At 39.5% G+C, this 288,358-nt stretch overlaps 1 protein-coding gene across 1 annotated transcript; it reads left to right on the top strand.

The window, feature by feature from the left end:
• Positions 1-89,243: 89,243 nt before the first annotated feature.
• Positions 89,244-274,579, top strand: LOC149259034 (clavaminate synthase-like protein At3g21360). The gene is made up of 3 exons (XM_089417226.1): positions 89,244-89,776; positions 233,429-233,682; positions 273,964-274,579. The coding sequence occupies exons 1-3, from the start codon at positions 89,387-89,389 to the stop codon at positions 274,325-274,327; spliced, it is 1,008 nt and encodes a 335-aa protein (XP_089273352.1). The 5' UTR covers positions 89,244-89,386; the 3' UTR covers positions 274,328-274,579.
• Positions 274,580-288,358: the final 13,779 nt, after the last annotated feature.

Here is a 288,358-nt window from a genome sequence, read left to right as displayed (position 1 = left end):
CTAGTGGTAGTGGATATTGTTGTGGGTGCAAAGGTTTCTTCATAATCAATGCCTTTCCTTTGAGAGAAACCCCTTGCAACGAATCTTGCTTTGTACTTGTCTATACTTCCATCAACAACATGTTTGATCTTATAGATACATTTAGATGTGATAACCAACTTGTCACTAGGTCTAGGAACGATTTCCCAAACCCCATTCTTCATTATGGATTGATATTCTTCCTACATTGCTTTCCTCCGAACCTCTTGATGCACAACTTCCTTGAATGTAGATGGTTCGGCTTCAATCAACTTTGTCATATATGCAGGATAACTAAAATATCTCTTCGGTCTCTTTCTTTCCCTGAAGGTTCCTTTCGCAACTTCATGTCCTTCAACATCTTCTAATGTAGCTTTCAACCAATTTGGCCTTTTCCTTGTGGTTGGGATGACCACCAATTGAATAGGCTCACTTGGTCCTTCTTCTTCGAGATTTGTAGTAGAGTTTTCATGATGAACTTCTTTGTCATCAGAATCAATAGGAATATTTTTTGATTTCTTGTATGCTTGATTTTCATCAAATATGAAATCCCTACTTACTTCAATATATCTTCCTTCCTTGATGTAGATTCTATATGCTTTTGAGGAGAGACTATATCCAACGAATACTCCCTTGATACTTGTAGAATCCAACTTCTCTCGCTTGTCTTTCGGAACATGGATGTATGTTGGACTTCCAAAGATTCAGAGATGATCCACACTCGGCTTCTTTCCTGTAAATACTTCTTCGGGTGTTGTATTATGAAGACTCTTATGGGGACTTCTATTTTGAATGTATACACCTATCATTGTTGCTTCTCCCCATAATAAATTGGTAGGTCTTGATCAAGGAGCATAGTTCGAATGTCTTCTTCAATTGACCTATTCTTCCTTTCAGCCAATCCATTTTGTTAGGGATAATAGGGAACAATGAGCTCCCTCTTAAAACCTGCTTCCTTACAATATGCAATCAATTCCTTAGAGGTGTAGTCCTCACCATTATCAGACCTCATAGTTTTTATCTTTCTTTCAGTTAGGGTTTCCACTTCAGCCCTAAACTCCTTGAACTTATCAAATACTTCATCTTTTGTTTTGAGGAGGTAGAGCCATGTCTTTCTAGAATGGTCATCAATGAATGTCACATAGTAGAGATGTTCTCCAAGTGATTTGTCAGACATGGGCCCACACACATCAGAATGGATGAGATCTAATATCTCTTTAGACCTAGTTTCACTATTATGAAATGGCTTTCTTGTATATTTTCCCAAAGAGCATCCCTTGCACACAACTTCATGATCTAACTTCATGTTAGGAATACCATGAACCAATTGACTAAGAGTAGGGATGACCTTATAATGTAGATGACCATACCTCCTATACCACAACTCAATGGGACTTATTTCCACATGAACCAAAGCTTGAGGAGGTGGGGTAATGACTCTATAAAGACTTCCTTCATGAACTCCAATTGTTAAAATATGCAACTGCGGTCCAATTCCACTTTGGACAACTCATTTGAAGGAGATGAAGATTGCATTGAATTCCAACTTTCGAGAGGACCAAAATAGACCTAAAGATCACCCAATTTGTTCAAGCGGAAGTTGAGTTATGAATTATTTTACTCATGTATATTGGATTAGGTCGGCCCTATGCACATGTACCAATGGACAGGTCCAGTGGACCCTCATGGAAGCCTATAAATAGAAGAGATCTCAAGCGCATTTGGACACATTGATCAAGCTCTTTTCTCCTCTTCTATTTTGTCTTGGCTCGCACAGGTTTGACAGAGGAAGCTCGCATAAGGGTTCGAAGCTACAGGATGAAGCTCACACTGAGTTAGGGTTTTCTGATTCCTGGACGCTGGCACATAACTGAGCAATTTAGTCCCTAGACGCTGGCACACAATGGTCATGACGGCGTCCAAGGACCCTTAGATGCTGGCACATAGTCTTCATGAGAGTGACCGGGAGTCTAGTTCAGTTTCGTCCCTGGTCACTCACACCTAATGGTATGGGAGCGACCGAGTTGTGATAGTCACTATCATGCAGTTCATAAAGAGTGACCAAGTTTGTCATAGTCGCTCGCACAACTCCTCATCCCTATATCCAGGACTCCAAGATGAGATTTCAGTATTCTAAAGATTTCGGTCAGTGACAACAGTGTTCGGCAGCAATGTACAGGCAGCGACAGTACATTACAATTATTTGAATGAGAGTTTTGATGTTTAGATGCATTTCATGGATATTCTAGTTGTTGTGAAGATATGGATCATTGTAATCTCTTTTGCTGAATCATTTGATGACAATATATTAGAAGAAGATTTGCGAGGGTTTTCCCCATAGTGGGTTTTGCCCTGGTCTCCGACCAATCCTGGTGTCTCTATGTGTGCATGCTTTTCTTCTCTTCTTCCTTTCTGTTCTGCTACATTGATGATGATGTTATTGTTCTCTCTACATAATTGTATATGCTAATCAATAATGATGTAAATCTGAATAATGTTATGATGCTATGGGGTGAACTTAATGTATTAATGCAGAGATGCAATTATCAAAGCAAAGAACAATGTAGCCCTATGAAAAATAAACATGGTATCATAGGTGGGCTAGAGAAAAGCCATGGAAATCACCCTCATGGAGACACTTTGATGGAAGTAAGAAGAGGGTGGTAGAGACCTAAAAGAATCCTAGGGTATGAAGGAAACCCTAGGTAGTTAGTGCATAAGGATTTGATGGTTAGGGTTTGACAGAAACACTAGTTTATGGCAAAGACTTGATATTTGATGTATGAAACTCTAGCATGGTCTATGTGAAGATGCTCAAGCACTAGGGATAGATTTGATGAAGCCCTAGATGGCTGAGTTGATTGAAGGCAACATTCCTATGTGGGCTATGGATAGTGATGATTCTTGAAGGCTAGTTCAAGAGGGAGAGGATCACCTCTCATTGAAGATAAGTACTCCTTGACTTATGATGTTTCTTTGTGTCTTTACTCTTGTTTAGACTTATGGATCTGATTATTATGATTATTGCTTTGATCATTGCTTATACTTCCTGCATGTATATTTGAGTATATGGATGTATCTAACATCCTTGATGAGATGTGATAAGTAGATCCCTCTTGAGGATCATTTGAGATGCAGGAGAGAGAAGCTAGATCTGGAAAGAGGTAAAGAGGCACTTGATGAAAAGGTGACAAGCACTACAAGTTGTCTATGAGAAGGTGCACAGGTATTTGAACACTACAAGGTATGGAAGGTATATTGTTTCAATGCTATGTTTTAGCTATAACATTGGATGACTAGGCAAGCCTTATGGTATGTTGAGAATGTCTCCTTCACAAATGACTCATGCTTGCATATGAAATGGTGCACCTAGTATTGAATATTTTGATCATGTTGATCTTCTTGATTCTATGAGGCTACTTATTGATGATCTTGGATATAGTGGCATAACTTGAGGTTTGGCTAACATTTATTGTTCTTGGAGATCCTAATTCTTTGAAGAAGGCTAGTACCTTGACTCGAGTAAATTATACGCTTGACACTTGACATGCATAAGGCATGATGGATCTCTTATAAAAGGTTACTTCATTGATACTGATAATGCTTGGTTTTTGGTAAAAGTTTTATTGAATGACCTGACTTGGTCCTATGGTAACCTTGATGATAGAACTATGAGATTGATACTCTAGATCTCTTATTAACCATGGTCATGTCTTTGATAGTAATTATGGCATATGGTAAAACTGAATGCCCTAACCTGATGGATTGACTTGATATAAGTGATATTGTGTTCATAATCTTTGAAGTATGTTGTCATACCTGTCTGTTGTTCTTATCATGTGAATCTAACCTTTGATGAAAGATTGATGTCATGATGTAGTAGCTGACATGAGCATGTTATGACCATGGTGGATATATGTTTGATTCTATGACCTAACAAATCTGTTGTTGCATGACTTTAATAAAGACAAGGTGATGACATGAAAGACGACAAATAAAGTACATTCCCAGTCAAAGGGAGAATCTCTTCTCAAGATTCTTACTCCTATTATTGTTTGCATTATGTACTGTTGGTATATGATTTATGTGCATTTGACATTATTGATCTACAGCAAGGTCTCAGATATGAAGCCTATACAAAAATTAGGGTTTATTCTCCGGTCGCAGGCATAGAATTGGGAATACTCGTCCCTGGACGCATGCATGCTAAGGCCCAGGTAGTTTCTAGGCAGATAAATTCGATCCCATGCTAACCTGAAGGGAGCATTCAGAGGTTTGACTATTGTTGACCATAATCTGAAGATTTATGAAGTTGTCTGAACTCTGAATCAAGATGTTCACCTGGAGGATGTCAGTTCCACAGATAAGTAGCAGATATCCGAAAGGTCTGAGAGTAGGTTTGCAGGTGACCATGACATACATATAGATATGTCATAATGTTTGAAGGTTGTGCTACAAGAGTTTGACATATTTTGGCTGATTGATATATATGAGCTGTATGATGTCTAATGATGACCTAGATCTCTGACTCAATGATTGAGATATGTCTTGGACTATAGATCTTACTATGATAGAAAATTTGGATATTGACATGATGTCTAGTGTTTTGATTTGACGACTGATGATTTGCCTTGATGACAATGATATATGAGCATAGTGACTTCCTATGACTTGTATTATGGGATGACTTTATTGATATTGCATGGTTGATGACAACCTGTTGGCATGATAATAGATGATGTCATGACTTGATGAAAACTCTACTTGTCATCTACAAAGAATTGACTTTGAGATATTGATGATTTTTTTCTAAACTTTGATGAGCTGATTTGATTGCACAATAAGGATTTATGAAAGGCTGGTGGTTTGGTAAAGTGTTATGGTTGCAGTGGGACTTGCACGAAGCAAGCTCGCCCGATCCAAATATGTCCGCATTGAGAGTTATCTGATGAAGCCAGGATGATGTGTTCATCCAAGCCTTTACCTCAGAAGTGTTCCAAGGTATGACTTTGATTTTGATTTTGGTTTTTATATACTGACGATCTACTATTGTCAGGTAAAGAGCCTCCGATGATATAAGTGAGAGGGAAATGGATTCTAAAGCTCGTAATAATGTATCATGGCATGATAAATTGATTTCTGAAGTTGGAAAAATATAATCTATATTTTGAAACTATTAAAGAAGCAGTGGAAAGGGGAAATGAAAACCCTTGGACACTCCAATTTGAAGTTAAATATGTTGTTGAACTTGACATGGCATCTGACAATTGATTGAAGCATTGATGTTCCAACTATATATATATATATATATATATATATAGTTGGGACTGCGATACTCTCATATATTGAGACAGTGCAGTTGTGTGAGACAAGCTTAGGCTTGTGGTTGGCACCTCCTTGAGAGGGAGGATGATTATGGTATCCTTTTGTGATTTATATGATTATTTATGCTCTAACATGATTTGATTTGATGTCATATATAAACAGGAGACAACTGCTACTTATAGATGATGATTACTTGATACAAGTATGATGATATGAGTATGATGAGAGCAACGCTGATCGAGGACACTGAGCCATACTCTTCCCCCCTATTTGAGATCCTAAGGTATGGAATTGAGATAGAGGGCTCCTGGGGTTGAGGGAACTCTATACAATAGGGCATTACCCCTATTTGTTACCCATAAGGTTGGAGTAGTAGCTCACCCTATCTTGGTCATTGCTGAGTATACCCCAGTTGGCATCATACCCACAAGATGGGCTTGTTGGGATTATCCCTCTCTGTTTGGCCAAAGGTTGAGGAGGCTTAGGGACATGAGATCCTTACCTTTGGTAATTCGGGTATCTCGCCAAAGATAGGATTATGATGTAGGTGTTCTACCACTTGACTATTCAGGGTCACTGATGGGAAGATTAGTAGGCAATAGGATGGGTTGAGTAGTAGCTCCCCTATATCACCTATTGCTCAATATGGGGCCGTAGTAGTAGCTCCCACATGAGATTATGGATTGAGTAGAAGCTCCCCGATATGGTTCTAGGTTGACATGTGCTCCCTGATGATATGCTCTGCGATGATGATGTGGGTCGTAGATTTGACTCCCTGCCGATATTTTTGGGTAGTAGCCCAATGGTGTTTCTGGGTAGTAGCCTGATGACATTTCTAGGTAGTAGCCTGATGACACATTTCTGGGTGGTAGCCCATTGACATATTTCCAGGTAGTAGCCCATTGACACATATTTTCGGGTAGTAGCTCGTTGACACAGATATTCCAAGTAGTAGCCTGTCGACTGATATTCCGGGTAGTACCCCACTGACAGATATTCCGGGTAGTAGCCCGTTGATAGAGATTCCGGGTTGTAGCCCGATGAATAGAGGGTGGTAGATTAAGCTCCCCTCCAGTAGCAAATTCTTCTTCTTCTAGATTTGAGAATATTCAGCATATGAGCAAGAACAATCGAGAGATAAGCAGGAATTAGCAAGAGATGTACATTGATGATCCGAGATGATGAGATACTTGAGATGGGACATATGTCATGTTGATCGATGGTCAGATATTGGCAGGTGGAATTCTCCCTAGTTGAGAGGGAGTGTTAAAATATGAAACTGCGGTCAAATTCCACTTTGGACTACTCATTTGAAGGAGATGATGATTGCATTGAATTCCACTTTTCGAGAGGACCAAAATCGACCTAAAGATCACCCAATTTGGTCAAGCAGAAGTTGAGTTATGAATTATTTTATTCACTCATGTATATTGGATTAGGTCGGCCCTATGCACATGTACCAATGGACATGTCAAGTGGATCCTCACGGAAGCCTATAAATAGAAGAGATCTCAAGCTCATTTGGACACATTGATCAAGCTCTTTTCTCCTCTTCCATTTTTTCTTGGCTCGTACACATTTGACGGAGGAAGCTCGCACAAGGGTCTGAAGCTATAAGATGAAGCTCGCACTGAGTTAGGGATTTCCGATTCCTAGACGTTGGCATATAACTGAGCAATTTAGTCCCTAGACACTAGCACATAGAGCTCATGATGGCATCCAGGGAACCTTGGACGTTGGCATAGAGTCTTCATGAGAGCGACCGGGAGTCTGGGTTAGTTTGGTCCCCGGTCGCCCACACAGAATGGTATGGGAGCGACCGAGCTGCCATAGTTTATCATGCTATTCACAGAAAGTGACCAGGCATATCATAATCGCTCGCACAACTCCTCCTCCCTGTGTCCAGGACTCCAAGATGAGATTTTAGTATTCTGAAGATTTCACTCAGTGATAGTAGTGTTTGGCAATAGGCTACAGCCAGTGAGAATACATTACAGTTGTCTTAATCAGAGTTTTGATGTTTAAATGCATTTCATGATATTCTAGTTGTTGTGAAGTTATGGATCATTGTACTCTCTTTTGTTGAATCATTTAATGACAATCTATTAGAAGAATATTTGCGAGGGTTTTCCCCATAGTGGGTTTTTCCCTGGTCTCCGACCAATCCTGGTGTCTCTATGTGTGCATGTTTTTCTTCTCTCCTTCCTTTATGTTCCACTGCATTGATGATGATGTTATTGTTCTTTCTACATAATTGCATATGCTGATGAATAATGATGTAAATCTGAATAATGTTATGATGCTATGGGGTGAACTTAATGTATTAACGAAGAGATGAAATTATCAAAGCAAAGAATAATGTAACACTATGAAAAATTAACACCAATAACCCTAGATTTATCAATGCTAGTCTTTTCCCCAAACCAATACTTTTCCATCAAAAAAAGCAATTCTTTCCCCTTTATCTTCTAAACAAGAAAAAGAAACAAAATTCTTTTTCAAATCTAGAACATATAGAATGTTGTTGAGGTGCAGCTTCGATCCATTATCCAGCTTCAACGATGTTGATCCTAGGCCTCTAACAGCATAGCTTTTGTTGTCACCCAATTCCACTACATGAGAAGATGGTTCCTTTGATAGTGTATGAAGTTGTTTACTTTCTCCTATCATGTGTCTCAATGCTCCACTATCAATGATCCATGCATTGTCATCATTAAGAGATCCTGTAAGAGCAGCCAAGAATCCTTGACTTTTGACCTTGTTGAATAAGTAGTAGATGACCTTCTTGATCCAACTTCTAGCAGTGTTGATACCCATTCTTATGTAGTTCATCAAAGAGGGAGAATCCATGCCAACAAAGTGATCTTCGACTCTTCCTGACCTTAGCTTTGATACCATGTTGGAAAATCAAAGCAGTTATATTAGGGTTTGATTCTCCTTTCTTGATAATTACTTGTGAGTGTGTTGGCTTCTTTTACTTCTTTATTATCTTATCTTTCACCAGGAAATTACCATATTATGTGTGTATGAAGATCACAAAACAAGAAACACAAGATATAGGCACTATGCCAGAGAAAAACCCCCCTCAAGGGGAAAAACCAATCAAGAAAATTCTTCCTTTTGATAGTATTCTTTGAGACTCTTCACCCTAGACAAAGACCAAACCTTCCCTCCACACCAAGTCAGCCTCCCAGATCTTCGACCCTCCTTTCCAACGACTTCGACTAGGCAGCAGCTTCCAGCATCAGACAACTTTCGGCATCAATGAAACTTGGGAGACTTCGATCCCCCAAACTAGGGCATGAAACAGAGAGAGAGGCACCAAAAGATTGATTTTCTTCTTCTCCTTAGACTTCCCCAAACTCTCACTTCCTTCAGCTTCCTTAGACCCACTTCGTCCTACTTTGTACCTCTCCAACTACTCTTGAGATATCGAACTTGCTTGAGATGAGATGCTCTAGATGACTTCGACTTGCTTGTATTTATAGGCTCCATGTGAAGTCGAATTAGTGTCCTTAGGCCGACTTGGTGTGGAGGATACATAGATTATATTTGACTCAATAGTAAGCCTTTTTACATGATTGAAAAGCCCAAGAAGGGTCTCTTTGAATATACAATGACTCTATAAACTCAATATTAATCCTAGGAGTCCACAATGGAGACTTTGACTAATATAATGATGACCCAAGCATGAAACCCATGCTTTAATAAGTCATTGTTACAATAATAAAAGTTCTTTTCTTTATTCTTTTAACAAATACATTTCATGATGACTCAAATACATTAAATGAAGATTGAACCTAGTTACAATTTCCAAAAACTTGCTCCAATGAAGCTTAATGGCTATCCAAGAAATACCTAAGTAAGGATCAAGATCTAGGGATTTTGATGTTACAATAAGGTTAGGTATACCTAGAGTCAAGATCCCCAAAATGATATACGACCTCTCAATAAGCTCTTTGAAACAAGCAATTGTTTCCAAGAGATGTGTTGCTAAAATCAAGAGACCTAGGTTGGGTCCACACGAGACCTAGGGTTTTAGGATTTATCATGAAAAGGAGACTTCCAAGGAGAACGCTAGGTCAAGTTAAGACAAGGAAAGGGTTAAGAGTGATCAAGCTTTAATGGGAGGTAACCCTCAAGAAAGTCTTTCACTATTACGTCCAAGATTAGCTTTCGATTTCCAAGCTAGGGCTTGGTTTTCCTCACAAATTAAACGTTGAAATCTCGTGAAACCTTGAAGATCTCTAGGAGGGACACCAACGCAAGCAGAATTGCAAAATTATCCCTCCAAGGAAATTCACATGGAGCCCTAGCAAGGCCATCTAGGTGAGAGATCAAAATTTTTAGGAGGAAGAAAAGATAACGAAAAGAAGGGTGACCACCAAAATTTCTTAAACTATTGCCTTCCCCTTGGGCTTGGGAGTCTTAATGATTCGAAATTTGGACTAATTCGTTTCTCAAGGAGGTTGAAAAATGATGCCCTAGCAGCTATCTCTCAACAATTACCCATCCAAGATCAATGGACTTTCATGGAAGAAAATAAACTTCAATCCACTAGGAACATTCTTCTACTTGCTATCAAAGAGTAATATGCACAAATTTACAATGTAACAATCTTTAACAATGATATTCAATAATTAGAGCATAAAAGAAAGAACTAGTTGCATAATTTCCACACATTAGACATTATTCATGATTTTTTTTCAACAAGAGTTACTTACAAGATAACAAGAGATATATCCAATCCAAGATCAAGACAATGGTTCCAAGAAGAAAATCAAACTAGCCTCCAAAGGTATCGAAATGCATGAAAGAACCTCCAATAGTCGTCCAAGAAGAAATGTGAATTACTCAAGAAGAGCTAATCCAAGAATGTGATGATGATCCAATACAAAATGAGGCCTCTCTTATTTATATGAGGTGTTGATTTGTGGTAGCATCGGATGTGCTCTAGCCATGAAAATTGGTGGAGAGGCTAAAGCACATGAGATCTCCAAGACCCGGAAATGGTTTGCGCAGATTCTGCCCGATTTAGGAGATATTAAAATAATTAATAATTTTAATGGAGTTTCTAAGCCTAAACTTAGGAAAAATAAAATATTAATGGGTATTAGTATAAAACTGGGTTAGAAGGTTCCAAAAGTCATGGTTCAAGCCAAATCTAATCTTAGTCGTTTATTAGAGATTTAATCTCGGTCGTTGAAGGACCAACAGGGAAAGTATAAGAAGAGGCTTGAGGGTCAGTTGGAGGACACACCAGAGTGATCAGTCATTCATTTTGCTAGAGCGGGGTTGCTAAGCAAAAGTGAATCAATGATCAGCAGCGAGGGGCAGTGAATATTGGACAGAGAGGCAGAGACTATACTGAGAGATCAGCGCAGAAGCAGAGAGAGCGTGAGAGCAGCCAGTTCAGGGCACGCAGAGCCCCACAGAGACAACGCAAAGGCCAAAGGGGTTGCGTCATCCACACAGAGGCTGTTGGAGTGATACAGAGGGTCCCAGAGGCTGCATAGTTCCTGAGAGGGCTGACGCAGAGGGTGTTGGGGTTGACGCAGGAGGCTGATGCAGAGGCCAGAAAGGCCAGCGCTGAGCTTCAGAGTCACCGGAGAGGGTTTCATGGGACAGGTTTTTCTGAATACCTATTTCCGAATATAGAGGTATTGTTGTCGTGTTTTTTTTCTCTGTCGGGTGAGTTGGTTAGGCACCCAGTTGTACTCAAGGAAATACTGCATAATAATAAACCCTCAAAATAGCTGCACTGGTTTTCCTGCATTGGATTTTTCCGGGGACATTTGTCCAAAAATAACGGTGTCACTTGTGTGTTTGTTTTCTTTCAGCTGATGATCTATAGATGTTGTGACTGTATTGTGTTTATTTCGGTATTTAAATGTTTTAAATAACTTGTTCAGAATTTACAAGTAGAAGAAATAAACCAATAGAATATATATTAATTTTCTAACGGATAGACTTAGAAAATTCTACATGAGGTTCCTCAAGTTCGATTTAGTCTAATCTATCCCCTAACAATATTTTAATGTACAAAATAACATATCTTTGGTGACAAGCCCACCAAATAGCTCATGAAGTGAAAGACAAGCCATGCAAAGCTAGCCAAAATGATAAAATAATGGTAAGAGGGCCGTTGAAAGGCATGAATGGGTCCTCAAAGTGCCATGATGAAGAAGAGAGCTCCATGAATAATGATCAAGGGTGTGGCCCCTTGGTTTCCAAGAAAAACATCATGTGGTGCTTCCAAGTGGCTATGGGGCACCAACAATGGTCTCATGGGTCTCCAAGCGACTCACAATTGAGTCGATGCTCCATCAATAAGGGCTAGAAGATGACACATTCCTTCCCATGTCTCCCTGGGCAAGATAGAACCTCTTCTGGACCTTGGATCAACCACCTTAACCTGTAGTTGGCTGGGCAATATGGTCCAAGTGCATCATCATCTTTGTAAGACTGGGGCATGAGAAAGCAAGTAGTGGTGTTGAAGAAGCATGTGGTGTGGGAATCAATGCTTTGCAAGGATGAAGGCCCATGACTCTCAACGCTCACCCTACAAATGCCATTGTGGACCTCTGGAGGGTTTGGTTCCCATATAGGGTGGCCAAGTTCAAGATGAAGACCCACCTGCAAACCCATATAAGATCCAATTCATCTCCTCACCTTCCAATACAACAATTCAATAGTTCAGTTGAGTAAATAATCTTGCTAATCAAGGGAAAAAATGGACACTTCATATTGGCATGCCCTTCCAAATCGGCTTTGGACATGCACTAATGTTACCTTCCTTGACAAGAGAGGTTAATGAAGGACCCTATTAGGTGGTTTCAATTTCTAAGGGAGTGACAAGTCCATTGGTACATCCATCAGATGGCAAGTGTAATGGGAAATAATGTTGGAACGAAGTGGGGGTAATAGGGGAGGCTCCAAGCCACATGCCATGGTACAAGGGTAGCTATGATGAAGGAGGCCCACACCTTGGTGTATGAATGTAGGAGGGAGCAATCATGGTACATGAGTTACCACGACCTTTGTTTTTCACTCTTCTTCATATGCCTTTTGCCTTTTATTGATTTTCTTCATTTTATTGCAAGGGGCTCAAGGGGATGAGAGCATGATGCGTAAAATATAGTAGTGTATACCCCCTTAAGGTGGGAGATAATGAGAAAAGGAAGGAGATAGTTGGGGCTACTACATCTTCAAGTGAGTTGGATGACTTCTCTAGAAGGTTGTTAGAGGACTTTGCCTTGGTCCCTCATTTCTCTGAGGGTACCATTGACGAGCATGCATGGTACGTGGATAGCGAAGCATTGAAGCATATGACAGGTTCGTGTGAAGTTTTTGAGACTCTATTTGAGTGGAACTCGAAGTTGCACATGGAGGTTGGCGACAAGAGTCAGAAAGTTGTCAAAGGGTAAGGTGTTGTGCCATTTAGGATGGAGTCAAGTGGGCTGCTACAAGTTCAAGGTGTACTGTGGGCACCAAAGCTCAGATACAACATGTTGTTTGTCTCAGTGATCGAGGTGATGGGGTTTGATAGGATATTCCGAGGATGGAAAGCAATGCTCGATTCCAAAGGCTCTAACTTTTCTGGAGCTATCATTGGAGTTAGGGAGCATGGTCTATATCGGCTGAAATGAAAGCCTATAGATCAAGGGAAGAGGCAAGTTCCTGAGACTCAGAAGGACACCAACTCAAGCAAGAGTTTGCAGGTTCAGAGGGAGAATCCACAACCTAAGAAGAGAACATGGTTAGTGGGGTGTAAGGAGACTTCGATAGCTGGCAAAAAGGAACCGTTGAATGGGCTGAAGGCCTATCATGAGAGGAAGAAGTGGGAAGCTTCTAGTGGTAGGGACATTACCAAGGATAGTGTGTGGTCTATCCTACAGGGTATGCTACAGTGGTGGACGTCAGAAATTGGGCTAGTGTTGTTGACGAGTTACTTTTGAGTAGTGGAAGTATCTCCCTCGCTAAGAGGGAGTGTGGAAATGTGTAGCTTGGGAGGTACTCCCACAACCCCTAAGGTACTAGGCTTGTGAAGAGTTGACCCACAAAAATGTAGTTTTGTAGGCAATGTACCCAAGTGGTGGGATTTGTACCCAAAGTTGTGGGTGAAATACCCAAGAGAAAACTGGTTGTTTGTTCTATTAGATGCATGAGGGGGACCCTTGAAGGGCTAAGGGGCACCTAGGGCTAGAATGGAGTGGGCGAAACAAATGAAAGAAATTTTATTTCTAAAGTTAATGTTGTTTGAGCATGTTTGGCTTAGGTTAACATGGGCTAAAGTGGTGACCCTTGGTAGCTAATTGACTCCAACAAGAACACCATAAGTAGAATTAATGTTGAGTTCATTTGGCATCACATCACAAGTGCAATCATCTCAAGAGAAGACAAGCCAAAGAAGACCTCAGACCTCAAGGAGCCAAGCTAAAGTGAAGAAAGGACAAGTTTCTCTTTTTTTCTTATGTTCCGGTACAGGTCAAGCAAAGGAAGGTTGGTCAAGTAGTAGTGGCATGGTTGGAGGCATATGATTGTGTATTATCTCTGTGGATAGACCGAAGTATAATCTATAACATTAAGGTAGTTCGAGACCCCTAGTTCTGTGCACAATGAGGTTGTGAGGATGGTAGAAAGTGCTAAAGTGTACAACGAATCTTCTCAAAGTAATGTGCAGGGTTTAAGGGTTGTTTTTGTGAGGTTTACATAGAGTTTGAGGTCTTAAGTGGCCACAGGATTAGGGCCATCCTGAGGTATGTTGATAAATCTAGGGCATCAATAGTTAGGTGATTTCTCTTCAATTAGTAACTGCTTATGAGTGCTTTTTACAACTTTAGATTAGGATCTTTTTAGCTTAAGTTATTAGTGTTCTTCTTCATCAAACAACTACCAATGCATGAACATAAATAAACAAGAGACACAGAATGTAGGCTATGAGCCAGGGCCAAAACCTCTCACTCTTTGAGAGGAAAACCCTCATAAATTCTTCTTATAGAGACTCTGATTGACGAATACCAAGACCAAGACCCTTGACCTATTTTCCACTCCAAGACCAAGACACAAGTTCTCTTGACAATCAACCTTCTTCTTGACTCCTCTTCCACTTCTACCTTCTTCACTTTGAGATTTTCTTCATGTAATAGTACCAAGATATTGTCACACACTTGTGACCTTCTTCCTGTGTTAGCACTGAATTCTTTTTGTTGTCGTAGCACCAAATTCTCTTTGTTGTAAGATATAGATTACATCGAGGTCCTTACTGTGATATAGCATCAAGACAATGAGGGGATGTCACTATGGTATCACCAAAACCTTTCCTCTCTTCTCTGCTCCAAACCGCATTGTGACCTCTACAAATACATCAAACTTGATCCTTCTTAGACCGCCAAACTGTAGTATATATATATCCATGTCCGAGCTGCTGTAGCACCGAGACCTTTTCTCAGGAATCCGAACTTCTGTTTCACCCAAAAAGGTCCTTGTTGTCCCTTGAGTTCATTTTGCAACTTGGCATTTGAATTTGTTTTCTTTTCTTGTCACTGTAATCTCTTATATGAATCACAGAGATATCTGAACCTATCTCCACACTAGGCCACCCGAATTCATAGATATCTGAACTTATCTCTGCAACTGTCCACTCGAAAAACTCAGAGAGATGTCTGAAATTTCGTCTCTGTGGAATAGGTCGAGGTGCCTATTTATAGCAGTTTGTCCGTCATAAATAGGCCGACGTGTGCATCTGAATAGGTGTGTCTCCATTTAGGTGACCCGACATGAATCCTTCTCTTTGTCTTGAGGCTGACTTGAAGAGGAGTAACAAGTGCTTGTCTTGGAGGGCTATTTTACAATCCTATAGACTTGTATACATTTGTAATATACCCAAGAATGGCTCTTCATACATGACATTGACTCTTTTGACTTTTATGATAAATCCTAAAGGCTCTCAATGGGAGCCATCTAAAAATAAAATCTTTCTTATGAAACCCATGAAGCAAGCATACAATCATTTTATTTTTCCTTCTTTACATCAATTACATAAAAATAAAAATTACACATGTCATTATGAAGACCGAACCTAGTTACACTTTTCAACAAGGTAGTCGCGGGAGCCTTAATAGGGCCAAAAAAGCCTTAGTGAATAGTTGCACAAGGTTGAGACTGTCGGCGTTGGACTAGAGATCCTTGAAAGGTATGTAGGTTGTGTTTTCTAGTGGATGATTGCAAGGTTTGATTAGATGAGAGTTTGTTCAACAAAAGGGTTTGGACAGTGGTTTTATGTGTTGAAAATTGTAACTAGGTTCGGTCTTCATTATGATATAATTGTAATCATGACATTGTATATTATTTATAAAGAAAGAAAAAGAATGAAAAAAAATTATATTTTATTTTGGAGTATGGGTTTCATACTCAAGTTTGAGTCAAAAGCATGTTCTTCGTGCTTTTAGGTCTTCTAGGTCTTTCTAGGATAAAGAATAATATTGGTCATGTGTCATAGTCCCATTTGGACTCATTGTAATGAAGAAAAATATTTATTTTGTCAAGAAAAAACCATGGATAAGCCCAAGACCAAGTTGGCCCAAGGAGCAAATCAAGTCGGCCTAAAAGGAGGGAATTTGACCCTTAAGAAAGGCTATATAAAGGAGAGGAACTCGACTCATTTGGTCACTCACTCAAGCAAAAGTTTGATTAGTGATAGAAAAGAAGAGAGAGAGTAGCTAGAGGATGAATAAATGGAGAAGAAGTCGAAGTTTTCCAAGATTCTCTTTTCTTGTCTTGCCAGGGTTTGTCAAGCTACCAGTTGCAGAAAGCCGAAATTCTAAAGCAATTGTAGGAAGCTGAAATTCAGGGCCGAAATTTTTGTTGTAAGGGTCGAAGTTGCAATAGTAGAGTTGTAGTATCGAAGTTTTGGAAGCTGCATCATAAGAGATCTTGTTGGGCGGTGACGTGGGACTTGGAGAGTTTGTTGGCTTTGGTCTTTGGGTCTTGGAAGTCTCTTTGTAAGAAGAGAAACATTTATTTCTGGGTTTTTCCCTGGCTTGGAGCCTATATCTTGTGTACTATGTCTCTTGTGATCTTTATTGATTTGGTAATTGCTTGATGAACATAACTAAAGAAGTAATTAAAGACCATCTAACATCACAAGTAATTATCAAGCTAAGGAAAATCATTTATAATCTACAAGTCTCCATATTTTTGAACATGGTATCAGAGCTAAGGTTCAAGGAGACGAAGATCAGAGTTTAGTTGGCATTATGACAAGGGTTATGAAGAAAGGTTTCAAGTTTCTTGGAAATTTCGCTACATCCATCAAGAATTGCAAGGATGAGAATGTATGGGTTATTGACAATGGTACCTCTAGACATATACAGGAGAATGCAGTCAACTGCAAACCTTGTCAAAAGGAAATTCATCTCACTCAATCGAACTTGGAGACAACAAGAGCTATCTAGTGAAAGGCATTGGATATACATTATTGAAGCTCGAAATAGGTGGAAGCATTCACCTCAACAACATTTTATATGTTTCAGGTTTGAAGAAAAACTTACTTTCTATTTCTTGTCTAGAGGATAAAGGTGATATAATTGGTTTTTCGATGGAAAGATTTTGGTTTTGGGTAAGGGCTCAAGTATTGATGATGCTAGGGTAATTGGGATTCGCGAGGGGACATTGTATAGACTCTATACACCTCTATCCAAGGCTCTAGTTCACTTGGATGTGAGTCCTTCTGAATTATGGCATAGAAGGTATGGACACCTTCATTATAAGATTTTTCCATCTCTAAGTTAAATGGTTAATGGAATCTGTGAATTGAAGGAAGAACATGAAGGGACCTGTAAGGGATGTGCTCTAGGAAAGAACGTAAAGAAACCATTTGCAAGTAGTGACACCAGATCTAAGGAAATTTTATATCTCATACACTCAGATGTATGTGGACCTATGGCAGTCAAGTCCCTTGTTGGTCATCAATATTATATAACCTTCATTGATGATTATGTTGCTTTTTGTAGCTTGGGAGGTACTCCAAACCTTGTGGATCGAGGGTTTAGAGGAATGAGCTCCACAAGTGGCCTTGTGGGCTTGGAACCCAAGCTTGGGGTTTTGCACCCGTCAGGATTTGGGCCAAAACCATGAGGAGTTTGAGCATGAGAGAATTTGAGGTGATAGAGGATGGTGTGGAGAATCCAATGTTTCGAAAATCACTCAAATTGGAGCTCTAGAACTTGATATATTAATTTTTGAATGTCATTTTCATGATTTGTGCAAGTTGGTTTGGGTTAAAGAAGACTTGTTAACAGTTGGCATGAATGTGTTGAAGCCACATGTGTAGGGTATAAATTAAACACATGTGTGAGTCCTTTTTCTCTTCTAAAGTGCAGCATTCATTGTGAAAATTACACCTGTGGAAGCCGCAGCTCAAGAAGAGGAGGTTGAGGAGCATAAGGGTCAGTTTGGAGACCTTTTTGCATGGGTCGAGGAGTAGCAGAGGAGTCTGAGCTATTCTGGGCAGCTTTGGTGCTAGTTTGAGGGTGGTATATCCCTGTTTGGGTGAGCCGTAGGCCCTGTGGTCACATTAGAGCCACCGCAGGCCTATTCTGGGCAAGTTAGGAGGGTTGTAAGGCCTATTCCAAGGTGTTGGAGCAGAGGAACAAGCAATGTAGGCCGAGGGCTCAAAAAGGAGGGGAAACCGCAATAAATAAGGGACTGTTGTATGGTTTTGTGAGGGTTGTTAGGGTCTATTATGATGCCCTAACCAGAACGCTATACAACAACAGTTGCACCAACCCAAAGGTACAAGTAGTTTGACATTTTCTATGTTGAATTGTTGCTAGATGGAAGGTTGTCCTAGTGCTTGGACAGTGTAGCCTGTGGAAGTCAAGGAGGAGGGGCAATCTTGATGGTTAGATGCCCTAACCAAGTGACAAATTCTATAGTGAGGATCAGTTTGGATGAGAGTTAGATTGCAGCTTGTGGGAGCCATGTGTTGGGGTTGTCTTGGGTGTTAAGAAACCCCAAATAGGAGCAGATCTTGCAGTGGAGTAATAGGTGTCCTATTAGACGACTGTTGGTGAAGTCTGTTAGCAGTCATGTGGAGGGGTTTCCTAGGTGTTGGATGCCCTAACTAGGAGCAGATGCTACAACAAGGATTGGTCACTTTTGGTCTGTTGGAGGGCAGCGTAAGAGTAGACCAAGTGTGGACGTGGATTGGGCATTTATGGTCTGCTGGATGACAGCGTGATAGTACCCAAGTTGGAGCCCATTGTGCAACACTTTGATGGACAAAAGTAGTTGCTAGAGTGGCAATTGTTGAGCTCAAGGGTTGACGAGCCAGAGGATCAATTTGTGGAGCCCAAGACTTGTGTGTGGAGGATTTCTACAACAGATGATGGGTAGTACTCCTAGCTCGTGTTCATTGTGGGAGATGGACATCTTGCAGTGATAGGTGACAACCCTCTGTGCCCTAAGTTGGTCTTCATCGGAGCAGCGCAGGAAGACCATAGTGGGCTTAAGTCCTTGAGTAGCTAAGGAGCAGCAGTGGGCAGATTGAGAGTTTTTCATAGGTGGAGATTTGAACAACTCAATAAGAGTCTCGATGTGTTATTCCCTTGATGGACTAAGGCACAATTAGTGAGTAGATTGAGAGCCGAGGTTTAGTGGTCAAATGGACTCGGAGCATTAATAAAGGCAGGAGTTGTAGATCGAGAGCCAAAGGACCAGGCAAGTACAGTGTATGACCGAGAGGAGCTGAGAGAGCATGCGACAACCAGATGGTTAGAGTATCTTGTTAAGGGTAGATTGGTTGTCGAACGACTGACACCAAGCCCCAATTTTGTATCTTGTACTAGTGGATGTATGGGGGCCATTATCCCTAGTACGGGAGCCCTAGACTGTTGTATTATACATTGTTTAATATAATGAAGTTGGGTTGAAATGTGTAAAAAGTTGTCTATATTTTGTGCATGTGTGACTTATTGTTGTTTATATTTCGTTGTGCAAAGTAGCATCGTTGAGATTCTTGGTTTGGTAGCGTTAGAGATTTTAAGATTCTATCCTAGACCCAGGATCATGGAAATTCAACAGATTACTCAAGGAAGACTTGGTTATACCTTCTCAAGAATAAGGACAATGTATTCGAAAAGTTTCAAGAGTTCAAGAATGGAGTGGAAAACATAACCGAGAGAAAGATCAAGACTCTGAGGTCAGACAATGGTGGAGAATACACCTCCAAGGAATTAATAGCTTTTTGCAGAGAATCAAGGATTAATAGGGAGCTTATAATTCCTTATAATCATGAACAAAATGGCGTGGCAGAAAAGAAAAATTGAACTATTGAGGAACGTGTTGGGGCTATGCTACATGATCAAGATCTCACTCAATTCCTATGGGGAGAGGCATGTATGACAACTATTTACTTGCAGAATCGAAGTCCTCATAGGATTCTCAACAATATGACTCTGGAAGAAGCATTTACAGGAAAGAAGGCAAGTGTGGATCATCTTCAGATATTTGGGTATCCTGTGTATTTTCATATACCCAAGGACAAGAGAAAGAAGTTGGATACTATCAATCTAAAAGGCATCTTTGTTGGGTATAATGCTTCTTCAAAGGCATATATAATCTATATTAAGGAGGATCGTTGAATTGAAGTAAGCAACGATGTCATCTTTGATGAGTGCATAGCTTAAAAGAAATCAAAGGATGTTCCAGTTGATTTTGATGAAGAAGAGATACCTATCTTTGAGGATATCTCGAGGGGCAATGATTGTTAAGATCAACCATCCACTCAAGAGAATGTTGAAGGTACTTGTGAACCTATACAACAAGTAATTATCCTACAAAATCGGAAGAGGCCTGTTTGGTTGAAATCTACTCTTCAAGAAGCAGAAGGACATACAACATCGGGAACCTCCAGGGAATGTAAAGGAATGAAAAGGTATTCAGGGTATGCTGCATAAATGACAAGGCTTATTCAAGAAAAACCTTCCTCCTATGAAGATGCAGCTAAACATCAAGAGTGGAGGAATGTTATGCAGGAAGAATACCAGTCAATCATGAAAAATGATGTCTATGACATTGTCCCCTTGGCCAGGTGACAAATCTATCGTCACTTCAAAGTGGATTTACAAGATAAAGCATGTTGTATATGGGAGCATCGACAAATACAAAGCAAGGTTTGTAGCAAGAGGCTTCTCACAGAAAGAAGGAATTGATTACGAGGAAACCTTTGCTCCCACAACTAGGTATACAACAATAAGATCACTTGTTTCATTGGCTGCTACTATGGGATGGAACATCCATCAAATGGATGTCAAGACAACTTTCTTGAATGGGACCATTGATGAGGAGGTTTACATTGAGCAACCTCAAGGATTTGAAATAAATCAGAGGGAGACTCATGTCTGCAGATTGAAGAAGGTTCTATATGGCTTAAAGCAAACACCTAGAGCTTGGTATGCAAGAATGGATGCATACCTATTGAGACTTGGTTTTACCAAGAGTACTGCAAATCCTAACCTATATATTAGGGTGGTCTAGGGTGAACTAGTTATCATACTCTTGTATGTGGATGATCTACTAGTCACAGGTGTAAAGCATCGGATTCAGGAATGCAAGTAGTTCGTAGTCGAGTTCGATATGAAGGATCTTGGGATTATGCATTATTACTTGGGACTAGAAGTATGGCAGAATCCAGGTGTTGACAGTGCTAGATACCATTACACCATTTGGAGAAGGAGCACCATCCGGACTATTGGCCCAACCATCGTGACTGTAATGTTTTCCTTGGTTTCAATGGATAACATAAGAGGTTATCCACATAAACTTTGAAGAATCAAGTTGGCATTGTGATGCACCGATTGTAATGTGTAAAAGGAGACTTTCACGAAGGGAGAAAAGAGTGTCCTCTGAAGGAAAGTAATAGCACTATCCTGGAGATGACACACGAAAGCGAGGAAAGATTCGTTGATTAACATACAAATTAGTTAACAAGATAACAATGATTCATGAAAAACAAATACAACACATTCAACAAGATAAGCACCAAAGCCACTGAAATAGTTCAATTTATTTAGTACATAAGAACGCCAACATATATAGCAAACATCCAAATATTAGTCTTAAAACATTCGCGATACATGCATGAAAGTGTGTTGGTTCAATGAGCTTCAATTAATGAGTGAAAGATCCGAATACACAGTGACAATGGTATGCCACTATTTCCAACAGTGGAACATTAAGTCACTTCTTGCTTCTCCAAAGGATAGTTTTCTCTCCTATCCCAAGTTGAAGAAGCCAAAGCAATCTCTCCAAACCCTAAGCCTCCAAAATTCCTTTGTGTTTAAGAAAGTGTAACTAGGTTCAACCTTCATGACATTGTAATTATGATTTATAAGAAAATGAATTTATTATTCCTTGTTGCATGGGTTTTATGAGCAAGAGCTTTATTTATTTAGTGGCTCCCATTGAGATCCTTAGGATGTCAAAGAGTCAATGTCATATGTACAAAGTCTAAACAGCCCTCCAAGACAAGCACAAGAAGAAATTTGCAAGCTAAACGATGAAGAAGAGCAGCTATGTCAGCTTAAAAATATATATTAATATCAAGTTGGCTCAAATAATATAAACATCCTTTCGTTGTGACATGTCAACTTATTTATGGAGGCATAACAACTATAAATAGGCATGTAGGGTCACCACAGAAAGGAAGAAACTCGGACAAGCTCTGCAACTTCGGATAATGAGCAGTAACCTCGGATATCTCTAAAACTATGGGTAATTGCAGTGAAACAAAACTCGTACTTGTCTGAGATTTTTAGAGGTCTGTTACAGGATGGCACAGTAGGCACATATCTCGGACAAGTGGAACAATATTTTCGAATGGGTACAAGAAGGCTCATTCTCAGATGTCACTGCAATTTCTTGGACAATTACAGTGAAACAAATCACAGTCTCCTCCTCCTCGATGGTAGCAATCTCAGCACACATATAATCATGATCTCGGTACAAAGAAAGCAATCTCTATCTCAGTAATGAAGGAAGCAATCATGATCTCACTCTCTACATATCTCAGTATATAGACCTCTATGTCATGGTGAAGGTCTCAATGGAGAAATAGCATTAATCTCAGTAAAAGTGCAACAATATTCTCGGTGAAGGTGCAACAAGGTGTCAAGATCTCAGTAATGCAATAATGATGACTTTGGTGGAGCAACAGTAATGAAGATGATCTCAAAAGTGACAAAGAAGAGGATTGGTGTCTTGGTCTTGGAGTGTCCGAGTAGATCAAGGATCATTGTCTTGGTATTTGTCAATTGGAAGCTCTATAAGAAGAATTTTGTGTGGGTTTTCCTCTCCAAGAGGGAGAGGTTTTGGCCCTAGCAAAAAACTAACATTGTGTGTTCTTGTCTCTTTGTTTTGGTTGCTATTTGAAGAACTAACAAAGACACTCTCTAATAATAATAAATGAATATTGGAATAAGAAGAATAATTGAAAAACACCTCACAAATAGTTATCATACCTAGAAGAATCTCATTAACTATAACTGCCCTAGATTCTTCAACATGGTATCGGAGCTAAGGTGTTGAAGTCAAAGGAAGGGCAGCAAAAGAGAAATACAAGGATCAGTCTTCAAGAAGGGCATCAAAGCAAGGTTAAAAGGCTTTGTCAAGATTGAAGGATTAGTCTACTAATAACATGTCTACAACAACAATCAAGAATCAGTCTACAACAACAAAGGCTTGTGTCTATATAATCAAGGAGACAGCTTTCAACGGTCTATACTACCCGCAGTCTCGGTGCTATGCTATTGAGATCTCGGTGCCACAATAGGATTAAGTAATCTCAGTCAAAGAATGAAGTTTCGATCACAAGTACTCAGAACTTAGGTTCATGGCAGCAATTTCGATGCCTCTCACAGTCTTAGTCTATGTCATACCACGATGATCTCAATATAGAATGAAGGTATTCGTTGATGGGTCCCAATACTATAAAATGATCATCATGGCAAGCAACATCAAGATTCTATGGTTCTACACAATGTTGCATACTACAAGGTTCCATAATCCACTTATGTGATAGCAAGACAATGTCGTCTCAAGTTCATCTTCACTTGCCAAGTAAGTATCTTTCATTCTATAATCAAGTTTAGTTAAATGACTTCATGATTGCAAGGAAATCTATAAATTGGATGGGTCATCAAGATTCCTTGCATGAAGAAGGAGGATAGACATAGTCCTCTAAGTAAGTTGAAGTCATCAAAAGGTCTCCTCTGAATTCATGGAAAGGGATACTTATGAAAGATCCCCTCATATAGCAATATTGGAGACATCAAATAAAAACTCACTCTCAGAAGGTGCAATGAAGAAGGTCACATGGAATTTGATCCTCATAAAAGTAAAAGGGTATCAGGGGATGTAGGATATCTTCATAAGATCCCATCTACAAGATCTAGGAAGGAAGATAATCATCATCATTCTAACTGATAGGCAAGGTAACACATATCCATGGGCTAATAAAGTTACCTCACTCTACAACTTATGGTCTCTATGCTAAATAGAGAAAGACAAGTTGATGGCAAAACTATTGAAGGTTAAACGAACTCAACCATTTGCAGAAAGGAAAGGCAAGGTTGGTCCTCAAGCAAGACAGAATAAGTATAGCTAAGATTCAATGCTGTGGAAGGATTTTGGAAGCTCATATCACCAGATAGATGGAGGAAGCTGAAGAAAAGGGCCAAGAAAGAGGGAGTAACAAATCTCACCTATGAGTAAGATGGCATCCCTCACAAAAGGGTCATATCATAAGCTTTTGTTATAAGATATGAAAATAATGATAAGGTGCATCTTAGCATCATGGAAGCACTAGAAACAAGAGCTTGTGACATCACCATGGGAATCATGAAGGACAAAATCCATGATAGAAAAGGCATGAAGAATATAGCTCTTGGGAACCTTAGTGGACATTGAAGGAAAGGAAGGAGTCATCTAGGACAAGGCTCATCATACATCAAGTCAAAAAGTAAACATCTGCCAGTTGGGGATATACAAGATCCTCAAAATTCTCTGATGGAATCCTCATTGTGTTGAAGGAAATGTAACTAGGTTCAGTCTTCATAAATGTACTTTTGATATTTGTATTTAATCAAGAAAAGAAATATTATTTTTATAATATATGTCAATGAGTTTCTTGCTCATTGAAATAGGTCTAGCACTATTTAAAGTGCTATATGTGAGTCAAATAGTCAAAAGAATAAGTTGAAGACCTTAAGGGCATGTTATACCTTGTATGTATATGTATTATGGTCAAGAGAATACCTCCAAGCAAAGTCACAAGCATCCTCCAAGCTACGACATCCCTGAAAGAAGAAATCTGAAGCATAAGAGCAGTCCTCAAGTTGGCCTACAATCAGTTGACAAGTCGGCCTACATACAGTTGACAAGTCGGCCTAAATGGAGGGACAGACCTCTATATATAGAGGCTTTCCACTCCTCTATAACATATTCATTCAAGCTCTGAAATTAGCGAAGAGACAAGCGAAGAAAAGGAAGAGAAAGGGAAGTCTATAGGGTCTTCAAGGGCAATGAGGAAGAAGTATATAGAACCGAAGTTAAGGGGATCATTTCTGGGGTTGCTATAGCCACACATGCGAAGTTAAGGAAGGCTTCCTATGGTTTTGATAGCAGTCACTAACAGATCACCATATCTCATTGTTTAGGGCTCAATCCAAGCCTACAAGACCACTCTCTCAAGCGAAGGATCAAGGAGGAAAAGCGAAGGTTCATTCTAAGGCTCATTACAGTCACACGTGCGAGGGAAAAGGAAGATGCCTCTGCTGTCATAACAGCCCTCCCATTACAGTCATCTAGGTTAGTTGATTGGTGAAGAGAAGAAAGGAACAATCATAGGAAAATGGTCTCATCAAAGGTCTCTTCTCTAGAGCAAGTGCAACAAGGTTTACTAACAAGTTGAAAGAAAAACGAAGTGTCGGGGAACAAAGCGCTGGAAGAAGGAAGTGTTGGGGATCAAAGTGCAAAAAGGAAAAAGGGCTTGACTTATGCTTGGAGGATCTCTTTGTCAGGGGTCTAAGGTTTGGTATTGATCAATAGAAGCTTCAATAAGGGAAATTCACGAAAGGATTTTCCTCTCAAGAGAAGAGAGGTTTGGCCCTAGCAGAGAGCCAATATCTTGTGTTCTTGTTTTTTATGTTTTGGTAGCAGTTTGATGAAGTACACACATATGCACTAATAATAAGAAGAAGAAGAACAAGCTAACAAAGAAAAGTAAAAATACTCCACAAACTGTTATCAAGTATCGAAGAATCACTCTACACTACTTTGCCCTAGATTCTTCAACACATCAGAGGGTTCACTAATCCAGAGAAGAAGCAAGTGTTTCAACAAGAACTCCAACTTATGGAATCCATGAGATGATGATGTGATCACATGAAGCAGATCAAAGGATTCAAGATCTTTTCAATCAAGGAAGTTGTTGGAAGAAGCCTCGATGACCTGAAGGTAAAATAAGGTATGTATGCTTATGTTTAATATCATAATATCATGTCATATGGTTGCAGGTAACATGGATCATTACTTCTATCTTGAGAAACATGATCAAGAGAAAAAGATCTCCTCCTCTAAAAGGATGCAGGAAGGCACAAATCACACTAGATGAAATCAACACAATATGTCCTCATATGAAGTATGAGATGGTTGACTACAATTAAGAAACTCTGATTAAAAGCTTCTGGGAATGGAATGTGTGAGGAAGGAAGAGATCATGAGATATGCAACAATGATGAAGGCAATCAACATCCAAAAAGACCAAGAAGATTTGACTAGGAAATCCCTCGGAAAGATATGAAGACTCTGATGGAAAAAGACATAGACCCTTGAAAATAGATATCTTTGGGAGATGTGTCAACATGTATGCAGGATGTTGATACCTACAGAAAGATTTCATGATGAAGAGCCATCTAGTAAGGTACGATTTGATTTAATGATATGTTTTTATTTCTTGAATAATATCTGGATAAATTCATGCAGGGCTACTTACAAGTACCACTACCATTCATGTGATGGATGGAAGAAGCATGATAAGTAGTCATATGACAAAGGTTCCAGATATGAAGAAGGCCACTTTCCATCAAGAAAGGAATGACATGATGAAATAAGAAGGAAAGTGATCGATGGTTGTTGCCCTACAAGGAAGAAGCTCAACTAAATTTCATGACATCAAGGAGAGAAGTTGATCAAGCAGCTGAAGGACCCACGAAGAAGAAGTTGCTGAAGTATAGAAGAATCACCTAGGTCCCTGATCAAGAGGGAGCTTGGATTGGATCACCAAAGATTAAAAGGGATTGACAGTCGTGTTTTTATATTTCATGTGTCGTGCACTAGACCAGGACTAACAGTCGTAAGTCTAGGTGAAGGCCATGAAGAGAAATGTGGACACATGATATCCTCCCTAATTGAGAGGGAGAGATAGACACAACATTCTTGTCTTCACTTTGGAAGAAAGAATGGAGGATTGGGTAATCATCTGGCATCCTATGCTCTTTGAGGATGTGTAGGGCATCCAAGACAAGAGTAGGCAAGAGGACCGATATTCTTTAAGGGCTAGGAACCCAAGATAAGATTCAAGAATAGTCCTAGAAGGTCATACTCAGTGAACACTAGGGTGGGTATGTACCTTGAGAGATAATGATGAAGGTGTGTATAATCATTGGTCTCGCCAACATTGTGCTCTGATCTGATGAGAGATAGAGTTGTCAGTCAAGGCCTTGTAGAAACAATGTTTGTTACTATGATGCTATACAGATGGGTTACCAACCTGATTCTTCTTATGAGAAATTATTCAGATTGAGAATGACCAAGTACCATCATGAATACCTCCCTAGTTAAGAGGGAGTGTTGAAGAAAGTGTAACTAGGTTCGGTCTTCATGACATTGTAATTATGATTTATAAGAAAATGAATTTATTATTCCTTGTTGCATGGGTTTCATGAGCAAGAGGTTTATTTATTTAGTGGCTCCCATTGAGAGCCTTAAGATGTCAAAGAGTCAATGTCATATGTACAAAGTCTAAATAGCTCTCCAAGACAAGCACAATCCTCCAAGACAAGAACAAGAAGAAGTCTACAATCTAAATGATGAAGAAGAGCAGTTATGTCAGCCTAAAAATATATATTAATGTCAATTCGGCTCAAATAATAGACACATCCTTTCATTGTGACATGTTAGCTTATTTATGGAGACATAACAACTATAAATAGGCGTGTAGGGTCACCACAGAAAGGAAGAATCTCGGAGAAGCTCTACAACTTCGGATAAGGAGCAGTAACCTTGGATATCTTTGAAACTACAAGTAATTGCAGTCAAACAGAACTCGGACTTGTCTGAGATTTTCATAGGTTTGTTACAGGATATTGGATGGCACAATAGGCACAAATCTCAGACAAGTGGAAAAATATTTTTGGATGGGTACAGGAAGGCTCATTCTTAGATGCCACTGCAATTTTGTGCACAATTACAGTGAGACAATTCACAGTCTCATCCTCGATGGTAGCAATCTCAACACACCTATAATCATGATCTCGGTACAAAGAAAGCAGTCACTATCTCAGTAATGAAGGAAGCAGTCATGATCTCACTCTCTACATATCTCAGGTGATAGACCTCGATGTCATGTTGAAGGACTCAATGGAGGAATAACGAATAATCTCAACAAAAGTGTAACAATATTCTCGGTGAAGGTGCAACAAGGTGTCAAGATCTCAGTAATGCAATAATGATGACTTTGGTGGAGCAACAGTAATGAAGATGATCTCAGAAGTGACAAAGAAGAGGATTGGTGTCTTGGTCTTGGAGTGGCCAAGTAGGTTAAGGGTCATGGTCTTGGTATTCGTCAATTGGAATCTCTATAAGAAGAATTTTGTGTAGTGAAGAATTTTTGTGTAGTTTTGGCCCTGGCAGAAAGCCAACATCGTGTGTTCTTGTCTCTTCGTTTTGGTAGCTATTTGATGAATTAACGAAGACACTCTCTAATAATAATAAGTGAAGATTGGAATAAGAAGAATAATTGAAAAACACCTCACAAATAGTTATCATGCCTAGAAGAATCTCATTAACTAACTACCCTAGATTCTTCAACATTTTGCTTGAGTTATGAGGTTGTTTTTATAACAAGAGGAATGACCTTTCATCTTCTCTTAACTCCTGAATTACCCTCATGACTCTTGGACTTCTAATGTGTCCTTTGGACTTCTAAACAATTCTTGAACTTCTAAATGACTTTTGGACTTCTCTAAATGGCCTTTGGACTTCTCCTAAAGACTTTTTTTTGTCCATATATGACTATGTGACTCTTCATGTTCCACATATGACTCTTGGACTTCCACATATTACATTTTGTCCTTTTCTCGAGAATACATCATTACATTCCACATGATGATGTGGCAAGGCACATGGACACATATTGACTATTATGGTGACACTTGTACAAGTTACAACTTGACAATGATGACATGGACTTCACAATGAGGTGGCAATGCCAAAATGTCTTCCTTGTTGCTTCATCTTGCATTCTTGATGGTAGATCTGATCTATGCTTCATCTTCATGAAAGATCTACTTTTTTGCTTATCTTCACCCTCCAAAGGGCCTTGGATCAATATTGGAATCCTCTAAGTCATCATGCAATGTCTTCTTTTTGTCTTGGTCCACAATCTGCATCATGTCTCCATGATAGCTCTCTTTGGTGCTTCTTCTCCACAGGGGTTTCTTTATGCTTTCTCTTTGCTATCTGCTTTAAGCATCAACTTGTTATGCTAAGAAGGTACTCATACCAATGAAAATCATTCATGACAAGGAAAAATTAGTCTTAAAATCATCTATTCTATCACTACCAAGCTTATGGAATGATCAGCTCATGATAAGCCTGTGGAAGGGTTGAAAGTGTTGAAGAAAGTGTCACTAGGTTTGGTCTTCATAACAACTTGTAATTGTGATTTTATGTAAAGAAGAAACAAATGTATTTATTGTATTCCTTGCATCGTGGGTTTAATGAGCAAGAAGTGTTTTTCATAGGTCAAAGACTTCTTCTTCATGTCTTTAGGGATTTGTCATCTTGTCATAAATGTATAATTCAGAGTCATGTATATGAAGTGTTGTTACACTTGTAAGAGTCCTCCAGAATAGACAAGCACAATCATCCTAACGACATCAATATATATATATATATATATATATATATATATATATATATATATATATATATATATATATATATATATGACATGTCAGCTCAACATAAAAAGACACATTGGTTCATAAAGACATGTCGGCTCAAAAGTATGACCCAACAACTATATATAGGAGCCTGTACCCTCGCATTTCTACAGTGGACAGATTCAACATCTCTTTGAAATTTCAGATGGGTACAGGAGAGAAAAAATGTGGATTAGCTACAACAAACTTCTTGACATATTTCCTGAGGCTCTCGGTGGTCAAGACAGCAAGAAGTTAGATCACAGTGCAGACTAGTTTGGGGTAATATTACATTGATATCCTCCTCACTATCTCAGAGCATATATTCACTGAAATTTCGGATGGGAAGTGGTATAGTTTGGATAAGGTATCGGTAAGATGATACTCAGTGACACTCAGTGCTATATCTTGGTGATAGTAGGAGTTGTAGTGATATGATGACCAAAAATACTAGGTGCTACATGATGCCGCTAGATGTTACATAGTGCAACTCGATGAAGGTATGATGAACAACTCTATGAGGCCAAAGTTCAGGGATATATCACAACGTTTGAATGTTGCAGTGATCATGTTTTGGTGCCATGAAGAAATCGAAGAATCAAGGAAGAAGGATGACTGTGTCTTGGTCTAGGAATGGAAATATAGGTCAAGGGTCTTGGTTCTGGTCTTCGTCAATTGGAATCTCTATAAGAAGAATTTGTGCGGGTTTTCCTCTCAAAGAGTGAGAGGTTTTGGCCCTGGTAGAAAGCCAACATCTTGTGTTCTTGTCTCTTTTGTTTTGGTGACTATTTGTTGAACTAAAAGACACACTCTAATAATAACAAGAGAAGATTGTGATAATAAGGAAAAGTTAAAATACCTCACAAATAGTTATCATGGCAAGAAGAATCTCATTAACTTAATTTGCCCTAGATTCTTCAACAGAAAGGAGGCAACTTGATTGTAGGGCGTAGTCAAGCTCAGCAATGTCTTAGGAAGGCTTCTCTATTCATTGTTACTACGCCATGCACTATGAAGAGGACACAAAATCCTCTATGACACCTCTATGACACAAAAGCATCAATACATCTATGACACAAAATCCAAGGATTTCCACTTCCCAAGTATTCAATTTCATCAGAAATATAACACTAAAGAATCTTAGTTTTGTGTCGGGTGAGCTAACAAAATATGCAATGTTCATATTTCAAGGAATGTGTTACCTACTAATTTGTACCTAGAAGGGAACTAGACCCCATTGCCCAGTGGACCCTCAAACTACAATAAGATTACATGAGAGATGAATACACTAGCACAATGGAGGTGATATCTCAAACTCAAGAGGTTCCCACTCATTTGAAACTCCACACACACTAAACTCACAAACATATTTCTAATAGTCACTTGAAAGTAAAATAGCATTAGGACATCCGTCTAGCCTTATGGTGTATCGAAATTATGTTTCTCATAACGTGTTCTTCTTTCATATAAGGTTTTAGTATTGCCACTTGACTCCTCATGCAAAATTATCACATTTTTTAATTCCAAAATATGATAATTGACCTATCCATGTATCAAAATTTTATCGAGACTCTAATGAATTTATTTCTTATTTCTTTTAAAAAAACTAATTTCCATCATCCCAAACATGTTTCCTATCTCTTCAAATGTCCTTTTATACTAAATCATACTCTCTCACTTTTTTGCTTAAATAGTTGATCAAGTAGGAAAAAATAAGTATTATATATATAGATATATATTTCTCATTTTCAATCTTACTTAGATATGATTCATCCACGGGGAGATTTTCTTATGAATTTTATTTTTATAAAATTTTAAATTAATTCTCTTTAATGTCATGCACCCATTCTTTTTGGCTTAGTATCACTCAACACTTTAATTTCCTTCGAAAATTTTAGAGTGGTTGAGATATTTAATGGAATTATTTTATTTCTCCAATTTCTTAAGTATGAGAGCAATTAAGTGATGTATTTAATTGATCTCCTAAAGTTTATTTTAATATAAATTCTTAATTTCCATTTTATTTTTGCTCTTTAATATGTAGTATTTTGATCCATGAACTTGAATTTTGACTAGTTTTCTAATTCTTATACTAAAAGTGCCAATTTGGTTGTGTTTTTCAAGAAACTCTTTACGAAGTTTCAAGCATGCCACAACATATTCCTTTACGTATCCAGGACTAATGAAGGGGAACATAGGAACAAAGTTGGAGGTCCCATAGTGAACTCCAAGGTCAACTTGTGTTGTGAGACTAATGGTGTTGAGTATCAAGGTTTCCACTTTAATGTGCACTCGTCAGTAAAACCATATGAGCGACCGAACTCATGGTTCAACCATCACAACATCATGTAACTTCAAGGTGAAGGTGTCTCACCCTCCATCCCAAGCCATAACATGAGTGCTAGTGGATGGAATCGAGGACATTGTCCCACCCCTCCCATAAATATCCAATCTACTCCATACAACCCCATCACCTACGTGTGAGTTATCTGATAAAGTATATCAAAAGAAAATTAAATAATGATAATTCACATTTGTAACTATGATATTTCAAAATTTAATGTTTAAATTTAGTTAATAACAAGCATAGATCTATCTTAACCTTAAATCTATCAAGTTGTAAGAGGGATCAAATTTGTTGAGGTACAAACATATTTTTAAGTGCAAAAATTGAAAAAAAATTACACTTCGTGAGCTTTGATCCCTATCGAAACTTGATATATTTAAGATTAAAATAAATATATACTAATTTTTCATAGTATTATTTATATTATATATATTTTTATATCTTTATATAGAAATTTAATTAATATATAATTACATACATATGAATATATATGACATTTTTCTTTAACATATATATATTCTTAATTTTAAATTTTTTAAATATTATTCATATAAAAACACACCAATATAGAAAACCTTAAAAAAATATTATTATTTTTTACTTTTTATATGATTATTAATTAAATTTAAATTCGAAAATTTAAAATATTTAATATATTATTCATATAAAATCGAGTTGTCTTTAGTGCAACTTTTTAGAAGTTTTTCCCGTGGGTTTTTCTCGTCTAATTTCTCTAAAATCGGCAGGAATTTATTGAAATCACAAGCTTGATGGGTAACCCCTACGCAATTGAAGTGCCTAGGGGTTTTTCAAGGTGTTGAATCCATGTATACAGTCAAAAACCCAGTTTAAATAACACAAACCAAGATTTCACCTCAAATTTTTCCACGGATTCCGACACCGAAAAGGAAAAGTCCAAAAAGTCACACTCAAACCAACTCCTATAAAAACACACACTTTAAAAAAATATTATTATTATTGACTTTTTATATCACTATTACTTAAATTTTAAATTTTAAAATATATAATTATATATAGGAATTATCATTATTAAATTTTCTTTAAATATGATATACATATAAATAAATTTTTTTTATTAAATAAAATAAGTGAATTTATTATTAATATTTGTTAAAAGTAAGGATTATCTTTATTATTAGTCTTTATTAAAGCTATAATGATTTTTTAAATTTATTAATGAAAATAAAATAAGTGAATTTATTATTAATATTTGTTAAAGGTAAGGATTATTTTTATTATTAGTATTTATTAAAGCTAAGGACTAATGTTAGTTATGTTTTGATTACAAATATTTATTTATTTGTAAATGTAAAATATTGAGTTTATTGGACCAAGAGGCTCAGTATACACAACCCGTTATGAGGGGATGTGTAAGTTTATCCGTCCGTAACATAAAAATTTAAAATTATATTCTAAATAGAAAAATAACGTGGACTATAATAATAATAGAAATGAATAAAAAGTAAAAAAAATGTATGACTAAGATGTTTAAGAGATTTAAATAAACTATTTGAATATTTATGTTATCATTAAAAAAAAATATGTATATATCATGAAAAAAATAAGTTTTTATAATTAAAATGTTTACTTGGTCCTACATATATACTTTATTTAGCATTCAAAAATATAATTTAAACAATGAAAAATTACACATTTTATTTTACACTCTGAATAGTTTTGCACATAAAGAAATTTGATCCCTCTCGCTCATATTAGATCCTTAATATATATATATACACACACACACACACACACACACACATATATATATATATAATCATTGTATTGTGAAATTGAATTGTTATTGTAAAACTCAAATAAAAATAGGAAAATGTAACCCGGATGCGGGTGACACACTACGATATTAATGAACACATTGAAGATTGGCGGCGAGGGGACGAGCCACTTGGCTGATGGCGCCCCTCCCCATACCACGCTGAGATGCCCTCATGACACCCTGTAGGCTACATTTAATGTAGGTCTGAAGCGGAAAAAAGCCATTAATTGTCTGGATATGGAGGTACCTCAGTTCATTGTTTCTCTGTCTCCCCTACTCCACTGCAACTGCCCGCCTCAAGCCTATGAACCCAGCTCTCGCACTGTAATTGGGCGTCGTTGCTGGTTAGTTTGTTGCGTTGATTTTGGAAATGGGTTTCACCATTCCCATTCTGGTTTCTGCTATCTAACCTCTGCTCAGACTGACCCTGCTCCCCCTCACTATCCCTCTGTTAGAGCTCCCTCTGTCATCGTTCCTCTGTTACTGCTCCCTTTGAGCACTTAGACAGAGATACCAGCATGGTGAGACATCGAATGAGAAGTCGAAGGGGCGGAACTCGAGGAGGTAGTTCTCGACCTCAGACTGAGTCGCACCCTGAGCCCGCTGCCTCCTCTCCTTCCCCTGAATTGTATCATCCCCAAATATATGGGGCGGGTAGATATCCTAGTATGAGAAGTGGGTGGGGTCATGCTCGGTCTTTAGGTGCAATTCATGGTGATTTTGCAGTTCACTCTGCGAATTTTCCTTTGCCCCTTCATCCCACTGCCCACTCTTCCCAATTCAGGTTCTGTAGCACCCTGAACAAGCCTGTTATTACAACTACTATTTCCATCTTCTTCATTGAAGACAATGAACAGATTGCCTCTCAGGTGGACAATTCCGACTTGCGGCAAGAGGATGCCCCCAGGCGCAGCAATTGCAGAGACACAGGGAAGAACGTGATGGACGAAGGCTTCTTCAATCAACATGCCAAGAACCCTGGTGGCAATCAGCATGGTGAAGGGGGTAGTGTAGTTCCCACTCTAGTCTCCTGACCCTAATACGACATTGCCTTAAACACTCTATTCTTCGAGGACCTCAGATTGAGGATCTAGACCCATGACACTATTATTAGCGATTGAGATATTCATGGTTGTGATGTTATGAATGTTTTCCATTGATATGATGGTAGCATGAATGGTTATGTATCTTATCTATCAGTATTCTGATGATTGCAATATTAAATAGTTAAGTTGGTCTCTATTTGAAATTATGACAAGGGTAGTAAAGAATATGTATGCGCTTTACTAAAAGCATATGAGGATAAATTTTATGGATAGGTATATTTCTACGATGTTACGATGTTGATAGCTTAATGAATATGTATGTCTCCATTGATGACTATTGATGATAGCCATGAGGGATGTGTCCCCTATGTTACCTACTTCCTTTAGTTCAGACTTACAATGGACAATGATGTGAATGACCAAGAACTGTTAATGATGCTATTATGATAATTGACTAACATTGAGAAACCGTGTTACTGATGATTATTGAGTATGGCAGGGAACCATCAGAGGCACTCGCATATGACGAGTTGATGACACCTGGTTTGACGAAAATTCATATTATTTTATCTTTGAAAGTCTAAGTCGATCTTAGAATCTGCCATATATGTTTAACTATATTCTGATGATATATTCATGGTTGCAGGCACATATTCGTTGCTTTACCGAATGACTCACATATGGGTGATGGGGTTGTACAAGTGGATGGAACTACATGGGAGGGGTGGGACAGAGTCCCTGATCCCACCCACTAGCACTCCCGCCGTGACTTGGGCTGGAAGGGTTGAAACACCTTCGCCTTGAAGATCACGATGCCATGAGGGCAGGTTCCAAAGTTGGTTCGCTCATGAGGACTTTACCAGGGGGCGCGCATCAAGGCGGATTCCTTGATCCCCGACACCATTAGTCTCACTATAGCAGGCAACATAAGAGATGACAATGGTCTATGACGTTGCGCTATACTTTCCCCTCGTAATCACTGGATGCTTGAAGGGCAAGTGGTGTGGCACCCCTGGAACTTCACGGGAATTTCTTGAAGGGCACGACCAACTTGGCACCCTTGGCATCACAAATAAACTATTAGGTGTGGCACCTTTGGAACTTCTAGGAAGTTATTGAAGGGCACAACCAAACTGGCACCCTTGGCATCACAAATAAGCTATTAGGTGTGGCACCCTTGGAACTTCTAGGGAAGTTCTTGAAGGGCACAACCAAACTTGGCATCCTTGGAATCATTAAAAATAAATAACAATAAATAAATATAAGCAAGTAATGAAAACTAGTTAAATTTACATCAAGGGTAGATGATGATTAGAAACCAATGTAATTAAATCAAAAATAAAACTTGGAATAAGGAGGATCATAGGAAGAATTAAAATAAAGTACCTTAAAAACTCTACCCGTCCCATTTTGGAAAATACTAGGAAGATTATGTGGTTTAATTAGGAAAAAGGGGAAAGACAAACATAATAGTAAGGATAAAGATTAATCATAAACTAATTTAAACCTAATTAAAAAAAAGGGGAAGGTGAATTAAAATGAGAATAATAAATTAAATTTAGAGAAATGTAGAGGAGCTCCATGTGTCAACAACCAACATAAGAGTATCCATCTAGGAGATAACCTGAGTTAAATTAGTGAGTAGATTGGGAATAATATCTTGACTCATTAATTGACTTCAAGTAATGAACACAAATTAAGGAATAAAAGGGGGGAATAAAGAGACAACTAGGAGAAGAAATAGGAATCTTGTTGAGGTGAGGAAAATATTAGTTTTAAATAAAAATTTAAGTAAATAATTTTGGGAGACCTTGATAAGAGAATGACACATGGGTGGGTGAATAATCAAGTTATTGAATTATAACAAAATAATTAATTATGCATGACATGACAAGTGTCACCTATGAGGACTCCTATAAAAGAAGGGGCAAGCCATGGGAAAAGGGACTTTTGAGAACCCTATCGTTGGATGGAAGAGATGTTGTGAGAGCAGTGATTACGAAGCTATAGTGAGTTTGGTGAGGTAGAGGATTTAGAGAGGGGACTCTTGAGCCAAGGTGTGCTCTCCTCTACCAGCTAGTGCTTGTCTCCATTGTACAACCCCATTGCAGCTCGGGGGTCCACGGGGAAGAAGAGTACCCAAGGAGTAGGCTGGGAGGTTAACCGGTGAGTCTTCGCATTCGGATCAAGTGCGTCATCATTCACTCGCAGAGGGGACCAGCTACAAGGGAATACCAGCAACAGCAGAGCAAGCGGAGTCTCGCCTTCTGGTGAACGGTACATATGTATTTCATTACTATTGATCTTAGTTAAATGTATGAAAATGTTAGGGTACGTTTCCTGAAATGAGTGGCAGGAATGTGTGTGCTAAATAAATTTGAATTTCAATGTGTTTCCTTTCTGGTTGTATTTGCTGTCAAATAAAAAAGAAAAAAAAATGTACATAGTCTGAATATGGTCCTTACACTTGGTATCAGAGCTATGTTGAAACCTCGAGACCTATGGGCCCATGCATGCGTGACTAGTTTTGATAGATAGCTACTACATTCTAAAATTTTGTATGAGGATTACCATCAAACTCTTAGGTTTCAGAATATCTCTACAACTTGATCTTTAGGAGTTTAAATTTATAAGATCTTATAAAATCATTTTCTACAGTGGTTTGGGGTTATGACAATTTTGTTCGGTGTTAATTTTTTTTCTCTGAATCGCAAGCCCTTTTCAACAAATTTTTAGGACGAAACTCTGAAAAGCCCTCCTCTTTTCTAAAGGAAATTTACGAAATTTCCAGGGTTCAGTTGCTTTCTTACAAACCTTTGTAAACTTTTTACAATATATTTTTACAGATCTGGAGTACTGTAAGGAAGCCGTAAGCATTTTGGGTATAATTTCATTGAGCCGAAAGCATAAAGATTACCATTTTTTTTGCCTAGTTATTTTATTTTGAGGGAATTAGCAAAATCAAAATTTTGTAAAAGTTGCCTCAAAGTCTTTGAGTTGCATTCTTCTTAGACGCAGGCATATTCCCTCTACTGGTGCGAAAACCTTGGACATTCCCTGCAGTAAAAATGAAATGAAATGAGCTTCGATTAAAAAAAAAAAAAAATTGTTTCCCTCGCAATCCCCACTCCCTGATCTTCTCCTAAGTATCTTCCCATATGTATTGAGCTGCCTGACAAAGCTGGAGAAATTGTTGTGCTTAAAATACTTGGGTAACAAGTCTCGTGCGAATTCTGGGGGATTCCACACAGTGAAACTATTATTCCCAGGGCTCCATGAAACTATCGAGTCCGTGGAGCTGTCGTCCACCATGTCATACGTCTTGGTGATAAAGGAAGGCGCCGCATTGCACCCCAGAGAAATAAAAAAAAAAAACCCAAAGTGAAAAAAAAAAAAAATATACCAAATCAATACATGGACTAAACCGGCCACAGGACCTCCAATTTACATCATTCGGAAGCTGTTCCACAGGCCGAAACAGATCTGGAGACGCTAGAGAGAAAACAAGGGGACAAAAGGCAGGGGGAATCGATCTCGTGACCGGGAGGATCCCTTCGTTTCCTTTTCCATTTTACTGTGGGGCGGCGGCTCAGTCGTGTTTTAAGTGATCTTCTCCTAGCGCTTAAGATTCGCACCTGCTTGTCAAGAAATAGAAATATATCGCACTATGTTTCGTGGTAATAGAAAACGTCGTCTTTGAAATTGTGGCTCGTATTCTGGGACGAGTATGTTCTATTGGTGAAGCTGCACTATCAGAAGCAGGGCTTGATTCTGCTGATACTGCATTTGAAGCCGATGTCTCCTTCCCGTTCTCTTTTCCAAGAGCTTCACAGGCAACTTTATCCCTGGCTATTCTAGCCATTTCCAGCATCTTCTTGAAAGTCCAAGTTTTGCTTTTGCTGCTCTGCCTCAAAATCTCTCCAACAACTATTCCTATCCGCCCATTAACTGCTTCAGCAAAAGCCTTACCAAGGAGGAACGCATCCAGTACATTCGCTCTGCTCCGCTCCAGCGTATGTGAAATTTTGAGGAATTTAGACCCCATGCTCTAATTCCGCCGTCTTCACTGGAGTCTGCAACTAAGTGATATAACCGCCGAGTACGCGATAACTACTGTGTGGTGGTGATCCGCGAATGTGCGCCAATCCGCCTCTGCCCACACACGTATGGTCAACCTCCCATTGGGGGAATAGAAATATTAAAGGACCACTCCACTTAATTTTAATTTATTTCGATTTTATGTCACCCTGCGCACACTTACCCAAGGCCTATTACTGCCCCAACAGAGTTAAAATATATGTTTGTAAATTATTGTAAGAAGGTTTGACAATCAATAAATCGATAAATGTTAGAATAGATGTTTTCTTTGCACGTTGGGGATGTTTTACAACCATAATTCTTGATTCTGCGAACACTTGCTTAATGAATTCCCACAGAATTTTCATTCGTCTGGTTGATCAAATATAATAGCAATCTCCCAAATTATAGCACCGCACAAAGCTGGTGCAGGTGGTGTTTAATATTTAAGTGAATGAGTTGTGTTTCCAGTTACTTTTAACTTGGGCCAATTTTTTTTTTATATATGGCTTTACAAAAACCAAAAGAGATTCGATTCGAGAGGGTAAATTAATGCTTTGATCTTCTATATTCTAGATTAAATATTTACGACTTCCCTGTTTTCAACGATTTACTTTTGATCCTAATAAACTTTTTGTTTTTTTTTTAACTCTTATAAACTTAATACTTCCCACATTTCAGTTATCTTTGATTCATAAGACTTTTAAATTTTTATTTCTGAATTATACTTCTCATCTTGAAGGTCTTTGTAATTGTGATTACAGGACACCATGACAAGTTATCAATTATTCTCAGCGGTAAAGTCATTCCCATTTCACAAATCTTATACACTAAAACGTAATTTAACTCATCACAGTTAAAATTAAGAAATAAGAAGGTACCTACGGTGGCTTTGGTCAATGATGGAAGTCGCAGTCGAAAAGCTTCGTCTGAAATTACCACCACAATTACAAATTGTGGTCGACATATAAACAAATGGAAATGAAAATTGAATAAACAGTAGATTTAATATGACTGTAAATTGATTGTTATAATTCCCTGGCCCTTCACTTAGATTATGTTTTTACATTCCATGATTTCATAATTGTCATTTAAATTCATTGAACTGAAGTGATGAAGTGACCTTTGTGTTAATTTAAATTAATTTATTAACTTACTCTATTTTTAATTTTAAAACTAGAACAAATTTTGATGGAAAGGTTCTTCCTTACCTGGATGTCAAAATTCCTGGGCGAAGAGTGAAGCGATTAACTCTGGAAAGGTTCTTCTTTTAAATTTTTATTTTGGGTTCTCATTTAATTATATGATAGAATTTTTCTCAAATGTCAGTTTCAGTTTGTCTTCTGTCCCATTCCAAGAGCATAGCGAGAAATTTTTTTTGTTTTGTTGCAGTCTATGATGTAACACGTTGAGAGACATTTACAAATCTATCAGACCTGTGGTTAAAAGAATTGGACATCTATTCTACATATCAAGATTGTATCAAGATGGTTGTTGGGAATAAAGTAGACAAGGTAATCTTTCTAATCTCCTTTTAGAAAAAAAAAAAAAAAAAATTCAAAAAAAATTCAATCAAATCAATGCATATGGAATATTAGTCATGATTATTACCAATGTTGGAATAGAGCTAGAGGTGTCTAGTGAATAAATATTTTTCTTGTTTCTAAATGAATATAGTTATTGAATATATGTATTTTATATATATCTGTGTATATACGGTCCCTTTTTGACTTGGAATTTAGGGAAGTATTCTTTAGACTTGAAACACAGACAAAAAGAAGAAACACTGATTATTATAGTATTAACATGGGTGCATGCTTATTATATAGTGTGGCGGATGGCCTCCACACTTGAGGATAAGCTATATGGCTAGCCAAACCAATGGTTTATGAGTATCCTTTTCTTGGTTTAAATGGTTTGGTTCATATTACAAATGGAGTATTGATGTCTTTTGAGATAGAATAAGGGGCAAGTCATCCTTGTCTCATTCCCATCTTCCTTTTTTTGGCGAAATTTTGCCAATAGAGCACTGAAATCAAAATTTCTTCGTTAAAATACAATATAAGGAAGAAATAAAATAACCTTAGATTGAATAAAAGATACAATATAAAGAAGAAATAAAATAACATTTGGTTGGTTGAGACCAAACCTGGTTTGCAAATGGCTAGATAATGTTGCAGGCACATTACAAGGTTTTGAACAATGCGTGAAAAAAAAAAAAAAACAGAAGACCTTGCTATGTAACTACCCGTGGTCACGCGCTTCACACCTTTTCACAGTTACCGTTACTTCTCTTTTGAATTAAATTTACCGCACACTGAAACCTTTTGAATTTTGACTTGTACTCTACGTAATATATTTGAAACCTTTTGAATTTTGACTTGTACTCTATGTAATATATTTTCACGTACACCCTAATCTGTTGATGTCATTGCTCAGAAATGAAGGCGATGTAATGGTTTAGTAATTTAATCCTGAAACCTATAATACAAATTTGGTTGATTGTTATTAAAAAAAAATTATAGTTGAATTTGGTTGACATGTGAGTTATTGCTATTTAAAAAAAAACACACATAATCTTCGAATACAATTTTGGTGCAGATTTTGTGTTTTTTTCGGAATTTTGGAATAAATTTTAGTTGAAATTGTGAGTTGTTATTAAAAACGAAACATGGTGAAAGAAACGAAGAAGACCGGATGAGGAGAGGTGGAGATATCAATATATCTCTAGATATTTTGCAATTGCGTTCATGTAAGTGTATTCAAGTACTCATGCAACCATATATTGAACTTTAGGTCTAGATAATGTTAAAAACAAATAGGAAAAGAGATTTTAGCGTGTCCATGTAATTACTTTTGAAGTGCTTGTATTTCAATATGTATTGCAGAATCCCTAATGTCGTCAACGAAATTTTTATTTAGCCCAAATTGTATTTAAAGGAAGCTTCCATGAAGGTTGTTAAATGTTTATTTAAAGTTTATATGAAAGTTGTTGAAAATGATGGCTTGGAAGTATTTGCCAAAGTTATAGAAATTTAAGAATATATTTTGTTAGTTTAAATGCTTATTTAATCAAAGTTACATGAACATTGTTGAACGAGAGTTGGAAGTTTATGAGCAAAAATTATGGAAGCTTATGAGCAAAAGTTATGTTTATGAAATATTTTCTTGGTATGTACTAACTTTATTGAATGAGGATAAATAAAGTGATACATGGTTATGGTTCTGGGTTCCAAATGTGGGATAAATACACCATGAACAAAAGGAAATACTGCAGATTTGGTTGTTCAAGGGATCTTCGTTTAACAATAGAAGCTCCTGATGACACAACCCTGCATTTATGCCAGGTAAACTTACTGATCTGACTGAATTCTTTGACCACCCATTCTATCTGAAGTTCTGTTAAGTAGGTTACATTCCTAATATTCAATTTCTGATTAGAAATATCTTATATATATTGGGTAAGGAATGCAGCGTTATTCTAGTTTGCTCTCTTCTTCTGACATGCTGTTTCAAAATTTAAACTTCTATTGAGATGCACATTGGTCTAGATATCTCTTTTATCTTTGAGGATTCAATTATGGATGAATTCTGATTTTTTAAAAATGATTGGTGCAAGCCTTGTATTACATATCATTAGATTCAGTAGGATTAAATGAAGATAGGCCCCAGATAGCCTCACTCGCTCACCCTAGCGAAAGGAAGTAGGGTAGCTGGGTTTGAAGGGATGAAGGTTTGGACTACTCATTCATTGCCAGTGATGATTACATTCTATGTAGTTAACATCTTTTTATCTCTAGATAGTGTGTACCATTAGGTATCCGCTAGAAAGGAGTGGTATGCATTTATTTTTAAGTGTAAATGGTAGTCGTACAACATTGAACTTTCAGAACATGGATCATGAAGGTAAATCAAGTCTCTAAGAAGGTGTAGTAGGCATTGTTAGGTCCCCCTAGCAAGCACTGGCATATGTTATTTTCAAAGTACTGATTGTAGTTCCTAACAAATTGAAGATTTAGAACATGGTAAACAAAGGTGGATTACGTCATAGGTGAAATATCAAACAATAATTAACACAATTATTATTGACCATTACAAATATTGAAGTCCAAGCTTAAGGTGGGTAGCTCCTCCTAGGAAAAAGGCATAGGCATCCCCTATGAATTTGAGTTAATACAAAATTATTGCTATCTTAATTACATGATTGGATGAATAAAACTAGAGAGATTTCTCCTAAATTAGTCAAATCTGTCATTTGAAAGAAGGTGGGTGTTATTAATTGTTGCTTTAAATAGTTGTGATTTTGGATTATGATGATTTTGTTGGAAAAGTTTATGTATGACGCTTCCTTTATCTATTAATTTTAATAATATCTATAATGTATGTTTTGTACATTTATACAACAAGTGGGTTGCAATGTTCCCCAGATATAGTCCTTTAGTTATAACGGAATTCGTGTTATAGATACCTTGGGAAAATTTTAACCTACCCACCAAAAGGTTGGCAAGAGTTTCAGAAAGGGTTCCTAAGATTATGTGCCGCCGTTTCTCCTTTATGTTCTACGGACTTCGGGACGAAGTCCATTGTTAAGAGGGGGTGTATGTAGTGCCCACTCTAGTCTCCTGACCCTAATACGACATTATCTTAAACACTCTATTCTTCGAGGACCTCAGATTGAGGATCTGGACCCATGACACTATTATTAGCGATTGAGATATTCATGGTTGTGATGTTATGAATGCTTTCCATTGATATGATGGTAGCATGAATGGTTATGTATCTTATCTATCAGTATTCTGATGATTGCAATATTAAATAGTTAAGTTGGTCTCTATTTGAAATTATGACAAGGGTAGCAAAGAATATGTATGCGCTTTACTAAAAGCATATGAGGATAAATTTTATGGATAGGTATATTTCTACGATGTTACGATGTTGATAGCTTAATGAATATGTATGTCTCCATTGATGACTATTGATGATAGCCATGAGGGATATGTCCCCTATGTTACCTACTTCCTTTAGTTCAGACTTACAATGGACAATGATGTGAATGACCAGGAACTGTTAATGATGCTATTATGATAATTGACTAACATTGAGAAACCGTGTTACTGATGATTATTGAGTATGGCAGGGAACCATCAAAGGCACTCGCATATGACGAGTTGATGACACCTGGTTTGACGAAAATTCATATTATTTTATCTTTGAAAGTCTAAGTCGATCTTAGAATCTGCCATATATGTTTAACTATATTCTGATGATATATTCATGGTTGCAGGCACATATTAGTTGCTTGACCGAATGACTCACATATGGGTGATGGGGTTGTACAAGTGGATGGAACTACATGGGAGGGGTGGGACAGAGTCCCTGATCCCACCCACTAGCACTCCCACCGTGACTTGGGCTGGAAGGGTTGAAACACCTTCGCCTTGAAGATCACGATGCCATGAGGGCAGGTTCCAAAGTTGGTTCGCTCATGAGGACTTTACCGGGGGGCGCGCATCAAGGCGGATTCCTTGATCCCCGACACCATTAGTCTCACTATAGCAGGCAACATAAGAGATGACAATGGTCTATGACGTTGCGCTATACGTTCCCCTCGTAATCACTGGATGCTTGAAGGGCAAGTGGTGTGGTACCCTTGGAACTTCAGGGGAATTTCTTGAAGGGCACGACCAACTTGGCACCCTTGGCATCACAAATAAACTATTAGGTGTGGCACCCTTGGAACTTCTAGGAAGTTCTTGAAGGGCACAGCTAAACTGGCACCCTTGGCATCACAAATAAGCGATTAGGTGTGGCACCCTTGGAACTTATAGGGAAGTTCTTGAAGGGCACAACCAAACTTGGCATCCTTGGAATCATTAAAAATAAATAATAATAAATAAATATAAGCAAGGAATGAAAACTAGTTAAATTTACATCAAGGGTAGATGATGATTAGAAACCAATGTAATTAAATCAAAAATAAAACTTGGAATAAGGAGGATCATAGGAAGAATTAAAATAAAGTACCTTAAAAACTCTACCCGTCCCATTTTGGAAAATACTAGGAAGATTATGTGGTTTAATTAGGAAAAAGGGGAAAGACAAACATAATAGTAAGGATAAAGATTAATCCTAAACTAATTTAAACCTAATTAAAAAAAAGGGGAAGGTGAATTAAAATGAGAATAATAAATTAAATTTAGAGAAATGTAGAGGAGCTCCATGTGTCAACAACCAACATAAGAATATCCATCTAGGAGATAACCTGAGTTAAATTAGTGAGTAGATTGGGGATAAAATCTTGACTCATTAATTGACTTCAAGTAATGAACACAAATTAAGGAATAAAAGGGGGGAATAAAGAGACAACTAGGAGAAGAAATAGGAATCTTGTTGAGGTGAGGAAAATATTAGTTTTAAATAAAAATTTAAGTAAATAATTTTGGGAGACCTTGATGAGAGAATGACACATGGGTGGGTGAATAATCAAGTTATTGAATTATAACAAAATAATTAATTATGCATGACATGACAAGTGTCACCTATGAGGACTCCTATAAAAGAAGGGGCAAGCCATGGGAAAAGGGACTTTTGGGAACCCTATCGTTGGATGGATGAGATGTTGTGAGAGTAGTGATTACGAAGCTATAGTGAGTTTGGTGAGGTAGAGGATTTAGAGAGGGGACTCTTGAGCCAAGGTGTGCTCTCCTCTACCAGCTAGTGCTTGTCTCCATTGTACAACCCCATTGCAGCTCGGGGGTCCACGGGGAAGAAGAGTACCCAAGGAGTAGGCTGGGAGGTTAACTGGTGAGTCTTCGCATTCAGATCAAGTGCGTCATCATTCACTCGCAGAGGGGACCAACTACAAGGGAATACCAGCAACAATAGAGCAAGCGGAGTCTCGCCTTCTGGTGAACGGTACATATGTATTTCATTACTATTGATCTTAGTTAAAGGTATGAAAATGTTAGGGTATGTTTCCTGAAATGAGTGGCAGGAATGTGTGTGCTAAATAAATTTGAATTTCAATGCATTTCCTTTCTGGTTGTATTTGTTATCAAATAAAAAATAAAAAAAAATGTACATAGTCTGAATATGGTCCTTACAGGTAGCTCTGCAGACACGAGGCCCTCAGGTGGAACTGGTCACGATGGGTCAGCTTTGCAAGCGGCATCTGGCAGGCTTAGCAATGACCATCCGATGGATGCGCCACATGGCGGTGGTGGGGAGCCTCACAGCAGCGTGTCGAGGGACGAGGCGGATGATTGGGCATGCCCAGTTGTTGAGGAACCCATCCCGGATGATTTCAATTAGGTCAATGTGGATTCCAGGTGTTTGGATGTGGCAGATAGGGGTATGGACGTGGCTTCCAGGTGTAAGGACGTGGCCTCCAAGTGTTTTCTGTCTGGTCTTTTTGTTTTTGTTAGCTTTTATTGGAATTTGCTCTCCTATCTGGACATTATGTCAAGGCAATACCTCACTGTTTCTTTTGTGGATTCTGGTCTTAAGAACTGATATCATTTTTGGTTTTTGCTTTCTGTGGATTGGTTTCCCCAATGTTGGGGCAATCCAGATTTTGCTGAAACACTATGTTAAATTTGGTTGAGGCTGGGTCCTCTCTGTAATTTTTGTATATATTAATAGATTATCTTAACTTAGAAAAAAACAAAAAATTAGAAAACGTAAGGGAAAAGGTACTTAAAAAAAATCAAAGTTATAAAGCAATATTTTGAAATAGAAAATACTAAAAAAACATTTGGCTAATGGAAAAACCAAAAAGCTATTTTAATTTCCTTTTTCTAATTGAAATTCTTCATGTTATGAAGATTTTTAAACATAATATAAATATAATAATATTATATATATTTATCATTAACATAATATATGTATATGAACGTTGGATATAGGAAAACGAGAGCTGTTGCGCGCGCTGCCTAGGGTTACCTGCTGCGCAGTCGATTGGCTTCATCCATCGCTCATCGCCCATGGCCCCTCCAGAGGCTCCACCAGAAGGGGTCGATATCAAACAGGCGTTCTCCAACTTAGTGAAATCATTGCCCCCTCAGCGCCCTCGTCCTGCTGTCACAAAATTTGTCAAGAAATTAGACAGCCTTCAAGAAGTTCTCTTGCCTCCTGCCCTACCTCGCATGGCTGCTCTTTCGTTGGCAGAAAAAGGACTTATCGGTCAGTTCACGGGCCTCTGGCCCTCTTCGAAAACCGTCCAGAGATGGGTTGAGAGAAACTGGTATGATAAAATACAAGGGAATATATCCATCATATTCTGCAGGAAAGGATACTTCACATTTCACTTTGAATCCAAAGAAGACAAGGATTTAATTTTCAGAAACGGGCCCTATTTCATGGATTCCAGGGGCCTGTATCTCAACAAATGGACCCCTGATTTTGATCCTGATCTTGATGTCCCCTGTGCTGTTCCGGTCTGGGTCCAGCTCCCTCATCTTCCCCTTCACTGCTGGGGGGATGATTCGGTTCGAGCCATTGGGAATGCAGTTGGTAAATATGTTGATCGAAGTGAGCCAAAAGACAACATGCAAGCTTGTGCCCGGATTTGTGTTGAAGTGGATCTCGGCAAAGGCCTCCCTTAAGCCATCAAGCTCAAAGTGGACGATTGGAGCCATATTCAGCAGCTGGATTACGAGCAGATCCCGTTCAAGTGCAAGGTATGTCACGAATACGACCACTTTGCAAATCAATGCTCTAAGCTTATTAATGTAGAAAACGGTCCTCAAGAGGAACAATGGGAAGTGGTAAAAAAAAAGGAAATCGGCCTCCCTGGTTAAAGTTACCTCTGAAGTTGAACCATCAGCCTCTGCAGAAGGTCATCCTTCCCCCTCTTCTCCTGCACCCTCCAAATCTCCCCCCCGCTCTCCTCCTTTGCCCCCTTCTTCTAACCCCTTCTCTATCCTTTCTCTCCCTGAAAGCCTCCCCCTAGACCCTCGCTCTAATGAAAGCCTCCCCCAAAGCTCTTCCAAATCCACCTCGCCCCTGATCATCTCCTCTCATCGTCCTTTGGATCCTCCCTTAAACAGAATCTCCATGAGCTCTTCCAAATACCATGGAGGATCTAGTGATACCTACAAGAAGCCTGGACCAGGTAAGAAATCTGCCAAGCAGCATCAGGATGAGAACACGCGGAAATATATAGCTATGGGAACTCTGACACCCATAGAATCTTTCATCCTGGGTCAGCATGACAAAGATACAGATAACAAGGAACAAGGGGGGCGAGCACCACCCCGGACATCACATTTACAATGATAAAAATCCTGTCTTGGAACAGCAAGGGATTTGGGCACCCCTCCAAAATAGTAGCCCTTAGAGATCTCATACATCAGGAGAAACCCAGAATTATTTTGCTGCAAGAAACAAAGCAAGGTCAACGGGAAATGAATACCATTATATAATAGCAGAATCAGTATAAAGGAAGCATCAGTGAAGCAAGAGGAGCTTCAGGAGGAATAGCGACTATCTGGAATCAGAACATATGGAATTGTAATTTGGAAACCATCAACCAACATTGGATCAAAATAGTCTTGGAAAACAAAGAAGATAGGCAAACTGTAATTATCTACAATATTTATGTGCCCAACCACTACAGAGATAAGGATTGTTGTTGGCGTGATCTAAAGTCCAGCATCGATGAAGAAGGGAGTTCCAACATTATTTTTGGAGGCGATTTCAACCTTATCCTCCATGCCAATGAAAAGAGAGGCGGCAGTTTCACTTCTGACCCCTATAGAATCCATCTGGAAAACATCATGCAAGAATCTAAACTTGTGGACATTGTACCCAAAAATCGGCGATACACATGGAGCAATCGCCGGATTGGCGCAGGTAATATTATGGAGAGATTAGATAGAGTTTTAATCAATGTATCGCTTATTTCCATGCTTTCTGTTGGATACGCCAGCATTTTGACATGCCCTGCCTCAGACCATTTCCCCATCACGTTCATGCTGGAAAACCATAGCAATCTCGGGCCTATTCCCTTTAGGTATAGCTCCCTTTGGAATGACATTCCAGCAGTAGCTGAAATTGTCCTCAGCACCTGGAGTCAGCATGTCGAAGGGTCCCCTGGATTCATTTGGGAGTCCAAATTAAAAAAAACCAAACAAGCAATTAAAGAATGGGCCAAAACGAGCTACAAAGAGCCTGAAGAGGAAAAAAAGGAGCTTAAAAATAACCTCAACAGCACGCAAAGAGCGATAGAGGAGTTTGGCCTCTCCCAAGAAAGAAAACAACAGGAAAGTGACCTTTATTCACAATTGTGCCGAGTTAAAAGAGCAGAGGAATTAAAATGGAGGCTAAAATCGAGGCAATTGTGGCTGCAGGGAGGAGACAGGAACTCAGCTTTTTTTCATAAACAAACAACAGCCAGAAAGATAAGGAACAACGTAAGCTCCATTATAGATGCTGAAGGTAACAGGCAAGTAAACTAGGACGCCATCCGGAGGACAGCAACAGAGCACTTTCGAGACCTCCTAACAGAAACTAAAGAACAGGAGGATTATACTGAGCTATTACAACATCTGCCTGCAGGGATAAGCAAACAAATAAATGACAGTTTAACCAAAGAGATTGATGAGGAAGAAGTCAGCAGAACGGTATGGGCTCTTCAGCCTGACAAAGCCCCAGGTCCTGATGGTTTTCCCATATGTTTCTATCAAACATTCTGGGGAATCATAAAAAAAGATCTGATAAAAATGTTAAAATGGATCCAGCGAAAGTGCAAAATAGGGGGGTACACCAACGCCACTCATCTGGCCCTCATACCCAAAGAAAACCGGCCCTCTTCATTTGCCAGATTCTGTCCTATATCCCTTTGTAATTCTTCCTACAAAATCCTGTCCAAAGTCATCGCCTCTCGCCTCAAACCCTTTCTTCCATCCCTCATTTCTGAAAATCAAGGGGGGTTCTTAGCAAATCGACATATAACTGACTCCATCCTCCTAGTACAAGAAGCCATTCACTCGAGCCAGTCCAGGAATGAAAAAGGATTTGTTCTCAAACTTGATTTGGCCAACGCTTTTGATAGAGTGAGGCACTCATTTCTCTTAGTCGTTTTGAAGAAGATGGGTTTTGATGCAGGCTTTCTTAACCTCATTAAAGCCTGCATTACCGGGCCATGGATCACCCCTCTTGTAAATGGCAGACCAGGTGATGCTTTCCAATCCTCCCGTGGTCTAAGACAAGGTTGCCCTCTCTCACCTTATCTTTTTATTCTAATGGCCGAATCATTTAGCAAAGCGTTGGATTTCCATCGGAGGGTCGGTCTCATAACAGGATTAAAATTTGGGAATGGAGTCAAGAATATAAATCACTCGCAATTTGCAGATGACACCTTGTTAATTGGAGGGGCTTCTATCACAATAGCCAGGCGTTTCAAAGTCCTTCTGGATAAATTCATGGATTACTCTGGTGGTCTGGTCAATCAGCAAAAAAGTTGTATTTACGGTTGGAATACAACATCGCAGGTCCTCCATAATATTGCTGCAACATTTGGGGTCTCATGCCACTATGACTGGACTCATTTTTCATATTTGGGCATTCCTGTAAGCGCAGGGCCCTTGAGGGCAGAAGTCTGGGACACTATAATTGATAAGATGAAAAGGAAAGTCCAGCAGTGGGGTTCAATATGGCTTAACCCAGCTGGTCGTCTCATCCTTCTGAAATCCGGTATATCCTCTTTGCCTTTATACCAATTTACTCTCCTTCAAGCCCCTGCTTCCTTTCATCACAAAATGGAAGGCATCCTCCGCCATTTCTTGTGGCAAGGAGGGAAACAAGACAAAAAGAAGTTTAATTTGATCAGCTGGAAGCAAGTAATTCAGCCCCAAGATCGAGGTGGCCTTGGCATCAGATCCCCCAGATATCTTAACTTAGCTTTCGGAGGCAAAATTGTTTGGAGATTCATAACTGGTCTTCCTGCATGGTGGAAAAGGGTTTTGGAAATTAAATAGTTGAATTTTCCAAGACATCCCCAACAGAGACTCCACCAAAATCTGGCGCTTATGAAAAAAAGCAATTCCTATAATTGCACAAAACACCTCCAAAATTCCTAAGGGAGGAGCAAGCATCAATATTGGAGCGGACAAAATCATGGGACATCAACCTATTAACACGCAAGCTGGAGTTGATCCCATCCTCTCCTTTTTTGAAAGAACTGGTATCCATCATTTGGATTAGATCTCACAGTGGGATCCTTCATCCCTACTATGGTCTGGATGGTCCTTCCCTGTCATACCCAATGATCTCAAAGTCAGCTTGTCAACTCTCCAATACCACTTGCATAGTATAGCCCCTGTCAAAAAGAATACCTTAGATGGATTCAGTTGGGACCCTTCTGGATCTGTATACACCATTAAGGCTGCCCATCAATTCCTCTGCAGCAGCAATCATCCCATGCCAATCTGGAATCATTGGAAGGTCGTTTAGAAGTCTGAGGCCCTCCCAAAAATCAAATTTTTTATATGGACTCTCCTCAAAGGGAAAACTCTTACTGCCGAAAACCTACAAAAGCGTGGAATCATCGGCCCCTCTCATTGTCCCAACTGCTTGGCTGCTGAGGAATCCATCCATCACCTCTTTATAGACTGCCCCTTCACTTCTGAATGTTGGGGAAACTTGTCTCAGAACAATCAGACTCCGTGGACCAGCCAGGATACCATAGGAGAAATTCTGCACAAGTGGAAAAAGAATTACCCCTGGCAGCGAAGGAAGAATAGCATAGCGAAGAGGGTTTGGGATATTCTCCCTTACACCATGTTATGGAATATTTGGTTGGCCCGCAATCGAAAAGTTTTTAAGGACAAGGGTTCGAATATTAGAAATCTATGCAGCAAAGCAAAGGGTCTCGCCCTTGAAACCATATCAGCTAAGAACCAGAGGAATATAGACATCATCGAGCTCAATGTGGAAGAACGAAGCTTTATTGGTCACTTGCTGGACAAAAACAACAGTAGACAGATAGGTAGCACTGCCCGCAACAGGCAAAATATTGTCCCTCATAATTGGAAAATTAGACTCAAAGAAAATGAGTTTGCTGCTTGGATCCAAAATTGCAACAAGTACTGTCTTTTTTTCGACGGAGCTTCAAAGTCGAACCCTGGGGCTGCAGGGGTTGGAGGAGTGATACTTAATGCTAATGGGGAGATTGTTTTATCATATGAATGGGGTCTCGGACACATTTCCAACAACAGGGCAGAAGCCCTGGCCCTATACCAGGGACTTATTCATCTTAGGAAGCTTGGTACAGATGCAGCCTTCATCTTCGGAGATTCAACAGTGGTTATTAGTTCAATGGTTCAAAAGAGAGACCCCATAAATGTGTTTCTTCAGCAGATCTTAAGCCGCTGTCACATTCTAGCTCACCCTATGGAAGATCTGCGCTTTCATCATGTTCTGCGCAGCTTAAACAAAAATACTGACAAATAGGCCAACAAGGCATGTTCCATACCTCAGGGATGTCTAGTTTGCAATGAAGTGGAGACTTATCACCATCTGCCATGACTGTGAAAAGATTTTCCCTCATTCAGCATCGCAATAAGCCTGTAAATTCTGGCATGACGGAAGGATCGATGAATCATAAACCTCTCACTGTGACCATGACATACAGAGGGATCTGGCCAAATGAAAATCCATCTGCATGAGACATCAGTCAGGCGTTCACTCTCTTTCTCCCTTCAGGCCTTCCCTCACCAGCATCCCCATTTCAGCCACTTCTCTTCCTTAATCCTACCTCTTCCCCTTTCTGTTCAATTGAACGGCCGGTTCCTGCGGATCTGTCTAAGTCTTTTGTTTCAGAATCCCCTTCCTCTAGAATTTTTGGACGCCCCTCCTTCAAGGATCCTCCCTCCGGAAAGCATATTTCACCTTCAGCGCTCAAAGATCAGAGCCCCCAAGACAGTGCTCCAGTATCGAGCCTCAGGCCTCTCTTCTTATCAGGATTTTTCCTCACCTATTTCTTTGACGCGGGTCAGACAGGTACTCCAAACAGGCATATCAGACTTCTCTCCATTTTTTGGCGCGGATCAGCCAGCTGTTTCAATCAGGCACATCAGGCTTCTTTCCATTTATTATAGTTAGGCATATTAACCATCTCATTACTGATAGATAATGTTCTGCAAATGTTGTTTTTTAGCATTCCAATTTGTCAGGATATATTCCAGTTTAGTTTTCATTTCAAAGCCTAAGTGGCGGGAACCTGGAGGATCATGTTGTTGTAAATCCTTCTCTCCTAGCACCACCCAGCGAATAATTATGTACTACGGGGGAGCAGTTTCCATCTCCCTCTTTTTTCGAAATGCAATATAGCAACCGATGATGTTAATATATATATATATATATATATGTTTGCACAATATTAACAAGGGTTACATGGTAGCTAATACTTAGGGCTCAACTTAAATATAACTTAATTAAACAACAAAAAATAATAAAGACAAAAGTTTCATCACAAAAATAAAACAACTAATAAAATATTGTATTGTTGAATGCCATCACCAAAAGTTAAGAAATATGATTAACTAATATTGTTTATATTAACATATATACACTTTAATATATATGTTTTTTTTAGATATATTTATGTGTTTTATTTTATATATATAATTATATCATTTTTTATCATTAACTTTATTAAAATAAGTTTTTAATATAACATTAATTCATTTTAAATTAGAAAAAAAAAAAACAAAACAAAAAACACAAAAAAAATAGTAACTAATAAAACTGGAAGTTGCTAAAGCTCATAATAAGACATCAACTAATCACTTTACAAATAAATAAATCTATATAATAATAATAAATAATAAAAATCAAATTTCTAATGTTAAAATATGGATAAGCATTTATGCACCTCACTTATGCATATTTTTTATAATTTTTTTATTTAAAATAAATAAATAAATAAATCTTATTAGTGGCTGCGAGAAAACGTCATCCCCGATTTTTTACCCCAGGATGGGGTGAGGGGATGACCTCGGGCATCATGCTCCGTATGTAATATTCTCCCCATACAAGGTTGAGGAAGGCCTGAGAAACGGTCTGGATTCTATCCAACTCTCATGTCACGTACACTCATATTATGTCCAACTCACCGAAGCAATGTACCACTGTTATATAAAGGCCATGTCATTGAAGTGCCATTGTTAAAGGAAGGCCATAGGCATTGAAGTGTTGTTGTTAAAGGAAGGCCACATGCATTGAAGTGCCAAAATGATGGTCTGACCAGATCGTTGGAGTCGACCACAGTGCACATAGATATTCATGGTGTTTAGTTGGAAAATTCCATTAATTTCTATCAATTTTACTTGAATTTGAGCCTTCTAGTGTATGAATTCTTTATTCATGGCTTCAAAAATGCTTTTTTCGAGCTATCTAGGGTTTGATTTGGCCAATTTCAGAGAGAATTTACATTTAGGCATTTCACCAACTATTTGGAGTTTGATTTGGCCAACTTTCATCTCTTTATCAACTTTATTATGTCCTTAGGCGGACATATAGCATCGACTTTGGTATTAATTAATTTTCTATATGTTTCTTGTTTTGGCAGTTTTAATCATGCCTCAGTCCAAACATTCATCCATATAGAATTCATCGTCTTAGTTCGAGCATTCATCCATCGATGTAATAGTCAAGAAGTTATTCAATCTCCAATTCAATTTTCTAACCAAGAGAGATGCCTAGGCTAGGACTTTCGAAGGGTTCTTACAGAAGTGCAACAACCCAAGAACAGACTACCCAGGTAGTCACCAAGTCGATGCTTTAACAAATTAAGCATCTCAACATTTAAGTCTTTTTTAAGGTTAGACACATAATAAATTTCTTCATTTCAATTGACTCTCCTCTGGTTCAGATGCGTTGGAAATGTAACTAGTGTCGGGCTTCATAATCTAAAACAAATGTACTATTCATATATTTATTATATTCATTATTATTATTTTATTTTTAGTCAAACCATGTTCTTCATGCTTATAGGGTCAATTGAGTCAAAAGAAAATTTATTATGAGTCAAAGAGTCAAAATGTCATCCACAAGACCAAATCGGCCATCCATGGACAAGTCATCCCTAAGGGCAGCTATTTGACCCTCCTAGACATGTATAAATAATACAAGTTCGACCTCATTCATCACCAATTCACTCACATCGATTTATGTGAAAGAAGAAGAAGAAAATCAACAAAAGTTAAAGGAGAGAGAGTGAGAGTCAAAGGAGAGAGAAATATGATTTTTTTGCCCTAATTCTATCCACATGTGTAAGATTTTATGTGGTAACTTTTTGAAGTTGCCATAGGGTCGAAATTCGGCTATCACTGCCGAACCAAAAATTTTAAAGTTTTGACCAGATTTTAGAGAAGTTTGATCAGGGTTGACTTTGTTGACTTTAACTTGGTTAAAGGTGACTTGGAAGAGGGTTGACTTGTGGTCTTTGCGGCAGTTTTCGTCTTGGTCTTGGTCTTGAGTCTTGGATATCTCACTTTGTTCTATAAGAAGAGGATTTCTTGGGTTTTTTCCCTTGTGGAGTTTTGCCCTAGCTTGGAGCCTAATTTCTTGTGTCCTTTGTCTCTTTGTGATTTTCACGTTTTGTGTATTTTGGTAATTACTTGATAAAGAGAATATAAATTTAATAAAGGCCAACAAACATTTACAAGTAATTATCAAGTTAAGAGAAATTAATTCTAATCTACAATTATCTTGATTTCTCAACAAAATGAGACGTGTTATTTTTTTCGTCGTTTATTGTGGGTACCATGGTTTTGTAATAAGGAAAAGTACCTCTCTGGAATCGATCCAGGAGAAACAATAGATTTCCATAAAATATATAATTTCATTAAAATAAAGGAAATCTATATATAAAAATATTAAATCCTGATCAAAGATATTTTGGTTTTACGTGGCGTTGTAGAGACATTGACGGAACCTCCAAAGACAAGATAGAGCAAAGCGAGGGAGGGAGCGAAGATAAGTGAGTTTCAGGAGGAACTGGTGCAACTGGCAGCTCAGTTGCACAAAGATTATACTTTGAAGAGTTATCCATAGGAGATAGGGGAGAAGATGAATGTGAGGGAGGCAAAAAAATACATGGGGGGTTATGTGAAGCATTTCGTTGAGGCAAGTCAATTGGCTAAAAGTCTCGGAGTTGATGACAATGGGATTGTAAAAATGAGATATTCTCTGACCACCAAAGCGACCAGTGGACCAACCTCCAAGGCCACACCACCCCCCCACTAACTAAATTTTTCAATATATGTGTAACATATCTTGATTCAGTGGCATGTATGATAGGAAAATGCAGCTAGCTAATCCATTGGTGTAAGAAAATTTATGTGGAGATAATTGTTTTTTTGGTAGTGCTTAGCTAGAATGATTACAATTATGGTTTGTTATCTGGGTGTTAGTGCACCCAAATTGAATCTCATTGTCTTGTTTATTATGTATTTATTAGTTCTTACGTAATCATAACGATCATGAGCATCTTCTTAGATCTCAAAAGGTTTGCAAATATTTGATGCTTATGACTTAGGTATGAAATCTATCATGTCCTTTCAAGGCTTTGAATTCACAACATGACAGGCATCTGGGTCCTTTCAAGAGAACATTTATGTTTTTTGCAAATGAGTAATATCTTCTACTTTTTTACTTTAGGTTGATTGAACAACTTGAATATGAAGAATTATAAGGTTTTTGCAAGACATATGCAGTGTGAAGGGTTGGACAAATTAGGCTTTTGATGTGTTAATGTGGTTTTTGATAAGATGATTGAGAAACCAACGAGACCACAGTTCAAATCTCATTAAGTATACGGCCTGCTATGATCTTGGCTCAAGAAGTAGACTCCCCTAATCTGTGAGTCTCAACTCTTTATAAATCATAAGATACGGTATATCTGGATTGTAGGATGGTGGCTATACTCTTGGTGTTATAAGGTAGCCACGAGTCCAAGAAATTACCGATTCAACAAGGTTAATAAATAAATAAAATGATTGAGAATTCCCATTTTGAGATGGGGTTTTAATGTTGTTAGTACTTGTAGTAGGTGGCGGAATTTAGGTGGACAATATACTATGATGGCCAAATATTTGTGCGTAATATAATGAGGCTTCAAATTTGCCTGGAAAATAATGGAAATTCCGGCAGGATTTTGAAAAAATGCAACAGAAAATTTTAGAAATCTAGGTTACAACTATCAAGTTTCAAGATTTTGGGTGCCCCAGGGGTATTTTATGGTACTGTATCCATTTCCACCATCAAAAACAGAATTCATGCACTGCTACTATCAATTCTTTTGAGGAAAAATTGACGATATTTTGTGGTCCAGTCAAATTTGTCGCCTTGGTAGACATCACCGTAGATTTGTTGAGAAATTTGTGTGATACCAGTTGATTTGTTTCAGTGGGCCGTACTTTCTTAAACAGGCATTTTCAGACTTGGAGTCCTAGATGGACCGTGTTCACAAGATGAGAAGCAGGTGCAATACACACATCCATTACAGTTATGGCATTGTAAGTAATCACATGTCCGACAAGGTTTCGTTTTGAATCTCAAATATTTCAATGGAAAATATCCAACAAACCATGTGTGCTCGGAACTCAAATATTGTTATAAAAACCAATATATCACAACATCCTAAAGTATTAATCCCAAATAGTGAATAATTTCTCCAATGGTAATGTTCAAGTCACCTCATCCCTAATACTTTGGCAAAACACTCAATAAACTTATCAGGAAAACCCTCACTAAATCTCATCTCTACATCCATCCGCAATACTTCAGCAAAACACTCAATAAATTTATTAGCAAAACCCTCACTAAATCTCATCTTTACATCCATCCGCAATACTTCAACAAAACACTCAATAAATTCATGAAAAAAACCCTCACTAAATCCATCGTAATCTTTGGAAATAAAATGTTGATATTACTTTTCAAACCTACATCATTCAATCCATCCCAATACTTTTCAGAATAAAACTTTGATGGATTTTCTGCTTTCGCAATAAAATGATGATATTAGTTTTTAAACATACTGTTGTCACTTTTTCTAGCACCTGTAGCACAAGTGCTTCAGGAGATATAGAAAACTTCCTAGAGATAGCCTCTTGGTTGATTATAGACCAGTGCCTAGGACATCTTAAATGGAGGAGTGCATTTGAGATTATCTGAGGGATTAGTTGCACTCCAATTGTCACGATATTTAAAAAAAGGAGAATAAAAGGGGGCTTAGTTCAATAGCCCTTCATGAAGGTAGATTCAATCCAATACAAGGATCCAAATGTTGAGGGGGTAAATTGGGCCAACCTCAAAGATAAATGCATGGTTCTGGTGCCCGACACACAACAACATGAAATTTAATATTGATGTTGTAGTAAAGTGAAGAGGAGGAAAGAAAGGAGGGAATTCGATGCATAGGGATGCCAACAAAATCCTATGCAATAATGTTCAGGCATAAATATGTAAGAGGGAGGAGATGAAAGAGTGGAAGGAGTGGAGCGCTAGTCAGGGTTTCAGGCCATGTACTCATGGGCACATTTGTCACCAAAAGCTTGAACAAATATGTGCACATTACAGGTACCTAAGTAAATATGTAGCTAACACGGGTACTGTTGCTACTTGGTAACAAATATACAATCATGAACAAGGGAGAAACCGACAACTTCATCACACTATTTTAGAGAAAGAAAAACATATATGGAATGAGATTACAAAGGGGAAAACATATTGTGCATCGCCATGATTGGAATCACCAAAGAGTTTCATTAATATTCAAAATCAATCTCATTCACCAGTCCATTTACATTAAGCAATCTACAACTCAAGTCCCTCATGAACAAGCAGTTAGAACCAAAATGGAACCAAAGAATTTGGACCACTGCGGGTGCAGAATTCTGGAACCTCTATTAAGTGTTTCTTCCCCCCATTTATACAGAGCAGGGGTGATTTGAATCCACATTTACAAAATATCTTAGCCAAGGGCCAATTGTCTAATTGACTAGCTGCCTTGGCCTGTGATATCTCTACTGCCCAAAATGATTTCTAAGGATTTGATTCCTTTCTTGAAAATAAACAGAAATTACAGAATAATAGAAAAATGGAAAACAGAAAGATGATGGAGGAAGTATCCCTCTTCTGTTTCTGAGATTGCCCCTGATCAGGCCATGTCTTTGCCTTAGTGTGCTTCTCCTGCTGCTCGGTCGGTTCCTGTCGCTTTCATCTTAACTGCCTAACTTCACCACTCTCTGGAGCTAATAACGATCGACTGTGGTTACCTATTACAGAGTAGAAGCAAATTTTGTCCGTGTATTCCTTTACATTTATGACCGAGTGGAGCTCCACGGTGAGGCATTAAGGCTTCCTAAGTCCCCATACTGATTTACCACTGCACCATGCCCTCAATCAATGCCTTAGCTTCCGACCCATATGCCTTCAAAGCTCTGTACCACACTATTGGGGCATCATTGTATCAGGACTTTTACGTTAAGAGGCATTATAGAATAGTGAGTCCCAATCTCCTTTGGCCCACTTTGGTTTAGTCCCTTTATGCCTTTCTTCTCATATGACCGGGTGCTTGGCCAAATATCGGAGCTCCTCGATCGGCATATCGCAATCGGGGTTTTTATATTGAACCACGGCATGTTTACGATCTCTGATTTGCAATAGCCCTTTAGTGCTCGGCCCTTGGTTCCTCAGCTCTTTATGTGACCGCGGGCCAGCCCCTTATCAGAGCCTCTTTATCGGCGGATTCCAATCAGAGATTTTAATGTTATCGGCATTCGGCAGTTTTATGACATTGTATTTGGTTGCACCCTTTGATACTTGTGATCGTCGATATGAAAGTTCACCTGTCCTGCGTAGCTCTTAGTTCTTTTCTCTTCCCGTGTCCATTGGCTAGCCCCCTTATCGGAGCCCTTTTCTTGACGGATCGCAATCGAGGCTTTAATCTTGATGTAATAACATGCCTCAACCTGCAAACATTGATTTGCAATATCCTATGTGACGTCATCCTCTGCCACGTGTCACCCTGTTTTGGCCCCTTATGACCCCTCAACACGTTGAATCTGCATGCCAAGTGGTTGTTATATTTCTATGTCAGCACCACCATGTCTTTACCAGATCCAATAATACTCAGGCACGTGGCCCCCTAGAGGAGAGAGAAAAGGTTCGCATGCCCTTGGTTTTTTGCTGCAAACCTTTGTTAAATTGTTTTTTGGCCCTCCCAACGTTTTAACACCATCGGCGTATTCCTCCCGCAACTTCTTAACAGTGGTCCGTTGGACCCATCGATCATCGATATGTCTAGACCCGCCGATCGCCGATATGCCTGGACCCGTTGATCGCTAGTTTTACCCCAAACCTTCGATTGTCTCGTCTCTGCCTAGACCCGTCGATCGCTATTTTGCAATATCAGCTATCGTTGATCATTTGTTTTACCTGCCCTCCCCCGTTGTTGCTTTAAGAAAACTCCGATTGCGATTTGTGATACCGGACCTCCGATCTTCAATATCGGCGATTGTTGATCCCTGGAACCTCCGATATACCATGATGCCTGATTCTCTGATATGCTATTTTTCCTCCTTTCAAAGGTGATAAAACCCCCATCTTTAACAAGCCATATCTTCTGATTCTGAGATCCATTTGAGGAGTTCCATACATCATTGGAAATATTATTCTGAGCCCTATCCAATGAAGAGGGTGTGATTTAGCTTTGAGAGCTTATGTGGCTTGGAATATGACTGCAAACTTTTTTTCCTTTTTGTGCTTTGGGTAACTTGAAAACACTTTTTGTAGTGAGTGACCACACCTACATCATTCAATCTATCCCAATACTTTTGTGGATAAAACTTGAATGGATTTTCCACCTGTCAGTAAGTCTATCTCAATGATCTGGCAAAACCTTCGTTTTATCATGTGAATTCTAATGTAGCTTCCGGCTGTCATTTGATTATTGACATTTTGCTTATTTTAAGATGGGGCTTTTATTATGTTTTGCCAATGTGAATAAAACCATATCACATTAACAAATATTATGACGAATTGAGTTTTTCAACCTATATATTTTAAAGTTGCATAGACTCGTTAACACATTACAAATGAAAATTATTAAAGATTAATAACAACGCGAAGTAAAAATGGTTAACATGATTTCCTAAAAGATTAATAACAATGCAAAGTAAAAATGATTAACGTGATTTCTCAATGCGTGTTTTTGAGCCAAGAGACTCATTTTATAGCCCAGTATGATGTGTAAGTCTATTATGATGTGTAAGTCTGTTTATGAGTGATCAAAGTTGAAATTTTTCTCATGTAGGCGATTTTTTTTTTTAATCTGAAGAAAAAAAATAAAAATTAAATAACTATCCAAAACTTTTAAATAATGTTTGCTCATAAAAAAATTTGCAATTGAAAAAATTGGATCCCTCTCAGCTCATGTTAGATCCATATTTAAGATGGATCTATGATAGTATTATTCTAGTGATAAAAACGTTCAACCAACATGTAGAATCAGATGATGATTATAGTAACAGGATTACTTGTTAGATTGTTTACTAGTTATTCAAAAGAATTGAGATTTGAACCGGGGAGTTGTATTCTCTAACGTTAATTCCAATCCATTGGTAAGTCTACAACATGTTGCTTTGCTTTCAGATCGCCTCTATCAGCATACCTCTTGTTCTGATTGTTTTGTGAGTGTTCGATTCACTTCATGGAGTGATCAATCGATCACGATGGTCAACGTTCAAAACAACCCATATCGGACAGTATGCCCCTATTCCTATCGGAGTTTAACGGAGGGGGTTCTGCGTTAGAGTTGTATTCCGAAAACTACCAATGCACGAGACTGATGGCTGAGATCAAATGACCCCATCATTTTTTGAAATCAGGAGGGGTTCACGCAAAATCATTGTGTTGAGTGGCAAATTTGCCCCGATTGTAAAAAGTGGTTAGAATTTGGTTATTTTTTTCTTTAAAAAACTGACACTGTGAATGTTTGAATGTTGTTCTTGATGGTGGAAATGGATTCAGCGCCATCAAAAACACTTGGGGCACCTGAAATCTTGAAACTTGACAGCTGTAATCCGGATTTACCAAAATTTCTGCCAGATTTTATCAAAATATTTCGAGAATTTCCATTATTTCCTGAGCAAATTTGAAGCCTTTTTAAACTACGCGGTGGTTTTTAGGTCATCCTAAAAAACCATGTTCTAGATTTTTGAAATATGCCTTCATCACACATTTTGGCCCAATGTTGATCATGCACTTCAAGAAGAAAATGGTTGGGAGGTCTCGTACGGTTTTAAAAAATACCTAATTTAATGAGGCCACACTTTTGCCGGGAAAATAATAGAAATTTTAGTAGGATTTTGAAAAAATATGGCAGAAATTTTTGGAAATATTGGTTATAGTTGTAAGGTTTGAGGATTTTGGATGTCCCACGGGTTTTTGATTGTGTTGAATCCACCATTCAAACACTCAAAGGATTAGATTTCTTGAAAAAAAAAATAACCACTTTTTGAAAAAAAATTCTAATTTATATAGAACTAATTTGTTTAGAATCTAGAAAACTACTCCTTAAAAAGTAACTTGAGAGGACTCAATATAATTCACACAAATATAATATTAAAAAAAATTATATTTTTTAATAGTATTTTTTATTTTAGCAAAAAATTTAAAATTTTATTTGTTTTCAATCAAACTAATATATACTTAACAGGGTTAATTTTAAATAATTCATATCTCAGAATTTAGGGTTTTGTTCTTTGGCATTGAATGTAAACTAGCTTCAAAATCTAGTTTACTTAGGCTTGATGTAAACTAGCGTCAAAAAATTTCATATTTACAGGGAGCATAATTTCCAAGTAGATCAGTTCTTTGCATCGTGGCTTAGTTGCCCAGCGTGAACTGGTCCACCTTGAATGCTTGGCTCAAGATTTCATTGTTGGCTCTAGCTCCTTTCCCTTTGCTTGAGGTTATTTTTTCATTTCCTTGGGAGGTGTTTTAGGACCTTTTCTTTCTGCACATCTGTTATTTTGGGTTGTGTTTCTGGACCTTTTCTTTCTGCACATCTGTTATTTTGGGTTGTACTCGCTGCTCTTTGCTTGAGTTTTTTTTTCCATTTCCCTCGGAGGTGTTTATGGACCTTTTCTTTCTGCACATCTATTATTTGCGGCTTTACTGACTGCTCCCTTGCTTATCGTAGTCGGGCGCTCTGTTTTTTCTGTTGCAAATGTCTAACTTGCAATCATTGACGATCCCTGCTATTTGTAGATATTATGGTTTATAATCACTTTGTATTCATAACAGCTTACTTAGCCAACCTACATGGTAGTGGTTCAAGTGAAATTGTTGGTTCAACATCAACTGCAAACGGGTGTCTCTCTTCAAACAGTTATGACACATAAATGATCTTTATTTTTTAAATTTATTATATACCAGCATAGATTTATCTTAATTAAGGATCTAACATGAGCCGAGAGGGATCCAATTTCTTAAAGTGCAATTTTTTTTATGAGCCGACATTATTTAAATGTTTTGTATAGTTATTTAAAAAATTTATTTTTAGATTTTAAATTTTTTTATTTTAGCCAATATAAGCAAAATTTCAACTTTGATAACGACAAACAAACTTACACATCATATTGAGCCTCTATGTTCAATAAAATATTTTCAATATTATATATATATTTATTTTAATTCAAATCATATAATTAATTATTTCTCTTTTTAATTTTTTTTCACATCAAAGCAATGATCTAGTCAAAATTAACGATAATGAAAACTAGCCTAAATGAGACAATGGCAAATTAAAGCTTCTAGACTCACCTAGTAACTCTACTCTCGGAGTGAAGCTTTCTTGCTTTAAATCAAATGAGAAGGGAAAAGTCATCATTGATAATACAAAACTCGATAACCCGAATCCCGCTTGATTAACGATATTACATATTTCTTCCACATAATAGAGCTGGTTCATAGAGATAATAATGGTCATAGTTACCCCCGGATGCGGGTGACACGCCAGCAGATAGCGAGGAGACACATGCCAGGCATGTGATGCCTCAGGTATAAGGACATTCTCCCCCGTCAGTTCGCCGCCATGGAATATAGGTCGAGGCTCATCGTAGGTCGGCATTCATTGTCGCATTCAAGTTGTAGGTCCGTCAGCAGAGAGCAGTTATGGCATTCACGGTTCGAGAATGGGTTGTAGGGTTTAAGAAAGGTGAGGAGGGGGTTCAGCACAAGCAGTTTCATGCTTGGTGTTCGGTATTCTCTGTTCAGGTGTTGGTATGGTCTCTGGCCCTCCCGGAGGCATTATCTCCCGCTCCATTGTATTCTGTATGTAATTCTGGGACTGAAAGACCTCTGTGTGTTTTTCGCCTCTGTTTCATTTCTCGCCTCCCGCTTGCCTCTCTGCCATTGCCGCCTCCCCACCCCGTTTCGCTCTTCAGCCTCAGTGCGCCGGCAGCAATGGCTCGTCCCCGTGAGCGTATGCTCAGCCGACGAGGAACTACACGAGGAGGCTCCTCTCGGACGCCTGCTGAAGGTTCCCAGTCCTATTGTTGTCGTTGTCGCTGCCATAGCTTTCCTGCCGCTCATCCTATCCAATCCAGACAATTCATGGACTCTTACAGCCCGGACCAGGACTCAGTCCCTGCACCTGCATTCGGCTCAGCCATTTTTGCCTTCAATAGCTCGATGGACAGACCCCGCATCAATGCCCATGTCTCAGTACTTTTTCTGGAGGAGGCACAATCCGTCAATGATGAGCACTGCCACCAAGGGATGCAACAGGGCGAAAGGCCAGAATTGGCCCAGGCCTCGCCTAGGAAGGAAGTGGAGGTGGTCCAAGCCTCGCCTGGGAAGGAAGCGGTTCAGGCCCCCAGCCGTATTCAGCCTCAGGAGGCATCTATGTCCAAACAGGCCGACACCTACCTTGACCCCTTCCCTTCTGCGGGGGAAATTAGTCAATTTGGGTGGTATCCGATCGTCGAAGAGGAACCGGAGGAGTAGCTGGTCTCCTGAGCGGATTCACCAGCCTCAGCGACTCTCAGGTTTTAACTCGGCTTTCGGTTCATATTTTCAGTTTTTAATGTTTGTTAGTTTCAAGTTTTTTGAAGCCCCTGCGTGGGATATTGTAGTTGATATTTTGCTGCCCCTGCGTGGGCTTTCAAGTTTGATATGGATGAAGTTTTTTGAAGTACAAAGAGCCCTGGCATGGAAGGTCTCAACTAGTTATGGCACCTCTGCGAAGGTAGCCCATTCTGATCTCAAACATACCAAAGTACCAAATTCAGGCCTCTGAGGATGCATCTCTTGAATGTACTGTTTCTTTTGTTCTGTATATAATAGATTAGTATTTTAGCGAGAAAAAAAAAAATGGTCATAGTTAGAAAACATTACAGCTTAGCGAATAATAGAGCTAGATATCTAATTGTCAAATAAACCTACAAAGCTAATAAATTAGAGAAGAGAGGAGAGGTCAAATAAACTTACAAAAGATAAACTATAGCATAGAGATTGATAGTTAATAGAAAAAAGAAACTAATCAAAGAAACCTACATCTAACCAAACTATAGAGAAAGAAACTTACATGTAACCAAATTATAGAGATTGATAATTGATGAGGACTATATGGCGAATAACATGGAGGTAAGACTGAAAGTACAGAGCGCATAGTGAGTGGGTGAGGAGAGAGCGCAACATAGTAATGTGAAAGCGCATAGTGCATAGCATAGTTAGCGTTCCCTGCCACTTAATTTAATTATTGAATTTTGAAAGATATGAACCAAGTATTTATGACATATATTTAGATGGTTGAGCTCCAATTTAAAATGTTTTTCCCTGGTTGATTGTGAGTAAAAATAATGAACACTTTTTTCTTTGTTTCTTTTTTTATTCATATTATTTAATACTTATGGAAATCATTCTTCATCATTAATAGAAATTTATATATGCTTAGCATGTTCTCCCATGTGCAACTTTATTATTTATTTGCAAATATAATTGGAAATTTGTATTTGATGATTTTTTGTTAAAAAGAAGCACATGGAACCAATGGAATCTTTGTTATAAGATTAATTACATGACAATTAATAATGTTTAATATAATATTAATAACCATTCCATTCAAATCAATGTTAAATTCAAATTTGGTGTTTTATTTGATAATGATACTTTGAATGTTTATATTTATATATACATATATAGAGAGAACATGTTCACTCATTATAATAATACACAATTGGAGATTTGTATCTCCCAATGTGCAACTTTACAAAGATAAGATATTACAACATTTCTTCTATACAAGATTAACGCAACTAAAAATAGTTAAAAATGTAAAACAATTTTACAATAAATGCATGATTTTAATATGAAAAATAATAATATTTTTTAAAATATTACAGGCCTCTGGCCAGCAGCAAAAATTCGTCAAAAAACTGGACAGCATACCCAAGGTAGCTTTGCCTGAGGAGGAAATCTGCAGATCCGCGCTAAATCTTGCAGAAAAAGGTCTGATCGGTCAGTTCACCGGTTTGTGGCCATCCCCAAGAGCAGTCGAAGAATGGGTCAAAAGGAATTGGCTACCTTTGGTAAACGAAGGAATCAAGATCTATTTTGTAGGCAAAGGGTTTTTTGTCTTCTTGTTTGACAGTACAGAGGACAGAGGCCTGATTTTCAGAAACGGGCCTTATTTCATGGGGCCTCAAGGTCTCTACTTGAACAAATGGTCCACTGATTTTGATCCAGCGCAAGACGTACCCAAGGCGGTTCCTGTTTGGGTGCGCCTCCCGCATCTGCCTCTGCATTGCTGGAATCAAAGCTCCCTCCAATCCATTGGAAATGCACTAGGAAAATACATAGACCAGGCCCCAAGGAAGGATCAGTACTCTTGTGCACGGATTTGCGTGGAGGTCGACTTGGAAACAGGATTACCCGAAGCGATTCAGTTATCGGTGGCAAACTGGACACACATACAAGAGCTAGATTATGAACAGTTGCCATTCAAGTGCCGATTCTGTCATGAGTACGGGCACTTTGCAAGATACTGCAAAAAAAGAAATGAGGAGACATCAAAGAAAGAAAAAGAAGAACAATGGAAACAGGCAAAGAAGACAACATTCAGCAGGCAGAATAACAAAAACAAGGCAAAAGGGACAGAGAACAAAACAGATAATGGAAGCACGAGTAACCAAAACGCTGGTAGTAGTGAAAAAAAAGGCAATGAGGGGGACAAAAACCCCTTTGAAATCCTCACGCCTCCTTCAGATCCACTGGAAGCAGGAGAAGAAGAACCTCCACAGCAGGAGAATATTGAAACTACAGAACCAGGTAATAACCCAATCCCCAACTCATGCAATATCTCTTCCCCTACATACGCAGATATAATAAAAAAAAAAGAAGAAAACTGTAGAGAATATGGGATCATCAGATGATGAAACATTTGAAAGGTCAACAAAAAGGGCTGGGAGAAGATCAAACAAGGAAGCTAGAGAAGAGGAGTCAGAAAGACAAAAAACCCTAGGCAGTCAAGCTACTATCGAAATGACACTAGGGAGGAATATCAGGCCTAGAGCCTCCAAAGGAGGAGGGCCTAACCCTATAAGTGGTAAATGATGTAGTTGATCTCTTGGAACTGTAGGGGTCTGGGTAATCCCAACAAGGCAGAGGCTATCAAAGACTTATTGAAGATGGAGACCGCAGACATCCTAATGCTCCAAGAGACCAAAATAGAAGGGGAAACTCTTCTAAACACCAGTGCTATAAAATGGAAATTTGACTCAGGAAAGGCTGTTAGTGCAAGAGGCACAGCTGGAGGAATAGGTACTTTTTGGACAAAAGACTTCTCTCTAGAACGATCCTTAGCAACCCAACACTGGATCTTCACAGAGCTGCGTCACACCGTAAGCAATCTTTCCCTCGCTCTGTTTAACTTGTATGTCCCTGTTCAGTATGAAGAAAAGAGAGAGTGTTGGAGGACACTTCTGGATTATATAGCGCAAATCAGCCCCTCAAATTTAGTCATAGGTGGTGATCTGAATATAACTCTAGATCCCAAAGAAAAGAAGGGAGGGATTCACTCTAGAGATCCTTTCATCAATACAGTGGGCAATCTGATTCTGCAATGGGATTTGGTAGACTTCAAACCAGTGAAAGGCAAATACACCTGGACAAACAATAGAACCGGAGAAAATCATATTTCTGCCAGATTGGACAGGTTTCTCATTAGCAACTCTCTAATGATGGACAAAAGAATAGTATTCACCAAGATTCTCCCAAAGCTCACATCAGATCACAAGCCTATCCTCTTATGCCTAAAAGAAGAAGAAGATTTAGGTCCCCTTCCATTTCGCTTCAACCCCCTTTGGGCAGGGAAAGAAGGGTTTATAGAAACAGTTCAAGCAGCATGGAGGATTGATGTTTTCGGTTCCCCAAGCTATGTGTGGGAACAAAAAATGAAAAACACAAAAAAAGTGCTCAAAAGCTGGATAAAGAAATCCATGCAATCTCCCAATAGACAGAGGAAGGAGGCAGTTCTTCAATTGGAAGAAATACAACTTGAAATGGAGGAGAAAGATCTCTCTTCTACAGATTTAGCTAATGAAAAATCTGCACAAAGGAATGTATACTGCTCCTTCAGAAATGAAGAGGAATATTGGCGTCTATAGTCTCGAAGCCTGTGGCTCAAATCTGGGGACAGAAATACCTCATATTTTCATAGATAGTGCAGGGCCCGTCTTTCGCGAAATCATATATCAGAAATTACCAGCACCACTGGTCAGGTCCATAAAGGATTTACTCAAATCAAAGAAGCAGCTGTAAACCACTTTCAGAATCTTCTGAGTGCAGAAAGTAATGGGAACGAGGAGGAGGAAGTGGAGTTTCTCTCAGCCATTCCAAATCTAGTCAGTGAAGAAGATAATGACTCTCTGATGAGTCCTGTAACGGAAGAAGAGATAACTAATATAGTCTGGGCTATGGAGCCAGACAAAGCCCCAGGTCCCGACGGTTTCACAGCACATTTTTATAGAATTTGTTGGGAGATTATCAAAACTGACCTCTTCAGAATGATAAGAGGAACCTTGAGAAAGGCAAAAGTGGGCGGAGGAATAAAATCGACATTTCTTGCCTTAATTCCAAAGGAAACAAACCCAGGATCCTTTGACAGATACAGGCCGATTTCACTTTGTAATACATCATACAAGATCGTAGCTAAACTGCTGGCAAACAGAATTAAGCCTCTTCTTCAAAAACTCATCTCTCCAGCCCAAGGAGGATTTGTGAAAGGCAGGCAAATTTTGGACAATGTCATTCAAATCCAAGAGGCTCTCCATTCCAGCCACTCTCGGAAAGAGCAAGGTATGATTATTAAACTAGATATGAGTAATGCTTTTGATCGTGTTAACCGTTCTTTTCTGCTTAGGGTGCTTGCAGCCTTTGGGTTTAGGCAGGAATTCATAAACCTTATTAAAGCTTGCATTGAAAACATCTGGATAGCTCCAATGGTAAATGGGAGACCAACAGAGTTTTTTCTAGCCACCAGGGGACTGAGGCAAGGTTGCCCCTTGTCTCCCTTTCTCTATATTCTGATGGCGGACACTTTAAGCAGAAAATTGACACGGGAGCAACAAAGTGGCATCATTCCTGGGATAAGAATCGTTCAAGGAGCAGTTCCAGTAAACCATGCGCTATTTGCCGATGATTCACTCTTGCTCGGGGGCGCTTCCATGAGAATTACTAAATCCTTCAAGACAATTCTCCAAAAGTACTGTAATGTCACTGGAGCTCTTATCAGTGAGAGGAAGAGTGCAGTATATGGATGGAATACAGATGAACAAACTATTGAAAGGATAGCCAGTGAATTGGGATTCAAAGGCTATGCAGAGTGGGATAAAATAAATTACCTTGGTCTACCGTTGACGATGGGATCCAACCAAAATTATTTGTGGGAGGAGGTAATAGCCAAGTTTAAAAAAAAGATAGCAGCGTGGGGCAGAATCTGGCTTTCCACAGGCGGCAAGCTCACTCTCATCCGTTCGGTGCTCTCAGCATTACCCACTTTCCAAGCCTCCTTGTTAATGGCTCCAAGGCAAATCGCAGATCAGATCTCTTGTTTAATGAGGAATTTTTTGTGGAGCGGAGGGAAGGGGAACAGCAATCGATTTCACTTAGTTAATTGGGAAATGGTGAAGCGTCCCATTGCTGAAGGTGGACTCCAAATCAGAGACCCCCATCATGCAAATCTTGCCTTGGGTTGCAAACTTTTGTGGCATCTTATTTCCGAACCCACGCATCCAATCAGCTAGCTCTTAAATTTAAAATATCTCAGAAATCTGTCGATCATTTCCTATAACCCAGCGCCTTCTCCTGGAGGAACACAGGCTTGGAGGCTTTGTTGCAAAGGGTTAGACTTCTTCAGGACACATTTGTATAAAATTCCAGGGAACGGCAAAAAATCATTGCTGTGGAGAGACCGAATCATGGGGCACCCTCCTCTTTCGGTCATGAACGAAATCGCAGATTTAAGAGTTTGGTTAAGATCAAAAGGAATTAGGAAAATCGAGGACATTGCAGAGTGGGATAACAAAGGCAATTGGCAGTGTTGGACTCTGCCCAACATACCAGCACGCCTAAATAATCAGCTAAACTACTTCATGGAAGCAATCACAGACTTCACTCCAGTACACAAAGACGAGGAAGATTCATGGGGTTGGGGACGAACAGGGGTCTACACAGCCAAGCAAGGGTACTTACAGATGCAAGGCAAAAAGGACTCTTTGCACCCGGAAACAGTGTGGAGGCAGATCTGGGAAAACTTCAGCATCCCGAAGATCAATTTCTTCTTCTGGACCTTGTTTCATAACAAAATACTGACTGGAGAAAATCTTTGTAAAAGGAATATTGCAGGTCCACATCGATGCGTGTTCTGCAAAAAAGCCTTGGAGACCTCACCTCACATGTTCATTGAATGTGAGTATGCTCAGATGGCCTGGGCCAGCTTCTTGGCGGGACTGAATGTTAGCCCACCAGTGCAGTGTTCAATAACAGACATGTTTTTGTCTTGGAAAGCTCGGTATCCCTACAGCATCGCAGAAAAGACTCTTTGGCATAAGGTGTGGATTGCAGCTCCAAAATATGTGTGCTGGAAGTTGTGGCTCTCCCGGAATGAAATTGTTTTTAAACAAAAAGAAATGTCTGCAGGAAATGTCGCAGAAAAGGCCAAGAAACTACTTATAGAAACTCTGAGACAAACCAATGTCAGAGACAGCTCCCTAAGAGATGAAGAAAGAGCATGGCTGGGTGATTACATTCCTTCATCGAGCCCTTCTTTAATCACCCGCCCAAAACTCAAGGAAAACTGGCAGATCCGAGACACTTTGGAAAACTTCCAGAAGTGGTGGAAATCTCAAGGAAAATGCACTATTTTCTTTGATGGAGCTTCAAAAGGTAATCCAGGCAGGTCAGGAGCTGGGGGGGTCATCTACTTCCCGAATGGAAGAAAAGAGGATTACAGCTGGGGTCTTGGAATTAAAACCAACAATCAGGCAGAAGTCCTCAGTCTTTTAAAAGCTTGCCAACTGGTCAGTAAAGGAAACCCAAAGGAAATCCTAGTGTTTGGAGACTCAGAATTGCTGATAAAATCTCTATTAAATAAGAAAGGGCTCAAGGATCCAATATTGAACAAACAGATATCAAGAGTGAATAGACTATTGAAGGACTTCTCTTCAGTTCAAATCTATCACATTCTCAGAGAATTAAACACAGAAGCAGACAGCCTGGCAAATATTGGATGTAATCTAGAAAAGAACATGATCAACATTGATGCAGGAGAACCATACATGGCAGCCATTCCTTGAAAGGACAAGTTGATCTTGTAAATGCAGAAATCTGTTCTTTTAGAAACAGGAAAATGTAAAACTTGATATGGCTTTGGCCATCCTTTAATAAAATATCCGTTGCGGTTAAAAAAAAATATATATATATTATATTTTAAATTAAATTCTAATTATAATACATATTTAAAACAAATTCAAATACAATATGAAAAATATTCACCATTACAACATACTATTCCCCCCCAAAAAAATTAATATAATAAATTAAAATTCTTATACAATATCCTATTCCTAAAAAAACTAATACAATAGATTAAAATTCTATAAATATATAAGACAAATTCAAATACATTAAAACAACTATATCTTATCACAATATATTGTTTCAGTAAAATATAATGTATATTTAAAATTTATAAATTATTAATTAAATTATTAAAAAAAACGTAATATTTTATTTAAAGAAAACAATATATGATAATAATTAGATAAATAATAATAATAATTTGGTAAATAAATAATGATAATAATTTAATGTGAAAGTTCTATAACATAACACTAATACTTGGGTAAATAAATAAAAATAACAATTTAATGTGAAATACCATCTTCTTTGTACCCATCCATGATATGACCAAGTAATAGATACCTTATGAGTAAGAGAGGAAGCTACCAAAGACATTAATATTTTAATGCCACTTGAAGAAAATCCACTAGACAAAAATTGCACACGACATAGGTACAAAAGTGATTTAAAAAAGATTCTCCAGACGTGCAACATCAAGGCAAAGAATTTGGAAACAACCAAAACCATTGGAAACAACACCAACCTCATGAACAATAGGTGATTGAGAATCCATTAAAAGATTATAGACAATGTGAAGATAACGTACTATGGATCATTGAAAAATAATTAACAATAGTTTATTTTATTAGAATAATGCAACATTCATGGTAATTTGCACCACAAGGTTGATAAATATAAAATAATATAATTTTAATATTTAAAATAAAATATTCTTGATCCTTCCATGTGTACATACATAATTAAACCTATCACTGTCTAATTCCATGCATACTCGTTGAAAGAATTGTATCGATAATAAAAGTTGTTAATTCCATGCTTGCTCGTTGAAAGAATTGTATCTATAATGACTACGCCTTTCAAAAGGAACTAAAGAAATATACATGATAGGCCTTTCACTCTCCAAAGTCCTTTTGTTTTATTATCCTTTATCTTTGCCTTCATATTGGTAAATTGAGATATTTTGTTAATTGTAATGCTTCATTGAGATATTGGAGAATCTAATCCTACTCAATGACAATAATAGCCTTATTAGTCTCTCACATAGTATACAAATCTATTTCCATTGACATTTTCAATAGCTATAGTTGTTTTTTAAAAATATATTATTTTCTATACCTTATTAAATTGTTTTGCAAAATTAAATGATTATAAGAATATTGTAGTTAAAGAAAACATTTTTTTTTATTTAAAAAAAAATTATAAATTTTTTAAGTTTAGTCTCTAAAACTTAACTATGTCATTGAAATTAAATTATTATTAATCCGCCAATTAAATTACTTGATTTTGTGCTTATTATTATATTAGACTATAATTAATTTGTATTTATTATTATCTTAAAATTTAAAAAATTAATTTAATTATTATTAACAATATTAAATGTGTTTATATATTAAAAATATAATTTAATACTTAAAAATATATATTTTTATTAAATATAAAACAAAAATGTAAACATAAAACAACAATCAAACTACATTGAAATAATAAACAAAATAATATATATATAAAATTGACATTTGAAAATGTCACGTAGAGATTAGACTATTTGACATATTCATCCAAAATGTAGTAAAATACTAAAATTCTTTCGCACATGATTACTTTTGATTCAAAATACATTAAGATTCCAAAAAAAATATCACACAAATATAGTATGAAAGTATTAATCTAAAATGTAACGCTTGAAAATTACTTTCTAGATATTTTCAAAAAATTATCTTTAAGAGTCAAGTCTTGTCTTAGTGTGACTATTATTAACTAAATGAAAATTACTTTCGATATTTTCATAATTTCTTTCATAATATTTATAAATATTTTATAAAATACTAATTGTTATTTAAATTTATCTATTGTCCACAAAGCCTAATTTATTAGTAATTACAAAGAAAATGTATAGTCAATTCATGTTCCTCTGGATTGCATCTCTAGTCACAACATGTATGACACCAAACAAATACATTTGTCAGTTACTGAAGCTCTATTCAACTCAGCGGCCTTTCAACTCCACCTCTTCTACCTCCAAAATGATGTGATTGACGAGTAGGACAATCACAATTCACTGTTTGAATATGAAATTGACTAGTACGATTCACTGTGAATTGTTGCAAATTACATAAAAAAGTACATAAATTTAATGATGGTAAAATAAGAGCCTAGGCTAATTACCCAATCAAAATTGAGAAAAAATAAATTTTATTTTTTTAAATAAATTAAAATTTTCTCAACATTAAACATTAGAAAACCCATTTTAATTTTTAACCAATTTAAATTTAATTTAAAATTCAACACATTCAGAATGTGTTATTACCCTATTGCGGCAAGGAATAATAATGGCTATTAAACTAAAGCATAGAGATTGAAGATAGCTAATAGTCAAATAAACTAGTCCAATAAACCAACAACTAAACTAGAGCTTAGAAGAGCTAGATAGCTTAGGACTATATGGCCATTGAGAGTGTTAATAAATATATTTTTTTGTGGTATGCAAGAGACAAGCGATAATGTCATCTATTTATCGGTATTGTTGATGGTCATAATGTATTCCATAACGATTCTATATTAAATGACACCAATGATAATGGTAAGGTAACGTGACAATGCCCTAGCTGGGGAAATGTAATTTTCGTCCTACTTCCAATGTGGTTGAGCGTGCATACAATTCCTTTCTTCTTTTTTGATAATCTAATTATGCCCAATGCTAACTAAATTGTGGAGGTGGAGAAGAGCTCCACATTGCTCACCTCTGCATGCTCGAACTTCGCAATACTCGAATGCCAAAGCCTCCATGCTTACTACTCATCACGTATGCCTACAACCTACCATGGCTAACTCGTTGATATCTGTCAACAATAAAGCACATAGATTCCTAGTTGTAAATTTCGGGAACATATTATAAGCTTTGATTGATAATTGCTCTTTTCATATTTAGCGGAATTTTATATCCGGAAGCATTAATCCACCACTAATTAATTAGAGGAAGTTGTGTGTGCGGAGAGTTATATTGATATTGTGCGGAAGCAGGCACATATATGGATCAATTAATCGATTTAATATGTTGTGAGTTTAATGGATTGTTGCATTTATGTATTCTTAATTGGCTTTGTTTGATTAATGATTATTTAATAGCCGAGATATATTTCACTACGGAGTCTTTCTAACCTTTTGTATATGGATTTCTAATATACCATCAGTGTACAGAGCCTTTAATCAATTAAGCATGTGTAGTTAGAGGAGTGGTATGTAGGAGGGTGGAATCAGACTTTGAAGGTGGCGTTGGATGCATTATGCTTTCATTGTGCAAAATATGAATCATACTCCACACAATGTCATCATCCGCACAACATTGTGCGAATATGAACCCTCCTCCACTTGGTACTCGATAAATGTGAGACTTATAGCCCACGGCCCCACACATTTCAACAACACATTAAATTCATTCTTCAATAGCATACAATGATGTTTTAAAAAATGATGTCTTATAGCAACTAATAACTTTTGTGCATTATAAACAGGAGAAACTTAGCCTATTGTGTGAATCTTAGCTCATTATGCGAAGCTCCGCACAATGAGCTAAAACTTCGCATAATGAGTTAAGTTCTGCATATTATTTTATTAATATTTCTCAAATTTAGCTTTTCGCCTCTAGATTGGTGCCTAAGATTGAAGTACAAAAAATAACATACAACAATATATCTATAATGAATACACGTTCACATTGCTCAAAAGTATTTTGATCTCGAAACAATAGGATTAATCTATAATCATAATTATTCGTCCACATACAATAGACTTCATTCAAAGGGAGCGCATGCAGAGGAAACATGTGTGGAGACGAAAATGCAGAATTTTGATTTCATTAATTAGCAACAGCGGTAGAGGTAGATATTATGTTGCATTACAACTATTAGTCTTATTTACAAAACCAATGAGGACATAAAGATAATGGGTGAAGAAAATGGGTGTAATGGTTTTAACGAGATTTAACGAATCCATATGTTTCAATCTTGAGACCTATGGGTTATTGGCCTAGAACTTATTTACTTCCACTGCACAACAATGACGGTAAGCCATTAAAACCCATTTTCTTCCATACAAACATTGCCCAAAACCACCAAGCCCAATCACTTTTCATAATAATAAGTACTTGAACCAAGCACCAAATACACAGGCCTAATTCATATATCAAAACCACTGGGTTCAAGATTTAATTCAGCTTTAAGTTAGAAGTCAAACACGAGATTTTAAATCATACACATAGAATATATGTGACCCCACTAATATTCAGCCCCAACGTTTAAAACCACTTTAAAACCCAAGTTTCATATGACCATGCCTTGTGACCAATGGAAGTAATATTGAACATGGGCAATTTAGAATCCAAGCGCAAATGGCCTACTTTCTAATCTTCCGAGAAGAAACCTCTGAGATGTAGATTTTTCTCTATCAATGGTTGCATCAATATTCTCGTCTACTATCATCCTTGGTTCTCGGATCTCAACCTTTTCCTTTGTGCACACCTCTTGAAACTTCCGAGAGACAGACTTCAAGACAAAGATATTCCCGCTAACCAATGGTTCTCAAAGTATTTTCTCAACAATTTAAGTCTATCTTTGGTGTTTGATCTTCCCACTGGATTTGACCTACAAGAGGGGAAAATTAGCGACACTTGCCACCATTATTTATGTTTCTTGCCTCTATCAATTGCCACAAATCTCAATGATTTACAAAAGGGTAGAGAAATCTCTGAGAGGTTTATTTGGAGAATTTTGTTCTAAGACATCAATTCTCTTGACAAAACTATGGTTCTTTTCCTCGGCCACTGTCAGGTAACAAACTCCTGTCGAAGGAAAAAAAGTCTCGACCTTCATCACTTTGTTTAGAACTTGGTTACAGGCTTTGTACACAGGATTATAACTCAACCATTGATCTTTCATATGATCAATGGTCACGATCTTGTTCACACAGAATACACACCATCAACCCTTGAATGAACCATACAAATCATATACACGTAGAAATGATCACAGAGATATTTCATTTCATAAATTAAACCCCCACTCAATCATTTGGTGAGAATGTATCACAAAATATTATTACATGGTGCCTCGGTGGGCCTGATCATCATTCAGTGGTTGCCCTCAATACATCAGAGGTTTAAAATTTATCACTACACAATACAATATCGATCGGATCACTGAAAGGATCCAATCAAATCTCTAAAATCACTCATGATCCCTAGAAATTGGGATATCACAACAACAAAAAATTAATGAATTTGAGGAAATATTGTCCTCAAGGCATGTCTTTAATTTGATAACCGTGCCTTCTCAAAGGTTGAAAAATCAATTTTGAGTTGGAGGGGTTCGATGCTCCTGCATCAAGGCACAAGTGAGGAGACAGATCAAAAGAGAGTAAAGGCAACATCGAAGAAATATTTGTTATAAATTTGCCTCCATAATCATTGATAAATTGCAATACTAGGATCTTGGATGATTGAGTATCAACCCAAGTACATGGTGTTAAGTGCTTGTATTCATGCATTTTCAGAGTACAAGAGAAAAATAATTCAAGTTTCATTACTTTTCTTGCCAAAAGGATTTGAGATTGTCAACATGGAACATGACGTTGATGCCATGACTAAATTTGTATGGACATTTCAAGACATACTGACTCTAAAGAGTAATTTCCCTTATGGAATGGGAGTAGGGAAGAAATTTGTGGTTGTCTACTGGAATATGGAAGCCTCCTCCATCCTTTGAAAGACCTGGAATTTATGGAAGATCTTGGAATCCTTCCTCTGTGCAACTAAATGTGAACTAAATGCATGGTGATGAAATAGATTCTTGAGTTTCAGAAACTACTAGTAAAGCTTTTAAACATGGTGGGAATGTGCTTAGAAGCGAGACAAGTCTATTGGTTGATTCCTACACTGTTGAGCTTAAAGTAAGCACTGAGTGAGTTGAGTGCAATGTTGATGGTGTGTCTTTATCAAAATATCAAGATGGTATTTTGTTGCATAGTGTATGGCATATGTGACTGACTACCTCCTTCAACAAGGAGGGGAGGTAGGTGTGCTCTTTGTTGTAACTGGGTGGAGAATTTGAAGTTGTGCAACCACATATAATCATAACCTATCAATGGTTAAGGGGGGACACATATAGGCATTCCTGGGTATATGCCGTCTCTCCCATTCAGCTAGTGTCAGATGGTGATAAGTCTAGTGTAGATTATAGAGGGCTAGAAAAGTTTTCTAATCTAATACACCTATGCTTGTCACACAATTTAAAAGTCGGTTGAAGAGTTTGAAACCCTATGGATTCCTAGAAGAAGATCACCATAGAAAAGTATTCTAAAAATTTGAAACTTTTTTATTTTTTCATTGGAGGCTGAAGCAATGCCAATGTTGAAATATTTGTCAACAAAAAAGGGAACTAGGCTGAAAGATATGCACCAATCATTATATAATTTGATTAGACTTTAAAATATCGAAAAAGTGATTGACAGAATATGACAAGAGTGTCTCCACATTGTAGAATTGAAGAGTTGGTTTCAGAGTGGTAATTGGTCGAAGAGGGGAAGAGAGGAAAAGTTCAAGAATTTCGTGAACATATCATAAGCTTTGATTAATACATGATGTTTATATATAATGGAAGTTTATATCCAGAAGCATTAATCCACCACTACTTAATTAGAGGATGTTACGTGTGTGGATCGATTAATTGATTTAATTATTGTGAGTTTAATGGATCATTGTGTTTCTTTATTCTTGATTGGCTTTGTTTAATCAATGGTTATTTAATAGACGAGAGTTATTTCGTTGCAGAGTCTTTTTAACCTTTTGTATATGGATTGCTAATATACATTAGTGTACACAACCTTTACAAACTTTGAAGGTGACGTTGGGTGCTTTATGCTTTCATTGTACCAAAGATGGTTCATACTTCACACAATTCCATCCTCTGCATAACATTGCGTCGAGTATGACGTGTCCTCTGCATTCGATTTTTGACGTGTGCTATATTACCCATACACGTAATTACCTAGACCCAACCATATGCAATGTAATTGTGAATGTGAAATTCGCGGGGACCACATCTATTACCCCAGTGCATCCGACGGTCACGACAAAACATGCTCAATTTACGGTGGATCACATTATTCCAAGAGAAAATTCCATGCTAATGTGATATTTGAAAATGAGGTTGATCAAGTCTTTGGTAGTTATGAAAAGGTTGAACCAACCCAAGAGGTTATCACCCCATGTTTGTACTCAATGAAGTCATGCCATGATTCAATGTCTTCTTTGATGTTTTTGAACTGATGCGCAATCTTATTTACAATGACACTTGTGTTTGAGAAGTTGTTGAGACAATTTTGTATAATGTCATATATAATACTACTTGAAAAACTAACCCATATGATAAGAGAGGCGTTCATTCTATTCCTTAAATTGAGTAGTATTATGGGAGAGATGTTACTATTGAATAGTTTTCTTGATATAGGCTTTCCACGACAAATATGATGTGTTACTTCCTGGTTTCAGTGAACAAAGGTTTTTTGCACAAAGGTGTATCAATTGAGAGATGTTTATTACGTATCGCTTGCTAGTATATGATGTTTCTTGTCACTTTCTTATGTTTCTTTCCGATATATGCCACCAGAGGGTACAAATAATGTTGTATTCAAGGGTGTGTTATTACCTAGTAATTTCTTGCATTCCTAACTCATCTGCAGTCTCGCATTTAGTCAGCCCGCTATAGATAATTGTTGTTACTTACCCAAGAGGGAAGAGAGTAAGGAACCAATGGCCCCATAAAAGAAACATACAACAACACTTACTCAGGGAACCTCAGACCCCTCTAAAATCGACAAGAGGTACCAGGATAATAAATAGGATAGAAGCTACTTTGAGTGTTACACCTATGAGGTTAATTAATAATGTTAATACAACTTGCCTCCTAGTTGGGCAATAATACTGCTTGCCTGAATCTTGGTTAATGAGAGCAAAAGCTTAACGATATCACATATTTCTTCCATACAATAGAGCTTGTTCATAGTTATCATAATGGTCATAACTAGAAAACATTATGGCTTAGCGGATAAGAGATATAGATATCTAATTGTCAAATAAACCTACAAAGCTAATAAACTAGAGAAGAGAGGAGAGGTCAAATAAACCTACAAAAGATAAACAATAACATATAGATTGATAGCTAATAGAAAAAAGAAACTAATGAAAGAAACCTACAACTAAACAAACTATAGAGATTAATAGTTGATGACGACTATATGGCGCATAACACAAAGATAGGACTGAAAGTGCATAGTGCAAAGATAGGACTGAAAGTGTAGAGTGCATAGTGAGTGGGTAAGAAGAGAGAGTGTAGCAAAGGACTGTGAAAGCACATATCGTAGAGGAAGGGAAGGAGAAATACACATTGTGCATAGGGTAGGAAGGAGAAAGGCGCATAGTGCATAGTGCTAAATAAAACAATAAATATTAAACGAAAACATAGAGACTAGAGATATCTAATAATCAAATAAACTAGTCCAATAAACCAACATCTAAACTAGAGTGTAGAAGATCTAGATAGCTTAGGGCTATATAGCCATTGAGAGCGTTAATAATTATATTTTTTGTGTTATGTAAGAGATAAGTAGTAATGTCATCTATTTATCGATATTGCTGATAGTCAATAATGTATTCCATAACCATTCTATATTAAATGACACCAATGATAACGCTAAGGTAACGTGACAATGCCCTAGCTGGGGTAATGTAATTTTCGTGATGCTTCCAACGTGGTCAAGCATGCATACAATTCATTTCTTCATTTTTGATAGTCTAACTATGCCCAATAACTAACTAAATTGTGGAGGTGGAGAAGAGCTCCACATTGCTCTCCTCCATATTCTTGAACACAAAAGCCTCCATGCTCACTGCTCATTGCATATGTCTACAACATACCATGGTTAACTCGTTGATATCTATCAATAATAAAGAACATAGCTTCATGGTTCTAAATTTTGCGAACATATTATAAGCTTTGATTGATAAATGCTATTTTCATATTTAGCGGAAGTTTACATCCGGAAGCATTAATCCACCACTAATTAATTAGAGGATATTGCATGTGCGGAGAGTTATATCGATATCGTGTGGAAGAAGGCACATATATGCATAAATTAATTGATTTAATATATTGTGAGTTTAATGGACTGTTGCGTTTTTGTATTCTTGACTAGCATTGTTTGATTAATGATTATTTAATAAGCGAGAGTTATTTCGCTGCAGATTCTTTCTAACCTTTTATATATGGATTTCTAATATATCATTAGTGTACATAGCCTTTAATCGATTAAGCGTGTGCAGTTAGAGTAGTGTTTCGTAGGAGGGACGAATCAGACTTTGAAGGTGACATTGGGTGTTTTATGCTTTCATTGTGCAGAAGATGGTTCATACTCCACACAATGTCATCCTCCACACAACATCGTGCAGAGTATGAACCATCCTCCACACAATACTCGATAAATGTGAGACATATATCCCACGACCCCACACATTTCAAAAACGCATTAAATTCATTCTTTAATAATGCACAATGATGTTAATGATGTCTTATAGAACAACTAATAACTTTTGTGCATTCTAAACAAGAGAAACTTAGCCTATTGTGTGGAAAATAGCTCATTGTGCGGATCTCCGCACAATGAGCTAAAACTCCGCATAATGAGCTAAGTTTCACATAGTATTTTATTAATAATATTCAAATTTAGCTTCTCACTCCTGGATTGCTGCCTAAGATTGAAGTAAAATAGAATAAAATAACAGACAACAATATATCTATAATGAATATACGTTCATATTGCAAACCTCTCATACCCATTGGTCAAAATTATTTCAATCTCGCAACAGTAGGATTAATCTATAATCCTAATCGTTCGTCCACATACAATAGGCTTCATTCAAAGGGAGCATGTGCAGAGGAATCATGTGTGGATAAGGAAATGCGGAATTTTGATTTCATTAATTAGCAATAGCGATAGAGGTAGGGACTACTTGTTTACAAAACCAATGAGGACATAAAGGTAATGGGTAAAGAAAATAGGTGTAATGGGTGTAATGAGATTTAACAAATCCTTTATTTTATGTTTCGATCTTGAGACTTGTGGGTTATGGCCCGTAACTTATTTACTTCAACTGCACAACAATGGTAGTAAGCCATTAAACCCCATTTTCTTCCATGCAGACATTGCCCAAAACCATAGAGTCCAAACACTTTTCATAATAATAGGTACCTGAACCAAGCACCAAATGGACATGCCTAATTCATATCTCAAAACCACCGGGTTCAAGCTTTAATCCACCTTTAAGTTAGAAGGCAGACATGAGATTTTAAACGATACACATAGATATGTGCGACCCCACTAATATTCAGCCTTAGCATTTAAAACCACTTTAAAACCAAAGTCTCAGACGACCATGCCTTGTGACTGATGGAAGTAATCTTGAACCTAGATAATTTAGAACCCAAGCGCAAATGGTCTCTTTTCTAATCTTCCAAGAAGAAACCTTCGAGATGAATATTTTTCTCTATCAACTGTTGCATGAAGATTCTCATCTACTATCATCCTTAGATCTCAGATCTCAACCTTTTCCTTTGTGCACACCTCTTGAAACTTCTGAGAGACGGACTTCGAGATGAAGATATTCTCGCTAACTAATGGTTCTCAAATTCTATTCTCGACAATTTAAGTTTATCTTGGGTGTTTGATCTTCCCACTGGCGTTGGCCTCCAAGAGGGGAAAATTGCCAACACTTGCCACTGTTATTTTTGTTTCTTGCCTCAGTTAGTTGCCACAAATCTTGGTGATTTACAAAAGGGTCTGTCAGAGAAAACTCTGAGAGGTTTCTTTGGAGACTTCTGTTCTGAGACATCAATTCTCTTGACAAAACTCTGGTTCTGTTCCTTCATTGCCATTAGGTAACAAACTCCTGCTGAAGGAAAAAAAGTCTCGACCTCCGTCACTTTGTTCAGAACTTTGTTACAAGTTTTGTACATAGGGTTATAACTCAGCCATTGATCTTTCGTATGATCGATGGTCACAATCTTGTTCACACAAAATACACACAATTAATCCTTGAATGAACGATACAAATCATATACACACATAAATGATCACAAAGAAATTTCATTTTATAAATTAAACCCCCACTTAATAATTTCGTGAGAATGTATTATTACCAGCATAGATCCATCTTAAGTACGGATCTAACATGAGCAGAGAGGGATCAAATTTCTTTACATGCAAACTTCTTTAGAGTGCAAAATACAATGTGTTATTTTTCATTCTTTAAATTCTATTTTTGAATGCTAAATAGAGTATATATAGGACATAAATTAGTTAACATAGATCTTCAAATAGTTTATGAAATCTGTGGTTGAAATATTTTTGTAAAATATAAGATTTAAACATCTTATTCATACATTTTTTACTGCTATTTTTTTTTAGTATATCACACAATGTTTTTCTATTTAAAACATAATTTTTATTTTTTATTTTTATTTTAAAGTGGGATGGACGAAATCTGTGGTTGAAATATTTTTTAAAAATATAAGATTTAAACATCTTACTCATACATTTTTTTACGACCTTTTATTTTTTATTTATTATTATAACCGACAATAATTTTCTATTTAAAACATCTTTTTTATTTTTATTTTAAAGGGGGATGGACGGGCATACATACTTACACATCCCCTCATACTGGGCTATAGAATAAACCTCTCGGCTCAATTACATGGTGCCTCGGTGAGCCTAATCATCGTTCAATGGTCGCGCTCAACACATCACATGTTTACAATTTATAGCTACACAATACAATATGGATCAGATCACTGTAAGTGTAATGTTCTTAACTATATAAAGCAAAAACAATTCTCTACACAATTTTTTTTTAACAAACAATACATGCTCATAAAAACTCCAGAAGTAGAACCAACTAAGCCATTTTATTAATCAATGGAGCAAGTAGAATAGTGTGGATGAATGCACCTAGGCTTGCCTCAATGGAAAACGTGATAACATCCAGGTGATGAGAGAATGATATCGAGTACTAGAAAATGTCTGCTCCTCTAATGCTCTACGCTGCCCAAAAAACTACACTGTTAGCTGGAAAGGAACTACAAGAAACTCCACTTCCGCTACTTGGAAAATGCTACAAATTTGGCCCCAAGCTCCTTGACCAAAACCCACAAAAACAAAAAAATGGTTTGGCATGATTTTGACCTCCCAAAATTGACCCCCAAAGGTACTATGCAATTCCCAATAATTCTACATTGTCTGCGACAAATATATGGCTGAAAACCCCACCTTCGATGCTTAGAAAATGCTGAAACTTTATATCTGGGATCCTTGTCGAAAACCCATAGGAACCCAGAAATGGTTTGGCATGGTTTTGACCTTCCAAAATTGACCCCTAAGAGGCCCTACGCCCTCCAAGACCGCTAAAGCACACGAATTGCAAGTATGCCAACAAAATCCTCCTCCAATACTCTGGAAAAATAGAAATCACCTCCACTAGTGTTTATCTTGCCTCTCTCAACAAGGATTAACCTCAATAGCTAAGCTTCCACCTCTCACGTGTGCACAATATTCTTCCTATGCGCTGCCCAAGAAGTGCGAAAACCCCACTGAATAGAAGCCCTCTCTCCTAGCTCAAAAAACTCACCCAAATGGAAATCACCCAATCCCCCTTTTGAGAATTTATCACGACCAAAGCTCCTCCGACAGATACCAAAATCACCACTCAACCTCTCCTCACTGCGTTCTCCAGGAATACGCACCACTTGGAGACACTGGAATACGACTGCTAGAAATCACATTGAAAACCTCCTTTGCAAGAGTGAATATGAACATTTATAGGGTGGCACTCGAAGTCCCCCGAAGAAAGGGTTAAGCTCTTCGCTTGAAGAACTATTGCTAAACAACAAGTGACTCGGCTAAGCAGCTCAAGCAACCAAAGAGAAATTCAATATGCCAAAGATGATTGAAATGAGGAGAGTTGCCTTCCTTATATAGATTTCGTGAAGCACTTTTCCCTCCAATTTTACCTCCATCATGGGCCCTCACTTAACCACCTCCATGCAAACCGAACTAGGGAATGCATATTTAGTGTGGGTGGCCCCCATGTGTAATTTAACCACACCAAAATAACTTCTCCTAAGTCTCATCTCCTAATAAAAATCGAATGGGCCCCACTATCTCAAAAAATGGCCCCCAAAGTGCAATAATTAGTCTTGTTCCAAATTAATTTAGGAAGGGACATGACAAAAAGGATCTGATCAAATCTCTAAAATCACTCACGATCCCTAGAAATTGGGATATCACAACAAACAATTTCAGTGAATTCGAGGAAATCTTGTCCTTAGGGCACATCTTTAATTTGATAGTCACGCCTTCTCAAAGGTTGAAAATTCAATTTTTACTTGGAGGGGTTCCATGCTCCTGCATCAAGGCACATGTGAGGAGGCAGATCAAAAGAGAGTAAAGGCAACATCGATTAAGCTTTTGTTATAAATTTTCCTCCATAATCATTGATAAATTGCAGTATTAAGATCTTGGATGATTGAGTATCAGTCCAAGTACATGCTGTTAAGTGTCTGTATTCATGCATTTTTAGAGTACAAGAGAAAAATAATTTCATTACTCTGCTTGCCAAAAGAATCTGAGATTGTCAACATGGAACATGACATTGATGCCGTGACTAAATATACATGGACATTGAAAGACATCTTGACTCTAAAGAGTAATTGCCCTTATGGAATGGGAGTAGGGAAGAAATATGTGGTTGTCTGCTAGAATATGGAAGCCTCCTCCATCCTTTGAAATACCTAGAATTCATAGAAGATCTTGGAATCCTTCCTCTATGCAACTAAATGTGAACTAAATGCATGGTGACGAAATAGATTCTTGAGTTTCAGAAACTACTACTAAAGATTTTAAATATGATGGGAATGTTTTTAGAAGCGATACAAGTCTATTGACTTCCTACACTATTGAGCTTAATGTAGGCAGTGAATGAGTTGAATGCAATGTTGACAATGTGTCTTTATCATAATATCAAGCTGGCATTCTGTTGCACAATGTATGGCATATGTGACTGACCACCTCCTCCAAAGAGGAGGGGAGGTAGGTGTGGTCTTTGGTGTACATTGGATAATTTGAAGTTGTGCAACCACATAGAATCAATGGTTGTGGAGGGCAACATATAGGAAGTCCCGGGTATATGTCGTCTCTCACATTTTGCTGGTGTAAGATGGCGATACGCCCAGTGCAAATTATAGAGGGCTAGAAAAAATTTCTAATATGAGACACCTATGCTTGTCACACAATGGAAAATTCAGTTGAAGAGTTTGAAAACCCTATGGATTCCCAGAAGAAAATCATCATAGAAAAGTGTTCTAAAAATTTGAAACATTTTTATTGTTTTCATTGGAGGATGGAGCAATGCCAATGTTGAAGTATTAGTCAATAAAAATGTGAACTAGGCTGAAACATATGCACCAAGCATTATATAATTTGATTATACTTTAACATATCAAAGAAGTGATTAGCCAAATATGACAAGAGTGTCTCCAAATTGCAGAATTGAAGAGTTGGTTTCAGAGTGGTAATTGGTCGAAGAGGAGAAGAGAGTGTGAGAGGAAAAGTTCAAAAGTTAGCAAGGACTTCAATGTAAACATGGCAGGAGGCTAAACAAATTTTATCTTTTGCTTAGTTTGGCTCAACATTACAAGTACCTGTGAGATTTGACTTTTAGGTAACATGAATTTTATTTTACAAATTATTTGTTTAAGAGATTTTCTTTCTATCTCAGATAGATGTTTAATTTTATTGTACATATTTTGTTCTGTGTAATTATTGAAATACAGTCTCACTGACGTTATTTTGGGTTGTTTTCTATGTCATTAACTCTTGTCACCATCCCTCCTCCTGAGTGGCAATCATTGCTTCATATATTTTAAACTTTTATAAACATTTTGTTAGTTGTTAAAAATTTCAACCCCAAGGGGCATGGTTTAAACTCATGAACATTTAAGTCAGGCTTAGCCTATTCAATGTATTTGTTTTTACCTCAACACACATTTTGCATCATTTTGTAATATGTATGGGCCTTTTAGAGTCAATAACATTGGGATGTAAGACCAAATATTGAGTAATTAGAGGCAAGGCTGAAAATAAGAAGAGATTGGAAGGTCTACCTTGAAATTTTTGGCGAAAGAGTTCCCAACCTACCATGAAAGTTAGTGATCAAGCAAACACATGTAACAGTAGACAAAGAATGATTTGTTAAGGACTATTAAATATGTTAAATGTAATGGCTACATATATGTATGTCTCTATATATTATATGGATTGAATGGCTTAACAAACATGAAGTGAAAGTGGTCAGTAACACTGGGATGTAAGACCAAATATTGAGTAATTAGAGGCAAGGCTGAAAATAAGAAGAGAATGGAAGGTCTACCTTGAAATTTTTGGTTGAAAGAGTTCTCAACCTACCAGTAGACAAATAATGATCTGTTAAGGACAATTAATGACTACATGTATGTATGTCTCTATATATTATATGGATTGAATGGTTTAACAAACATGAAGTGAAAGTGGTCATTAGATCCAAAGAATAAATTGTAAGCTAAACTAAGATGTAGGGCCTCTGAACTAAGAATCAGTCAAAGGGAATTAAATTCTTGGAAATCATTTTTCTAAATACCATAAAAAATACTATGCACATATCCTTAGTTTCATTAAAACTGTGTTTATAGTTCACATGAACAATTAATCTAGACTTAACAATAATTATGAAAAAAGGCCTTCTTGTCAACTTGGTTTTCCAAAAATACAAAACTAATACTTAATTTTTATTTTCTATTTATTCATGATACAAACCCCAAGTATGCATGCAACTCTTGTTTTAGTTATCTTTTAACCAAAAAAAATCTTTTACTTGTGTACTTAGTCATCTTAAGTTTAACTATCAATTATATATATTTTTAACTTCCATGTGCAAAAGCTAAGCTGCCATAAACCACTTGTTTCTACTTTTTATTTCTATTTTTATTAAAGTGACATTATGTTATATTATTGTTATTTTTTGATTTAACTCAAGCACTTGTATTCATATGAAAACTTACAAAAATGATGAAACATATTATGTAACTATATGTTATTTGAGAACATTTTTGTTTGTATTTTTATTTTTTAAGTTGGGTACTTTGTATTATGTCAAATGAGAACTACATAGACCAAAACTCCTCTGTCCAAAGGGAAATTAGACTAGTACCATAAGTTCAGAGTCTTGAGGTTGCTAAGACCTCCTCTAACTAGAGTATCTTGTAAATAGAAACTTATAAAATAGGTTAGTTGTGCTAGACATTGATATACATTGCCACGAAAAGACAAAAAAAACATTGATATACGTTGACATGAAAAGACAAAGACAAAGAAAACTATTAGTGCTACAAGCAAAAAGTTATTGAGTCATAACAACTATTGAGTAGAATCTCTAGGCATTTGCATTGGTTGACCACTACCCTCATTTATGAAGAAGGAGATGTTTCGCTGATCTCCTGGCTAGAATGGTCAGTTTGTGGTGTATATTGTCAATTTTTTCCTCCAGCTCTACCAATTTGATAAAATTCTCTTGCTCAATTCCCTGTGCTTTTTTATGCTACCTATAATATTCAAATAATGATTAACCTTATGCCAACTTTGTACTATAATAAATAAAGTGATGAGAACACATGTAATATACAAAATTAAGTAAGAACCACAACCCACAACCCCTTTTTGCATGAACTCACATCATATCAAAACAAAAACATTTATCTTAAACAAAAACATCTATCTTAAATGCCTTTATTAGAAAATGTTATTAACAATTTTAATAAAATTAAAATTAAAAATAATTTATATCTAAAATAATACGTTTATATATTTTCTATTTTATCTACATATATTCACAATCAAAACAAATGTATATTTACTTTCAACAATATAATAATAACAACAAAGTATTAAGATTCCAAGATTTTCTTTTCAAAATTATTGATTTTAATTTTATTAACAGCCACAAGCGTATAAATATGCAAAAGCTCCAACATACATTGTATATGGACGTGTTTTGAGCATAGGTGTGGATGCACACGTATTCATGAGTTAGAATAATCCTTAGTATATGCCTAGTGCAAAAGTGATAATGAAATTCTAAGAATCCCATTCCTATTTACTACAATCACAACCCTGCAGGCTACTTCGATAATCCAGATTGAAATATTTGTCACATGCAATGGGAGACCAGATTACAGAGGATTTCAAGGAAACACACATACCACAACAGCATTGGGTGGAAGGGATTCCATTCCCAAGGGTGCTTGTGGCTGGCCCTGCTTTCTCTCAGACCTCCTCCACACAACCACCAGCTCAAGCAGTTGGGGAGGCCATAAGACGCCACAAAGAATGGGTGGAGTACCTTCTACACTCCAGCGGGGCGGTCTTATTGAGGGGCTTCCCAATACACACAGCACATGATTTCAATGAGGTTGTAGTCGCATTTGGGTACGAGGAATTGCCTTATGTGGGAGGTGCTGCGCCCAGAACAAACGTGTTGGGCAGAGTTTTTACTACAAATGACTCTCCTCCGGATCAACCAATTCCCTTCCATCATGAAATGGCTCAGGTGGATATCTGCTTTACATTTCAGGTTTCTGGTATTCATTTGATAAATTTGGAAAATAATGTAACGATGATTCAAAATGCATCATCTCGTTAAGGGCCAAGTTCGATAAACCAGATAAAACTCTAATTAAAACAGTGCATGATTGATTAAGATGACGATCATCTCTATAATTATACAAAACAAAAAGATTATCATAACAGAAAGAACTATAACACCACCTAGAAGGACAGCATTTACGTGGAACAATATTCCAACAGAGGGACCTAGAAGGATATCATTTACGTGGAACAATATCCCAACATAGGTATATGCCACTGTTGTAAGATAATCTGCAACAATTACACAATTAACAACATATGCCACTGCTGTAAAGATAATCTGCAACAATTACGCAATTAACAACAGCATGTCAAAGATACCCATACCGAATTGGCTCTGCAACCATTACAAAAATAACAACAGGATATCAAAGATACCCATACTGACCAGGATGAGGGAGAATACTATTTTTATTTTATGACTAGAGAAATTGACAACAGGGCCAATTTTGTACTCATGACATGGGGTGGATTCCAACCGCCACCACTCTAATGTTATGCTCTTGACCTGCGAGAAATTCTAGAATACCAAATATGCGAAGAAATACAACCCAGAACACAGAATAAAATGAGGAAAACAGCAAGTATTTTATTATTCAGAGATGAAAACAATGTTCACTTGCCTCTTTGAGGGGGCAACCTTCAGCAGAGCAGAGCTCGATTACAAAATAAGACTCTATATTTCTCAATGGGAGTCTCTAGCCTCTATATAGGATTCATACATACAATACCATGGGTCATTACCATGGTTCTTTCAATACCATATATCTAATACAATGGCCTGTTTGCAACTAACTCTAGTTTCTTTCTTAAATGCGGGTCAACCACTTACAATTACTAATACGAGCTTTATTGACTCTTTAACTAACTATGACTATGACTCGACCCTATTGGTTTTATTACATAAGTAAAGGGGTTAGGGTTGGACCCTAACATGCCCTTTTCCATCAAAAGCAGCCTTGTCCTCAAGGCTAAAGCTGCAGAAACTGCTGAAGAATAGTGGTTGGTTTCGAGGTCACATCTTCTGGAGAGGTGTCTTTCCACTTGACAAGGACTTCCTTGATCGTGCGGCTGCGCAGATGTCTTTCATGGATATCGAGGACTATTCAGGTTGGAGCTAGAGTGAAACTTCTTCATCCAATTCGGGTAGACTGGTTTGAATTCTGAATTGTTTCCCATCACTTTCTTGAGGCATGATACATGGAAGACTAGATGGATTTTTGAAGTTGGTGGCAAGGCCAGCTTGTAGGCTACTGCTCCAATGCATTGAATTATTTGATAAGGTCTGTAGAATTTGGGAGCTAATTTTTGGCAGCCCTTTTCTTTGAGCGATGTTTGCTTGTATGGTTGCAGCCGTAGGAATACCTGATCCCCTTCTTGAAATGTGGGCTTTAAATGATGCTGGTTTGCCTGTTGCTTCATTCGATTCTGAGCTTGATGGAGATTCTTTTTGAGACAAGCTATCATGGCGGCACGGTTTTGTAGGAGTTGATCAACTGCTTGCACCTTAGAGCATCCAAGGATATAAGAAATAAGTGAAGGTGGGAGTTGGTCATACACTGCTTCATATGGAGTTATCTTGGTGGCTTCATGATAGTTAGTATTATACCACCATTCAGCTAAAGGTAGCCATTGTACCCATTGATGCTGCTTTTCTGAAGTGAAGCACATTAGGTATGTCTCCAAACATTTGTTGACTGCTTCAGTTTTACCATCAGTTTGGGGATGATAGGCAGTACTTAGTTGGAGTTGGGTGCCTTGTAGCTTGAAAAGTTGCCAAAATTTGCTGGTGAAAGTCGGGTCATGATCAGACACAATGGAAGTTGGCATGCCATGTAGTTTGAAGATCTGGTCCATGAAAGCTTGAGCCACCAAAGTGGAGGTAAATGGGTGAGGTAGAGCGCAAAAATGAGCATATTTAGAAAGTCTGTCCACAACCACCATGATGATTGATTTGTTGCCCGACTTTGGTAGACCAGTAATGAAATCCATAGAAACATTCGTCCAGACGGAGGCAGGGATTGGCAATGGTTGTAAGATTCCTGGTGACTTGACTGTTTCTCCTTTGTGGCGTTGACACACATCACATTTAGCTACAAAGGTAAGAATTTCATTCTTCATGCCTGTCCAAAAGAAAGAATGACGAGTGCGAGCATAAGTCTTCTAAAAGCCTGCATGCTCGGCAGTGGGAGATGAGTGCAATTCTGCCAAAATGTGAGTTTTGAGGGTGGATGTCGGCGATATCACTACTCGATCCTTGTAGCGAAGAATCTCATCCTTCCAAGAGTAGCCAACTAAGGAATTAGGATCTGCTCTCAAGTTATTAATGAGTTGGGAGAGAGAGGGGTGTGAAAACCATTCCTTGCGGGCTTCTTCAATCCAATATGGTATGGGAAGAGAGATTGATAGCAGGGTGCTTTCATCCCCAAATTGGCGCGATAAAGCGTTCACTACTACATTGTCACGCCCTTTCTTGTAAATTATCTCATAATCATATCCCAACATTTTGGCCAGCCATTTGTTTTGCTGTGGCGATGATAGACGTTGCTCCAAAAAATATTTGAGGGTTTGATGGTCTGTGCGAATTTGGAAACGCCATCCCAATAAGTATGGTTGCCAGGTATCTACTGCATGTAAGATGGCCATCATCTCTTTCTCATAGGTAGATTGTCCTAGATGTTTCCCACTCAGTTGTTGGTTGGTGAAAGCCAAGGGTCGACCTTCCTGCATGAAGACAACACCAATACCTGTACCTGAAGCATCACATTCAATCACAAAAGATTTGGTGAAGTTGGGTAGTGCCAATACTGGAGTGGAACACATGGCATGTTTGAGAGCCACAAACGCCTATTGTGCTGCATCAGTCCAGAGGAATGAATTTTTCTTGAGAAGGTTAGTGAGGGGTCTAGCAATGCGACCATAATTGCGGACAAATTTGCGATAGTAGCCAGTGAGACCCAAGGATCCCCTCAGACTGTTCAAGGTTTTTGGTTGGGGCTAATCTTGCACTGCCTGTACCTTTTTGGGATCAACCCTAACACCTTCACGACCCACAATGTGTCCCAAATACTCAACTTCTTCCACGCCAAAAGAGCACTTGGACAATTTGACAAATAATTTGTGATTCTGGAGCAGTTGCAAGATCAGATCTACATGTTTTTCCCAGGTTAGGCTGTAGATGAGAATGTCATCAAAGAACACGAGGACAAATTTTCGGAGATATGGTTTCAGCAGTTGATTCATGAGCCTTTGAGAAGTGGATGGAGCATTACAGAGACCAAATGGCATGACCAAGAATTCATAATGGCCTTCATGAGTGCGGGAAGCAGTCTTGGGAATGTCTACATCCTTCATGCGGATTTGGTGATAGCCAGAGTGAAGATCTAGCTTGGTAAAGAATTGAGCACCATGTATTTCATCAAGCAGATCATCAACAACCGGGATAGGGAATTTGTCTTTGACAGTTAGCTTGTTGAGGGCCGAAAGTCCAGACACATGCGCTATTCCCCATCTTTCTTGAGCACCATGACCACTGGTGATGAATAAGGGCTGATGCTAGGACGAATAACACCTGCTTCAAGGAGTTCCTTGATGATTTTTTCAGTTTCATTCTTTTGGGTGAAAGGATATCGATATGGGCGCACATTAGGTGGTTGGGCCCCTGGGACCAAAGTGATGCTATGATCATGTTACCCTCTAGAGGGTGGAAGCTCTTTAGGTTTGTTAAATACTGGCTGGTGGCGGTTTAAGACCTGTTGCATCTCAGGATGAATATGAAGAGTAGTGGGTTCTATGGCCTGGATGGCATTAAACTGGGCGATAACTCCATGATGGCCCTTTTTCAACAACTTTTCCATTCGATGCGAGCTGATGATAGAAGGAGCACCTGCCTGGAGTCCACGGAGGGTATGCATGTGGTCATTCTGCTTAAAGCTCATATATAACTCCTGGAAATCCATTGTGATTGGGCCTAGTGTGCGAAGCCATTCAGCACCCAAGACAATGTCACAACCCCCCATGTTAATCGCAAACATGTGGGTCTTTAGGTGGTAGTCTCCCATCTGAAGTTTAATATTTTCACAGCGGCCTTCACATTTCATTTTCTCCCCATTAACAATCAGGACCTGGAAATTAGAGACTACCCGTACAAAACAATGAATGGCTTTGGCAACTCGCTGATGGATAAAGTTATGAGTGTTGTCACTATCAATCAATACTACTACAGGGCGACGTTTAATAAAGCCTTTGATTTTGAGAGTTTGGGGCGCAGAAATGCTCGCCAAAGCATGTAGCGAGATAACTGGTTCGTCTGGCGTAGCTATGAGCTCATTGTCCTGCTGGGTTTCCTCAACTTCATCCTTTGGTCCCCCAAGGGGTGGGGTTTCCTCAGATGAGCTGTGATCAGTAATTTGAAAGAATTTTGGTTCCTTGCATTTATGGCCCGGGGAGTATTTGTCATCACAGTAGTAGCACAATCCTTGTTTTCTTCTTTCAGCCATTTCTGTTGGAGACACCTTTTGAACCTTAAGTGTTTGGGTAGGGCCCTGAACCTGGGTGGGGCGTCCCTTGGCTATGAAATTTGGACGAGGAGACCGGGCAGCTAAAGCACGTTCCTCTTCGATAGCCTTTGTGCAAGCGTTTATCCATGTAGGTGGGTGGTGCATCTGGACATGGGCTTGGATGGCTTCTTTGAGACCACTTATAAAACATTCCAAGTAGAATTCATCTCCTAGACCTTCTGTGCGGATGGCCAATGTCTCAAAGGCTGCAATGTAGTCTTTTACTGTGCCTGTCTGTCGGAGCTTAGTAAGACAACCTAAAAAATTTGATTTTTTGTCAAAGCAGTCACAAAGATATTTTGAGAAGACCAGCCAAGTTATGTTCCCTGGATAGCATTTCTGATGCCAATGACACCATTGCCATCTCTCCTGGTCCAAGTAAAGGGCTCCTACACATAGTTTAGTTTGATCATCTCGGATATCATTTAGAATGAAATATTGTTCCATTTGTGCTACCCATACTACCAGATTAGAGCCATCAAATTTATACATGTCTATCTTGGGTGCTCGAGGGTGGGAATGTTGGTGATTTCCATGGAAGTGAATATGATGGCTAGATTCTCCTTCAAAGTCTTCATTAATACCATGTACCTCCTGATGCAACCCCGATGTGCTCATATTGAATTGTGCCATGAATTTATGCAACTGCTCCTGGAAAGACTCCATCTTTTGTTCAAGGCACTCGATCTTCTCGTTGGCCATGACTTGAGCTCTGGTTTCTACCATACACAGATCTTGGTCACTTTGAAAAAATTGGGATTGCCTGAAAATTGAAGTTGACAAGTGAATGGTACCACTGTGATTAGCTCGTCATCCTGAATCTTATGGGCTAAGTCTCTTGTAAGCATCTCGGGAAGGCCTCAGATTTTTTTTTTTTTTAATCAAATGGAGTTTTACTCCCACCTGATCAATTTTGCAGTGGCCAAATTCCAGAAAACTTGATCCTGTCCAATGTCCTGCGAAAATCAGGCCCAGACTATAGGAGCCACAAGCCTCATTGCGCAGATGGTCAGATCTGCCTGTGAAACCCCAATGGCTGAATGTGAGTTGGACTGCGGCGGCGACAGAACCCCAACTACTAGATCTGAATGGTATTGTGGCGGTAGAACCTCAATTGGTGGATCTGATTGTTGCGGCGGTGACAGAACCCCAACTGCTAGATCTGAATCGTACTGCGGCGGTAGAACCCCAACTGGTGGATCTGATCTGGCAAATAAGATAATGGGTGATCTTCAGAGAGTCGAGGGAACTATGGTCTCAAAGGAGTGTTAAGTGCTATAGATCGCAATATACATAAGGGTCCAACAATAGTAATCAGCCCAATCTTTCAGGGCACTAACTAAGGAGGATCAACGGTACCCTTAGCCATGCTACCCAACTACCCTATCATACGCGCGAGTAATCTCCCTAAGTGCTATTCTCAATGTACTGTAGCAGCAAGACGGTTGACGACTTATCTAAGGCGAGGTTTTAGGTGAGCCTAGGGGGCTTTCAATATACCTAGAGGGTACGTGGAAGGCAGTCTGTGCGCAGTTCTGTCTAATGCACTACTACTCTAAGGGGTACCCACAGGGGTTACAAGGGAGTCCAACAAGCGTGACCACCTCTTGTATTTCTTGCGTGCATGCCTCCCCAAATCCGCAGGTTTATGCGCTCAACGACAGATCCCGTGGTTTAAAGATGCCGGAACACGTCTCTAGCCTAAAAAAAATTAATACCAAAAATGGAGGTACCACCGGCCTTGGAAAGTGCTCTGATACCACTTGTTATGCTCTTGACCTGCGAGAAATTCCAGAATACCAAATATGCGAAGAAATACAACCCATAACACAAAATAAAATGAGGAAAACAGCAAGTATTTTATTATTCAGAGATGAAAGCAATGTTCACTTGCCTCTTCGAGGGGGCAACCTCCAGCAGATCAAAGCTCGATTACAAAATAAGACTCGATATTTCTCAATGGGGAGTCTCTAGCCTCTATATAAGATTCATACATACAATACCATGGGCCATTACCATGGTTCTTTCAATAACATATATCTAATACAATGGCCCATTTGTAACTAACATTGGTTACTTTCTTAAATGCTGGTCAACCACTTACAATTATTAATACGAGCTTTATTGACTCTTTAACTAACTATGACTATGGCTTGACCGTATTGGGTTTATTACATAAATAAAGGGGTTAAGGTTGGATCCTAACATCTAACCTCTAGATGCCTACGTATAGAGAATACTATTTTTATTTTATGATTAGGGAAATTAGCAACTGGGACAATTTTGTACTGGCATGACATGGAGTTGATTCCAACCGCTACCACTATAACCTCTAGGTGCCTCCGTATGCCCCTTCTGCAGACATGAATAATCTGGGGCTTTGAACCTCAAATCTCTTGGTACATAACACTTCGTCTTGGTACATATCACTTCATTATCATGACGATCATCAATTGAGCTGCCCTAATTACACAATTAACAACAACATGTCAAAGATACCCATACCAAATTGGCTTTGCAACAATAACACAAATAACAACAACCTGTCAAAGATACCTATATCGAATTGACCAGGATGAGGGAGAATACTATTTTTATTTTATGACTAGATCAACAACTCAGCCAGTTTTGTACTCGCGTGACATGGGGTCAATTCCAACCGGTACCACTATAACCTCTAGGTGCTTACATACAGAGAATACTGTTTTTATTTTATGACTAGAGAAACCAACAATTGGGCTAGTTTTGTACTGACATGACATGAAGTCAATTCCAACCGCTACCACTATAACCTCTAGGTGCCTACGTATGCCCCTTCTGTAGACACAGATAATTGGGGGATTTGAACCCCAAATCTCTTGATACATAACACTTCATTATCACGACAATCATCCATTGAGCTGCCCCTAGAGGTTTGATGAGGGAGAATACTATTGCATCAACCTATCGAATTGAATTCCAAACCCAGCTTTGGGATTGCTGAAGTTTTTGGAATAAGTAATACCTTATAAATCATACCTGTCTCACAATTATCATGCATGTGGGACTTAAATGCAAAGATAGACATCCTTCAAACTGTCACAGATTTAGAGTGAGAAAAGAAAACACACACAGACCAAGGAGATAGACCAGGTAGTTCAACTGAATCTGTTCCATGTCTCTCTCATCAACTCAAACCATTGTTACATGCTTTTACATGAATACTATGAATAATTATGGATAGCTACAAAGGCAATTCCTGTCAGAGTACCAGTGGAGTGCAATTCCAGCATAGAAACAATCACAGAGATATAACAACTAGAGGAAGAGGTAAATTTGCATTAATGGGAAGGTTCAAAATTCTCACAGGGGTTTATTTGAATAATTTTTTTGAAATATATTTTCCAGGAAATCCCTGGGCACTTTCTCTCATTCTATGGATTCTTATTTTATGGATGGTGCTTAAAATAAATTGGATTTTAGAGAAACTCAAAGTTTTGTCATACATCTCATTTGCAAACATGTCACCAGTAAAAATACAACTAGACTGAGGAGGATAACCATCATTCCTTCTAACCAATCGACAAAGGTGCATTAAATGATAAACACACAATGATTTCTTCAAATCCTCTTTGATTCACTTATTAGCACACACATTTACAGAGGTGTGACTGATACCAATACTCTAACAATCACGAAAGGATCTTTGTACAAAAGGTAACTAACAATGCACCAAGAACTTTTTTCTGAATTGTTCTATTTTGATGGAATTGCCTCCATCAGAGCAAATGCAATTGGAGCATACTGCTTCAGTATATCTAATGTAATGAAATTTAATTTAATAGGACAAGTTATATAAATAGCTTCAATATTTAATTATGACAGGAAATGGTTTGATATATGTTATTAAAAGAAAGTAATTAGGTTGGGTTATGCCACTGCCTAGTAGGCAAATAATATGATTGATGCCTATGTATTCAATGGCTACACGAATAATAAAATACTTGTTTCATATCTTTCTTTCTTATTGCTTATGTGTCGCATAGTCAATTTTATTTTTTAACATTAGTTTGTAGATATTTTGTATTAAGTGAAAGGCTGCAGCAAGCACTCGCAGCGAGATTCATCAGATTCTTCTTACCAGAGTCTCATAGACCAAAAAGGAGCATAGTTTCAGCCATTGGCTGTCCAGTACAAGCAATTTCAAATACAAAAATAAAAAAAATACCTGAGAGAATAGCTTTTACAGTAGGTACCTAAAAGCCTTAGTGTTTTGAAATACATATAAACTTAACCATAGTCATGATTACTAAAGGCACCTTCAGCTGCTTCTTTGTCAGACTCTTGCGCGTGCACATTCAAATCTAGGAGCTGGTGTATCAAAATATTCATGTTCTTACCAGCACTCGAATTCTCACAGAGAGTGTCTGAATAGGACCAGCTTGCTTCTCCCAAGACAGATTTACTATAATGCCCTGAGGTCCGATATGCCTCCTCTGCTGAACCAATACGTCCGTGATAATTTCCAGTTGAGCTGATATGCTGGATTCGTGCCCATGAATTTGCCTGGACACTATCTAAATAGAGGTACTGTTGCATTCTATTTGATCTCCATGCCTCCGAAGTTTCTGTTGAATGTCCTCCCCTGATGGATGATAACACAAAAGAGAGCCAGGCTGCCAACAGGAGTGCATTCAAACTGAGTGAAGCTAGGATAAACACCAAAATTGAAGCAGAAACCCTCTTCATCTGTCAATGTGAGAGGCAGCTGAAGCAACAGCAGGCCCCTGCAACTAGATTCAACTCTACCAGAGATAACTGGGGTGATTGCCCAGAAATATGGAAGAAACCAGTTCTCTCTTGGCCAAACCAACCATCTGAAACTGGGAAAGAAATTTTCCAAAGGATGACCCGAACCCTCAGCGGTGTAAATTTGTTAAAATTGGCAACTAGGGCCAAACTCCATGTGGGTCATCTTATTTATGGCAGCCGATATTTTTCTTGGATTCCTCTATCCGAGAGGTGTAGGATTGATCTAAAGATCATCTGATTCCGACATGTATTTATGGAGATATGAATTTATTTGTATTATTGACAATTTGCCAAGGTCGGCCAGCAACCAAATTACCCCCAGCTCAACCTCAACGTGGCATTATAAATAGAGGAGGCCTCAGGTCATTTGTTACATACACTTCTTTCATGATCTCTCTCCACTTGTTTGGGTTTGGTGGCAAGAGAGGTCAAGAGGGAGAAGCCCTAGCCGCAGGTAAAGAGGAGACTAAGGGAGAAGCCCTAGCCGCAGTCCTAAAGGAAGGAGATCTAGCCATGCCCTAGCCGCAGTCATAAAGAAGCCATAGCCGCAGTCTTGAAGGTGCCCTAGTGCCCTAACTGCAAGCCTAATCCGCAGCAAAAGGAGGCCTAATCCGCTGTTCAAAGAGGCTCCTATCCGCAGCTAGCCGCAGTCAAAGGGAGGCTTCTATGCGCAGTCAAAGGAGGCTCCAATCTGCTGTCAAGAAGAAGGCTCCAACTCGCTGTCAAGAGGAGCACTAACCCACAGTGAAGGAAAGCCCAAGCCATGGTCAAGGAAGGCCTAAAGACGCAGACAGAAAGGCCCTAGCCGCAGTCAAAGGGAGACCCTAGCCGCTGCAAGAAGGAGCCATAAGGAAGCAAGAGAGAAGCCCTAGAAGCAGCGTGTTTTGCTGTAGGTACACAGTGTGAAAGAGAGGCTGTTTTGAGTGCTGTTCTTAGAGGGAGAAAAACCGAAATTTGAAGCCTAGGGTCACAGCAAGAAGAGGTGCGTCGCGTGGGTGAAATGGGGCTGTTATAAAGCTATTCCAGGAAGACTGAAGGGCTGAGAGAAGGCTGTGTATCTTGCTAGAAGGCAGAGGATAGAGGGAGCTGTTTGAGGGCTCATAGAGGATGGAACAGTCCTCCAGAAAGGCTACCTCAGGCCTGTTCTAAGGGCTGTATGATGCTGCTGTAATGAGAGGTGGGCAGAGCCATTGTTAAGGGCTAGAAGTACTGCATTGAGGATTAGTCAGCTAGCAAGGAGCAGTGCATTGAGGATTAGTCAGCTAGCAAGGAGCAGTGTGGTGGTCTAATCACCTTGGAGAACCATAGCTCTAGAAATCAGTTAAAGAATGAGGACTGATAAGTATGCCCTCACCAGTATTCAGAACTGCAGTCCTTGGTGCCAGAATGGCAACTTCATTGTGACTCTTTGATGGTGAAGATTTTTGATGTCAGTTCTCCTATTTTGACAAGTCAAGTATTGACTTCAAATCATTGTACTCTATCTCTTTCTCTTTGCTGAACTATTGAAGACTAAAGAAGATTTGATAAAGGGTTTCCCCACATTGGGGTTTGTCTGTGGCTGGTGCCACATCTTGTGTCCTCTTGTCTTGGATTCTCTTCTACTGTTATGTTTATGTTCTATCTGCATTTTACTATCATGCTGATGTGATTGCTAATCCGGATATTGATATTGGGCTCATAAGAAAAATTGAAGTAAATTGCTCAAAAGCATAGAACATATCAAAATTTAACATGGTATCAGAGCCTGAGGTGAAGACAAAACCCAAGCAAGAGTGAACGAGCAATCATCGAAGATAGTTGGAAAGGACAAAAGGCTCAATGGGTTCCTCATCCCACTTCCCAGCTGAAGACAAGCTTCATGAAAAATCTGACTATCACGGATGGAAGATGTCTCTTGATCTGACATTAGAAGAATAAGAAGTGTTGGATTACGTGAAGGGTAAAATCCCTGAGCCTTCATCAAATGCACCAGCTGCTACAAAGAACAAGTACACCAAGGGTGAAGTCAAAGGAAGAAGATTATCAGAGATTCTATTGACAAGCGTCTGGTGGCCTACATCTCCAATCTAAACATCTCCAAGGAGATCTATGACAGATTGATAAGCATGTTCAAGGTTAGTGATGCAAATCAAATTTTGTTCCTAAAAAATAAGTTGAAGGATATTAAGAAGGGCAATGACGAGGATATTCAATCCTACTTCTTAAGGATCACTAAGATCAAGAATGATCTTCTATCGATTGGAGAAGTCATTCCTGATAGTGAACTTACTATCACTACCCTCGGAGGGCTCCCACCCGAGTGGTATATATTTAGAACCACTATTCTCAATAATGATCGAATTCCAGGATTTGAAGAATTGATGTCAAGATGCATTCAGGAAGAAATAAGAATGATGGAGCAAGAAATGCCTTCTAATAGAGGCAACCCCACTGCTTTCTCCACTCATGCCAAAAGGAGAAATAAGGCAGGGTCTAAATGTCATTTCAATGGAAAGCTTGGATTTAAGGGAGGAAGGAAAGGCAGATGCTTTGCTTGCAATAAGTTTGGCCACTATGCAAGGGAGTGTCCAAATAGAAGGGACACATCACATGATGATGATCACAATCATTCGAGGGGCTACTTTAGTAACAAAGATCGAAGGAATGATAGGTACAACAAAGGAAAAAGGAATGCAAGACATCAAGGAAATGGTCGACCCTCCAAGAAAGCAAGGAACCCTAGGTATGAAGAATCAAATGTTGTTTTTGATAAGCAAAATGAGTATTATCTTATATAGACCCTCTCCACTACTTGTCCTCCGGACACTTTGGGAAATTGGCTTATTGATACTGGTGCTTCAAGGCACTTCACCGGATACAAGGAAGTTCTCTCTAATTTGATAGAGAAGGAAACAAACTTGGAGATTATTCTTGGAGACGATGCCACCTATCCTGTAAAGGGTGTAGGGAATGTTAACTTTTCATTTGAATGAGGGTAACATGATTCACTTACAAGAAGTTCGATATGTACTTGATCTCAAGAAGAACCTGGTGTCCATTTCAACAATGGAAGACAAAAGTTACAAGGTGGCATTCATCGATGGAAAGGTATGTGTTTGGAAAAGGAATTTTAAAGATGCCTTTACTCTTGGGTTTAGGGTTGGCACTTTGTATCAAGTTGTAGGAAGCCCATTGGGGACCATGTCTTGTGATACATTTCTTCAATTTGAACTAAGGCACCAGAGGTTTGCCCATCTTCATTGTAAGGCCCTACCCGATGTGAGACAGATGGTGACAGGGATGCCTGAGTTCAAAGAAGAGCATGAAGGTATATGTCTGGGATGTACCAAAGGAAAACTTACAAGTAATAGCAAGACCATAGATGTGGAACATCCCAAGGGGCTTGAAGTTCATGATCAGGAATCTCATATAAGCAGGATGAAGAAAGCTCTCTATGGTTTGAAGAAAGCACCCCAGACTTGGTATGAGAGGATCGATAGCTATCTGATGAAGTTGGGGTTTACTAGGAGTGAAGCCGATCCGAACCTTTACTTAAAGTTGAAGATGATAGATCTCTCATACTGGTGCTTTATATGGATGACCTCTTTCTAACAGGTGCAAACCCTCTCATTCACAAACGTAAGAGGGAGTTGGATTCCAAATTTGGAATGGTGCACTGCAAGCTTGTGACTACCCCGATGGAGCTTAACTTTAAGAATTTACGCGGTAGTGCTGCCGGACCTGAATTGGGAAATGTCTTTGAGTTTCGTCAACTCATAGTAGCATTGATGTTCTTGGTGAATGCCCATCCAGATATATGTTTTGCAGTGATCACGTTGAGCCAATATATGGTTAAACCTCATCATATTCATTGGATTGGTGCCAAGAATCTTCTGAGATATCTTCAGGGCACGATCACTCATGGACTGAGATACACTGCCAGAAATGTGAGGTTGCATGGTTATTTTGATGCTGATTGGACAGGCAGTGTGGTGGATCGCAAGAGCACTTCTGATTGTTGTTTCTCTTTGGGTTCTGCTTCTATATCCTAGATGAGCAGGAAGCAAAAGTCAGTTGCTTTGAGCACCACTGAGGCCGAATTCATAGCTGCGAGTATGGCCTCTTGTGAAGCTGTCTGGTTGAGGAAGCTCTTCAGTGAGCTGTATCAACACGTGTTGGATACCACCTAGGTCCTCTATGACAACTAGAGTGGGATTTGATTACCAGAGAATCTCGTGTTTCATAATTGCTCCAAGTTCATAGACATCAGGTACCACTTTATCTGGGATATGGTACATCAAGGAGCAATAAGGCTCCTTCACATTGGGTCTGATGAGCAGGTCGCTGATATTCTAATGAAGCCCCTGGGAAAGGTCAAATTCTTGACTTTCCGAAAACGATTAGGAGTTGTGGAGAGACCCTCTCTTGAGGGTCCTGTATAATATGGATATTGAGCTCTGGGAGCTCCGAGGGGCATGGGGTACTTCTTGGAGCGATGATCAACCATAGGGTGAGTGGTTCAACCTTCCCCTAGTGGTCTGCTATGTAGGCAGGATGAGTGGTTCATCCTTCTCCTGCTGAGACACAATCATAGGGTGAGTGGTTTAGCCTTCCCCTAGTGATTTGTTGAGTACAAGGTGAGTGGTTCAACCTTCCCCTAGTGATTTGTTGAGTACAGGGTGAGTGGTTCAGCCTTTCCCTGAGATACCCCTGGCGACATGTAGGCATGATGAGTGGTTCATCCTTCTCCTATTGAGACATCCTACCCATGCAGTCTGTGACTCATGGGAAGTACCTCTCATCTTGCCACTGAGTAGGGAAATGAGGATAGAGACCATAGTACTACTGATGGACGCATCATGTACTACCGTACTCCCTATGCTAGGATGATATTGATTTGGGATCAATGGAACTAACTTTGGATCAGTAAAAGTGGTATGAGACACTCTCTATTTGGAACTGATTTTAGATCAGTAAGAGTGGTATGAGACACTCTCTATTTGGAACTGATTTCGGATCAGTAAGAGTGGTATGAGACACTCTCTATTTGGAACTGATTTCGGATCAGTAAGAGTGGTATGAGACACTCTTTTCATGGGAATGACTTCGGGTCAGTAGAGAATGGTATGATACATTCTCGATCACTTCTTCTTCTTCATAGTTCTGTAGAGGAGAGCAGTGCAGGGTACTGCACTGATGGCAGAGATAATACAAATTGGCAGATGGGTTAGCAAATGGAGTTCTCCCTAGTTGAGAGGGAGCGTTAAAATTGGAAACTAGGGCCAAACTCCATGTGGGTCATCTTATTTATGGCAACTGATATTTTTCTTGGATTCCTCTCTCCGAGAGGTGTAGGATTGATCTAAAGATCATCTGATTCTGACATGTATTTATGGAGATATGAATTTATTTGTATTATTGACAATTTATCAAGGTCGGCCAGCAACCAAATTACCCCCAGCTCAACCTCAACGTGGCATTATAAATAGAGGATGCCTCAGGTCATTTGTTACATACACTTCTCTCATGATCTGTCTCCACTCGTTTGGGTTTGGTGGTAAGAGAGGTCAAGAGGGAGAAGCCCTAGCCATAGTCCTCATGAAGAAGCCCTAGCCACAGGTAAAGAGGAGACTAAGGGAGAATCCCTAGCTGCAGTCCTAAAGGAAGGAGATCTATCCATTCCCTAGCCGCAGTCATAAAGAAGCCATAGCTGCAGTCTTGAAGGTGCCCTAGTGCCCTAACCGCAGGCCTAATTCGCAGCAAAAGGAGGCCTAATCAGCAGTGAAGAACAAGCCCTGATCCACTGTTCAACGAGGCTCCTATCCACAGCTAACCGCAGTCAAAGGGAGGCTTCTATGCGCAGTGAAAGGAGGCTCCAATCCGCTGTCAAGAAGAAGGCTACAACTCGCAGTCAAGAGGAGCACTAACCTGTAGTAAAGGAAAGCCCAAGCCGCAGTCAAGGAAGGCCTAAAGATGCAGACAGAAAGGCCCTAGCCGCTGCCAAAGGTAGACCCTAGCCGCTGCAAGGAGGAGCCATAAGACAGCAAGAGAGAAGCCCTAGAAGCAGCGTGTTTTGCTGAAGGTACAACGTGTGAAAGAGAGGTTGTTTTGAGTGTTGTTCTTAGAGGGAGAAAAACCAAAATTTGAAGCCTAGGGTCACAACAAGAAGAGGTGTGCAGCGTGGGTGAAATGGCGCTATTATAAAGCTATTCCAGGAAGATTGAAGGGCTGAGAGAAGGCTATGTATCTTGCTAGAAGGCAAAGGATAGAGGGAGTCGTTCGAGGGCTCATAGAAGATGGAACAGTCCTCCAGAAAGGCTGCCTCAGGACTGTTCTAAGGGCTGTATGATGCCGTTGTAATGAGAGGTGGGCAGAGCCATTGTTAAGGGCTAGAAGTACCGCGTTGAGGATTAGTCAACTAGCAAGGAGCAGCGTGGTGGTCTAATCACCTTGGAGAACCATAGTTCTAGAAATCAGTTAAAGAATGAGGACTGATAAGTATGCCCTCACCAGTGTTCAGAACTGCAGCCCTTGGTGCCAGAATGGCAACTTCATTGTGACTCTTTCATGGAAATTATTACAACAATAAATGAACTTGTACAATTCAAAAATTTCTTGGAAATCATGCCTAGAATTTAGTCCAGCCTCTTTCTATTATTTTATGGCCTCAGGATTCATGCCACCTCAAAAATCGTCCTAATAGCTTCCTCAATCTGCATGCAGTAGATCTAAACCTCCACACTGCCCTGTATGGCCTGTACAACCTCTGCAATTTCGCCCAGTAGCTTTTGGATGTATGTAGCAGTACAACCTCCTTGAGTTTGCTACCTTGGGATGCATGCAGTGCTGAAAATATCTTCTTCTCAGCGATTTCTCTTCTCTGCAAATCAATTTCCTTCCTCTTCAACTCAAAAATGATTACTTATTTAAGTGTTGTGTGTCTTTACCTCTCCTTATATCTCATTTTTATAACTTTACAATGACCAAAACCCTATCTCCAAAGTGATTAATGGTCAAGATCTAATGTTGATCACTCGAGATCAATGGTCACGACTTAATTTCTTTTTGACACAACTTAAATCACTTTTTAGTTATTATAAAATAAAATAAAAGTTGCTTTATCTTTATAAAAATAAAGTTATTATCTAGAGAGTGTCTTTCAAACACTTCTACATGCTAGACACAATGCCAATGTAGAAGTACCAGTCTGAGCTACCACATTTAAGTTTTTAACACTCCCTCTTAGCGAGGAAGGTGTTTTGCACCACTCTTAACTTATCTCTGAAGAATATGAATTTTCCCTTATTAAAGCTTTCGTGAGGATGTGCACAACCTGCTCATCTGTGGAAATATGTTGAAGCTTTATAGTTCCTTTCTGAGCATAGTCTCAGAGTCTCAGATGAAGTGGTACCTGATCTTATTGTGTTTTGACCGGTCATGGAATACTGGATTTTTTAAGAGTTAATGCAACTTTGATTATCACAGTTTATATTTGTCGGTTCCATCTCCTGACCAAATAGCTTGATGAGCAATTTTCGAAGCCATATAGCTTCGCATGTAGCCAAACTGGCTACCATATACTCTGCCTCTACAGAGCTAAATGCAATTGACTTCTGTTTCCTGCTGAACCATGAGTCAACCTTGATCCCAAGTTGAAACATCACCCTGAAGTGCTCTTCTTGTCTTTGCGTTGCCTGCCAGTCTAAATTTGTGTAGCCCATTGATTTAACTCCATCTCCCTTGACATAATTTAAATTGTACTCCACAGTACCTCGTAGGTATTTGAGCACGTGTTTTGTTGCCACACAATGCACTCTCCTTGGGTCAACCATGCACTGGTTAAAAGTGTTGACAACAAAATAGATATCTGGCCTAGTGTTGACTAGATACATTAAGGAACCAATTAGCTGTTAATACAATGTGGGATCAACCAATTCGGATCCTGAAGCATCAAGCTTCTTCCAGTTGGTTTCCATCAATGTAGACATCGCCCTACAATCCTATGTCTTGAATCTCTTCAATATTTCCATTGCATACTTCCCCTGTCCTAGGAAAGATCTCACCTATATGTTGCCACACATCTAATCCTAGAAACTAATTCATCAACACAATGTCCTTCATTTCAAACCCTAAAGCAAGATCCTTCTTACGCTCGCTGATGAGCTTTTATTATCCTATAAGAAACAGTTCATCCATATACAACACAAGAATGAAAGGATCGTTTCCAACTAGAATGAAATACATGTTGGAGTTTGCCTCAGTCTTGATGAAGCCCATCTCCTGCAAGTATCTGTCGATCTACGAGTACCAAGCTTGGGGTGTTTGCTTGAGTCCATACAATGCCCTTTTGAACCTACATGCATGAGAATGTACTTCAAAACCTTTTGGCTGCTCAATATATACTTCCTCCTCAATAATGCCATTAAGGAAAGCTGTCTTGATGTCCATCTAGTGTATCTTCCACCCCATCTATGAGGAAAGAGATATCACAATCCTTATTGAAGTATATCAAGCTACTGGGGAAAATATTCTTCATAATCCACTGCCTCTTTTTGGGAGAACCCGCTCACCACAAACCTAACCTTGAATTTCTCCACATTGCCATCTGCAACATGTTTGATCTTGTAGATCCGTTTTGAGCTTACTATCGACTATCCTTTTGGTTTTGGAACCACATCCCAAACATCATTCTTCATGATGGAAGAGTACTCTTCCACCATGGAATCCGACCACACCTATTGGTTCACTGCCTCCTTGAAGCTAGAAGGCTTAGAATCAATGAGATTGCTCATGAATGCCACAGTGTTGGAAAACTTTTGTGGTGGCCTACTCTCCTTGAAGGTCCTCCTAGGAGCATCCACATGCTCTTGAGCATCTTTCAAGGTTTGTTCAATCCATCTTGGCCTCTTCTTACTTGAAGTGGAAGGAGCATCCTGTATAGGAGAAGTTTCTTGCTCCTCGTCATGCTCTGAAGTCTGAGTACCTGTAACCTGTGAAACTTGTCTTTGCTCAACTTTCATAGCTTCTTGCTCCTAATCCCATATTGCTACAAGAACTATGTCATGAGACTTCCTAAAGGTTCTCTTTCCCTCAAAACTTCACATCTCGCCTTACTATTGTATTTCTCAGTGCAGGGATGTAAACACGATAGGCCTTTGAAGTTTCACTATAGTCGTCGAACATTCCCTTCTCTACAATGGGCTCTATTGCCGCAAAATCTAGCAAGCCTTGGAGGGGATACCCTACAAGGCTAACACTAGATCTAGAGACAACAATGGGGTGATGGCCCATTGTCACTACAACTAAAACCCCTTGCTTCTTCACAGATGTTCACCGACGAGAGGAGTCCCAGTGTGTGAATAGGTCACCTAATAGGTTTTCTAGGTATATGGTATAGGATGACCAAGAGGCTTCCAAGGGAAAGGCTCAACTTAAGTACATGTTGTCACAAGAGTTAGGGCAATTCGCTTTCCTTAGAGAGGCCAAATTTGTGAACGCAAGATCAAGGGGTTGGTTAATAGGTTGAGAGTTGGGATGACCCAAGGTCAAGGTGAGGAGAAAGGGTTTCCAACAATGATTTTCAACAAAACAAAGGCACATGAAACCCTCAAATAAGCCCCTAAGTTGAAGCAACACCAAACTAGGGTTTACCCTACAATAAACAACTAGGGAAAGCAATTTATGGATGAAATTGAATTGAATGCCTATCAAAAGAAGTGATTGTGTGGCAACCACTATCCTCTTGGCACTTAGACTCTCCAAAACCAAAAATTCACCTTTGCCTAGGAATTCGCACTAAGCCCTAGTTTGATAGCTTGGCCTTAAAGGGGTCGAGATAGGTTTAGAGAAGGAGAAATAAATTTTGTGGATAAGAAATGAGTTTGATCACCAACAGGGAGGGCCAACGCCTTGTTCCTTGGGAGAATGGAGTTTATGATTTGATTGGATGACCAAAAGGTTGCCAAGGAGGAAGAATTATTGATGCCCTAGCACCAAAAACCCTAACAATTACCTATGCAATGGATCAAGGAGCTTTATGGGAGAGCTAATTAAAGTTCACCACTAGGATATTCATTCACATGTTATTCATGAGTAATGCATGCAATAATGACATCTAGATACCACTCAATAGATTTTCAACAAGTTAGGGAACAATAACAAACCATGGATTCAATATATTACATATATTAGACATAAAGAAAATAATCATTCAACAATAAGCTCACTTACAAGATAACATGCCATAAAATTCCATCCATTGATCCAAGAAAGTAGCTCCAAAGACAAACAATTTGCTCCAAATATCAAAATGCATTCATAGATCCCATTTACTCCACAAGACAAGAAGGCCAAATTACACAAGAGGCCAAAATTCCAAGTGTCTTTGATGATTTCCAAATGAATGATCTCTCCTCTATTTATATGAGGAGTACTGAAGTTCATTTTAGCCTTGTTACCCACCAAAAGTGGGTACCCCTAGGAGAATTTTTCTCCTAATCATCTTCTTCCAGTTGACAGCCAATAGCCCTCGACAACCAACTTGTAACCGATGTGATGTGCCATATTATCTCTACAACCTGCATCAACCATGTGTTTCCTTTCCCATATGTCAAAAGCACATGTTAGAAGGTGGGCAATTCGATCCAAAAGGTATGCTATTCATTGTGCATTCAGGTGCTTATGCTTGTTTTTCATTTGGGCATTTGGCATGGATTATTGGGTGATTTGGAAGAAGGAAGGGTTTTGACTGTGGTTTTGTTCCCTCACCTTAAATACAGGGGCTAATCTTCAATCCTAGTCCAATGGGACCTCCCCTATTGGCCCATGGCTTTAGGAAGGGCACTACTTGGGAAACCCCGATTTCGATAGCGTGGTCTTGTTTTCCCCATTCCATATTTCTCACTTCCCTCCACACATTAAGAGCCCTACTCCATCTCCCTTCTTTGGGTCCACATGACCATGGGTCCACTGGGTCATAGCACACCCCCTCCCCTTGTCCACATGTCTGGGTTGGTCCTGGAAACTTTACCTTGGGAGGTTGAAGCAACGAAAAGAAAAAGTAAAAAGCATATCATGGCCACAAGCAAGAAACAAAAGAAAGAAATTCTAAAATACAAAAGATGGTTGGGACATTAACGTTAGCACGTGTGCAAAAGCCAAGCATGAGCTCTACCCCATATCATTATGGCCATCACTCGGTTCGTGGGGCGAATGTTGCCCTACCACATCATGGAAAGGAACCTTTGCATGTCCCAACCCCTAGTGGGCGATGAATTGCCCCACCACTAAGGGGGTAATCACTGCTACACACCATTCAAAGCATGCTCTCATTTCCTAGAGCTTTGGGCAGTAATACAAAGAAAAATCAAGAAAAAATAAAAGGCGATAAGAGGGGTGGAAAAGTGAAGGCCGGGATAACTCATGCATCCACAATTGCTCCCTCCTCACAATTTTATGCCCATAATGTGAAATTCCTCATCATTGCTACCCCTTTGACCATGGCATTTTGCCTTGAGACCCCTTTTCCCCTCCGTTCCATCATTATTCACATGACACCTATTGATTGAAGGATGTACTAGGGACTTGTCTTTCCCCTTAGGGGCTAGGAACACCTAATAGGGTCGTCCATTAGGCACTCCTGCCTACTCCATATACTCCATGTCCCTTATTTGGGTCCACATGACCATGCGTCCATTGGGTTATAGCACACCCCCTCCCCTTGTCCACATACATTCGTCGGGCTTGGAAACTTTGCCCTTGGAGGTTGAAGCAGTTAAAAGTAAAAGTAAAAAGTATATCATGGCCACAAGCAAGAAACAAAGAAAGAAAATTATAAAATGCAAAAGATGGTCGGAACATTAACATTAGCACATGGGCAAAAGCCAAGCATGAGCTCTACCCCTTATCATTGTGGCCATCACTTGGTTCTTGGGGCCAATGTTGCCCTACCACATCATGGAAAGGAACCATTTGCATGTCCCAACCCCTGGTGGACAATGAATTGCCCCACTACTAAGTGGGTAATCATTGCTACACATCATTCAAAACATTCTCTCATTTCCTAGAGCTTTGGGAAGTAATGCAAAGAAAAATAAAAAAGCAAAAAGCAATAAGAGGGGTGGAAAAACAAAAGTTGGGGTAACTCATGCATCCATGATTGCTTCCTCCTCACATCTGTACGCCTAGAATGTGGCATTTTTCATCAGTGCTACCCCTTTAACCATGGCATTTGGCCCCGAGACCCATTTTCCCTCCGTTCCATCATTATTCACATGACACTATTGATTAAAGGATGTACCAGAGACTTGTCTTTCCCCTTAGGGGTTGGGAACACCTAATAGGGTTGTCCATTAGGCATTCCTAACTAGGGAGGTAACACTATTACATGATTAAAGCCCCAAATTTGGAAGGGAAGCCTTGTACAAAGTATCATTTTGCCCTTGATTAACAATCTTGGTCCACTAAGATGCACTTAAGATTATTGTACCTAATGGTGAAGATGTAGCATTGGATATTGTGTGTGATTGGCAATTGGTTTTCATCATGGGTTAGGCAACTTAACTGTGGCCCAAGCCCACTAGAGGAGCATATGACACCCTATAGGTGAAGCATTGAGAGCCATGCGACTCTTGTCACTTGCAGAGCATCATTCATATCCATGGGCACCCTTAACACCTCACAAGGCTTGCACTTTGCCCCACATTATTTGTGAGATGATGCACTTGGACCAATTTGCCCAAGTTGACTTAGCAGTGATCACATGGTTTGGCAGCTGATTTAAGGCCCATATGAGGTTTGTCTCACCCCTTGAGACATGGGAGGGCTTAGCAACATCCTTAGAGGCCTCAACATTGGAGCAAAATTAAGCTATTCTATCACCAAGAGACCCATGAGACCTATTTTGTGCCCCAAACACAAAACTGGGGTCCACAGGATGATTCACATAGAGATTTAGGGGTCAACCCCTACATGATGATTTATGGATCCCTCTACACTCACTTTGGTGATGAAGGAGCCCAACGCAAGCCCTAGAAGGGCCTATGCACGCATCATGTCAACATTTCGACCTTTTTTGTGGGTTAATTGTCATGTAATACATTGGCTATGAGGCTGGCTTGTAATTTCACCTAGTATTTGTCCATTATTTTATGACTTGAGGGGCTTTAGGCTAAAATTAGAGATCATTGAACATGTATAAATTGGAGAGAGATCATTTCTAATCTCTCATCATCATCACTTGGAGAATTCAGACCTCATAAGAGAATCTACACTTGTTTCCTTCTTGGCAATTGGAGTATTCTTGGATGCATTTCGATGTTTGGAAGCTACTTTGGATTGTCTTTGGAGCTATTTTTTTGGTGAATGGATGGATATACTACATGTTATCTTGTAAGTGCCTATTGTTTATGAATCTTTATCTTGAAATTGTCTAATGTATGGAGTTGTTGCTTCTAGATTATGCTTATTTGTGCCCTAAATGTTGAAAATTGATTTTGGAAAAGCTATCTAGTTGAGAATTGCATATGTTACTCATTGTATAACATGTGATGAATGTTCCTAGTGGAGGAATCCTTATAACTCTATCAAATTCCATTTTCCTTAGAAGTGAGTAAATGCTAGAAGTTGGTACCTAGGCATCAATTTTTACCCTCCTTGGAAACGATTTAGCTTATCTAAAGCCTCCTTGACTCTGTATGCCCAAAGGACAAGGCACTAATCCAAGTCCTTGGTGATCATTCCTACTTTTGATCCTTAACTTTTCCTCTTAAAATTTTGGCCCTCTTAAGGATAGGACATCTAACTAGGGCTTAGAGAGAAATTCCTTGGGAGAGGTTTTGCCAGAACTTGAGAGCCTAAACATCAAGTGGAGGGTCTTGGTTACCTGACCTATATATTTGGTGGGCATCCACTTAAGTTGCCTCCACAAAATCTCTTGCCCTAGGTGTTGCCCTAAGTGGGGAATGCTAGTTTTTCTTCCACAACTAGGGGGCTTTCTTGAAGGTTGTATGAGCTTAGTAGTTGTGATGTGTATCAGAAGAAGCTTTTTCTCTCAATTTCCTTGACCTCAGGAACTCCTATACCTAAGCAAAGTCAACAAACCTTAGGTTTTGTGCATTTTCTTCCTAGGTCTCTCATTAAAATTGTATTGCTTCTTAGTTAAGCCTTATACTGGAAATTTGAGTCTTTCTTAAGAGATTCTAGCATATCACCTTATACCCTAACCTTAGAATACCTTTCATAAGGTGATCCATTCTTACTGGGACTCCTCCCATCGGTGAAACTCTGTAAAGAGCATGGGTTTTTGGTTGAGGTGACGTTGGGCCTCTACCCCATTGTTAGCACTTAGTCTAGCTTTTTGTCTTGTAGGGTTTCCCCCTCGAAGGCTTGCTAGATTTTGTGGTAAGAAGGCCTATTTTAAATTGTAAAGATCTTTACTTAGCCTCCCTACAAAATGAATCAAGTGGCTTAAAAGTTGGGGATCCACAAACTCTCGGTAATCAAATTATGGTGGCATTGGCTGAATAAGAAGGGGGAACTTTGGAGAACGAAATATGCAAGGGATGTAGAAGAACAAGACCTCATTCAAATGGATGGACTTGGTTAGGTTCTTTGATATCGAAGGATGCATGGGCAAATAGAAACATAGTCCAAGATCACTGTTTTTTGGAAATTTGGGAAGGGACTTTTACCCACCAAAATGGGTAACTCTACAGGAGAAAACTTTTCTCCTATCTTGGACAACCAACTAGCCAACAACCCTACACATTGCTCATTGATGATAATTTGCCACATTCCTCTATCATCTGCACCGATCATTCACCTCTCACCATTTGGCATTCCTCTTGAATAATGGTGGGCTACCACTTGACAGGTACCTTAACCATTTTACAATCAAGTGCTTTCACTTGATGCTGTAGGCATTCTAACATCGATAAAAGGGCGATCTAGATGATTGACCGTTCTTGACTGTAAACTTGTTCTCTAAGGCCTTAGGGTTGTAGGAGGGGCACTACACATTTCCCATCATTTCCTTGATACCACATCCATCCTTCATGTTAACTCTCATTGGTTCATTGAGATTTGGCACTCACACATCCACATCCTTGAGTAGAAAACTTTTACCTTGATGTTGATGCAACTACAAGAATGAAAAAGCATAAGATGGCCACAACAAAAGAAAAAGAAAGGTTAAAAGGGAAAAGATTAAGATGGCCACAACAAAAGAAAAAGAAAGGTTAAAAGGGAAAAGATGGCCAGGACATGATTAGCATGTGGGCAAAATCCAAGCATGAACTCTACCCCTCTCATTAGCCATCACTCGGTTCAACTCGACCCCCCTCATTAGCCATCACCCGGTTCCTAAGCACTTGATGCTCCATCTCATCATAAGCAACCCTTGTATGTCTCGACCCTAATGAGGGAGAAACTGACTCATCTTAAGGGGTGAAACAAATGTTATATCATAAAGAACAAGCTTTGATCCTTTAGCTGTGCTCCATATAAAAAGCATTATCAAAAAGAAGTAAAAGCGCACTAGAGGGGTGGAAAAAGAATTCCAAGGAAAGGGGTAACTCATGCCTCCACGATTGTTCCCTCCATTACATCTATACACTCAAGATGTGAACATCCATTAGCTAATCCCCTAACCATGGCACTTAGCCATGAAGTCATTCCCCTTTGTTGCCACCTATTTTCACTAACATTTATGGATTGAAGGGTTGACCTTGGAAATGCCAACTCCCCTTAGGGTTTGGAAGCATCTAAAAGGGTTGATTACCTAGCGACCCCAACAAAGGTAGGGAACACTTTTCCAGGACTTGGTCTAGTTAGATATTTGAAGGTGATCCCAGTTTGAAGTATTATTATGCTCGTAACAGTTAAGTATGTCCACTTAGATGCATCTATGGTTATTGTCCCTAATCAATGGTTTATTTCACTTGAGTTTGAGATGTTTCTGCCAGGTGGTTTTGCACAGAGCAGTTGGGGCATTGCGGGCACATTATTCCATACCTACTCCACATGATGCCAAGGCCACACTACACTTCTAGAGAGCATGATGCCCTTGCAGATGCAACGTTGCCCTTCTATAACAAAACATTGGGCACTTTGATGATATTGGTAATTGATGGATACCCCAAAGCACCGTTTGATGCCAGAACGCTGAGCTTATCTTGTTTAACTTTGAGGATTCTTGATAATGTACCAGTGAACCCAGCATGCCCCTAGGTTGGCCTTGACAATATTTGATAGGAATGCTTTGATCCAGAGCCTAGATGAGGATTATTATCTCCCAGGATGATTGAATAGGGATTGTTGTACCTAATGGAGCCCAATTGTTGGATAGAGAGTACATCACATTGTCTAGATGATACCCATGGTGATGACACAGGGCACCCAAACATGGTTTTTGGACACATGGAGATTCTTTGAGTCGTGATTTGACCCTTCCTCAAATTTAGGTTTATCATGATACTTAGAGATTTATCCAACTCTTCCATTGCACTTTTGGAGCATTTTGAGCCCTAAAAGGACATGACACATGCTTATTGAGGGTTACATCTCACACATGTGGGCAATTATTGGCATATTTTATTTGTTGAACTGTTGGGTTGGCTTGTAACCCATTTTACTGTGTTTACTCAAAATTAAACTTGTTTTAGGCGTTTTTAGTTTAATTAATGGAAGTGATAGACCTCCTATAAAAGGAGGATTATTCCATTCACTTTTCATCATCACTCTTATGGATTTCAACCATTTTTAAAAGAGGTTGACTTAGCCTCTTGTACTTCGCTACTTGTGGAGATGTGATTGGAGTTTTGCTATTGGAGAATAGTTTGTGTAGTGGAGACATCTTTTGGGAGGAAAATTTGTGAGTATTTTACTACTTTATGGTTTTATGTGTAATGGAATATTGTTAGGGTTTTATATTTGTTCCTTGTCTAAATGCAAATTTTTATTGGAAATCCTATTAAATTATTGCATGTTTAATCCATTTTCCTTGAAATCCCTAGAAGACCTCCTAGACAACATTCTTTTAGTTAATTTCTCCCCTCATAAAAAAAATAGCTAGGGTTTGGAAGTGAAAACTATGGTTTTTCCCCCTTACTACATGCATGAATTTGATATCTCTATGGTTTAAACTTTAAACCCCTAAGACTCCATCACCCAAGTAGGGAAAGGCACTAGGATTGCATTGATGACCAAAATTCATTAAAATTCTTACCTTTTCCCCCCTTCTTACTTTCTTGGCCCTTTAAGGCAAGTCACTGGGGCTAGGACAAGGGCTGAATTCAACCGGGGCTCAAGCCATAGCAATGTCCAGGCTGATTTGGCTTGTTTTCACTCTGATCGACCTTGAACTCTCAAAATCTATCATATTTCATGGCGAAAAGTGCCTCATTAAGACTAACGTCTTAAACCTTAGGCAATTTAATGCCTTAATAAACATAGCTCTACACAAGGCTTCAACTTAGGACTTGTGGAAGGTTTACCATCCCTTATTGTTGATCATACCTTTAAGTAAACCTTTTCTTTGTGTTTTCATGCCTATATGTGCCTTTGTCAAGCTATATCTTGAAACCCTAGGTATTGAGCACTCTTTTCTAGGCTTGGCTTGTGGTACACTATTCCTTTCATTAGAGAACTTTGCCCTAATTTATAGAAGAAGTACCTTGCTTGGCCATTAACATACATCACCTTGAGCCAATTGACTTAGAACACCCTTTAGGTGATAAATTGGGAAGCCTCTCGTGTGGTGAAATTCTAATAAGAGTAAGAGGTGGAGCACTAAGGTGACAATGGTAACCACCTCATTCTTGTATCTTAGTCTAGCTCCTGCTAGGTTTTGAGGCAACAGGGAATTATTAGCCCTTCTAGGATGAATCCTATCAATAGCTAGCAAAATTTAATTAAAATACGGAAACAAGAAACTGAACAAGAAAGAAATACAACACATCTACACAATTATTTTTGGACAAATGTGTTGATTTGGGGTAGCATCGGATGTGCTCCAGGCCAATGTTTTAAAACTCCGACTCGGCCGAGGGTCGACTCCGACTCCGACTCCGACTCATTATCGACTCGGCCGGCTTGATTTCAATGACTCGGTCGTTGTAAAAAATACATTAAATATTTATTTTTTATAAAAACACATAATTTTAAAGATTTTCATTCATGTTTCCAAACACATAGCATTAGAATATAGATAGAAGACAACATATGATCAAAGTAGGCTCATGAATATATCCATTATATTAAAATGGCACCCACTGCACTGTCCAATACATACACGATGATAATATAGAGATCAAAACAAAAACACATAACCAAGGAGGCTAGAAATGGCCTCTATAACAAAAGTCTGTGACTAGTACTACTGGCGACTACTAGAGTTGCCAACATCATCTGTATCAGTGTTACTTGGGAGCGGGAGTGGGAGCGACATTTTTGGAAGCTCCCGGTTTGGGAGCGAATCCCGGAGGAGTTCGACAACCAATGTCACTAACATCAAGGTACATAGAGGGATTGGTGCTCTTGATTAAATACGAGTTCCATACCCTAATACATGACAAAATTCAATGGAAACATTGCAATCCCATAATCCTGAAATCTTGAAAAACTGACAAGTCTGCTGGATTTTGAATGAAATCTAAAATTCTACTTTCTCCATATGAAATCCAATGAGGCCAAAACCACTCTCAAACATCATGAGTCATTTCATGGTAATGTTAAAAATTTAAGTAAAAGGATGAAAATGAAGATCAAGGAGAATGTCACTTTTACTTTAAGAATTTAACATTACCATGAATAGCATAGCCTTAGTAGGGCAATATGATCAAATACTAGGGTTTGGGAGAGGGGAATGGACCCCAAAGACCAGCAAACTAATTCATAAACCCCTTTGGAGTCCCCCACACTTAGAAAAATAAAAATAAAAATAAAAAAAGGCATGTTTTTATGGTTCACTGGCCACTGTCAGCTACTCGGCCGAGTAGTTACGGATCCGGCCAAGTCGGCCGAGTTATGACTGACTCGAATGAGTCATGCTATGACTCGGCTGGGTCAGTCATAACTCGGCCGACTGAACTGAATTTTCTGTCGGGTTGAATTTTTTTTTTTTTTTTTGGCTCAGACCAACTCGGTTGAGTCGGTTCCGAGCCGGTCGGATCTTAAAACAATGCTCCAGGCCTCAAATTTTGCAGGGAGACTTGGGCACATGCATTCCAAAGAACCTAGAAAGCATTTTGGGAAATTCCACCTGGAAGTGATTTTATTAAAATAATTAATATTTCTAATGGGGTTCCTAAGTCTAAACTTAGGGAAATTAAAATATTAATGGGTATTAATCTAATCAGGGGTGAAACTTCTAGAAGAAGACACAGATCAAGCCAAAACGATCTGAGCCTTTGATTATGATTTAATCTAGGCCGTTGGTTGTCCAACAGGAAGATATAAGAAGGGGCTTGAGGGTCATTTGGAAAATACATCGAGAGATCAAGGAAATTGATTTTCTGAAGTGAGAAGTTCTCAAGAGGAAAAACCGATTGAGGGGATCTCTTGCAGCAGAGGGGTAGGGATAGTTGGGTTGGAGGATCTTCTTTGGAGCCCTGAATACAGAGTAGAGGGGCAGAGATACACCAGTGGAGGCAGCGCAGACCCAGGGAGGATTGGTGCTGGGCCAAGAGGGCCCATGTAGTGCTTGACGTAGAGCCAGAAGGACCAACGCAGAGGAAGAGTTGTCCTCTTGCAAAAATCCAAAACTTGCTGGGGAGCAGTCGGATCAGCTGGGAAGGTTGACGTCAGAGCTGCAGAAGGGAAGCAGACCCAACGCAGAGCCTTAGATAGCTCCACGCAGGCCCACCCAATTGCTGCGAAAAGGCAATGTTGTTGTAGCTGGGGATAGTCAGTTTAGCTGCTGGATCAGTGAGGATTTCCTGGGTGAAGTGAGATAATCTCACTAAGTTTTCTGCCAGTGTTTTTTTCTCTGTAACTGGATTGCCGGAAGGACATCCAGAGATGGTATTCAGAACTACTGCTTAATAATAAAGCCTCAGAGCTGCTGCACTGGTTTTCTCGCTTTGGGTTTTTCCGGTGTAATATTGTCCAAAAATAACTGTCCTATGTGTTTCTATTTTCCTTGCGCAGTTTCTATGTTTCAGAATCATATTTAATTGGTGTAGGTTGCTTCAGTAACTTGCAATGTTATTTACAATCTAGGAGAAGTAGATTCAACTAGTTGCAGTAGGATTCCTCAGATTGTTAGATCGAGGAATTTTCACATGGTATCAGAGCATTATTGATGTAAAACAGGAAGAGCAGATCTAGCACTGAAGCAAGGGCCAACTTGCTATAGCAAGCAACAGTTTGAATCCCCTGAGGGATTGCGCAGTTCTAGCCAGGAGGGCTATATTTTTGTGGGTGTCTCTCTCTGAGTGAGTCGACAGAGAGGAAAGACTGTCAGATAGAGAATCTGCCGAGGTAGAGGGAGCTACGCAAAGCTACGTAGAGCTAGAGGGACACAATTTCTGCAAGCTGAGTGTTGGACAGAAAAGCTGTAAGAAGGAAGAAGCATATCACATAGTGAGGGAATACTTCCTTAGTGATTTCTTGCTGAGGAAATCAACATTTCTCATTTGTTGAGCAACAGAGGAGGAATAGCTTACCAACTCCATCAGGGAGTGCGTAAGTTAGCCTAGGAGCTACGTAGTACGGAGAAAAAGGGAGCTGTTCGAAATTTTTTGGAGGATATGGCAACCAGTGGATTGAGGGATCAAGACAAGTTGGACGAGGCTTCCAACTATGCCATCTGGAAGTCTAGATTGACTTTCTTTCTAGATGAGCATGCCCTCAAGATGTATGTTGATAATGTGGTAGGTGTTTCGACAGATGTGGATCAACTGAAGAAGTACAGAGCTGAGATGGCTAAGGTGAAGAGGATGATCCTGGATGGAGTCAAGGATCATGTGGTGTGCCATGTTGCAAGTAAAGGAATCGCTAAGGAGATGTGGGATGCCTTGGCCACATTGTATCAAGGATCTTCCGAGTAACGAAAGATGTACTTAGAGCAAAAGCTGAGGTCTGCTCAAACGTAGAAGGGAGAACGTGTGGATTCGTTCCTCACAAAACTGAAGGAGACCCGTGATAAGCTGTCAGCTGCAGGACATACACCTCAGGATTCAAAGTTAGTGAGACTAGCTCTAAATTCTGTCTCGGATGAGTGGCAAATCTTTGTCCAAAGTATCTTGGGCAGAGCAACATTGCCAAATTGGGACGAGATGTGGGCAGTTGTGAAACAAGAAGAGATGAGGAGAGACCTGCTCAAGGTCAAACTTGATGGAACCAGCAACAACAGTGGATCGAAGCCCAAATTAGAGGAGGAGGATAACGCAACCCTTGCATTGAAGGGACACTAGGGGCAATAGAGATGAAAGAAGGACGTCTCCAAGGTGAAGTGCTTCAGATGTGGTGAGATGGGCCACTATGCATCCTAGTGTCCTTTGAAGAAAAAGGACAAGGATGAGAAGCATGATCCTAAGGTTGTAGCCGCAAAAATCGAATAGGAGGAAGAGTTCGCCATGACAGCCAAGATACCTCGAGGGGGGAGGTGGGCTGATATAGAACTATAGTTCAATAGAGCTACAGATGGGCAAGATCCTTGAGGAGCCCAGTTCTTGGATCATCACCTTGCTACGAAAGCCCATGATCAATAGTTGCGGGATGGAGGAGTTTTCAATTGGTGCCATGGAGTGTTGATTTGACAGACGCTGTAGTTAGTAGCGCCAGAATGTGAGCAGCAAAGAGCACCGAGGCAGTAGTGTGAGGAGGCATAGTGTAGAGCTTCAACAATGCAGTAGGCTTTAGAAGGCAGCGTGGGACTAGCAGGAGTCAGGATTTCAGCATCGAGGTGTATCCACTTGGATACTTGTCTAGTTTTGGGTGTTTTCAGTTGCTTCTCTCAGCAAGTGAGTTGCAGTACGGATGCAATGTTAGCAGTGGCAGTGCTAGCATCATAGCAGATGCAACATTTGAGAGGGAGTTGCAATACAGATGTAACATTGGCAGTGGCTGTGTCAAAGGCAGCAGTTTAGTAGCAGCAGCAATGCAGTAGTTGGTGGGCAACATTTCAGGAATCAGCAGCGCAGAGGACGATGCTTCAGAGTCAGAGCAGTGTGCAGTAGCAGTGTATTGCTAAAGCATATTCCTCACTAAGAGTGAGTGTTGATTTGGGGTAGCATCGAATGTGCTCTAGGCCTCAAATTTTGTAGGGAGACTTGGGCATATGCATTCCAAAGAACCTAGAAAGCGTTTTGGAAAATTTCACCCAGAAGTGATTTTATTAAAATAATTAATATTTCTAATGGGGTTCCTAAGTCTAAACTTAGGAAAATTAAAATATTAATGGGTATTAATCTAATTAGGTATGAAACTTCTAGAAAAAGACATGGATCAAGCCAAAATGATCTGAGCCTTTGATTATGATTTAGTATAGGTTGTTGGTTGTCCAACAGGAAGATATAAGAAGGGGCTTGAGGGTCATTTGGAAAACACACCGAGAGATCAAAGAAATCGATTTTCTGAAGTGAGAAGTTCTCAGGAGGAAAAATCGATTGAGGAGATCTCTTGCAGCGAAGGGGCAGGGATAGTTGGGTTAGAGGATCTTCTCTGGAACTTCAAATACAGAGCAGAGGGGCAGAGATACACCATTGGAGGCAGTGCAGACACAAGGAGGACTGACGCTGGGCCAGGAGGGCCCACATAGTGCTTGACGCAAAGCCAGAAGGGCCAGCGCAGAGGAAGATCTATCCTCCTGCAGAAATCCGAAACTTGCTGGGGAGCAGCCGGATCAGCCAGGAAGGTTGACGTTAGAGCTCTAGAAAGCAAGCAGACCCAACGCAGAGCCTCAGGGAGCTCCACGCACGCCCACGTAGTTACTGCGAAGGGGCAGTGCAATTGTAGTCGGGGGTAGTCAGTTTAGCTGTTGGATCAGTCAGGATTTGCCGGGTGAAGAGAGATAATCTCACTAAGTTTTCTGCCAATTTCTTTTTCTCTGTAACTGGATTGCCGGAAGGGCATCCAGAGATTGTGTTCAGAACTACTGCTTAATAATAAACCCTCAGAGCTGCTGCACCGGTTTTTCCGCATTGGGTTTTTTCAAGGATTATTGTCTAAAAATAATTGTCTGATGTGTTTCTATTTTCCTTGCTCAGTTTCTATGTTTCAGAATCATATTGAATTGGTGTAGGCTGCTTCAGTAATTTACTTCAATGTTTCATGAAGAAATCTGAAAAAAGATTGTAATGTTATTTACAATCTAGGAGAAGTAGATTCCACTGGTTGCAGTAGGATTCCTGAGATTGTTAGATCTAGGAATTTTCACATGGTATCAGAGCGTTGTTGATGTGAAACAGGAAGAGCAAATCTAGCACTGAAGCAAGGGCTAACTTGCTGCAACAAGCAGCAGTTCGAATCCCCCAAGGGATTGTGTTGCTCTAGCCAGGAGGGCTATATTTTCGTGGGTGTCTCTCTTTGAGTGAGTCGACAAAGAGGAAAGACTGCCGCATCGAGAATTTTCCGAGGCAGAGGGAGCTACGGAAGGCTACGCAGAGCTAGAGGGACACAATTTCTGCAAGCTGAGTGCTGGGCAGAAAAGCCGTCAGAAGGAAGAAGCAGATCGCATAGTGAGGGAATACTTCCTCAGTGATTTCTTGCTGAGGAAATCAATATTTCTCATTTGCTGTGCAACAGAGGAGCAGTTGCTTACCAACTCTTTTAGGGAGTGCGCAAGTCAGCCTAGGAGCTACGCAGTAGGGAGAAAGAGGGAGTTGTTCGACAATTTTCGAAGGATATGGCAACTAGTGGATTGAGGGATTAGGACAGGTTGGACAGGGCTTCCAACTATGCCATCTGGAATGCTAGAGGGACTTTCCTTCTAAATGAGCATGCCCTCAAGATGTATGTTGATAATGTGGTAGTTGTCTCGGCGGATGCAAATCCGCTGAAGAAGTACAGAGCTGAGATGGCTAAGGCGAAGAGGATGATCCTGGATGGAGTCAAGGGTCACGTGGTGTGCCACGTTGCAAGCAAAGGAACCGTTAAGGATATGTGGGATGCCTTGGCCACATTGTATCAGGGATCTTCCGAGCAACGAAAGATGTACTTAGAGCAGAAGCTGAGATTTGCTAAGATGCAGAAGGGAGAACGTGTGGATCCGTTCCTCACGAAATCGAAGGAGACCCATGACGAGCTGTCAGCTGCGGGACATACACCTTAGGATTCAGAGTTAGTGAGACTAGCTCTAAATTCTATCTCGGATGAGTGGCAAATCTTTGTCCAGAGTATCCTAGGCAGAGCAACATTGCCAAATTGGGACGAGATGTGGGCAACTTTGAAACAAGAAGGGATGAGAAGAGACCTGCTCAAGGTCAAACTTGATGGAAGCAACAGCAACAGTGGGTTGAAGCCCAAAGAAGAGGAGGAGGATAACGCAACCCTTGCATTGAAGGGACAATAGGGGCAACAGAGACGAAAGAAGGACGTCTCCAAGGTGAAGTGCTTTAGATGTGGCGAGATGGGCCACTATGCATCCCAGTGTCCTTTAAAGAAAAAGGACAAGGATGAGAAGCATGATCCTAAGGTTGTAGCAAAAGTCGAACAGGAGGCAGAGTTCGCCATGACAACCAAGGTACCTCGAGGAGGGGCTGATATAGAACTATAGTTCAATAGAGCTACAGATGGGCAAGATCCTTGAGGAACCCATTTCTTGGATCATCGCCTTGCTACAGAAGCCCATGATTAGTAGTTGCGGGATGGAGGAGTTTTCAGCTAGTTCCATGGAGTGTTGATTCGACAAATGCAGTAGTTAGTAGTGCCAGAACATGAGTAGCGCAGAGCAGAGAGGCAGCAGTGCGAGGAGGCATAGTGCAGAGCTTCAGCAACGCAGTAGGCTTTAGAAGGCAGCGTGGGACTCGCAGGAGTTAGTATTTTAGCATCGAGGTGTATCCACTGGATACTTGTCCAGTTTTGGGTGTTTTCAGTTGCTTCTCTTAGCAACTGAGTTGCAGTACGGATGCAATGTTAGCAGTGGCAGTGCTAGCATCATAGCAGATGCAACATTTGAGAGGGAGTTGCAGTACAGATGTAGCATTGGCAGTTTCTGTGTCAAAGGTAGCAGTTCAGTAGCAACAGCAACGCAATAGTTCGTGGACAACATTTCAGAAATCAGCAGCGCAGAGGACAATGCTTCAGAGTCAGAGCAGTGTGCAGTAGCAATGTATTGCTAGAGCACATTCCTCGCTAAGAGGGAGTGTTGATTTGGGGTAACATTGGATGTGCTCTAGGCCTCAAATTTTGCAGGGAGACTTGGGCATATGCATTCCAAAGAACCTAGAAAGCGTTTTGGAAAATTTCACCCAGAAGTGATTTTATTAAAATAATTAATATTTCTAATGGGGTTCCTAAGTCTAAACTTAGGAAAATTAAAATATTAATGGGTATTAATCTAATCAGGTGTGAAACTTCTAGAAAAAGACACGGATCAAGCCAAAACGATTTGAGCCTTTGATTATGATTTAATATAGGATGTTGGTTGTCCAACAGGAAGATATAAGAAGGGGCTTGAGGGTCACTTGGAAAACACACCGAGAGATCAAAGAAATCGATTTTCTGAAGTGAGAAGTTCTTAGGAGGAAAAATTGATTGATGAGATATCTTGCAGCAAAGGGGCAGGGGATAGTTGGGTTGGAGGATCTTCTGCGAAACTTCGAATGCAGAGTAGAGAGGCAAAGATACACCAGTGGAGGCAGTGCAGACAGAGGGAGGACTGACGCTGGGCCAGGAGGGCCCACACAGTGCTTGACGCAGAGCTAGAAGGGCCAGCGCAAAAGAAGATCTGTCCTCCTACAGAATTCCGAAACTTGTTGGGGAGCAGCCGGATCAGCCGGGAAGGTTGACGTTAGAGCTCCAAAAGGCAAGCAGACCCAACGCAGAGCTGATGCAAAGCCTCGGAGAGCTCCACGCAGGCCCACGTAGTTATTGCGAAGGGGCAGTGCAGTTGTAGCCGGGGGTAGTAAGTTTAGTTGTCGGATCAGTCAGGATGTGCTGGGTGAAGTGAGATAATCTCACTAAGTTTTCTGCCAGTGTCTTTTTCTCTGTAACTGGATTGCTGGAAGGGCATCCAGAGATTGTATTCAAAACTATTGCTTAATAATAAATCCTCAGAGTTGCTGCACTAGTTTTCCCGCATTGGGATTTTCTGGGGACTATTATCCAAAAATAACTGTCTGATGTGTTTCTATTTTCCTTGCTCAGTTTCTATGTTTCACAATCATATTGAATCGGCATAGGCTGCTTCAGTAATTTACTTCAATGTTTCATGAAGAAATTTGAAATAAGCTTGTAATGTTATTTACAATCTAGGAGAAGTAGATTCCACTGGTTGCAGTAGGATTCTTGAGATTGTTAGATCTAGGAATTTTCACATGGTATCAGAGCATTGTTGATGTAAAATAGGAAGAGCAGATTTAGCACTGAAGCAAGGGCTAACTTGCTGCAACAAGCAATAGTTCGAATCCCCTGAGGGATTGCGCTGTTCTAGCCAGGAGGGCTATATTTTCGTGGGTGTCTCTCTTTGAGTGAGTCGACAAAGAGGAAAGATTGCCGCATCGAAAATTTGCCGAGGCAGAGGGAGCTACGCAAGGCTACGTAGAGCTAGAGAGACACAGTTTCTGCAAGCTGAGTGCTGGGCAGAAAAGCCGTTAGAAGGAAGAAGCAGATCACATAGTGAGGGAATACTTCCTCAATGATTTCTTGCTGAGGAAATCAATATTTCTCATTTTCTGAGCAACAGAGGAGCAGTAGCTTACCAACTCCATTAGGGAGTGTGTAAGTTAGCTAAGTAGCTACGCAGTAGGGAGAAAAAGAGAGCTATTTGACAATTTTCGGAGGATATGGCAACTAGTGGGTTGAGGGATTAGGACAGGTTGGACAGGGCTTCCAACTATGCCATTTGGAAGGCTAGAATGACTTTCCTTCTAAATGAGCATGCCCTCAAGACGTATGTTGATAATGTGGTAGCTGTCCCGGCGGATGCAAATCCGTTGAAGAAGTACATAGTTGAGATGGCTAAGGCGAAGAGGATGATCTTGGATGGAGTCAAGGATCACGTGGTGTGCCACGTTGCAAGCAAAGGAACCACTAAGGAGATGTGGGATGCCTTGGCCACGTTGTATCAGGGATATTCCGAGCAACGAAAAATGTACTTAGAGCAGAAGTTGAGATTTGCTAAGATGCAGAAGGGAGAACGTGTGGATCCGTTCCTCACGAAATCGAAGGAGACCCGTGACGAGCTGTCAGCTGCGAGACATACACCTCAGGATTCAGAGTTAGTGAGACTAGTTATAAATTCCGTCTTGGATGAGTGGCAAATCTTTGTCCATAGTATCCTGGGTAGAGCAACACTGCCAAATTGGGACGAGACGTGGGCAACTCTGAAACAAGAAGGGATGAGGAGAGACCTACGCAAGGTCAAACTTGACGGAAGTAGCAGCAACAGTGGGTCGAAGCCCAAAGTAGAGGAGGAGGATAACGCAACCCTTGCATTGAAGGGACAATAGGGGCAACAAAGACGAAAGGACGTCTCCAAGCTGAAATGCTTAAGATGTGGCGAGATGGGCCACTATGCATCCCAGTGTCCTTTGAAGAAAAATGACAAGGATGAGAAGCATGATCCTAAGGTTGTAGCTGCAAAAATCGAACAGGAGGATGAGTTTTCCATGACAGCCAACATACCTCAAGGAGGGAGGTGAGCTGATATAGAACTATAGTTCAATAGAGCTACAGATGGGCAGGATCCTTGAGGATCCCAACTCTTGGATCATCACCTTGCTACGGGAGCCCATGATCAATAGTAGCGGGATGGAGGAGTTTTCAGTTGGTGCCATGGAGTGTTGATTCAACAGACGCAGTAGTTAGTAGTGCTAGAATGTGAGCAGCGCATAGCAGAGATGTAGCAGTGCGAGGAGGCACAATGCAGAGCTTCAACAACGTAGTAGGATTTAGAAGGTAGTGTGGGACTGGCAGGAGTCAACATTTTAGCATCGAGGTGTATCCATTGGATACTTGTCTAGTTTTGGGTGTTTTTAGTTGCTTCTCTCAGCGACTGAGTTACAGTACAAATGCAATGTTAGCAATGGCAGTTCCAGCAGCGTAGCAGATGCAACATTTGAGAGGGAGTTGTAATACAAATGTAGCATTGGCAGTGGCTGTGTCAAAGGAAGCAGTTCAGTAGCAGCAACAACGCAGTAGTTGGTGGGCAACATTTCAGGAATCAACAGTGCAGAGGACAATGCTTCAGAGTCAGATCAATGTACAGTAACAGTGCATTGTTAGAGCACATTCCTTGCTAAGAGGGAGTGTTGATTTGGGGTAGCATCAGATGTGCTCTAGGCCTCAAATTTTGCAGGGAGACTTGGGAACATGCATTCCAAAGAACCCAGAGAGCGCTTTGGGAAATTCCACCCAGAAGTGATTTTATTAAAATAATTAATATTTTAATGGGGTTCCTAAGCCTAAACTTAGGAAAATCAAAATATTAATGGGTATTAATCTAATCAGGGGTGAAACTTCTAGAAAAAGACACATAGCAAACAAAAACGATCCGAGCTTTTGATTATTATTTAATCTAGGCCATTGGGTGTCCAACATGAAGATATAAGAAGGGGCTTGTTGGTCATTTGGAAAACACACCGAAAGAACAAGGAAATCAATTTTTTGAAGTGAGAAGTTCTCAGGAGTAAAAATCGATTGAGGAGATCTCTTGCAGTAGAGGGGCAGGGATAGTTGGGTTGGAGGATCTTCCTCTTGCAGAAATCCGAAACTTGTTGGGGAGTAGCTGGATCAGCCAGGAAGGTTGACGTCAGAGCTCCAAAAGGCAAGCAGACCCGGTGCAGAGCTGACGCAGAGCCTCATGGAGCTCCACGCAGGCCCATGTAGTTACTACGAAGGGATAGCACAGTTGTAACCGAGGATAGTCAGTTCAGCGACCGAATCAGTCAAGATTTGTCGGGTGAAGTGAGATAACCTCACTAAGTTTTCTGCCAATGTATTTTTCTCTGTAACTGGATTGTCGGAAGGACATCCGAAGATTGTATTCAGAACTACTTCTTAATAATAAACCCTTAGAGCTGCTGCACCGATTTTCCCGCATTGGGTTTTTCCAGGGACTATTGTCCAAAAATAACTGTCCTATGTGTTTCTATTTTCCTTGCTCATTTTCTATGTTTCAGAATCACACTTAATTGGTATAGGTTGCTTCAGTAATTTACTTGAATGTTTCATGAAGAAATCTGAAATAAGCTTGTAATGTTATTTACAATCTAGGAGAAGTAGATTCAGCTGGTTGCAGTAGGATTCTTGAGATTGTTAGATCTAGGAATTTTCACAAAATGTCCCTGGAAAAACCCATTGTGGGAAAACTGGTGCAGCAGCTGAGGGTTATATTATTATGCAGTAGTAATTTTTGAATACAATCTCTGGATGCCCTGCTAGCTATCCAATACAGAGAATATCACTGATAGAGAGATGTGAGATTACCTCACACCATCACTGGAAATTTTGGCTGATCCAGTTACTGAATGACTAGCCCCTGGCTGTCTCTGTGCTCTCTTTGCAGTTACTACATCAACTCAGTGTCACATTATCTAAGGTTTGCATCAATCCTCTCGGATGATCGATTTGCCTCTGAGATTTTGACTTCTGCTCTCCCGGTCTCACACCCCAGCTTCCAACCATAGAAATCGATCCCTCCAGCAAATTTCAAATCTTCTCAAGCCTCTGCGTCAGCCTACACTGCCTTTGCGTGGTTCTGTGTCAACCTCTTTGGCTCTATGCTGCCTTTGCTGGATTTCTCTCTCTCTTCTCTGCTGAGTATTCTCTGACCGAGAAAGATTTCCCTTCGGATACTATCCATGCGCCTCACTGCAAAAGATCACTATCGAAAATCTCTCTGGTAGCTACTTTGGTTCAAAAAATCGAACTTCTGATCTACCCTCTGTGTGTTCTCCAAGTGCTCCTCATGCCTCTTCTTATATATTTCTGTTGGACAACCAACGACCCAGATTAACTTCTAATCAATGGCTTAGATCATTTTGGCTTGATCCTTGTGTTCTTCTTGAAGTCTCGTCCACAGTTAGATTAATACCCTTTAATTATTTTAATTTCCTAAGTTTAGACTTAGGGTCCTATTAAAAATAATTATTTTAATAAAATTGTCTCCAAGTGGAATTTCCCAAAACGATTTCTGGGTATTGGAGAATGCATGTTTCTAAGCCTCCCTGCAAATTTTGAGACTTAGAGCACATCCGAGGCTACCAGAAATCAACACTCCCTCTTTGTGAGGAATGTGCTCTAGCAATGCACCCTATTGAAGCATCACTCTGTTTTGTAACATCTCCTGCGCTGCTGATATCTGACATATTGTCCACCAACTACTGCACAATCGCTGCATCTATATTGTTGCTGACCCTGCCACTGTCAACATTGCATCCGTACTGCAACTCCCTCTAAATTTTGCATCCATGCTGTTGCTGGTACTGCCACTGGCAACTGCATTTGCACTGCAACCTTCTCCAACTGCTGTTATTGTTGCTACTGCATCAGCAACGTAAAAGCATCCTAAATTACTGAATAGTGCTCATTATGATGCATCTCTTTGCTGAAGTTCTGACTGCTGCTAGTCTCTGCACTGACCCTCTGAAGCCTCTGCAACGCTGCTGACTCTACTCTGTGCCACTGTGTTGCTACCAACTCTAGCTCTGTGCTGCTCAGTCTTTGGCGCTCCTAGCCACTGCAACTGTCACTCCGACACTCCTCTGCACCAACTGACACTGGTCCATCTTGCTACTTCTGATTTGGGCTCCCGTAGCAAGGTATTGACTTGAGAGGTGGGCTCCTCAAGGATCCTGCCTATTTGCAGTCCTTTCGAACTACAACTCTAAATCACCCCACCTCCCTCCTGGAGATCCCTGGGCTGTCATGGCAAACTCCTCCTCCTCGATCTTCGCGGCTGCAACCTTTAGATCATGCTTCTCATCTTTGTCCTTCTTCCTGAGAGGACATTGTGTTGCGTAGTGACCGAATTCACCACACTTGAAGCATTTGATCTTTGAAACATCTTTCTTCTTCTTCTGTTGCTCTTGCTGCCCCTTGGATGCGAGGGCTGCATTTTCTTCCTCCTCCTTGGGCTTCGACCCACTGTTGCTGCTTCCGTCAAGTTTACACTTGACCAAGTCTCTCCTCAGCTCCTCTTGCTTAAGAGCTGCCCACATTTCATCCCAGTTTGGCAAAGTCGCCCTGCCCAGGATGCTCTGGACAAAGACTTGCCACTCCTCAGATACTGAATTTAGGGCCAGTCTTACCATCTCGGAACCTTGAGGTGTTGACCCCACAGCTGCCAGCTCATCTTAGGTCTCCTAAAGTTTAGAGAGGAACGGATCAATGTGTTCCCCCTTCTGCATTTGCATAGATCTCATCTTCTGCTTCAAGTACATCTTCCACTGCTCGGAAGATCCTTGATACAACGTCGACAATGCATCCCACATCTGAATACAATCTCTGGAATCTGGATGCCCTGCTGCCTATCCAATACAGAGAATATCATTGACAGAGAGATAAGTGAGATTACCTCACACTATCACTGGAAATCCTGGCTGATCTAGCTACTGAATGACTAGCCCCCAGGCTGCCTCTGCGCTGTCTCCGCGCAGTTACTGCATCAACCCAATGTCACACTGTCTAGGGTTCGCGTCAATCCTCCAGCTGATCAATTTGCCTCTGAGATTCTGACTTCTGCTCTCCTGGTCTCACACCCCAACTTCCGTCTCACACCCCAACTTCCATCTATAGAAATCGATCCCTACAACAAATTTTAGATCTCCTCAAGGCTCTGTGTTGCCTCTACATCAACCTACGCTGCTTTTGCGTGCCTCTGTGTCAACCTACGCCGCTTCTGCTGAATTTCTCTCTCTTCTCTGCTGAGTATTCTCCGATCGGGAAAGATTTCCCTTCAGATACTATCCTTGCCCCTCATTGCAAAAGATCACAATCGAAAATCTCTCCGGCAGCTGCTCTGCTTCAGAAAATCGAACTTCTGATCTCCCCTCTGTGTTCTCCAAGTGCCCCTTAAGCCTCTTCTTCTATCTTTTTGTTGGACAACCAACGACCCAGATCAACTTCTAATTAATGGCTTAGATCATTTTGGCTTGATCCTTGTCTTCTTCTAGAAGTCTCACCCATAGTTAGATTAATACCCTTTAATTATTTTAATCTAAGTTTAGACTAGGGTCCCATTAAAAGTAATTAATTAATTTAATAAAATTGTCTCCATGTGGAATTTCCCAAAACGATTTCTGGGTATTGGAGAACGCATGTGTCTAAGCCTCCTTGCAAATCTTGAGACTTAGAGCACATCCGATGCTACCAAAAATCAACAATATTCACATTAAGAGGGCAATTTTACCCATTGGGTTAAAGGCAAAAAGCCATGATGGAATGACAAAATTTGAGATAGGGCAAAGGTTAGAATGTTCAATGTTTTATAGAAGAGTTTAGGAAGAAAGCATTAGCATTGAATATTCCTTTAGACTCGCCGGGACTTTGATGAAATACATTGGCACTTTAACCAATTATCTTCGTCATTCATTGTTGTTGTTAGATGCCATTAATCTAGATGAAGCTAGTGTGAAAGAAATTCATCTTGAAAGCATGGGAAAGCATGGACAAGAAGATCATCCAAAGAAGCCTTCATCCAAACCTCGGAACAAGAAGTTCAAAGGAAAATGAAAGGGCAAGAAGGCAGTGACAGTAAAGAAAGAAGAAGGGAAGCCCTCTTGCACTCATTGCAAGAAAGAAGGGCACGATGTGGAGCACTGTTGGAAGCTACATCTAGAATTAAAGCCTAAGACGTTTGGTGGAAAGGTGAAGCAGAAGATGGTTCCTACAACACAACAAGAACTTGGTTCCGATTCCGGTGATGGGAGGCAGATCATAGGCATTGTGGTACAAGGTAAAAGTTCCTTTCATGCTAGTTCATGTTCTAAAGTAAAGCTCATGATGATGAAAGAAAAATAAGTGAATTGTTTCATATAAGAGTTGTATCTAAGCATGCAAAAATAGATACATTGTTTAATCTTGGTTCTTAAGTTAATTTGATCTCAGAATCAATTGTTAAGAAGTTGGGTTTGGAAACAAGACCTCATTCGATACCCTATCCTCTTGGTTGGGTGTGTGACAATGCAAAACTCAATGTCACCAAGCAGTGTATGGTTAGGTTTCCCATTGCTTCAAAGTTGATAGATGAGGACGATTTAGATGTTGTCCCACTTGACATTTGTGGCATAGTCTTCGGAAGCTCATACTTGTATGACACGTAGGTAGTCTTCTTCAAACATGAGAATAAGTACCATCTCACCAAAAATGGAGTGGAATATATCGTTAGAGCTCACCGCATGAAAGTCAATTCAACCCTTGTCAATGCCGGATAGATGAAGAGACTCATCAACTCCAACAAGAAGTGTATGCTCATGGTTGTGAGGACAAAAGATGTTGAGGCATTTGATGCTTTCAAAGGTTGTAATCCTTCTCACAAGAAATAAATGTTTGATATTGTCTCTAACTATGATGAGATTTTTTAGGAACTAGGTGGATTGCCCCCTAAGAGGGAAATTCAACATGAGATCCATCTTCAAAAAGATGCCCCTCTGCCAAATGTGGGCATGTACAAGATGTCAGCTGTGGAAATGGAAGAAATCAAGAAGCAGGTGCAAGACTTGTTGGACCAAGGAGTCATCAGACCTAGCTCATCCCCATGTGGTTCACCAATTGTGTTGGTGCCAAAGAAAGATGACACATGGAGAATGTGCGGGGATTATTGGGCTCTTAACCAGATCACGGTGAAAAACTGATATCCTCTCCCTCGCATAGATGATTTGCTTGATCAATTGAAGAATGTTGTTTATTTCACTAAGTTGGGTTTGCGCAGTGGTTACCATCAGATCCAAATTACAGAAAATGATGTATGGAAAAATGCTTCAAAACCAAGCAAGAACTGTTTGACTGGCTAGTAATGCCATTTGGGCTTTGGAATGCCCCAAATATGTTCACGAGGTTAATGAATGATGTATTCCGACCATTCTTAGATGAGTTTGTGCTTGTATATTTAGATGACACATGTCAAACAATTACTGGATACTTTGCAAAGAGAGAAATTGCATGTAAAGTTTTCCAAATGTGAATTTGGCAAAATTTCTTTGGTGTATTTGGGTCATATTGTTGGAGGGGGTCAACTGGAGATTGATCCTTCTATGTTAGTTTTTGTAGCATCAGATATGTTCTAGCCACGAAATTTGGTGGAGAGGCAAGAATACATGAGATCTCCAAAACCCAGAAATCATTTATGGAAATTCTGCCTAGAACTATCTCAATTAGATTATTAACTGTTTTTTAAGTATTTCCTAAATCTAAACATAGGGAATATGGTTAATTAATCAACATTAATTGAGATAAGGTGAGAATCATCTAGAAACTCACATGGATCGATCCATAGATGATCTTAGCCATTGATTAAGTTCTAACCTTGGCCATTGGTGCTCCAATAGTGGATTATAGGAGGAGGTCGATGTGGTGATGGAGAATACACCAGAGCCCATACTTAGTTGCCCAGGCAGTTCGATTTTCTCAGTAGCAGTAGTAGTAGCTCAATAGAGAAGATAGAGCTAGAGTGTGAGTAGTAGGTTGAAGAGGAGGGCAACAATATTCCGGGAGGAAGAGTTCCAGTCTCTGGAAGAGGCAAAGGAAGGAAGGTTGAAATTCTCAAGGGCCAGCGTAAGCTTTGCGCAGAGGGTGACACAGGAGACTCAACGCAGAGGCTGGGGAGGTAATTTCGGAGACATAAAATAACTGTGGGGTGAGAGAAAATTCTTCACTAGATTTTGTCATTATTTTCCTGAGATTATATCGCCAGTTGGGCATCTAAATAATTGTACTCAGAATTGCCGTTGAAAAATAATAATAAAACCCTCATCTGCTGCATCAGTTTTCCCAAGCTAGGTTTTTCCTGGGACAATTGTCCAAAAAATAACTTGTCAAAATTCTTGTGTGCGCTAGAATTTCTCAGTTTTCAATGTTTTATTTTCTGCAGTATTTTTATGGTGAAAATTGCAGATGTGATTTTATTTGTTGTTTGTCGTAGCAAATAAACTGTATAATTAAATTTTTATTTAGAAGAATAATTTCCAGTAGCTGCAATAGATAAAATCTCACATGGTATCGGAGCATAGTTGATCAGCCAAAGAGCTCAAAAGCGAAAAGAAGGAATTTCGCTGCTCAATGTGTGTAGCAGGTCGAAATTTCCAAGGAGTAGCATAGTCTTTTTGCTAGGAGGCCGAATAGCTTGAGGAAGACCTATTTTTCTGAGAAAGGGGCAAAAAAATTCGATTCTTCTAGAGCAAGTGATTCCAGAGGCAAAGGGAGCATCTCAAATTTTCGTGTTGAGCAGATCTCTAGCTGGATGCAGAGGGTTTTTGGACCAGTTTGCTAGAGTAAAGCCAACGTTAGGGTGGAAAAGAGGAATAACACTATAAATTCTTCAACATAGCCATGGACAAAAGTAACATTTAGGAGACTTCAGATTTATCTTCCAGATTGGAGGAAGAATTTGCTGCTTAGTAGGATCAACTTTACAGGGAGTATGGTATATAGACAGTGGAGCATCAGCTCACATGACAGAGGTTAGAGAATATTTCTCTAGCTACAAAGAGGAGCAGATGGACTCCTAGATTACTATGGGAAACATAATGTAATGTACTCCAATAGGGAGACACACCATAGATTTTTAGAGGGAGTCAGGAGCAAGCACCAACACTACAGATGTATTGCATGTGCCAGGATTGTGTATGAACCTAATTTCAGTATCCGAGTTACGGGATAAGGGGTATGATATCCACTTCGTAGGGAAGAAAGTGTATGTCAAACACTCGAGCTGGAAAAAGGTAAGACAGATTGGAGTTCGAAGTAACAAATTGTACCGATTACAGATCGATTCTCCAATGGCACTAATAGGCAGTGACTGTAGCAGTGGGAAGGATCTAAATGAGTTATGGCATAGGAGAATGGGACATCTACACCATGGAGCACTCGGGATGCTCAGAGAAATGGTAACAGGGGTTCCAGAACTTGGCACTTAACACGATGATGTGTCCAGAGGATGCGTAATTGGGAAGTATGCTAAGGCAACATTTCCAAGAAGTGACAACAAAGCTGATGGCGTGTTAGGACTCATACATTCAGATATTTGCGGCCAGATGTCCACTAGAGCTCTCAGTGGTGCCGAATATTTCATCACCTTTATTGATGATCATTCCAGGAAACCCTGGATCTACTTCTTGAAGGCCAAAGATGATGTCTTCGATTGTTTCAGAGAGTTTAAAGCTCTCGTGGAGAGTGCGACAGCGAAGAAGATCAAGGTGCTTCGCTAAGATAATGGTGGAGAATATATTAATAAGGACTTCATAGATTTCTATTGGAAGGAAGGCATCAAGAGAGAATAGACAACTCCATATAATCCACAGCAGAATGGTGTAGCGGAGCAGAAAAATAGAACCATTGTTGGAGCTGCAAAGGCTATGTTATTTGACCAGGATCTACCCAAATTTCTATGGGCAAAAGCATGTAACACGACAGTATATATTCAGAACAAGATTCCTCATAGAGCATTGGGGAAGAAAACGCCAGAAGGAGTCTTCACAGGGAAGAAGCCAGAAGTTAGCCACTTCAGAATTTTTGGAAGCGTTGCTTATTGCCACATGCTAGATGATAAATGTACCAAACTGGATCAAACTACAGAGAAGGGGTTCTTCATTGGGTACAACTAAACCTCAAAGGCATATAGAATCTACATTCCTAGCAATAGGAAGATTATAGTATGGCGAGACGTGAAGTTCATGGAGGACCGAGCTTTCGAGGGATCTCGTGTGATGCCTGCAGGTGATCAAAATCAGTCAGCAAAAGCTCCTTTGGTCCAACAACAAGGGAAACCAGTGGGACAAGCAAGATGACAGTCACAAGGATCGAGTACTGTGACCAGTACCAATATTTCCTCAGGTGCAAGAAATTCGGGGAGTTCTCAGCAGATGGAGCAATAGAGGCATGATGAGGAGCTGGTTGAACCTCCCACGACTAGTGGTCGAGCCAGCAGAGAGGTTCGTCAGACATTAAGAGATGCAAAGGAGTTTATTGGAACTCCTAGGACAAACAAAAGACAACGCAGACAACCTGACAGGTACCAAGCGTTGGTGGCTCAGGTTGCAGAACCTTCCAGCTTTCAGGAGGCCGCACAACATCAAGTGTGGGTAGATGCCATGGTAGAAGAGTATAGCTCTATCATGACGAATGATGTTTGGGAGGTAGTGCAAATGCCGAAGACAGATCAGTTGTAGGTTCTAGATGGATCAATAAGATCAAGTATGCGACAAACGATAGTGTGGAAAAGTATAAGGCTAGGTTCATGGCTAAGGGGTATGCACAAAAGGAAGGATAAATTATGAGGAAACCTTCGCCCCAGTTGCGAGATACACTTCTATTCCGTCAGTTATATGCCTAACAGCTCAGATGGGATGGAAGATTCACCAGATGGACGTCAAGACAACCTTCTTGAACGGGGTAATAGAGGAAGAAGTGTACATAGAACAACTTGAGGGCTTTGAGACTCATGAGAGGCACACTCATGTGTGCAGATTGAAGAAATCTCTATACGTACTCAAGCAGGCTCCCAGGGCATGGTATGGTAGGATTGACAACTACTTACAGTAGATGGGATTCATCAAGAGACACAAATCCCAACCTTTACTATTTGATGGTAGAGGGTGAGCCATTCATCCTAGTTTTGTATGTGGATGATCTCTTTTTGACAGGATCATCAGGGCTCATAGAGAACTACAAGAGGAACCTGGCAACAAAATTTGACGTGAAGAATTTCGAGTTGATGCACTATTTCCTAGGATTGGAAGTGTGGCAAAAAGATGGGGAGATCTTCCTTGGGCAAGGAAGATACACTAAAGATATTCTGAAGAGGTTCAAAATGCAGGATTGCAGACCTATGTCTACGACCATGATCACCAATTGGAAGAAGATAGATGCATCAGATGACAAGGATGTCGACCCCACCTTGTCTGGACAACTTCTTGGGTCTCTCATGTATTTGGTGAACACTAGGCCAGATATTTGCTTCGCTGTCAATAACCTAAGTCAGTTCATGGTAGAACCAAAGAGGGTACATTGGGTAGCAGTGAAGCCTATTCTGAGGTATGTACAGTCGAGTATGGGTTGAAATATACTTGAGGGGATGACGTCAGACTTTGTGGGTACAAAGATGCAAATTGGGCGGGCAGTTCAGTGGACAGGGAAAGTACCTCCGGGTACTGCTTCAGTGTTGGATCAGGGATGGTTTCCTGGTGTAGCAAGAAGCAAAAGTCAGTAGCACTGAGCTCTACAAACGCAGAGTATATGGTAGCTAGCACAACTACGTGCAAAGCTATATGGCTTCGGAAGCTACTAGTAAGTTTGTTCAGGCAGAGGATGGAGGCGACTAGTGTCTACTGTGATAATCAAAGTTGCATAAAGCTTAATGAGAATCCAGTGTTTCATGACAAGTCGAAGCACATCGATATTCGGTGCCATTTCATCAAAGATTGTGTACAACGCAGAGCAATCCAACTACAATATGTTCCCACAGAAGAGCAAGTTGCAAATATACTCATGAAAGCTCTAGGGATAGCTAAGTTCGTCTATTTTAGAGAACATATGGGTATGGTGGCGAACCTGTAGTAGTTGTAGTAGCAATAAATGAGAGGGAGTTGTAGTGCAGATGTAGTGTTGGCAACAATTTAGCAGGGTTAGTAGCATCACAGATGCAGTGAATATTAGAGTTGCGCAGTGGTTGGTGGGCAATATGGCCAGACATCAACAGCGTGACAGAAGATGATACAGAGACAGGGTGCTACTACAGGGTGTGCATTAGCACTAGAACACATTCCTCGCTAAGAGGGAGTGTTAGTTTTTGTAGAATCAGATGTGTTCTACCCGCAAAATGCGGTGGAGAGGCTAGAATACACGACATCTCCAAAACCCAGAAATCGTTTTTGGAAATTCTGCCTAGAAGTGTCTCAATTAGATTATTAACCGTTTTTTTAAAATTTCCTAAGTTTAAACTTAGGGAATATGGTTAATTAATTAACATTAATTGAGATAAGGTGAGAATCATCTAGAAACTCACACGGATCAATCCAGAGATAATCCGAGCCGCTGATAATATCTCTCTTATTTGCTAAATTACTTAAACAAATTATTTGCAGTTTTCTACGACAAATATTGAAATACATACACTGCAACCTTCACAAAATAAAAATACTGCGGAAGAAAAATAACGCTAGAAGAATAGATGCGCACACACGTATACACAGTTATTTTTGGACCAATGTCCCCGAAAAAACTCAACTTGGGAAAACCAATGCAACAACTGAGGGTTTGATTATTATGCAGTAGTAAATTTGAGTACAAATCTATGGAAGCTCAAATCTAGCTTTCCATACAGAGAAAATAACTGACAAAAGTCTAGTGAGAAAAATCTCACTTCCAACGGTGATCCAACACTAACCTTGGCTCAAGATGACCTGCTCCTTGCTGCCTCTACGTCACCCAGCTCGGACCAACGTCTCTCTTGCTGACTGATCAACTGCTACTTTGGAAACTCGATCTTCTTGGCCTTCGGTCTCCCACTCTAGTTTCTGACACTGAATTTCGACTTCTCCTCAGCAAAATACAGATCTCACTCTGAAGCTCTGCATTGCCTCTCTGCACTGCGTCAGCCTCTCCGTGGAATTCTCTCTCTCTGCTGTGCACTCACCGGATTGGAAAAACTTCCGTCCGACCTTACTATCCTTGCCCCTTTCTCACTGTGTTGAAACTACTGAATCACCTCCAACAACTAACTGCTACTACTTTGGAGTTTGATTTCCTAATAATATCGAATTCCTTGGTGTCTCAAGTGTGTTATCCAACCCCCATCGAATTTCTTCTTATAATCCCTCGTTGAGACATCAATAGGCAAGATTAAAACATAATCGATGGCTAAGATTAACTAGAAATCGATCCAAGTCTTCTTCTAGAAGATTCTCACCATGACTTAATTAATACCCTTTAATTAATCAGTTTTCCTATTTTTAGACTTAGGCACCGTTAAAAAAGATAAATTATTTTAATTAAGTTGTCTCTAGGTGGAATTTTCAGAAACGATTTTTGGGTTTTGGAGAATACATGTATTCTAGCCCCTCGACAAAATTTTGTGTTTAGAACACATCTAATGCTACAAAAACTAACAATAATCATGGGTGTAGACATGGGTCTGCAATCCTGCATTTTGAAGCTCTTTAGAATATCTGTTGTGTATCTTCCTTTCCCAAGGAAGACCTCCCCATCCTTCTGCCACACCTCCAACCCTAGGAAATAGTGCATCAACCCCAAATCCTTCATGTCAAATTCTACTGCCAGGTTCATCTTGCAATCCTCTATGAGCCCTGATGATCCTGTCAAGAATAGATCATCCACATACAAAACTAGAATGAGGGGCTCATCCTCTACCATCAAGTAATAAAGGTTGGGATCTGTGTCACTCTTGACGAACCCCATTTGCTGCAAGTAGGTATCAATCCTACCATACCATGCCCCAGGAGCCTGCTTGAGACTGTACAAAGCCTTCTTCAATTTGCACATTTGAATGCGCCTCTCTTGAGTCTTAAAACCCTCTGGCTGTTCTATGTACACTTCCTCCTCTATCACTTCGTTCAAGAAGGTTGTCTTGACGTCCATCTGGTGAATCTGCCATCCCTTCTGGGCTGCTAGAGATATAACTGACCAGATAGAAGTGTATTTGGCAATTGGGGCGAAGGTTTCCTCATAATCTATCCCTTCTTTTGTGCATACCCCTTTGCCACAAACCTAGCCTTGTACTTTTCTACATTGTTGTCTGCTGCATATTTGATTTTATAGATCCACCTCGAACTTACAATTAATCTGTCTTTTGCCCTAGGCAATACCTCACTAACATCATTCGTCAGGATAGAGCTATACTCTTCTACCATGGCATCTATCCACACTTGATGCTATGTGGCCTCCTGAAAATTGGAATGTTCTACAACCTGATCTACCAATGCTTGGTACTTGTCAAGCATTCTGCACTGTCTCTTGCTCGTCCTAGGAGTTCCAATAAACTCCTCTGCATCTCTTAATGTCTGATGAACCTCTCTACTGGCTCGACCACTAGTCGTGGGAGGTTCTGCCAGCTCCTCCTCATCCTGTCTCTGCTGCTCCATTTGTTGAGAACTCCCCGAATTTCCTGCACCTGAGGAAATATTGGTACTAGTCACAGTACTTGACCCTTGTGATTGTCCCCCTGCTTGTCCCACTGGCTGCAACTGTGGCTGCCCCGCTGCTGGACTAAAAGAGCTTTTGCTGATTGATTCTGATCACCTGCAGACATCTCACGAGACCTCTTGAAAGCTCGGTCCTCTATGAACTTCACGTCTCGCCTTACTACTATCTCCCTACTGCTAGGAATGTAGATCCTGAATTCCTTTGAGGTTTCGCTATACCCAACGAAAAATCCCTTATTTGCATTCTGAGCTAGTTTGCTCCTTTTATCATCTGGCACGTGACAATAAGCAACGTTGCAATTTTTTTTGAGATGGATGACTTCTGGCTTCTTCCCTGTGAAGACTCCTTTTGGCATTTTCTTCCCCAATGCTTTATGAGGAGTCTTGTTTTGAATATATATTGCCGTGTTACATCCTTATGCCCACATAAATGTGGGTAGATCCTGGTCATATAACATAGCCTTTGCAACTCCAACAATGGTTCTGTTTTTCCTCTCCGCTACACCATTTTGTTATGGATTATATGGAGTTGTCCATTCTCTCTTGATGCCTTCCTTCACACATAAATCTGTGAAGTTTTTATCAATATATTCTCCATTATCTGAGTGAAGCACCTTGATCTTCTTCCTTGTCGCATTCTCCACGAGAGCTTTAAACTCTGTGAAACGATCGAAGACCTCATCCTTCATTTTCAAGAAGTAGATCCAGGTTTTCTTGGAATGATCATCAATAAAGGTGACGAAATATTCGACACCGCTGAGAGCTCTTGTGGACATCGGGCCACAAATATATGAGTCTATAAGTCCTAACACGCCATCAACTCTGCTGTCACTTCTTGGAAATGTCGCCTTAGCATACTTCCCAAGTACGCACCCTCTACACACATCATCGCGTTCAGTTCCAAGTTTTGGAACTCTCGTTACGGTTTCTTTGAGCATCCTGAGTGCTCCATGGTATAGATGTCCCATTATCTTGTGCCATAATTCATTCAACTCCTTCCCACTGCTACTGTTATTGCCTATCAGTGCCATTAGAGAATCGATTTGTAACCAGTACAACTTGTTACTTCGAACTCCAAGTCTTACCTTTTTCCAGCTCGGGTGTTTGACATACACTTTTTTCCCCGCGAAGTGAATATCATACCCCTTATCCTGTAACCAGGATACTGAAATCAGGTTGATACCCAATCCTGGCACATGCAGTACATCTGAAGTGTTGGTGCTTGCTATTGACTCGCCCTGAAAATATATGGTACCTCTCCCTATTGGAGTTCATTTTGTTCTGTTTCCCATAGTAATCTGGAAATCCATCTGCTCCTCTTTGTAGCTAGACAAATATTCTCTAACCCCTGTCTTGTGAGCTGAAGCTACATTGCCTATATACCAGACTCCCTATGAAGCTGATCTTGCTAAGAAAGCTATTTCATCTTCCAATTTGGAAGACATATCTGAAGTCTCCTAAATGTTACTTCTATCCATGGCTATACTTGAACAAATATAGTGTGCTATTCCTCTTTTTCTCCTGATGCGGATTCTGCTCTACAACTTACAACAAAAATTCTCTGTGTCCAACCAGGATTTTGCTTAATGAAAATCTGAGTTGCAACTTCTCCCTTTGACTGCTGGAATCACTAATTTGGGGCCTGGGCAATTCGATTCTCCTGCCTCCTTTCAATTGAAAAATCGAACTACTGCCCTAGCAACTCGAACTACCTATTCTGGGCTCTGCACAATTACTCTGGGAATATCGATTTGCTGCTCTCTCTGAACAACAAAATTCCTTTCTCTGCTTCTGAGCTTCTCGACTGATCAATTAAGCTCTGATACCATGTGAAATTTTGCCTATTGCAGCCACTGGAAATTATTCTTCTAACTCAAAAATTAATTATGTAGTTTATTTGCTACGACAAATAACGAATAAAATCACCGCTGCAATTTTCACCATAAAAATACTGCAGAAATAAAACATTGGAAACTGAGAAATTCTAGCAGACATAATAATATTTTTTATTTTTATTTTTAACTATAACCGTTATATTAATTATTTAAAACTGGTTGGGCTGAAACCAAAACAACCATCATTACAATATTCAAAATTCCTTTTAGTTGCAACTCTCCTTTTCCTTACATAGGTGTAGATTTAGTCTAGATTACGGGATCGGGTTCCATGTAGGTTCTTCATCATTCTTGCTTAAGGCTCCTTGTGGCAGGAGGCATGCTAGGTTTGCTTTTGCGTCTGCTTCCTTATTTGAGCCACGTAGAATATGGAAAAGGAGATAGGAAGAGAAGTCTTGGAGCACGTATCTCAGCCTTTGAAGTGTCTTGTTGAGCACCGGATTGCTGAAATGGTCCTCCGAATTTAATATCTTTATCAAAATTTCCGAGTCCCCGAAGACTTGTATTTCCTTAATGCCTTTTTCACGTGCTATCTGACATGCTTTTAGCAGTACAAGGATTTCTGCCTGGTTGTTGGTACTCTGACCAAGTCCCCAACTGAAGCTATCTTCACGAATACCCTCTGGGGAGTAGATCACTACGCCTGCTCTTGCTGTCCTTGGATTGCCTTCGGAGGCACCATCAAAAAAGATTGTTGTTTTACCCTGTTTCCTCCACCAAGGTTGTAAATCTGCATCTGCTTCTCGTAGTATCCATACAAGAGTTTTATTGGGGCAAGTGGTGTTGTTTATCCTGTCTCGAAATATATAAGTTCCCATCCATTTTTTTTCTTCCGGGAGAAGCATGTTATCGTTTTTAAGGGGATGATTGGCCACAGTCTCGAGGAGTAATGCTTTTGCTTTTGCTGCCACCTTCAAAGGGGAGTTCAGAATGTTGTTGAAGATCTGGTTGTTTTTGGCGAGCCATATTTTCCAGCAGACATATTTAGGTATTGCTTTCCAGATTCTGTTCCATGCTGTCTTTCTTTGGGTCATGTGAGGATAATGCATTCTCCAGGTGCTAAAAAGGTTAGCTACTTTGACTTGCGATGGGGCAGAGACATTGAGGCCTTGAAGGATGCAGTCCCAGACTTCTTGAGCAAAAGAGCAATCCACAAACACATGCTCCATGGTTTCCTGGGCTTTGCAGTAGAGAGAACACCCATGTGGCCCGTGAATACCTCTTTTACTCAGATTGTCGCCAATTAGCACTTTCCCATGCATTAATACCTAGGTGAAGAAATTTATTTTGGGGAGACCGAGGGGGTCCTAGACTTGTTTCCACATAGATGCAGCATGGCTTGAAGCTTGCTGTGGTTGAAGAGAGGCAAATACATGCCTTGTGTTGTAGTTCCAGTCTTTCCCCATCCCCATTTGTCTGTCAAACGCATGTGAACTGGTGCTAGTTGTTTAGTCAATTTAGTATGTCCTAAATTGCTACATTAATTATCAATCCGGGAGTCGTAAACTGATAAAGTGTGGTGCACTACATGTGCAAGACAACCTCTTTCTTACTTTTTGTCGTTTTCAATTTTTATTTTGTTTTGGGGATTTTATCTTCGTTTATCTCCTAATGTGAATGAAAATCCTATCCCTGAGTTTTAAGAATACTCTAGAAGGCAAGTATGGATATAGATTTTAAGGCAATTATGTCCTCTATAATGTTTTCCAAAACTTAACACTTCAGAAGGTCTTAGAACATACTAGTGATGAAATTAATACTTGAACAAGAATGAAAATGTGCTGCTATTCAAATCAAACAAATAATGAACTACTGATCATGAAATCATTATCTCTGCTGCTTATTTAAATACAGAAAGAAAAATGAGTTAAGCTACTGCACTCAACAAATCAAAAACTGCAAACTAATAAAAGTAAAATCAATTCACTTCATTCATAGTCCAATAGCTCGCTAGGTAGTCTAAGCTATGGCTTTAGGAGATAATGTCAATGATATGAGCAGTTTGATATCTAATTGCAGAAAAGTAAAACTAAAATCAAATCACATCATTCATATTCCGATAGCTCGCCAGGTAGTCTAAGTTATGGCTTTAGGAGATAACGTCAATGATATGAGCAGTTTGATATCTAATTGCAGAAAAGTAAAACTAAAATCAAATCACATCATTCATAGTCCGATAGCTTGCCAGGTAGTCTAAGCTATGGCTTTAGGAGATAACGTCAAGGATATGAGCAGTTTGATATCTAAACTAACTAACAGAGCAAGTGAATAAGACTGAACTCAAAGCATAACTTGAATTAAAAAAAACTAAGAAAAGAAAAGTCAGCAGAGAGGCTAATTTCATGTCACTAGTTACTATAAAAATTATATGAAAATGCTCGGGCCTAGCCTATCCTGAAACACACCCACACTGATCAGTGTAAGCAACAATATACGAAGCTTGAAAAATCATGTACAGGAATGAAATGTTAATACTATAACAAATGAAATATACATAGGTGGATAACTATGAAATATGTGCAATGGAAATAAGGAAACAACACATAAAAACCTTACAGAAATAAAGAAAACAAAACCTTATCCAGCAGGGGCCTTCTGCACAGCCTCGGTCAATACGCTATTAGTCTAGAATACGCTCACACAGTCATATAAAGCAGAGTCTCGGTACAACAACAGGACTAGTGTCACGGCACAGTGAACTTGACAGCAAAATTACATCAACAAAGACTAACTAGTTCTATGCGTATGCAAATGCATTATTTATAGGGAAAATTACATAACTGTTTTCTTGTGAAACTACTTCAACAGAGGACACGTAAAGGGACAACGTTTGTAAGCTTAGCATACTGGTTGCTGAGATCATTCAATCTATCAAAAGTGGTTGTTGGATTCGCATCGTGGGGCAGTCTACAATTGTCAAGATGAACCCAGGGATCTAGGAAAGGCCACGGACCCTTCACGTGTTGAAAAACAGAGACCTGTTGCCGTAGGACTCCTTCGTTTGACCACCGTTTGATCACTGCTGACCACGACTTTCCTTAATGAATCCAGCTGAACCAATATGACCTGATCCATGTCCAGGTCATTCTTAGCTTGCCCACGTGCCTTGTTTTGCTTGATGACACCTGCAACCTAGAGTTTAACAAAAACAACTGTGGAAAGTTGAATCAGCTGCGAAAGTGGCTGCATTCCGCAGCTAATGAGAAAAATCTAATTCAAACAACAAACACAAAAACATAGTTAGAAAACCACTTAGATGCTCTTTTAGAATCAATATGCAATGATTTTTGATAGCTTATGAGGTCCAGGTGAGGAGAAAAAGTCTAGGAAAGTGTGTAGGAAAAATGTAATTTCAGGGCTCAACATACCCCCACTGTGAAGGTGTTGCATGTCCCCATGCAACCAAAATTTTGACCATCCTCCCTTCAGCTCATGTGTTCTGAGACCTCTGCTAGCACATCCAGCCTTCTTCTTTTCTTTTTTGGTACCACTGTCATCCTAGGCTTTCTCATTAAGCACCTGAATTTGAGGTTGATAAGAGCTCTGCTCAACCTCTTGCTCTTTTTCTTCAATTTCCTATTCTTCTTCTGCCACAGCCCAAGATGCAACATAGTGTTGTCATGAATGATTTTATCCAACCTGCTTTGTTCCTTCAATGTTTCATTTTCTCTTTTAATGTGTCTATTTAAGACCTCCAGTTCAAAAACTTCCTGTTTTAGTGATTGGATTAGAGCTTCCTGTGCTGTATTAGGCTGGGTAGATGAAGTGCTTGGATCTGTGGCAGTCTTCTCCAACGACTCTATATAATCATACATTTCTTGCTGGTTTGGGTCTATCTCAGGTGTAGTCTTTCTTGGGCTGACCCCAAAATCCGGTTGAGAATCACTGATCTCAAAATCTGGCTGAGAAGGACTGTTCTCAAAATTTGGCTGAGAAATAGGAGTATGGTGTGGGCCACGGCGAGGAGGGATTGCTGGAGGCTGTTCCAGTGTTTCCCCTCCTAAATCAATGAAGTGGAGCCTTTTAGTTTGTACTTTCCTCAATTTTCCCTTAATTCTGGAGCTCCTCCTTAAATTTTGTGGGCTAGTGTCTTCTTTCTCCACACTTTGTTTTTCTTTCCCTTTCCTATTTACTGTAGCTGATTGTCCCTGAAGATAAACTAGCCTTTCGGAAAGTATTTAGTGGTCCTCTTCTGAGGAAGGTTCTGGGGTTTGATAGACAACTTCAATGTTTCTTTTCCCCTTTAATTTTCTTTGCTTCCTATTCTCAGTTCTTGTCTTCCTACTTTCAGACGGCTTCTCTTCTTGATTAATTTTTTTAGCTATGTTAGTAGAATTGTCTTGAATTCTCACACTTGTTTTCTTTCTCCTACTTTTCCTTGTTGCGTTGCTTTCGGGTGTTTCAGGTGGATTTTGAAAGAAGTTTCTAACCAAAAATTGTTCCCAGGTGTCCTTCTTTTCCTTCAATTGTTTTTCAATCAAAATTTTTACAAGGCCGTGATAGTACAGGTGGGGTTCTATGTCCTCCAGATTCTTTTGGACAGTTATGGACATCTTTTTCAAGCTATTCAATAAAAAGTAAGGCAAATTGAGAGTTTGATTTTCTAGAAAATTCATCAGCAACCGGGTGTGGTACATATACATGGACCCAAATCGTCCTTCACATATAATAAACTTCTGGATTATCAATAATAGACTGGCCCACTTTTCTTCTAAAGCATAGACATGGATTCCACGTTTGAAAATGGTTATATCCATACCTGGATTGCGTAGGATAACCCTCCAGGCCCTCTCGTCAAAGCTTTTGTTTTTGAACCACGGTTCCCCCTCTCGGGTAAGTAAACAGGCCAGAAATGACAAACAGAATAGTATGGGAATAGAGTGAACTCGGCTTTTGAGATAGAAGGTTGTGGAATAGGCATGAGTATGTTTTCAAAATGGCTGTGGATTTGTGCGGCGGGGAAGAGCCGTGATCAAATCGATTACGTCCCCATAATTACCCAGTTTAACAGGTGGAGTGTCAAAGTGCAATCAACACGAGTTAAATTCGGAGACGGATAATGAGGCCGTTAAAAATTAATGCAAGGTTTGTGGAGGAATCATGTAAAGTTCGTGGAATGATTATGGAAGCTATCAATGCCAATCATTACATATAATGCAGCCGTGGTCTCATAACTATATAGAATGTGCTTTAAATGCTATTTGAAATGAATCTTACTCATACCTTGGAATTTTTTCCACTTCCGTCCATTAACCTTGATTAGCTGCTTCCTGATGATGTTCCTAGGTACTTTATATCTTCAAAATATTTCCTTTGTCATACCTGCATTTGATTCTTATTATTATTTGGCTAAAATCTGACTGTCAGTTTGAATAACAGAGTGCTAGCTACGAAATCAACAAACAACTGCGGAATCAGTTTTTAGCTGCGGAAACAGGATTTCGCTGTGGAAACTGACACAGTGAACATATGACTGAATGGAGATGGATGAATGATGACTGAGTGAATGAAAACTGATCATGAAAGAACTTTTATTGGCAGAATATGATGATAAAATGAAATGAGATGAAGTGAGGTGAAGTGAAATGAAGCGAAGTGGAGTGAGTGAAATAGAGTGAAGTTATAAAATAAGAGAGATTTTTTTTGGAAAATATAGGGCATCAGAAGGTTTTGATTTTCGCCCTGTATTTTCTATATAAGACTGCCAATCAGTGATTGGTTTTCAGGCTTATACCATTTTTTTTTTTTTTTTTTAACAGAAAAAGAACAAGGACTAGGCTGGTGGTGAAGAAGGATTCTTGTGAAGAAGGATTCTTCTTCACCAGCTTTATTGTAGAATTATCTTGAAAGATTTTGGCAAATTTCTCCTTTGAGAGTGGCTTATGATAGATCTTTAATCTGTGACCATTCATAATAAGAGGAGTTTGATGTTCATCAATGGTTTTGATTCTTACCTCTCCATTGCTAAAGACTTTGTCAATCTCATATGGCCCAAGCCAATGAGTCTAAAATTTACCTTTAAAATCTTTAAACTTGGAATCAAATAGCAATTTCCAATCTCCTTCTTGAAACTTTTTCTCTTTGATGTATTTGTCATTTCAATTAGCTCTTTGATTGCTTCCTGTCTGATCTCATCTAGTTCATTCAACTGCTCCATTCTATGCTTTTGGACTTCTAATAGATCCATTCCCAATTGAACTGCCATCTTGAAAGTTTTAACTTGGAACTCAATGGGGAGCAAGTTTTCTTTCCCATAAACAAGTTCATAGGGAGAATGTCCTGTTGTATTCCTCCATGTAGTTCTGTAGGCCCATAAGGCTTCAGGAAGCCTTTCTGCCCAATTTCTTCTATGTAGATGAATAGTCTTGGTAATGATGCCTTCAAGAACTTTGTTTGTAGACTCCACTTGACCATTTGCTTGCAGATGGTAAAGAGTAGATTTTCTGTGCTTGACTTTGTATTCTTCCATCAGCTTCTTCACCAGGTTCGATGTGAATTGACCTCCCTGATCTGTCACAATTTCTCTTGGAACACCAAAGCGAGTAAAAATATCCTCATAAAGAAAACTAATAACTGAATGCTCAGTAGCAGAAAATATTGCTTTGGCTCCTACCCATTTAGTGACATATTCAGTACATACCAATATATACTTTCTTTGTTTAGATGGTGGGTTAATAGGTCCAATGAAGTCTAAAGTCCATTTTTCAAAGGGTTTGATGAGTACCTGTGGCTGCAATGGCATTTCATTTGAAATGGTAGGTTTTCCTACTCTTTGGCAGCTGTTACACCTTTTGACATATTGTTTTGCATCTTTGAAGAGGGATGGCCAAAATATCCTAAAGAGAGGATTTTATAGGCTGTCCTTTTGTCAGCAAAGTGTCCGCCACATGGTTCATCATGACATGCTTTGAGGATATCAGGCATTTCATCTTCCCTAACATATCTTTTGATCACAAGATCTGGCCCTGTTTTAAACAATTCGTTAGAAATCCATGAATATTTTGAACTCTCTTGAATAACCTTTCTTCTTTCACCAAGAAATAAATGTGGAGGTAGTTTCCCTGTAATCAAATAGTTAGCTATATCTGCATACCAAGGGGTCTTAGTAGTTACTGCAAATAAATATTCATCAGGAAACTTGTCCTCTACAGGAGAATCTTCTTTAATATTCTGAATCCTAGATAAGAAATCAGCTACTGTATTTTGTTTCCCTGGTCTATCTAACACAATAATATTGAATTTCTGTTAAAGTAGGAGCCATCTTGTAACTCTGCCATTAGTAATGGGTTTGTTCATTAGATATCTAATTGCAGAATGATCAGTATGAATAAAAGTTTCATAGCCTGTTATATAATGTCTAAACTTATCGATTGCATAAACAACAGCTAAGAACTCTTTTTCAGTCACAGTATAGTTCAACTCGGTGGGAGTTAAATTTTTACTGGTATAGTAAATGGCATAAGGAACTACATCTTTTTGTCCCAACACAGCCCTTAGAGCTATATCTGAAGCATCTGTAGAAATATGGAAAGGGAGTTTCCAATTTGGTCCTCTCAAGATAGGCGCTTCAAATATTCTTGTTTTCAAAGTTTCAAATGCTGATTGGCAATTAGGATCCCATTTGAATTCACAGTCTTTTGTAAGCAGTTTGAAGAGTGGAGGTGCTATTTTGGTAAAGTTTTCTATAAATCTTCTATAATATCCAGTAAATCCCAGAAAACTTCTAACATCTTTTTGACAATTTGGAATAGGTAACTTGAAGATGACTTCAACTTTTGATTTATCAACTTTAATCCCATCCCCTGAAATATGATGTCCTAAAACAATACCTTTAGTAAACATCATAAAGCATTTTTCATGGCTTAATGAAAGGTTTGTTTCTTTACATCTTATAAGGACTTTTTCCAAATTTTTTAATGCCTCTTCAAACGAATCACCATAAACTGTAAAATCATCCATATAAACCTCTACACAATCATGGATTAGATCAGAAAAAATTCCTAGTACTGCTCTTTGGAATGTTGCAGGTGCATTACATAATCCAAAATGAAGCACTCGATAAGCAAAATTTCCCCATGGACAGGTAAATGTGGTCTTATTCTGATCTTCAGGTGCTACTTGAATTTGATTATAACCACTAAAACCATCCAGAAATGAAAAGTACTTTTTGCCTACTAATGTATCTAATACTTGATCGATAAAGGGCAAAGGAAAGTGATCCTTCAAAGTTGCTTTATTCAATTCCCTGTAATCAATGCATACCCTCCATTTACCATTCTTTTTAGGTACTATAACCAAAGGAGAAACCCATTGGCTATCTGAAATTGGATAAATGAAGTTTACATTGAGTAGTTTTTGGAGCTCTTCTTTCACTATCTCCCTACGATTTGGATTCATCCTTCTTTGAGGTTGTCTGATTGGTCTACTGTTTTCTTTGATATAGATATGATGGATGCAAGTCTTAGGGTCAATACCTTTCATATCAGTATACTCCCATGCAAATGCAGTAGAATGTTTTTGCAAGATTTTGGTTAGTTCTTCCTGTTGTGACTTTTCCAAATTTTTGTTGATATTCAATGTTTTACCTGGAAAAATCTCAATGGTAGAACTACCGAACTCTTCCATAGAGTAAAGAGACATTTGTCTTGATGATAAATACTCAATGTCAGAATCTCACTGAAATTGTGTGTGGTCATATTTTGAAGATGTTTCGAAATTTTTTAATGTGTTCAGAATTTGACTATCTTCACTAATTTCAGAAATGGTAAAGACAGGTTGTATAATATCCTCATCATCGACCCATTCATTGTTTCCTACTTCTGTAATTGCTTTTGCTGGAGGATACAAATTGAATTTCTTTGTCGAATTACCATCAGAAATGTACATATCTCCAGATCTACAACTAATGAAAGCATCAGCTGTGGCTAGCCAAGGTCTTCCTAAGATGAGTGGGTGTCCTCCTAAATTACTCTTGGGAGTCAAAATCATGAAATCTACTAGATATTCCCAAGAATCTAAGGAGACTAAAATATCTTCTAATACACCATCTGTTTTGATTATTGATCTATCTGCAAGTTGCAATAAGGTGGGTGTAAAAAGAAGATTAGGAAGTTTAAGCTATTCCATAGTTTGTCTACTCATAATGTTTATAGCAGCCCCTAAGTCAATCAAAGTATTTGGAATTTCTATCCCATTTATATGTGTCTTGACAATTGGACTACGTGGATCCACATATTTCTGCATGGTAATTTTTCCCATCATGATATCTGTAATTTTTCCTACCAAGTGGATTCTTCTTGTATCTCTTGGTTTCCTTCCTGGTCTTTTAAGACTCAACTCCTTTATTGTTTTTGCTAGAATAGGAGTCTCTCTAATGGCTTGTAGCAAGGGAATCTTGATACAGACATTCTTTAATTCATCTAGAAAATCATAGTCAGGCAACAAGATTTGTTTTTCCACCCCTTTGTCAATTTGTAATCTTTTAGGGATAGGAGGTGTGGATGAAGATGCAAGTTGCTCAACTATATGAGTTGTGGGGGTTGACTCTTTTTCTTTTTCTTTTTGAATGATTGAGTTTTGAAGAGATGCCTCCTCAGAACCTTTATTGGCTTTAAGAGAATCCTCCTCAGACTCTTGAACATCTATAGAAGGTTTTTCTAAAACTCTACCAGATCTGAGTTGAACATCATTAAGAGGAACAATCATATAGGTAGGAAATTGTTGTCCTTCTACCATGTAAGCATTCTGAGGATTTTTATTGTTAGGATTGGGCAATGGCTGAGCTGGTAATTGATTTGTCTTTTGTTGAAATGGGAGCAAGAGTTGAGGATTTGGATTTTGTTGAGAAGGTTGTTGTTGTGGAAATGGCAATGAAAGTTGTGGATTTTGATTTGGAAGTTGTGGAGTTTGTTGACTTTGAAAAGATGGAGGATATTGATAAAATTGAGCAAATCTACCATAAGGATTTTGCATCCCTTGTGCCCATGATTGATATGGATTTTGAGGTTGGGGCCAAGGTTGTTGCCAAGAATTCCAATTTGGTGGGCGCTGAAAGTTCATAGGATTGTTAAATCCTTGATTTTGTTGTCCCTGCCAAGGTCTTTTTGAAACAAAACAAAGGGACTCTACTGAATTTGGATCTTCTTGAAAGACAGCTTTGAGCCCAGGAATTGAAGGACAATCCTTGGTCTCATGACTCTCTGAGCAAATCATACATGTTTGTACAACTTTTGCATCCAAGGGGCATTCCCTTAGAGCATGTTTCTTCCTACATTTTGGACAAAAGATGGCCAAGGCATCAGCTTCTGTTTTCTGCTTGTTTTGTATTTTAAGGGTGTCTAGTTGTTCACTAAAACTCCCTAGAATATCAGTTTTGAACTCATCAAGCATATTGCCAATCTTTGCCCTACTTACTGATCCAGTTGTAGATTTGTTTGCTCTAATAAGAGAAGGATCTGTAGGCCCTTTACCCGTTTTAGATTTTCCCCTCGAGAGATGGTTACATAGTTCTGCTATGTCATGAAGTGGAAGTTGAGAAATGTCTCCCTTCCCCATCATGTTTAAAATATCTATCCATTCATCTCTAATGGCTTTCAATAGAAGGGCTTTCAAGGTTTCCTCGTTTAAATTACTCATTTTTTCTCTCTTTAAGTTGTATTGAAATCTTTCAAGTAAATCCTCCAAGTTTTCATCTTCCTTTTGCATCATTTTGAATACCTCATCCTTATGGTTGGTGGGCATGCAATAGTCCAAGTATCTATCCAAAAATGTTTGTTTCATATCATTCCAACTCCTAATAGATTGGGTGACTAATCCCATGAACCATTTCAAAGCAGCTCCCTTCAATGTTGAGGGAAACAATTTGAGTTTTTGAGAGTCTTCCATGTAGTCATACGTTCGGCACAAGACTTCAAACTCAAATAGAAATGTTTCAGGATCCTCACTTCGCAACCCATAAAAGTTTGGGAGGACAGATGGTGAAATGTTTTTCATTGTTGTGTGGGTTTCCTCCTCAATTATAGGGAATCCAAATGAGTTATCTCCATCCCTATTTCCTCCATTGTTACCTCTACCTCCACCATTGTTGCCTCCATCATTTCCTCTTCCTCTACCTCTACCCCCTCCTCCAAATCCATCTACTACTTCCTCCGCCATGATAGTTTCCTCAGAATCTTCTGGTTCTTTTATCAATGGTGGATGAGACAGAGTTTCTCCCTTTCCCTCTTCTTCAGGTGATTTTACTTCTTTGATTACAATATGTTCCTCGGTAGAAGTGAAGAAAGGTTCTTCTCCTAGATCAGATTTAGTAGATAGTGTGGGGGAATCCTCTAATTCAGCTGCTGCTCCTTGAATTCCAGGAATCCTAAGGCTGGGAGTAGATGGGGGTGAATCTTGTCTATGCCTTGAAGTAGCTGGAGTTGTGAAAATCGAACTTTTCGCCCTAGCTATAAACCTTCCCCTAGAATCTCTTGCTTTATGCATGCCATTTTTTATTTTTCTTTCATATCGGGCTAATAATCCTCTTTCTGATCTTCCAGATCACACTAGGTGCAAGAAGAGAGCATAATCAAGAAATTATTGAACTAACAACTCTCTTTTCTGATCCTCCAGATCACACTAGGTGCAAGAGGAGAGCATACTTCAAGAAGTTATCAATTTTTCCCTTCTCTTTTTTTTTATGTAAGAGATCGGCTACCTAGTTACACTTCCCCGGCAACGGCGCCAAAATGTTTAGTCAATTTAGTATGTCCTAAATTGCTACATTAATTATCAATCCGGGAGTCGTAAACTGATGAAGTGTGGCGCACTATATGTGCAAGACAACCTCTTTCTTACTTTTTGTTGTTTTCAATTTTTATTTTGTTTTGGGGATTTTATCTTCGTTTATCTCCTAATGTGAATGAAAATCCTATCCCTGAGTTTTAAGAATACTCTAGAAGGCAAGTATGGATATAGATTTTAAGGTAATTGTGTCCTCTATAATGTTTTCTAGAATTTAACACTTCAGAAGGGCTTAGAACATACTAGTGATGAAATTAATATTTGAACAAGAATGAAAATGTGCTGCTATTCAAATCAAACAAATAATGAACTACTGATCATGAAATCATTATCTCTGCTGCTTATCTAAATACAGAAAGAAAAATGAGTTAAGCTACTGCACTCAACAAATCAAAAACTGCAAACTAATAAAAGTAAAATCAATTCACTTCATTCATAGTCCGATAGCTCGCCAGGTAGTCTAAGCTATGGCTTTAGGAGATAACGTCAATGATATGAGCAGTTTGATATCTAATTGCAGAAAATTAAAACTAAAATCAAACACATCATTCATAGTCCGATAGCTCGCTAGGTAGTCTAAGCTATGGCTTTAGGAGATAACGTCAATGACATGAGCAGTTTGATATCTAATTGTAGAAAAGTAAAACTAAAATCAAATCACATCATTCATAGTCCGATAGCTCGCTAGGTAGTCTAAGCTATGGCTTTAGGAGATAACGTCAATGATATGAGCAATTTGATATCTAAACTAACTAACAAAGCAAGTGAATAAGACTGAACTCAAAGCATAACTGGAATTAAAAAAAACTAAGAAAAGCAAAGTCAGCAGAGAGGCTAATCTCATGTCACTAGTTACTATAAAAATTGTACGAAAATGCCTAGGCCTAGCCTATCTTGAAACACACCCACACTGATCAGTGTTAGCAACAATATACAAAGCTTGAAAAATCATGTACAGGAATGAAATGTTAATACTATAACAAATGAAATATACACAGGTGGATAACTATGAAATATGTGCAATGGAAATAAGGAAACAACACATAAAAACCTTACAGAAATAAAGAAAACAAAACCTTAGCCAGCAGGGGCCCTCTGCACAACCTCGGTCAATATGCTATTAGTCTAGAATACGCTCACACAGTCATATAAAACAGAGTTTTATTATAAAACAAAGTCTCGGTACAACAACGGGACTAGTGTCACGACACAATAAACTTGACAGCGAAATTACATCAACAAAGACTAACTAGTTCTATGCGTATGCAAACGCATTATTTATAGGGAAAATTACATAACTGTTTTCTTATGAAACTACTTCAACAGAGGACACGTAAAAGGACAGCGTCCGTAAGCTTAGCATACTGGTTGCCGAGATCATTCAATTTATCAAAAGTGGCTGTTGGATTCGCATCGTGGGGCAGTCTACAGCTGTCAAGATGAACCCAGGGATCTAGGAATGGCCATGGACCCTTCACGTGTTGAAAAACAGAGACTTGTTGCCGTAGGACTCCTTCGTTTGACCACTGTTTGATCATTGTTGACCACGACTTTCCTTAATGAATCCGGCTGAACCAATATGACCTGATCCATGTTCAGGTCATTCCTAACTTGCGCACGTGCCTTGTTTTGCTTGATGACACCTGCAACTAGAGTTTAACAAAAACAGCTGCGGAAAGTGGTTGCATTCCGCAGCTAATGAGAAAAATCTAATTCAAACAACAAACACAAAAACATAGTTAGAAAACCACTTAAATGCTCTTTTAGAATCAATATGCAATGATTTTTGATAGCTTATGAGGTCCAGGTGAGGAGAAAAAGTCTAGGAAAGTGTGTAGGAAAGATGTAATTTCAGGGCTCAACACTAGTCCCGTTAACACTTCTTCCAGGAGGGTCTTTTGATTGCGCATTTGATCTGGAACTCGTGGGATTTCCCAAGTTTGCCATTTTCCAGAGTCGTCCCATGTCGAGATATCTACCAGGGTGAGGAATCCTTGCTGAATGAACTAGTTCCTGATTTCTTTGATTGCTTCATTTTGGCTCAAAGGCGACTGTCCCATTATGTTGTCTTGCCACATCATCATGTTTTTTCCATTGCTAGGAATGCGATACAAGTGCTTTTGGAAGAACTCCATCCCACGGCGGCAGAGATGCCATATCGACATCCCTTTGATGCTGTTATCTATCTGAATGTTCCTTAGTGATGAGCTTTTTAGATATTTTTTCTTTATGACCTGACTGACAAGGTGTTTGCTGTTTGAGAAGAGGGTCCAAAGTATTTTACCTCCAAGAGCCAGATTGGCTAGGCCTGGGTCTCTTATTTGCAAGCCTCCTTCAGAGATGGGGCGTTTAACTGTATCCCAATTCACTAGGTGGAATTTTCTTTGGTTTCCTCTTCCTCCTCTCCACTGGAAATCCTTGATAAGTCTGGGGATCTGTTCCGTGATCTTCTTTGGAGCCAGAAGAAAGGAAGCCGGATAAATAGGCAGGGAGGACAAAACATATTTTATAAGGATGAGTTTGCCAGCAGTGGTGAGCCATTGACCTCCCCAAGTTGTAATCTTGGACTTAATTTTTCTTATTACCTCTTTCCACAGTGATAATTTGTTAGGGCCCAGGGTTATTGGTAACCCGAGATATTTGATTTTATCCCAAGAAGCGAATCCCAAAAAGCCTAAGGAGAGGGCTATTCTCAGAATTGCTTGTTGATCCACATTCCACCCGTATATTGCACTTTTCCTTTTATTTATAAGAGCTCCTGATATGCTGCAGAATTTTTGGAGAATTCCACTGTAAACTTTAGCTATCTTGATGGAGGCTCCGCCCAAAAGAAGAGTATCATTTGCAAATAGTGCGTGATTGAGAGGCTCTAGCCCTTTTATCAACCTGACTCCTGGAGCTGTCCGTGCTTTCTTTTCATCTGTCAGTTTTCTACTTAACGAGTCTACCATCAGAATGAACAAGAAAGGGGAGAGGGGGCAGCCTTGCCTTATTCCCCTCGAGGCTTGGAAATAGTTTGCTAGCTTGCCATTAACTAAAGGAGCTATCCATGGCTTTTCAGTACAAGCTTTAATCAAATTGACAAAGTTAGAGTTGAAACCAAAGGAAAGGACTTTGTACAGGAAAGAAAGATTTAGCCGGTCGAAAGCATTTTCCATGTCTAACTTTATGAGCATACCTTGCTCCTGCCAAAGATAACGGGAATGTATGACTTCTTGCACCTGTATTACATTGTCCAATATATGTCTCCCTTTGACAAAGCCGCCTTGGGTGGGAGAAATGAGTTTTCCAAGCAGTGGCTTGATTCTGTTTGCGAGCAATTTTGTCAGGATTTTGTATGATGCATTGCATAGCGAGATTGGCCTAAACCTGTCAAAAGTGCTCAGATTCACTTCTTTTGGTATTAATGCAAGGAAGGTAGGGTTAGTACTGCCTCCCAGTTTGGCTTTTTGATGAAAAGCTTTAATCATCCTCAGAAGATCAATTTTTATTACTTCCCAACAGATTCTATAAAAATGAATTGAGAAGCTGTCAAGTCCTGGTGCCTGGTTTGGTTCCATGGACCATATTACTTTACAGATTTCTTCCTTGGAGAAAGGTTTCGTAAGACTAGTGTTGTCCTCCTTGCTTACCAAAGATGGAATGTGGGAGAGAAATTCAGAGATGACTTCTTCACTCCCATTCCCATCCTCTTTATACATATTATGGAAATGAACTTCTGTTGCTTTTTTTAGCTGTTTTGACCTTTGAGCATAGTCCCATATGAGCAAGTGATTTCAGAGATATGATTTCGAGATAGCCGGGCTCTATATTGCCTATGGAAGAAAGAGGTATTTCAATCTCCAGCTTTAAGCCACAAGCTATGAGACTTAAGCCTCCAAGTCTCTTCTTCATGGCGGAAAGCGCGAAATGATTTGATTTGGGCAGCTTATTCTTTTTCTAAATCTGAAGTAGAGATCTCCTTACTTTCAAAATCCATTTGCAGATTTGATAAAAACTGAACTGTCTCCTTTTTGTTGCTGGTAGGAGAATTTGAGGGTTCTTTAATCCATTTTTTCAGAGCTCTCTTGGTTATTTTTAGTTTCTGCTCCCACATGAAGCTAGGAGATCCTGTCACGGGTATGGACCATGCCTCCAGAACAGTTTCCATGAACCCTTCTTTCCCTGACCAAAGTGGGTTGAATCTAAAGGGGATAGGGCCCAAATTTTCTTCCTCTTCCAGCTGTAAGAGAATAGGTTTGTGATCTGAGGCCAGCTTTGGGAGAATTTTCGAGGAGATCAGTCTTTTTCCTAGCAACAAAGAGCTTTGCGCTAGGAAATGATCTAGGCGAGCAGAGATGTGTTCTGCCCCAGCTCTATTGTTTGTCCAGGTGTAAAGACCTTTCTTCGATTTGAAGTCAAGAAGATCCCAATGAAGTATTAGCTCCTCTACTAATGGAAGCATTTGGTCCCTGCCACTATTGCCACCTCTCTTTTCTTTTGGATCAATGACGAGGTTGAGATCTCCAGCCACTATTATATTCTGAGGGGAGTAAATGTCTAAGAAATCAGACAAGGTCTGCCAACATTCTTTCTTCTCTGTAAGGTGGACTGGAACATAAAGGTTGAAGAGAGAGATGGAGAGCTTACTAGAGAGGTGTCGAAGTTCGGTGAATATCCAATGTTGGGTCTCAAAGGAGCTTTCTAGTTGATACTTGTCCTCCGACCACAATGTTGCTAGGCCACCAGAGGAACCTCTTGCACTAATGGCCTTTCCTGCATTTTTTCCCCATTTTAATTTGCTGATCTCAAGAAGGGTTTCCCCTTCAATCTTAGTCTCTTGGAGCATGAGGATCTCGGGAGTTTCTATTTTCAGAAGATCTTTGACTGCTTCAACTTTCGAAGGGTTCCCCAAGCCTCTGCAATTCCAAGAGACTAGTTTCATTATTTAACGAGATTGGAGTGAGTTGATCCCCCCTTAGAGGGCCTTGTTCTGGTGTTTCTCTAGATAGACATTTCAATGGTGGATTGGCTGCCCTGCATTTTTTTGCCTCTCCGCCTCTTCTTCCTTGGCTTCTTGATGAGATTTCCTTCCAACTCTTTTAGAGGGTCTCTCGAATGTCTCGTCTTTCGATGACCTTGAGGTTTTCGGGGGTTTTTTCCTTGTCATTTCTGCATATGTAGGTGAGGAGGAGGTTCCTGCTGGGGAGTCAAGTTGGGTTACTTCTATGTTCTTCTTTTCTGCTTCGAGTGAGGGAACTTGGCATTCAATCTCCTCTATCTCTGTTTCTGGAATTTCAATTGAAGTGCTGAGGGTTTCGAATGGGTTTATTGAGGCTGTTGTCTTTGGTTGTTCTCCTCTTCCTTCCATTTGAACCATTCCTATTAAGGGAGTTCTAGACTCCATCGGTACCTCTTTCCCTTTATTCCTGTTACTCTCCTTGGCCTGGATTGCTTTTTGCACCTGAATCCATTTTTCTCCTTTCAACTTCTCTAGATCTTCCTCCCTTTTTTTTGCAGTATCTTGCGAAATGCCCATATTCATGGCAATTTCTGCATTTGAATGGTAGCTGCTCATAGTCTAACTCTTGGATATAAGACTAGTCTGCTATTGTTAACTTTATGGTTTTAGGTACCCCTATTTCCAAGTCGACTTCGATGCATATTCTTGCACATGAATATTGATCCCTTCTCTCTGCTCTGTCTATGTATTTTCCCAGGGTGTTACCAATCGTTTCTAGTGACTTCGGGTTCCAGCAGTGCAGTGGAAGATGAGGGAGGCACACCCACACTGGAACTGCTGACGACACATCTTGTGTCAGATCGAAATCTGGTGACCATGAGTTTAGATACAGACCCTGAGGTCCCATGAAATATGGTCCATTCCTAAAGATGAGATTTCTATCTTCTACTAAATCAAAAACAAAGACAAAAAAGCCCTTACCAACCAGAAAACTTCCAATGCCTTCCTTTACTAGTGGTCACTAGTTCCTCTAAACCCATGCCTCGACAGCCTTGGTGGAAGGCCATAACCCTGTAAATTGACTGATGAGCCCTTGTTTAGTTAAGTTCATAGCAGATCTACAAGAATCTTCAATGGGCAGGGCGACTGTGGGTATGCTGTCAAGTTTCTTTACAAACTTTCTTTGAGCTTCCCTTGCTGGGTGTTTACTACTATCGCCAATCAACTTCTTGAACGCAAGTATCTCTGGTGGAGGAGGGGCCTCAGGGCTCCCTCTCGGGGCCATGGCGATGAAGGGAGTACTCAGATCGCACTAGGGGCTGCTGCGCGCGCGAAGCGGAGGATTTTTTATATCAACAACAAATCTGAGCACAGATAATAAACTTGACAATTATTTTTGGACAATTGTCCCCTGAAAAACCCAACTTAGGAAAATTGGTGCAGTAGATGAGGGTTTTATTATTAAATTTCAGCAGTAATTACGAGTATAAAAGTTTGGATGCCTAATTGGCAATCTAATATGAAGAAAACATTGGCAAAAATATTGTGAGAATTTTGTCTCACCCAACAACTATTTTTTGCCTTTGAAATAGCTTCCCCAACCTCTGTGTTGTGATGCCTGCGTCAACCTCTGCGTAGTACCTACGTTGGCCTTCTAAAGATTTCAGCCTTCCTTCCTTCGACTCTTCCGGGAACTGAAAATCTTCCTCTCAGAATGCTACTGCTCTCCTCTTCCACCTGCTACTCACCCTCTGGATCTATCTTCTCTGCTGAGCTGCTGCTACTAAGAAAATCAAACTGCCTGAGCAACTGAGTATCTGCAGTGGATGATCTCCCTCACCACATCGACTTTGTTTGATTACCAACGACCAAGGTTAAAACTTAATCACTGGCTAGGATCATTTCTGGGTCGATCCGTGTGAGTTTCTAGATGATTCACGCCTTATCTCAATTAATATTGACTAATTAACCATATTCCCTAAGTTTAGACTTAGGAAATACTTAAAAATCTGTTAATAATCTAATTGAGACACTTCTAAGCGGAATTTCTAGAAACGATTTCTGGGTTTTGGAGATCTCATGTATTCTAGCCTCTCCACAAAATTTCGTGGCTAGAACACATCCGATGCTACAAAAACCAACACTCCATGAATTAATATGCCTTCAATTTGAACTTGTCTCTTTCTCCATGTCCATGACAAACCTTTTCTTGGTATGAATCTTCGAAATTTCCCTATGCCACAATCACCATGACTTTAATACCATGTTAAATATATGCAAGAGACAAGTAGAAGAGACTAGATGAGAGATAATATGGTATATCATTGTGCTACTAAATTACTAGTGGTGTTGTCTATATACGTAGCAAATTCCATTATTCATTTTTGAAACCAGTCAACTAATTCCCTGAATACATTAACATTAACATAAACATCATTTATTATATAAAATTTATTTCACTTTATAACATTTGTTACTCTTGAATAAACATTACAATGGCTAACTCATCTTTAACACTTGATGTTATAAGGTAAATAGATGGTATGTTAATACTCTTTGTGCTCTGTAAATAATAGTGATTCTAAATGATTATGATATACATTACATTGATGATAGATCCCACAAGGTTCTTAATTTCTAGATTTTTAATTTGGGATTTATAATTAAATTTTAATGACTTGTTCATGTTCACAGTTTTATTAAATTTTACATTGTCTTTAAAGTTTAGCTGCTATTTAAATTTTGAAATGATTCATCATGCATCATAGAATGATTATGTAGACAACAGTGGATTGTAGCCTATAGCAGACTAGTAGTACTTCTTAAGTTCTTAACAATGGGCAAAGATGACGAGATTTGTTTTTGTGATGTGCAATGATGATTAGACAGTGTTAGACTTTGGTATTTTATTTTGTAATTTGAATTTCAAAATTAGAAATAGTTCTAATTTTTATATTTTAATTTATCATTCATGTTTATGCTAAATTACTAAATTTTATTTTAATTTTAATTTTTTAATAAATATAAAAATTAGTTGCCACACTTGCCATCTCCAACTTGTCATCCCCTAAAAGTTTGGGGGTGTGCTCTAGCTGTCTTGGAAACTCGCCCCCTCGTACCCTCCATCCCCCTGTCCCCACAGCTAGTGCAACATAGGTTGGGACATACATGGGTTCCTTAATGATGCAAGTGGCACTCATAGAGGCCCTAGGAACCAAGGTGATGGCTATAATGATAAGGGGTAGAGCTCATGTTTGGCTTTTGCCCACGTGTTAAATTTTATTGTCCCAACCATCTCTTACAATTTGTGGTACATTTCCTATTGTATGTGGCCATATTATGCTTTTATCTCTATTTGTTTTAGCTGCATTGACCTCTAGGGCGTCGTTCCAGGTCCGACCTAGAACTATAGACAAGGGGAGGGGGATACTAGAACCTTGTGGACCTAGTGGTCATGTTGACCAAGAGAGGGAAGATGATTGAACAGGGCATGTAATATGCAGAGGAGAGTGATAAATGTGGGATGGGAAAACGGGACCACACTACCAAAATCAGGGTTTCCCAAGTAGTGCCCATCCTAAATCTATAAGCCAGTAGGGGAGATCCCACAAGACTAGGGTTGAGGATTAACCCCCCATTTAAGGTAAAGGAACAAGACTACAATCAAAACCCTTCCTCCTTCCAAGTTGCCAAGTAATCCATACCCAAGCATGCCCAAGAAAAACAAACATGAGCATCCAATTGCATAATGAAAAATCATACCTTTCGGATTGGATGGCCCACCTTCAAACATACGATCTCGATAGATGGGATGACTGACTCAGGGAGCAGAGACATCTAGCACAACATCAACTACACTGGTGGATGTAAGGGGCTGGTGGAAGTCAGGGGCTGGTGGCTACCGGCTGAAGACAAATCTAGGAGAAAATTTCTTTTATGGGGTCACCCATTGGTGGTGGGTAACATCTTGCTCCAACTGGGATATGAGTGCTCTGTAGAGTGCATGAACTATGTACTCGAACAGGGAGGTCATGAAAACATTAACAATTCTCTGGGATTGCAGACCTGTTATCCTGCACATCACAAACAAACATTGGAAGCATTTTCTCTAGGCGTACTTTGATCGCCCATGTTTTTCATCAAATAATAAAATCATACAGGAAACAAAACTTATTTTAAATGCAAGTCAATACATCCAATCTAGCATGAGAACATGATATGATTTTGCTAGCTATGCAAAAATCAATATGTAATGCATCCTACTCTAACATGCATGGCTACATTATGCAAATGCTAAGTGTAATCATAAAGCCAATGTAACCAACATATCATTAGGTCAATATAGAAACACTTTCTCTTATGCATCATCATGAGGCAGGGGACCCAAATATCAGCTTTCCCATTGCAAGATTTGCTCAATGAATGGTAAGGGTAGGGGTTGGGAACATTTGAGGACCATGCATCAAAGATCATGGATGAGGAGGGAAAAGAGGAATCCAACTCGTGCAACCTTTCTTCCAATGAGAATATGTAGAACTCAATAACCAAGCTCATAAACTTTCGATGAGTAGCAAGCTTAGACACATCTTCCTTATGGCATGAAGAGTAGATTGCTCATGCACATCCACAATCACATCGTCTCGATTATCAAAGAAGGAACAAGGTGGAGTACAATCATCATATCTTAGGAAGAACCACAACCCCCTTTCAGGGCATTGGGAGGCTCAATTTCATGGCTCCCAAGAGATTCATTAAGAGGGGCATCAAACTCCTCTTGGCCACTAATGACATCATGATCATTGGATTGAGGATTATCATCTTAAAACATATCAAATAGGCCTTTCTAGTGAGCCATTATTGCCATGCAAATTTTCAAAAGATTTGAAATATGGAGTTGCCAGGGTGAACTTGAAATGCCTTAAGAGATGCTTGCTTCACCCTACAAGCATTGACTTTGAAGTTCTTCAATGAACAACTAGGGCTTCGTTCTTCTAATGGAGTCACCAGATAAGGATCTATATTGTCGTTAAGGAAGAAGGTGAATATTTCATAAAGGTAGACTCGCTTCTTCCCCTACAATGATGCCAAAAATGTTGTCACACAATCTAGCAGGGACCTTAGGAGGGGTACCTAAATGGCAACTACTAGACCAAATGACAACAATGGGACAAAGACTCACTATCACCTTAGTCAGTATCCCTTGCTCTTTATGGACTTTCACTGATGGGAGGAGTTTCGATATGAAGGAAATCACTATGAATAATTGGATCAATGACAAGGTATGATGTGATTTCCAAGGCCCATTCAAAGGAGAGGCTCAAAATAAAGGTTCAATACTTCAAGAGAAGCTAAAAGGCTCTCCAAGAAAGACCTATGAGAAGACCTAGACCTAGGGTTAATGATATTCAATGATGACAAGGAGACGTAATATCAAGGTTCCAAAGATGATTAGGAGTCAGAACTACTTAAGAAGCTTTGTATGATGATTGTATATTTTTATATAAACATTCACTATTCTTGAGAAGCCTAGAATGGGACCGCATGAGACCTAGGGTTTATGATAATCGTGGGAGGAGACCCTCCAAGGAGTTCACTAGGTGAAGGTAGTGAAGAGAAAGGGTTTCGAATGATTTATTCCACCGAATACTATCTGCAAAAATCCTCAAGAAGACTCTTACCAAAACGTTTAAGATAATTTTTAGGAATGCAACTAGGGCTTTAGTTTTCTCACAATCAAAGTGTCAGAATTGCCTCAAATTTGGAGGAGCTCTAGAGGAAACAACAACTTCATAGCCTGTCCAATCAGTTTTGCAAAAGCTTTTCTTTAATGCAATTCACAGGAAGCCCTAATTGGCCGTTTAGGGAAGGGGCTGAAAATTTGAGGAAGGAGACGAAGAGAAGGGAAAAGGGGGCAATCACCAAATTTACTTGGATCGGTGCCTTACCCTTGGGTTATGGAGTCTATGTGATTTGAAATTTGGCCAAAATTGTCTTCAAGGAGGCTAAAAAGTGATGCCCTAGCAAGCACTCTTTAACATTTACGAACCCAAGATCTATAGATTTTCATGGAAGAAAAGCAAGATTTACTCCACTAGGAACATTCATCTACTTGTTATCAATGAGTAAAATGCACAAATTTGCAATCTAACAATCTTTTAGAATAATATTCAACAATAAGGCACAAAAGAAAAAGCTAGTTACAAAATTTCCACACATTAAACATTTTTCATGTAAAAATAAACATTAACAAGATTTCTTACAAGTTAACAACAAGAGATATATCCAATCCAATATCAAGAAGATGGTTCCAAGAAAGAACGAAATTTCAGCTCCAAAAATATCAAGATGCATCAAGAGATCTCCAATAGACAACCAAGAGAAAAGTGCAAAGTTCTTCAAGAGAATTAGATCCAAGTGTGATGATGATCATTTGATACAAGTGAGGTCTTACTTTATTTATATGAGCCTCTAAGAGTTTGAATTAGCCTAAGATGCCCCTAAATTTACTGAAATGTGCAAAATAAAAATAACTTTGGTGACAAGCCCACCAAATATGACATCCAAAATGATGCCGAAATGATGTAGCAATGGTGTAGGAGGGCTGTTGGAAGGCCTAATCGAGTTGTCAAGTGGCATGATGAAAAGGAGGGCTCCATGAATGATGGTCGATGTGGTGGCCCCTTGAACTCCAAGTAAAACATCATGTGGTGCTCCAAAGTGGCTCTGGAGCACAAGTAATGATCTCATGGGACAATTGGTGTAAGATAAGCATGTAGACTGCTCCAAATGAGGGTATGGAAGATGGTGCTTGCCCTTCCATGTCTCAAGGTTGAGAAAAACCTCCTTTGGGCCTCAGATCAACTGTCAAACCCTATATACAATGCTAAGCCGACTAGTGGCACTGTTGGTCCAAGTGCATCATCTTGCATACAATGTGGGGCAATGAGCAAGCTGCTAAAGGCACTGAGGCTTCCCATGGCATGAGATAATGCTCTGTCACTTGATGGAAACCCATGGCTCTCAACGCTTCCCCTTCAAGTGTCAATATGAACCTCTGGTGGGATTGGATTCTGTATAGGGAGGCCAAGCCCAAAGTGAAACAATTTGCCAATCCTATATAAGATCCAATGCGTCTCCTCACCTTTAGATACAATAATCATTAGTGCAATTGAGTGAATAAGCTCGTTAATCAAGGGAATAAGTGGATACTTCATAGTGGGTTTTCCTTCCAGATTTGGGGCTTTGAACATGTAATGGTGTTACCTCCCTAGGTAGGAGTTGTTAATCGAAAACCCTATTAGGTGTTCTTAGCCAATGTTACATGAAGCAGGAACGAAGTGACGACGTTTTTTGGAAGCGGGTACATGGAAGCGTCATTTCCCAAAAATCTAGGAAGTGAAGCATCTACTATATATATATAATTTTTTTTATATTTTTTGCATTTATATTAAGAAACATCCAAAATACCAAATTAGTTGTAGAAGACATGAAAACATGCATATTTTTACATAAATCAAGATAGGTATGGTATCCATTGTACATCAATGATTAATTATTCTAGCATCAACCATCTACAATCTAGATTCCTCTTCTCTTGTCTAGCCTTTGCCTCTACTTCAATTCTATAGGGATTTTATTCAACATTGCCTAATTTTGATCAAACAGCTTAATCCAAGCCTTATAATATGGTAGAGAAAGCTTAACTTGCATGATCAATGATTTTGACTTGAGCGAAGGGTACATAATTGCTAAGGCCATGAAAAAGGAGTTCAACAATCAATAACACCAACACTGGGGTACATATTGGGCTTGGTGCTCTTGATTAAATTCCAATCACATGCCCTCATACATGATATAATCCAATGAAATGCCACAATCCCATTGATCCTGAAAACTGTTAAGTCTGCTGAATTTTGAATGGGATATGAAATTCTATTTTCTCCATATGAAGTCTGATGAGGTTGGAACCACTCTCAAACATCCTGAGTCATTTCATGGTAATGTTAAAAATTTAAGTAAAAGGATGGAAATGAAAGATAAAGGAGAATGCCACTTTTACTTTAAGAATTTAACATTACCATTAGGGAGCATCTAGGAAGCGTCTAGGGAGCATCAAGGGGCACCTTGGGAGTATTCAAAAAGTGTAGTTCGTCACAAAACAATTAGAAATTTTCAAACAAAAAAAAAAATCTCGTGGAACCGTGTGAACCGTCCACCTTTTCTTGGATCCGTTCACGATCCACGGTGGATACACGCCCGCACCTCCACAAATCCACACCTGATCCTTTCCGAATCTGCCGATTGGGCAATAGGAACCATGGATCGGGCCCCCACGGATCCAATTTTCCACGAATCACCAAAAAAAGCAGAACCACGGATTCGATTTTCCGATCCGCGGTTCCGTCGAAGGATCAGTGGCGATCCGTACGGGACGTGGATTTGCCTCCGGATCCTTGTGGGGGGGGGCGACGGTTCCCGCAACACTGTTCCTAGCCCCTAAAGGGGAGGGCCTGTTCAAGGTACATCCTTCAAGTGGTAGGTGTCGTGAATAATGATGAGGTGGATTAAGACACAGGGGTCTCAAGGCCAAATGATATGGGTTCAAGGGTGGTAATGATGAGGGATTTCCATGTATTTGGGTGTACTGAAGTAGGAGGGAACAATCGTGGTATATGAGTTACTCTGACCTTTGTTTTTCCACCTTTCTTCATTTGCCATTTTCCTTTTATTGATTTTTCTTTTATTTATTGCTCGGGGCTCCAAGGGATGAGAGCATGATGTGTATGATATAGTAGTGATTACCCCCTTAAGGTGGGGCAGTTCATCACCCATTAGTGGTTGGGACATACATGGGTTCCTTAATGATGCAAGGGGCGCTCATAGGGGCCCTAAGAACCAAGGTGATAGCCATAATGATAAGGGGTAGAGCTCATGTATGGCTTTTTCCCATGTGCTAAATTTAATTGTTCAGACCATCTTTTTCATTTTTTGGTACATTTCTTGTTGTATTTGGCCATATTATGCTTTTATGTCTTTTGTTTTCTTTGCATCGACCTTTGGGGCATTGTTCCAGGCCCGACCCAAACATGTGGACAAGTTGAGCGGGATACCAGAGCCTTGTGGACCTAGTGGTCATGTGGACTCAAAGAGGGAAGATGATGAAATAGGGCATGTAATGTGTAGATGAGAGTGATAAATGTGGGACAAGAAAATGGGACCACACTACCAAAATCGGGGTTTCCCAAATAGTGCCCATCCTAAAGCTATAAGCTATTAGGGGAGATCTAACGAGACTAGGGTTGAGGATAACCCCCCCCCCCCAAGTTAAGGTAAGGGAACAAGACTACATTCAAAACCCTTCCTCTTTCCAAGTCGCCTAGTAATCCATACCCAAGTGTGCCCAAGAAAAAAAAGCATACACACCCAACTTCATAATGAAAAATCATACCTTTGGGATTGGATGGCCCACCTTCCATCATACAATCTTTGACAAATGGGTGAGGGGACATATCACTGGCTCAGGGAGCAGAGACATTTGGCACAACATCGGCTACGAGAATATGGAGAACTCAATGACCATGCTCATAAACTTTCAATGAATAGCAAGCTCGGACACATTCTCCTTATGGCATGAAGAGATAGATTGCTCATACACATCCACAATCACATCATCTCGATTATCAAAGAAGGAACAAGGTGGAGTACAATCATCATATCTTAGGAAGAACCACAACCCCCTTTCAGGGCATTGGGGAGGCTTCTCAATTTCATGGCTCCCAAGAGATTCATTAAGAGGGGCATCAAACTCCTCTTGGCTACTAATGACATCATGATCATTGGATTGAGGATTATCATCTTAAAACATACCAAATAGGCCTTTCTAATGAACCATTTATTGCCGCACAAATTTTCATAAGATTTGAAATATGGAGTCGCCAGGGTGAACTTGAAATGCCTTAAGAGATGCTTGCTTCACCCTACAAGCATTGACTTTGAAGTTCAATGAAAAACTAGGGCTTCATTTTTCTAATGGAGTCACCAGATAAGGATCTATATTGTCGTTAAGGAAGAAGGTGAATATTCATAAAGGTAGACTCGTTTCTTCCCCTACAACGATGCCAAAAATGTTGCCACACAATCTAGGAGGGACCTTAGGAGGGGTACCTAAAGGAAAACTACTAAACCAAATGAAAACAATGGGACAAAGATCCACTGTCACCTCAATTAGTGTCCCTTGCTCTTTATGGACTTTCACCGATAGGAGGAGTTTCGGTATGAAGAATCACTATGAATGATTGGATTAATGACAAGGTATGATGTGATTTCCAAGGCCCATTCAAAGGAGAGGCTCAAAATAAATGCTCAATACTTCAAGAGAAGCTAAAAGGCTCTCCAAGAAAGACCTATGAGGAGACCTAGATCTAGGGTTGATGATATTCAATGATGACAACGAGACATAATATCAAGGTTCCAAAGATTATTAGGACTACTCAAGAAGCTTTTATGATGATTGTATATGTTAATATAAACATTCGATTTTCTTGAGAAGCCTAGAATGTGACCGCACGAGACATAGGGTTTATGACTAACCGTGGGAGGAGACCCTCCACGGAGTTCACTAGGTGAAGGTAGTGAAGGGAAAGGGTTTCGAATGATTTATTCTACTGAATACTATCTGCAAAAACCCTCAAGAAGACTCTTATCAAAACGTTCAAATTAATTTTTAGGAATGCAATTAGGGCTTTGGTTTTCTCATAATCAAACTGTGGAAATTGCCTCAAATTTGGAGGAGCTCTAGAGGAAACACCAGCGTAGTAGCCTGTCCAATCAATTTTGCAAAATCTCCTCTCTAATGCAATTCGCAGGAAGCCCTAATTGGCCATCTAGGGAAGGGGTTGAAAATTTGTGGAAGGAGAAGAAGAGAAGGGAAAAGGGGGTGATCACCAAATTTACTTGGATCAATGACTTACCCTTGAGCTATGGAGTCTATGTGATTTGAAATTTGGCCAAAATTGTCTTCAAGGAGGCTAAAAAGTGATGTCCTAGCAAGCACTCTTTAACATTTGCCCACCCAAGATCTATGGATTTTCATGGAAGAAAAGCAAGATTTACTATACTAGGAACATTCATCTACTTGCTATCAATGAGTAACATGCACAAACTTGCAATGTAACAATCTTTTAGAATAATATTCAACAATTAGAGCACAAAAGAAAAATCTGGTTACAAAATTTCCACACATTAAACATTTTTCATGTAAAAAAAATCTTTAACAAGATTGCTTACAAGATAACAAGTGTTGAAGAAAGTGTAACTAGGTTTGGTCTTCATAATGACGTGATCTTTGTAAATGATGTAATAAAAGAGAATAAATTATTTTTGTATACTTTGCTACATGGGTTTCATGAGCAAGAAGTGTCATTAGGTCAAAGACTTCTTCTTGATGTCTTTCGGATTTATTAATATGTCAAAGAGTCATGTCATGTATAAAGAAGCTCCTCATGAGCGTATGTAAATGTATACAAGTCTACAATAGTGTGTATCAGCTCTCCAAAGACCAAGATCAATCCTCCATTAGCAAGCACAAGAAGTCTGCAAGCAAAACGTTAAGAAGGTCATCATGTCGCCTTCAAAAAATGAATTAAATATATATTTAAATATCACGTCGGCTTCATATAAGGACATGTCGGTTCACTTGACAAATCGGCTCATTTTTTAGGACAAACCATTGTAAATAGGTGGCTAAAGTTTCCGCAAATGAGAGGCATATAACTCGCATTCTCTTCTCTGAAATTTCGGTTGGATATGAGGTGCAGGAAAGAGATCTCGGTTGGGTACATGATCTCGGAAGACCTCATCAATTTCGGTGATGATCACAGTGATAGTCCTCTCCTCCTTAGTGGTGCTCATTTCAGTGAAAGGGATCACAGTCATTGTTTTCCTATTGCAAAGTAGATCTCCAAAATCCTACAACAGTACTAACAATCTCGGCATGACTGTGACAAGCAAAATCTCGTAGTATATCAGTGAGAAAATTCGGATCTGTCTTCTAGGAACCTCGACATACTAATCCAAGTGGTATCTCTGTTTGATCCAAAATGGATCCTAAAACCCTCTAAGTCTTTATATACCTAAACGTTATCGCAAAGGATAAACCTTCAAGAATGGCGGAAAACACTATCGGACGGGAAAAACATGAAGAAATGGCGAAAACAGAGTTAAGCGGAGGCTTAAGCAACATCGCACAGGAGCCGTCGGATCTGGCCGATCAACGGTCCAGATCTAATCGACATATCGCAATTGGAGGTGACCAGCGGAGTACATCGGAGGCGTCCCTATGGAAATTGTGATAACGATCAGTGCGATTTAACGAGGACCGGTGATCAAGCGCGCAGATCAACGGTGCAGATTACATCGCAATATTGCAACGGTAAAACACAAGGGAAGACTTATCGAGGGCATGAAGACCATGCGATATGCAATTGCGATATATCACATCGCAATGTCGCAGCGTAGCGATACAAAGGACCGGACCTGATGGGTTTTATGAATTCAAATATATATATTTTGAGTTTCGGTAAAAAGGGTTTTTCTATGTATTTTCCCCTTTTCGTTAAATAAACAAAATACAAAGGAAATGCGCCTGGAGCGATAAAACGGACCTGAAAGGATTATACATGTAGTTTTATCTTATTTAAGTTCCGTAATGAGTGGGATTTCGGGCAGGCCTCGGGCGGTAAGTGGTATTGGACGGGCTCCGCCCGATCCCATCCACTGGCCGACACGTGGCTTGAGAAAACCGCTTTTTCGGGCAACTCACCGAGAGTCCTTTCCGTTACAAAACAGATGGCCACCATCCCTGAAGACATTTAACAATGATTGTTTAACGCTCAGAGGGGATTTGAGCGGACAGAGGTCGGAAGCCAGAGAACCCGAAAGGGAAAACGAATAGACAAGCGTCGATTGGCTTAAAAGCCACTTAATTATAGAGACAGGGCAAGCGGTGTTGAGACAGAGAGAAAACAGAGACAGAGAGCGAGAGGGAGAGTCTGTGTACTCAAAAAGACTTGGGGGATCCAAGTAAAGCCCTGTTGTTTTATCCCTGTTGTGTTCAGACTCAATTTGAGCTCACATTTGTAAAAACTATACTCTTGAAGACATAATAGAGAGGTCACCACTGAAAGTTGGACCAGGAGACATAGCCCAAGAGTTTTGGGTGAACTCCTTGATTATTTGCCGTGTTATGCGTGTATCTGTTATGTTTTTCTAACTGCTTCATTGTCTATATTATTCGCAATCTTTTTGATCCGTTGCATTAAGTAATATAGGCAAATCCTGCACATGAGTCTATAATACTTTAATATTAGTAAAAGATCTCATTTTCAGATCAAGTGGTATCAGAGCTTTAGGTTTGCTAAGGTTAGACAAGCTTGTGTTGGATTCTTGAATGCTAACTAGGTCAAAGCTCAAACTAAGAGAAGGAAAACTTGTTGAGGCTAATCCAGAGATTGGAAGAGTCTATCCTCGGAGGAGAATGGCAAAAGAAATTCCATTGGAATCAGAATCTCAGTTCATGGACAGTTTTATGGCCATGTGAGCCATGGTGGAAGAAATGTATCGGGAATTTAAGAAGGGTCGAGGTGAAAGCACCTCAACACCATAACAAGACAAAGGAGCAGAGGAACCTCTTCTAGTTGCCCATCTAGAAGGCAAAGGGAAAGGGGAAGAGCCTCCTCCATCATCTCCTCCACCATCACCTCCATCTAGCCCTGAAAAGAAAAAGAAGAAAACCTCTTTGATTAAATTAGATCTAAAGTTTGATTTGACAATTTATGATGGAGAATTAAATGCAAAAGATCTAGATAATAGGATTAGACAGATTGATGTATATTGCAGGGTGCAGAACATTGATTCGGAGAGGAGAAAGATTTAGCTGGCTAGCCTTCGCCTTGGAGGAATTGCACTAGTGTGGTGGGAAGGCAAGACACAAGCTGATTTGAAGAGACATGGTAAAATTCTTTCTACCTAGAATGAATTTGTTTCTGCCATTAAAAAGCAGTTCTGTCCTCTAGCTTATATGCAGCAAGCAATGATGAGTTGGCAAACTCTTCGCCAATTAAAGGGCCAAAGTGTACAAAGTTATACCCAGGAATTTAGAAAAAGAGCTTTAACTCTAGGCATATCCCTAGACTCATCTGAAACTTTGCTAAAGTATATAGGTGGTCTGCATAGCTATTTGATTTACACCATTCTCATGTTTAATCCCACTAGCCTAGGTGATGTATTAGTTCAGGCTACACATCTAGAAGCTAAAGGCAAGAATGTGAACCCAGAGATTGGGAGATCATCAAAACCCTCTACAAGCAAGAACAAGGAAAAGAAGAAGCTGAAATGGAAATAGAGGAAGACAAACGCTGTACAGAAGGACAAACCTTCATGCACTCACTGCAAGAAGGATGGACACGATGATGAACACTGCTGGTCTTTGCATTCGAAGCTGAAATCTAAGAAGTTTGGTGGTAAGAAGAAGAAGATTGTTGCTGCTATTCAGAAAGACTTGGGGTCAGACTCAGGTGATGAAACAACAGTCACAACCACATGTATAAAAAGTAAAAATTCTAAAGCATCTACAAGTAATTCTGCACAATCTATTGATAATGAAGATAATGAGAGGAAAAGAGATGAGCTTTTTCATATTAGAGTTATTTCCAAGCATCAAAAGATTGATACTTTGTTTGATAGTGGTTCACAAGTAAACTTGATTTCTGAAACAATTGTAAAGAAGGGCTTACTAACAACACCTCACAAGAAGCCATATCCATTAGGTTGGGTATGTGATAAAGCAAATCTACAAGTGAAAAGGCAATGTAAACTTTAGGTTTGCTATTGGGTCAACATTTGTAGATGAGGTTGAGTTATATATAGTTCCCTTGGATATATGTGGTATTGTTTTAGGAAGTCCTTACTTGTATGATAGAAAAGCCATTTTCTATAGAGCCGAAAATAAGTATCGACTCACTAAAGATGGAATAGAATATATTGTAAGAGCTCATAAACTCAAAAATAACTACTCTCTCATAAAGTCAAGGCAGATGAAAAGAATTGTAAATTCATGCAAGCAATTTTTACTAATGGTTGTAAAAGAAAATAACCCTGATAAAACCAATGTATTTGAAGGTTGTGATGCTAAACAGAAAGCTGATTTAGTTAAAGTTGTTTTAGAATATGATATCCTATTTCAAGAACCTAAAGGTCTGCCACCTAAAAGGGAAATAGTACATGATATTCATTTGCAACAAGATGCTCCATTACTTAACATCGGAATGTACAGGTTATCCGCTTTAGAGAATGCAGAGATCAAGAAGCAGGTACAAGAGCTACTCGATAAAGGGTTCATAAGACCAAGCACATCACCATGCGGATCTCCAATCGTACTAGTGAGAAAGAAATATGGTTCATGGAGGATGTGCATTGATTATAGAGCATTGAATAAAATAACGATCAAGAATCGTTATCCTCTTCCTCGCATTGATGATCTATTAGATCAGTTGAAAGAAGCAGTTTACTTTTCCAAGTTGGACTTGCGTAGTGGCTATCATCAGGTCAGAGTTGCAGAACAAGATGCATGGAAGACTGCTTTCAAAACAAAGCAAGGGCTGTATGAATGGTTGGTTATGCCTTTTGGCTTAACTAATGCTTCTGCCACTTTCATGAGAGTTATGAATGATGTACTCAGACCTTTTATTGATGATTTTATAATTGTATATTTAAATGACATTCTTGTTTTCAGTAAAACATGGGAAGAACCTTTGAAGCATGTAAAACAGACTTTAGATGTTTTGAAAAGAGAAAATCTCTATGTGAAGTTATCAAAATGTGAATTTGGCAAAACATCTTTAAATTATTTGGGTCATATTGTAGGGAGTGGTGAATTGAAGATAGATCCCTCTAAGGTTGAAGTCATTGTGAATTGGCCTAAACCCAAATCTGCTACAGAAGTTAGGAGTTTCCTAGGAGCAACACAATATTGGAGAAAGTTTATTGCTAACTTTTCCTTGATTGCAGCTCCCTTACATGATTTAACAGGATTGAACAAGGCGTTCCAGTGGGGAGGCAAACAACAGAAAGCCTTCAACACCTTAAAAGAAAAAATTAGTACAACACCAGTACTAGCACTGCCAAATCTTCAACGACCATTTGAGATTGAAACAGATGCCAGTGGCTATGCCATGGGAGCAGTGTTGATGCAACACGGTAAACCCATATGCTATCATTCTGAGACATTTACTTCTACAGTAGTTAATTATCCCACATATGATAAAGAATTGTATGCATTAGTAAAGAGTGTGAAAAAGTGGAAACATTACCTAATGGGCAAAGAAACAATTATACATATAGATCATCAACCACTTCAATATTTGCACTCACAAACTAAATTGCAGCAATCAAGACACTATAGGTGGATGGGTTTTCTACAACAGTTTCATCTTGTCATCAGATATAAGAAGGGCATACACAATAAGGTTGCAGATATGTTATCCAGACCAATCATAAATGCATCTACTATACTTAAGCATAACTCAGTATTGCATGAAAGCTACATTGAACAATATGCTCAAGATGTAGATTTTAAAGATGTATATGCAACTTTAAGTCAGGGAAAACAAGTAGAAGAATTGGATTATCATGTTAAGGACCAACTCTTATATCATTTGGGAAAGTTATGCATTCCACAAACTGAAAGAGTTAACATAATCCGAGAAGCACATACTTCTCTTATATCAGGTCATTTTGGTGGAAGTAAAATAGTTGCACCGCTGCAAAGGTTTTGTTATTGGCCAAGAATGCATGAAACTATTTCTAGATATATTAAAGGGTGTTCTATGTGTGCTAAAAGCAAGCTTAGTAATAGAAAATTAGGCTTGTACACCCCACTTCCAATTCCTTCTCGTCCTTGGAAAAGTGTTTCCATGGACTTTGTTGGGGGATTGCCAAAGTCTAGAAAAGGTCATGATTATTTGTATGTTATTGTGGATAGGTTCAGCAAAATGTCTATTTTGATACCTTGTAGCAAGTAGGTTATAGCTGAACAAACAACGAAGTTCTTTCAACATGTATGGGTTCATTTTGGGTTGCCCACTTCTATTGTATCTGATCGAGATTCCCGATTTGTTGGGAAGTTTTGGTCAAGTCTATGTGAGTTGATGGACACCAGATTGAAGAAGAGCACAACATTTCATCCACAAATAGATGGTCAAACAGAGGTGGTCAACAGGATAGTGATCCAGTTGCTCAGAGGCTATTGTAGAAAGCACCCCAAGCTTTGGGATGAACATTTGTGTTATGTGCAACATGCTTACAACCGTGCCAAACACTCTTTTACTCAGAGATCTCCTTTTGAGATTTGTTTTGGTTTTATACCAAAGTCTCCCTTGGATTTTGTATTTGGTAAAGACATAGTAGTTGATAGACACAGTGATGTGGACAAAGCAACCAAGTCCATTGAACAAATCCAAGAAATTCACTAGGCTGTGCAGGAACAACTGGAAAGAAGCCATGCCAAGTACAAGGCAAGACATGACAAGCATCGAATTGAGCATAGCTTCCAAGTTGGTGATCAAGTCTGACTGTACATCAGTAAAGATAGAATGCAAGGTGAAGGTAAGAAGCTGAAGCCAATAAGGTATGGGCCTTTCAAGATACTTGAGAAAATTGGTGAAAACGATTTTCACCTTGATTTGCCAGCTTATATGCATATCTATTCAGTCGTTAATGCAGAGAACTTGAGGCTGTATGAACCTTCATTGATTGAAGATCCCGAAGAGCAAAGTCAGTTGCCTTCTATTGATGATCTGTTGCCTGAATATCTCAATGAGTTGCAGGAAGACACAGTTCTGAACAGGAAGGGGAGCACTATGCGCAGAGGGGATGTTGAGTACCTGAGAATTGGACTCAAAGGTTCAAAACCTAGCAGTGCACGATGGATGGAGATTGGACAAGTGAGAAAGCTATATCCTCACTTGATCGATGCTTAAAAACCAACTTTTGGTGGTCCAAAAGCTTTTTCAGTGGGAATGCGTGATCCAAAATGGATCATAAAACCCTCTAAGTCTTTATATACCTAAACATTATCGCAAAGGATAAACCTTCAAGAATGGCGGAAAACACTATCGGATGGGAAAAACATGAAGAAATGGCGAAAATAGAGTTAAGAGGAGGCTTAAGCAACATCGTATAGGTGCCGTCGAATCTGGCTAATCAATGGTCCAGATCTAATTGGCATATCGCAATTGGAGGTGACTAGCGGAGTACATCGGAGGCGTCCCTATGGAAATCGCGATAGCGATTAGCGCGATTTAACGAGGATCGTTGATCAAGCGCGCAGATCAATGACCCAGATTACATCGCAATATTGCATCACTAAAACACAAGGGAAGACTTACTGGGGGCCCGAAGACCATGCGATATGCGATTGCAATATATCCCATCGCAATGTCGCAACGCAGCGATACAAAGGACCAGACTCGACGGGTTTTATGAATGCGAATATATATATTTTGAGTTCCGGTAAAAAGGGTTTTTCTATGTATTTTCGCATTTTCGTTAAATAAATGAAATACAAAGGAAATGTGCCTGGAGCGATAAAACGGACCCGAAAGGATTATACATGTAGTTTTATCTTATTTGAGTTCCATAATGAGCGGGATTTCGGGCGGGCCTCAAGCGGTAAGTGGTATTGGATGGGCTCCGTCCGATCCCATCCACTAGCCGACACGTGGCTTGAGAAAACCGCCTTTTCGGGCGGGTAATCTCCGTATGCATAAGCCGTTGTTATGAATATAATTCATAACAATTAGCTAAATAAAATAAATATAAATATTAAATAATTAAATATTATTTAGGTTAATTAGTCATTAAATTAAGTGAAAAGGCATGTCAAAAAGATATGCCCATTCACGAAAGGTCATCTGCTGAGGTATAAAAGCAGGGTCCTCATTGTACATTCAAATTATCTTACATCTTATACATTTATATATATTAATAAATTATTATTTTAAATACCTCTGTGTATTTTTTATAATCAAGTCTACAAGCTATCAGTCTTTTCGTGCTTCAGCATAAGTTTTTATGCTACAGTGGTATCAGAGCCATGGCACATGATATAATCATGCGGGCCTTTGAACGCAGTTTGCCTCACAATGTGCCATTACATTCACGTCGTGAACGTGTCAAACATTTTAGTGAAATTCAAGAAGCATTTCAACATTTGAAAAAATCAATTGCAGAAGTTACAAATGGAGATTGTTGTGAGCAGGAAGATGACCTGCATCCATCTGAAAACTCTAAAGAGAAGGGATGTGTGGAAGAAGTCCAAACAGTAGATGATCCAGAAGGAACAAAGTTGGTTAAAATGGGAATATTGATTCAAGATTTGGAGCATGAACCTTCAGTAGCCAAAACTGTACAACCTGATGAGGTTGCTGGTCAGAAATCAGTGGAAAATACGGCTTCAGGCAGTGAGAACGAAGATGAGCAAGATATTGCAAAAATTTAGCCTGAAACTAAAAGCTTGTCCATCGATACAAAAAGTGATAATTATGAGTCTGAATCCATTGAAGGACAGGCTGGAGATGATGTAAAACAAAATCAGGAAAGCTGCCACGATTTTGTTCTTGAACCTATTAGCAAGCCGGAATCGGATAGTTCTGAACCTGCTAGCAAGCCCAAACCAGGCAATTTGTTGGCCCTAAGAAACAACAAAGATCTTGATCTAGGTTTTCCCCGTCACACTTATAGTAATAACTTCATTGGGGTAGTAGCAGTCGTAGTCATGAATGGGCATGTCACTCCCACTCCAGCGCCCAGTCATCAAGCATACATGGAAGATTCCTATACAGAAGGCCGAGGTTGGTGGGAGCGCAGACTATCGTCGGAAGCTGCTGAACGTTGTTGTAGCGCAGACGATTGTCAGAAGTTGCTGTACGTTGTTGGAGTGCAGACGATCGTCGTCGGTTCCGAAACGCAGAAATTATATCAGAAGCCTCCATTTGTTGGAAAATCACCACTCAGAGAGTGAGGTGTGGAAAATCGCCGGACTTACAGCGCAGTGAATTGATACAAGATGCGATACACATTCCAGCGTGGACACAGAGGGTCCACATCAGCCGTCGCCTTCGGCGAAATATATGGTGGAGAGAAACCCAAGTCACTTGGAGGCTGGTCCTCCAACTCCAAGAGTGTCTTCTTATGGTTTCACTCCAAAAACTCAAAAAATGGGACAATTTACACCTCCAAGTAAACCACGAAAGAAACCAATAAAAACAGTGGCGGATGCTGAACGTAAACTACGTGGAGTAGGAGCCAGCGAGCCATGGGTTAACATAGTAGAAGCCTTTGATGAGTTATTTTTAATGAAACGAGGGGGGCAGTTGATCTACGCAGAGCCACCCCCCATGACGCCAATATGGCCGGATCCATCCAAATACGTATTTTGGGATGCTTTCCATCCGACCAGTAAAACTTACAATATCGTCGCCAGAGACTTATTCGCTCTGCATTGTTGTTTTCTTGCTGGCGTTTATAAAAAAAACAACCTGCACGACGCTGCCCCAACGTTCCAGTTCGCATTCTATCTGTTGGTTGACAAAAAAATCATTTATATATGCTATACTGCCAAGAGGCATAACCCTTCGATCGTGTCAACAAACCGTTGCTTGGCGTATTGGTTCATATATATATATATATATATATATATATATATACGATATAGTTATTTATATATAACATAATTATATAAAAATATTTATATATATAATTATTTATATATAACATGATTATATATTATAATTATAATTTAATTAATTAATATATTTTAATTAATTAAATTATTATTATTACGAAATATATATATATATATATATATATATCAGTGAAAAAAATAAAAAATATTATTTAAAAAAAAAATAAAAATCCAAGGAAATAGTACTGATAAGCTACATGACGAATCAATGACCAAGTTGTACACATCGATAGCAACTAAGTGAAGAAAACCTCAGTATTAAAGCTTTGAGGACAAAGCTTCCGAAGGGAGAGGCTATGTTATAAATATAATTCATAACAATTAGCTAAATAAAATAAATATAAATATTAAATATTTAAATATTATTTAGGTTAATTAGTCATTAAATTAAGTGAAAAGGCATGTCAAAAAGACATCCCCATTCACGAAAGGTCATCTGCTGAGGTATAAAAGCAGGGTCCTCATTGTACATTCAAATCATCTTATATCTTATACATTTATATATATTAATAAATTATTATTTTAAATACCTCTGTGTATTTTTTATAATCAAGTCTACAAGCTATTAGTCTTTTCGTGCTTCAGCATAAGTTTTTATGCTACAGTCGCCTGAAATGAATATCAACCGTTGGATCACTTAGATCAACAATGGGCATGCAATAGCGACCCCAAAGGCGGACCCGATAGGATTATAACGTGGAATTAATATTATTTGAAGTCCGATAAGAGGTGTTTATGCGGACTTTCCAGCGTTTTCTGTGTATTTCTCTGTGTAAACAGAGAAATGATAGATTTGGGATTTCAACGCACCGACGGTCCCTTCCGTTACAAAACAGGTGGCCACCATCCCTGAAGACGTTTAACAATGATTGTTTAATGCTCAAAGGAAATTTGAGCGGACAGAGGCCGAGAGCCAGAGAGCCCGAAAGGGAAAACGAACAGGCAAGTGCTGATTGGCTTAAAAGCCACTGAATGACAGAGACAGGGCAAGCAGTGCTGAGACAAAAAGAAAACAAAGACAGAGAGCGAGAGGGAGAGTCTATGTACTCAAAAAGACTTGGGGGATCCAAGTAAAGCCCTGTGTTGAGACTCAATTTGAGCTCACATTTGTAAAAACTCTGCTCTTGAAGACATAATAGAGAGGTCACCACTGAAAATTGGACCAGGAGACGTAGCCCAAGAGTTTTGGGTGAACTCCTTGATTATTTGTTGTGTTATGCGTGTATCTGTTATGTTTTTCTAATTGCTTCATTGTCTATATTATTCACAATCTTTTCGATCTGTTGCACTAAGTAATATAGGCAAATCCTGCACATGAGTCTGTAATACGTTAATATTAGTCAAAGATCTCATTTTCAGATCACTGTTGCAGTCTTGGCATACTAAGAAGTAGTTACTAGGGTTACAAGAAGTAACAAGGGTTACATCCTCAACATAATTAGTATGGTGTTTTCAATCCAAGGGTTACATCCTCAACATAATTAGTATGGTGTTTTCAATCCTACAGTTTCAATATAGAGGATCATGATGATCCCATAGTAAGCAATCGAGAAGCTGCAGGAAGCTCCAATTTGTATGCCATAGTACCAATCTTTTCCAACACCTTGTACGGACCATAATACTTTGGTGATAATTTATTATCCTTCTTAGCTTGCTTTAGGGACATTTGCTTATATGGTTGTAGCCGTAGGAATACCCAATCACCTACATCAAAACTTCTTTCACTGCGATGTTGATCTGCCTGTTGTTTCATTCTATTTTGTGCCAACACGAGGTTATCCTTTAAGAGTTGGAGGACTTGTTGTTGATGTTCGATGTGGTGTTCCACTGCCTGAACCTTAGAATTTTCTCTTAAATATGATGTGATTGATGGTGGTTGGTACCCATAAAGTGCCATAAATGGGGTCATTTTTGTTGCTGTATGGAATGAAGTGTTATACCACCATTCAGCCAGAGGCAACCATTTGACCCATTGTGTCTGTTTATCAGATACAAAGCAACGAAGATATCCTTCCAAACATTTGTTTACTATCTCAGTTTGCCCATCAGATTGAGGATGATAAGATGAGCTATGAGCTAACTGAGTACCAAGACAAGAAAATAATTCTGTCCAAAAATTTCCAGTGAAAATGGGATCTCTGTCACTTACAATAATCTTTGGGTTTCCATGTAGCTTTTGAACTGTTTCCATAAATGCAGTAGAAACTGTACTGGCTTTAAATGGATGTGATAATGCACAAAAGTGTGCATACTTGGTAAGTCTGTCAACTACCACCATGATGATACTCTTTCCCTCAGACTTGGGTAAACCTGTGATAAAATCCATTGAAACCTCCTCCCAACGTTGGCTTGGAATGGATAAAGGTTGTAATAGACCCGGTGTCTTAATTGTTTCAACTTTGTTTTGTTGGCAAACCAAACATTCCGCCACAAACTTTTGAATATCTGATTTAAGGCCATCCCAAAAAAATTCCTTCTTAACCCTGTGGTAAGTTTTTAAAAATCCCGAGTGCCCTCCTAAGGGAGAAGTGTGCAATTCCATAAGAATCTTTTGTTTTAGCTGGGAATTCTTACAGAGGTATAAGCGATCTTTGTACCATAACGAATCATTTTGCCAGCTAAATGTATCAGAAGTACTGGAATCTTGTTGTAGCTTTCGAATAAGTGCCCACACTCCTTCGTCATTCTTCCATTCCTCCTTTGCTTCGTTTATCCAATCTGGTTGGATAATAGAGATGGCACACAACAATGCTTCCATATCCTCATCCTTTCTTGAGAGTGCATCTGCCACCACATTTTGCTTCCCTTTTTTGTAGATGATTTCAAAGTCATAACCCAACATCTTTGTGACCCACTTTTGTTGCTCTTCAGAGGATAATCTTTGTTCTAAAAAGTATTTAAGGCTATCATGATCCGTTTTTACCTTGAAGTGTCTTCCCATTAGGTAGGGTCACCATTTCTTAAGTGCATGGAGTATTGCCAACATTTCCTTCTCATAAATAGCTTTGCTTAAAAACTTTCCCTTGATTGGACGACTTTCAAAAGCAATGGGTCTTTCATCTTGCATTAAAACAACACCAATTCCATTTCCTGAAGCATCACATTCCACAATAAAGGTTTTTGTGAAGTCCGGTGTAGCTAAGACCGGTGCTTGGCACATTGCCTCTTTAAGATGTTTAAAGGCCTTTGTTGCTTCCGGAGTCCATGGAAATGAATCTTTCTTCAATAATGTTGTTAGAGGTGCTGCTATTCTCCCATAATTCTTAACGAACTTGCGATAATACCCTGTCAACCCAAGAAATCCTCGCAGATGCTTTATGGATGTGGGAATTTTCCATTCCTTAATGGCTTTAATTTTGCTAGGGTCTACCTTAACTCCTTCATGAGATACAATATGACCCAAATATTCCACCTCCTGGACTCCAAAGAAACATTTGGATCTTTTTGTATATAATTGTTTCTCCTCCAATAGTTGTAGCACCTTGTCAACATGTTCAACATGATCCTTCCAAGACTTGCTGTAGATTAGTATATCATCAAAAAATACTAACACAAATTTTCTAAGGAATGGTTTGAAAATTGAATTCATCAAACCTTGAAATGTTGAAGGTGCATTGGTAAGGCCAAAAGGCATGACCAAAAATTCATAATGACCCTCATGAGTTCTAAATGCTGTTTTCGGAATGTCTTCAATCTTCATTCTGATTTGATGATATCCCGAACGAAGATCCAACTTGGTGAAGTAAATTGATCCATGCAATTCATCCAGTAATTCATCAATGACAGGAATGGGGAACTTATCTTTAATAGTGAGCTTGTTGAGCTCCCTATAATCTGGACACATGCGCCATGATCCATCCTTCTTGTGCACCAATACTACTGGAGCTGAGAAAGAACTTTGACTCGGTTGAATTATACCAGCCTCTAGCATTTTTGCAACCATACGTTCAATTTCACTTTTTTGGACATATGGATATCTGTACGGCCTGATGTTTGGAGGAACACATCCTGGAATCAGATGAATAGCATGATCATGATCACGCATAGGTGGGAGACCTTTGGGAGTCTCAAATACCTTGGAATGATTGTCCAGGACTTTTTGGAGATCTGGAGAAATAGATGATTCCAATGTGGAAACATCTAGCGAACATAATTGTGCAATTACACCTCTTTGCTCCTTTTTTAGAAGCTTTTTCATGCCATTAGAGCTGATTATCTTTCCTGGTTTCCCTGCAATACCCCTTAATTCAACTTCCTTTCCTTCCACAGAAAATTTCATGAAAAGTTCTTGAAAATTAAAAGCTATTGTACCCAAGGATTGTAGCCATTGGACTCCTAGTACAACATCAACACCTCCCATTGGAATGGAAAGCATTGGGCTAGTCAATACATATTCTCCCATGGATAGCTTGATATTATGGCACTTTCCAGAACAATTTATTGTTCCTCCATTTGCAATCATCACTTGACACTCTGGTGCTGGATATAGGAAGCAATTCAATTCTTTTGCTACCCTACAATGAATAAAATTGTGGGTGCTTCCTGAATCAATCAACACTATTACCTTTTTCTTCTTGATTTGTCCTTCTATCTTGATGGTTTGAGGAGTGGTAATTCCCGCCAATGCATTACAAGATATGGTCGGATTTATTTGTTCTTCATCTAGGCTTTGTTCCTGGAATATATCCTCTTCTTTTGACCTTTCTTGCTCCTTTTCTTCTTCCTCTTCACAATCTATGTAGAATAATTTCTTCTCAGCACACTTATGACCTTTTGTGTATTTGCTATCACAATTGTAACAAAGCCCTTTTGCTCTTTTTTCTTCCAATTGTTGTGGTGTCAACCTTGTAGGTTGTGGAAGACTATGGGCAACAACACTTCCGTCTTTATAGTTGTGAATGGTATGCTTCCTAGTTGCCATAATTTTGCTTTCCATATTTCTTGCTAACCTGAATGCCTTCTCTAATGAATCAGGTTCCCAAAGGCGCACATCATGTTGGATATTATCCTTTAAAGACCCTATGAACACATCAATCCTATGCTCCTCTGGAATATCTTTTACCCTTATGTTCAATTTTTGGAACTCCTCAATGTGCTCCATTATTGAACCCTTTTGTTTGAGACTTATCAATTGGCTAAAAAAAGTGTTGCTTTTTGTATCCTCATAATGTGCTATCAATTCTTCCGTAAAAATTGCCCAAGTGATAAATTGTTTACGAGAACAAAGCCATTGATACCATACAAACTGATTTGGTTCCAAATATAAAGTTGCCATACGTACCTTTTGTGTGTTTTGCACATTATTGAGATCGAAGAATTGCTCCATCTGTAATATCCATGTGGCGGGATCCTTGCCATCAAACTTCCTCATATCGATTTTTGGAACATGGTGAGTCTTCGATCCAACATTAGCGTCTATGGTATCATGATTAACATTTCTTTTGTTCTCATCATGAGTTTCCTTTACTACCTTTGCACCATTAGTGACACTTTCTTGTAGCAACTTCTTCAATTCTTCCATATCTGTCTTCAAATCTATCTTCAAATCTGCCATGTCTCTCTTCAAATCTGTCTTCGAATCATCCATCTTAGCTTCCATGCCATTTATCTTAGATTCCACGCCACTTATCTTAGCTTTTGTTAGCTTTTGTGAGCGTGACATTTGTTGCACTTGTTCTTGTAATTTTGATATATCATGTAGCATTTCTTCTTCTTCTTCATGAGTCATGCTAGAGCTTTCAGGTTCCTTACTAGGTGTTTGCATTTTCTTTCCTCGGGGCATCAGTTACCGATAATAATGCTTTACTATGCCCTTTGAATTCCGTTAAACCAAGCTTACACAAAAATTTAAAAAAACTACACACCTTTTTTCACTTTATAGAAGCCTGATATTGAATCTGATGTATCTCTGTAATTTCGAATCATCTAGTTCTGAAATTGCTACCTGTAGTAACCTTCTGCGTCCTCTTTCCAATGCCACAAGTCTGAGCCAAATTGGATTCTCCAAGGAAGAGTTATGTGAAATCTCCCACAGTGACTTGCTTTTAGACTGGTTCAGTAGAGAAAACTTGTACGACGTTCCACGAGTCACTGTTTCAACCTTTGAATCTGAAACACACATACAAGAAACTACAGTCCGTCCTCTTTCTGTACCTTTTTACGAAATTTCAATCCGATCCTCAGAGAGAGAGTTATGACGATTTTCCCCCGGTCACCTGTTTTGAATGTAATTCAGGAGTCTGCAAAAAGGCCAACTTCCTCAGATCATATCTCCGAAAATATCGCGCGAAAAGCTCTGAAATTCGGACCCAAGGTTCAGCGCCAATTCTTCTCAAATGGGTTTTTTTTGCGACTTCTGAAACGTCACAGAAAAAAAGTTATAGCGAAAATGCCACGATGACCTGTTTGGAGCAGCGAAACCCTAGAATCCAAAGCTCTGATACCAAATGTTATGAAACCAGCTCAAGAAAAGATAGAAAAGATAAATCCACGCCTTAGAATTCAGCCTCTTCGAGGGGGCAACCTCCTTTACATTACATAAATGAACAATTCTTGGATGATACAAATGACAAAACCTCCTTTCTATATATAGGAGTCTAAGGAGTCACAATATAATCCAGCTGACCTAACAATAATAATATAAAGCCACAAAAATAACAATAGAGGGATTCTAAGGGGCACAGAAATAACAATATGGGGGTAATAGGGGCACAACAATATCAATAAGGGGTATAACTACAATAGTAATGGGGTAATCACTAGTATTATAGGGACCCAACATATACCCTCTCGGCATACTCTCAATCACAGCTGTAATGATATTGAAATTCCAGATAGACACAACATATGATGACTCATATCTCAGTCATATACTTGATGCTTACTGTAATCATAATCGTAATATATTTGTGATAAGGAGGGATCTCTATGACACAATCCTGATCTTGGGATAGGCAAATCATGGTAGTTATAAGATCATGATTTTGATCTCGATATAACTCTCATATCTCAGTGATCTCATTGTCTTGGTGGTATAGTAATGATCTCAGTGGTACTATTGTGAAGGTCTCAGTGTTGCAGCAATAGTGATCTCAATGAAAATACATCAATGATGATCTCGGTGAAGGAGCAGCAAGGATGATCTCAGTAAAGGTGCAGTAGTAGTGTGATGACATCAGCATAGCAGCAGTGATGATGTTGATCTCAGCAGTGAGAGAAAGGGATTGATGTCTTGGTCTTGGAGTGGCAAGATGGGTCAAGGGTCATGTTCTTGGTATTCATCAATTGGAATTTCAATATAGGAAGAATTTTGTGTGGGTTTTCCTCTCCAAGAGGGAGAGGTTTTGGCCGTGGCAGAATGCCAAACATCTTGTGTTCTTGTCTTTTCGTTTTTGATAGCAGTTTGATGAAGTAAACACACCCACAAATAATGACAAGAAGATCAAGCTAAGATAAAATTGTAAAAACACTTCACAAATTGTTATCATGCTAAGAAGAATCACCTTAATTCTAAATGGCGTAGATTCTTCAACAAGAAATCAGAGCGATGAGGTTCAGAAGTCAAAGAGAGGGCGGAAAAGAGACATGTAAAGATCAAGTTTCAAGCAAAGCTGAAGAATATCAAGATCTACATCTTGATCAAACCCTAGATCAAAGGATCAACCTACAACAATAGTCTACAATAGCAAGGGTTTTGGAGATCAACAATTTGAAGATGAAGCATTCAGAACTTTGGTTCATGGCAACAATGTTAATTCCTCCCACAGTTTCGGTCAATGACATATTAAAGCTGCATACTACAAGGATTGAAGCAATTCAGTGTCATCTCTAATAATAACTTATAAGTATTAGGTATACAAGTCAATTAACTTGAAGGCTTGAAGACAAGCTTCAACAAGGATCTTATTCGAAGGAAGCATCAATACATCTGCCTCAATAATAGCCAACATGATCAGGGTGAAGATTTCATCTTCACATATCAAGTAAGTATCTTTTCATTCTATAATCAAGTTTGGTTCAACGACTTCATGACTGCAAGTATATCTATAGGTTAGATGGGTCATCTAAGGTCCTTGCATGGAATAAGAAGGATTGACAGAATCCTTATGGAGAAGAAAAGGCAGTGAACATATCAAGGTCTCCTCTAAATTCATGAGAGGGAACTCTTAAAAGTCCTCCCATCTCTATGTAGCAAGAAAGGAGACAGAAAAGAAACATATGAAATGCTAGAAGATGTACTCTCTATAATGCAGTAAATAAGGTAATCTTCATGAGATCTCAATTAGGAGATCTGAGAAAGATGATAAGAAAATAATCATCTACGTTCTTAATAAGCAAGATGGCAAGTGTCCTTGGCACATGGAAGTTTCCTCATGCAATAACTTGTGCTATCTATATGGAAGAATGACAAGTTATGGACAAAAGTGTTGAAGGTTAAAAAGACTTAAGCATGTGCAGAACGGCAATGGAAGTTTTCAAGACAGAATAGTATAGCTAAGATTCAATGCTATGGAAAGAAGCTCATATCGCCGGAAGGATGGAGGAAGATGAAGAAAAAGGCCAAGGAAAGAGGGAGTAATAGACCTCCACTATGAGTGAGATGGTGTCCCTCACAAAAGGGTCCTATCACAAGCTCCAAATCTTCTACAGATATGACCATGGTAATAAGATGCATCGTGGCATCATGGAAGCATTAAAACAAGAGCTCATGATATCACCATGGGAATCATGAAGGAGATAATCCGTGGCAGTCTAACATGAAGGATGTAGCTCATGGGAACCTCATTGGACATTAAAGGAAAGGAAGAAGTCATCCAGGTCAAAGGAAATACTTGCCAGATGGGGATATGCAAGATCTTGAAGATTCTCTGATGGAAACCTCAACGGAGGATTCACTAATCTAGACAGGTAGCAAGTGGTTCATTTGGAAATCCAACTTATGGAATTCATGAGATGATGACATAAGAAATAAAGCAAATCAAGGGATTGAAGATCTTTTCAATCAAGGATGTTGCTGGAAGTAGCAAAGGTAAAATGAGGTATGTATGCTTGTATTTGTATTTAGTATTGTAATGTCATGTCATATGGTTGCAGGTAACATGAATCAAGCATGATCAAGAGGAAAAAGGTCTCCTCCTTGAAAAGGATGTAGAAAGACATAAGTCACACTAGATGAAATCAACATAATATGTCCTCATATGGAGTATGAGGTGGTTGAATACAATTAAAGAGCTTTGATTGGAAGCTCCTGGGAATGGAAGGTGTGAGGATGGAAGAGATCGTGAAATATGCAACCTTGATGAAGGCACTCAACATCCAGAGATTCAAGAAGATTTGACTAGGAAATATCCCAGAGAGATATGGAGACTCTGATGGAAATCTGAAAAAGATGAAGACCCTGGACAATAGATATCTTTGGGAGACGTGTCAACATGTATGCACGGTGTTGATACCTACAAGAAGATGTCACTGGAAAAGGCCATCACCAAAAAGGTAATATGTGATTTGTTTTTGGTTTCTGACCTCTTGGAGAAAGTCTGGGTATGTGTGCAGGGCCAAGGTAAGGAGAGTTGTGAAGGATGTCACAACTATGTACCTTGTGATCTAGAGCAATCAATGTTGAAGGAAAAGTGAAGATAGATAGCCCCATGAAGGAAACCCCGATGTAAATCCAAGGAGGATACTTTCCGAGAAAAAAGGAATGACATGATGGATGGATGAACCCTACATATGAAGAAATTGATGACATCGAGGTTTTTCATCATCAGTCAACTAGAAGACCCTATAAAGTACTGATGATAGAGTCCTTGTTTACGAGGGAGCTTTGGAAGGTTCCTACGAGTAAAGGAACATGAGTAAGTTTCTGAGTAAAGAGAAACTTGGAACTCATCCCTGGTTAAGAGGGAGAGTTAGACACGACATTCTTGTCTTTAGTTTGGAAGGAAGAATGGAGGATTGTGTAATCATCTAGCATTGGACACTCTTTGAGTATGTGGTAGGGCATCCAAGACAAGAGTGGGCAAGAGGATCGATATTCTTGAGGGCTGTGAACCCAAGATGAGAATAGTCCTAGTAGGGCATACTCAAAGAACACCCGTGTGGGTATGACCCTAAGAGAGACAATGATGATGCGTGTCTATCAGTCATTGGTCTCACCAACATTGTGTGCGCTGTTCTAAGTGAGAGATAGAGCTGTTAGTCAAGGCCTTGCTAAATGAAAACAATGTTGGTTGAAATGATGCTATAACAGATGGATTGCAAATCCGATTCTTCTTATGAGAAATTCTTCAAATTGAGAAGGACCAAGTACCATTATGAATACCTCCTTAGTTTAGAGGGAGTGTTGAATAAACTGTAACTAGGTTCGGTCTTCATAATGACATGATCTTTGTAAATGATGTAATAAAAGAGAATAAATTATTTTTGTATACCTTGCTACATGGGTTTCATGAGCAAAAAGTGTCATTAGGTCAAAGATTTCTTCTTGACGTCTTTAGGATTTATTAATATGTCAAAGAGTCATGTCATGTATAAAGAAGCTACTCATGAGCCTATGTAAATGTATACAAGTCTACAAAAGTGTGTAGCAGCCCTGCAAAGACCAAGATCAATCCTCCATTAGCAAGCACAAGAAGTCTGCAAGCAAAACATTAAGAAGGTCATGATGTCGGCTTCAAAAAATGAATTAAATATATATTTAAATATCACGTTAGCTCAATATAAGGACATGTCGGTTCACTTGACAAGTCGGCTCCTTTTTTAGGACAAACCACTATAAATAGGTGGCTAAAGTATCCGCAAATGAGAGGCATATAATTCACACTCTTCTCTGAAATTTTGGTTGGATATGAGGTGCAGGAAGGAGATCTCAGTTGGGTACAGGATCTCGGAAGACCTCATCAATTACGGTGATGATCACAGTGATAGTCCTCTCCTCCTCGGTAGTGCTCATTTCAGTGAAAGGGATCATAGTCATTGTTTTCTCGTGGCCAAGAAGATCTCCAGAATCCTACAACAGTACTAACAATCTCGGCATGATTGTGACAAGAAAAATCTCGGAGTATATCATAGTGAGAAAATTCAGATCTCTCTTCTAGCAACTTCGACGTACTAATCCAAGTGGTATCTTTGTTGCAGTCTCGACATAATAAGAAGCAGTGACTAGGGTTACAAGAAGGAACAAGGGTTACATCCTCGACATAATTATTATGGTCTCGAAAATCCTACAGTTTCAATATAGAGGATCACGATGATCCCACAGTAAGCACATATACCCTCTTGGCATACTCTCAATGATCGCTGTAATGATATTGAAATTCCAGATAGACGCAACATATGATGACCCATATCTCTGTTGTATGCTTGATGCTTACTGTAATCACAGTCGTAATATATTCGTGATAAGGAGGGATCTCTGTTATACGTTCTCATACACAGTCTTGATCTTGGCATAGATGTAATCATGGTAGTTATAGGATCATGATTTTGATCTTGATATAACTCTCATATCTCAGTGATCTCATTGTCTCGGTGGTATAGTAATGATCTCAGTGGTACTGTTGTGAAGGTCTCAGTGTTGCAGCGATAGTAATCTCAATGATGATCTCGGTGAAGGAGCAGCAAGGATGATCTCAATAAAGGTGCAGTAGTAGTGTGATGACATCAATATAGCAGCAATGATGATGTTGATCTCAATGGTGAGAGAGAAAGGGATTGATATCTTGGTCTTGGAGTGGTAGGATGGGTCAAGGGTCATGGTCTTGGTATTCGTCAATTGGAGTTTCTATAAGAAGAATTTTGTGCGGGCTTTCCTCTCTAAGAGGGGGAGGTTTTGTTCTTGGCAGAATGCCAAACATCTTGTGTTCTTGTCTCTTTGTTTTTGATAGCAGTTTGACGAAGTAAAACACACCCACTAATAATGACAAGAAGATCAAGCTAAGATAAAATTGTAAAAACACTTCACAAAAGGTTATCATGCTAAGAAGAATCACCTTAATTCTAAATGCCCTAGATTGTTCAATAACAAGAGATATATCCAATCCAATATCAAGAAGATGGCTCCAAGAAAGAACGAAATTTTAGCTCCAAAAATATCAAAATGCATCAAGAGATCTCCAATAGACAACCAACAGAAAAATGCAAAATTCTTCAAGAGAATTAGATCCAAGTGTGATGATGATCGTTTGATACAAATGAGGTCTCACTTTATTTATACGAGCCTCTAAGAGTTCGAATTAGCCTAAGATGCCCCTAAATTTACTGAAATGTTAAAATAAAGATAACTATGGTGACAAGCCCTCCAAATAGCCATAAAGTGTAAGATAAGACATCCAAAACGAAGCCGAAATTATGTAGCAATGGTGTAGGAGGGCCGTTGGAAGGCCTAATCGAGTCCTCAAGTGCCATGATGAAAAAGAGGGCTCCATGAATGATGGTCGATGTAGTGGCCCCTTGAACACCAAGTAAAACATCATGTGGTGCTCCAAAGTGGCTGGAGCACAAGTAATGGTCTCATGGGTTTCCTGGTGTAAGATAAGCATGTAGAATGCTCCAAATGAGAGTATGGAAGATGGTGCTTGCCCTTCCATGTCTCAAGGTGGAGACAAACCTCCTTTAGGCCTTGGATCAACTGTCAAACCCTAAGTACAATGCTAAGCTGGCTAGTGGCACTGCTGGTCCAAGTACATCAGCTCGCATATAATGTGGGGCAATGAACAAGGCCTAAAGGTACTGAGGCTTCCCATGGCATGAGATAATGCTCTGTCACATGATGGAAACCCATGGCTCTCAACGCTTCCCCTTCAAGTGTCAATATGATCCTTTGGTGGGATTGGATCCTGTATAGGGAGGCCAAGCCCAAAGTTACATCACTTGCCAATCCTATAAGAGATGCAATGCGTCTCCTCACCTTCAGATACAATAATCATTAGTGCAATTGAGTGAATAAGCTTGTTAATCAAGGGAAGAGGTGGAGACTTCATAGTGGGTTTTCCTTCAATATTTGGGGCTTTAAGCATGTAATGGTAATACCTCCTTAGGTAGGAGTCGTTAATAGACAACCCTATTAGGTGTTTCTACCCCTATAAGGGAAGGGAATATTTAAGGTACATCCTTCAAGTGGTAGGTGCCATGTGAATAATGATGAGGTGGATTAAGGCACAGGGGTCTCAAGGCCAAATGACATGGGTTCAAGGGTGGTATTGATCAGGGATTTCCATATTTTTGGGTGTACGAAAGTAGGAGGAAGCAACCGTGGTACATGAGTTACTCCAACCTTTGTTTTTCCAATCTTCTTTATTTGCCTTTTTCCTTTTATTGATTTTTTTATTTATTTACTGCTCGGGGCTCCAAGGTATGAGAGCATGATGTGTATGATATATTAGTGATTACCCCCTTAAGGTGGGGTAGTTCATCACCCATTAGGGGTTGGGACATACATGGGTTCCTTAATAATGCAAGGGGAACTCATAGGGGCCCTAAGAACCAGGGTGATGGCCATAATGATAAGGGGTAGAGATCATGTTTGGCTTTTGCCCACGTGCTAAATTTTATTGTCCAGACCATCTTTTTGCATTTTGCGGTACATTTCTTGTTGTATTTGGCCATATTATGCTTTTATCTCTTTTTTTTAGATGCATCGACCTCTGGGGCATCGTTCCAGGCCCAACCCAGACATGTGGACAAGGGGAGGGGATACTAGAACCTTGTGGACCTAGTGGTCATGTGGACCCAAAGAGGGAAGATGATGAAACAGGGCATGTAATGTGTAGAGGAGAGTGATAAATGTGGGACGGGAAAATGGGACCACGTTACCAAAATCAGGGTTTCCCAAGTAGTGCCCATCTTAAAGCTATAAGCCAGTAAGGGAGATCCCACAAGACTAGGGTTGAGGATTAACCCCCTAGTTAAGGTAAGGGAACAAGACTACAATCAAAACCCTTCCTCCTTCCAAGTTGCCGAGTAATCCATACCCAAGTGTGCCCAAGAAAAACAAGCACCCAACTTCATAATGAAAAATCATACCTTTGGGATTGGATGGTCCACCTTCAAACATACGATCTTGACAAATGGGTGAGGGGACATATGACTGGCTTAGGGAGCAGAGACATTTGGCACAACATCGACTGCATTGGTGGCTGTCACGAGCCGCTGGCTACCGACTGAAGACAAATGTTAGAGAAAATTTCTCCTATGGCATCACCTACTGGTGGTGGGTAACAGGGCCCTTTAAGGCCAAGCTCTCAAACTAGAGCTTAGTGTGAAATCCTAGGGAAGGTGAAATTTTGGTGTTGAAGAGCCTAAATTCTAAGAGGATAGTGGTTGCCACAAAATCACTTTTTTGGTATGCATTCACTTCAAATTCATCCATAAATTGCTTTGCCCTAGGGTAAACCCTAGTTTGTTTTTGCTTCAACTTAGGGGCTTATTTGAGGGTTTCATGTGCCTTTGTTTTGTTGAAAATCATTATTGTAAACCTTTTCTCCTCACCTTGTCCTTGGGCCATACAACTCTCAACCTATAAATGAAACCCTAGGTCTTGTGTGCACAAATTTGGCCTCTCCAAAGAAAGCAAATTTCCCTAACTCTTGTGGAAACATGTACTTAAGTTGAGTCTTTCCCTTGCACACCTCTTGGTCGTCCTATACGATATACCTAGAATACGTATTAAGTGACCTATTCACATACCCAGACTCCTCCCCACCATAAAGAGCAGGGGGTTTTGGCTGTGGTGATAGTGAGCCATCTGTTGGAAAATCAAAGTAGTTATATTAGGGTTTGATTCTCCTTTCTTGATAATTACTTGTGAGTGTGTTGGCTCCTTTTACTTCTTTATTATCTTATCTTTCATCAAGCAATTACCATATCATGTGTGTATGAAAATCACAAAACAAGAGACACAAGATATAGGCACTATGCCAGGGCAAAACCCCCCTCGAGGTGAAAATCCAGTGAAGATAAATCTTCCTTTCAATAGTATTCTTTGAGACTCTTCACCCTAGACCAAGACCAGACTTTCCCTCCACTTCAAGTCAGCCTCTCAGATCTTCGACCACTTCCAACAACTTTGACTAGGCAGCATCTTCCGACAACAGGCAGATTCCGAAAACAACGAAATCTTAGGAGACTTCGATCGCCCAACCCAGACCACAAAACACAGAGAGAGAGAGAGGCACCAAAAGTTAGATTTTCTTCCTCTTTATAGACTTCCCCAAATTCGCTCTTCTTTCGACCTCACGACAACGGACTTCACACTTCTCCAGCTCTTCTTGAGATATCGAACTAGCTTGAGAGTTGATGCTCCAAATGACCTCGACCTCCTTGTATGTATAGGCTTCTTGTGGGTTGAATTAGGGTTCTTAGGCTGGCTTGATGTGAAGGGTACATAAATCATAATTGACTCAATACTAAACCTTTTTACATGATTCAAAAGCCTAAGAAGGGTCTCTTTGAATGTACAATGACTCTATAAAATCAATATTAATCCTGGAAGTCCACAATGGGGACTTTTGTTGATTTGGGGTAGCATCAGATGTGCTCTAGGCCTCAAAATTTGCAGGGAGACTTAGACACATGCATTTTCCAATACCTATAAATCGTTTTGGGAAATTCCACCCGGAGACAGTTTTATTAAAATAATTAATTATTTTTAATGGGAACCTAAGTCTAAACTCGGGAAATTAAAATAATTAATGGGTATTAATCTAAACTGCGGGTGAAACTTCTAGAAGAAGGCGAAGATCAAGTCAATATGATCCTAGCCATTGGTTAGAATCTAATCTGGGTTGTTGATTGATCAACGAGAGGATTATAAGAGGAGGCTTGATGGGTACTTGGAGAACACACCAGAGGCAGATACTCAGTTACCCGAGTAAGATCGATTTTCTCACAGGTTAAAGTTTGGCAAGAGAAAATCGAATCAGAGGGAGAGTTGCAAGTGAGAAAGGAAGAGAGGGCATCGACATCTTTAGAGAGTGCAAGGTAGCAAGATGTAGAGCAGGAACAAGGTGACGCAGAAAGAGGCAACGCAGAGGCAGAGCCTGCATGGGCAGCTAGATGCTCGGCCAGTGTGAGAAGTTTGACGCAGAGGGATGCAAAAGGATTTCGGGGAAGAGGAGTACTTCACCTGGATCAGAAATTTGTCAGGAAGCCTCTGTAAAATTTCTCACTCCTGTTTTGCTGGATGTAATTTGTACATGAGAATTGCTGAAGAATAATAAAATCCTCATCTGCTACACCGGTTCTCCCACATTGGGTTTTTTGGGGGATGATTGTCCAAAATTAACTGTGTCATTGTGATTGTATATGTGCTAGTATTTTTTCCTTACATTTACTTTCTACAATATTTTAATTGTGAAGATTGCAGTAGAATATATTTCGATATTTGCTGTAAGAACACTGTGAATAACTTATTTATGAGATAATAAGTAGAAGAAATAAGGAGTTGTCTATAATGCGACTTTTTGAAGATTCCGGTGACGAAATCCGGCGGAAGAAATTGAGGTCAAATCTTGATTTCTTGCAGTTAAAATGGTTTTTTAACTGCATATTTGGATTCAGCACCCTGAAAAACCCCTGGGACGCTTTCATTGTGCAGAAACTAGCTATCAAACTTGCGATTCCAATAAATTCCTGCCGGATTTCGACCGGAAAAATCCGCCAGAAAAGCTTTCAAAAAGTCGCATTATAGACTACTGCAAGAAATAATATTAATCACTACGGTAGGACTTCTATGTAGAAATTTTCACATGGTATCGGAGCTAAGGGAAAGCAGAAGGAAGAAGTCGGAAGACCCAACGTTGAAGGAAGAAAGGAATTTGAAATTCCTGCAGGGGCAGTGATTCGAATCTCCAAGGGGCTTGCGCAGTTCAAAGCCAAGAGGATTAGATTTCGTGGGAAAACTCTCTCTGAGTGAGTCGACAGAGAGGTAAGTCTTTCCAATCAAAATTTGTCAGTGGTAGAAGGAACAACGTAGCAAAAGATTCAGCGAGGGGTTGTCTCAAGTGGGACGCAATTTTTCCTGCGGCAGTTGCCGGGATAGGTTAGCATCGGAAATTGGCACAATATGGATACTCAAAATGTCTTAGAGTTATCTACCAGATTAGATGAAGAATTCAGATGCATAGCAAATTTAGCGTCAGCGGATGTTTGGTACTTTGATAGCAGGGCTTCAGCTCATATGATTGGAGTACGAGAACATTTCTCGAGCTATCAAGAAGAACAAATGGACTTCCAAATCACTATGGGAAAAAAAACGAAATGTACTCCAGTAGGGAGAGGCACCATAGTGTTTCAGACGGAGGCAGGGACCAACATCTGAGCCACCAATGTTTTGCATGTGCTAGGATTAGGAATGAACTTGATTTCAGTGTTCCAGTTACAGGACAAGGGATACGATTTGTACTTCATGGGAAATAAAGTATACGTCAAGCATACAAGTTGGAAGAAGAATAGGAAAATTGGGATTCAAAGCAACAAGTTGTATAGATTGCAGCTTGAGTCACCAATGGCACTGATAGGCAGCAACTATAATGGTGAGAAGGAGCGAAATGAATGGGGCATTTACACCATGGAGCATTGAGGATGCTCAGAGAGATTGTTACAGGAATACTAGTCCTTAGTAGTGAACATGATGACTTATGCAGACGATGTGTACTAGGGAAGTATGCTAAAGCAACTTTTTCCAAAAGTAACAATAGAGCAGAATGTGTATTAGGATTAATACACTTAGATATATGTGGTCCTATGTCCACAAGAGCTCTTAGTGGTGGCAAATACTTTATCACCTTTATCAATGATCACTCCAGAAAAACCTGGATCTATTTCTTAAAAACCAGAGGTGAGGTCTTTGATCGTTTTCGAGAGTTTAAAGCTCTTGTTGAAAATATGACAGGGAAAAAGATAAAGGTATTGTGTTCAGATAATGGTGGAGAATATACAGACAAAGACTTCACAGATTTCTGCGCAAAGGAGGGCATCAAAAGAGAGTGGACAACTCCATATAATCCGGAGCAGAATGGAGTAGCAGAACGAAAAAATAGAACTATTGTTGGGGCAGCCAAAGCTATGTTGTATGATCAGGATCTACCTAGGTATCTATGGGTAGAAGCTTGCAACACAACAGTGTATATCTAGAATAGAACTCCTCATAGAGCATTGGGGAAGAAAACACCCGAAGGGTTCTTCACAAGAAAGAAGCTGGAAGTCAGTCATCTCAAGATATTCAGAAGCGAGCCCCAAGGGTTAGCTCAGTTGGTCAAAATCAGTGCCTCGCCATCGGGAGGTCACAGGGTCCAATCTCCCCGAAAGCCCTTGGGGTCAGGCCTTGCTAGTGGGCCACGGGGCTAGATTCCCTTCGGGGTCGATCAACCCAGATTTTTCCGTGGACGTAGCGCCACCCGTTGACCAGGGTGTCCGTGAATCACAGCCTAAAAAAAAGGATATTTGGAAGTGTGGCTTATTGTCACATTCCAAACATAAAGCGCAGTAAATTGGATCAGACTGCAAAAAAATGGTATCTCGTAGGATACAACGAGACCTCAAAAGCATACAAAATCCACATTCCTAGCAGTAGGAAGATTGTAGTGAGACGGGATGCAAAGTTCATGGAGAACAAAGCTTTCAGGAAATCTTGTGAGATGCCCGCTGCAAATCAGTCAGGAGATGTTCCATTAGTCCAAGAGCAGCAGGGGTAGCAATGAAGACAAACAGGAGGACAAACACCTGGATTGAGTACAGTGACCAATACCAATATCTCCTCAGAAGGAGGAAATGTAGATAGTTCTCAGCAGGTGGAATGACAGGATCAGGAGGCGTTGGTTGAGCCTCCCACCTCTAGTGGTAGAACCAGCAGAGAAGTACGACAGACACTAAGGGATGCAGAGGGGTTTGTTGTGTTGATTTGGGGTTGCATTGGATGTGCTCTAAGCCTCAAATTTTGCAGGGAGGCTTGGGCACATGCATTTCAAATAACCTAGAAAACGTTTTGGGAAATTCCACCCAGAAGTGATTTTATTAAAATAATTAATATTTTTTATGGGGTCCTAAGTCTAAACTTAGGAAAATTAAAATATTAAGGGTATTAATCTAATCATGGGTGAAACTTCTAAAAAAAGCCATGGATCAAGTCAAAACGATCTGAACCTTTGATTATGTTTTAATCTAGGCTGTTGGTTGCCCAACATGAAGATATAAGAAGGGACTTGAGGGTCATTTGGAAAATACACAGAGAGATTGAGAAAATCGATTTTCTAAGGTGAGAAGTTCTCAGGAGGAAAATCGATTGAGGTGATCTTGCAACAGAGGGGCAGTGAGAATCTTGGAGAAGGAATTTCCGGAGAGTACAAGGCAGAGAGGATAGAAAGATGTCCAGAAGAATGCTGATGCTACCCTACGCAGTGCTGATGTAGAGGCAACACAGTCAGTGAGGGGAAGTCGAGTTTCTGCTGAGGGAAGTCGAAGTTCAGTTGCTGGAAGCCAGGGTGTGAGTCTGGGAGGCAGGAAAGTCGATTTCTTACCGAACAGAGGATCCAGAGCAGAGAGGTGGTGTAATACCAAGGAGGGGTGACGCAAAAGCTGCCCAGGGTGACGCAGTTCTGCGCAGAAGCCACGTAGAGCCTCCAAAGCTGAAGGATTAGTCACTGATTCTCCAGTGACAGGGTGAGATCACTTCACCAGTCTTTTGTTCATTTTTCTCTCTGTAAAGGATTGCTAGTTGAGCATCCTAGAATTGTACTCAGAATTTTTTCCCGCATAATAATAAACTCTCAGAGTTGTTGCACTGTTTTTCTCGCATTGGGTTTTTCCGGGAGCGTTTTGTCCAAAAATAACTATCATATGTGTTGTATTTTTCTTTCTTGCTCAGTATTTTGTTTCCGCATATATGTAAATTAAGTGAAGGCTACAAATATATTTGCTTCGATATATACCATAGAAGATAGTAAATAACTTGCATGGTTTAATCAAGTAGGAGAAGAAACATCAGTTGGCTGCAGTGGGGATTCCAACTTGGGAATTTTCACATGTTGGAGCTCCCAGAACCGAGAAAAGGCAGCGTAGACAACCTGACAGATACAAGGCATTGGTAGCTCAGGTTGAAGAAGCCTCTAGCTTTCAGGAAGTTGTTCAACACCAAGTATGGGTGGATGCCATGGTAAAAGAATACAAATCTATCATGACGAATGATGTTTGGGAAGTAGTACCTAGACCAGGAGATAGATCAGTTGTAGGATCACGATGGATCTACAAGATCAAGTATGCTGCAGATGGCAGTATAGAGAAGTACAAGGCAAGGTTTGTGGCAAAGGGGTATGCTAAAAAAGAAGTAATAGACTATGAAGAAACCTTCGCCCCAATTGCTCGATACACCTCTATTAGATCTGTTATATCCCTAGCAGCTCAAATGGGATGGGAGATTCACTAGATGGATGTCAAGACAACATTCTTGAACGGGGTGATAAAAGAGGAGGTGTATATAGATTCTAGAGCAACCCGAATGCTTCGAAACTCATGAAAAGAGAACATGTTTGCAAATTAAAGAAGCCCTGTATGGGCCAAACAGGCACCCAGGGCATGGTATGGTCAGATTGATAGTTACTTGCAGCAATTGGGATTTGTCAGGAGTGATGCTCATCCGAATCTCTACTATTTGATGGTAGAGAATGAGCCACTTATTCTGGTATTATTTATAGAGGACCTATTCCTAATTGGGTCATCCAGGTTCATACAGGATTACAAGAAGAATCTTGAAGCTGAATTCGACATGAAGGACATGGGGTTGATGCATTAATTTTTAGGGTTGGAAGTTTGGCAGAAGAATGGGGAGATCTTCCTTGGACAAGATATGCTACCAAAATTCTAAAGAGATTCAAAATGTAGGATTGTCAACCCATGGCTACTCCCATGATCACCAACTGGAAGAAAATAGATGCATTAGGAGACAAGGAAGTAGACCCCACCTTGTATAGGCAACTCATTGGGTCGCTCATGTCTCTGGTTAACACTAGGCCGGACATTTTCTTTGTTGTCAACACTCTTAGTCAGTTCATAGTGGAACCAAAAAGGGTGCACTGGGCAACAACTAGGCACATTCTTAAGTACGTGCGTGAAACAGTCGGATATGGGTTGAAATACTCTTGAGGGGAGGACGTTAGATTGAATGGGTTCACAGATGCAGATTGCGCAGGTAGTTCAGTAAACCGAAAAAGTACCTCAGGGTACTACTTCAGTGTTGCATCAGGAATGATATCTTGGTGCAGCGGGAAGCAGAAATCGATAACTTTGAGCTCAGTAGAAGCAGAATATATGGTAGCCAGCACAACTACGTGCGAAGCTATATGGCTCAGAAATTTGCTTGTGAGCTTGTTCAGAAAAAGGATGGGAGCAACCAAGGTTTAATGTGATAACCAAAGTTGCATCAAACTCTCTGAAAATCCTGTATTTCATGATCGATTGAAACACAGATATTTGATGTCACTTTATTAGAGACTATGTTCAACGTGGGGTAGTACAACTACAGTATGTCCCCATAGGAGAGTAGGTAGCCGATATACTCACAAAGGCTCTTGGAAGAGCTAAGTTCACTCAGTTTAGAGAGCAGATGGGTATGGTGGAAAATCCGTTTCAGTAGTAGTAGTAGTTTGCAGTGCAGGGATAGTTGGCAGTGGCAGTGCCAGCAGCAACACAGATGCAAAAATTCAGAGGGAGTTGCAGTACAAAGGTAGTGTTGACAATGGCAGGGTCAGTAGTAGTACAGTTGTAACAACAACACAGTAGTTGGTGGACAACATGTCGGACATCAGTAGCACAGAGGACTTTGCTTCAGAGTCAGAGCAGTATTCACTAACGTATATTGCTAGAGCACATTCCTCGCCAAGAGGGAGTGTTGATTTGGGGTAGCATCATATGTGCTCTAGGCATCAAAATTTGCAGCGAGGCTTAGACACATGCATTCTCCAATACCCAAAAGTCGTTTTGGGAAATTCCACCCGAGACAGTTTTATTAAAATAATTACTTATTTTTAATGGGAACCTAAGTCTAAACTTAGGAAATTAAAAGAATTAATGGGTATTATTCTAAAATGTGGGTGAAATTTCTAGAAGAAGGCAAAGATCAAGTCAATATGATCCTAACCATTGATTAGAATCTAATCTAGGCTATTGATTGATCAACGAGAGGATTATAAGAGGAGGCTTAATGGGCACTTGGAGAACACACCAGAGGCAAATACTCAGTTACCTGAGTAAGATCGATTTTCTCACTGGTCGAAGTTTGGCAAGAGAAAATCGAATCAAAAGGAAAGTTGCAAGTGAGAAAGGAAGAGAGCGCATCAACATCTTCAGAGAGTGCAAGGTAGCAAGACACAGAACAGGAACAAGGTGATGTAGAAAGAGGCAGTGCAGAGGCAGATTGACGCAAAGCCTGTGTGGGCAGCTAAACGCTTGGCTAGTGTGAGAAGTTTGACACAGAGGGACGCGGAAGGATTCCAGGGAAGAGGAGTACTTCACCTGGATTATAAATTTGTTAGGAAGCATCTGTAAAATTTCTCTCTTGTTTTGTTGGTTGTAATTTTTACATGAGAATTTGCTGAAGAATAATAAAACCCTCATCTGCTGCACTGGTTTTCCCACATTGGGTTTTTCCGGGGACGATTGTCCAAAAATAACTGTGTCATTGTGATTGTATATGTGCCAGTATTTTTTCCTTACATTTTCTTTTTGCAATACTTTAATTGTGAAGGCTGTAGTAGAATATATTTCGATATTCGCTGTAAGAACACTGTGAATAACTTATTTATGAGATAATAAGTAGAAGAAGTAATATTAATCACTACAGTAGGACTTCTATTTAGAAATTTTCACAACTTTGACTAATATAATGATGACCCAAGCATGAAACCCATGCTTTAATAAGTCATTGTTATAATAATAGAAATTCTTTTCTTTATTCTTTTGACAAGTACATTACATAATGACTCAACTACATTAATGAAGACCGAACATAGTTACATTTTCTAACAATCCCTCTTAACTAGGGAGGTATTCATAATGTACAAATGCAATGGAAGATCTCAAACTATATGAACCATGAAGAACTTTTAGGCATCGCAATGCCATGGACTAGATTCCTGACTAGGGAAATCTATCCAACCAATCGCTCAACAATTTAGGCACCACAATGCCACGGACTAGATTCTTGACCAGGACAATATATGTAATCAGTCACTCAACATTTTACGCACCACAATGCCACAGACTAGATTCCTGACCAGGGCAATCTATCCAAGTGGGAAGAAGGTGGACTCAAGCTTTCAGCCCCTCTAGGTACCGTCAGGGTTACTTGCTAACCACCAACCCAGACATACAGGTGTATATCCAAAACAGAGCTCAATAACCAACACCACCTTTTTCAACTTCGGGACCCAAACATCAACACAAAGTGCTGGCCAGATGTCTCCCCAGGCAATGCTTCACTCGCAAAGCCTCAACAAATATTTTACACTTTCTTATCATCAATACAATCAACAATATCTACCAAACCAAGTAGGTTCCTAAGATATTCAAATTTCTTATTAGGAAGAGCCTTTGTCAATATGTCTGCTACTTGTTCATCTGTCGAGACATACTCCAACTTCATGATCTCGTCCTGCACCAAGTTCCTAATAAAGTGGAACTTATTATTGATATGTTTCATCATCGAATGAAACAATGGATCTCTAGACATCTTGATACAACTTTGATTGTCACAATTAATCACAGTAGGACCCAGAGACTTCTCGAACAAATTTGTTAGAAGCTTCCTCAATTAAAGAACCTCTTTTCCTACTTCACATGCAACCACATACTCTGCCTTGGCACTACTCAATGGAACGGGATATTGCTTCCTGCTCATCCATGAGATCATAGCAGTGCCCAGACTAAAGCATCCTACAATAGTGCTCCTTCCATCTGTCTCACTGCCACCCCAATCAGAGTCTGTGAAGCCAATTAGCTTGACTTCCTTACTATCATACTTTAGGCAATGATGTATAGTGCCACGAAGATACCTCAATAAATGTTTGGCAACTATCCAGTGATCATAAGGAGGCTTCAACAGAAACTGACTAAGAATGTTCACTGCAAAACATATATCTGGCCTAGTATTTACCAGATACATCAGGGAACCCACCAACTGTCGATATGAGGTAGGATCCACGAGACTAGAGTCAGAGCCCCTCAACTTCTTGAGGTTGGTGATCATAGGAGTAGTCATCGGCTTGGAATCCATCATCCCAAATTTTTGCAATAACTTGATGATGTACTTTCCTTGCCCCAAATATATCTCCCCAGGTCTCTGACATACTTCTAGGCCTAGGTAATAGTTCATCAGTCCTAGATCCTTCATTTCAATTCTAGCTGCCAACATCTTCTTGTGTTCTTGAATTCTTCACTCTACACCTGTGATGAATAGATCATCCACATATAGTAGAATAATGATGGGCTTATTATTCATGACCTTGATGTAGAGATTCGGATTAGCAGAAATCTTCACGAACCTGATTTTGAAGTAGATATGCATCCATCCTTGCATACCATGCCCTAGGTGCTTGCTTCAAGCCATATAGGGCTTTCTTAAGTCTGCAAACATGAGTCCCTGCTATTCACTTCAATGCCCTCGGGTTGTTCGATGTACACTTCCTCATCAATGGTCCCATTTAGAAATGCGGTCTTAACATCCATTTGATGGATATTCCACCCCATTGTAGCAGCTAATGAAACCAATGATCTAATGGTAGTGTACCTTGTTGTGGGTGCAAAGGTTTCTTCATAATCAATGCCTTCCTTTTGAGAGAAACCTCTTGCAACAAATCTTGCTTTGTACTTTTCTATACTTCCATCAACAACATGTTTGATCTTATAGATCCACTTCGATATGACAATCGATTTGTCACTAGGTCTAGGAACGATCTTCCAAACCCCATTCTTCATGATGGACAGATATTCTTCTTGCATAGCTTTCTTTCAAACCCCTTCATGCTCAACTTCTTTGAATGTAGATGGTCCGACTTCAATTAACTTTGTCATATATGTAGCATATCTAGAATATCTCTTTGGTTTCTTACTTTCCCTGAAGGAACCTTTTGCAGCTTCATGTCCTTCAGCATCTTCTAATGTAGCTTTCAACCAATTTGGCCTCTTCCTTGTGGTTGGGACAACCACCGATTGAATAGGCTCACTTGGTCCTTCTTCTTCGATATTTGTAGTAGAGTTTTCATGATGAACTTCTTCTTCTTCAAATATAGGAACTTCTTCGTCATCAGAATCAATAGGAATATCCTTTGATTTCTTGTATGCTTGATTTTCATCGAATATGACATCCCTACTTACTTCAATGTGTCTTCCTTCCTTTATGTAGATTCTATATGCTTTTGAGGAAAGACTATAACCAACGAATATTCCCTTGATACTTGTCGAGTCCAACTTCTTTCGCTTGTCTTTCGGAACATGGATATATGTTAGACTTCCAAAGTTTCGGAGGTGATCCACACTTCTTTCCTGTGAATACTTCTTCGGGTGTTGTATTATCAAGACTCCTATGAGGACTTCTATTTTGAATGTATACGACAGTCATCGCTGCTTCTCCCCATAAGAACTTCGGAAGATCTTGATCAAGGAGCATAGTTCGAATGCTTTCTTCAATTGACCTATTTTTCCTTTCAACCAATTCATTTTGTTTGGGATAATAGGGAACAATGAACTCCCTCTTAATACCTACTTCCTTACAATATGCAATCATATCTTTAGAAGTGTATTCCCTACCATTGTCAGACCTCAAAGTTTTTATCTTCCTTTCAGTTAGGGTTTCCACTTAAGCCCTAAATTCCTTGAACTTATCAAATACTTCATCTTTAGTTTTGAGAAGGTAAAGCCATGTCTCCTAGAATGGTCATCAATGAATGCCACATAGTAGAGATGACCTCCAAGTGATTTGTCAGACATGGGCCCACACACTTCGGAATGGATGAGGTCTAATATCTCTTTAGACCTAGTTTCACTATTATGAAATGGCTTTCTAGTATGTTTCCCCAGAGAGCATCCCTTGCATACACCTTCATGTTCTAACTTCATATTAGGAATACCATGAACTAGTTGACTAAGAGAAGGGATGACCTTGTAATGTAGATGACCATACCTCCTATTCCATAGCTCAATGGGACTTATTTCGATATGAACCAAAGCTTGAGGAGGTGGTGTAATGACCCGATAAAGACTTCCTTCACGAACTCCAATAACCCTAGCTTTATCAATGCTAGAGTCCTTCCCCAAACCAATACTTTTCCATCAACAAAGGCTACTCTTCCCCTTTATCTTCTAAACAAGAAATAGAAAGAAAATTCTTTTTCAAACCTGGAACACAGAGAATGTTGTTGAGATGTAGCTTCGATCCATTGTCTACCTTCAAAGATGTTGATCCCAGGCCTCTAACAACATAGCTTTTGTTGTCACCCAATTCCATTGCATGAGAGGATGGCTCCTTTGATAGTGTATGGAGTTGCTTACTTTCACCTGTCATGTGTCTCGATGCTCCACTATCAATGATCCATGCATTTTCATCATTAAGAGAACCTGTAAGCGCAACCAAGAATCCTTGACTCTTGACCTTGTTGAATAAGTAGTAGGTGACCTTCTTGATCTAGCTTCCAGCAGTGTTGTAGCCCATTCTTATGTAGTTCATCACAGAGGGAGATTCCATGCCAACAAAGTGATCTTCGACTCTTCCTGACCTTAGCTCTGATACCATGTTGGAAAATCAAAGTAGTTATATTAGGGTTTGATTCTCCTTTCTTGATAAAAACTTGTGAGTGTGTTGGCTCCTTTTACTTCTTTATTATCTTATATTTCATCAAGCAATTACCATATTATGTGTGTATGAAGATCACAAAACAAGAGACACAAGATATGGGCACTATGCCAGGGCAAAACCCCACTTGAGGGGAAAATCCAGTCAAGATAAATCTTCCTTTCAATACTATTCTTTGAGACTCTTCACTCTATACCAAGACCAACCCTTCCCTCCACATCAAGTTAGCCTCCCAGATCTTTGACCCCTTTCAACAACTTAGACTAGGCAGCAACTTCCGGCAACAAGCATCTTCCGACAACAGCGAAATCTTAGGAGACTTCGATCTCCCAATCCAGACCACGAAGTAAAGAGAGAGGCACCAAAAGTTCGATTTTCTTCCTCTCTATAGACTTCCCCAAACTTGCACTTCTTTCGACCTCCTAGCAACAAACTTCTCACTTCTCCAGCTCTTCATGAGATATCGAACTAGCTTGAGAGTTGATGCTCCAAATGACTTCGACCTCCTTGTATATATAGGTCTCTTGTGGGTCGAATTAGGGTCCTTAGGCCGACTTGATGTGGAGGGTACATAAATCATAATTGACTTAATACTAAACCTTTTTACTTGATTCAAAAGCCCAAGAAGGGTCTCTTTGAATGTACAATGACTCTATAAACTCAATATTAATCCTAGAAGTCCACAATGGGGACTTTAACTAATATAATGATGGCCCAAGCATGAAACCCATGCTTTAATAAGTCATTGTTATAATAATAGAAATTCTTTTCTTTATTCTTTTGACAAGTACATTACAAAATGACTCAAGTACATTAGTGAAGACTGAACATAGTTACATTTTCTAACACCATCCACCCATTATTGTCTCTAGGTCTAGTGTTGGCATTGTAGGGCATCCCCCTCCAAGGCCTGTTAGATTTTGTAGCAACATTTTTGGCGCTGTTGCTGGGGATGAAACACGTCTATCTCCTCGTAATTTGAAGCCTTAGATTTTACCATTTTGAAGTGGGATAATCACTAACGACAAGATAGATCCCCTTCTGGCGACTTTTGACTCAATTGATACTGCATCCCCTAGTAGCTCTTTTGAGGATACTCTTGAAATTGTAGCTCCACGAACTAGAGGTGCTACTAGGAGGGCTATGGAGGTAGGTATTTCTCTTATCAAGCCAACCACACCTTTGGTTAGGAAGCTTTTTCCCAATCCTGCCCACATGGGTAACATGAATAGGTCGTGGATCCTCACTACCTTTAAGCCATATGATTTTACTAGGCACCATGATGCTCCTCAACCCTTCCCTGATAGATATCATGAATGGTTGCCTAGGTTTAATGGTGATGACACAACCACTGCTGAGAGACAAATTCACAATTTCTATTGGGAAATTGGTCCTAGGTATATTGATAATGAAGATGTGGTTATGATGCTATTTTCCCTTTCTCTTGATGGAGATGCTAGAGATTGGTACCTTAGCATGCCTCAAGGGAGTGTCACTAATTGGGACACTGTGCATGAGGCTTTCAAGAAAAGGTGGGCAACAAAGCAAGATGTAGGTATGTTGCTTGACAAATTTCTTGCTGCTATGAAAACCAAAAAGGAAACTGTTAAGGATTTTGTTCAAAGATTTGACAACCTCCTCAGGGAAGTCCTTGATAGGTTCAAACCTTCCAATGTTCTCATCCTAGACAGGGTCATAAAGGGTTGTCATGGGCACCTAGCTTATGTCCCCAAAGATAAGAGTCCTCAAACCTTGGTTGATGCAAGAAAAATTGCCATCGAAGTTGAACCTGTGGGTAGTGGAGAAATGTTTTCTCCTAGATGGTCCTCAGCTGGCAACTAGTAGCCCCTTGCAGCCACCAGATAGCTTGATGTGCCATTATCCGCCACCTGAGCCAACCATGTGGTCCCTTGCCCACTTGTTATGATTGTATGTTTGAAGGTGGGCCTCTCAACCCCAAAGGTATACCAACTTTTCATTGGTATAGTTGAGTAATTTTCCTTACTTGTGATGGACACTTTTGGGCATGGATTGGTGGGGGGATTAAACGAAAAGAGTGGGCTAGGTCTATACTCTTGTTTCCGCTGCCTGATTCCGTGGTTAGCCTTGTATCTTAGTCTTGTGGGATCTCCTTTACTGGCCACTAGCTTTAGGGTTGGCACTACTTAGAAAATCCTGACTTTGGTTGTGTGGCCTTGCTTCGCGACACCACATACATCACCCCCTTCCACTCATTTTAGCCCTATTCATCTCTTTCTTCATCCGTGTCCACATGTTTCCACTGGGTCCACATAGGGTTAGCCTCCCCTCCCCTTATCTACGCCTTGGGTCAGGCCTGGAACGATGCTCGAAGGTTGATGCAGGTGAGAAAAAATAAAAAGCATAATTTGGCCAGTCTCAACAAGAAATGTACCACAAAATACAAAAGATAGTTAGGACATACAAATTTAGCACGTGGGCAAAAGCTAAACATGAGTTATACCCCTTATCCATGGCCAGCACTCTAGTTCTTATGGGCCCTAGATGAGCCCGCTCCATCATTAAAGAACCCATGATTGTCCTAACCTCTGGTGGGCAATGAAATGCCCCACCTTAAGGCAGTATCCATTGCCATATACTACACATCATGCTCTCGTCCCTTGGAGCCCCGAGCAGTTATGAAGAAAAATCAATCAGAGGCCAAAGGCATATGAAGAAGGGTGGAAAAACAAAGTTCGGGGTAACTCATGTACCATGATTTGCTCCCTCGTACACTCGCCTATCCAAGTGTGGGCTTCCCTTATTATAGCTACCTGTGTACCATGACATGTGGTCTGGATGAATCCCCTGATCCCCACTCTGTTCCATTACTATATCATTTGCCACCTACCATTTGAGGGAAGTACCATGGACATGTCAGCCCCTTTAAAGGTTGAAACTGCCTAATAGGGTCCTTGATTAGCCGTTTATTGAGCCAGGAGACACTTATACATGCTAAAGCCCACTATGGAAGGGCATGCCACCATGAAGTGCCCCATTGATTCCATGACTTATAAGCTCTTTTACTTGATTATTCTAATGGTTTGTTGTGTTGGAGGGCAAGGGGACGCATTGGATCTTATGCAAGATTGCAGGTGGGTCTCCATATTGGGCTTGGTCACCCTATACGGGGTCCTAGCCCTTCAAAGGGCCACATTGGCACTTGTAGGGTGAGCGTTGAGAGCCATGGGCCTCCACCATAGTAGAGAGTACTTCATGGATCCCTAGCACCACTCGTTGATTGCTCGTGTTCCACCTTTTGGATGAGGGTGATGACCCTGGTTCACCATTCCTAGCCGACTCGACACATGCACCATACACTTGGCAGATGTTCTAGGGTCCAGAGGATGTCTCCCGTTGCAGAGGGAGGGCTTATGTCATCATCCTATCCCTTACAGATGGTTTACAAGCATTTCCGATCCACTTGGAGACCCATGAGGATGTCCTTGTGCCCCACACCCACTTGAGAGCACCACAGGTTCTTGCTTGGAAAACAAGGGGCCAACCCCTTGTCCACTATATTTTGAGTCCAGTTTTATATCATGGCACCCCTAGGACTTCATTAGGCCTTCTCAAAGGCCCAACAACTCACTATATTGATCATTCTGCCCTCTTAAGAGGCTTATTCTTGTTTTATTGAGCTATTGTGGTGGGCTTGTCACCAAAAGTATTGTTATTATGCACATTATTTTATTTTAGGGGAATTATTAGTCCAAATTAGGCCAATCGAATCCCCTAGAGGATTGTATAAATAGAAGTGAGATGATTCATTTTCATCAGCACCACTTGCATTAGATTAGTGTCTCTTATGACATTTTCACACTTTTTGCTGGGACGAGTTTTTGGAGCTTTTCTTGATGCACTATGATGTTTGGATTTCACTATTGTCTTTGGAGCTTCTCTAATGTGAAGTTGATAAATGGATATACACTCTCTCATGTAAGTCGAAATTTTGATGCTATTCTTGTTATCTTACTAGTTAACTACATGTATGTTGTTATCTTTATTCTTGTATGGGTTAAATCTAATGCAAAATTCTTCTGGGACCTTGAATAAGTGATTAAATGCATGCATTGACCTTTGAGGGATTGAGCGAATGTTCTTAGAGGCACTTCTTCAGTTAAAGACCTCGAAACTTTGTCTCCTTCGCAAATTTGAAGTTTAAATCTCCATTGACCTAGTTGCTGCCCTTGGAGAGGCTAGAAAAGATCAATTAGGTCTCCTTAGCTCACGAAATTCCATGATCTTTGTGAATCTTGATTCCATTAAGCCCAAGAAATAAGGCACTGATCCTCGTATCCATTTGGTGGTCAAAATAACATTTCTTTTCTTCATTTCTTCCAATTCTAGGCCTAACCCAAAAGGTCTCCTAGGGCATGACACAAAATCATTTGCAGCCATCCAAAACGCTTGAAAATTGGTCCACAACTGCGCTGGGGTCTTCTCAAGGGGTCCTCCAAATTTGAGCACAATCCGACAGTGGAATCCCGAGATATCGCAAGCCCTAGCTCGAGGATCATTTCTCTCCCTAGGCTGATTTTGGGTTAGTGTCCTCACTTGGATCATTGCATTCAAATTTCAAAAGAAAATTAGTTCTTTGATCCTATTCTCTTCCCTAATTAGGTCAAGCCCCTCTTTGGTCGATCAACTCCATACCCTTGACCTAGTTTGGGTCCACCTGGGTTCTCTATGGTCCCGCAACTTTATAACTCAAATTCCACAAGGACTACATAGAATCCATTTCTCCATAAGGATCCTTAAGTCTAGGAAGCCCCTTGTCAATGCCATATCCTCCAACCCGAGGCCAAGGTATCCTCATAACCCTTCTTAGAGAGCCCATCACCTTGCTTCTCAAGCAAGCTATTTAATTGAGTCTCTCTTGTAAATAGGCTTTAGGAATCACTCCTTATCCGATCATTGATCCATTCATCAATGTGATTCCTCTTATACCGGTTCTCCTCCCATCAGTGAAAGTCCGTAAAGAGAAGGGAGCCTTAGCTGAGGTGACATTAGGCTACTGCTCCATTGTTGCCCTTGACCTAGTAGTTGCTCTATAGGATCCCCTGCTATTTTGAGCAGTAACAACTCCTTATGATGAAGAAGAAGAGGAAGATTCGAAGCCCTTGAATGTGATGGATGAAACCAATGCATTCAACATTTTGCTTGGAAACACTAACTGCCACCTTGAACCGAGCAAAATCCAAGCCAATATTGACCGAACTGAACTAGTGTTAACGGTTGAAAGTAGTGGGAGATTCTGTGAAAATTCGATTACCCGAAACACCACTTCAACTATTGATTAAGTTCCTTCTATTTGTTAATTACTGAACAAAATATTTACTGTTTCCTGTAGTAAACACTGAAACTAATACATTGCAGTTTTCACCAATTAAATTATAAACGGAAACAAGAAACTGAGCAAGAAAGAAATACACAACACATTACACCGTTATTTTTGGACAAATGTTCCCGGAAAACCCAATTCGGGAAGACCAATGCAGCAGTTGAGGGTTTTTTTATTAAGCAGTGTTAATTCTGAGTATAATTCGTTGGATGCCCAACTGGCTATTCGATACAGAGAGAAACTAGGCAAAACAAATAGTGAGATGATTTCACCCTATCATTGGAAGAACCGACTCTGATCTCGTTGGAAATGAGTCTATGTGTCCCTTCTGTGTCAGCCTCTGCGCAGAATTGCGTCAACCCCACGCAGTCTCTGCGTCACCTCTGCTGGGACTCCGTTGCCCCTCCTTCTGATCCTCTGCTGCCTAGAAACTTCAACGCTCAGCCTCCCGATCTCATAGCCTGCTCCCAGCTTCTGAAACTCGATTTCCTCAGCAGGAATTCAATCTCCATCTCAGGCTTTGCGTAGCGTAGCTTTGCGTGGCCCAGCGTCAGCCTCTTTGGACATCGTTCTGCCCTCTCTACCTTGTACTCTCTGGCCCAGGAAAAACTTCCCTCCGGATACTATCTCTGCCCCTCACTACAAAAGATCACTTCGAATTCCTCTTCTGACAACTGTTGTGCTTCAGAAATTCGATCTTCTGATCTCTACTCGATGTGTCTTCCAAATGTCCATCAATCCTCTTATAATCTTTCTATTGAGAACCAACGACCCAGATTAGATCCTAATCAATGGCTCAGATCATTTTAGCTTGATCCTTGCCCTCTTCTAGAAGTTTCACCCATAGGTAGAATAATACCTGTTGTCGCGCGGATTGACACGACAACCCTCAGACCGGGGGCTGTCACCCTGATCCCCGATCCCTCCGTTTAAGCCTGTCTCCCGCGGCTAAGGGGGGTAGTCCCTGTGAGATGATGAGACCAACTGTCGACCAGTTGGTTGGGAGACACGAGATACGATATAAAAAACACTTAATGGATTTGATTAATTTAGCAAACCAGTGCCTTAAGAGATTGTGGTTAAAACGATTACTTGTTAAATGACATAAAAGATATAAACCGTGAACAACAATCATCTATCATCAGCTAAATCACAATGCTCTTAGAATGACCAAAACGATATCCAGCAACTGAAAGTTTAGAAAGATGAATGCTTTAAACCACCACGAGTCATGAACCATTAACCAGATATCATATTTCGTATCTCAACTTGAAAATTTGGCATCTCAGCATAAAACATATAACGTGAAAATTCCTGAGACTGGCAAAAATAATTTCCCACAAAATTTTTATGTTTTCAAAAAAAAAAAAAAATATTTTTATTTTTATTTTTTTATAAACAAAATGCAAATTTCTAATCTAAAATCTAAAAAAAAATCCTTTTCTAATTTTTTTTTTTTTTTGACAACAATACCCTTTGATTATTTTAATTTCCTAAGTTTAGACTTAGGCACCCATTAAAAATAATTAATTATTTTAATAAAACTGATTCCTGGTGGAATTTTCCAAAACGATTTCTGGGTATTGTGGAATACATGTGTTCAAGCCTGCCTGCAAATTTTGCGGCTTAGAGCACATTCGATGCTACCAGAAATCAACACTCCCTCTTAGCGAGGAATATGCTCTAGTAATGCAACCTGCTAAAGCATCACCCTTCTATGTAACATCTCCCTTTGCGCTTCCTATGTCTGACATTTCTGCCCATAAACTACTGCGCAAATGCTACATCTGTACTGCTGCTAACACTGCCACTGCCAACACTGCATCTGTACTGCAACTCCGTCTCCAACTGCTGCTGCTACTGCATCAGCAACGGAAAAACATCCAAAATTACTGAACAAATGTTCAGTATGATGCATCTGTTGCTGGAGTTTTGACCGCTGCTAGTCTCTACACTGACCCTCTGAAGCGACTGCGCTACTGCTAACTTTGCTCTGTGCCAACTGCACTGCTGCCAACTTTAGCTCGGTGTTGCTCAGTCTCTAGCGCTCCTAGCCACAACAACTGTCACTCTGACGCTCCTCTGCATCAACTAACTCGGTCCATCCTGCTACTACTGATTTGGGCTCCCGTAGCAAGGTACTGATCCAAGAGGTGGACTCCTCAAGGATCTTGCCCATCTACAGTTCTTTCGAACTACAGTCCTTTCGAACTACAGTTCTATACCACCCCACCTCTAGGCAATGAAGGCAAACTCCTCCTCGATCTATGCAGATGTCGCCTTCAGATGATGCTTCTTGTCCTTGTCCTTCTTCTTTAGAGGACACTGTGTAGCGTAGTGACCAAGTTCGCCACACCGGAAGAACTTGATCTTCGAAATATCTTTCTTCTTCTTCCGTTGCTCCTACTGCCCCTTAGATGCGAGCGTTGCATTTTCATCCTCCTCCTTCGGCTTCGTCCCACTGCTGCTGCTGCTACTGTCAATTTTGCACTTGACTAAGTCTCTCCTCATCTCTTCCTGCTGAAGAGCGGCCCACATCCCTTCCCAATTTGGCAATATTTCTTTGCCCAAGATGCTCTAGAGCCAGCCTCACCATCTCGGTAGGCTGAGGTGTTGACCTCACAGCTGCGAATGAGACTTGGATTTCCTGAAGCTTCGTAAGGAACGAATCAATGCATTCCACCTTCTGCATCTGCGTGGATCACATCTTATACTCCAAGTACATCTTCTGCTGCTCGGAATATCCTTCGTATAGCGTGGCCAAAGCTTCCCACATTTGCCGAGCAGTATCCTTGCTGGCAATGTGACACACTACATGATCCCTCACTCCATCGAGGATCATCCTCTTGGCCTTCGCCATCTAAGCCTTGTATTTCTTGAGCGGATCTAGATCTGTGGGTACAACTACCACACTCTCCACGTAAGTTTTAAGATCGTGTTCATCTAGAAGGCATGAGATCCTTGCCTTCCAGATCACATAGTTGGATGCTCCCTCCAACTGATCCTGATCTTGCAACCCATTTGATGCCATCTCTGCCTACGATCTGTCGAACTATCTCCTCTCTCCTTTGCGCAGCACTAGGCTGGCCTACGCACTCCCTGCTGGAGTTAGTAGATTTGCTCCTCTCTGCTGCTGCCCAGCACTTGAGAAATTAGACTTTTGGCTGAAAGTCCTCTGAGGAAGAATTCCCTCAATAGTGTCTCCCTTCTTCCTTCTGACGATTTTCTGCCCCAGCAACTGCTACAAAAATTTGCGTCACACCAGAAACTGCCTCGTCGGTGAAGTTGCTATGCTGCTCCCTCTGACACTGGCAAAATTCGATCTAGAAGTCTTACCTCTCTGTCGACTCACTCAGAGAGAGACCTTCCTCGAAAATCTTTGGCCTCCTGGCTTGGACTGCGCAACCCCTCTGGGGATTCAATTTGATGCCTACGTAGCACTTCGAACCTCCTTCTCTTCAGCTGGGTTCTTTCGGATCTGCTATCTTACTTCACCTACAGCTCTGATACCATGTGAAAATTCGATTACCTGAATCACCACTGTAGCAACTGATTAAGTTCCTTCTATTTGTTAATTACTGAGCAAATTATTTACTGTTTCCTACAGTAAACATCGAAACTAATACACTGCAATATTCACCAATTAAATTATAAACGGAAACAAGAAACTGAGCACGAAAGAAATACACAACACATTACACCATTATTTTTGGAGAAACGTCCCCGGAAAAACCAAATGCGGAAAAACTAGTGCAGCAACTGAGGGTTTTATTATTAAGCAGTAGTAATTCTGAGTACAATTTGTTGGATGCCCAACTGGCTATTCGATACAGAGAGAAACTGGGCAAAACAAATAGTGAGATGATCTCACCCTGTCACTGGAATAACTGGCTCTAATCTTGCTGGAAATGAGCCTCTGCGTCCCTTCTACATCAGCCTTTGCGCAGAACTGCGTCAATCCCACGCAATCTTTGTGTCACCTCTACTAGGACTGTGCTACCCCTCCTTTTGATCCTCTGCTGGTTGGAAACTTCAGCTCTCAGCCTCCTGGTCTCACACCTCGGCTCCCGACTTCTGAAACTCGATTTCCTCAACAGGAATTCGATCTCCCTCTCAAGCTCTGTGCTGCCACGACGTGGCTCTGCGCTGCCACAACATAGCTCTGCGTGGCCCAACATCAACCTCTCTGGACGTTGTTCTGCCTTGTACTCTCCGGCGTAGGAAAAACTTCCCTCCGGATACTATCTCTGCCCCTCACTACAAAAGATCACTTCGAATTCCTCTTCTGACAACCGCTGTGCTTCAGAAATTCGATCTTATGATCTCTACTCGATGTGTCTTCCAAACGCCCATCAAGCCTCTTCTTATAATTCTTCTATTGAGAACCAACGACCTAGATTAGATCCTAATCGATGGCTCAGATCATTTTGGCTTGATCCTCGTCTTCTTCTAGAATTTTCACCCACAGTTAGATTAATACCTTTTAATTATTTTAATTTCCCAGGTTTAGAGTTAGGCACCCATTAAAAATAATTAATTATTTTTAATAAAATTGATTCCGGATGGAATTTCCCAAAATGATTTCTGGGCATTGTGGAATACATGTGTCCAGCTTCCCTGCGAATTTTGAGGCTTAGAGCACATCCGATGCTACCAGAAATCAACAGATTCGACCCTAAGCAAGTTCTAATGTTGAAAACCCATCTCGATGGAAGGACAATTACCAGGGACAACTACATGTTGATTTTGGGTGGCATCGGATGTGCTCTAACCATGAAATTTGGTGGAGAGGCTAAGGCACATGAGATCTCCAAGACCCATAAATTGTTTGGAGAAATTCCACCCGGATGAAGAGATATTAAAATAATTAATATTTTTAATGGGTTCCTAAGTCTAAACTTAGGAAAATAAAAATATTAATGTGTATTAGTATAAAATGGGTGAGAAATTTCTAAGTGACAAGGATCAAGCCAGTTCTAATCATAGCCGTTGGTTAGGGACTTAATCCTGGCCGTTGAATCGTCAACAGGAAAAGTATAGGAGGAGGCTTGAGGGTCAGTTGGAGATACACCAAGAGAGATCAAGAATTAAATTTTCTGGGGCGAGGTTTGCTGAGGAAATCGAGTTAGTGATCAGTTGCAACGAGGGGTTGTTCAACAAGGGATTTTCATCCGAGGCTGAAGAATACATAGCAGAGAGGCAACGCAGTGCCGGAGAGACAGCGCAGGCCCTAGAAGGGCTCATGCAGATGTGGCAGGATCTGACGCAGAGGACGCAGGAGGTCGTAGAGGCTTACGCAGGTAGTGCAGAGGGCCGTAGAGGCTAATGCTGGGCTTCAGAGGTAGCGCTGCGGAGATTCTGTGGGGTAGGCTGAGAGCATATCAGCCGGGAGAGGGTGACACAGTTCCTGAAGGGTGACACAGTGCCAGAGTAGCTTTCACTGTCCAGCACAAGGAACAGTCAGAGTCACTATGGGGTTGATCATCCGGTTGCTGATTTGCTGGAATATCTGTCTCCGGATAGAGGTACTACTGCTAAGGACATTCTCTGTGGGTGAGCCATTTCTGGCACCCTAGTTGTATTCACGAAATCTGCTTAATAATAAAACCCTCATATCTACTGCACTGGTTTTCTCGCATTAGGTTTTTCCGAGGACAATTGTCCAAAAATAACAATGTCCCTTGTGTTATTGTTTCTGTTTACTTCAGTGCATGATCCGTGTATCTATGAAGACTGCATTTGTGTTTACTTCGATGTTTATGCAATTAAATAACTTGTTAATGTAAAGAACAAGTAAGAGATAGTAAACCAGAAATTGCATTAGGGGTTTCTTATGTGTTAGATTCAGGAATTTTCACACTACAGAGCAAGCCAAAGACAAAACCCAAGAAATATGAGGTTGAAATTAATGTTGACATGGAGAATGCCTTAGGCGAAGTGACTGTGCCTGTTCCCCTTAAAGAGATGGCTAAAATTACTCCCCAACGGAGGCAAATGAAGAAGGATTTAGGTCTTGATGAGCTTGATGACCCACCTGTCATATTACAAATTATGCATATTGATAAGAAGAATGGGGGTCATAATCCATTTTTGGTATCCTTAGTAATTAACAATCTTATATTACACAACTGCATACTTGATTCAGGGGCACCGACAAATGTCATGCCATTGAAAGTGATGCATCAATTGGAAATGGAAATTACTAGGCCATATAAGAATGTATATGGATTTGATTCTAGGTCTATTCTTCTTTATGGTCTTATCAAAGATGTGAAGATCTCTTTGGATGGTAACAAGGACATTTGTGTATTAATCGATGTTGTTGTCATTGATGTGCTTGATGCTTGGGGGATGCTCTTGTCAAGGAAACATTCTGCTTCAATTGGTGGACAATTACAAGTGGACTTATCATATGCCACCATCTTTGAGCTTGATGGAACTCCTTTTGTCCTCTATAGGGAACCCCAGTTGCCCGAGCACATTGAAGATCTTGAACCATTCCCTTTACCACCCTCCAACACCAATAGGACCACCTCTATAAGGGCTATGAATCACAATCCTCATCGTGAGACCTTAAAACCTTCCTAGCCTCTCACTTCTCAAGAGGTCTAACAAATTAAAAGATCGAACAAAAGGCCAACCATTCCTAAGAAGCAATGGGTCCAATAACCAAAGAAGGACTACCAAATAGGTGATCATGTTTTGGTTGATAAGGATCTTATCCCTGTCAAGATCCATGGAAAGGTAGGTGTAGGTTACTTCTATATTGCTAAACTTGATGGTCAACTTTTACCTTCCTTAGTGAATAGGAGCCGCGTCACCTTCTTTGATAGGAATTGGCATTCACATGTTATGCATGGTAGTGTAGGTGCATTTCCTATTGTGTGAGCATTGCTAATAACATTCATATGATGTTTCATGTAGATTAGGTTGCATTTAGAATATATTTTATTTTCTAAATGGATTTATACTCTTGTATTAAACATGGTCAATACCCTACGCCCAGTGCATATGCTCCCAAACAAGTTTGTTGCAATGTGTAGGTTATAGGTTTGCGGTCCCAGGGATTGTTGGAGTTCTCATGAACTCTCCATTCAAGTACATTGATCATGCACTCTACGGTGAGTGCATGTCCTAGTTGGAGCTAGATGTTGCCCACAAAAACTGGGTAACTACATAGGAGAAAACTTTTTTCCCATCATCTCTTCTAGTCAGCCAGCCAACATCCTTGTAGCCACCATTAACTGGAGATGATGTGCCATTCATATCTTTGCCACCTATATCAGTCATATGTCTTCTCACCCACCTCGCATGAGCACATGAATGAAGGTGGGCTTTTGATCAAAAGGTGCTTTATTCATTTTGCAATTGGGTGCTTATGCTTGTTTGTACTTTGGGCTTTTGGCATGGATTATGGGGTGACCTGGAAGAAGAAAGGGTTTTGACCATGATCTTGCTTTCTCACCTTAAATAGGGGGTTAATTTTTTATCCTAGTCTAGTGGGACCTCCCTTAATTGCCTAGTGGGTTTAGGAGGGACACTACTTAGGAAGCCCTGGTTGAGATAACATGCTCCATCTATCCTTATTCCATACTACTTTCCATCTTACATTACAAGCCCTATATTCCATCTCCATTCTTCAGGTTCAACTAACCATTGGTTCTCTGTGATTTGGCACCCATATATCGTCACACTTGGTTAGGGTCCAAAACTTCACCCTGGGAGGTGGATGCAGCTAAAAGAAAAGGAAAAAACATATAATGGCCACAAGAAAAATAAAAGAAAGAATATCAAAATGCAAAAGATGGCCAGGATAGACACATTAGCTCGTAGGCAAAAGCCTAACATGAGCTCTACCTCACCCCTTACGGCCGTCACTGAGTTCTTGAGTACATGTTGCTCTTTCACATCATGGAAAAGGAACCCTTGCATGTCCCAACCCCTAATGGGCAATGAGCTACCTCATCACTAAGGGGGTAATAATTGCTATACATCATACAAAGCAAGCTCTAACCCTTTGAGCTACGAGCAGTAATACAAAGGAAAGAAATCAAGAAAAAGTAAAAGGCACACAAGAGAGGTGGAAAAACAAAGACAAGGTTGGTAACTCATGCATCGATGATTACTCCCTCCTCAAATCTATACACTCGGGATGTGGATCCCCATCATGTTGGTCCCTTTGACCATTGCACTTGGCCATGAAGTCTTCTCCCCTCTATTACCATCATTATTCACATAACACCTATTGGTTGAAGCGTGTACCAAGGAAATATCACCTCCTCTTGGGGGTTGAATATGCGAAATAGGGTTGTCATTTAGCCACTCCTACCTAGGGAGGTAACACCATTGCAAGTTAAAAGACATAAATCTAGAAGGGAATCCTTGTTTGAAGTGTCAAATAACGCATTACTTTCAAGCTTGGTCCACTTAGATGCAAAAATGATTATTGTACCTGATGGTTTGTTGCTTTCACTAGACTTTGTGATGTGATCATTAGGTGGTCCACAACTAGGACCTGGCCACCTAAATTGGTACCAAGATTCTAGAGAAGCATATTGACACCCACAAGTGAGGTGTTGAGAGCCACGGGACTCCAAGCGACAATAGATCATCATATACAGCCTTGAGCACTGCCAACACCGACAACGTTTTGGCACTTTGCCCTACATTTCATGACTTTTGGGATGATGCACCTGGACCTAGCCGACCTTAGCACTTGGTGAGGGAGAGCAATTGAACTAGGGCCCAAGTGAGGATGGTCTCACCCCTTGATACATGGGAGGGCTAACACCACATTGGAAGACCTCAACATTGGAGCAGAGACAGACACTATAGCCATTTGGAGATCCATGAGACCTCATTTTGACCCCAAGATGTAATTTTGAGCCCACAGTGAGATTTTGATAGAGATTTGAGGGCCAACCTTTAGGAGATGATTTTAGAGGGTTTCTACACATCACTTGGCACCCTAATCCATCAATGCATGCTCCAGATAGGCTCACACATGGATGATGTCATCATATTCTTCCCTACGACTCACGTGTGGGAAATTTTTTATGCTTTATCTTGGCTAGTAAGTCAACTTTTGACCTAACTTGTTGTTGGACATTATTTTATTGTTTTAGGGGGGCTTCAGGTTCGTTACCACAAAATATAGCAGTGATCCGGATTTAAACAGGAACGCAATAGATTACAGAGATAACCATAAATACAGAGATGCAGCGGAAATAATGCTTCATTTCATTAATGGAAAATACTGAAATATGCTTACAACCAGAAATGGAAAGAAACCAGCTAGGGCGATGGTATCTTATCTCTGAGAAGAGATGTGGCGGCTACATGCCTCTAAACTGTTCCGAACTGAGTTACAATGAGGCTCGAAGGCCTATTTATTGTTGAAAAACAATGGAAAACCCTTCACATTCCAAAACCTACCCCTAGAAGATGAAACGCCAAATTGTGGGCCTCGTTTGGGTAAATTGGTACATCAATTTCCCGGGGTCGTAACTTTGGCATACGATCTCCGTTTGATGCACGATAGCTCGTTAGAAAGATTTGTCCGAGTACTACCAAAACGTCGTTTAGGGTCTCAAAACGGCTCCGGAAGTTCAGGACCCGAAAAACTGCTAAAAATAGTAAACTGTGCTACACTTTAGGAAACTGAAAAGACTGAAAGAGACAGTCGTGGGGGTCCAAATGGGTTGGTGGGTGGCCACCAACATCCACCTGGATCATTCCTCCCCCCTTAGGAAGCAATGGTCCCCATTGCGTTGAGTTCCTCCCTGAGATGAGGAAGCTTCTGCTGAGCTGGTTCTCTGGTGAGCTGTTCTGCAATCTCTGATGTGTCCAGAAATGGTGCGAAGCATGGTCGACGACGGTCCACATTGAACACTCGGTGCGAGCGAAGGAATGGAGGAATGCTGTGCTACAAAGCATTGTTTCCCGTAGCCTTGGTACTGATGTAAGGTCCATGTCGGAGTGGTCTGAGTTTCTGATGGGTTCTGGTAAGGTGTTCTCTCTGCATATGCAACAAGACTTTGTCGCCCACTTGAAGCTTGTGTGGTACCCCTGTGCGTGAGAAGTTGTTCCTGTGTTCTGTCATGACTTTATTCCTTTGCTGCTGCTGCTGCGTAGAGGAACCCTTTGCAGGGGTCATGGATGTAGCAACAATCTTCCCCTTACTTTGGGAGTGGACCAGACAGATGAATTTCCTGGTCTGTGATATGAGCTTGCTGCCTTTCTTGGTAGTGATCAAAGATGTGGCGGTAGGTGGGGTTACCTCTGGTATCCTGTATAATGAATTATTCAAAGAAATAATGACAGCACGAGTTCTTGACTCATACACAGCATGTCGCCTCCACAAGTATGGTTGGCCTAATAATACATCACAAACATCCAGAGGTGTAACATCACACAATACCTCGTCTGTGAAGGGCTTGATGCTGTATGGAAGGCGGCACTGCTGGCGAACTTTTAGATCTCGTCCTTCGTGAAGCCACCCGATACTGTACGACTGCGGGTGCGTTGTAGTCGGTAGGCCCAACCGCTTCACGACCTCTGCTGAAATGAGGTTCTTTTGGCTGCCACTGTCGACAATGAATTGTAGTGGCGAACCCTTCACCCACATCTGTGAGTGGAAAAGACGCTCCCCTTCCTCTGGATTTTCGGGCTCATCTTTCTGGATCTTGGCGGTGGCAACAGTGTCGCTGGGATCCGCATCAATGATCTGCTTCCCTTTGCCATTCCCCTTGTCAGGTTCTGGCTCAGGGTCAGAACATGCATCTGATTCGGAAGCCTTCAATTCAGCCACCAACGACTGCTTGGTCCGACACTCACTTGTGTTATGAGTGGGACTCTTGTGGAACTCACACCACTTTCCTGTGTCCTTCGGCTTCGCAGTGTTGTTCTTTTCTTGCGGCTTCGACGGGTTGTCTTGGGTCACCCCGCCTTGGCTTTGTCCTTTGGGCTTCAGATTTGCAGATCCAAAGTCTCGCTTCTTCTGTTTGAACTTTTGCTCGATTTTGACAGCATATCGGTATGCTGTGCCGAGTGAGGAGATGTTCAAGAACCCCATCTCTTCCTGGATGTATCTGTGTAGGCAGCCGCGGTATTTGAGTACCAGATGCAGCTCAGAATCTTTGATACCCAACTGTGTGCGAAGGGTATGAAAAATGTTTGTGAACTCCGGCACATCTTGGTCTCGTCCCTGCCGCAGTGTAGTCCATTTGATGTATTTGTCCTCATAGCTTCCGACAGGGTAGTACTGCTCCTTGATGGCATCCCGGAAGTCATTCCAAGTGGGTGCGGCTGAAAATAGTGAACCTGTACTTTCATCCTTCTGCTCGCAGTAGGTTTCCCACCAGTCCTTGACGTGGGGGGCTGCTTTGAGAACGGCGAAAACAATCTTTTCCCGATTTGAAAATTCATGAACAGAAAAATACCCATCTAGCAGATTTAACCATTTATCTACGACATCTGCGTCTATTTGACCCTCGAATATGGGGATTTCAAAATTAACTTGTACTTTAAAGGGCGTGGCATTTCCAGAGTAGCTGCTGGAAGCCGATGCATCGCCTCTGGGTAGCCGTTGAAGGATCTGCGCAAAGCTATCCATCATCGCGTTCCTTTGCCGCTCGAGCGCTTCTTCGAGCAAGATTTTGATAGGATCTCCTGCTCCCTCGTCTTTCTTCTCATCCGCCATGGGAGGCCGTCGGGATTTGCGAGGCTGGTCTTGCAAAGGTTCGACCAGTTCAAGCCCTAACTCCTTATATCCCGACCTCGTTGGGGACATGCAAAGAAAAACAGAGAAAAAGCAGACCGCTCTGATACCACTGATCTGGATTTAAACAGGAACGCAATAGATTACAGAGATAACCATAAATACAGAGATGCAGCGGAAATAATGCTTCATTTCATTAATGGAAAATACTGAAATATGCTTACAACCAGAAATGGAAAGAAACCAGCTAGGGCGATGGTAGCTTATCTCTGAGAAGAGATGTGGCGGCTACATGCCTCTGAACTGTTCCGAACTGAGTTACAATGAGGTTCGAAGGCCTATTTATTGTTGAGAAACAATGGAAAACCCTTCACATTCCAAAACCTACCCCTAGAAGATGAAACGCCAAATTGTGGGCCTCGTTTGGGTAAATTGGTACATCAATTTCCCGGGGTCGTAACTTTGGCATACGATCTCCGTTTGACGCACACAATAGCTCGTTAGAAAGATTTGTTCGAGTACTACCACTTTGGGAGGCAACATCGGTCCATGAACCCATGTTGCCCCAGATTCCCAAAAAAACGTCGTTTAGGGTCTCAAACGGCTCCGAAAGTTCAAGACCCGAAAAACTGCTAAAAATAGTAAACTGTGCTACACTTTAGGAAACTGAAAAGACTGAAAGAGACAGTTGTGGGGGTCCAAATGGGTTGGTGGGTGGCCACCAACATCCACCTGGATCAAGCAGGCCTTGGTGAGGGAAACCCTACAAGACAAGAAGCTAGTCTAAGTGCTTAAAATGGGGTAGAGACCCAATGTCACCTCAGCCAAAACCCCTTGCCCTTTACGGACTTTCACTGATGGGAGGAGTCCTGGTAAGATTGTATCACCTTATGAAAGGTATTTTAAGGTTAAGGTATAAGGTGATATGCTAGAATCTCTTAAGAAAGACTCAAATTTCAGGTATAAGGCTTCACAAAGAAGCAATATGCTTTCTATGAGAGACCTAGGAAGAAAATAAACAAAACCTAGGGTTTGTTGATTTTGCTTAAGTATAGGAGTTCTCGATGTCAAGGTAATTGAGAGAAAAAGCTTCTTGTGATATACTTCAACAAGTACTAAGCTCATACAACCTTCAAGAAAGACCCCAAGTTGAGGAAGAAAAACTAGAGTTTCCCTCTTAGGGCAACACCTAGGGCAAGAGATTTTGTGGAGGAAACTTAAGTGGATGCCCACCAAATTTATAGGTTAAGTAACCAAGACCCTCCACTTGATGTTTAGGCTCTCAAGTTCTGACAAAACCTATCCCAAGGAATTTTGCTCTAAGCCCTAGTTAGATGTTGTATCCTTAAGAGGGCTGAAATTTTAAGAGGAAAAGTTATGGATGAAAAGTAGGAATGATCACCAAGGACTTGGATTAGTGCATTGTCCCTTGGGCATTTGGAGTCAAGGAGGCTTTAGATAAGCTAAATCGTTTCCAAGGAGGCTAAAAATTGATGCCGTGTGTACCAACTTCTAATATTTACCCATTTCTATGGAAAATGGAATTTGATGGAGAGTTATAAGGATTCCTCCACTAGGAACATTCATTACAAGTTATACAATGAGTAACATATGCAATTCTCAACTATATAGCTTTTCCAAAATCAATTTTCAACAATTAGGGCATAAATAAACATAATATAGAAGCAACAATTCAATACATTAGATAATTTCAAGATAAAAATTCATAAAAAATAGGCACTTACAAGATAACATGTAGTATATCCATCCATTCACCAAAGAAACAACTCCAAAGACAATCCAAAATAACTTCCAAACATCGAAATGCATCCAAGAATATTCCAATAGCCAAGAAGGAAACAAATGTGAATTCTCTTATGAGGTCCAAATTCTCCAAGTGATGATGATGAGAGTTTAGAAATTATCTCTCTCCAATTTATACATGTTCAATGATCTCTAATTTTAGCCTAAAGCCCCTCAATTCATAAAATAATGTGCAAATACTAGGTGAGGTTACAAGCCAACATAAACCATAACAATTAACCTGCAAAAGAGGCCAAAATGTTGACGTCATGCATGCATGGACCCTTATAGGGCATGCGTTGAACTCTTTCAGTACCAAAGTGAGTGTAGAGGGAATCTCAATGTTGTGATAATCGCGATAGGGATTAACTCAACGAGGGTCCAAAATTGGAAAAAATTGTAAAAATCGACAAAAAAATGGAAAATACAAAAAAATCAAAATTTTTAATATCTAAAGCATCCACAACATAAAATATATGCATTGACACATAAATATGAAAAGGGAACTAATATATAAGATGTGTAATATGTCTAGTGCTAAATCACACATAACTATGAATCATGTCCTGAATACTGAGTCCTGAGTCCTGACTCAACCTCAAAATATCAGCAAAAAATATAATAATGTATCTCATATCATGAGCCATAATATCATATACAATGAAATGAACCAAGTAACTAGTACTACTGATTTCCTCTACTCCTCTTGCAAGAAAATATAACGACTTTCCCTCTAGATGAAGAAGACCCCGGGGATGGCAGTGGACTTTGTTGTGCTCTAGAAGCTGAAGAAATAGGAGCTATAGGAAGTAGACCACATCCTCTACTGGTGACCATAGTAGGTGTTGTCACCTCCTCCTCTGTAGCTGCTACCCCCTCCACTACCTCCTCCTCTAACCAATTAGGGGCCGATTCCATGATAGGCCTCTCGGCCTCAACCCTTCATGCAGCGGTGGTGTCAATCCCATCCAATGAGATGGCCTCCACATTAGGTGTCCTCTCAAGTTGCCTCACCCACAATCGAAGATTGTAGTAGATGTAGACCATGTCATTAAGGCGTTAGGACTCCAACTTGTACAAGGGTCATAAATTAATAAATTATAAATAATAAGTTTAAATTAATAAATTATATTGTTTATTATTTAATGAATTCAAAAAATTAATTGGAATATTTTTATTATTTAACCTGTTGCGCTTGGGGTGTATTTTTTCAAATACACTTTAGTTGCACTCGCATCTGGAGGAGCTACATGTTTGGCTGAGCACTCGAATGGAAAGCCTTTGGAGCAGTGTTACTTGGGAGCGGGAGCGACATTTTCAAAAGCTCCCGCTTTGGGAGCGAATCCCGGAGCATTTTTTATATAATATATATTTTTATATTTTTATATTTTGATACATATATGTCAACAAAAACATGTAGAATAATGAATTAGATATAAAAAACATAGATTGATCCATATAACAACAATCATCTAGACGTTATAATCTTCATCAACCACGTCCACAAGTTAGTAACATAGTAACATACAACATATTGAGTCTCATGATTCATCAATCTTAAAGTTTCAAGCGTTCAAAATTCAATATATGACATTTATCATCATTGATCACCAAAGTTGTACTTGTAAGCTAAGTGTAACCATTACAATAAATAATATCTAACATGAAATGAAATGAAACAACTTTCGACTTTCATGAAGCATCATATTCATAATTCATTATTAATGAGTTATAATTGCCCACTTCAAACTTAAATTGTCATCTATTGTTTAAAAAAATATCATAATAAATATGAAAGAGTCAATAGTTATAAAAACTACTAGAAACTAGAAAAGAGAAGTAAATCTATTATCTATTTCTTATGCTTGGGCCTCTTGCCACCATGAGAAATGTCTAATTTTTTAGTCTCGTTGGAAAATCAGGATCTTTGTCATTAATATCACCCTTTAAGCATTAATATCCAGAGGCGTCTTTGTCATTACCTCTATATTTGTATAGGGATCTTTGTCATTAATATCACCCTCTAAGCATTAACATAAGATTGAAAAAGCATAGCATGTCAAGTCAAGATTTTGTTTGAGTGATGCATACATTTTTAGGAGGGTCATGATAGAGGAGTTCGACAACCAATGTCACTAACATCAAGGTACATAGAGGGATTGGTGCTCTTGATTAAATACGAGTTCCATACCCTAATACATGACAAAATTCAATGGAAACATTGAAATCCCCCAATCCTGAAATCATGAAAAACTGATAAGTCTGCTGGATTTTGAATGAAATTTAAAATTCTACTTTCTCCATATGAAATCCAATGAGGCCGAAACCACTCTCAAACATCCTGAGTCATTTCATGGTAATGTTAAAAATTTAAGTAATTTAACATTACCATGACTAACATATCAATACTAGGGACATAGACTTGATCATTAAGCTGCCCCACTCAAAAATTATTTGTTTCTTTAAAAAAAAATTGCATTTCGAACATTACTACAAAAAAAAAATTGCAAAAAAGGGAAAACGCTCTTGAAAAGGCAGGGAGCGAAAAAAAATTTAAGGAGCGTGCTCCCGAAATCGCTCCCTTTTCAGGAGCGCGCTCCCAACCCGCTCCTGAGTCGCTCCCGCCTGGAGCGCGGATTGGGAGCGAGATCGGGGGGGTTCGAGAGCGCGCTCCCAACCTGCTCCTGAGTTGCTCCCCCCCTGGAGCGCGGATTGGGAGCGGGATCGGGGGGGGGGGGGGGGAGGCTCCCCCGCAACACTGCTTTGGAGATTGGGTAGATTGCCACCATAGCTTCTCCACCATGCATCTACAACAAATAAGATAAACATTAGAAAAAAATTGATATTTGAAGTTGAAGCAAAGTATGAAGAGACAATGAAATTTGAAACAAACTAAAAGCTTACTTGGCATTTTAGTTTTTCTATCCACAATAGCCATGTCAAAGCTAAATGTGCCACTTGCCATCCTGTATATCTCCATTTCTTTGGAGATTTCTGCATGTTTTGCTTGAAATGGTACCATCTTCTGAACACAAGTGAAGAATCCATACATGACCTCAACATCAAATAAGAAACCAAAGGAGTAACAAAATGCGGGGTTCAAGTAGATCCCTTCGACATGAATGGGACGATGGAGTGTATTGTTCCAACTTCCATCACTCATCAATCACTTCCCATATTAGTTGTTGTTTCTCAAATCCCTCATCCCCCTTATCACCATAATAGCCACAAATGGATTCTTTGGCCCTATCCATGGCCTCATACAAGTAGAACTTTGCAGGCTTGTCTCCATCAACTAATTAAATAACCTTTACCAAAGGTTCAATATTGTTACACACCTCCTGCACTCTCGCCTAGAAGCTTTCCTGGTATGAAACTAGTTTGCATATGGCTTCTCCCTCTGGTTTGTAGCTATATGAAAAAGCACACCTCTCCTCTGAAAGAAACATTCTCTTCACATCTCACATAGAATTCAAGAGGGATTGAAGAGATACGAAGCTAGTGGAAAACCGTGTAATGGCAAGGCACACCGACTCCTTATTGTTGGTGAATGTTCTCATCAAATGAAGAAGAAATGCATGATTATATATAAATTTTGTAATTCTTTTTGATGACTCAACAATATCCTTAACAAAAGGAATTTTTCCTATGTCCTCCAACATCAATTCAATTTAGTGTGCAACACAAGGTGTCCAAAATAAGTTAGGATGCCTCTCCATAAGCATCCTTCCAGCAACAAAATTTGCAGCATTGTTCGTTATGACTTGGACAACATGTTGTGGAACCACCTCTTGAATGAACATGTCCAACAAATCATATAATAACCATGCATCTTTGATATGTGCAGATGCATCAACAAATTCCATAAACATTGTCCCCTTTGGACAATTAACCAAGTAGTTAATAAAGGTTCTTCCTTTTTGATTGGTCCAACCATCTGACATCACAATGCATCTTGTGTGTGCACATGAGCCCCTAAACTCCTTCAATCTCTTAGTGCATTCATCCTTTTCATTCTTAAGAATACACCCTCCAAAGTCGTCATACGAAAGGGCTTTGTACCTCGGGCCAACAATAGTAATAGCATCAGTCGCAGGTTGGAAAAATGGATTGTTCCTGGCAATGCTGGAAGGAACATCATTCCAAAGCAGACACCTTCCCATCAACTTGTCAGCTTTTTTCTTCTCCCTTTTTTTAAGAGCCAACATGATAGATGGTTGTGCACCAAGTGTGGTTCTAGGAACACAAAATGATGAGGTAGTTGTGGGGTTGACTGAGATGATGATGCTGAAGAAGAACTAGTACCACTTTCACGATCACCACCCAATCCCACCACTCCACCTCTTGCTATTTGAATCTTCAGAGCTGCCTTGGTCACTTTGGTTGTCTCTATTTCTTCCAATGATTTGAGGGCTCTGTGGATGATTTTTGGATTTGTATTTGTGCAAGGCCCTACTTCATGTCGAGGAATTTGTGTAAGATGGAACTTCAATCTGTATACACCCCTGTTATATGATACCCACATAACTTGCAACTCAAATTTGATCTGTCAAACCCTTCATCAGGTTCACCAAATTCCCCAAAGGGTCCAATTTCCTTGGCATGTTTGTAACTTGGTTGAAATCTTGAGTTTTAATGTATAAGATTGAAGTTTGAACCTAGGGCACAAGAAGAATTGCAAGTTAAACAAATGAAATTAAAATTTACATACAACATTTTGAATTTTTGACAACAAAAAAAACCTCAACTCAATGCAACAATAATGGCAAAAAAACACATTCAAACCCAAGCAAAAGTCATGGAAAAAACTAGGGCACAAAAATAATTTAAACAAATAAACTAACAATCAAGATTTTGCATTTTTGACAAAATAAAACCCTCTCCATTAAATGCAACAAAAATGACAAAAAAAACACACTCAAATCCAAGCAAAAATCATGGAAAATATATGGGTGACGAAAACCCAAGAAAGACAAGGAAAAAACAAGGAAAAAACAAAAAAATTAGGGCCAAATTTAATGCCCATACCTGAAAAACACGCCTCGCTGAAGAAACTTGGTCCAAAATCTTTTTTTTTTTGTTTGGGATGCTAAATTCCTTCATTTTTCTCCTCTCTTTCCCTTGTAGATGAATTCTCCTCCTTATCTCTCATCCTTGCCCTCTGTCTACAAAACGAATAAAAAAACCCAAAATAAGACTTTGAAAACTCGCTGTCGTGCGGCCCGACAATTTTTTGCGATCAGATCGCGATTTTTTCCAAAAACAGGTCCCATGAACCCAATACACAAAATTGGATAGATACCTTACAGGATCTAGATTCAGTAAAATCCTTCTTAGTCGAAATCTTTATGTCAAAGGAATTGTTGATGATGTGGTGATTGTAGTGGTTTATGCGGATGACATAGTCATCGCAAATAGCGGTAAAATCTGACTTGTGGTTATGCCAAGAGTTTGTTTGAGAGGTTTAGAATCGTTAGTTGTAAATCAGTGAGTACACCTATGGAGGTTAAAATGAAATCATCAGCCACATCTGACTCAAAACGACAAATGAGTTAGTTTATAAATAGCTGGTAGGAAGCTTGATTTGTCTTGCAACCACAGACCAGATCTAAAGCTTTCTGGTCAACCATATATCTAGATTTATGATAGCCCCAAAAGTTGATCATTGCGATGGCAATGTAGAGGATATTAAGGTATGTGAAGGGTAAACTAAGAGTTTGGCATCCTAGATGGTAAAGTTAAGGATTTTATACTTGCAGGTTTATAGCTCAGATTGGACATGGGGAGTTTATAACAAGAACCTCACTACTAGGTATATTTTCAGCCTTGATAGAGTCACAATTTTATCACTGCATAAGAAGCATCAAGTAGTGTCACATTCCTTCCTTCACTGAAGTGGAGTATACGGAAGCAATTAGTGTAGTTTGTGAGACAGTTTCATTGAGGATGATACTTCATGATTTGCAAGTCACATGGGCTAATTCTACATTCACTACACTCTGACAATCAAGGTGTACTTAAATTGACAAAGCACATTGTGCTTCATCATCATGCCAAACATGTTGAAGTACAATGTCTTTTTATCCAACTGTTGGTGGAGAACAAGCAAATTGAGTTGCAATATTGTGCAACGCAAGAGTAAACTACATACATCATACATGCTTACCAAGCCTCTCAGGCCAGATATGTTTATATATTTTAGAGATAAGGTTGGTGTAGTGTCTTCTATAACCATTAAAGGAGGATGATAGAGTATGTGTAATGGTCATAACCAATAGAAGTACTTTAGTTGCTCAAGTCAACAAAGTACATGTTAGCATTTATTACCTAGTTATTGTCACAAAATGGAATTAGCTTAAGTCACTTTCAATTAGGCTTCAATTAAGTGGAATATGAAGAGTCACCTTAGCTTGTACTCCCATATAATGTGTTGTTTGAAAAAGTAATGCAAGTAATTCGTATGCTTTCTCTCTTGTATTTGCTAGTGAACTTTATTTCTGTTGCTGTGATATGCATTTATACAATGATTTCTGTGAATGACAAATGTTTCATCAACCAGAACATGGTGGAAAACGCTTGTTGAATTTCTCAAGTCTCTAGAAAGGGGGTTTCCTATTTTGCCGCAAATGACAGAGGTTTCACCCATTCATGTAGATCCACAGTCCTTGTGATCCACAACCTCTCTCAAGTTTATGAATAAAGAACCCCCAACTTTCCCACAAACGAGATACAACTAACCCACTTGTTCAAAATCTATGACATAGAAATTAAAATGTAGCGGCATGGGGTGTACTTTCTACTATTCTAGTGCAAAACATTACGACGAACAAGGAAAGATGAGATTCTACCATGGACCAATGATCTTATATCTCTAGATTCAATCACTATTCACCATGTGGAAGATCCTTTTTCAGGAAATGGCTGTCTTGTACAATTTTTACTTAAATGGGTGATTATGAAGCACTTCTGTACAAACAACCCAAGTTCAATTCCTAGCTGGGATGCTCCAAAGTTTATTCAGAAATTGATACAGTGCAAGTCATGATGTCCTTTAATTGTTTTTGACAGAGATGAGGCCAGGTGCAAGTTTTGGCTGCTTTTGACAGTATAGACACTCAATAATTGCGGCCTCTATGCTGAAGGTAGAGTTCAATTAGTTAAAAAGAGGGCAATCAAGCCAACACAAATCTATACTTTTTTCAAACGATGCAAACTGGTACTTAGTCACCCTTTCTGAAGTCAGCCTGAATTCAGTTAGTTTTCCATAATATTACCCTTGTACTGGCAGGAATTATGTCAGCAGTTATACTTATTTTTTAGTGTGAACTCGATCAAATACTGCTTGCATTAAATGATACTTAGGATTTGAACTCATTAAAATCTGTGATAGATATAATAATACACTCTTTTTTTTTGGTTTTAAGAGGATGTAATTCAAATGGATTTAAGCTAAACATGGGTATATGTATTGAATTGAAAATTTTTAATTAAATTTGGCGTCCTCTTTCCATCCAAAATTCTTAAAATCTTTCCAAAACAAAGATGTTTTTAATCCACTAGTTTTGGTGGTCTATTCATGAGAATAAATTTTTTGTGTTGTCTTGTAGGTACTTGAATATCCTGCAAAATTATTTTTTTATTGTGAAGTGGAGCCAGCAATAGGTGGAGAAACACCGATTGTCCTGAGTCATCTTATATATAAAAGGATGGCAGAGAAATTCCCTGATTTTGTCAAAAAATTGGAGGAAACGGGTTTGCTTTATATTCGTATTTTGGGAGAAGATGATGATCACTCCTCTCATATTGGTCGTGGTTGGCACTCTACTTTCTTGACAAAGGATAAGGATGAAGCTGAAAAAAGGTATGAAATATTTATATCTACTAGTGTTTGATTGCATGTGGTTTGGAACTTACCTTTTTATAATCTCTCTTCTTTTTCACTTACAACTTGATGTTGACAATGTTGGCTGCAATTACCATGTTAACTGTCTCTCTCTTCCTAATCTCTTCCTTTTATTGTTCTAATTCCTTTTGCCCACAAGCACTTGCTTGAATGTTTCATATAAAACCCCTATAGCTTGGATTAAATTTATCTTCATATCCTTTCAACGTTGAAAGTTACAAAGGCAGCCTGAAACCTAATAACAAAATATTTGATTCCTCAATTCTTCATGGGTTTTAAATTATTCTTTATGTAACAGTTCATACTTCATACTAGTCTATGATGCTGGGTATTAATGAGAATGGTAGATTGAGAAAAGTCTAATATTCTAAAGGCCCTTTTCAAAGACGAAAGTACACAAGATTGTTCAGTTGGCACGCTTAAAAAAAGGATTTTATCTTAAGATAGTAAGTGCCAACTTCTTGTCAGGTTGGTTGGTTGATGCAGTCATTCTGCTATCATCTCTACTAGCTCTGCATAAGTATTGGCCCGTATGCTTTTCAAGCCTTGTACCTTCTCAACAGCCATTTATACTCGAGCTTATTTCCCAATAGAAAAGAGTTGGGGTGGTATTTCATATCGGGAATATTTACATGTGTTAAATAGACAAAGTTCCTATTATGTTTCTAATAAAGTATACACTCCAAATACTACCGGGGAGCCTAATTCCAAATTACTATGGCAGACATAGCGAAACATAAAAGGCCAATTTTGTTAGATGATAAAAAATACGTAAACCATAGTTCAATTATTTAGAGTGTAATATTTAATTAAATATTGGAGATATTTTAGAATAGCTACTTGTTATAAGAGATATGACATCTAGAAAGGTGTCGTTTCTTAGGAATTAATTTAGGAAAATAGTTAGGAGTGTTGTTAAAAGTGCATTAAATGTAAATGGACACTTGTGAATGAAATAAGTGATCCATAACACAATTAGTTTAGGACACAAGCTTATTTAAAACTTGTTTCTCTTCACTTGCAAGGGCATTGAGTGATTGTGTGTAAGCTCTTTTAGATTTCATGTAATTTTTCTTTTCCTTATTAATAAAATTTGTATGTCTGAGGAAACTTCTGCTATTATTATGGTATCAGAGCTATTGGGGCTTGGCCTTGACCCTCGTATAGTTGTTAGAGTAGAAGTGTCACTGAGCTTTGCACTTGGCTCTAGTCAACTTTTCTGAAATTTTATAATAAAACTTTCAAAATTTGACTTTTACAATGCTCTTGCAATTTGACTTCTTTGACTCCAACCCCCCTCAAAGCAAAAGTTACTTTGAATTACAATTTTGTTTCTCTAAAAGAAACAAATAATAAAAAAATTACACCTTATTGCTCCGAAATTACAAATTACAAAATTACTCCTTATCACTCCAAATATTACAAAAGTAACTTATTACTCAAAAATTACTTTAAAAAATCACTTATTACTCCAGTCACTTATCACTCCAAAATATTACAAATTAAAAAAATACACCTTACCCCTCCATTAAACAATTTACTTTATCACACCTTATCTCTCCATGAAAAAAAATATACTTTCCCAAAAATATTCCTTTACACTTTTCAAACATGAAGTAATGGATATATATACATTTTAATATAAAATAGTGCCCACATTAAAACTTTAATCCTACGGACGTAGACTCACTAGCTAAATGGCAGATAAAAAATGCAAAGGCATTAACATTAATTAAATCTTCAGTTAATGATGAAATGTATGTTCATATAGAAAATGCTTCAGATGCATGGTCTGCCTAGAAAACATTTAAAGATTTATTTGATACACAACCAGAATCAAAGAGAGTTGATCTACAATTGAAGCTGCTTCAACATAAACTGACAGAAGGGAGAGATGTACTAGAGTACATTTCCAGACTTAAGAATATTAAGCTGGAAATAGTAGAGGCTGGATTTCAAGCAGTGGATGCTAGCTTCATGACTACTATTTTGATTGTTGGTTTGCCTTATTCATATATACATTTCTTGGAAAGTTTACATGTGATTGGAAAACTACAAAAATTAAAATTTGATGAATTAAGTGAAATGCTAGCTCAACATGACAAAACTTTTGGGAAGAAGAAACAAGGTGGAGAAGATGTTTTTTTTTACAGAAGCTAATACTAGTAAATCTTCAACTGAAAGTTCCAGAGGCAGAGGCAACAATTTCAGCAAAGGCAACAATTCTGGTAGAGGCAACAGTCAAGGCAAAGGAAAAAATCAAGGAAGAGGACAAAGTGGAGGCAGAGGACAAAGTCAAGGCAGAGGATAAATCAAGGAAGAGGACAAAGTAGAGGTAGAGGAAAGATTTCAATCAAATTGTTTGTAAAAGATGCATTAGAGTTGGTCATTATACTGAAGATTGTCGAACTTCTATTGAAAAAACTCCCAAGTTTCAACAACATTTGGCAAAGTTTGCTAATGATCAAGAAGATGATGGCTAAAAATATGTCTTCACTACACTTCAAAGTTCAAAATCAATAGCCTTACAGGTCTCGACATATCTTAAAAGTGATTATGAAGATGCTTGGATTTTAGATACAGGGGCAACACAACATGTGACTTTCAAGATGACTTCTTTTGGACCTTTCAATAGTGTCAACTCAATTCAATATTTCTAGCAGATGATACAAGACACACTCCTTGTGGAAAAGGTGTAGTAAAAGTTTCTCTTCCTGGCATTGGAGGAAAACTAATTTCAAATGTTTGGTATGTACCAACTTTCAAGAAGAATTTGTTATCATTAGTCATGATTCCACAACTAGGACATCAGGTCGTTATGGAGGATGGCTTAGTAAAAATCAATTCCATTAAACGAAATATGAAGACAGTCATGGTAGGATATGAAGATGGAAAGCTTCAAAGGATGAAAGAAATAATCATTCCGTGAAACTCTGATTTTGCAGGAGCAACAAATATAGGTATTTCACCTATAAGGTCGTGGCATGTTAGATATGGACATTTAAACTTTGAAAGTTTCTCTCAACTTCAAAAGTGGGGAATGGTTAAAGGACTTCCAACTTTTAAGAAATAAAATGCAAGATGTGAAGTTTGAATTTACAGGAAACAAAGTCAAGAGACTTTTCCAACAAGTTCATGGCATTGAAACATGCATTTGCAATTGGTTCACAATGACATTTGTGGACCTCTACAGGCTTCTTTAGGAGGTTGTAAATATTTTCTACTCTTCATTGATGATTTTAATAGAATGACTTGGGTTTATCTTTTGAAACAAAAGTTAGAACCTTTGAAAAGTTCAAGACTTTTTGCCAACTAGTTGAGAATGAAGTTAAAGCGCAAATTGGCACTCTCAGGACAAATAATGGAGGCGAATTCACTTCCAACAAATTCCAAACTTATTGCAGTGACAACGGTATTAAAAGACAATTTACAAATGTCTACACTCCACAACAGAGTGGAGTGGCAAAATGAATGAATCACACCTTGTTAGGGATGGAAAGATCCATGCTAACTTTAAAAAATTTAAGTCCATATTGGGCAGAAGCAATACATACAACAATATACTTAAGAAGTAGGTCTCCCACTGCTTCTTTGAATGGAATTACACAATATGAAGCATGGTTCGGTTTCAAACCTCGAGTAAAACATCTTAGAGAGTTTGGTTCAATATGTTATGCCTTAGTTCTGAAAGAAAAACGAACTAAGCTTGATTCACGAAATTTGAAGTGTACATTGATTGGGTAATCCACTGAAAAGAAGGGATATCGTCTTCTGTCCATGGAAAGTTTATTGTCAGCAAAAATGTTATATTTGATGAAACAAAATGCAAGCTTGCCATAGAGATAGAAAATCTTCTGCAAAAATTCGAAACCAAGGGTGATAAAAAGAAACGCAGAATACAAAATCAACCAAGTACACAACATCGGTATGAGAGATTGAATTGCCTTCTTCAGAAAATTATTCATCCAACTCACCTACTTCATCTAGACCATTTGGATCTTCTGGAAGCTCATCTGAATATTCTAGTAGTAGTTCATCCATCAATGACTCTCCACCCCCTGAACCTTTAGATGTGAAAGAACATCTGTTTATATCAATCCACTTTATAATGTCGGTGATTATTTAGATCCACAAACAAGTCAACATTAACTGTCTAAATGGGCCCTTCAGCTTTTGAAGGATGTAAGGCCGGATGAACAAAACAAAACAGGGATAAGAAGTTCACAAAGAAATGAAGAAAATTTTGCCTTAATAACAAACGATTTTATTGAGCCCTCCACATACAATGAGGTAGTGAAGCATGTCAAATGGCAAAAGGCAATGGTTGAAGAATACAAGGCAATGACGAAAAACAACACTTGGGAACTTGTTGATTGTCCTGAATCTTGATTTGGGGTAGCATCTGATGTGCTCGAAGCCTCAAATTTTGCAGGGAGGCTTGGGCACATGTATTCCAAAGAACCCATAAAGCGTTTTGGGAAATTCCACCCAGAAGTGATTTTGTTAAAATAATTAATATTTTTAATGGGGTTCCTAAGTCTAAACTTAGGAAAGTTAAAATATTAATGGGTATTAAACTAATCAAGGGTGAAACTTCTAGAAAAAGACACGGATCAAGGCAAAACGATCTGAGCCTTTGATTATGATTTAATCTAGGCCATTGGTTGTCTAACAGGAAGATATAAGAAGGGGCTTGAGGGTCATTTGGAAAACACATTGAGAGATCAAGGAAATCGATTTTTCTGAAGTGTGAAGTTCTTAGGAAGAAAATCAATTTCCTTGATCTCTCAGTGTGTTTTCCAAGTGACCCTCAAGCCCCTTATATTTCTTGTAGCAGAGGGGCAGGGATAACTTCCGGAGAGAAAGTGAGATTCTCAACCGGAAAATCATCAATAGAGAGAGGCAGAGAGTGATCCAGTAGCCTTGAAGTTGCAGTGCCTGAGAGCTAGCAGAAGAGAGGTCGCAGTATTTCCTTAGTAATGTTGCGCAGGGTTTGCGCAGATGCTTCAAAGTGCTAATTTGGTAGCTCAGTGACAAATTCCAACCATTGGACTAAACTCCTCTTTCCAAGAGGACGAAAATTGACTTTTGAAGCACTCAATTTGGACAAGGAAAAGTGTATTTTTGAAGTGAAGCCCATAATGTCAAAATTGTCAAGGTCGGCCCAAGGACAAATTAGCCCTCCTGCAATGCTTATAAATTAAGGACACCTCAAGCTCATTTGGACATCACATCAACACACTCTTCTTCTCTCTCTTGGTTTGTTTGGTTCGTACAGGTCCGAGGTAGCTAAATTCTCTTCACGTATGCGAGGTTCTCTTGGGCATTTTTGACTTTATGCGTTGACCTTTTTAGCTGGATGGTTTGACCACAGTTTGACTGAGTTTGACTTCATGTTTTGACTTGCTTTGAGTGGGAAAATTTCGATTTTCAAAGGATGAGTAGACTGGCACAAAGACCGAGAAAATATGGGAAGTTTGACCAAGCATTGACTGCAGGAAATTGTAGACTTTGACTATAGACTTCATCTCTCTTTTGATTGAGTTTGACTGGACTTTTTTTCACTGTTTTGGGCTAACTTTGACCAGCAATTAAGGTCGAGTTTGTAGGTTGTTGAGCGAGTTTGCTAAAGGATTGTTTTGACCTTTGACTGATGACTAGTTAGGCACACATTGTTGTAGTTGACGTGGATAGATTTGCACCAGAGTTGACTCTCCTTCTCTCTCTCTTGTCACTATTTTGGATAAATTACTTGGCATATTGACTTGATTAGATATTGGATATTGGTTTTGAATATTGACTAGTCGAAGCTTGACTTTGACTCTTGGATGATGTACGCTCTATGCTGAACATTTGAAGAAAATCTAATTAAAAAATAATTGCAAAGGGTTTTACCCGTTGTGGGGTTTTTCGTTGGTCATTGACCAAATATTGTGTCTCTTGTCTCTTGGTTGTCTTTCATTGTGCACATTGTGTAATTGTTCTATCTACTATTGCACTATTGTTATTGGTTAATTAAACAAGTGGAAATTGTAATTTGGATGCTATTGGAAATTGTTGAAGTGATAGTTGCAACATAGAACAATTCTTGATGAAAACTTAACATGGTATCAGAGCTAAGGTGAAGAAAAGTCCAAAAGACATAGAGCAAGAGCATCCATCTTCTATTAGCTAGTTTTTGGTCTGGTAAAAAATGTCTACCTCATACTTAAAGGATAATGAAAAACTAGTTAATGCATCTAACTTTGCAGCTTGGAAGACCAAGATCAATGTCACCTTAGATGACTGTGATGTCTTGTAATACATGGAAGGAAAGATTTAAGGACCACCACAAAATGTTCTCCAAGCTGTCAAATCCAAGTACAAGAAAGGTGAGATTAAAGCTAAGAAGATCATTATTGATTCTTTAAGAGATCATCTACTTGTTTATATTTCTTCTTTGAAGACATCCAAGGAAATGTATGATAAGATTGTTGGCATGTATGAAGTGAACAATTTGAGCCACATTATGGATTTGAAAAATCAACTCAAGGAATCTAAGATGCACAAGGGAGAGACTATACAATCATTCTTCATGAGAATCACTGAAATCAGGGATCAACTTCAGATTGCTCAAGAAATTGTACCTGACAGGGAATTAGTGATGATTTCCCTTAGTGGTCTTCCTTCATCATGGGACATGTTCATTACTTCTATCAACAATAGGGAAAGGATCCCTTCTTTTGATGAGCTACTTGCTCTATGCAATCAAGAAGAAAGAATGATGATATCTAGGGGGAGAATTCAAAGGCCAAATGAAGGAGAGCCTATTGCCTTTGTTGCTCAAGGGAAGAAGAAGAACAAGAAGAAAGGAAAGGGAAAGCCATCTAATGCAAGAAGAACTCCTCAAGCCAATCGAGACTCCAAGGACTCAAGAAGATGAGATAAAGATGTTGAATGCTACAATTGTCATCAAAAGGGTCACTATGTTTTAGATTGCCCTGAGGAACTAGATGCTCTAAGGAGAAATACTTCGAGGACCTAAAACAATAACCGTGGCTAGAACAACAACATGTCATATGATAGAAGAGATGGGAGAAGGAATGATAGAAGAAGAAGAGACTCTCCCGATGATCATGAAGAAGGCAATCGTCCACAAAAGAGGTCAAGAAATTCTAGGTATGAAAGTAATGTTGCTAATCAATCTGAATATATCCTTATTTCTTCTCTTTATAATTCCTCTCCTCCGGATGCTTGGGATAGTTAGTTGGTTGATAGTGGGGCCTTTCATCATTTCTCTAAGTATAAGGATGTTCTCTGAAATTTGGTAGAGAGGGAGTCAAATTTGAAGATAATTCTTGGAGATAACTCCACTCATCTCATTAAAGGATTTGGGTCTGTTAAATTTCACTTGTACTCTGGTGAATCTGTTTTGCTTCATGATGTGATGTATGTGCTGGGATTGAAGAAGATTTTGGTATCTATATCTGCTTTGGAAGACAAAGGAATGAGGGTCACTTTCATCAAAGGAAAAGTACTTAGCTTGTTGAATCCTTTATGAGAGATGCTTTCACGTTGGGATCTAGATTTGAAATACTATATAGAGTCACTAGAAGACCTCTTCTAGCAATGGTTCATTATACAAATCATCAAAGCGAGCTGTGGCACCAAAGGCTAGCCCATCTTCACCATGAAGCACTTCTGAAATTGAAGAAGTTAGTCTCTAGGATCCCCGATGTTCAAGCTCAACACGATGGAGTACGTCTAGGGTTTGCCAGTGGAAAGAAGACAAGGGGATCATTCCCCTCTAGCGAGAACAAGACGAAATACATCCTCCATCTCATTTATTCTGATATATGTGGTTTGGTGCCCGTATATTCACTTGGTGGCCATCTCTACTACATTACCTTCATCAACAATTTCTCAAGAAAGACATGGATATATTACTTGAAGCACAAGGATGAGGCCTTCAAAATGTTCTAGGAGTTAAAGGCTTTGGTCGAAAATCAAACAGGGAAGAAAATTAAGATCTTCAGGTCCAACAGCAGTGGGGAATACATCTCAAATGAATTCATAGACTTTTGCAAGAAGGAAGGTATCAAGAAAGAGACTATTGTGCCCTATAATCCTGAACAAAATGAAGTGGTTGAGAGAAAGAACAGGTCTATTGTAGAATTTGTCCAAGCTATGCTCCATGAATAAAAGTTGCCAAAGTTCCTTTGGGGTGAAGCAACAAATACAATAGTATATGTTTAAAACAGGGTACCTCATCAAGCATTGGACAATAAGACTCCCGAGGAAGTATACACAGGTATTAAGCCTGACATTGGTCATCTCGGAATATTTGGTTGCCGCGTATATTTCCATGTGCCAAAGGACAAAAGAAACAAACTGGAAGCCAATGGAAGAAAGGGTATGTTTTTTGGATATTGTGAAAATTCTAAAGCATTTAGAATATATATTCCTGGCCAAAGGAATGTTGAAATTAGTAGGGATGTAGCATTCGATGAAGATGCTACCCTTGGGAAAGCAAGGGACCTTCCTCAGCCTCCTCTTCCTGAGAAGAAGAATGATGATATGGATATTCTAGAAGGTCCTTCCATGCCAGAATTTGAGAAAGATATTTTTGATGATCCCATGTAGCCTATGGACCCCTTGGATCCTCCTCCATGTGATCCTCCTGCAAGGAAGAGACCAATTTGGCTTCGTGACACATTCCAAGATGCCAAGTGACACATTCCTGCTAGAGGGACCTTTAGAGAAAGCAAGAAGCCATGTGGTACCAGGGATATGTGGTAGCGTTGAGTAATATGATTCAAGTTGAACCTCCCACCTTACCAGTAAAGAACAAGTCTGGAAGGATGCTATGGCGGAAGAATAGGAGTCAATCATGAAGAACGACATATGGGATGTTGTGTCGAGACCAAAGGGGAAATCCATGGTGAATTCAAAATGGCTCTACAAAATCAAGCATGGGGCTAATGGAAGCATCAAAAAATATAAGGCAAGGTTCATAGCCTGAGGGTTCTCCGAAAAAGAGGGAGAGGATTATGATGATATATTTGCTCTAGTTGCTCGCTACACCACCATTCGATCCATTGTTGCACTTGCAGCTAGTCAGGGATGGACTCTTCACCAAATGGATGTGAAGGCTTGATCCAGGTGGATATTGATGGCCACCTGCCTATTCCACTTGGACCCCCAACACCGTCTCTTTTAGTTTTTCGGTTTCCTTAATTGTAGCACAGTTTACTATTTTTGGCAGTTTTTCGGGTCCTGAACTTTTGGAGCCGTTTTGAGGCCCTAAACGACGTTTTTAGGGAAAACAGAGAGATTGGAAACGTCCTAAATTGGCTTGCCAGTTTGTTTTCCTTTTTCTCTTTGAGATCTTCGAAACAAGGTATTATGATAGTCAAACGGAGATCATATCCAAAGTTACGACCCTGGGAAGTTGATGTACCAATTTACCCAAACGGGGCCCACAGTTTTGGCGCTTCATCTCCTAGGGTTAGGTTTTTGGATGGTTAGGGTTTTCCATTGTTTCTCAATAATAAATAGGCCTTTGAGCCTCATTGTAACAGAGTTCAAAGGCATGTAGCTGCCACATCTCTTCTCAGAGATAAGTTACCATTGCCCGAACTAGTCTTATTTCCATTATATTTGGTAGCATATTTCAGTGTTTGATATTAATGAAATGACGTGTTATTTCTACTGCACATTTATATTTGTGGTTATATCTGCAATTTGTTGCGTTCCTGTTTAAATCCGGATCAATGGTATCAGAGCGGTCTTCTCTTTCTCTGTTTTCTTTGTATGTCCCCAATGAGGTCGGGATATAAGGAGTTAGGGCTTGAACTGGTCGAACCTTTACAAGACCAACCTCGCAAATCCCGACGGCCTCCCATGGCGGATGAAAAGAAAGACGATGGCGCAGGAGATCCTATCAAAATCTTGCTCGAAGAAGCCCTCGAGCGACAAAGGAATGCAATGATGGACAACTTTGTCCAGATCCTTCAGCGGCTACCCAAGGGTGACACATCTACTTTCGGCTGCTACTCTAGAAGCGCCACACCCTTTAAGGTACAAGTTAATTTTGACATTCTCATATTTGAGGGTCAGATAGATGCAAACGCTGTAGATAAATGGTTAAATCTGCTAGAAGGATATTTTTCCATTCATGATTTTTCCAGCCGGGAAAATATTACTTTTGCACTTCTCAAAGTAGCCCCCCACGTCAAGGACTGGTGGGAAACCTACTGTGAGCAGAAGGATGAAAGTACGAACTCATTGTTTTTAGCTGCACCCACTCAGAACTCGTTCCAGGATGCCATCAAGGAGCAGTACTACCTTGTCAGGAGCTATGAGGATAAATACATAAAGTGGACAACTCTGTGACAGGGAAAGGACCAAGATGTATCAGAGTTTACCAATGTTTTTCATACCCTTCGCACGAAGTTGGGTATTAAGGATTCTGAGAACCATTTGGTTCTCAATTACCGCCACTGTCTACACAAGTACATCCAGGACGAGATGGAGTTCCTGAACATCTCCTGGCTCGGCACGACATACCGGTATGCCGTCAAGATCGAGCAAAAGTTTAAACAGAAGAAGCGAGACTTTGGATCTGCGAATCCGAAGCAAGGGAAAGGTACCCCCAAACCGCAGAACAAAAGACAAAACCAAGGCGGGGCGACCCAGGATAACCCAACAAAGCCGCAACCAAAGAACAACACCGCAAAGCCGAAGAAGGACACGGGTAAGTGCTGTGAGTTCCATAAGAGCTCCACTCACAACACAAGTGAGTGTTGGGCCAAGTAGTCACTGGTGGCCAAGCTAAAGGCTTTGGAATTAGATGCATGTTCCGACTCTGAGTCAGAACCCGACAAGGGGAATGACAAAGGGAAGAAAATTATCGATGCGGAGCCCAACGCCACCATTGCCACTGTTGGACACCTAATCCTAAGTGGGTTAGTGTGGAAGTCGAATGGACAAAAGGAGTCCAAGAGACCTTGGGATCTGAAACCCAAGAGTCACATATTGTACTATAAATGTATATCTATTGTTAATAAAAAATGAACTCACTGATTTATCTTTCTTTGCTGTCCATGTGTGTTTAACATGGTATCAGAGCTGGTACGTTCATAACTTTCTCAATATTGTGTAAGCCACTTGTTTTTGTGGCCTGTGTAAACCAACGCTTCTATCTCTTAATGAAGCTTGTGAGTTTGTGAAAATTTGTTAGGATAAATTCATATTACTCATTAAGATTGAAGTCTGTAGTGTGGCGTACAAAAATCTTGGGAAATCAATGCGCCCAAATCTAAGGCACACGTTACACTGCCAGCCACTCCATATTCAAGACGTTGCATACGCAGACCTCATAATAACACTGTCTGCCATCTCTGCTCTCTGTCTGCCTGAAGGTCTGTCCATGAACGTTTGCTGCCTCTGCCATATGCGTTTTAAAACCTGCCGCCTTAGACCAACTTGGAAATCTGTGTAGATCCGTTGATGGTATATACGTTACCTCGGTCCCTCGGCCTTCCTCCTCGTGTGTAACAGCTTTACTGCCATAATATGCTCTTCTGCCACGTTCCCTGCTAGACAGCTTTTCATGTATGGAGATCAATCATATCTTGCTGCAAAGATCTTATCCGCTTCAGTGAATGTGCCATTACCTGGTTCGCTCTCTTTGTCTGGGAAATTTTCCATAGCCTGTGAGCTCTGCAGTCCGCGTTATTTATTTGTTAGGTTTCTTTATTTTCCCCCATTTCAACTGTTACACATCAGTTTGAGAAACTGCTCATTCTGCGTGACTGTTGTGCAAAATCTCATCTAATTTTCTTCTTGTTGCAAAATCCACTAAAAATATACAAGCTCTCTCTGGTCTCGGGCAATCAAAGATTGCGAAGAGCGAAGTGGCCCAGCGGCCAATGACTTTGTAGAAATTGGTCAATCATTTATATCGGGGTTAAATTTGAATGTGTACATACCTACTGGAGAATGCGAATCGATATAAGTTGTCTAAAATTTATTTCATCGTCTGCAATTTCGCAATGCAATGTGTTTCCTGAATGTTCGGAAATTAAACTATTAAGTGTGACTGCCTTCGAAAGGAGTCCATGCTAAATAGGAAAAGATGCATTCTGAACATTATCTCTAATACAGTCAAGAAGAACAGATATCACATTGCATGGATGTGCTTCCATAGAAGCTCGGTGTTGGCGTTGGCTGTCCAGGTTCCCGCTTTTGTAATGTTGTTTGCTTTACAGGTGTGACCATTGATTTTTGATTTTCACGAACAACAACACCACCAGCATTTAGTTTCGGATTTTCATTTCGTTTTGGAACAAGTGGCTTTCGCACTGGTGTACGCTTTTCAGGAACTGCAAGTGGAATTCTCGACGAAGGTTGACGTCCTGACATCAATTTCTGCACACGATTGTCTTTGGTTTCAATGTCCTTCTTTGTTTGCAAGATCATTCCAGAGACTCACTACCACTGTCTTCTTGCTTTCATCTGCAATTGTAATATCACGCTTGGGGATTTCTTCATTATTGCTCTTCCGCCTAATGCTTAGAACTGGTGATACACTCTGAACAACTCCAATGACATCAACAAGATCGCTTGAATTGACATATGGACCAAGCTCATCAACCTTGACAAAGTTGTGCTTATATTCTGGAATATGGGTTCCTTCCTCAACTGCTTCTTCAACTTCTGAATTTGCATGCAAAGTCATCTCATAATCATTTGCTACTGTCTTGAATATTTGTCTGGTTCCCTGTTATATTCTATTTTGGTTCATTTGCAACTAGTAAAAGGTGTTTTACATTTGAAGCAGCAAGCGATGGCAGAGTAGAAACAATTTTCTCTCTTTAGCAGCCGCACCATTCCTTGGATTCTGAACATAAAGCTTTGGTCACATTACGAGAAATAAAGGAATTGTGCCACAAACTACAAATTTCTTGTCTCAAGAAAACAAACGAAGGAGCATCAGTTTAAAGTTACACAAGAATGTTACTGTAGAACTCTGCATATCTGTTTTATAAATTTTTTGAGGGTTAATGCAGATCGAGATTTGCTAGAAATGAAAGGCAACAGCTTTGTTTTGATGTATCGAAAATAAATTGTCAAAATAAGATTTCAGAGTCAGTACTCCTTTGGCATTGGAGAGGGGACTCGTGAGCAGTTGATTCAAAGCTCGCCTCGCTGACTTCATCTTCCTGATCTGAGCCGAATTATAAAGTGTTTGAGGAGCTCAAACACAGTTATCTAGTTACTTAATATATTGCTGCTGGTTGATCTGTTGGTATTCTGGGTCAATTTCTACCATACCAGAATGAGTTTGTCACAATTTGGATGCCATTTAGAGACTATTTGTGTGGTTGTATATTCTTCTCATTAGCTGACACTGAAGTGTTGATATACGAAGGAGTATTTGAAGGATCCAAACAAGTTTGCAGTTGCTGCTGCCCCAATTGTGGCATTGTATTTAAAACTCATTATAGTGCATTGATTCCTTGATTCCACTGCTGCATAAAGATTTTGGTGAGCTGATTGTAATCTTTTTGCACACTGATCATTTGCTGACATTTATAAAGGATATTGTTGTGTACTGTGAGTAGATATTACTTTTCTGCATTGAGTAGTAGTGATCAATTTTTTTTAAGGTGTAAATCAGACATTAAAGGAAAAATGGCCAGAACCAGTGAAGTATTACAGTTCCTTAAAACTCTGATATTATCTACTGTTGATGACACATTACAAATCAGCAAAGGATCTCTCTCAGAAATTCAGACATGTCTACAAAATGCACAGGAAAAGATCGATTTTTTGCAGCTTGAATCACAGCTACAGCAAGAAGAGCTACATCAAAATAGACACCATTCTGAACCTGTTTTTGTTCAGAACATTGAGACAACCACCCATCAACAGCATGTTAATAATGGTACAAATAAAGAAGCAGTTGTATATGCAGATGCAGAAACTCAGTCTGCACTTCCCAAGCCCATCATCAGACCTTGGGAACAACTTGTCCACAACAAGCACAGAACTGGTCTTGGATATGATAAGGACTTGTCCTTTCATATTCCAGACTATGCCAAGCCCATTCAATTTCAGAGTGCTGGATTCATTCATGACAGTTCACTTGCTCCTCATGACAGTTCACCTCCAGCTGTTTCAGATTCTGCCCCTCTTCCACAGCAACAACAACAACAACAACAGAGCGTGAAATGCCAACACTGTGACCGAGTTGGCCATCTGAAAGATCACTGTTTTGATTTTCATCCATGTAAGCATTGTCATAAAACCAACCATTCTTCACACAGATGCTTCAAAAACAAACGTCCTGCAAGAACAAAGATTCATCTTGGATGGATCGCTTCTTGGCAATGGGCATCAACAGCCAAGAAGATATTCCAAACACATGTCAGAACTTGTTCCAGAATATTGAACAGTCTTGCAGTTGAGTTTTCTCCATCTTCTCACCTTGTATCTGATAGGGGGGGAAATGATGGTCATCTACAAGCTTCAAAGTCACATCAAGCGAGCCTGAGCCACAACCCGCCACACCAGTTTCAGAGTTGTAGTCAGAGACAAGATGCCTGAACATGCCTTCAGTTGGCAATCTAGGACTTCCTCTAGCAGAAGACTTCAGCTTCTTGCCAGTTTTGGAAGCATTCCAGGAACAGATTGAGAAAACTTCCTCTAGCAGAAGACACCAGCTTCTTGCCAGTTTTGGAAGAGTTCTAGGAATTGCATTAAGCATTCCAGAGTTGTTGGTCATCCTTAAACCATCACAAATTGAGAACACTTCCTCTAGCAGAAGACTCCAGCTTCTTGCCAGTTTTGGAAGAGTTCCAGGAATTGCATTAAGCATTCCAGAGTTGTTGGTCATCCTTAAACCATCACAGATTGAGAACACTTCCTCTAGCAGAAGACTCCAGCTTCTTGCCAGTTTTGGAAGAGTTCCAGGAATTGCATTAAGCATTCCAGAGTTGTTGGTTATCCTTAAACCATCACAGGTTGAGACTTCCCTTTTCAGGTTGAAGTTTTACCTTTTATGCGGGGTGAGACCTCCCTTTTCTGGTTGAAGGTTTCCCTCTTTAAAACAATAGGATCACTTCCTCTTGCAGAAAACTTTAGTTTCTTGCCAGTTTTGGAAGAGTTCCGGGAACTGCACTAAGCATTCCAGTGTTGGTGGTCATCCTTAAACCATCGCCCTTTATACCAACATTTCAGAGAGCACATTCAGCCTAGTGCTGCCATGCATTTTTGCACATTTTGTATTACAACTCTCTTCTTGGACTCATACATAACCCTTCGGATTAAGGGGGGAATGTTGGACACCTAATCCTAAGTGGGTTAGTGTGGAAGTCGAATGGACAAAAGGAGTCCAAGAGACCTTGGGATCTGAAACCCAAGAGTCACATATTGTACTATAAATGTATATCTATTGTTAATAAAAAATGAACTCACTGATTTATCTTTCTTTGCTGTCCATGTGTGTTTAACAGCCACCACGAAGATCCAAAAGGAGGAACCCGAAGATCAAGATGAGGAGCGCCTCTTCCACTCCCAGATGTGGGTAAAGGGTTCCCCACTATAGTTCATTGTCGACAGCGGGAGCCAAAAGAACCTCATTTCGGCAGAGGTTGTGAAGCAGCTAGACTTACCGACCACAACACATCCATAACCGTACACCATCGTGTGGCTTCACCAAGGACAGGATCTTCGCATGAGCCAACAGTGCCACCTTCCATACAGCATCAAGCCCTTCACGGATGAGGTATTATGTGATGTTGCTCCCCTTGATGTTTTTGAGGTATTATTAGGCCAACCATACTTATGGAAGTGACATGTTGTGTATGAGTCAAGGCCTCGTGCTATTATTGTTACTTTGGGAAATAAGTTGTACAGGATACCGGAGGTAGCATTGCCTACCACCATCTCTTTGGTTACTGCAAAACAATGCAGTAAGCTCATTTCCAAAACCGCGAAATTTGTTTTCCTGATGATACACCCTTAGGGAAAGAAGAAGATGGTGGCTACGACCTCCAGACAGAGCCCCTCCGCACGACAACAACAGATGGACAAAGTTGTGGAGGAGTGCGAGGACATCTTCACCTCTCCCGTGTGGGTGCCTCTACACTGTCAGGTCAGGCACTCCATCGATCTGACACCAGGTGTGCCGCTTCCCAATGGACTAATCTATCGATGCTCCGTTCTGGAGAACGACGAAATCAAGAGGTAGATTTAGGAGCTGTTGTAGAAATCTCACATCCGACCGAGTTCATCACCCTATGGGAGCTCGATCGTGTTGGTACAGAAGAAGGATGGGACTTAGAGACTCTGTATTGACTATCGGGCACTGAACAAGATCACTATCTGGAATAGGTACCCAATCCCACAGATTGATGACTTTCTGGACCAACTGAAGGGGGCAAAATATTTCAGCAAGATTGACTTGAAGTCAGGATATCACCAAGTACCAATCGAACCCTCCGATGTGTGGAAGACTGCCTTCAAAGCCAAGGAGGGCCTTTTCGAATGGTTGGTTATGCCTTTTGGGTTGACGAATGCTCCTGCAACCTTCATGAGGCTGATGGATAACATCTTGCGGCCATTCACCAACTCATTTGTAGTGGTATACTTGGATGACATCCTGATCTTCAGCCAGAGTTGGGAAGAGCACCTCCACCACATCCGACAAGTTCTCCAAACACTGCGACAACACAAGCTATGTGCCAATTTGGAGAAATGCACTTTTGGCATGACCCAGGTTACGTATCTGGGATACATTATGGATGAACGGGGGCTGAATGTGGATCCAACCAAGATCCAAGTCATCTAGGATTGGCCAGCTCCAACCACTTTGACAGAGATCTGCAGCTTTCTGGGTCTTGCCAATTTCTACCGCAGGTTCATGTTGGGATTCTCTCATATCACTTGGTCCTTGAGTCAAGTCACCAAGGGAGGAGAAAAAGCAAATTCTTTTGGTCTGAATTTCAACAGAAGCCATTCACAAAGTTGAAACATCGCCTCTGCTTTGCACCAATGCTCACATTACCAGACTTGCAACAACCATTTGAGATCGAGACAGATGCCTTTGACTATGCTATTGGGGCAGTCCTTACTCAACAGGGGCATCCAGTGGCATATCAGAGTGAGACACTTTCAAACACAGTCTGAAAGTATCCCACTTATGACAGAGATGTATTCCATTGTGCAAGCCTACTGACAATGGAAGCATTACATTTTGGGGAAGGAAACGGTCATCCACACAGACCACCGGCCCCTGCAGTTCATACAGACGCAAGGGAAGTTGCAGAATGATCGCCATCAGAAGTGGTCCACATACCTGCAACAATTCCATTTGAATATCAAGTATAAGAAGGGCAACACCAATAATGTTGCAGATTGCCTCAACCGTCCATTGATCATGGCGTTAACCATCGTGCTCAACTCTTGTGGGCACGAGACTTTTGATTGGCCACTTCTCTACAAAAGCGACCTAGAATTCGGCCACACATACGAGACGCTCTTGGAGGGTCAGCAAGTTCCAGATTTTCATCTCCAGGATGCCCTATTATGCCACTTGGGACACCTTTGTGTTCCTTCAAGAGAGCGTGCCAAGATGATTTGGGAAGCACACTACAGTCGGGCCGCTGGGCATTTTGGGGTCAAGAAAACAGTGGCAGTATTGCATAAGTATTTCTATTGGCCGAATCTTCGACAGGATGTTGGGAAGTACATCAGATCTTGCACTGCCTGTGCCATTGCCAAACTGACCATCAAGAAGAAAGGCCTCTATACTCTGCTGCCTACCCCTAGTCAACTTTGGGAATCCATCTCCATGGATCACATGTCAGGCCTTCCTTCTACTAAGCATGGCAATGACTATGTTTTTTTAGTCGTCGACAGATTCTCGAAGATGGCCATTATGGCGGCCTGCAAGAAGAATATCATAGCGGAAGCCACTGCTAAACTCTTCTTTGAATGAGTGTGGGTACACTTTGGGATCCCACACTCTATCATCTCAGATCGAGACAGCAGTTCCTCAGTACATTTTGGTCCAGTCTCTGGTCGATGTTGTACACTAAGCTCACTAAGTCCACAACTTTCCATCCCCAAACTGATGGCCAGACAAAGGTCGTCAACAGGATTATTGTACACATTCTGTGCATGTACAACTCAAAGCATCCACGCACATGGGATAAGAGCCTCCCCTATGTCCAACACAGCTATAACCGGGCTCTCCACAGCTTAATTGGCCACAACCCTTTTCAGGTGGGCTTGGGATTCTAGCCACTATGTCCCATTGATGTGGCCATGACATTTGCAGCTACTCATGCAGATTCGGCTCATGTCCAGTCCGAAACTGATAAGGCAAACAACTTCATTGAGCACATCCAACACATCCGCTAGCAAGTCCACGACGTTCTGGAGAAATCAAATGCCAAGTACAAGCAGCGACATGATCAATATTGGGTGCCACACAAGTTTCAGCTGGGCAACAAAGTCTGGTTGCATTTGCAAAAGGAACGCCTTACCGGAGCCTATCGGAAACTCAAACCACTCTGATATGGTCTTTACACCATTACCAAGGCAGTGGGAGACAATGCATTTGAGCTCAACATTCCCCCATTCCTTGTCCTGCACCCAGTGTTCAATGTGGACCGCCTTCGACCATACTTCCCACCATTGCTAGACACATCAGATATTGCAGAACAACTCACACCCACAGATTTAAATCCAAATTGCATGGAATAAGCCACAACTGATCGAATCATGGACATGCAGATCAAGAACACCTAACAACAAAGGATCCAACTATAACGAGTTGTCAAAGCAAGCCAACTCCTTCACTAGGGCAAGTGGCTCACCAGGGACCAAGTTCAGCAGAAGTTTCCTCATCTCATGGAGGAACTCAACGCGATGGGGACCATTGCTTCTTAAGGGGGGAGGAATGATCCAGGTGAATATTGGTGGCCACCTGCCTATTCCACTTGGACCTCCAACACTATCTCTTTCAGTTTTTCAGTTTCCTTAGTTGTAGCACAATTTACTATTTTTCACAGTTTTTCGGGTCTCGAACTTTCGGAGCCATTTTGAGGCCCTAAATGGCGTTTTTAGGGAAAACAAAGAGACTAGAAATGTCCCAAACTGGCTTGCCAATTTGTTTTTGTCTTTCTCTTCGAGATCTTTGAAATGAGGTATTATGATAGCCAAACGGAGATTGTATGCCAAAGTTATGACCCCGGGAAGTTGATGTACCAATTTACCCAAACGGGGACCACAATTTTGGTGCTTCATCTCCTAGGGTTAGATTTTTAGATGTTTAGGGTTTTCCATTGTTTCTCAATAATAAATAGGCCTTTCAGCCTCATTGTAACACAGTTCAGAGGCATGTAGCTACCACATCTCTTCTCAGGGATAAGCTACCATCGCTTGAGCTAATCTTATTTCCATTCTGTTTGTAAGCATATTTCAGTATTTGATATTAATGAAATGGAGTGTCATTTCTACTGCACCTTTGTATTTATGGTTATATTTGTAATTTGTTGCGTTCCCGAAATCCAGATCAAGGTTGCCTTCTTACATGGTTTTCTTCAAGAAGAAGTATATGTTGAACAACCTCCAGGGTTTGAAGTTCATGAAAAAAACACCCATGTGTGCCAATTGAAGAAATCTCTCTATGGATTAAAGGAAGCCCCCTGTGCTTGGTATGCCTGTATTGACAGTTTCTTGATAAAGCTGGGATTCACAAGGAGTAATGCCGATCGAAACTTGTACTTCAAAGTGGTCCAATGTATGCCTCTCATTTTGGTATTATATGTTGATGACTTATTCTTGATAGGTGCAGAGCCTCTCATTCTTGAACGTAAGAGGGAGTTGGCTACTGAATTCGAGATGAAAGATCTTGGTTTGATGCACTATTTTATGGGACTTGAGGTATGGCAAATACCAGGCGAGATTTTCCTTGGGACTTGAGGTATGGCAAATAGCAGGCGAGATTTTCCTTTCACAAGGAAAATATGTTGTGAAACTATTAGAGTGATTTGGCATGGTAGAATGTAGGTCCTTGACTACACCTATGGAGATGAATTTCAAGAAGTTATGTGGAGAGGTTGCTGGACTAGACCTAGCAAACCCTTCCAAGTATAGACAACTGGTTGGTGCTTTGATGTTCCTCGTGAACACTAGCCCCGACATATGTTTTGTAGTTAACACTTAGAGCTAGTTTATGGCTAAGCCTTACCATGTACATTGGGTTGCTGCCAAGAACATATTGAGATATCTGCATGGGATTATTAACCTTGGACTGAGATATGCCGCTGGAGCTATTAGACTACATGGATATACACATGCAAATTTGGCTAACAATGTTGTCGACAAGAAGAGTACTTCTAGATGTCGTTTTAGTCTCAGATCTACCATGATATCGTGGATGAGCAAGAAGCAAAAGTTTGTAGCCCTTAACACAACTGAGGTTGAGTATATTGCAGCTAGCCTGGCAAGTTGTGAAACAGTTTGGTTGAGGAAGTTCTTTGGAGAGCTATTTGAGCAGGTCCTGGACACGACAATTATCTATTGTGACAACAAGAGTGGGATTCGTTTGTCAGAAAATCCTATGTTCCACAACAAGTCCAAGAATATTGAGATCAAATATCATTACATCCGAGACATGATGCCAAGAGGAGCCGTGAGACTCTTTCACATCTCGATAGATGAGCAGATAACCGATATCCTCACCAAAGCTTTGCCGAAAGAGAAGTTCTTGTTCTTCAGAGAGCAACTTGGATTGGTTGAGATGACCCTTTCGAATAAGAGTCTTGGTTGATCACGAACACTGAGCAATGCTCTTCCCCCCTGGTTGAGCTCCCAGGGTGAGGAATGGAGTTGGCGAGCTCTTGGCGATGAGAGACCTTTGACTGATAGGATGCAGAGACCTGAGATCTCCCCTAGTCAGAGTATGCCCTAGTTAGCATCCTGCGCACTTTGTGGGATAACCTCCCCATCTGGACAATGGGATGAGGAACTTGGGATAGAGTTTGATCCCTACCCCTTGCAGTATAGGTGGATCTCGCCCAAGTTGGTGGATGCAAGTGTTCTACCATTCGAATCTATAGGGTTAAGATGGATGATCGGGGACAATAGGGCAGAGTGTGATCCTTACCTTTTGTAAATTAATCTCACCTATTGTTGGGGATTTTGGGATAGAGAGTGATACCTACACATTAGGGTAGGTTGATCTCACCCATTATCTTTAGTTTTAGGTGGTAGCCATGGTTTCCCGATGGTGATGATTCCGGGTGGCAGCTGAGTCTCCCTGACGGTGCTGGAGTTAGGGTGGTAGTTGGAGCTCTCATGCAACAATTCTGTCTTTAGACTGAAGAGTGTTCAACATGAGATGAGTAGAGAAAAGCAGAGATGAGCAGGGATACACATGACATAGTGCCAAGATACTTGTGATGATCACATGATGCGGTTGGAATTTCTCCCTAGTTGAGAGGGAGTGTTAATTTGGCAGCTCAATGACAAATTCCAACCATTGGACTAAACTCCTCTTTCAGAGAGGACCAAAATTGACTATTGAAGCACTTGATTTGGACAAGGAAAAGTGTATTTTTGAAGTGAAGCCCACAATGTCAAAATTGTCAACGTTAGTCCAAGGACAAATTATCCCTCCTCCAATGCCTATAACTTAAGGACACCTCAAGCTCATTTGGACATCACATCAACACACTTTTCTTCTCTCTCTTGGTTTGTTTGGTTCGTACAGGTCCGAGGTAGCTAAATTCTCTTCACATATGTGAGGTTCTCTTGGGCATTTTTGACTTTATGCGTTAACCTTTTCAGCGGGATGGTTTGACCACAGTTTGACTGAGTTTGACTTCATGTTTTGACTTGCTTTGAGTGGGAAAATTTCGATTTTCAAAGGCTGAGTAGACTAGCACAAAGACCGAGAAAATATGGGAAGTTTGACCAAGTGTTGACTGCAGACTTTGACCACAAACTTTATCTCTCTTTTGACCGAGTTTGACTGTACTTTTGTTCACTGTTTTAGGTTGACTTTAACCAACAATTAAGGCCAAATTTGTGGGCTATTGATCACGCTGCTAAAGGACTGTTTTGATCTTTGACTGATCACTGGTTAGGGCACACATTGCTGCAGTTGACTTGGACAGATTTGCACCAGAGTTTACTCTCTCTCTTTCTCTTGTCTCTATTTTGGATAAATTGCTTGGCGTATTGACTTTATTGGATATTGGATATTGGTTTTGAATATTGACTAGTCAAAGCTTGACTTTTACTCTTGGATGACATACTCTCTCTGCTGAACAATTGAAGACAATCTAATAAAAGAATAATTGCAAATGGTTTTCCCCCATGTGGGGTTTTTCGTTGGTTATTAAGCAAATTGATCCGGATTTAGACAGGAACGCAACAAATTACAGAGATAACCATATACACAAAGATACAACGGAAATAATACTTCATTTCATTAATGGAAAATACTGAAATATGCTTACAACCAGAAATGGAAATAAACCAGCTAGGGCGATGGTAGCTTATCTCTGAGAAGAGATGTGATGGCTACATGCCTCTGAACTGTGTTACAATGAGGCTCGAAGGCCTATTTATTGTTGAGAAACAATGGAAAACCCTTAACATTCCAAAACCTAACCCTAGGAGATGAAACGCCAAACTGTGGGCCCCGTTTGGGGTAAATTGGTACATCAACTTCCCGGGGTCGTAACTTTGGCATATGATCTCCGTTTGACGCGTACAATAGCTCATTAGAAAGATCTATCCGAGCACTATCATTGTTGGAACGGGCAACATATTCCATGGACCCATGTTGCCCCCGGATTCCCCAAAAAACGTCGTTTAGGGCCTCAAAACGGCTCCGGAAGTTCAGAACCTGAAAAACTGCTAAAAATAGTAAGTTGTGCTACAATTAAGGAAACTGAAAATGCTGAGAAAGACAATGGTGGGGGTCCAGGTGGACTTGGCAGGTGGCCACCAATATCCACCTGGATCATTCCTCCCCCCTTAGGAAGCAATGGTCCCCATTGCGTTGAGCTCCTCCATGAGATGAGGAAACTTCTGCTGAACTTGTTCCATGGTGAGCCACTTGCCCTGCTGAAGGAGTTGGCCTGCTTTGACAACTCGATACAGTTGGATATTCTGTTGGCGAGTGTTCTTGACCTGTGTGTCCATGATCCGATCAGTTGCAGCTTGTTCCATGCAATCTGGATTTAATTCTGTGGGTTTGAGCTGTTCTGCAATGTCGGATGTGTCTAGCAATGGTGGAAAGTATGGCCGAAGGCGGTCCACATTGAACACTGGGTGCAGGCCAAGGAATGGGGGAATGCTGAGCTCGAATGCATTGTCTCCCATAGCCTTAGTAATGGTGTAAGGACCATATCGGAGTGGTCTCAATTTCCGATAGGCTCCAGTAAGGCGTTCCTTTTACAAATGCAACCAGACTTTGTCGCCCACCTGAAACTTGTGTGGCACCCGATGTTGATCATGTCGCTGCTTGTACTCGGCATTTGATTTCTCAAGAATGTCATGGACCTGCTGGCGAATATGTTGGATGCGCTCAATGAAGCTGGTGGCCTTATCTGTTTCGGACTGGACATGAGCTGAATTCATGTGAGTAGCTGCAAGTGGCATGGCCACATCAATGGGGCATAGTGGCTGGAATCCCAAACCCACCTGGAAAGGGCTATGGCCAGTGGAGCTGTGAAGCGCTCGGTTGTAGCTGTGCTGAACATAGGGGAGGCTCTCGTCCCATGTGCGTGGATGCTTTGAGTTATACATGCGCAGAATGTGCACAATCATCCTATTGACAACCTCTGTCTGGCCATCAGTTTGAGGATGGAAGGCTGTGGACTTCGTGAGTTTGGTGTCCAGCATTGACCAGAGACTAGACTAAAATGTGCTGAGAAACCGACTGTCCCGATCTGAGATGATAGACTGTGGGATCCCAAAGTGCACCCACACTCGTTCAAAGAAGAGTTTAGCAGTGGCTTCTGCTGTGATATTCTTCTTGCAGGCCACCATAATGGCCATCTTCGAGAACCTGTCGACGACCACAAAAACACAGTCATTTCCATGCTTAGTGGAAGGAAGGCCTGACATGTAATCAATGGAGATGGATTCCCAAGGTCGGTTAGGGGTAGGCAACGGAGTATAGAGGTCGTGCTTCTTAATGGTCGGTTTGGCAATGGCACAGGCAGTACATGATCGGATGTACTTCCCAACATCCTGTCGAAGATTCGGCCAATAGAAATAATTTTGCAGTACTGCCACTGTTTTCTCGACCCCGAAATGCCCAGCAGCCCGACTGTAGTGTGCTTCCCAAATCATCTTGGCACGCTCGCTTGAAGGAACACAAAGGTGACCGAGGTGGCATAATAGGGCATCCTGGAGGTGAAAATCTGCAACATGCCAACCCTCCAAGAGTGTCTGGTATGTGTGGCCGAATTCTGGGTCGCTTTTGTAGAGAAGTGGCCAATCAGAAGTCTCGTGCCCACAAGAGTTGAGCACGGTGGTTAGCGCCATGATCGGTGGTCGACTGAGGCAATCTGCAACATTATTGGTGCTGCCCTTTTTATACTTGATATTCAAGTGAAACTGTTGCAGGTATGTAGACCACTTCTGATGGCGATCATTCTGCAATTTCCCTTGGGTCTGTATGAACTGCAGGGGTCGGTGGTCTGTGTGGATGACCGTTTCCTTCCCTAGAATGTAATGCTTCCATTGTCGGCAGGCCTGTACAATGGAATACATCTATTTATCATAAGTGGGGTACTTCTGGACTGTGTCTGAAAGTGTTTCACTGTGATATGCCACTGGATGTCCATGTTGAGTAAGAACTGCCCCAATAGCATAGTCAGAGGCATCTGTCTCGACCTCAAATGGTTGTTGTAAATCTGGTAACGCGAGCACTGGTGCCGTGCAGAGGCGATCCTTCAACTCCCTGAATGCCTTCTGTTGAGATTCAGACCAGAAGAATTTTTCTTTCGCCCCTCCCTTGGTGACTTGACTCAAGGGCCAAGAAATATGAGAAAACCCCAACACAAACCTGCGGTAGAAGGTGGCCAGACCTAGAAAGCTGTGGAGCTCTGTTAGAGTGGTTGGAGAGGGCCAATCCCGAATGACTTGGACCTTGGCTGGATCGACATGCACCCCCTGTTCATCAATGATGTATCCCAGATACTGAACCTGGGTCATGCCAAAAGTGCATTTCTCCAAATTGGCACATAGCTTGTGTTGCCGCAGTGTTTGGAGAACCTGTCGGATGTGGTGGAGGTGCTCTTCCCAACTCTGGCTGAAGATCAGAATGTCATCCAAGTATACTACCACAAAGGAGTTGGTGAATGGCCGCAAGATGTCATCCATTAGGCTAATAAAGGTTGCAGGAGCATTCGTCAATCCGAAAGGCATGACCAACCATTCGAAGAGGCCCTCCTTGGATTTGAAGGCAGTCTTCCACACATCGGAGGGTTCGATTGGTACCTGGTGATATCCTGACTTCAGATCGATCTTGCTGAAATATTTCGCCCCCTTTAGTTGGTCTAGGAGGTCATCAATCCGCGGGATCGGGTACCTATTACGGACAGTGATCTTGTTCAGCGCTCGATAGTCAATACAGAGTCTCCACGTCCCATCCTTCTTCTGTACCAACACGATCGGGCTCCCACAGGGCGATGAACTCGGACGGATGTGACCTTTCTGCAGGAGCTCCTGAATCTGCCTCTTGATTTCATTGTTCTCCAGAACGGAGCGCTGATAAATCGGTCCATTGGGTAGCGGCGCACTTGGGGTCAGATCGATTGAGTGCTTGACTTGACAGTGCAGAGGAACTCCTGCCGGGGAGGTGAAGATGTCCTCGTACTCCTCCACAATCTTGTCCATCTGTAGTTGTCGTGCAGAGGGACCCCGTTTGGAGGCCGCGACCATTGTCTTCTTCTTTCCTTGAGGGCGTATCATCAGGAAAACAAATTTCCTGGTTTTGGAAATGATCTTACTGCATTGTTTTGCAGTAATCAAAGAGATGGCGGCAGGTGGTGTTACCTCTGGTATCCTGAACAACTTATTTCCCAATGTAATAATAACAGCACGGGGCCTTGATTCATACACAGCATGTCGCTTCCACAAGTATGGTTGTCCTAGTAATACATCACAAACTTCAATGGGAGCAATGTCACACAATACCTCATCCGTGAAGGGCTTGATGTTGTATGGAAGGCGACACTGCTGGCTCACGCAAAGATCTCGTCCTTGGTGAAGCCAACCAATGGTGTATGGTTGTGGATGTGCTGTGGTCGATAAGCCCAACCGCTTCACGACCTCTGCCGAAATGAGGTTCTTTTGACTCCCGCTATCAACAATGAACTGTAACGGGGAGCCCTTTACCCACATCTGGGAGTGGAAGAGACGCTCCTCCTCCTCTGGATCTTCGGGTTCATTTTTCTGGATCTTTGCGGTAGCAACAGTGGCGCTGGGATCCGCATCAATGATCTGCTTCCCTTTTTCATACCCCTTATCGGGTTCTGACTCAGAGTCGGAACATGCATCTGATTCTAAAACCTTTAGCTCAGCCACCAGTGACTGCTTGGCCCGACACTCACTTGTGTTGTGAGTGGAGCTCTTATGGAACTCGCACCATTTTCCAGTGTCCTTTCTCGGCTTCGCGGCGCTGTTCTTTGCTTGCAGCTTCGGCTGGTTGTCTTGGGCTGTCCCGCCTTGGCTTTGTCCTTTGTTCTGTGGTTTAGGGGCACCTTTCCCCTGGTTTGGATTCGCAGATCCAAAGTCTTGCTTCTTTTGTTTAAACTTCTGCTCGACCTTGACGGCATATCGGTATGCTGCGCTGAGCGAGGGGATGTTTAGGAATTGTATTTCTTCCTGGATGTACTTGTGCAGACAGCCACGGTATTTGAGTATCAAATGTTGCTCTGAATCCTTGATACCCAACTTTGTGCAAAGGGTATGGAAAAGATTGGTGAACTCCGGCACGTCTTGGTCCCTTCCCTGCCGCAGCGTGGTCCACTTTATGTATTCATCCTCATAGCTTCCGACAGGGTAGTACTGCTCCTTGATGGCATCCCGGAACGAATCCCAGGTGGGTGCGGCTGAAAATAGTGAGCCAGTACTTTCATCCTTCTGCTCGCAGTAGGTTTCCCACCAGTCCTTGACGTGGGGGGCTGCTTTGAGAAGAGAAAAAACAATCTTTTCCTGACTCGAAAATTCATGAACAGAAAAATAACCCTCTAGCAGATTTAACCATTTATCTACGGCATCTGCGTCTATCTGACCCTCGAATATGGGGATTTCAAAATTAACTTGTACCTTAAAGGGTGTGGCGTTTCCAGAGTAGCTGCTGGAAGCCGATGCGTTGCTTCTGGGTAGCCGCTGAAGGATCTGGGCAAAGCTGTCCATCATCGCGTTCCGTTGTCGCTCGAGGGCTTCTTCGAGCAAGATTTTGATGGGATCTCCTGCCCCCTCGTCTTTCTTCTCGTCCGCCATGGGAGGCCGTCGGGATTTGCGAGGCTGGTCTTGCAAAGGTTCAACCAGTTCAAGCCCTAACTCCTTATATCCCGACCTTGTTGGGGACATGCAAAGAAAAACAGAGAAAAAGCAGACCGCTCTGATACCACTGATCCGGATTTAGACAGGAACGCAACAAATTACAGAGATAACCATATACACAAAGATGCAGCGGAAATAATGCTTCATTTTATTAATGGAAAATACTGAAATATGCTTACAACCAGAAATGGAAATAAACGAGCTAGGGCGATGGTAGCTTATCTCTGAGAAGAGATGTGATGGCTACATGCCTCTGAACTGTGTTACAATGAGGCTCGAAGGCCTATTTATTGTTGAGAAACAATGGAAAACCCTTAACATTCCAAAACCTAACCCTAGGAGATGAAACGCCAAACTGTGGGCCCCGTTTGGGGTAAATTGGTACATCAACTTCCCGGGGTCGTAACTTTGGCATATGATCTCCGTTTGACGCGTACAATAGCTCATTAGAAAGATCTATCCGAGCACTATCATTGTTGGAACGGGCAATGTTGCCCCCGGATTCCCCAAAAAACGTCGTTTAGGGCCTCAAAACGGCTCTGGAAGTTCAGGACCCGAAAAACTGCTAAAAATAGTAAGTTGTGCTACAATTAAGGAAACTGAAAATGCTGAGAAAGACAATGGTGGGGGTCCAGGTGGACTTGGCAGGTGGCCACCAATATCCACCTGGATCACAAATATTGTGTCTCTTGTCTCTTGGCTCTTGCACTATTGTTATTGGTTAACTGAAGAAGTGGAAATAATAATTTGGATGCTATTGGAAATTGTTGAAGTGATAGTTGCAGCATAGAACAATTCTTGATGAAAATTTAACATAGAGGCTAGTTCGATTTAGTTGAGAGGGAGATCGATTCAACAGTTAGAGATCAGGAAGAGATCCAGGAGGTAAAGCAAATCATTCCCAGAGGCAAAGTTAGGCAGAGAGACAAATTTCAGTGAGTTCTGGAGGTAGTGAAAAAAGGGCTTCCGCAGAGGCAGCGTAGAGGTTGATGCAGGGGTTTCGATTAGCCCAGACAGAGCTAGTTTTGCAGCTGAGATTAGTTGTCGGGTGACACAAATTGTCTCACTAATATTTTAGGCCAGATTATTTCGCTGGAGGATTGCCAGTTTGAGCATCCAGATATTGTACTTGGATTTTGCTACTATATAATAAAATAAACCCTCATCTACTGCATTGGTTTTCCCAGTTTGGTTTTTCCAGGGACTTTTGTCCAAAAATATTGGTTTCATTTTTATTGTGTGTGCATCTATTTTTCTCAGTTTCAGTTTATTTTCTGCAGCGTAATTTTTTGTGAAGAATTGCGGTGTGATTTATTCGTTATTTGTCGTAACAAATAAACTACATAATTAATCAGTTAGAAGAATAAATACCAGTTGCTGCATTGCAAGGAATTTTCACATAGCTTAATAATTGGTCCTCGTGTATGTCCTAATGTCTAGGGTTGATGTATATTACCATGATAGGTCATATCTAGAGTCTATGAAATTTGATTAGGATTTTCTAGGAATTTTTTAAATAATTAAAAATTCTCGTAGAACCGAATTTTTAATTAATTTCTATATAATAATGTATGTGGCATTGAGAAATATTGGTGGCATGTGAGTGCTCATAATTCATACTCAAAGCTCCAACATTATCCTAGTATCCACTTTGGAGGCAAAAAATGATTGTTTCCCCATGAAGACTCACTTTTACTTATAAAAGTGGAGAAAAAAATAAGAAAATTGCAAAAATTAATAAGTGGGGGACATATTAAAGATGTATTTCCAAGTCAAAGAGACAAGTCAAGTGACATGGCATTGAAGTTGAATTCAAAGCTGAATTTAAGGTTGATTTGGCCGCCACATTAGAAGGTCAAGTTCATGGCCAAGTGGGGCATGAGTTAGCTGGCCCACTAGGTTGAGTACATGGCCAACATAGAGGCCGAATTACGAGCTATCGCTAGGCACGAGTTGTAGCTTTGGTAGTTGTCAAAGGGAGCTGAAGTTAAGGCCTAGTTAGGCCAAGTAATATGGGAGTTAACTCCCCTTTGATACACCTGTCTACACTGCTGGTCCAAACATCTCCCACACTGCCAATTAGTTGAGATACGCAGGCCAGATCTAGAGATCCCATGCACAACATGTAAAGATATACTTGTTTGAGGTTTGATGACACATGTTTTTCTTGTTAGAGTTATGTGGGGGACTCGTCTCTCTTACTTCCTATTCTTCCACACTTGGAAACCATGATAGATACGTTGATGGTAAAGGAAATAGTATGTAAAGCAACAAGGAGTTTAACACAACAATTCGTTGGCACAATTGGGTAGTCACACAACAATCTATTCTACACTTGTAATTTGACTTGTCTTTGGGATCTTCGTCATCCTTGCCACTGGTTTCACTTCTTCTTCATTGGGATTTGCTCCCAAAGATTTATAAATGTAACCCATTTTCTCTCATTCTAGAAGATGGAAGCTTGGGAGCTTGGGTAAACTCTGTTGTATTTTTGCTATATTGTCAATAATACAAGAATACTTTGGAGGTCAATGGTCCATTGCTTTGTGTGGTTTTCCATATGCTTAAGTTGAGGCACCTTGTTGATTTTACACTATTTGTTTCAAGTTTGTAATCTAGGTCTTGATAGGGACATTGTTGTCTAAGGGAGAGAGTAACAATTGCTTGCTATTCTCTTGAATTTTTGTATTTTAGATTTAACTATTACATGTGTTTCTAGGTTGATAAACATTTTTAGTTTATCATTGTGAAAATTTCACCTATGTTACTAATCATGTGGGCAAGATCTTATGTGTTGTTTACAGGTGCTTCAAGCTTGAAGTGGGGAAGTTCTTGGTTGAACCATCCACCTTCAAGTATCCTAAGGATCATTAGTCTAACGTGGACCAAGAACTTTCAAAGGGATTTCAAAGAACCCATCTCTCTCACTTCTTTCTTATAAACACTCTATCATCATTCTTGGTTCTATTCTCAAGTATTATATTGAAATATCTAGCAAGTTAAAGTATTATATTTCTGGTTCTCCCAACAATCACAAATCGACCAAGAAAAGATAATAAAACTCAGCTCTTCTTGCAGGTTTTAGAGTAGGGTTTTCCTTTGATTTATTTAGATATTTTTGGGACTAATCTCTGTGCTAACTATTGCGAATGTCCAAAGTTGTTTTTGGCATCTTTCTCTTTCCATGGTTTGCTAATTTCTTGTAGATCTTGTTGTTGCTCAAATTGTACAAGCAAGATGTGATAACAATCAGGGTAGGGGTTGTCACTCTGATCTTTGCCCTCTCTATTCCAGCAGTCTCCCAACAATAGGCTGTGGGAGGTAGTACTTATGAAATGTAAATATGAAAGACCCATCGACAATGGACAAGTCCGAGAGACACAATTGAATGGCCTAACAACTTGGCTAATTCAACAAGTTTAGCGATTAGATTAGATTACTTTGAGAGACTGCTGCCTTAATTGAGTCAAATACTTGCTTAATATAAATTATTTACTAAGTCACTAGATGAACAATAGCTGTTTTAGGATGCTTCACTATCATATATGAAATGCAACACCTAAAACTAAGTGAAGTGGAAGATCTTGGTTTATTTTAAATTAGATGCCTATTCTAAGTGAATCCCCCCTCTTAACTATTTTGAAGCTAGTCTCTAGTGTAGGTTGTGAGAGAGCAACCCAGAGGAAGATAAAAAAGACAATATTAACGATATCTCCCCTAGAGTTCTAACCACCCAATGGCTCTGGTGCTGCAGAGGCTGTGGCTCTGACGACTGCAAGCTCACCATATTAACCACAAAAGAGGGTCTAGGCTTCACAAACTAGGTGAGAAAGGTGGTCATATCTTTCAATCAACCAAGCTTATGCTTGGAGGTAAATTAATTAGTGCAAAGCTAATCCTAGAATGCAAATACAAAATATGAGTGATTATCTGAAGGTGAAGTTGTTAAGTGTCTTAAGTACTTAGAGATAAATTACAATGATATTCAATTTGAAACTATGAAGTACTTAACAATGAAAATAACAATCTTCACCACAAGAAAGTGCTCAATGGAACAAATAGATGCCACTAAAAAGATGTTATGAAGATCACGATAGACAATTGCTCATGAAATGACTATAAATAAACCAATCCAATGCTTCTTTCAACAATGCCAATTAGATGATGATCTTTAAACACAATTAGCAAATTCTCAAAATTACTCGGATTATAACAATGGAATGTCAATTAGATGAACATAACTAGCAATTCAAGATTACTCTTATCATGATTATGATTATAAATTCGAGTGCTTTAAGAGTGACTTGATTTGTAGAATTATAAACTTAGATTTGAAGCTTGCTTGCAAGAAGTCAGTAAATCCACAAGAAACAATATAACCAATTATCCAATTATCTAGTTATTTAGCAATGTGATAGCAATGGCAAGTAAAGATATTCCTTAGAATCAATATCACAATGATGCTAGTTATCGATGAGAGAAAAAAGCATTCACCAACAATATTATTTTCTAGAGCAATAAGCCAATCTTATGCAACTATCACCAATCCAATTTATTTTTTTAGAGCACTTATGTTTATTAGTGAGGATGCAAACAATGATATGCTTTTGCAAAGATGCAATGAAATGCAAAAGATGACAGCCAAGAGATAATGATTGCAATAGTAAGGAAAACACCCAATTTCACTAATAAACACACACTTAAGATGCTAAATTATTTGAAAAAATGGCTAAAACACTTAAGAAACATTAATGATTCACTATAGCCCAAACGAAGATTAAATCCACCATATAAAAACTAGAGATCCAAGCAACAGTGATTCTTGCCCAAGTTTGTGAACTTAAAGGCCAAGGACCAAAGTACCTGCAAATGCTATGTATTTATGTCAAAAAATAATCTGTTAGATCACATGGGGAATCAAACTACCTAAGATTAGCCAAAACTATCAATAGTATGATTTTATCTCCATCTAATGAAAAAACAGATCTTACCGATATTCAACACAACATAGAGATGCTTGAAGTTAGCGCATACCACAAATCAATAAGTAAGAACACCTTGAATTGCACCCCAAAATCTTTTATTATGATAGAAAGAATAGTTCTTAGCGAGACAATAGTTTACACAATGCTTCAACAACGATTCTAGCCAGAGATCAAGATGACTAGAGACTCAAATGACTCTTTTATAATTTATAGATAAATCCTCTAAATGGAAAAATAACAGCTAGTTTCTTTGACCATTATCAAAATAATCTTGGTCGTTGATAAATACTTCAAGATCTTTTAATCTTGGCCCTTGATTTCTTACTTTTGAGGAATTTTCGAATTTATCATTTAATTCTATTTTAATTAACTCAAAATTAATTATTTATAGTTAATTTCCTTAAAAATTTGACTTTGACTTAACCACCAAGGTTCAAGGGTCCAAATTTTCTTGAAAAATACAATATTCTCTTGATGGAAGACCTTTAAAAATTGTTTCTTTGAAGACCCACGAAATTTTCCTAGACAATTTAATTTTGACTTTAATTAATTAATTTTCTAGCTTAAGATTTAATTTTATTTTGCCAAAAAAATTAATTAATTTACACTTGAGGGGATTAATTATTTTTCCAACCCTCTAATACATATGATTTTTCTTTTACAAGACTCAAAGAAGGAATACACATATGTCTTAGACCCCCAAGACACATAATTCCTCTTCGACTCAAAATGATCTAGTAAATCAAGTGATTTGTAATAAAATAATTTAGCCAATTAGCTTAAACTATTACCAAACCACTTTTACAATAGGCTAGACTAACACATTATGACTCACCTAATAATTCGACAATAAATTTCACCCTAGCTTTTGGGGTTTAAGCTCGAGGGGTAAAACTCTTCTAATTAGCTGTGTCAGAAAACATAGGTAATCAGTGAGGCTAAAAATCCTCCTAGAATAGAATTCATCATCAAATTATAGGCTTACCTAGGTTGTTATATAGACTCATGGTTTTACTAAAGATCATTTACAATCTGTGTTGCACGGGTACCTGCACCCGAGGGTGGGGTTCTCGAACCCGTCCCAGGTTCCCGCACCCAAGTACCGGATTCGGGTACGGGTTCTTCCTAGACGAACCCAGAAGAACTGGGTTCTTCCATGAAGAACCGGGTTCTTCAAAAAAAAAAATTGGGTTCTTTTCCTTTAACGGGTTCTTGGGTTCTTCGGGTGCTTGGGTTCTTGGGTTCTTCGGGTTCTTCGGGTTGGGTTCTTTGGGTTCTTCGGGTTCTTCGAGTTGGGTTCTTTGGGTTCTTCATAAAAAAACTATATTAAAAATTTAATTTTCGAATAACTTTTTTTTTATTGAAATTTAAAAAATAACTTATAACAAAGGTAAAAAACTTAAAAAACCCTAAATCTTTAAGACTTTAACTCTTTACACAAGCAACTATCTGATAGTCTGATACCGTGATATGTGATTATTCTTGGCGGCAGAGCACTGCGACATACCAGAAGAACAAACACCGTGATCACTGATTACTGATTTCATTTAACTTTTAAGTTTTTTCCATTTAGTTGAGGCTTGAGCCGTCCCTGTTTACGATTTCCAGAGGCAGTGGGCAGCTTTAGCAGCGGTGGGCAGTGGGCAGCTTCAGCAACAGTGGACAGAGCAGCTTCAACGGCAGTGGTATTTACAAGTTTTTGTTTTCAATTTTATTATTCCATGAAAAAGTTTCACAAGACCCGCGTGTGAAAAATATAGGTGCATTATAATTTATATTACACATTTGAACAGTGAACACCCACAGGGGCTCAACTACATTAAGCTGCATTACACTTTCATTGTAAGTGGATCGCAATTGCCCACTAGCAGTCACTACTACAATATCCCTAATGCCATAGGTGTTCGTGATTACTTAAAACCAAAAATCCAGGTCTGTAGACCCGTTTTCTCTGTTCCAACGATGAGCTTTGTGGAACGGAACGTAGCCACCATCTAATTTTTAAGGCTCCTTGGAGCATATTAGCAAGTTTAATTGCAACGTTTTCCATCGACACGTAACATTGAGCTGGCAAAACATATAATAAATATTCCCTTCTCTATACAGATGGACATTCAATTGTAACAACTCAATTTAAAAGCTAAATATGTCACTTATGTCAAGAACATAGAATATATGGCATCGAAACCAAAACTAGAAAAGAGACCTCTTACTCTGTAATTTGAGCCTGCAGATTCTTGTAAATCAATTTGGAATGAAACATTCATTCCCGAGCCAAAACCATCAAATTATAAACTGTAAATGCACACATACAGGTTCAAACATTTTCGGTCAAATAGAAAGTAGGATTGAGACCAGCCATAAGCTGTAATCAGCTGATGCTGTTAAATGGCGAAGGGCTATTTTGGACAATGGCTAAATTAAGTATCAAAATCTGCCAATTTCTCACAACATTCTCAAAGTTTTCTTGTTTAAAGTTGAAAAAATATACAAATTCATATATATTATTAATTATAAATTTATAATTTATAAAATTTAATATTATTTATATTATATTACCCGACGAACCCACGCACCCTGTTTCCAAAAATGCCGTCCCCGTCCCCGTCCCCGTCCCCGCACCCACGTTTCCTGGCAACATAGTTTACAATATATAACTTGCAGAATGGGATGACCATGACACAAGGATTGCTGACATGTGATCCGATCCTTGTTGAAAAAGTTGTTATTTATGCTTCTTTGGAACTTTGACAATCCGAGTGCAACGGGTCAAACACACTCCATGTGATGGCCACCAACCACACACCAACATACCCAATGCACACTTCTCTTTTTGATGAACACACGCAAACATATGCGAATTGGTCAATTCATTTTTTAAATGGAAAATGACTTACAATGACTAATAACTAATGTACTAGTCAATTTTGGTCTATAAATAGAATTGTTGAAGCTAGAAAATCCTCAAAACTAGGAAGTGAGAGACACCGAGGGTAAATAGAATTGTTGAAGATAGAAAATCCTCAAAAATAGGCAGTGAGAGACACCGAGGGTAAATAGAATTGTTGAAGATAGAAAATCCTCAAAAATAGGAAGTGAGAGACACTGAGGGTAATAGAATTGTTGAAGATAGAAAATCCTCAAAATTAGGAAGTCGATAAATAGAATTGTTGAACATAGACAACCCTCAAAAATAGGAAGTGAGACACACCTAGGGTAAATAGAATTGTTGAAGATAGAAAATCCTCAAAAATAAGAAGTCTATAAATAGAATTGTTGAAGATAGACAACCCTCAAAAATAGGAAGTGAGAGACTCCCAGGGTAAATAGAATTGTTGAAGAAGGGTAAATAGAATTGTTGAAGATAGAAATCGTCAAAAATAGGAAGTGAAGAGACAACCCTCAGGAAGTAAACACCCAGGGTAAATAGAATTGTTGAAGATAGAAAATCCTCAAAAATAAGAAGTGAGAGACACCGTTATTAATGGAGAACATGGATGGAGAAAATCCTAGCATTGTGGTCCTTTTTGCTTGGTCAAAATGGGGCCATGTTAAACTTTTTCCGCTTTGCAGCTAAGTTGACATTTTTATATACTTACTTATTTTGCTTATTTTTTATATGAAAAAATATGAATGAAAAGGATATTTTTATATTGCAACATATTCGCAGCTAGGTGAAGTCCTTATAGTGGGTGATTTCAATGCTAAGATTGCAAGTGAGCAAGCTAACATTCTTTGTTGTAAATATGATTGTGACCCTATTTTGCTTACAGAAGAAAGTAATCATCAGCGGGAAAGAATTTTAGAGGACAAGGGCTGCAATCTTTGGTGAACAATTGCTTACTCTATGTGGGGCCTTTGATTTAGTCATTTGTAATGGCTTGACTAGATGGGCAAAGTCCGGTAATTTCACTTGCAATACTTACAATGGAGCAAGTGTGATAGATTATGTAATTTGCTCGCATGGTTTGTGTGAGAAAATGGAAGAAGTTTTGATTGGAGATCAGCTATGGGATTTGAAATCAGATCACAAACCAATTTATTTATGTTTCTCTTGGATTAGAAAGAAACAATTAGAGTCAAAAATTCAGCATGTCCAACAAAATTTCCCATAGGGCAGAATTCTTTTGACCCTAGAAAATTGTAATACCTTCAAAATGATGCTAGAGAAGCTCTTTGAGAAGGAGAAAATTACAATTCACAGCCTTCATAGTCATGAATTAACACATTTAATTCAATGCGCACTTGCAAAGTGCAAAAGAGCAAAATTTAAGAAGTTTGAAACAAATTGCTTTCCGGTTAATGCTTGGTTTGACAAGGAATGCAAAAAGGCAAGGAGAATGTTGAAAGAGTCACAAGGATAACATAAAGCTCAAAGCTTACAAGCAATTATTAAGCAAGAAAAAGGTCGATTTCATGGTTTCAAGGAGGGAAGAACTAATCTTCCTTGGGAAAAATAATCCCAAATAATTTTGGAAGGAGCTCCAACCGAAAAAGGTACAAATTGGAAATAATATTACAGCTTGTAAATGGTTTGACTATGCAAGACAACTCTATGAGCAGGTTCCCAAGGTTGACCCTCCCCCTTGGTCAACACTAATACTGAACTCTTCACGGTACAAGAGGTAGAGATGGGTATCAAGAAGTTGGGTGTTGGAAAAGCAAAAGACTTAGCTGAACTCCAAGCAAAATATCTAAAGTGGGGCTCAAAGAGTCTTGCACCTTACATTACAAAAATATTCAACAACATCATTCAATAAGGGCTCCCCACAAATTGAACAACTAGTCTGGAAATACCTCTTTTCAAGAGTGGTGACGTCAATAATCCTTCTAATTATAGGACCATCATGATAAACTCTTTGTTTGCAAATCTATTTGGAAGCATGCTAGAAAACAAAATTAGCAAGTGGGCAGAAGAAAGAGATAAGCGTGCTAAAGGGCAAGCAGGTTTTAGACCTAAACATTCCACAATTGATCATTGTAGCAAGCGGGCAGAAGAAAGAGATGAGCGTGCTAAAGGGCAAGCAAGTTTTAGACCTAAACATTTCACAGTTGATCATTGTATAACTTTAAGGCACATCATTGAAAAAGTTCGGGAGAAAAAGGAAGAAGTCTTTTGTTGCTTTGTTGATTTCAGAAAAGCGTTTGACTTGGTACCTAGGGATAAACTTTGGCACAAAATGGAGGAACATGGGGTTCCTAAACATCTGAGAGTAGCTGTGCATAGACTGTATGAAGAGGTGAAAGTCAAAATTAGAACTTCAGCAGGCATTTCTGAAAGTTTTAGAGGTGATATCGGGTTCAAGCAAGGTTGCCTATTGTCTCCTACCCTTTTTGGTTTATATATCAACAAGCTTGAGTGGTTAATTTCGCAAAGGGGTGATGGTATCTATTTGGGCAAGTTTGTTATAAGGCTTCTTTTGTATGCATATGACCTTATTCTGATTGCTAAATTGGCTCTTGGTTTGCAAGAGCACTTACTAGCCCTTGAGCATTTTTGTAGAAGTGTGGGGATTCAAGTCAATATCAGCAAAACGAAAGTAGTGGTCTTCTCTAAGAAAAGAAAACATAAGCAACGTAAGTTCTACTTTGAAGGCAACATTCTGGAAGAAGTTGCGGATTACAAATACCTTGGAATTGACTTCAACAAAAACTTAAGCTGGAATGGTTGTAGAAATAAAAGAACTTTGGGGGGTTGGAAAGCATTTTATGCTTTTCAAAATAGGTGTAGAGAGGTAGAGTTATGGGACTGAAAAGCCACTCAAACTCTTTTTGGGCTTCTAGTGATTCCGGTTACTCTCTATGGTTGTGAACGGTGGGCTAGCAGTACATCCGACATGCAGTGGAGATAAATTGAGAAAATTCAGAAGCGTTTGATTACAAACAAATTTGAGTTTAAAAGTGCAATTCCTTATGATATCTTGTTAAATGAAACAGGGACTGCTCCTATTGAAGCAATTGCTATAGTGCGAGTGATAATGTATTTAAAAAAAATTGAGCAAATGGAAGAGGGTAGATGGCCTAATGTTGTCTTTAATGATAGATTGTGCAAAAGCAAAAAAACTTGGATGTAGAAAAATAACAAATGGTTTAGTAAATGGGGTATTTGCTTGAACGCGTGTCCCATAAACAGCGAAGAGATAAAAGCTTTTGTTATGAAAAAGTTCCACAAACATACTTGGGATAAGGAGCTAGGAAGAAAGAAAAATTACTATATTAAAGTGTTTAATCCCACTCATAGTTATCAACCAAAAGCATACATAGAGGCCAATATCTCCTAGAGAGCCAAAATTCTTATTGCATCAACTCCATTGTGAAACAGGTTGCTGGAAAAGGCCAAAGGAAGTGTGGGAGGAAAGAGTGCATTTTTTGTTCTTCCGGAAAAGTGGAAACAAAAAAACATTTCATTTTAGAATGTGAGGCCTTCAAAGACAACAGGGAAAGTTATGCAGATATGCTGGCAGTTAGCTCTTGGGATAATCTATTTAGCGAGGGGTTTGTCGAAAAGCTGGGTGCAGTTATTTTGAAGTTTCACAGAAAAAGCGCTGAATACATCAAGCAGATGAATAAACAATCTGTCCCATAGGCTATCTTTAGCTTCATGGATGTTAAAATAATTTCTTTCTTCTTAGGATTTGGGCTTCTGTTAAAAGATTTAACACTTCCCGAGTTTTCATTTCTCAACCTCCTGAAACAGTGTTGCTAACTCACCGTGCATCTCTCTCAGAATGGTTACTTTGGTCAAGTTTAATTTTTACAAACCTACAAATCTTGAAACCATATCCAAGGATATCGGGACTTGTGAGGACCTTATAGAATGGTTCCTTATTCCATACCTTCTAACAGTGGATAAACTGGCACCCTATACTGTATACTTAATATTATGCGAAAGCGACTCTTTAAGTTAGGTAGTTGAGAAAATGCCTCTCATGCCTGGCCCCAACGGAATATTCTGTAGAAGTGATCCCTCTTCTAGGTAGCTGTAGTGCCCAATAGATTAAAAATCCACTTGCAACCTGATTATAAACCCAGCGTGGACATGTGAAACTTGATAACTGAAGGAATGCATGGCATTTCCGTTATACTAGCTTCCAGTCTTAATTTCAATCTAGACAATAATACAGACTGCTTGAAGCACATTCTATATAGATAATTTCTGGCAGCCAGAGGTGAGTTCATGTCATTTATCTTCATCCTCATGCATTATGATTTTGGGAGCACTTGCAAATATAATGTACTCATGTCGTCGTGTATTTGTGTCTGTAAAAGATCACCATTTGTTAATGGTAAAGAAATAAAGGTGCAAGATGCAGCACATCCTCACTTACATTTTTATTTACCGTGTCCAGTAAACTGGTTTCTAGCAAATGAAAGCACAAAATACTTAATATTATGAGTCGAGATCTTAATCACCAGTTTCTTTTTTTCAGTCCACATTCGTGGAGATAATTTGAATTTGAAATTAGCTAGCTGGTTATTGGTTCAGTTATGAACTAAGCTAAAAGGTCTTGTTTGCTACTCATTGCCGAGAAAACGAGAATATTTGTCCACTTCACCTTAAGTACACTGATTTTATGCCTTCTGACGAGATTTTTGAATGATTCATATAATCAGATTTAAGTGCACAATAAATGATAATTTTCATTTTTTTCATGTTAATCAGGGCAGCAAGAATTGGTACGAAGTTAGAGTGGCTTGAAGATGGTGGTGTCAAAACAATCATGGGTCCAATTTCAGCGATAAAAGTTGATTTATCAAGGGGCCGCAAGATCTGGTTCAATAGCATGGTGAGTGCTTTTACTGGCTGGAAAGATTCTCGGAATGATCCTGAGAAGGCGGTCACATTTGGAGATGGGACACCCTTGCCAACAGATGTCATTCTTGCTTGTCTCCGAATTTTAGACGAGGAAGCTGTTGCCATCCCTTGGCGCAAAGGTGATGTTTTATTGTTGGATAACTTGGCTGCTCTGCATTCTCGACGCTCGTTTGAACCCCCTCGTCGGGTATTGGCTTCTCTTTGTAAATAGCTATAGCTAAAACAACTTTAGATATAATTCTACTCTATGTGCATCTGAACAGTATTAATAGCAGAGCCGGCAAATAATTCAGATGCAAATTTACTGAGTAAGTCTGTCCCGCATTTCGACTCTCGTTTGAATCCTTTGTCGGGTAATAGCTTCTCTCTGTAAGTAACTGGCTAAAACAGTTTGTGGATATTATTATTCTCTATGTGCGTATGAACATAATTAATAGTAGAGCCGGCAAATAGTTCACATGCAGATGCAACGAGCATGCCAATTTGCAAAGCTTTATGACATCCTTATTGTGCAGTTAAACTCATCTATCTTCCATGTTTTCGCTGTTAAATTTGTATATATGGTAGAAATTCTCTCACATTTGCGAGTGGGGGGTTCTTCCGTTAAATTTTCTGTAATAAACGTCAAGGGCTAACCTTATTTCTTTGGAAAAGAAAAATCTAATCATTTTTTCTTTTTACTGGAACAAGGCTGACAATTTTCCATCTTCACGCGGTTGGACGGTAGGACCAACCCTTTTTAACACGGGTAACAGATCCTATTCGAATAGAGCTCAGTGAGTTGAGACAAGAACCATACCCGAGCTAGCTTGGCTATAATAGGACATTAACTGACCTCAGTCAAGTCAGACTATGTCCTGAAAAGTCATACCCGGGCTTAGATTGTCAGATGGCGTTCTGCTACAGGACAAGCTAACCAGCTAGAAGACCAAAAAAGTTCTACCTTCTCTGATAACTTTTATTGGTATTTGAATTAAATTTCCTCTTGGCAACCCTATTTCAGCAAAGGTAGTTTGGAGACTTCCAAAAGCTGTTGTGATCTAAAGCTAACTTTTTTCAGCAAAGGTGGTGCTGTTATGATCTGAAGATGATAATATGAGATTGGTATTGCAATCAATGTTGTCTATATGTGAGATTTTTTGAAAACTTTTCCAGTTTATTTTTTGATTTAATTTGTCTAAAATCTGGCAAGGATTCATTGAAATCACAAGTTCGGCGGGTGAACTCTGCACAATCAAAGTGCCCCAAGGGGTTTAAACAACACAAATCAAGATATGACAACAATTTTTTTTGCCCGATTCCAGCCAGAAATCCACCGAAAACTCAAAAAAGTCTCACTTAAAAACAACTCCATTGCAATTTATGACCAATAAATCAAGATTCTTTTTAATAAAAATACTTAAATATAAATTTACAAGACTACTGTTGATGTTAGTTTTCCAATCCATTCCAGCCAAAAATAGTATGGTGCTGTGTTGTCTCTCACACAAGCCTGTTGATACTTCATTCATTCACAATCAATCTAAGTGCAAAATTAGAACCTTTGTGGAGATACAACAATAGTTGGGAGTAATTGTTTTGCACCTGGTTGAAAATCTTATGGAAACTTGCGTGGACGAGATTTGACAACATGATACAAAAGGCACTCTAAGAAGAATGATTTTGCACACTGATACAGTGCAAAGGTAATTCTGTAATGAACGGAGTAATGCCAAAGAACACAATATCATGGTGGGAAAAGCATTATTAACTTCTATTCACATTCGTCTAAGTTGTATTATAGATCATAAAAATATCTATGAGCCATGCAAACATGAAGCACACTCTATTTACAATTTATATTGATTTTTCAAGAAGACAAATAGATAATGATATCAACACAATCAGTGGAAATCTAAACATTCGCTAATCACAGACATTCTTTGTGATGATTTTGGTGGTAAATTTGATTCATGCTTAGGATAATTATCTTTCTTAGACTTGGATTTTGCTTTGATGCCAAATTGATGGTTCGACTCATCTTACTTTTCAAGATCAATTTTACTACTTAAATCTGGGGCTCAATCTTGGTGGTTGAATTCTTCCATGTTTTAGGGTACATGTGTATCTTTAGTGAATCTGGTCCTAGATAATTATTTTTCTTAGACTTAGAGTTTGCTTTGATACCAAAATTGATAGTTTAACTTAACTTTGTTCTTTGGATGAACTCTACTACTTCAATCTATAGCTTAATCTCAGCAATTTAATCCTTCCCTGGCTTAGGGTATGTGTATCCTTTAACATCTTCAAATACTCACATTAATGAATATACCTAAGCTATGTGTGTATCCTTTAACATCTTCAAACACTCACATTAATGAATATACCTTGAGAGACTCGTATAAAAAAGGGAAAAAGAAAAAATTGCAAATGATATTGATAAAACATGATTAAAGGTATGGAGCTTGAGTTCCCTGAGGCTACAAGCTCTTTAGGGAAACATTTAGAATTAAAAAGGAATGAAAATAAAAAATTACATATCTAAATATGGATTCTAATCACACCACGCTTATTTTTATTTTTACTTTGAAATTCTAAACCATCATGAAAAGTACTCTTAGTGCTACAATATTAGTTCATACACTCAAAAGTATTTTAATTTATAGTGAAATTAATATATGTTTTTTTTATTATTATTATTTTTTTATTTAACTTAATTATAGTTACATAAATTGTAGTGTAAGGTGGGTTGTAAATTTCTGTTTCTACAAAATGACTGACTCACTCATAAATTTTTATTAGAAATTTTAGGAGACCCATTTTAGACCTCAAAATTTCCCTAATTTTGATGATAAATTCATTACTATATATTGAATTGACTTACAGATTAGCTAGTTAGCAACTTCATAAACTTCTATACATGTTATTAGTGTGGTTCTAAAATTTGATGATAATGAAACTGATATTATCAAGTCAGTGATGGGAGTACGTTGTAGTACCAATACAACTAAGCAAGTAAAATGTGATATACTTTTGGCATTATATATTGTTAAATTTGAAGATACAAGACATTGTTTATTTCATGATAACTCACTAATACTACTAAGGAAAATATACCATTTATAGTATTAGATAATTCTTATTTATTTATTGTCTCTATTATTTAGTTATTGATGTTTGTTTATGTGTTTGAAGAGATAACTGGAACACATTTTTAACCCCATGGAAATGATTTAAAGATTGAAAACTATCAGTCACCAAAATGTGTTACTCACTAGCAATTGTTATTTCATTATAGACATTGTTTTACAAGTTAAATCCTTTTTCACTTTAAATTTGCATTGCATATTTTGGCACAATAATCAAAGTCCTTTAGAGTCTAACTTACCTATTAATTACTATAATTGAAAATCAATGTTCATAGCAACCAAATTCCTTTGGTATGCTTATTAAAAGTGCTCATTATACATTGACTTTGTCTTTTGACCATGATGTTTTGCATCTTCTAATAGGCTAATGGACAACACAATCTACTATTAATGAATGTTTCATTAAGTTTAGACTAACAAGTGGGAATTTAGACCAAAAAATTGTGACTTTAGTATTCAAAGGTGTGAATATCTATGTTTTGAAAGTGTAAAATTGGAAATACTGGTTTTTGAAAATATGAATTTTGCACTTTGAAAACAATGATTTTGACCTTTTGAAGGGACTTAAACCAAGATTACTCCAAATTTAATTAAATGGTTGTTTTGGTGCAAATTGTCATAATGCTACCTATGTATTTCAAGAACAACATCATTACATTCTCTTACTCATAATGCATGATATGGTGTTGGCTAGTCTCTAATCTTTTGTATGAGTGGCCTATCATGTTTAACTTGCTTATGTTGAAATTTCACATTCACATGATACACAAATATACAAAAAGAATTTGTCCTACAACTATAACATAAAGACTAGAACACCGATCTAAGCTTTAAAATTTCATTGGATGAAAAATTTAATAGTTCAAACACAACATATCAAGAGATGAGATCAACATTGCAAAAATGAAATCTGATTTACACAAACAATTTCAAGAATGTAGAGGACAATATGTTGAAATTATGTTACAACAATCATTGTTTTCACATCGACACAAGAATAATACAATAATACCCTAAAGGAAATATAATGGATTTTCTCAAGCTTTCACACTCACTCTTTATTTACACACCTCATATGTATGGATATATAACTCTCAATTACTGTACCCCGCCTCATCTACTAAAAGTTAAAAAAGGGAAAAGTTGTTACAATACTTAATTGCTAATAATATACCTCAAAGTAAGTGTCCCACATGTGAAGGAATCTCTCCCAAGAAATGTGCACTACCTATGACTAGAGCAACTAGGCTTACATTCTTTCTTTTGTGACTCATCACTATGTAAGGAGTTTGTCATAAAGTTGTCATAATTACGTAAGAGGAATTTGCATTAACTATCATAAAATATATGATAACCTTACATTGTCAAATAATAGAAAATACCAAGCATCATATGCGTAAGGGTCTGTCATAGGGTTGTAAGGGAATCTCTTCCACATGGCACATCCATCCTACAATGAATTATCTCCAACACTAATGTGCCCTCTTCCTAGGAGAACAACTCAAGGAAACCAAAAACTATAACTTCCTCTTTGTGAGGAGGGTGTTCTCCACTAAGTTGAGTTTCCCTCTTAAAATTTGAAACTCCCCCTTTTGAAGGGGTTTTGTTAGAATGTTAGTGGCCTATAAATAAGTGAAGATAATCAAGAACAATAACACCCTTTTGTGTTTTACTTTTAGGAATTGGTGTCAAGTGTCAATGTCCCGAGAGTGACATGAAACACTATACTATTGCAGAACTTAATGCAACTCTTATTGTCATAATACGCAATAGTGGGATCTAACATTTCACTGGTCAAATTCGCCACCATTTTCTGAAGCCAAATGATCTCACAACATGTTAATGTTGCTGCCATATAATTTGCTTCCACTGAGTTGATGTAATGATTTAAAGTACTCTTGCTTATGCTTTCATCTCTTTCTTAATTTGAATATAATAATCCATATACTAGTAGTTCTCCATCTCGTATATAGATCATGGCATATTGAATTATGGCTTTCAAATATTTGAACAAATGTTTGGAAAAATTTCAATGAGTCTATCGAGGTTCAACAATAAATTGGATAAAAGTATTTTTTGCAAACAAATAATGGGATTGGTATTCACAAGATATACAAGGGAATCAATTAATTTCTTTATAAACTTGATGGATCTACCAAATTATAATCTAAATTAGTAGATACTCAAATTTCTCACCATATGAGTGGCCAAGGATTTGTAGTGTAGCATCTGAAATATCTTCTAAATCTCTATTGTGTGTTTCCCCTTCCCGAGGAAGATTTCACTTACACTCTAACAAACCTATATGCCCCAAAAGTAATGCATAAGGCCAAAGTCTTTCATGTTATATTCATTTAACAACTGTTATGAGCCCAATGGGGGCCTATATTGGGTTAAATGTATGTGGTATGACCCTAAGGAGGGACATATATGGGGTTAAATGTACATGTATTATGTAAATGCATATGTAATAGGGTCAGACTAGTGATGAAGGGGGCACATCAGAATGTATATGTAATAGGGTTGACCTAGTGATAAAGGGGCTACATGTGCAATGTGTTAATAATTAACATTAGTGAGACAAGACAAGCGAATTGGCAAAAAATGCTTAAAGCCCTTATGTTTTATTGTATTTATCTCAAAATCAGAATTTATAATACACCAGTGACCATTCTAGATCTTCTAGATCTAGATCTAGATCACACTGACAACTCATTAATGGATCATCATGACACCTCATTAAGATAATTTTTACAAGTCATGCCAATTGTATTCTCGGGCTTTATGATTGTCTAGGGACTTGTTGACTACACTTTGTCAACAATTCAAGGAAGCAAAATACAAAGACATAAATGATTTTTTTCAAAGTTCAAAGTCATCAACCAACACTATTCTATCATTGTAAACCCAATTTCTACAAGTTATATTGTAAATGATGCTAGTATGATCGTTTAAAATATGTAATAACACTTGGGGAAACCTTCAATTTTGGAAAAAGATTTCATCCTAGGACGTTCTTTAACCTCACTGAATTATCTGTTTCCAAACACAGATAATCGACAAAGTTTTTCTTCTAATTTAAACCCCAAAGCTAGGGTGGAATTCATTGACAAGGTCTTAGGTGAGTCCTAGTGCTATATTGAGTTTTTTTTAAAAGTGTGTTTGAGAATAATTTTAGCACATTTAGTTAAATTCTTTCATTACAAATACACTTGGTCTATACTAGATCATATTGCGTTGCAAAACTGGGTAAATTATTGAGGGTATGAGTCTAAATGTGTTTTCCCTTTTCAAGAGTTGATATTGTAATATTTTGATGTAAAAAATATTTTAGTGCATGGTCTCTCATATTTAGACATCATGGCTAAAATATTTGAGGGTGGAAAAAATTATTAATCCTCTCTAGTGTCAATTAATTAATTTTTCTGCCTAAATAAAATTAAAATACTAAGACATAAAATTGATTAATTTAAATTCATAAATAATTATAGAGAAATTAATTTATCTCAAAGTGGAAAATAATAAAAAAATTCGTGGGTAAAAAAAAAATCAATTTTTGGAGGTTCCCCACTAAGGGAAAAACATATATTTTAAGAAAATTTGAGCTCGTCGACCTTGGTGTTTAAGTCAAAGTCAATTTTTTGAGGAAATGGATTAATTAAAAGTGGGTTTTAAGAAAAATGAAATTTTCTTCAAAATTAAAAATTCGACAGTGGAGATTAAAAGATGATCAAATTATTTTTAGCAGCCGATATTATTTTGACGAGGATCAAACCAACTAGCCATTATTTTCCACTTGGAGGGGTTTGTCTATATAAAAAAACCATCTAGCTTTTATTTTCTACCTTTGGATGATGTAATTATTACATGTTGGTATTGAGCTGCTGCTCTATTGGGAACATTATTTTATCATAATAGAAATACTTTGGGGTTCAATTCATGGTGTTCTTCTTCTGTTGATTTGTGGTATGCATTAGCTACATGTGATCCTATATTGTGCTAAATATTGTTTTAAAAAATTGTTATTTCTTTGTTGGTGATAAGAACATTATATTGATACATGCTATCTTAGGTAATCTGATTCATCATATGATCTAAAAATTTTACTTTAAAAATTTATAGAGATTTACATATACGGTAGCCCTTGGGCTCCAAGTTCACAGATTGTGGGGAAGAATTGACTATGTTTCGGCTCTAAGATTTCATTTTGGTAATTAATTTTACAAGAGGGTTTTGACCAATATCTATTTTTCGAAATTAATTCATCCATTTTTATTCATTCAAAAATAATTCTCCAAAATTGTTATTTTCTAAATATTGGACATTTGTAAATTATTTTTAAATTATTTCTTAACCCATATTTTTTTGCAGCACTTGGGTCTTTGGGAATTTTTTTTTGTGTATATATATTTGGGTTCTGGCATTCTTTGATTCATTTTTGTAGGTGTTAGCTCAAGCGTTTGAAGTAGTAAATATTTTTTGGGTTATTCAACCAAGCAAGGAAGGTTGATCTAGGGCCTTGAGCGTAAGATCTAGCCTCCCCAACCTCCTCCAAGTTCAACATCAAGCATAAGGAAGGAAGTCGTTCTCCATTTTTGGCCTAGTCATGAGACCCAATGGCCTCCTAGGGCCCTCAACCCTCCTTCCCTTGTCCTCAACCCTTTTACAGCTCGCCATGGACTCTTAAGGCCCTTGCCCCCCCTCTAGGGTAGTCGTCTAGCCCTCTAAGAGCCTCGAACCTTCTCTCTTGCTAGGCCGCAAGCTTGGGCTTCCCTTAGAAGCCTTCAACCCCCCTTTTTTAGCCGTAACCCTTAAGGGGTCTAACCCTTAGCCGCTGGCCCTTCTAGGGTCTTTTCTTGCCCATCGTCAGCCTCTTAGGGCTTGACGTCAACCCTTGTGGGCTTGATTCCACTCATTTCCCACTTTTCTAGCCTCATTTTCCCCATTATTGCCCCTCTTGGCTTCTAGCCTTGCCTCTTGCCTATTTTATCCCTAGTCTTGGGGTTTTCTAGCTCTACAGATCTTGCGCTAGCTTTGTATTGAGTCATCTCTGATTTTTGCATTATTTTAGTAAAGCTAATATCTTTTTTTTGTAGTGGGTTTTCTTGGTAACTTGGTGATTGTAGGTAGCCAAGCTCATTGGAAGTCAAATTTGCCCTCAAATAGGCCCTTAGGCCTCTTGGTTTGCCTCTCTTTCCCTCATTTTCTTCTCTGTTTTGCTATAACCATTCATTCAATCATATAAATCTAAATAAACACCATTAAAAGTGATAAAAAAACCAAGTAACAAACACTTAAATCAATAGGTTAATCGTTGGAGCTTATTTGGCATTGATAATTTGGCATCTTGTTGGCTTATGGAGGACTAAATCATTGATTTTATGAGTTATTACAAGTCTGACAAATGCTCTTTCAAGGTATGATCTGAACATTAAAAGTATGATCTATAACTTATAGGCAGTTTCACAATTGATTGACAATCATTGGAAGGTTTGATGGTTTTAGCGCTTGAAATTTCACCTCAGGCTGAGAAAGGTAAACCTCAAGGCTACATCAAACCATTCAGCCTCGTAGCTAGCCCTACGGGGCAGGAGAAGGCTCTCTCCGGTCAATCTCGGTAGATCTTCAATGGGATGAGATGACCAACAAGGTAACACTGATATTAGGCTAGTAAACTGATTTAAAAGGTTGATTTGGGGTTTTTTGAGTTTTTGGTGGCAAATTAAGGAGCTGCAATTTAGGGTGCGGGGATTGGACACAGTTTCTGCAGGGGGGTCTTTGGGGCGAGGTAGGAACCTGTATTGATGTCTTTAGCTGAAATGGATGATTAGGAAAGAAAGATAAGAAGGCTAAAGAGAGCAAACAATGAATTTGAATTCTCTTTAGACAGTAGAAAACATAGAAATTAAACAAATTTAAAAACAGAGCATGGCAAGCATGAATTCTTACTTTAACACTTCATTTGTTTAATATGCAGCAGTATAGAAAGGAAATGAATCACATAACAAAGCTTACAATAACATGGAGAAACACACCATCAACACATGAGTCCACAAGAATCACAAAGATGACTGCAAAACCCTGGTCTTCCTTAGCCACAAATTGCAGAGATACAGTGAAAATATACAATGATAGCTTCTCCCTCAAGAGTCCAACCATGAAAATGAGCAAGAAAGTACATAATATAGATTATTTAACCTCTTTCCCTGCCTCCATGGGTCGAGCTCACTATCCTAGGAGCTGTTTGAACCACTTCTAAACTAAGCACTAGAAAATAGGCAGTCAAAACAACTTGCCTCTATAAACTTGGAAACCAGTTCATACATTCAATTTTTACCCTTTACATGCAAGAATCTTCTAGAAGAGTTAAACAAGAGTAAAAATATCCAAAAAGTGTCACAATTACATCCAAGAGGACCACCATTCACCTCAAAAAGTCAAACTGGAGCCAAACTGCGTTTTTTGGGCTGAACTGGTCAAATCTGGCAAAGTTTCCTCAACGGGTCGCGCACATTTCCTCAACGGGTCGCGCACTTTGGAGCTCTGTTTGGAGGCCTTCCCGGTGTCAGAATGAGGTGCAGGATAGCTCGTTGGAAAGGTCTCTGAGTCTACTTTCCAACCCAACTGGAATTTTTGGATTTGGAGGTCATTTGCCCAGTCACAAGTCAATTCTCCCAAGACTGCTTCTGCAATTCAAAAAAGGGGCAGAAAGTCAAATTTTGCATGTATTTTGACCTTCTGGAGGCCCAAAACCCCATAAAAACTCAAGTCCATCCATAGGCATATGTAACTTTGCATGACAAATCTAGAAATGTTGAGTTTTTGCAAAACGGAGCTACGATGATGAAGGGTCTCACCGGAGGTGAGACCTGTTGAGAAGCCAAAACCTGTAAATTTCCCAAAATTACCAAAATTACCCAAAATTCTCAAAAAATTTGGGATTTGTGCTGTAGCTGATGCTAGTGAGTGCCATGATCTCTGAGGGATGCCTCAGCTAAGATACGGAGTGGATTGGTCTTCTTCCTCCGCCTAAGAGCCTCGGACAACCTCCTTTGGAACATTTTCATCTTGGCTTTGCATACATGCATTCTTGCCCAATAGTGATTCTTCATGTTTCTCAACAGCTTTTTCTCTTGGTTGGCCTTAGCCAACAACCTCTCCAAGTGGGCATTCTCCTGAATGAGCAGTGACTCTCGGTCAGCAGGCAAAGGATCAGCGGGCCTCCTTCGGTTTAGGACTCGGTCACTACGAATCCTCCATAGCTCATCAAGAACTTTCTCCTCCTCTAGCTGTTTGTTCCGCTGCTCCAGGTAGGTGATGGTCCATTGGGCACCCTCAAGTCTCCTCTGCAAAACATCATTCTCGGCCCTGAGATGCTGAATGATCTCCTTTGCCTCTTGGCTAGGAGAACTGACCTCAAGATCAATCACCGGATCCTCATGAATCATGGGCTCTTTGCCCCTCTGCAGTACCTGTGCTGGTGAAGAAAGCGAGGCCCCTTCCACCTGGTGTGGAGATAACACTCACTGAGCTGAAGATGAAGGCGAGACCCCTTCCACCTGCTGTCGAGATAGTACCCGCCTAGCTGCTGCAAATAAGGCCCTTGGGCCTTTCTGATAAGTGACCAAAGGAGTGGAGCTGACATGTCTGGTCTCAAGAATATCATGCTACTGTGATGGCCTTCCCTCCTCATGAACAACCTCAGGGGGTGAAAGGGATAACCTTGAGAGCAGCAAAACAAAACCCTATCTCTACTTGCATTTTGACATTTTTAAAGCAAATATACATGAACTTCTCATTTCAACTTGATGGCATTAAAACACATTTCCCATGCTCATTTTTCTATATCAAGCAAAATAATTTGATGATCAGAGGCCTACCTACAACCTTGAAGAGATTTGGGGTCATTTGGCAGCTTACTAGCAAATTTCTGTGGAGAAATCCCCAACGGGTCGCGCACGTTGCTTTTCTGAACTGCAGAAGAGCTCTCAACGGGTCGCGCTTTTGAAGGAGGCTTTTGGAGGCCTTCCCGGTGTCAGAATTGGGCGCAAAATAGCTCGTTGGAAAGGTATTTGAGTCTACTTTCCAACCCAATTGGAATTTTTCAATTTGGAGTTGATTTGACCTATCAAAAATCAAATCTCCCAAGACTGGTCAAAAAGTGCCAAATGAGGCTGCCTCAAGGAAGAGTGCTGTTGCAGTCAACTTTTGAATGCCTTCCTCAACCCCAAATTGAGCCCATGATAGCTCATTGGAAAGATCTTTGTGTCTAGTTATCATTTTACCCATCAAGAAAATCATTTGGCCAACCAAGCTAGGAGAAAACTTGATTTGCCCAAGGTCACTTTAGAGGTGTCTTTGATTCTCCTGAGGCAACGGTATTATTGACATTTCTCTCAAACCATGACACCTGTGAAAAAAGTGAAGGAGGTTTTTTTGCCTTGGCATGTTTTGGACAAAAACCTCTCTCAGTTTCCCAAAATTAATCTTTGATTGATCTGAAACATCATTTGAGTGAAACTTGTTCCGATGTGTGAAACAAGGAATTTTGTCGAAATGAAGCGAAATGAAGGGGATAGGGGGCTTCTAAATTCTTGGGGAAATTTTGGGGAGTAGGGAGGGATGTTAGGAAGTAGGGGAAAGTGGAATCTCAGAGATTGAGTGAGGGGAAGGGGTCCAAAAGGGCAAAACACAGGCCCAACCTAAAAAATTGCCAAGTTGTAGCTAGAAACTAGGGTTTGTGCAAAAATGAGGAATTTGGCGGATCTAAGGGATGGGAAGTGTTTGATAAGGTACTTTAAGGATAGGGGAAGGTGTATGAACATCTGGATACAAGTTTTGCCGATGATTTGACCGTCCAAGAGAAATTGGCTTCAAAACCCTAGGAGAGGGAAATGAACTTGCCAAAGCAGAACTGAAGCATGAATAAGGTGTAAAATGACTCATTCGACACTGACATGATAATGAAAACCATCTGAATGATGATAGGCTCAGCTGAATGATGACATGGACTGACATTTGGGCAAACCCTAGGCCTAATGCCTAGTTACCAAATTTTGCTTGAAGACTCACTGAAATGACAAAATTTGACCTTGACACTCTGAGACCACTGTGTAAGAGCATATTTGATCACTGTAGGAAGGCTGGAAAGACCGACACTAACATTGGCTCCAATGGGGATGGTAGCTCCTTGGAGGTGCCAAGAACCTTAGACCTCTGGGAGAGCAGACCAGTGCCTTACAACCATTGGGCGATGGAGTCATTATTTCGGCAAACGACACAAGACTTTGACTCATTTATTGGCTGAAACCTGACTGAAAAATGACTGAAACTTAACTGAAGCTTGACTCAAACCGACTCGATGGCAAACTGAAATAACTTGAAAAAACTCACTCAATAGACCAAACACAAATGACTCATGACTGACTTAACTAAAACAAGAGAAGGGCAGCAGTCCATCAAGATGTGAAATCATGAGGACAACCACCTGCATACTAATGAAATATGTACAATCATGTATAATGAGCTTTCCAATGTAACCAATCCAGCAGATGGCTACATACCAAATTTTTGCTCTCGCTTATCTCGAGCAGGCGAAACGATGAACCTGTAGGCAACTCAAAATAACCACTGAAACCAAAGCTTATGATAATGAACCAAGAAACATTTATCTTTTCTAATGCTTGCAGAAGAATGCCAAAGGGATCTTGGTAATCCTGAAGCACTACCTTGTTTGGAGATCCAGCTGCAAAAATATAAGTACTCACTTCATTCTGATCTGAAAGAACAGTGGGTTGCTGATTGATAGGAAGGCACAGAGAAGTATAAGCTTCTGCCATATGAGTGTTGGTTGTAAATTCCTTGACCGTGAGAAATTTTGACATATTGTCTCTCTCAAACTTATATTCCTCAATTTCATGGTCTAGGTCATTCTTAAACAGAAAACAATTCTCAAGATCATCAAACATGACAGCTTCATCATCTTCATGAAAGAAAATATTATCTATTTGCTGATCTATAAAACTAATTACAACACTGTTATCATTTTCAAAAGAGGAAGAAGTTTCACCAACACTTTCGTGACCATGTGCACACTGCCGATTTGCTTTAGCTTGGGTTGTAGCATGACCTTTCAAAAGCTGATCTATCTCCTCTTCAGACAAAGGAGATAAGACTTTCTGTTTCCCTTTGCTCAAACAAGTCTTGTCTTCTTGAAATAACATTTCAAAACATGAAAAATCTGAATGATAGTCCTGATCTTCTGAAACTTGGAAACATTGTTGATCATCTTCATATGACATGGCAATCAAACTATCCAAATTATGATTGAAAGAAGAGTTTTCACTTACTTGAACAAAGATCTCATCTTGATGTTCATGAGCTGGCTGAATTACCTCCTCATGCAGGCTCTGTTATGATGGCATAAGGACATTTGGATCAAGAACTTTGTCCATGATCTCAACAACAAAACTCTCCTTTTCAGGATTCGACACAAGGTATTCTTGGTCACCATGATCTGAATTTTGATCTGAAATAGCTGAGTTGACTGCATTACATTCTAAAATTGAATCTTGGCTATCTTGCATGTTATCTTCTTCTGCAGGCAGATCTAAAACAAGCTCTTCTCTTTCATCAATTACAGCCATATAGCCATCTTCAACCTGCTGATCTGGACAAGTATCCTCTAAGATTTCTATGTGCTGCTGAAACGGCTTTTCATACAGGGCTTCCATGATCTCTTCATCCATGAAATTATCATCTTCATAAAACTTCTCAAGGCTTTCAATAAAACTATAGGCATGCTTGCAACAGTCTTGAACTAAATTCAATGATGGATAAGAGTCCTTATATCTTTCAATGAACATAGCATGAAAATCCTTTAAACAATAAATACAAGCAGGCGGCAAACTTTCATACCATGATTGGGCTTCACCTTCCAGAGTGGCCAAGAATATCTTCATCAAGCAATCTTCAGGAAAATCGACCTTCAATTTGCGAATATGCATATGAAATCTAACTAGATGAAGAGCAGCATCCTTCTTACCATCATCTTTAAATGTAGGCAAATTCCTTGACCAATCTACCTTGGGAATCTTATTCGGAAAACCTGGAAT

Source organism: Pinus tabuliformis, chromosome 6, assembly GCF_031772625.1.
Source record: "Pinus tabuliformis cultivar Carrire ecotype Pingquan chromosome 6, CPIR1, whole genome shotgun sequence".
NCBI lineage: Eukaryota > Viridiplantae > Streptophyta > Pinopsida > Pinales > Pinaceae > Pinus > Pinus tabuliformis.
This window is presented reverse-complemented; position numbering and strand designations above follow the sequence as displayed.

Bases quoted from the DNA above. Each gene is read 5' to 3' on its own strand.
- LOC149259034 (XM_089417226.1), top strand. From the start codon at position 89,387: ATGGGAGACCAGATTACAGAGGATTTCAAGGAAACACACATACCACAA. The intron at 89,777-233,428 runs GTGGATATCTGC...GTTGTCTTGTAG, and splicing joins TCCATCATGAAATGGCTCAG to GTACTTGAATATCCTGCAAA. The intron at 233,683-273,963 runs GTATGAAATATT...CATGTTAATCAG, and splicing joins AAGGATGAAGCTGAAAAAAG to GGCAGCAAGAATTGGTACGA.